Genomic DNA, 243793 nt, shown 5'->3' on the forward strand with positions numbered 1-243793 from the left:
TTGTGGGAGTCCTCAGAGAAGCCAGATAATCCCCACTTTCAAGGGGTAATTTTCTAAGAGAGGAAACACTCACAGTCTCTGGTATCAGATCCAGAGTCTCTCAGTCCCCTAAAGGGGTTCCTGTAATGGGTAGTGGTCTGGGAGACAGCCCAGAGACCCAGAGCCCAGCAGGGGCATTGCAGAGACCTAGATACCCATTTCGCAATGCCTGCTGGGAATGATGCCAGACAGTAAGCCTGGCAATACTGTGCTCAGATCCAGCCCTGCCGCTGACATGCTGTAGGCTTGGGCAAGTTCTTTACCTCTCTGAGCCTCAGTTTTCTCATCTGTGAAATGGAAACACAGTATCTACAGTATGGAAGGCTATGAGGAATACATGTAATATTTTATATGGGGTGCCTGGCACTCAGTAGGAGCTCTAGTGCTCTTCCCTCTCAGCCCTGACTAGCCTGGTGATCTGGATGACCCCTGAGAGATGACCCTCTGAGCGAACTGGCCTCAAGGCTTCTGCCCTCCTCCCTGGCACAGCAGCTCGGGGTCCAGCAGGCCACATTCTCTCTGTGCACTCCTTACAGATCAACAGTGGCTTGCTCTGAGGGCCAGGCCAGGCGGCAGTGGGTGGGGGTGGGTGCAATAGTCATTCAGAGGAGACGGGGGTGGGTAAGGGTCACCAGGGAGAAAGAGACTGTCCCCCTCACTGATTGAAGATGGTGGTGAAGAGATGGATGGTGATTATGATGGTAAGGAAGATTACAGATGGGAAACTGAGACTCAGAGAGGCGGAGTGATATGGTTTGGCTCCGTCCCCACCCTAATCTCATCTTGAATTGTGGTTCCCATAATCCCCATGTGTCATGGGAGGGACCCGCTTGGAGGTAATTGAATCATGGGGGCTGTTACCCTGATGCTGTTCTCATGATAGTGAGTTCTCACAAGATCTGATGGTTTTATAAGGAGCTTTTCCCCTTTGTTCAGCACTTCTCCTTCCTGCCGCCATGTGAAGAAGGACGTGTTTGCTTCCCCTTCTGCCATGATTGTAAGTTTCCTGAGGCCTCCTCAGCCATGAGGAACTGTGAGTCAATTAAACCTCTTTCCTTTATAAATTACCCAATCTCAGGCAGTTCTTTATAGCACCATGAGAATGGACTAATACATGGAGCAACTGGCCCAAAGGCTCAGTGATGGAACTGGGATTTAAACATAGCTCTGTCCAAAGCCTGTGCTTTTAATATCTTTAGAAGGCACAAGATGGAGTCAGGAGCCCTCCTCTGTCTGCTTCTCACTCACCGTGCGACCTTGGGCAAGCTGCTTACCCTCTCTGATCCCTGCCAGCCCTCTGAGTTCATTCCACTCCTTCCAATTGCCACACCCTCTCCCTTTGTAGATGCCTTCTGGAGCCTCCTCCCTCCTGTACACCCACCTATAGCCCACATGCCCCTTGAACCCACCCATCCAAACCAACTCCCTAGACACTTCCCCTTACCCCTAGCCCAGGAAACCACCCACCCAAAGTCACCACTTATGGGTCCTCAAGTCTCGTGAGGTGTCCAGCCTCCCTTCTGGTAATCAGAGCAGACATTGTGATACCATCTCCAGGTCTTCCTTTTTCTGTCTTGTTCTCCCCACCTTCAGTCCTATATGAACAATTACTGAGCCAATTCTTCCCTCTAACAGAACGGAGATCAGAAGCATAGGCTCTAGAGAAGAGCAGACTTAGTCTTGGGAATCTCAACTCTACCACTTGCTGTGTGATCTGGACAAGTTTCTTTACCTCTCTGAGCCTTAACAATATGCCTGCAAATTGTAGATGACAATAATATTTACCTTACAGAGTGGCGGTAAGACTTAAATATGATCATGTATAAAGTGCCTGAGCGGTCGAAATTCTCAGTCAAGGATAGCTGTTAGTATTCTTATTCTCAGCCGCTCCTCCACATTTCAGTAGCCCCCACTCTAGTTCAGGCTTCCATCTCATCTCTGTCCTTGCTTAACGAAAGGACCTCCTCCTCCTCCTCAGATCCCCTGCTGAGATGTTTCCCTCCCCATTCTTATCCTCCTTGCACACTTCTAGCCACTGACCCCAACCTTTCTTAGCTCCAAGACTTTCTTCCCCAGCCTCTGCCAGGGGCTCTCACTAAAATGACTTAGGCTGGAATTCAAGGTTCTTCCCCTTTGCTCCATCAACCACAACCTGCCCTTGCAGCCACGGCTCCCACAACTTCCCTTCCAAAGGGTGACCAGTGCTCCAGGCAATCCAAGCTCCCCCATGGCCCCAGGATTCCTGGCGGAGGTTTACCTCTGTCGACCCTTTGCTCAGACTGTGTCCTAGGCTGAGACTATCCTTGCACTTATCTCCACATCTCCATGTCCCAGCTAAACTTCCAGACCTAGCTTGAGTGCCTCCTCCTGCAGGAAGTCTGCTCTGATTTCCCACCTTACTCTTGGCCCTGCTCCATTCTCACTGGGTAAGAGTTCTCCCCCTGTTTCCTCGTCCTGACTTCCAGAACAGTTCCCTGAACTTTCCTTGTCTATAGCACTTACCACAGTCTATTCAAATGTTCAGTGTACATACATAGTATATCCTCTGCTTTGAGAGTATGGTGAATTAAAGATGGAATTCTTTGCTATTCCTTCAGTCAAGAAGTGGGCACTAGGTCCCTTCCCACTGAATGTGAGCTGGCCTGTGACTGCTTTGACCAACTGAGTATGGTAGAGGTGACATTATTCCAGGTCTGAGTCTAGACTTCAAGGAGTCTGGCAGCTTCTGCCTTAGTCTTCTTAACTTAAAATTTACACTGGACTTTAAAATCACACAATTTAAGGTGGGCATGATGGCTCATGCTTGTAATCCCAGTGCTTTGGGAGGCCAGTGAGGGAGGATTGCTTGAGGCCAGGAGTTGGTGACTAGCCTGGGCAACATGGCAAGACCCCATCTCCACAAAAAAATTTAAAATTAGCCAGGCATGGTGGTATGTGCCTGTACTCCCAGCTACTCAGGAGGCTGAGGTAGGAGGATTCCTTGAGCTCAGGCATTCAAGGTTGCAGTGAGCCATGATCGTGCCACTGCACTCCAGGCTGGGCAGCAGAGCAAGACCCTGTCTCTAAATTTAAAAAAAAATCACACAATTTATAAATTGGAAAGGAGACTTTATTTCTTATAAATGATTACAGCCTGCAAAGTGGCCATTTCACAAGCTAGGAAGCATTGCCTCCTACCAAAGACATTACAAGGCTTTTCAAAGGAGGGCAGGATAAGACAGAAATTTAAGCTGAATAGGTTGGCCAAACATACATATTCAACAGTTTATGGGAGGAGCTATGAATATTCATGAAGGTGGTCACAAAGGCATTTCAATATGCAGTCTCTGTAAACTGGCCATGGTAGGTAGTCTTCTTATCAGGAGAAAGTTACCGAAATCAGTCTCTTGCCCAATCAAAGCCGTAGTTATGCCTTGTGGAACTGGGAGTCAGTTAGTTGGTGTCTGGTGGTTGGTGAGCTGTAACTGCTCTAACATTGCTTATCTCAAGGTCAGTGCTTGTTTGGCTGATAGGGAAAAAAGAAAACCTGTGGCAATTAGAACACAGATTATTCTTAAAGTGTAGGGTTGTGTGATTTAACCCTTTCCTGGCATGGCCTTAGGTCCTGTTTATAATTTGGTATCTTTTTGCCACAGATAATCAATTCTGTCAGCCTTATGATCTCTACTGGTCAGCTGTTATGTCTAAGCTGTAAAAGGAAGCCAGTATAACTAGGCACGTCGGACTTCCTACCCTGTCAAGGCCGGGACTCCGTTTTTAAGGTTTTTCTAGGGTACCCTGGGCCAAGAGGGGGTCCCTTTAGTTGATTGTGGGCTTGGGATTTTAATTTTAGTTTACAGTCTCTTGCAGCCCTGTGCCTCCATGTAAGAGCTCCATCTATCATGATGCTATCATCTGGTGAGGAAGCTAAAGGCACGCAGAAGATTCTGGAGGAGATGCCATCTGAAGAAAGAGCCAAGAAGCACCAAAATGCCAAATGGTGAAGACGTCATCTTGGAAGGGACCCTCCAGCCCCAACATTGCTCCTGGCTGACACCAAGTGGCCCAGCTGAGCCCCTCCCAAATTCCTGGCCCACAACATGATGAGCAAAATAAAATGGTTGTTTTAAGACACTGAATCTTACAGTAGTTTGTTATGCAGCAATAAATAACTAGAACAGAATTATCTTCCCCACCCTATTTACTCGAGCAGGGGTCAGCGCCTTCCCAGACTTTGGCTTCTTGGCTCCAAATCGCCTCCTTCAGGAAGCCCACCTTGACCTCCAGGTGAGGTCAGACCCTGGATCCTATGTGCTCATCACACCCTATACTCTTCATCACCACGTGTGGTCATCTGCATGTCTTGCGGTGCTTGAATTGTCTCTATCTCCCCCACTAGACTGAACCCTCTGCTGCGTTGCCACCCTTGGCACAAATGAGGGCTCAGTGAGTAATTGTTAAGTGAGTGAGTATGTCTGTCCCAGCCACAGGCACTGGGCAGGGGCAGGAAGGCAACCCCAGCTAGGCATCTACAGCACAAGCTCTGATTCACTCCGAACTACAGGTTGGAGTCCAGGGCCTTGGTCACTCTGCCAACCCTGGCAGACCTTGTCTCCAGCTTTCTACCTCTGAGGAGCCCCTGGGGTGGCCCTCCCTGGAGAGAGGGACTGGGAATACCTGGGGTGTGGAAAAGGGGGTCTGGGCTAAAGAGGGAGGCATCAACATCAACCTCCTGCTGCCCCCATGATCCCAACCCACTGTCCGATGTCCCCGTAGCCTGTTCTCTGCACCTGCCTCCAGGACGCCTACTTGGCTCCTTCCTTGACCTCCAGCAATTCCTCCAGCCAGCATCCCCCTGTGGGCCTTTGTCCACTTGGGGCCAGCTTTCGAATCCTGGCTCATCCATCTCTTCATTGCACTCCCTGCATCATGCACTGGCCTTCCAGTTCTATAGCAATGAACTCGTTTAATCTTTACAACAGCTCCATTTTACTAATGAAGAAACTGAGGTCAGACAGGTTCAGGGACTTGCCCGAGGTCACACAGGAAGTGGAAGAAGCAGGCTCCCGCTCCGTTTCTCTGGCTCAGAGTCCAGTGTTTTTCCCGCTGCCCCGGATGAGGTGACTCAGGGCCTCCCCTTGAATTTGGAACATGTTCCTTCCTTCCCCATGCCCAGCTGAGAGCTGCCTGCCTGCCCGAAAGCTGGTTCCCCCTTCCTTGGAACTCAAGGTCCTCCCGTCTGAGTCTCCCAGGTTTCCATGTTGGTACCAGCAGCAAATATGGAGTGGGAGGAGCAAGCGAGTAAGAGAGAGAGATTCCATCGATTCATTGAGTAACAGAGAAGAGACATCAAGAAAGCCTTTATGCACTCACAGACACCACGTGCACCCTCCACACACACTCACACGGAAGGAAAGAGAGACACACACACAGTGCTCAGTGGGGGCATGGAGATGAGATCACACATAGGAAGAGGAAGGAGGGCCGGGCGCGGTGGCTCAAGCCTGTAATCCCAGCACTTTGGGAGGCCGAGACGGGCGGATCACGAGGTCAGGAGATCGAGACCATCCTGGCTAATATGGTGAAACCCTGTCTCTACTAAAAATACAAAAAACTAGCCGGGCGAGGTGGTGGGCGCCTGTAGTCCCAGCTACTCGGGAGGCTGAGGCAGGAGAATGGCATAAACCCGGGAGGCGGAGCTTGCAGTGAGCTGAGATCCGGCCACTGCACTCCAGCCTGGGCGACAAAGTGAGACTCCGTCTCAAAAAAAAAAAAAAAAAAAAAAAGGAAGAGGAAGGAGAGGGGGAATGGAAGAGAAAAAACAGATTCACACGAGGAAGTAAAACCACAGAACGAGAAATGCCCAGCAGGAGATAAAGATAGAAAAATCAACTACACGAATATACGAAGGCAGTTACAGACAAATCCACGAAGAGAGAGCCGTTGTGAGAGGATATAAATGAGAAAGAGGCACAATCTCAGAGAGAGGGGGGATGCTCACGGGACACACCCGCAGGCAGAGGCGGACGGAGATAGGAGAGAGAAACATGTCACAACAGATGCAGGCAGAGGGATGGAGGAACGAGCCGGGGAAGATGGAAAAGGCCACAGTGAGACCGAAGAGACGGGAGAGAGAATAATAAGCACAGAGAAAGAGCGATGGGGAGAGTCAGTGGAGAAGCCACAGATGCCGGAGCGTCAGGGCTGGGAGCTCGCACCTTCCCCTCCCCACCCCCCGTTCCACTCCACCACCTCCTGACTCTGCTCACAGCAGCCTGAAATGTAAGCCCTGAGTGGAGAAGTTAATTCTCCCAAGTCCAGCCGTCAAGATGCACTCTGCATTCCACCCGCGTGCCCTTAGCGACACAGAGGCGGAGGGGGATGCATCTGCACCTAGCACAGGTTTCTTCCCCTCTTGTCTTAGTTTTGAACCACTGAAAGGAGAGAGACCTGCCCAGCATTTGGTCATCAAGCCCACGCCCAGAGCCGCATCGTTATACCTGCTGATTTCTGAGCCATAGGCAGCTGGAGGTGGGTACAACCCACAGCCCCCCAACAGGCACCCACAGGGTACCCACCAGGGACAAGATACAGCCCCTGCACTAGGGACCCTCCACGTGGGAGGCAGACAGTCCTGGGTCCACATGTCCCTTACTGGTCCCTACCTGTGATGACTCACCTGATCTCCCTAAGCCTGCACGTCCACCTCTGTGAACTGGGATGGTCATGTCTACCTCATAGGTTGCTGGGAAAAATCAAAAGTGGATCCTGGTGATGCACATTACACAAAAACTGGCATATAGTAGGTGTTCAATAAACATTGACTTTCTCTAATTGGGAAAGTCTGGGAAATACAGAGATAACAGCAGAAAGTGAAGGGTAGCCACAAGACTATTCAGTCCTTCTAGTTGAGTCACAGGAGACTTTGATGGCTTTTGAACCAGGTCTTGAATGTAGGGAATATTTTAAAGTGAGAGATGGAGACGGGAAAAAGGGGGAGCTCTCTTGGCAGACGGATTGGAGTGCACAAAGGCGGGGAGGCGGGGATGGTCTCCAGAGTAGAGACCTGCCTAGTTTAGTTAGAGTGGAAGATGTGTGGACATGGGAGTGATGATCTAGTACAATATTCACATTTCTTGGATGGAGAAACTGAGGCCTAGAAATGTTAAGTGACTTGTTCAAACCCACATATCTAGCAAGTGTCTGATCCATCTCTTGAATCCAGAACTCAGTGACTTGGGGATTCTCCTCTTTACCAAGCCAAGTCAGCCCCTTGCAGGTGAAAGCAGAGACCCAGACTGAAGGCATCTTGGGTCTTCAGAAGTTTGGTGTTTTTCTAACAGCTGAAGTCCCAGAAACTAAGCCTCAGGCAGGAAAGTAGGTAGCAGTTCCTGACTACAAGTGTCAATGTCTGCCAAGCCTAAGCTTTGACTGTAGATGCCACTGAGGTGGGGCAAGGGAACCCCACCAGGCCTGGGGGTTCAAAGGTGGGGCTCCACTTCTGACTGGGAAATCCTTCATTAGACATGGGTGAGGTCCTGGAAAATGTCCCATGAGCCTCTGGGAGTTTTCTGGCCTTGGGTAAGAGTTGGGGTTATTAATCCGTGACTTAGGAATGACAGGGTACGATTCAAGGAGATCGAAACCCCTGAAATGTAATCAAATTTAATATTACAAATACATATATAATTCCTAATTATATAACTCTAATTATATTCCCATATACCTTCTAAGGAGGGTAGGTGCTGATACATGAGGCCCTTCATTCTTCCGGCCACTTGGATGGGTTTGGACGCACACTCAAGGAGTAGGAGCAGAGAGCTGGAGCTCCCAAAGGCCACCAATGAAGGAGAGCAAGGACAAAGATCAGTGACGGGGGAGAATACCACCATCATTACAAATCAGGTCACAGAGGGTGAATTGGCAGTGACTTGAATCAATAATTCCTAGATCTGGGCCAGGTGCAGTGGCTCATGCCTGTAATTCTAGCACATTGGGAGGCCAAGATGGGAGGATTGCTTGAGTCCAGGAGTTTGAGGCCAGTCTGGACAACATAGTGAGACCCTGTCTCTACAAAAATGTTTTTAAAAAATGATCCAGGTGTAGCGTTGTGCACCTGTGGCCCCAGTTACTCAGGAAGCTGAGGTGGTAGGATCGCTTGACCCTGGGAGGTTGGGGTTGCAGTGAACCATGATCATGCCACTGCTCGACCCTGGGAGGTTGAGGTTGCAGTGAACCATGATCATGCCACTGCTTGACCCTGGGAGGTTGAGGTTGCAGTGAACCATGATCATGCCACTGCACTCCAGCCTGGGTGACAGGGTAAGGCCCTATCTAAAAACTAATAATAATAATAATTCCTACATCCGAGGTAGGAAAAGAAACCCCAAGAAGGTAGCCTAAATTTTATTTTTATTTTATTTTATTTTTTTGAGATGGAGTCCCATTCTTGTTGCCCAGGCTAGAGTGCAATGGTGCAATCTTGGCTCACTGCAACTTCTGCCTCCCTGGCTCAGGCGATTCTCCTGCCTCACCCTTTCTAGTAGCTGGGATTACAGGCGTGAGTCACCATGCCCAGCTGAAGGTACCCTAAATTTTATGATTATATGTAAGCGCACGTTTTCCTAAGGGGAAGATCCATAGTGTTCACCAGATTCTCAGAGAGATCAGTATTAATCAGGATAGGCTAGTGTTATGCTATAGTAACAAACAGCCCCAAATCTCACTGGCTAGGAGTTTATCTCTATTTCTTTATCTCTCACAAACTGCACTGCAAATCAGGTGATTCTCCAACGCTGCTGTCTTCCATGTGTTAACCCAGTTATCCAGGTTGCTTTGATCTTATGTCCCAACCATGTCAACATGCTGCTTCCATTATCTCCAACAAAGAATAAGGGAAAGCTGGAAGATCCTGCAGGGATTTTTCACTGCTTCAGCTCAGAAGTTTCACATGTCAAGTCCACTCACTGTCAATTGGTCAGAACTAGTCATAATGTCTGCCTACCTGCAAGGGAAGCTGGAAAGTATAGACTGCCATGTATCCAGGTAGGAGAGGAGAGCTGGATATTGATGAACAGTGGATATGACTGGGACCTCCTCTCCTTTAAAAAAATAAGTTAGGAACACTAAGGTTAGAGTAGTGAGTCCCAAAGTCTGAGTCATAGACTACCTTAATCAACACTATTCTGAAAGCTTTGGGGAGAGGCACATTCCCAGGCCACCAGCTTGGAGAGTTATGTTCTGTGGTCCAGGAATCTGTGTTTTTGACAAGTCTCACAGACAAATGTGCAGAACAAGTTTGGCAACCCATAGAGTAGACGGTCCTCCGGTCACAGGGCTAGGAGTTGCCTCAGAGAGCATCCTGGGTTGGCATCTTTAAAAAAAAACTTCCAGGCTTCTGGTTCCAAAATAGCGGTGTCGTAGCAAGCTAGTTTCACTCCCCCACCATAGAAAACCAGAAACAACTAGACAGCACTGAGATTATTGCCAGCAATATCCCAAAATTCACACATAAAGAGGCGACAGCTCCCAGGGCCACAAGAAGCGAAAAAACTCTGAGCAGATGCTAAGAGAATCGGACTTCCATATCCATAACATCCCTCTCTCAAACTGCCCAGCACCAAGTGCACGGAAAATTTCTCCATGACTCTCATTTTCTACATCAGAAAAAGTGAGATTGAAGTAAACCCACCATCTTTGGTTTCTTTGGTTTCCTAGCAGAAGATGTGTCCCTGCCTCAATCCATGAGAAGTCTCAGGAATGCCTGAAGGGAGAAATATCCCTGCAAAGAGTCAGAGACAAAGAGGGGAGGCAGGACTACCATCCCCAATTCTGGAACCTCTGCTCAGTAACTCGGCCAAAGGAAATGCCAAATCAGAGTAGCCATTAAGCAGTACCATGCTGTAGGAGGTTCATTCCACAGGTTCCCTGGGCATGAACCCCTAGCCAGGCTTCCTGCGCTACTGGGGTATTCCCCTTTGGGACCTTCCCCGCATTCAGTAAAGGCAGCGCTCTAATTGCTTGTTTAGAACCAAGGCAAGCATGTGCTTAAGGCGCCATCTAGTGTCAAAAACGAGGCAGCAACAGAATGCGGGGAAAAAAATAAAGAAAGTCAACAGGTAAATTACAAACTCTCTGACAAGCGTGTCTAATAAAAACCAAAACAAACTAGCCAGAAAAGACTGCAAAAAATAATCCTTCAACGAAAAGACATAAACATATATCCACAATAAACAAAAGCAAAAAAGAGAACCATGACCTATTCAAACATACAAAGCAAGGAACCAGTGACTGACCCTAACAAGACAGTGATGTGTGAACTCTCTGACCAAGAATCCAAAATAGTAGTTCTTAAAAAACTCAGTTGTTGTGGGAGGGAAGTCAGGGACTCTGAACGGAGGGACCAACTGAAGCCGCAGCAGAAGAACATAAATTGTGAAGATTTCATGGACATTTATTAGTTCCCCAAATTAATACTTTTATAATTTATTACACCTGGCTTTACTGCAATCTCTGAACATAAACTGTAAAGATTTCATGGACATTTATCCCTTCCCCAATCAATACTCTTGTGATTTCCTATACCTGTCTTTACTTCAATCTCTTAATCCCATCATCTTCATAAGCTGACGATGAATGTCAACTCAGGACCCTGTGATGATTGTGTTAACTGCATAAATTGTTTGTAGAGCATGTGTATTTGAACAATATGAAATCTGGGCACCTTAAGAACAGGATAACATCGATTTTCAGGGAACAAGGGAGATAACCTTAAAAGTCTGGCTGTCTGTGGGCTGGGTGAAACAGAGCTATATTTCTGTTATTACCAAAACCAGGTAAGATAAATATCACTGAATTCTTTCCCCAGTAAGGAATATTAATAATTAACAGCCCTGGGAAAAGAATGCATTCCCAGAGGAGGCCTCTGAAATGGCCCCTCTGGGGGTGTCTGCCTTATGCAAATATAGATACGGATGAAACACGGCCTAGTCTCCTGCAGCACACCCAGGCTTGCTAGGATTAGGAAATTCCAGCCTGGAAAATTCTGGTCAGACCAGTTATCTGCTCTTGAACCTTGTTTATCAATGACAATGCATGCACAGCTAGACATGGAAGTTCATTACTGATTCTAGTTTTGCCCTGACCTTGTGAAATCGCCATGACCTCCTGCCTTGTGATCTTTTTTCGCCCTTGAAGCATGTGATCTCAGTGACCCACACCCTATTCGTGCACTCCCTCCCCTTGGAAAATTGCTAATAAGACTTGCTGGTTTTATAGCTCAGGGAGCATCATGGAACCTGCTGACATGTGATGTCTCCCACGGACAACAAGCTTTAAAATTTCTCTCTTTTGTACTCTTTCCTTTTATTTCTCAGACAAGCCAACACAGAGAAAATAGAAAAGAACCTATGTGAAATATCAGGGGCTGAATTTCCCCCGACACTCAGTGATCTCCAAGATAACACAGAAGAGTAATTCCAAAATTTATCAGAGGAATTTAACAAAAAGATTGAAATTTTTAAAAATCAAACAGAAACCTTGGAACTGAGAAATACATGTGCCCAACTGAAAAATTCGTTAGATGGTCTCAACAGCAGAATGGATTAAGGAGAGGGAAAAAAATCAGTTAGCTTGAAGATATGCTGTTTGAAAAATAATCCAGTCAGAGGGGAAAAACAAAAAAGAATGAAAAAGAATGAAGATCACCTACAAGACATGGAAAATTATCTCAAAAGACCAAATCTAAGAATTATTGGTGTTCAAGGGAGGGAGCTGAGCAAGAGCAAGAGGTATAAAGCTTATTCAAAGAAATGATAACAGATTGGGAGGCCGAGACGGGTGGATCACGAGGTCAGGAGATCGAGACCATCCTGGCTAACACAGTGAAACCCCGTCTCTACTAAAAAATACAAAAAAACTAGCCAGGCGAGGTGGCGGGCACCTGTAGTCTCAGCTACTTGGGAGGCTGAGGCAGGAGAATGGCGTGAACCTGGGAGGCGGAGCTTGCAGTGAGCTGAGGTCTGGCCACTGCACTCCAGCCTGGGTGACAGAGCGAGACTCCATCTCAAAAAAAAAAAAAAAAAAAAAAGAAATGATAACAGAAAACTTTCCAAAACTTGAGAAATATATAAATATCTAGCTCCAGGAAAGTCAGAGGACACCACATAGATTCAACCCAAATAAGACTACCTCAAGACACATATTAATCAGACCCTCAAAGGTCAAGGACAAAGAGGGGGTCCTAAAAGCAGCAAGAGGAAAGAAGCAAATAACATATAAAGGAACTCCAATTTGTCTGACAACAGACTTCTCATACAGGCCAGGAGGGAGTGGGGTGATATTTTCAAAGTTCTGAAAGAAAAAAAAATAAACTGCCATCCAAGAATATAGTATCCAGCAAAGTTATCCTTCAAATATGAAAGAGAGATAAAGACTTTTCCAGACAAACAAAAGCTGAAGGAATTCACCACACCCAGACCCATTTTACAAGAAATGCTAACAAGAGTTCTTCAATCTGAAAGAAATAAAACTAACATTCAAATAGAAAACACTTGAAATATAAAACCCAGTGGTAAAATTAAGAAACCCAAAATACCCTAATACTGTAATTGTGGTGGAAATGAATTATGAAATCCACTCCTAACTCTATTGTGAATCCCAAAAGATAAATCTATCAAAAACAATAATAGCTACAGCAACCTGTTAAGATATTCACAATCTAAAATGTGTAAATTGGGACAACATAAAGTCAAAATTAGGGGGTGGAGTTGAAGTGTAAAGGTTTTTCCCATTTGTTCTTTCTTCGTTTCTGTTCTTTCCTATGTGATCTAAGAGAGTTGTCATCTCTTCAAAATAACTTGTCACATCTATTAGATGGTTTTATAAGCCTCATGGTAACCACAAAGCAAAACACCTACAATAGATTCATGAGATATAAAAAGCAGTGAATTAAAATGTACTATCAAAGAAAACAATTTCATCACAAAGTAAGACAAGGAAGGAAAAGATTTATAAAACAACCAAAAAACTAGCAACAAGATGGCAGTAGTAAGCCCTTACTTATCAATAATAACACAGAATGTAAATGAATTTAATTTTCTAACTAAAAGGCATACAGCAGCTAAATTGATAAAGAAAAAAGACCCAACTTTGTACTGCCTTAAAAAAAAATCCACTTCAGGCCAGGCAAGTGGCTGATGCCTGTAATCCCAGCACTTTGGGAGGCCAAGACAGGTGGATCACCTGAGGTCAGGAGTTCAAGACCAGCCTGGCCAACATGGTGAAACCCTGTCTCTACTAAACATACAAAAAAATTAACCAGGCATGGTGGCACGCTCCTGTAATCCCAGCTACTCAGGAGGCTGAGGCAAGAGAATCATTTGAACCAAGGAGGCACAGGTTGCAGTAAGCTGAGTTCACACCACTGTACTCCAGCCTGGGTGACAGAGTGGGACTCTGTCTCAGAAAGAAAAAAAAAAAACTCCACTTCACCTATAAGGACACACATAGACTGAAAATGAAAGGGTGAAAAAAGATATTCCATGCCACTGGAAACCCAAAAAAGAGCAGGAGTAGCTATATTTATATTGGATAAAATAGACTACAAATCAAAGACTAAAAAGAGGCAAAGGGCAGGGCGTGGTGGTTCACACCTTTAATCCCAGCACTTTGGGAGGCTGAGGCAGGTGGATCATGAGGTCAGGAGTTCAAGACCAGCCTGGCCAAGATGGTGAAACTCTGTCTCTACTAAAAATACAAAAATTACCCAGGCACGGTGGTGGGTGCCTGTAATCCCAGCTATTCAGGAGGCTGAGGCAGAAGAATCCCTTGAACCTGAGAGGTGGAGTTTGCAGGTTGCAGTGAGCCAAGATCACGTCACTGCACTCCAGCCTGGGCATCAGAGTGAGACTTCGTCAAAAATAAAAAGAGGCAAAGAAGATTACTATAAAATGATAAAGGGGTCAATTCAGCAAGATGACATAACAATTATAATTATCTGTGCACCCTATACTAGAGCTCCCAAGTATATAAATTAAACTCTGATAGTTATAAAGGGAGGGACAGGCTGCAATACAACAATAGTAGGAGACTTCAACACCCCACCCCCAGTAATAGACAGATCATCCAGACAGAAAATCAACAAAGAAACATTGAAGTTAAACCACACACTAAACCAAAAAGACCTTACTGACCTTTACAGAACATCTCACCCAGCTGCTGCAGAATACATATTCTTTTCATCATCACATGGAACATTTTCCAGAATAGATTATATCTTAGGCCACAAAACAAATCTCAACAAATTTTTAAAAATTAAAATCATATCAAGTATCATTTATGACTACAATGGAATAAAACTAGATATCAATAACAAGAAGAATCTTGGAAAAGACACACAAACACATGAAAATTAAACAACATACTCTTGAACAACCAATGGGTCAATGAAGAAATTAGGAAGAAAATTTTTTAATTTCTTGAAAAAAATGAATGGCCTGGTGCGGTGGCTCAAGCCTGTAATCCCAGCACTTTGGGAGGCCGAGACGGGCGGATCACGAGGTCAGGAGATCGAGACCATCCTGGCTAACACGGTGAAACCCCGTCTCTACTAAAAAATACAAAAAACTAGCCGGGCGCGGTGGCGGGCGCCTGTAGTCCCAGCTACTCGGGAGGCTGAGGCAGGAGAATGGCGTAAACCCGGGAGGCGGAGCTTGCAGTGAGCCGAGATCGCGCCACTGCACTCCAGCCTGGGTGACAGAGCCAGACTCCGTCTCAAAAAAAAAAAAAAAAAAAGAAAAAGAAAAAAATGAAAATGGAAATATACCTAAATCTATGGGATACAGCAAAAGCAGTACTAAGAGAGAAGCTTACAGCAATAAACATTTATATTTAAAAAGCAGAAATAAACAACTTGTGATGGTTAATACTGAGTGTCAACTTGATTGGATTGAAGGATACAAAGTATTGATCCTGGGTGTGGCAGTGAGGATGTTGCCAAATGAAATTAACATTTGAGTCAGTGGGATGGGAAAGGCAGACCCACCCATAATCTGGGTGGGCACAATCTAACCAGCTGCCAGTGTGGCTAGAGTATAAGCAGGCAGGAAAATGTGAAAAGAGAGACTGGCCTAGCCTCCCAGCCTACAACTTTCTCCTATACTGAAAGCTTCCTGCCCTTGAACATCGGACTCCAGGTTCTTCAGTTTTGGAACTTGGACTGGCTCTCCTTGCTCCTCAGCCTGCAGATGGCCTAGTATGGGATTTTGTGATCCTGTGAGTTAATACTTAATAAACTCCCCTTTATATATATCTATCCTATTAGTTCTATACCTCTAGAGAACCCTGACTAATACACAACCTAACAATGCATCTCAAGGAACTAGAAAAGCAAGAACAAACCAAACCCTAAATTAGTAAAGGAAAGAAATAATAAAGATAGAGCAGAAATAAATGAAATTTAAACAAAAAAAAAAAAAACAGAAGATCAATGAAACAAGAAGTTGGGGTTTTAAAAAAACAAAAAAGATAAAAAATAGACAAAACTTTAGCTAGAATAACTAAGGAAAAAAAGATAGAAGACCCAAAAAAATAAAATCAGAACTGTAAATGGAAACATAATAACTGATACCACAGAAATACAAAGAATCATTTGTAACAGTACAAAGACTGCTACAGACAACTATGTGCCAATAAATTGGAAAACCTAAAAGAAACAGATAAATTCCAGGACATATGTACCCTACCAATATTGAACCATGAAGAAATAGAGAATCTGAACAAACCAATAATGAGTAACAAGATCAAGGACATGAGTTTCCCATCCAAGAAAAGCCCAGAAGTTGATGATTTCGCTGCTTGCTGAATTCTACCAAATATTTAAAGAAGAACTAATACCAATTCTACTCAAACTCTTCAAAAAAACTGAAGAGGAGGGAATACTTCCAAACTCATTCTACATGTCCAGCATTACCTTGATACCAAAACCAAAGACACAACAAGAAAAGAAAACTACAGGCCAATATCACAGATGAACAGAGATGTAAAAATCCTCAACAAAGTACTAGCAAGCTGAATTCAACAACATATTAAAAAGATCATTCACCATGATCAAGTGGGATTAATCTCAGGGCTGCAAAGATGGTTCAACATACACAAATCAATAAACATAATACATCACATTAACAGAACCAAGAACAAAATCCATATGCTCATTCAATAGATGTTGAAGAAGCATTTGATAGTATTCAACATCCTTTTGTGAGGAAAACTGTCAACAAGATCAGTATAGAAGGAACACACCTCAAAATAATAAGGGCCATATATCACAAACCCACAGCTAAATCACACTGAATGGGAAAAACTGACAGCATTTCCACTAAGATCTGGAACAAGATGCCCACTTTCACCACTTTTAGTCAACATCACACTGAAAGTCCTGGGCAGAGCAATTAGGGAGAAGAAATAAGGGCCATCCATAGGCCATTGAAAACCACCTATGGGGGGGGAAAAAAAAACAAAAAAATAAAGGGCATTCAAATTGGAAAGGAAGAAGTCAAATTCACCATGTTCACAGATGGCACAGTTGTACTTAGAGAAGCCTAGTGACGCCCCCTAAAAAACTGTTAGAACTGATAAATTCAGTAAAGTTGCAGGATACAAAATGGACATACAAAAATCAGTAGGATTTATATATGCCAACAGTGAACAACCTGAAAAAGAAATCAAGAAAGTAACTCCATTTACAATAGCTATGAAGAATATAAGGTAACCTAGGAATCAATTTAACCAAAGAAGTGAAGGATCTATACAAGAAAAACTATAAGACACTGATGAAAGAAACTGAAGAGGACACCAAAAAATGGAAAGGTATTGCATGCTCATGGATTAGAAAAATTAATATTGTTAAAATGACAATACTACCTAAAGCAATTTGCAGATTTAATGCAATCCCTATCAGAATACCAAGCACATTCTTCACAGAAATTCCAAAAACAATCCTAAAATGTGTATGGAACCACAAAAGACCCTGAATAGCCAAAGCAATCTTAAGCAAAAATACCAAAGCTGGAGACATCACACTACCTGACTTCAAAATATACTACAAAGCTATTGTAACAAAATCAGCATGGTACTGGCGTAAAAACAGGCCCATAGAACAAAATTAAGAAGTCAGATATAAATCCACACACTTATAACTGACTCATTTTCAACAAAGGTGCCAAGAACATTCAGTGGGGAAAGGAGTCTCTTCAATAAATGGTGGTGGGAAAAAAACGGGATAACCATATGCAGACTATACCCCTATTTCTCACCATTCCCAAAAATCAAATCAAAATGGATTAAAGACTTAAATCTAAGACCTGAAACTATGAAACTATCAGAAGAAAACAGTGTGAAAACACTCCAGGACATTGGTCTGAGCAAAGAATTTTAGTGTAAGATCTCAAAAGCACAGGCAACCAAAGCAAAAATAGACAAATGGATTACATCAAGCTAAAAAGCTTCTGCACAGCAAGGAAAACAATCAGCAAAATGAAGAGATAACCCACAGAATGAGAGAAACTATACGCAAACTATTCATTTGACAAGAGACTACAGAATATATAAGGAGCTCAAACAACTCAATAGCTAAACAAATAAATAATCTGATTTTAATTTTAAAAGAATCAGATTCTTCTTTTTGTCTTAAAAGAAGACATACAAGTGGCCAGTAGGTATATGAAAAAATGCTCAACACCACTAATCTTTAGAGAAATGCGAGTCAAAACCACAATGACATATCACCTCACACCTGATCAAATGACTATTATCAAAAAGACAGGCTTGAGACTAGCCTGGCCAACATGGTGAAACCCCGTTTCTACTAAAAATACAAAAATTAGGCCGGGCGCAGTGGCTCACGCCTGTAATTCCAGCACTTTGGGAGGCCGAGATGGGCGGATCACGAGGTCAGGAGATCGAGACCATCCTGGCTAACACAGTGAAACCCTGTCTCTACTAAAAAATACAAAAAACTAGCCGGGCAAGGTGGCGGGCGCCTGTAGTCCCAGCTACTCAGGAGGCTGAGGCAGGAGAATGGCGTAAACCCGGGAGGCGGAGCTTGCAGTGAGCTGAGATCCAGCCACTGCACTCCAGCCTGGGCAACAGAGCGAGACTCTGTCTCAAAAAAAAAAAAAAAGGACAACTAATAATGGATGCTGGTGAGATGCGGAGAAAGGGGAACACACACACTGTTGGTGGGAACGTAAATTAGTACATGCACTGTGAGAAACTGTTTTTTCCTCAAAAAACTAAAAATAGAACTACCATATGATTCAGAAATTCCACTACTGGGTATACGCAAAAGAAAGGAAACCAACATAATGAAGAGAATAAGCATGCCCATGTTTATTGCAGCACTATTCACAATAGCCAAAATATGAAATCAACCTATATGCCCATCCACAGGTGAATTAATTTTTTTAAAAAGTGGTACATATACACAATGGAATAGGATTCAGCCATAAAAAATGACATCCCATCATTTGTAGCAACATGGACAGAACTGGAGGTCATTACGTTAAGTGAAATAAGCCAAGCACAGAAAGACAAATATCACATGTTCCCACTCATATGTGGGAGCTAACAAGGTGCGTCTTATAAAAATAGAGAATAGATTGGTGGTTACCAGAGGGTGGGAAGAAGAGGGGGGATGAAGAAAGGTTGATTAATGGGTACAAATATACAGTTTGGTAGAAGTAAGACCTGGTGTTTGATAGATCAGTAGGGTGACTACAGTTTGTGATAATCTATTGTATATTTCCAAATAGCTAAAAGAGCATAATTCAAACATTTTGAGCAGAGAAAAAGACAAAGGAAGAGGCAAATGTCTAACCCTGAATATTCCAAACTGCATCCCCAGGAGATCTGATTACCTGGTATTTTCCAGGGCAGTGGGGCTTTAAGATGCAGGATACTCAAAGTACATCAAACAGCCCCATTATGACCAATTCCCTCTTTGCTGTTGTTTAATTTCTCCTGGAGAATAAGATTGGAAAGGCAGTGCTAATTTAATTTGCCAGAATGAATAAAGATAAGACAGTAACAGAGGGTGATGAAGCACTGGGAACACATAATTCATATCCCCGAAACCCAGTCTCCTTCCATCACAACTGCCTTCCCCATGCTGCAGCTAATTAAGCCAGAATGATGGCAGTTAATTATTTTTCTCTGTAGCTAGGGAAGGCTGGCTTCCCCGGCCAGGCAGTGGGCATGAGGGGGTTTGTAAAAGGGAAAATCAGATTAAAAGGAGGAACAGGGGCTTGTGGATCCCCTAGGGGCTCACAGATCTCCCTTACGGGGAGGGAGGTGGCACTTAGATAACATGTTCATTAGCTAAAAGTTCACCTGTCAATCCTGGTCTCTGGAGTCCAGTACTCCTGGAAGATGCATACGGGTGTATGTGAAAGTGGGTTCATCATTAAGCCCAATACTAGGTAGTCTTGTCAGGCTGGGTCCAGAACACAGAATGGCGTTCACAGGGATGGCATCACTATGACCTAGGCAGGCATCCCTGTGTGCAAAAAGGCTTTTCATCCATGCACGCAGGGGTGTTGCTCATCAGAGAGAAAAAAAGAGTAGCTTCATGGTACATGCTGGGGTCCTCATTGGTAGAAGAACACATGGGTATACTTGGACACTGGTTCAGTCCTATACACATGAGTATGATATAATTAGAAACACTGTCTGTATTCAGACAGCCCTGAGGGTCCCTGCCCCACTGCTAACTAGTTGCATGACCCTGGTGAAATTGCTTCTGTACGCCTCGGTGACTCTGTAGAGTAGGGATAGTCATAGCACCCGCTTTATGGAGTTTTGATGAGGACTAAGAGAAAGTGCCTGAAAGAGCCCAGCTCAGCACCCAGCCCATGGGAAGGGCTCTGATCATGAGTTATGATCCATGTTATAGTATGATGATCACATGGCTTCTCCTTTCTGAGTGCAGGTGGAGGGTGGGCCCTCTGGGCTGTTCATGCACTTCATAGAGAGTTGTATTTATGGCCAGAGGGGAGACCTTCCTGTCATGTCCGAGATGCTTTTTTGTGATCCTCCTTTGTGACTCAGATAATGAGGACTTGGTGCCTGGCTAGGAGGGAGGGAAAGAAGGTGGAGAGCCAGCCGCTCCTTCAGGGCCAGGAAATTTGGACTTTATGGAAAGCTGACAGTCTGCTTTGCTGAAATTGAAGGCAATTTGCAGCCACACAAAAGGGTGCATTAGAGAGGGAGGGCCGGGAGCCCCAGCAATGGGAGACTGGAGGCTGGAAAAGAAGAGAATGAAACTGGCCCAGAGAAGAGCAATTTAAAATGCAACCAAAGCACGAACACATCTGCCAGGGACCGGGGTTTCCATTCACATGGAATGAAGGACCCACGAGGCTGGTGCCTTGTCTGGCTGGTGGAGCAGGGGAAGGAAATCTCCACAGGGGCCAAGTCTCGGTGGGCTGGGCTTTATTTCCTTTTCCATGGAGTCCAAAATGAGAACAGCTGGTGTTGGGCCTGGGATTAGACTTAGATAAGGACTGAGATTTTTTCTTGGCTGAGGAAAAAAGTAGAGTCACAATCAAAGATGAAGGGGGTTTGGAGCTGGAAAGGTATCGGCCCAAGAGTGGATGCGGGCTGCGAGCGGGAGTTTCAGGGAGTAGGTAAGACTGAGGACAGTGGATGATTCCCAGCAAAAGACTCAGGACTGTGAAAGGGGAGGGTGGGATGTGGCTCCAGGTTTGTAAGGAGCCTAGCAACTTAAAGGAACAGGAGCCTGGATGGCAGTACCCCCACCCCAACCCCAGCTCACCGTGGGTTTCTGGGACCCCTTGGGAGCCCAGAAAGTCCCAGGTGGAAGAAATGTAATAAAATTCCACTACTCCAGTTTGGAGAATCATAGAGTACTGGGGATGAGAAAAGTCTTGGAAATGACCCAACCCATAACCATGCACAGGAAATTCCAAGGGCTAGAGATGGGCAGTGACCTGACCAAAGTCTCTGCAATAGTTTAGATTTCTTTCAGCAAATATTCACTGGCCTCCCTCTTGAGGCAGGGTATATTTATCTACCCTACTGATGTAGAAAAGCTTGCCCATGTGACTTGTTTGGGCCAAGAGAATGTGAGTGGAGGTGACAGTTGCCAATTCTGAGCCAGGACCTGAAGAAGCAGCCTGTGGTTCTGCTCACTCTCTTGGCCTGGTGCCATTTTCAATGAGAAGAACACGACCTTGGGAGCCATGACCCACAGAGGATGAGCAACACGTGAGGCAGACCAATGCCCGGCCCAGCTCAGAGCCAGGCACCCCCAACCTGAACCTGGAACGGAGCTGCCCTGGTCAATCCCCACACCCACGAGCAGGAAAAATAAATGCCTACTGCAGTCAGCTACTCTCCTGGAGGCGGTGCTAAACAGCATTACAATAGAATAGCTGACAGACAGCCACACAGTAAGTCAGGGACTAAGCTGGACACAACCCAAGCAGCCCAGGAAGAATAAAGGACTCTTTCTGTCCACCTCTGTCCCCTGACCAGGCCATCGCGCCTCTGGATAACATGATGGCCCAGGTCCAACTCCTAAGAAGTGGTGTGTGGCCACTGCAGCCAAGTGCGCTGTCTCCGGGAGGCACCTGTTAAAACTCACATTGCCTGGAAGGGGTGAGCTGACCCCCCTCCCATCAGCCCAGCAGCAGGGACTCCTCTCAGACCAGGCAGAGATGCTGCAGCAATGGTGGGTGAGCCTAGCAGGGGGCCTGGAAGCAGAGCAAGCCCAGGAGGGCACTGGACAGCAGCACCAGGGTGAGGGGTGGGAGCCTGAGTGCTGACAGGCACAGGAGGGAGAGAGGGGCAGGGTGCTCTGGAAACGCTGTGTCCCAGGGGCCACTCTCTGCAGGGAAGAGGCCCTGGGTATGGAGTGAGTGGAGGGAATTGGACCCTGCTCTATGCACACAGCTCCGTGGCCCTGGGCAGCCGGTGACCTCACTGCTCTGAGCCAGGGATGGGGATAAGAATGTCCCCTCCCAGGACTGCAGTGGGCAGTCAGATAACCTTTAACAGGTAACATGCTCAGCCCAGTGCCTGATAGATGGGCTCCCTCCCCAACCCCCGGTCAGGACACCCCAGGGATCAGGATTGTGGGCTCCCCAGTCTCACATCTGGGAATTGTGTCCTGCTTCACTGCCTCTGGCTGTGTGACCCGGGGCAGGTTCCTACCTTTCCCTGAACCTCAGTTTCTTCTTCTGCAAAATGGGGATCATAATAGCACCTCCCTCCGAGTTATGGTGAGGACACAGGGAGATAATCCTCATAAAGTGCCTTGCACAGGGCCTGGCACAGAAAACTCGCTCCATCAAAGGCAGTGGGTGTTGCCCCGAGCTGGGGAGTCTGAAGGGGACTTTTAAGACAGTGACGTCTGGCCCCGCAGAAGGGGTTGTTATTACCACAGCTCATTTGCTCTAGCTGTCCCTTCCGGGATTCACGGGTCCATAGCTATTCTTCTCCAACCCCCAAACACCTCTCTCTCCCTCCCCATCCAGCTTTGGCAGGGCAGGTCTGGCTCTATGTGAAAATGGATTTTTCTGTTCACATGAAAATCTCATGGAAAACAATATCTTTTTTTTTTTTTTTTTTTTTTTGAGACAGAGTCTTGCTCTGTCGAAATATCTTCTTTATAAACAAACACTCTGTCTCCATGTGTGGGAAGATTATTAACACAACTACCTGGGAAAATATGGTTCCTCCTTTCAAGCCACATTATGTTCAAAGCAGTGTCCACTCCACCATCTGTTACCTGTTTCCTTTCTTTTCTTCTGAATGAGAGCAGCCTGGGTTCATTGCTATGGACTCAGTTGTGTGACCCCAAAAATTCCTATGTTTCAGCCCTAACCCTCAATGCAATGGTATTTGGAGATGAGGCTTTGGGAGGTAATTAGATTTAGATGAGGTCATGAGGGCGGGGCCTCATGATGGGGTTAGTGTCCTTATAAGAAGAGACTCCAGGGAGTTTATGTGCTCTCCTTCTCTCTCTTGCGTGCCCGCTTTCTCAGTCTCTGCCATGTGAGGACATAGCAAGAAGGCGGCCATCTGCAAGCCAGGAAGAGAGCCCTCACTAGAACCCAACCCTGCTGGCACCCCGATCTGGGATTTGCAGTCTCCAGAGCTGTGAGAAAATTAGTTTCTGTTGCTTCAGCCATCCAGTCCATGGTACTTTGTTCTAGCAGCCCAAGCTGACTGACATTCCTTCTTGTAAAAGATTTGCTAGGGGAGATGAATCCAGGAAATTCACCAACTCCTGGAAAGATGACTCTTGGAAAAAGCATTCATTGTAAATGTGGAATAGGATTGAGTGTGAGTGGCTAAATCCAGGCAAGGGCATGGAACCATCATTGTGGGGGTTGAATTGTTTTCCTGGAGTTCTGTCTGTAATTAATTACCTGCTCCTGACTGGTTCTCACGGCTTCCGTGAGTGAAATGGTTGAAGTCTGGCTGGGTCCGTCAAACCGTAGAAGGCAGGCAGGTAAAACTCTACCTGTATCTTACCTGTCCAGCTCTCTGGAACCCAGGCCCCTTCTCTGTCTGACTCTACCCTTGGGCCTCCATGCCCTAACTGGGGTCCTATCTCTGGTCCACGGTCTTAGCATGGGGTCTGTGAGTCTTACTCTGGCTAGTGGCTTGGTCCAGCCTCTTGGGTTCATCCCACTGCAGAGCCAGGCAGACAGCCTGGCAAGTGGAGCAGGGCTGATTTCACACCATCCTCAGACCTGGCCAAGATGGATCCTTGCCCCAGGTCCCAGAATTTGAGGACTCTGCTCTGTTCCTCCTCTGGCCATGCCTCTCCTCATAAGATGAGGAATCTGTGTGGCCAAAAGGATGTGACCTTTGGAAACTAATCTCCAATTGAGACACTAGTTTGGGTACCTGAGACTGCAGCATTCCCTGCCCGGATATCCCAAAGCCGACTTCCCAAGCCCAGGTGGGCCTTGTCACTGGGTCCCTCCTCCTGAAGGTGGCCTGCACTGCGGGCGGGGACCCAGGCCTGGGTTGGAGGGGAGGGGGTGTGAAAGGAGTTTGAACGTGCGCTGGTGTCCACAGGCATGGGAGGCCCTTGAGGTGTGGGAGGGACCTGAGATAAGAAGAGAAGGGGGCGGACCAAGGAGGGGCTAAGTCCGGTTCTCCCTGCATCTCCACACCTAGGGTGGGAACTCAGGGGCCTGAGAACTTTAAACCCAAAACTGGCCTCCTAGGTTGTTATAAAGTTGCATTTGTTAAAGGAGGAGGGTAGGACATCTTTTCTTCACCAGTTTGTTGGTTTGGTTTATCATTTTAAATATTTGGAAATGTGGGCATCCGTTTGTCCTCTTGCCCTGGGCCCCCTAAATGTCAAGGATGGCCAGAGCATCCACTGTGCACAGACAATGTGCTTGTTCCTGGGGGTCAGAGCCACAGGCCACATCAGGCACCTCCCCACTACACGCTTAGGAGTGGGGGAGTCAAGGTGACCTTTCCAGTCTGGTCTGACTGAGAAGCAGAGAGTGAGGTGTAGTCCTCACTCGTATAGCACTCCCCCTGCAGTACCCGCCAAGGTACCTGTCCTGCCCATGGGGGAGCATTTGACGGCACCACGTGAGAGGGGCACGCTCTGCCTAAGTGCGAGTTCACTGATGTGCTCCAGAGAGAGCAGGGCCCTTTAAGGAGGTGTGGCTGGAGAAGGTGGCAGTCATCCTTCCTGCCTCCAGGTGAGGGCACCTCCAACCTCCTTGTCTGAAGAGACCAATCCTCTTCAGGGTCAGCAAAACATCAGGAGCATGGGCCAAGAGCAGATTCAGAGGCTGTGGTGGGGGAGCTTTGTCAGCCGGGAGACGTCTTTGTCACTCCTGCCCCCATCCTCAGGAGTTTTAATGCCCAGCACAGGGCTGAGCACAGAGAGAGCCCCTGAGGCACATGGTTGGTGAAGGGATAACACAGCTGCGGGGCCAGGGTAGGGAGATCCCCCGGGACCCATCATCCTGACCCCTCCTCGTTCCTCAACCTCTGCCTTCAGCATCTGGGGCCTTCTCTCAGTCTCCCAGAATGCACCAGGCTCCCGCCCACTGCAGGGCCTTTACACGTGCTCTTCTCTGCCTAGATTCCTCCCCTGGTCCCTGTAGCTCTTCTTACCTTCTTGGGGCAAGTCAAGTCTCTGTATTATTGGGCCTCTTTCTTTTTTTTTTTTTTTTTTTTTTTTTTTGAGACGGAGTCTCGCTCTGTCACCCAGGCTGGAGTGCGGTGGCCGGATCTCAGCTCACTGCAAGCTCCGCCTCCCGGGTTCACGCCATTCTCCTGCCTCAGCCTCCCGAGTAGCTGGGACTATAGGCGCCCGCCACCTCGCCCGGCTAGTTTTTTGTATTTTTTAGTAGAGACGGGGTTTCACCGTGTTAGCCAGGATGGTCTCGATCTCCTGACCTCGTGATCCGCCCGTCTCGGCCTCCCAAAGTGCTGGGATTACAGGCGTGAGCCACCGCGCCCGGCCGGGCCTCTTTCAAAGCATCAGAGCCCCCTCTTGCCTGGCACTCACTCCAATTGTGATGAATTAATGATGTGGGCAGCAATTTCTTCAGCACATCCCTCCTCCACTGGCTGCAAATTCACCAGTGAGTCTATGCCACAGATTTGGCTGCAGCCCTCCGAGGTCCTGGGGGAGATTCAAGAAACAAGATGGTGCTCAGTAACTGAGGGGTAAGGAGGAGACACGTCAGGATAAGCGTCTTGGTGAGGCTGATGGCCCTCCTCCCAGTCCCTCTCTCCTCTGATAAGAAGCCACACTGGCACACCTGAGACTGTTCTCCAGTGGCCTGAGGGCCTGCAGAATTGGTAGTATCTAGGAAGCGTTGGTGGAGTGACGGCTTTTTACTCATCCCATCCCCTTGAGGTCTGACGTCTTAAAATTCATAGAATCACAGCATTTCAGGGCTGCAGGGACTTTCCTAGGCACTTGCTGATAACCTGCCATGGCAGGAACTGATTTATTATCCTGTGCATATTTCAACCATTTACACGTACACACATACACAAGAATGTTATCTTTCCCCACTCAGTTTCTCCCCTTCCCCTGCCTTCTAAATGAGAATATTATCTTTGCAAGATGGTTTCTGATGTGGGTGTGCATGTGTGCGCATGATGCCAAGTCAGGAGAATAGACAATGGAGAGAGGAAGAAAGGAGGAACCAGAAAGAATAAGCTGATCTTTCCACATAATGAAGATGAGAGGAGGTGACAGAAATAGGAGACAGAGAGAACAGCTCTGCAAGCTTGTCTGGGGAGCTGCTGGAGCTTCAGCTTGTGAAAGGGTCTGCAGTTCTTGATGGTGAAGAATGAGGCCTTTAGAGAAGAAAGAGAGAGAGAGAAAGAAAGAGAGGAAGGAAGGAAGGAAGGAAGGAAGGAAGGGGAGAGAGAGAAAGAAAGAAAGAAGAAAGAGAAAGAAAAAAAGAAAGAAAAAAGAAAGAAAGAAAGAAAGAAAGAAAGAAAGAAAGAAAGAAAGAAAGAAAGAAAGAAAGAAAGAAAGAAAGAAAAGAAAGAAAGAAAAAGAAAGACATAGAAAAGAAAGAAGAAATGGAGGAAGGGAAAGAGGGAATGAAGAAAGGAAGGAAGGGAGGGAGGGAGGAAAGAAGGAAGGAAGGAATGAAGGAATGAAGGAATGAAGGAAAGAAGGAAGGAAGGAATGAAGGAATGAAGGAAGGTAGGAAGGAAGGAAGAAAAGGAGCCTCTCCAAGGGTGTGGCTTTGCACAGCTCCCCCAGCCAATGGGAGTCAAGTGCATGGACTCAGTTTAGACCTATTTTCAGCCCCTCAAACTCTTGTTACCTGTGCTCTATTGGTAGCTGACTCCCAGCCCTGCCCTGGGGCCCTGAGAGCTAGGCTAAGGGTGGCCCAGATCTGTGCATCCAGGCTCAACAGGCCCCTCAGACTCCATCTGCCTGCCCCTAAGCCTGTCACCCATGCAGCCTCCTCAGTCTCTGCCCCTTGGACAGTTCTTAGCCAACTCAACAGCTGGGGTCAGTAATATTGGGGCTATTTTGAGGAATAAGAATAAGTCGATCTTTCCATATAACAAAGATGGGAGGAGGCGACAAAAATAGGAGATCCAGAGAGAGCAGCTCTGAGAACATGTCTCAGGGTACTGTCCTGCCCATTGTCCACATTAAAGCCACAGTTTCCTAAAGCACCCATCAGGCCAACTCACTGCCCTGTTTACGGCCCACCAAATCTGGAGCCACTACTGCCACCCAGGCTCCCCCATCTCCCACCACCACTGTGATTGTCCTGTTGTTCTCACCATGGAGGAAACTAACCTGGGGCTGTCCAGGTGTGACCTACACTTGTAAGCCACCCAGCAGCCTTGCCATTGAGCACCAGATGAGGCTGCAAACAGTGGCTTCGTCCGACCACTCACCATCTGCTCATTCCCAGCCACACCCCTCCAGGTCTCTGTCATTCGTCTGTGGCCTGGACTTTCTCCTGGGAATCAGGCCTCATGTTTTCCTGTAGAATATCCACTGGGCGCAGCCATCACTCACTCTCTGGGGACTTGGCACAGGACTCTCTGTCTCTATCTGTGCCCAAGTCAGGGAGAGTGTGTCCTCCAGTTCAGGGGCCACACTCAATAGCTCTGGGAGGAGAAGGAGGGTTCTGGCTGGCCGGCAGCCACCACCTGCCAGGTACCTGGATTTCCACCATGAGCACAGTGGGTCTTGCAGGAGCCTCTTCAGACAGGCATATTCTCTGTGAAAAAAAATACATCATGTTTCTTCTGTTCTCCAGTTTTCTTCTCAATCATCGGAGAATGCTGAGCCCTAGATCCCCAGGCCTCTGTCACTGGGGGTCAGGTGCTGATATCATGTGACCTGGAGCCCCTTCCTTGACCACTCTGGACCTCAACCTTGCATCTGTCCTTGGGACAAAAATATGAGACTGAAAAGACAAGGCAAAAAACAGCCGCCTCCAAGGGTGAAGGAGAGGAGTCGAGGAGAGGAGACCTGTAAGCGCTTAGCCCGGCGCCTGGCAGGCAGGAGGAGCTCCATACGGGTTGGCTGCTGCTGTTGTCACTATCACGGCAGCAGCAGTGGGCATGGAGTAGTGAAGGGTTCAACCTCCAGAGTCAGCCTGGCTGGGTTGAAATCTAGGCTCTGCCATTTCCCAGTGTATCATTGGGGCAAGCTACTTAACCTTGGTGTGCGTCAGCTTCTGCATCTGTAAAATGGGGATGGTGACAGAAACCTCACCACAGCGTTGTTGATTCAATGAGTTAATACGTGCAAAGCATTTGGCAGAGGTCTAGGCACACAGCACCTCCTCTGCTCACCTCCAGCCGGGCCCTCCCTACCCTATTAAGAGCAGCTGTTTGGGGGCCTGTCAGCCTCACCCAACCCCAGGCTCCTCAAGGGCCATGCGTGTCTCTATTAGGGTGATGAACGCATCCCACTTTTTCCTAGGACTGTCCTGGTCTTATCACCGAATGCCCTGTGTCCCAGGAAACCTCTCAGTCCTGGACGAACCACGAGGGTTGGTCACCGTAATCTCCATCCTTGCACCCCCCCAGGTTTGTCCCTTTGGGCCCAGCTCTGTGTCGCCTCCTCAGAGAAGCTAGCCCTGACCCACCACCCAGACGGGAGTGTCTCCCTCCTGGTTCCTCTGTCACCCGTCACATGGGTTTGTCTCCACGGCCACTATCAGGCGTCTTGTCCAGTGATGTTTCCACTTGTTTCCTATCCTCCTTCTCCACCTTGGGAAAGGAAGTAATCTGAGACCGGGAGTCCCGTTCCCCGTTTTCCACAGGATCCCCACAGAATAGGGCCTGGTATGCAGTCAGTGCTCAATACATACTTGTTGGATGAATAAATATCCATTTCCTCAGCACTATGTCCGAGGGAGGGGAGGCAGCACTGAGCAGGACAAATTCAGCACCCTGGGCCAAGCCCAGTGGCTTATGCCTATAATCCTAGCACTTTGGGAGGCCAAGGTGGGAGGATCACTTGAACCCAGGAGTTCGAGACCAACCTGGGCAACATGGCAAGACCTTGTCTCTACAAAACAGAAAAACATGAGGGAATCAGTTACTTTACCCAGGAGGAAGCTGAGGCTCAGGGAGGGTCATAGGCCTTCCCCAGTCACACAGGAGTTGGTGATGAGGTTGCTGGGCTGGAAGCCCACTGCCCTGACCCCTGGCCAGCCTCTTTGGCCTCTGGTCTTTCTCTGCATCCTGAACCACCTCAGCCTCTATCAAACTGATCCTTTTTCCCTCTTCTCCAGCAATTCCTCGTTCACCTTCCACCCCGGTAACTGAGACCATTTCTCAACGTCCAGTCAAAGGAGTGAAAATTATTGGATGTGACTTAATAAAACAATCACTGCTGAACCATCCGGGTGCTGGAGAGCGGGGAGCAGCAGGCATGGCTGCAGACATGTGCGTCCACCTCGCTGCCTTGCCCAGGATGAGAGCTCAGAGGGGCTGGCTTGGGGCACTGGGCCTGCGCTGAATCTGCACTTCCACAGCTAAGTGAGCCTGGGTCTGCCTTCAGCTCTGACAGCCTCCACTGCGAAAAGCGGAGTCTCACTGTGCACCCCACAGGGGTGGTAGTGAGGCCTGAAGATACCATGCAGCCCCAGCCCTGGGTGCGAACCAGCCTACTCCTGGAGGCCCTGGCGCTCCAAACCCCTACTGGCAAGGAGTGCTGTGGGTGCAGTGGTGCTGGTCCTGCCCCTTCACAGACGGGATGCTCACTACCTAGCCGTGCAAACCCACATCTCAGTGGCTCTATCTGGATGGAAACAAATCAATACACCCCACCACCACCACCACCACCACCACCACCAATTCTCCTGGCCCCAGAACAGGCCCTCTGAGTCCCTACTCTGCACACAGGGAGGACGGGGCACTGAGCAGAGACTAAGGTTCAAGTCCTGGCCCTGCATCTCCAGGGAGCTGCTTCACCCTCAAGGCACACCTGACTCATCTGTACAATGGGGTTGTTGTCCTTACCTCTCCAACTTGTTGAAGGGATTCTGATGCCCAAGCTCCCCGTAAACCCCTAACACTCTGCCGCCCCAGGTTTTGGGGTTTGCTATTGATCTTGTTACTTTTCCGCCCCATATCTGCTGCAGTTTCTCCCAGACCTTGGGAGCTCTTCCTCAGGGAGCTGGTCCCGGCTCCCACGATCCTCTCTCTCTGGGCCCTGAGTTCTCCTTAACAAGGTTTAGTCCCCATTTTTCAGCCTGAAGTTCATTCTTTTCTACTTGTTTTTCAGTCTGGAACAGCATTTATACTAGAGATCATCTGGTACAATTCCCTGATTGTCAGGTGGGGATATAGAATCCCAGGAGGTCTCTCAGGGACTCAGAGCTGGGATTAGGCAAGGGGTTCCGATGCCAAGTCCAGGGCTCTCTCTCTACCTTCCAGGTGGCCATCGTTTTGACAGCCCTCCTCTGAGACCCACCCATATGGGGTCTCTACACACAACTATGGCCCAGATCAGGCCAGGGCAGATGTGCAGCAGGGCCTGGGGACACAGCCGTGCCCATTGGAGAGAGGTAGAGGGGAGCAGGGGTTACAGAAGCATAGATTCCTCCACCTATGAAGTGGACACAGTAAGATCTCTCTCTCAAAGGTGCCGGAACAGAGAGGATTACTTGAAATTATCCCAGTCAAGGGACACTGCCTGGTTGAATGTGAAAACTTCAAGAACGGGGTTGAGAGGAACAGGACATGATGTTTTCGAGGAAGCTGATGAATAAATTGCAAGTCATTCAGAGGTATTTGAAGCTTACCTGCCTTCACTGAATCGATCTCCAACTCTTTCCCTCCTTCTAGCGGAGAGTGGAGTGAGGAATAAACAGCAGCTGCCTCCCACACACACTCACAGAAAGAGAGAGAGAGACCAGCCTCAGTGCAGACATCCCCTATGAGGGTGGTAGGGCTAGAACAGGGAGCCAAGGCCAACCTTCCTTCTGGGATCAACCACAATCCTAATACTAACAGCTACTGTTTGTTGAGTACCTACTTTGTGCCAGACACCGTGGTATTTTATATGCATTGTCTTTTTCTATTGTCTTTCTTTTTAATTGTTTGTGGGCACATAGTAGGTATATATTTAATATATTTATGGGGTACATGAGATAGTTTGGTACAGGCATGCAATGTGTAAAAATCACATCCTGGAAAATTGGTTATCCATCCCCTCAAGCATTTATCCTTTGTGTTACAAACAATCAATTTACACTCTTTTAATTATTTTTAAATGTACAATTAAATTATTATTGACGATAGTCCCCCTTTTGTGCTATCAAATACTAGGTCTTATTCATTCTTTCTATTTCTTTTTTGTACCCATGAACCATCCCCACCTCTCCCCTGCGGCCCCATTGCCCTTCCCAGCCTCTGGTAACCATCCGTCTATTCTCTATCTCCATGAGTTCAATTGTTTGGATTTTTAAGTACCACAAATAAGTGAGAACATACACGCATCGTCTTGTTTCCACCTCTCAAGAAGACAGTGAGGTGAGCATTATGAACAGCCTCATGTTACAGAATTGCAAGAGGGTTAGATAGTGACAGAGAGAAGGCTCTAGATCGACATCGGGTTTGATTTCCACCTGTCACACTTGGCCATTGTGAGAACTTAAGCAAGTTATTTAGCCTCTCCAAGCCTCAGTTTCCTCATCTATAAAATGAGGGTTGACAACTTTGCTGGACTCTTTTGAGGAGTCTACAAGCAAACGGGTCAGTGTCTGGCATGTAGTAATTATTCACAAGTGGTGGTCATGGTTATTCATATTGTCATTATTGTTCAAACATTGCTTCTACATCATTCCTTTCCCCTGTGCCGTCCCAGTTGCCCACGCTGGGGAGAACTTCAGAGATGAAACCAACCAAAAATAGAACACTGAGATGTCTCATGAACTTTAAGTGACTACAGAGAATTAAGACTTCCCTGCTGGGAGGCAACACACACACACACACACACACACACACACACACACACACACTTTTCTTCCAGCAAGGAGAAGGGAGGTGGGGATTCCCTGGACATTCTACAGTTCCTGGACATTCGGTAATTCCTGATGATTGCAGGCCCAAGCTCCTGGCATGTCTGGACCTGGGACCCTATTTGCTGGCACTAGGAGGAGGGTGAATGAAACCAGTGGGCAGGGACGTTTCACTCTGCCTGAGGGGCCTGCCCAGCTATGGCCACCTCCTCTTCAGCTCCAAGCCTCCACTCCTGCTTTAAGACAATCTGTCCACCTGACAGCTGCAGAATTGTGCCAGTACCCAGCACAGAGCCTGGCACAGAGTGGACATTCAGAAAATATTTATTGACTGAATTAACAAATTCTAAGATTCTATAATTCTAGGTGTCCACAATTCTATGACTCTGTGATTTGAGAATCTTGAACTACGATTATTTTAACCCAGCATCCTACTCTCCAGTGCCAAAGGGGGCCAGGCAGGGAACATGTATGAGTGAAATGAGCCTTATGTATTTGTATAAGAGCAAACACACACTGTGCAAACGGGGCAGGCTGGGAGGGACTCTGCTCCCCATCATGGCTGTGGCCCATTCTGAACCTAGTGTGCGTAGATCTTCCAATATTTCAGGACATGGCAGATATATGGTTTTTTTTTTTTCTTTTTCTGTCTTCTTTTGTTTGGTAGACATGATGGCCCTGTTTTTGCTCACTTTTAAAGAGTGGCATGTTTTGAACAATATAATAATGAGGGAAACTGAGTGCTGGGTTTATGGGAATTTTCTGGACTATCTTTAACTTTTCTGCAAATCTAAACCTACTCTAAAATTTAAAATTTTACTAAATGAGGGCCAGTCAAAGGAAATGGATCTGTGAGCAGAATCAGCCCATGGACAACCGTTTGCAAAGTCTGTTCTCAGCAGTGGTAAAAGTGAGTACCAGGTGTACAGCCAGTGCCCATGTCCTCAAGCGGCTCAGACACTCCCACTTCCCAGTCAGGCTGGGGAAGGTGGGGCCACCCCCAGAGACGGGCTGGGGGGACAGAGGGCGGAAGCTGGGGAGAGCAGGCTTGGCTGGGCTGGAGGTGGAGGTGGTTCCAGGCCGACACATTGAGAGGCCCGTTAGACGTCCAAGTGCAGAAGTGTGGCAGGAGCTGATGGAGTCAAAGCCCAGGTGAGCAGTGTCAGTTTGGGGGCGGCGAGTGTGTAGATGGTATTGCTACAGGACTGGGTGGTCTCATCTAGGGGAGAATGTTGATGGAGAGGAGGAGAAGGTGGACGACTGAGCCCTGGGCTCTCCCATCTTGAGAGAGCAGGAAGAAGAGAAGGACCCAGCTACGAGACTAAGAAGGGTCAGCCCAAGAGGTCAGAGGAAGACCCAGCGAGTGCATGCCCTGGACACAGTGTGGTGAGGTGGGGGATGTACTAGACTTTGACACCTGATGGCCCTATTTTTTATCAGATTCAGTACGAATTCTGAGATTCCATTATTTTAGCAGTCTCTGACTCCAGCAGTTTAGGGGAAATCCTGCAGACCTCAGGCTTGAGTCTGACAGAGTCTGAATCCTGATTCTGCCCCTTTCTAGCTGTGCTCCCCTCTTTAGGCCTCAGTTTCCTGATCTGTCAGGTGGAGATAATAACTCTCTGTGGAAGTAGGAAGAGAAGGGAATGCTGGAGGGAGTGAAGGTCTGGACTCAACCCCCACTACGGTCCCCATAGTCCTTGGAAGAGGTAATGTCCTAGGTGTTCTTTTGAGCTCTGGGCCTCAGCTAGACTGCCCCCTTCAGCTGCTGGCAGAATGGACACACAATAGGAAGGCGGGTGCCTTATATAACCCAGGACTGAAGAGGAAAGTATTTATCACACAAGCAAATCACAGGAGGAACCAATCAGCAGAAACCACCAGTCAGATGGATCAATCTGATGAATTCGTTTATTCAACCAATCACGTGTTGAGCAGCTGCGGTGAGCTCCTATTAGGAGACAGGTGGGCTTGGTGGTACCTGCGGGTTCCCAACAGCCTTGGGCCTCCAGGCGGCTCCTACCTCCCCCAACAGGGAGCAGGTCTCACCAAACAAGCAAAGGATAACTGGCCTCCTATGGGTGGAAGCCGTTCATCCTTTCCAGGCATGAGGGAGTGTGGGGAACTCCCACCTGACATTTCAGTGGTGCCTCGATACGCTCGCATCTCCAGGCCCCTGATGATGTCAAAATGTTATGATCTTGCTGGAAGAAGTGATGAATGGAGCACGGTGGAATTAAATATAGCCCTGAAACAGGATGTGGGCTCCCGAGCATGTAGCCATGGTGACAGCATCCCTGCTGACTTCACTCACCAAAGGGGACACAAGCACTTGGGGGGGAAAGGCACCTGTCAGGCCTTCCTGGGGACACTGCCCCAGAATATCTGTCTCATCAAGAGACTGAGGATGTTCAACTTTGTTTACTCATTCACTCACTCATTCCATCTATTTACCTAGCACCTATTTTGTGCTAGACATCGTGAACATCACAGGATGTTTCCCGTCCGGAGACAGCAAATAGTCTAGGAGAGGAATGAAACATAAATAAACATAATTGAAAATGTGTATGCTTATTGCGAAGTGAGAGAATAAAACAATGTGAGGGAGAACAAAAAGAGGGATTGATCTGGGGAGTCCAGGGAACACCCCACTGAGGAAACATTTGAACTGAGACCAGGAGGGTCAGAATGAGCCAATCAGGTAAATAGGAGGAGAAGAGATTTTCTGGTGGCCAGAGTGGTCTATGCAAAGGCCCTGAGGCAAGAAGGAGCCTGGGGCATCCTGGGAACACAGACCCCAGCGAGGTTGCAGCAAGGCTGGAAACACCACCAGGACTGGGTCAGGCAGGACCACGAGGGCTGTGTCAAGGCCTAGCAGCTTAACAAGGGCAGGAGTAGGCCATGGGAGAGGTTGAAGCTGGGTTGTGATGCCCTTGGTATCCTGTGTTTAAAGATCCTCTGTCAGCAGTGTGCAGAGTGGGCTGGAGGAGGGACAGGAAGAGAGAAGAATATTCCAGGAAGAGGAAGCAGCTCACAGGCAGGTCAGGCTGAAGGCGTGGGAGAATACGTTCCAGAAACTGCAGGAGCAGGTAGCTGGGAGCCGTGAGGGAGGGGAAGGCGAGGGTGGGGATTTGGACAGGGCCATGCAGGCTTCATAGCTGCTGGTTCAGAGTATGGCTATTAAATGGGGAGAGATGACATGATCCCTTTTGTAAGTTCCCTTTAAACTCAGCCTTATTTTGTCCTACAGCCACCAGTGATCACAGTGTAAGGAGGCTCAGCTCCTATAGGATGGGGGAAGGCATCCAACAGATAACAGTCCCAGCACTAACCTTTCTACCTGTGTGGCCTTGAGCGGGCTTCCGAATCTCTCTGCGCCTCAGCTCTCTCCTCAAGAAATGAGGCTGAGGCTCCCTGCTCCATAGGCTTTAGAGCGGGCCTGAGGAGCTCAGGTGTGTGGCGCGGGGGTTAGTGCTACCGTCCATGTCATTATGAGTCCATTTACCTCGTAGACAAGGAGTCACCACAACATTCCAGGAAGCAGAAGGGTCAGGAGTTGTCCCTTCTATTTTCCAGATGAGAAAACTGAGGTCCAGGGAGGGGGAGTGGCTCTCCCAAAGGTGGCAGGGGGTAGGCAGTGCCCAGGAGATCGTGAGGTGTAGGATGGTGGCGTGGTTAGAGCTGGCCCTCTCTGGAGGCCCATGGACATAAGTTCCAAATCTCATCCCTGCCACTCACCAGCTGGTGCCTGACCTCTCTGGAACTCAGTCACCTCACCTTTTTTTTTTTTTTTTTTTTTTTTTTTTGAGACGGAGTCTCGCTCTGTCACCCAGGCTGGAGCGCAGTGGCCGGATCTCAGCTCACTGCAAGCTCCGCCTCCCGAGTTGACGCCATTCTCCTGCCTCAGCCTCCCGAGTAGCTGGGACTACAGGCGCCCGCCTCCTCGCCCAGCTAGTTTTTCTTTTTGTATTTTTTAGTAGAGACGAGGTTTCACCGTGTAGGCCAGGATGGTCTCAATCTCCTGAGCTCGTGATCCGCCCGTCTCGGCCTCCCAAATGCTGGGATTACAGGCTTGAGCCACCGCGCCCGGCCTTTTTTTTTTTTTTTTTTTTTGAGATGGAGTCTCCCTCTGTCGCCCAGGCTGGAGCACAATGGCGTGATCGTGGCTCACCGCAACCTCTACCTCTACTTTCAAGAGATCCCCCTGCCTCAGCCTCCCAAGTAGCTGGAACTACAGATGTGCGCCACTACACCCAGCTAATTTTTGTATTTTTAGTAGAAACAGGGTTTCACCATGTTGGCCAGGCTGGTCTCGAACTGTGATCTGCCTGCCTCAGCCTCCCAAAGTGCTGGGCTTACAGGCATGAGTCACCATGCCCGGCCAGTCACCTCATCTTTAAAATGGGTTTTGTGCCCTCCTGTTCCATAAGGTGTGAGGATGGACAAGATGGTGCTGGTGAGGGACTGCACCATTCCTGGCACCTTCTCTACCATGCTCGTTCAATGGTAATTGTGGTGACAGGATCTGGGACTTCCCCCAGCCTGGCATAGGGTTCACAGTGGTCGAGGCTGCACCCATGTTTGTTGGGGTGAAAACTGCTTAATAAGCTGGCAACAAGGAAGCACATCAGGAGAAGGCAGGAGGACACTGCCTGGGTAGAAATTACTCTCCCCACTCTGGGGGCAGCTGCCCTGAGCCCCTCACACTTGGGCTTCTCTTCTCCCCTTGGCTGTTGGTGGGATCCACTGTCACATCTGCACAGGGATAACAATAACAATAACGATAATCCCAATCCTTGAATCTGTCCTCTCAGCAGAGCTTTGCCTGCACCAGCTGCCGCCCCGTCCACACCTCCCCAGAGAGAGGGCTGCTAACGGCAGAGTCTTTAGGCAGGAGGTCCAACATCAACACACTGTGTGACTCTGGACAGATCCTTTCCCATTCTGGCCCTCAGTTTCCCCTTCTGCACAACACAGGTGTTGAACTACATACTCCCAGGGGTAGGAAGAGTCAGTCCATTTGAGCCATTAAGTTCTGTAAGGATGTTCTGGGAACACGCATGCATCTGCCCCCTCAGCTCCCACTGCCCCCTGACCTCATCCCCTCTCCTTTCCCCAGCACAAAGCTCTGCCCACAGTGACCTTCTGCTATTCCCCAGGGCCTTTGCACAGGCTGTTTCTCCTGTCCAGGAGTATGCTTCCCTCAGCTGTAAGCAGGGCTTGACCTTCACTTCATTCCCATCCCTGCTCAGATGTCCCCTAAAGTGTCACCAACCCCCATCTATCACTCTTTGACTCCCTAAATTGTTTTTGTCCCCTCAAAATACTCATGTTGAAGCCATAACTTCTAGTACCTCTGAATGTGACTACATTTAGAGATAGGGTCTCTAGAAAGGTGATTAAGTCAAAAATGAAGACCTAAGAGATTAGGACACACAGATATCAAAGTGTACACAAAGGAAAGACCACTTGAGGACACAGCACAAAGGTAGCTAGCCAAGGAGAGAGACTCCAAAGAAACTAAGCCCGCCAGCACCTTGATCTTGGACTTCCAGCCTCCAGAACTATGAGAAAATACATTTCTGTTGTTTAAGCCACTTAGTCTGTGGTGTTGTTATGGCAGCCCTAGCAAAGTAATATGTCCCCACTATCTAGCACTGATCAGCCCCTGGCATTTGTTATATGTTCATTTGTTGTTGTCCCCTCCCTACACCATACACTAGAATGTGAGATCCATAAAGGCAGGGACTTGGCCTATTCTGTATCCCCAGACCACAGAACAGCACCTGGAACATAGTAGGTCCCCAGTAAATGAAGCAAGTGGAGCCAGACATCCATGATTTCAAGTTCTAGCCCTTTCACTCCTTCATGGTGTGACCTTGGACTGCCCCTTAACCTCTCTGAGCACACTGTATCTCATCTGTAAAATGCACCTAATAATTGTACCAAACTCAGAAAGGCTTGTAAAGTCATAGCAGACAAATGCAGGCAAACTGCCTAGCACAGTGCCTGGTGTGCAGTGTATGTTCCAAAATAAAAGATACAATTGTTGCCGTTATTGTAACAGTAGCAAGTTTGATCCTTCATTTAACCCTCTACAAACACAAGTTGACGCCTCTTCTGCTGTCTGATGCTGGAGACAGAAATCACTCTGGCCTCTGACCCAGGTATGCTCACAGGTTAGTGGAGGAGACAGACCGGGGGACGTGTGCCAAGACAGAAATAGGCCAAGCAGGGAGGGCTTCACTAAGAAGGGGATATTGGAGCTGGATCTTGAGGCACGAGTAACAGCTCACCAGATCAACGAAGAGGGGAGGGCATCTAGACAGGGAGAAGGGCAGGGGCAAAAGTAGGGACAGGTACTTCATGATGTGCATCTGGCTGATATCTGTGCCTCTGCATGGGCTGTGAGCTGAGGGCACTGGGAGCCTGGGAAGGGTTTCCAGCTGGGAGGGACCCAGCCAGCTTTGTGCTGCTGAGGAGAATTCTGGGTTAGACTGGCGGGGATGAGCTTGAGGGCAGAGAGCATGCATAGTGTGTGGAGCTGGGGCATGAGGTGGGCTTGACTAGAGGACCAAGGAGGGCACAAATGGTCAGGATGTGCCTCAGGTCAGCTGGAGAGAAGCAGTCAAGCCAATGGGCTTGATGTGGAAATGCCTGAGCTGCAGAACAAGGCTTCTTCAAACTCCCAACTAACGTTGGGGTCTCCCCACCGAGACAGAGATAGACTGGTGGGCAAGGCTTGGGGGCTAGGGGGTCAGAGAGCTGAGAAGGTCAACCAGGGCATCACCCACATAACTCACAGGGATGTCATGAGGAACATTCTCTCAACCAGAACCAGGGCAGGAAAGCTGACAGGACTAGAGAAGTTTCCTCCCACCAGACAGCCAAAGGGAAACACATTTGTTTTCAGGAGACAACGTGATTGTTCTTTGCACTGAAAAGGCATGAATAGAAAATTCCACTTTCCAAGACAGCCATTTCCTCCCCCAAGCATTAAAGGGAGCTTCTGTCCCCAGCTTATTGGTGCTTGAAATTCTACCACTGGAGCTCCATTCCTATGGCTTGAGGCTTTGCCATTTGTTAAAATGCAAACACCTTCAAATAAGTCATGTCTTCAACACAAACTTATTTTCATTAATTCAACAAATATTTATTGAGTTCTTTCTTTAAACCAGGCAGTACCCAGAGTCTGAGAACACAGAAATTAATTAAGTCTTATACAGAGCCAAACCTTCAAGGAACTGGCAGCTCTGTGTGGATAGCAGGTGGAAAGTAGAGGCGGGGATGCATTAGGAAACCTGACCATAACGGTGTTGGAAATGATGGTGGTGGGAGCGAGGTGCTGTGGGAAGGGATAGATTATTTATTTTAGGCAGAGATTATTTATTTTCAAGTTGCAAAAGGTGAAGCTTGACCTGGGATCTAAAAGATAAGGAGGGTAAAGGCTGGGGGCTGAGAATCCCAGATGGAGGGTACAGCAAGGGCAAATGAATGGAGTCATGAGCCAGTATGGGGAAGAGGGACTCCATGCCACTAAGCAGAGGGCTTGGCCATAAGGCAGGACATGGAGACAGGGCTGAAGCAGCAGGGGGAGTTCTGATTGACTGGATCATATTCATGATCTCAGGCAATGGCGATGGCGTCTATCTCAGGGCTTTGTTGCCTCCCCAGCCCCCATGTCACCACTTCCCACCAAGTACACAAACCCTCCCTCAGGGAACTACCCTGTCCTCTCAACACAAGCCCTGAATGACCCACCCTCAGCTTCAGGGCCGGATTCTGATTGGCCTAAGCCGGTCGGTCTAGCCTATCTTGCTGGGTACAGTGATTGGTTCTGGCAATGGCACATGACCCAGTTCAGACCAATGAAAGGCGAGGAGATGTTTGCTGGGGTTTCTGGGAAACAGGAGCTGTCCCTCTCTTCAGAGGGAGCTCCCGGAAGCGACTGGCTCTTTTCTGATCGCTGCAGAGTGAGGGTGTGATGGGCCAGCAAGGATGGGCAATAGTCGAGAAGGAGAGAGGAGAGATTGCCAGAGAGATGGAGCCCGAACCTGAACGCAGGATCAAAGGGCAACTGGGGAGCACTCGCTCTGGAGTTCTCAGTCGGCTGTGCCGCTGACTTACCAAATTTGCCTAAGCCCGTTTGTTGGTGTTTTCAGGTCCTAACTGATGCGGTGCCATTTTTCAAGTACAGAATTGGATAAGAGTTGGAGATAGGGAGCCGCCAGCAGGTGCAAGCACTTCTGTGGGTCCAGTCCCTTTACTTCTGATTCTGTCTCTGTGTAGGCTTATCACAAGTCAGGGTCTTGCGCTGGAAAACATCTCCCGACCCCTCTTGCTGGCCTGGCACCTGCACAGTAAGTCCTGGTCGGGCAGCCGGGGTGTCAGGAACCCTGGGCTCTGTCCCAACCCTGTCTGCTGTCTGGCTGTGGGACCTGGGCTGAGTTACGCCCACTCTCTGGGCCAAATTTGTGATTCATCCACCAGCCCATAGATTGTGAACTCCCCGAGGGAAAGGGCAATGTCCAACCCATACATGTGGCCCCCAAGCCCAGGACAGGCCTGGCATACAGCAGGTGTCCATGGGGCTGTTGACCAGTGTGGGAGTGGCACCTTCTTGCTCTAACCTCCCAGGATCAGGGCCATTCATGATGCCGACAGGAACAGCTGCAATTCCTTCTGTCCACCCCAACAGCCTCCTGGAGGCCCTGGCCCGATGCTAGAGCAGCAGGAAATCTCACAGGATAAGATTTCACATGGAGGCTTTGAGGCAGAGGCCTCAGTTCGCACACAGCCTCTATCTCTGTTGAAGGTTCACTGAGCCACAATTAGACTATAGGGTGAGGAAAATCTCCCAAAGGCTCAACCCTTTACTCTCTGGCTGCAACTGACCTGGGCAAGATTTGAAACTCTTTCCTTAGTTCACTGGTGTCTGTGGCAGGGCTGAGGGAGGAAGAGCAATGATGAGGAGCCCATGTTATGAGACAAAAATCAAAAAGAGAAATGAGGCTGGGCATAGTGGCTCACACCTGTAGTCCCAGCACTTTGGGAGGCCAAGGCAGGCAGGTCACTTAAGGTAAGGAGTTCGAGACCAGCCTGGCCAACATGGCAAAACCCTGTCTCTACTAAAAATACAAAAATTAACCAGACATGGTGGTGAGCACCTGTAGTCCCAGCTACTCTGGAGGCTGAGGCAGGTGAATCACTTGAACCTAGGAGGCAAAGGTTGCAGTGAGCCGAGATCATGCCACTGCACTCCAGCCTGGAAGACAGAGGGAGACCCTGTCAAAAAAGGAAAGAGAGAAAGAGGAGAGAGAGAGAGAGAGAGAGAAAGAGAGAGAGAGAGAGAGAGAAGGAGGGAGGGAGGAAGGGGAGAAAACGAAAGAAAAAGAAGGAAAGAGACAGAGAAAGAAGGAAGGAAGGAAGGAAAAAAAGAAAGAAAAGAAAAGAAATGGGCTGGGCATGGTGGCTCATGCCTGTAATCCCAGCACTTCGGGAGGCCGAGGCGGGAGGATCATGAGGTCAGGGGTTCAAGACCAGCCTGGCCAACATGGTGAAACCCCATCTCTACTAAAAATACAAAACTTAGCTGCACATGGTGGCAGGTGCCTGTAATCCCAGCTACTCAGGAGGCTGAGGCAGGAGAATTGTTTGAACCTGGGAGGCAGAAGTTGCAGTGAGCTGAGATTGTGCCACTGTACTTCAGCCTGGGTGACAGGGTGAGACTCTGTCTCAAAAAAAGAAAATAGCCGGGCGCGGTGGCTCAAGCCTGTAATCCCAGCACTTTGGGAGGCCGAGACGGGTGGATCACGAGGTCAGGAGATCGAGACCATCCTGGCTAACACGGTGAAACCCCGTCTCTACTAAAAAATATAAAACACTAGCCGGGCGTGGTGGCAGGCGCCTGTAGTCCCAGCTACTCGGGAGGCTGAGGCAGGAGAATGGCGTGAACCCGGGAGGCGGAGCTTGCAGTGAGCTGAGATCCGGCCACTGTACTCCAGCCTGGACGACAGAGCTAGACTCAGTCTCAAAAAAAAAAAGAAAGAAAGAAAATAAAAACCATGGGGTTCAGCTAATGTTTATTCCTTAAAACAGCAGAGCCACTCCTCTGCCCTATTGGGTGGCATGGGCTGAACCTCGGATTGCTCAGAGGACGAGGACCTGTGTGTCTGCATTCACAGGCAGGAGCAGGGAAGGCAGGGGTGGAAAGACCCACTTTCTCCCATGGGGAGAGGGTTCAGTCTAAAGAGACCTGGAGGTGGGTCAGTGGCTCAACGCGACCCTGTTGTATGTGTAGGGAGTTTGTGAGGGGACAGTAAATCTTGTGTGACATGTGAGGGTGGGCACGGATGAAAATAGAGGAGGAAAATGAGGAAGTGGTGGATGATGATCAGGAAAAGTTAAGAGCCAGAACATAAAACGCTGAATTCCAAGTCAAGGATCTTGGCCTTCACTCCGTGGGCAGTGTACCTCACACCACACACCCCAGAGGAATTTTGGCAGTGTGCCCAGAGATACATGAAGCCATAACATGGGTACAGGACATCATCCCTCTGTGTGGAAAATGCCCATTATTTTATATTTTATATTAAAACAATCATGGATATATCACAGAGGGCAAAATATGCATGGCTTTGAAATATTAGATTGGAGAATTCAAAGAACCTATGAGCCTGTGGCTGGAGTAGACGAAGCCCTGTCTGGATGCAGACCTCTCAGTAACCTGGATGTCCCCATGTCCTAATGCTATCAGCAGGAAGCTCCCAGTTTCTCCTTCCCAAACTTATCAAAATGGAACCTCAGCCTCCTCCAATACTGGGAGGGAAGAAATTGGGGGTGGTGGGGGCTGTCCATGGTGCTAAAACTGGATTAATCCATTTCCACAGATGAGCTCTGACCTTAAAGTTTCTATTCTGTCTTCACCTTCTGGAAGCTAGATGAAGGAGGGCGGCTCAGGAAGACCCCAGAAAGCTGAGCACCCCAAGGGCTAAGGAAGTAATAATCCTCAGGGCAAGGTAGGGCTGGAGAGTAGAGAGAGGACCTAGAGGAACCAGATTAGGACAATTATCATGTGTAGCATTCACAGGTCCTAGGAAAAACATTTTCTTGAGTTTGGAGACTTTCTCTGCTTCCTAAGAACCATTCAGTGTTCTTGAAGTGAGCCCTGAAAATGGTCCCTTAGGAAAATAGTTCCAGGATCTCCTCTTTGTGTGTGTGGGTGTGTATCTGTGTGTGTAGTTGCTTCTGTATGCATGTGTGCGGCTCACTATGCATGTAATAAGACTCTGTGTGTGATGATGTACAGCTCATATTAAAACAACTGGCATCTCATAATTCAATTCCTTAAGAGGAAAAACCTAGGACAAATATTTAGCTGGTATTTTATCCCAATTCAAAAATGTGTACATCCTGAGTTGTCTCATCTCCACCCACAGCCCTGTAGTCACAACCACCCAGGTAGCATCTGCTAAGAAGAGAAAGCTCCAGTCTCCATGTGCAGGGGTGGGGGTGCCTGTCTTGGTGGGGGCTGAGGGGAAAGCCTGCAAGCATTTCACAGTTCCAAGAAGATGGAAAGCCTGCAGCTCAGCACAGCCAACCTGGGCTTGCAGACATGGTCTCTAGCTAAACTTCTTGTCTGGCCCATCATGACTAAAGGGAAGGGCCCTGCACCTGTAGTGTCTATACCCATCTGTCTTGGGCTGCTCTATTCCCCAGTCTTGCTGGGCCTTACAGGCCTGGGAACATCCAGCCTTCAGACATGGTGTTGGCCAACTCAGAACCTTGGCTGCAGGCAGAGCTGGGTTGGAGTCTAGGCTCCACTACTCACCCATTGTGGGACTGAGTTCATGTTGTTTCAACTGCTGCACCTCATTTGCTGTTGACCCCAGTGAGTGCCCCAGTGTGGCTGCCACACAGTCAGTGCTCCCTCACTGTGGATCGCCCTCTCTGTCTCCCTAACAGGAGACATGACAGTCATTTGCTCATGTACATTTCTTCCTGAGTGATCTAGTGACATGAAATTGGCCTTCAGCTTCTTCTTTCTTTTTTTTTTTTTTTTTTTTTTTTTGAGACAAAATCTCGCTCTATTCCCCTGGCTGGAGTCCAATGGTGTGATCTCAGCTCACTACAACCTCTGCTTCCCGGGTTCAAGTGATTCTCCTGCCTCAGCCTCCTGAGTAGCTGGAATTCCAGGTGCCCACCACCACGCCTGGCTAATTTTTGTATTTTTAGTAGAGACGGGGTTTCACCATGCTGGCCAGGCTGGTCTTGAACTCCTGATCTCAGGTGATCCACCCACCTCGGCCTCCCAAAGTATTGGGATTACAGGTGTGAGCCATAGCACCGGCCTCAGCTTCTTATATATTTATCAATTTAGCCACCATTGGTACATAAACTGTTGTCCTCACAGTAAAATTTGTTAGCTACATTCCTTTGCATGTGTGATTTGGGCTTCTGTGACTCTTCAGACTTCTCTCAACTCAGACAAATCCATCTGCTCATCTGTATGAACAAGCCCTCTTATCTTCCAGTGGGATGGATTTTCCAGCCTCTCCCAGAACACACACATTTGTAGATTTACAGCTCCTTTTTCCACTTCTGCTGCCGCTCTAGCTACTGCATATTGAGGACTTGCTCTTGGCCAGGCATAGTACTGAATGCTTTGCCAAGATTATCTCTAAGAAATGGACACCATTCTTATCCCCATTTTACAGATATGAAAACTGAAGTTTAGAACAGTTGAATGATTAGCCCAAGGTCCCCCAAATACTGAGTGGTGGAGCCAGTCTTTGATTTTAGATTTTTCTGATTCTAGAGCCCACAATTTCTGCTTGCATTTTGTACCACAGAATGGAAACAGTCCTCCTCCAAATGTTCCATTGTCTCCTTGTCTTTGTCCTTCTCTTCCTCCTCATCCTCTCCCGCCTCCTCCTTCTTTTCTTCTCACCCTCCTCTTCTTCCTCCCCATTCCTCTGTAAACCTCTTCTTTCTCTCTTTCTCTTCCCCAGATATTTGCCCCCAGCCCAGCACTGCCAAACCTCTGCAGCCAGGATGTTTAAGAGCTGAGATTCCATGTCACCTGCTGGGACAGCAAGGGGAATATGGCTTCAGAGACACCCCTACAATATGGGAGGAAGGAAGGCCAAGGCCTCCAAACTTACAACCCACCCTAAGGCCCCTCCCCTGGCTCGGAGCTGTGTGCCTAGAAAAAGATGCGTTGGTTTCTCCTTCACTTCTAGCAGCTCAGTGGAGGGACCATCCCTGTCCTCAGCATCCCATCGCTGCAGGTGTGTGGGTGACGATAACGCTGTTCCCAGGTTTACTTTCACACAGTGTGCCAAAGAGTTTCTTCTGGACCTCATGTGATCTCACAGCATCCTGGGAAGCAGAGCATTATGCCCTTTGAATGGGGAAACTCAGGTCACAGAGGAAGGTAGGAGCAGAACCAGCATCAGATCCCAGAGTGTCTCATTCCTAGGCCAGTGTCTGTAACAAAAGGGCAGGCCCAACCTGTGAGTCGGTCACGATGTCGGTTGTTTTAGTTTTTATTTCAGCACGAGTCTCACTGCCTGCTCTTCACAGCCGTGGGGGAGGGTGGGGCCAGAGCTGTCTGGATTCAGTTCAGGGCTCCAGCTCTGCCACTGGCTCAATGTGTGTGACCTTGGGCACTGAGGCTCCTTTGCCTCAGTTTGCCACAGGCCTATTTTCTCATCTGTAAAATGGTCTTTCACGGGACCAGGGCACTAAGTTTGACTCCCCGGCAATCTGTGCTCGGAGCATCCCGTTCCCCAGGGGCTTCAGGGCTGGACGTGGCCTGCACGGCCACTTGGCTCCGCAGCAGCTGCTTCACTTCCTCAGCCAGGATTGTAATTCCTCCTGCTGGAAACTGGGTCCATGCGTTTGGCCTGAATAAGTTGATTTGTCGAAATTAGTATTTTCTGAGGCTGTTCACATCGGGAGCAGCAGGTAGTTCTTCCGTGTACTTCAGAAAGCGCCCCAGAGTCCAGCTGGGACAAATCCATCCCTCCAAAGCGACATCTCCTGGAAGGCAGCACTGAATTACGTCGCATTATAACAGCATTTCACTCGGTTCCTGTGACCTTCATTTAGCCAGAGCCAGAATCTCCTGCTGAGACGCCCACTCCCGTGTCTGGAGACTTTTCCTGGCCTGCACCAGGCAGACTGCATCATAGGGGGTAGGACGGGGGTCAACGGCAGGGTGAGGCAGGGGCGGGCAGGGATAGGCCCCCTTGACAGAGAGGAGAAGGCGGGATTCAGAGGACCACATCCATGGGACAATTTGCTTCACAGGGCCAGTCACCCACCATGGGTGGCCCTGGAGACTCCTGTCCCCTTCACCCATTCCCTTTCTCACTCACTCAGCAAACATTTCTTGGCCACTGATGTGCCGGGATGACGTGCCAGGTTAAAGGGACACAGAGGTGGGGAAGAGCTTGCCTTTATCTCAGGGACTGACAGTCTGGAACAAGAGACAGAAACTCTGCGTCAAGTAACAATAACAGACATCAGGGAACGGGAGGAGGGAGCAGTTAACTCCCTCCAGGGTTAGGGGGACAGGGGTGTGTCTCAGGGTGGCTGCCGCAAAAGGTGCTCTTTCTGAAGCACATGGAAGAACCGCCTGCTGCTTCCAATGTGAGCAACCCCAGGAAATGGTAATTTCAACTTGCCCTGAGTCAAGGGCCCAGTGCTGATAGTTTATCTGAGAGGGAATCCCTCTCAGATAAAATGTGGAAACAGAGCGACTAAGCCAGGAAAAGAGAAAAGTCAGTGAAGCGTGAACTAAGCAGTGGGTTACAGCGACGGCAGCTTCAGGGCTCAGTCCTGCTGGGGAGCCTCTGAGGCCTGCGTGGAAGACGTCCCAGAGTCCACTCTCATGACTCAAGGGGCAGTGGGCCCTGTTCACCGCCTCTCAAGGCATTAACTCCTCCTGTCCCCTGTACTCCTAGCTGACACCTGCCACACAGACAAGCAAGTTCTCCAGGTGCCAGAGAAAGAGAGAAAGAGATACAGGCATTTGAGGTGGGAAGCTGTCAGCATGCTCAGAACGGTCTGTAGCCGCAGAACTCAGGGAGCCAAGGGGAGGGGGACACCAACCACATCTGTTACAGCATCTTAGGAAAGCTGACATCTGAGCTGGGTTTGAAGGTGAGTAGGAGGTTTGCAGCTGGAGTGAGCAGGGTGAGTGGCTCATCTGGGCAGTACAAACAGTATGTGGATGGGAGGGGAAGAAATGAAAGAAATGAAACAGATTGGCCCTCAACTAGAGGAGGAGAGAGTCTGTTCTGAGATAAGGTTAAGAGTCCTCTTCCCGAGTTGGCTGAGAACAGGTTCAGGAGAGAAGGGAGTATTTGAGGAAGTCAGGTCACTATTGGGAGTGAAGGAGTTGATGGTGGGACTAGGGCAGAGCTTAAGAAAGGTGGAGGATCTGATAGTCCTTGAAGGGAAGGGAGGTCGGAGCAGATGACAGGGAGGTGGCAGAAACGATGGGTGATGCTGGAGCCCGCCGACGTTGGCAATCACCCCTTGGCGATGTTGCCAGTACTCACTGAGTGCAGTTTTCTCAGCAGCTTCCCGGCAGCTCAGGAGTTGAGAAAGCAGATGGTTGCATTGGCAAGTGGCTGGGGGTTGGTAAGGCAGGTAGGCGAGAGGAGAATGTCAGCCACCTGCAGGCACAGAATCCCTCGGGGGAGGTTTCACTGGCTTCCCAGTGCCTTCCTACCCTGGGACCTGGGAGAAGAATGGGGAACGGTTGAAAAGACCAGGGCTGGGGGTTTCAGTGCCTGGGTTCTCATCCAAGCTCTGCTGCTCCCTTTCTGTGTGACCCTGGGCAAGCCACCTCCCCTTGTGGGACCTCTCTTTCTACACCTATTAACTCAGGTCTTCTCATCCTCAGCACTACTGACATTGCAAGCCGGACAATTTCTTGTTGGGGGAAGGGGGGCTGTCCCATGCATTATAGGATATTTAGCAGCATCGCTGGCCTCTACCCACTAGATGCCAGTAGCATAACCATATTGTGGTAACCAAATGGCCCCCGGGAAGCAAAATTGCCCCCATTAAGCACTGTATTAATCAGAATAACAATAATATAATTGGAATAATAATGTAAGTGGAATAATAATGATAAGATCTATCCAGCCAGCCCACAAGAAGAAGGGTTGTCATGAGGATCACAGAACATCATGAAAATTGAGGTGGGGAGAAAGCCTTTGCAGCTCATTACAGCAGCTTGGATGTAAGCAGACATCTGACACAAGCTCTCTTCACTTCCCCCGCCTGCAAAGGACATAGGTTAGAAGCTGAGCTGGACCTAGAACCCAGGCATCCTGATTCCCAGCTCCAGGCTTTGGCCTTTCCGCGAGGCATGCTGGGAGGATGCCACATCCTCATCTTCGCCATCTTCGCACAGAAACTGAGACTTTCCAAGACGGATCTGAAAGAGGCAGAGGTGAAGAGAAAGGCCAAGAGGAGAACAAAGGGGAGGCCAAATCTTCATCTCAAATCTGATTGAGATGGAGGCAGCAAGAAGGCCAAATGCCAGGGTGGAGAGTATGTGAACAGGGACTATTCAGGAGACAGAGACCACACCAGTAACCTGAACATGGAAAATGTAATGTAAATAACTGTTCATGAGGCCAGGCATGGTTGCTCACACCTGTAATCCCAGCACTTTGGGAGGCCGAGGGAGGCAGATCGCTTGAGGCCAGGAGTACTCCTTGAGGCCAGGAGTACGAGACCAGCCTGGCCAACATGATGAAACCCCATTTCCACCAAAAAATACAAAAATTAGCTGGGCGTGGTAGTGTGCGCCTGTGGTCCCAGCTACTCAGGAGGCTAAGGCAGAAAAATCACTTGAACTGGGGAGGTGGAGGTTACAGTAACCCAAGATCGCACCACTGCACTCCAGCCTGGACGACAGAGCGAGACTCCATGTCAAAAACAAAACAAAACAAAATATAAAAGGTTCGTTAGTCAAAGGGGGTTAACTACTAACAGGGATAAAAAAAGGACTCTTGAACACAGAAACGACAAGAGAGGGGGATTTTACTACTTCTGGCAATGACTACGGGTGTGGCTGTGGTCTGTAAAAGTGGCTGCCAGTTGAGGAGAGCCTAGCCTGGGAGTGCAGCAGAGCTGATCCCTGATGGCTGCTGAGGGGAGTGCCCCTGGGTAGTTCCCACACTGAACAAAACAGAGGGAGGTCCAAAACCAGAAAAGAAATGTCATTCGGCCGGGCACAGTGGCTCATGCCTGTAATCCCAACACTTTGGGAGACTGAGGTGGGTGGATCACCTGAGGTCAGGAGTTCAAGACCAGTCTGACCAATATGGTGAAACCCCGTCTCTACTAAAAATACAAAAATTAGCTGGGCGTGGTGGTGTGCTCCTGTGGTCCCAGCTACTGGGGAGGCGGAGACAGGAGAATTGCTTGAACCTGAGAGGCAGAGGTTGCAGTGAGCCAAGATCACGCCACTGCACTCCATCCTGGGCAAGAGAGAGAGACTCCATCTCAAAAAACAAAAAAACAAAAAACAAAAAAACAAAAAAAAAAAAACAAAAAAATACCATCCGTTTCTATTGCCTTGCAATACCCCTCCACTGCCCTCTATTGACAGAGATTAACATTGCACCAGCCTGCAAACAAATGTTTATAGGGTCCAGCTCCAGTAACACAAAGCAGGACACAGAAGGGTGGACTTGAGAAACAATCGGTGGAACCATCACAGTCCTTGCCTTTGACTAATCAGCTTCCATATATATCTTCTACACACTTTTAAACTTCCATTCACAACAAGGCAACTCTGTGTTTCCACCTAAGGAGAGCAGTTGTCCTTGTACACACAAGGAAGTTCCCACCCTTGCCTCAAAATAAGGAGATACATAGTTCCAACATCATTTACCCCTTGCTAGCTGTATGAACTACTCCTCAAAATCAGCACAGTCACACTGAATATTCTGTTTCCTAAAGGCCATATGGTAAAGTTAACCTCCAATAACTGGTACATAAGTAACAATGGGGAGAACACATGGACACAACAAAGGGAACAGACACCCAGGCCTGCTTGAGGGTGGAGGCTGGGAGGAGGGTAAGGACCAAAAAAACTACCTATTGGGTACCATGCTTATTACCTGGGTGACAAAATAATCTGTACAGCAAAGCCCTGCCACACACAATTTACCCATGTAACAAACCTGCACATGTATCCCCTGAACCTGAAATAATGTTTGGAAAGAAAAATAGGCCGGGCTCAGTGGCTCACACCTGTAATCCCAGCACTTTGGGAGGCCAAGGCGGGTGGATCACAAGGTCAGGAGATCGAGACCATCCTGGCTAACACAGTGAAAGCCCATCTCTACTAAAAATACAAAAAATTAGGCAGGCATGGTGGCAGGTGCCTGTAGTCCCAGCTACTCAGGAGGCTGAGGCTGGAGAATCACTTGAACCTGGGAGGCGGAGGTTGCACAGAGCCGAGATTGTGCCATTGCACTCCAGCCTGGGTGACAGAACAAGACTCTGTTTCAAAAAAAAAAGAAAGAAAGAAAGAAAAAAGAAAAATAATACCAACAGAAGGAGAGAGAAGGAAACAACATAGTCATAAATGTATACACATAACAAGAAATGAGAAAATACGCAAAGCTACTCTAGTCCTCATTTCTGTAACTGACCACAAGGCCATAATTTATATCCACTACTCATTCCGAATTTCCACTACCCTCAACCAGAACCTCAGCTAGTTGGGGATTTTTTACCGGGAAGAGTGAGTCAAAACATCATTCTTGAATGATATGAGCCCTCAATTATCCTGCCTTTTTTGGATTGCTGAAGTTTCCCATTAACCTTTACAGTTGGGCATGGAAGTACTAAGAGGCACCCCCGCAGAATCCCCTGAGTTCCAGACATAGCCCACCTGTCCCCATTGTGTAGAAGCAATCAAATTTTTCCTTGGAAACCAGGATCAATCATTCCATCCAATAGAGTAACCCTTTTCATCCGCCCGTTTGATAGGTGATGTAAGGACCCCAAATGGCTAGAGGCAGTCTCATCCTTCCATTCATTGGAACCAGTGTTGTGTCCTCTGGGATTCCCCCCATCTTTGCCTTAGGAACAAAGATACTGAGCCAGCAGAGCTCAAATTTACAAAGACAAGAAGCAAACATTCTCCAAGTGGGTGATTAAGAATAATAACGAGAGGAGCCTGTACCAGTTTTCATTTATTGCTTCTGAGTTCCAAATCCAACCCTCATGGCCTGCTTGTGAAACTAGAACATTTTCTCTTGCAAGCTGGCATGGTGTTGATTTTGTCAATAGATGGCACTGACAGGATGTTGGACACTCTGATTCCAGAGTACTTGGCTTCTTCTTGCATTCGGTGGTGTGCAGGACACTCGGTAGAGCACACCGCTGGTGATAGCAGCAGCCCTCCCATATCTGGGTTCCCAAAGGCAGGATCTATACAAGCCCCAGCTGACTTCGACTTATCTTCCCAAAAATGGTTTCCTATCCTCCCACCCCAAATACTCTGAGAAACTTCTTGGCAGCTAGTGCTCCAGCTGGCTTCCCAGCAAGTTCAACAGAAACCCTCACAGGCAGCTTCCGAATTTCATCAGCATCTCAGCAGCCGTGTCCACTAACGTTGGCCCACCATGAGACCATCTCTGGACTGAAATTCCAGTGAAATTTTCTGCCATCCAATAGGCTGCAACTGTACCTTCCTCAAGGGCCTGAATCCCTGCTGTGGAGAGGATCCTCTCTTCCTTCTAAGTTTTGGGCCTTGTACATTCTCCTTCATCTTAGTGGTATTCTTTAGAGTTCTCTTTCATTCCCCCTTAGTTAATTTCATATGTTTTCTGTATCTTGATTGAAAACTGAATGACATAGAACCACTCCCACTTCCACCCCTGATTAATGGACCCATGTATTCTAACAATGAGGGAGGTAGCACTATACAATGGTGTCTGATCCAAAGCACATACCGCATCCTTTCAGGCAATGTCTCCCAAGTGGTGCCACACCTGAGCCTTCAGTAAGCCATTCCATCTTTTAATTAGACCATTCACTTCCAGGTGATGAGTGATGTGGTAAGACCAGTTAATTCCATGGGAATGAGCCCACTTCTGCATTTCCTTTGTTGTGAAATGAGTTCACTGGGAAGAGGCAATTCTGTGTACTCTACCATGATGGTGGGTGAGACATTCTATGAGTACACAGATGGTGGCAGGGACAAAAGAATCACAGGCAGGGACATAAAATCTATCCCCAGATAATGATTCTATTTCAATAAGGAAGAATCTATGCCCCCTACATGATGGGAGAGGTACAATGAAATCAAGATGAAACCTGGTAGATGACCAGTCTATCCAGGAAATGGTGCCATATTGTGGGCTCATGTTGGTCTCTTCCGTCAGAAGACTGAGCACCCAGCAGTGGCAGTGTCCAAAGAAGTCCTCAGGAAGGGGATGTTCATGTTTTTAAGCCCAGGTATCTCTTCCATCCCTGCCACTACAGTCACTTTACTCATGGGCCCACTGAACAAGCATAGGGACTGAGGAATAAAGAGGTTAACTGATCATCACAAAGCATGTCATATTGCTCACCTACTTACTGAAAGCCTCCACTGCAGTGGATGCCCTTTAGCAAACATTCACATGGGACACAAATCTTCACAGTCTATACCCATTCTGAGAAGCCCATCCACATGACTGTTCTGAAGAATTCCCCCTCATCAATCTTCCAATCCTGTTTCTTCCAAGTCTCTGACCATCCAGCCAAACCATACCATTAACAACCGCTCATAAATCAGTGCAGAGCCATACTTCTGGTCATCTCTTATTCCAGAATGGACAACCAAATATACTGCTTAAAAGATTTTCCCCCACCACTGTATTTCAAGGTCACCCTAATGGGGCTGTGATACCTCAGTCTTCTGTTTTGGGTGGTGTATCAGACAGCATCATCTGTAAACCAGGTTTGAGTTTTCATTGTTCAGCAACTGGTCATAAGGAGCTCCCCAAGAAGCCATAGGCACGATTTGAGGGGGACAAGGAAATGAAGCAGGAGCTGATGTTAAAGGAGTTTGAACTACTAATTCATACAACTTACTCACACCTTCCAGACTTGCCCAAGTGAGGTCTCTTTAATATCATTCTCATGAGATGATAGATTGCTGCCACACAAAGCGAACCTTATAGCTAGTTGTGTCAATAGAATCTTAATTAGCAATCTTAGGCTGCATGGTCACTTGATGTCCCAGTTAGGCATCCAGTCTCTACCACAGTCCAGTAGCAAGCTAGAAGCTGTTTCTTGGGGGTGGGGGCGGGGGAGTGGTGTCTGAATAAACAGGAATAGATTTACTTTAGAATCCTGAAAGTTTGCATTGTGATTCCCCTTTAGGGGCTTAACCGTGATTCCATACAGCATCCCTACCTGCTGTGGACAACTTGAGAATCACTGGATCTACTGGATCATCCACGTTGTAGAAAACCTTTTTCTGAAGCCTTAATTTGCTGCAGAACCTCCTTGACTCAAGACTGGAAACCTGATGGAGATTTTTGCTCATGAGTCAAAGTTACACACTCAAATGTGACATATGTTGCCTCTAAAATCCAAAATGCCTACCAAGTGCTATGCCTCTTTTTTAGCAGTAGGCAATGTGCAGCAACTTGACTTTCACCTTGGAGAGACATCTCAACATGTTCCAGACCACTGAACCTCAGAAACTACCGACACGACAGACCTCTGAAATTTTGTGGGATTTATTTCCCACTCTGTCATTCACATATGTTGTGCTTGCTACTTCCTGTTCATCAGGTATAATCAGCTCATCATCAATGTAGTACACCAGTGCAATGCTTTGTAGAATGTCAAAATGATCATATTATCTGTAGTCTAAATAAAAGGAGAAAGCAAGAGAAGATGACTTGGCTCTGAGGCAAGACTGTGAATGTGTACTGTCGGCCCTTCCAGGTAAAAGCAAACTGTTTTTGATGGTCCTCACTAATTGGTACAGAGAAAAATTCAGTAGATGGGTCAACAGCTACATACCAAAGTGGTATACTGAGTTGCTCCAGTAAAGATGCTCTATCTGGGGCAGCAGCTGCAACTGGAGTTAACACCTAATGAAATATACAATAATGTAGTCATTCTCCAAAACCCTTCCAACCTCTGCATAGGTCAAATAGGCAATTTGAATGGTGATGAGATAGGAATCACTACCCCTGCATATTTCAAGGCTTCATTAATCTCTGAAATTTCCCCAGGGATATGGAAGTGCTTCCAGTTTGCAATCATGGCAAAGAGAGGAAGTTCCAGAAACTTCTGTTTAGGCGCTTTCTTCCGTGATGGACCTCATTCCGTAAGTCAGAGACCCAAAATGGGGTCTCTTCCAGTGAGAGTCTGCCAATTTCACTTATACATTCAGAAACTGGGGGAATGACCAACTGAACACATTTGGGCTAAATATCTATCATCTGATGATCTAAGTCAAGACTTTGAATGGTGGACCACAGTGGCATTTTGCATCCCCAGGAATTATCATAAATTCAGATTCAATGTCTAGTAATCCCCCAAAGGTCTGGGTACTTTCTTTCCCCAAATGCAGTCATTCTAGTAAGTGGCCACAGGTCCCCTTGGAGAAGGCTTTGAGGAAGTTTTTTTTAATTCTTTTTATTTCAAATGTTTTGGGGGCACAAGTAGTTTTTGGTTACATGGATAAGTTCCTTAGTGGTGATTTCTGAGATTTTAGTGCACCCATCACCCAAATAGTGCACACATACCCACTATGTAGTCTTTTATCCCTTGCACCCCCCAAACCTTCCCCCACTGAGTCCCCAAAGTCCATTATATCATTCTTGTGCCTTTGCATCCTCATAGCTTAGCTCCCACTTATAAGTGAGAACATACAATATTTGGTTTTCCATTCCTGAGTTACTTCACTTAGAATAAGGGAGGCTTGGAGGAAGATTTATGGTATATACTTATAGCACTACTGCAAGAATCTTCTTCAAAGGATCTGGCATCCTCTTAAATCAAAAGCTCTGATCTGTGAATTGCTTTAGGTCTAGAAATTGGATGAGAAACCATAACTCCAACATAGTCATTCAAGTCAGGTTTTGGGCACCAGTGCTAGAGTTTTGTTTGTTCATTTGTTTTTCTGTTATATAGATCAAGCAGTGCTTTAGTAGGCTATCTGTCCATTTCCTTTCTGGGGACAAAGTGGTCAATTAGTCACCACCAAAGATCCCTATGGGCCAAGGCATTCTAATTACAGGTACATTCCTGCTGCCCTTTATGGTACATCACCCGTATTGTCTTTGGCTATTAAGCAATCCCACTTAGCCTCTGCTGCTCCAGGAGGCTATCATACCCGTGAAATCAAGAAGTTCATAGGAATGATAGCATAATCTATGGTAATAACTGGACTATGAAGGTGAACATCCACAGAGTTTCTTAAGGATGAAAGTTCACCTTTCAATAATATATTTCTCAGTGCCTTAGCTAAGAAGGTGTCTTCTGAGAATTTTCATGGAACATAGTTTTGGGGAGTGGTTGTGCAGGTCACACATGATAAATTCACTCCAACATCCTCTCTCCTTAAGCCTTTGGATTCCCTCTTCCACGTTATGCCATTGAACCTCTGGCATTTCAATTTCATTAAATGTAAGCCACCTTCAAGTCCAAGTTTCAGTCAACCAACTGAGTAAACCATTAGAGCCAACTTCAGCTGCACAACTTAACACATTAAATACCAAATCCACATCCATGAATTCAGAATTATTATCTTCCACCCTTAGAATCAGCTCTCATATATATTCCCTGAATTATGTAAAATCTTGCCATTAGCAAAATCTTGCCTTTCTTCTGTTGCATTGTCTCCTTCTGCATCACAGTGAGTACCTGTCCCCTTGGAGCATGCTGAGATTTGACCCTGGTTATGAATCTAGTGGTAACAAAGGGTGCTTGTGGCATCTCCTGAGGATAATGGTCATGCTGTCTCAAGGCATCTGCCCCATATGAGGTTATCACCACGTTTTCAAACAAAGGAAAACTAACCTCCCCAGATACAAGAGGGGAGGGCCTCAGGGAATCAGGATTCTCCATTTCATCTGAGTCCAACCAGATGTCCCTATTCCAAGTTTCAAGATCACATTCTTCCCTAATTTATACCCAAACTTTCACATGAAAAACTTGTGATGCTATAAATTTAACTGACATTTAAATTCTGCCACCCACACAATTAAATTTTATGTTTGGTTTTCAGCAATATCAGCCCTGTGGCTACATGAAATATGAGATTCTTTTACGGATGACATGGAAACTCTGTGGTCCTCAAACTATGATTTCAGCTGAGAATTAAATAACCTCGACTTGTCTTTTTTTTTTTCTAGTAAGTGCTCCAGTGCATGCAAGATTCATCCCACACCACAGTCCTTGCGGGCATCATTACTGGTGTAATCATGGTCAGGTGCAGGAGTCACTTGAGTTCCCAAGACACTTGCTGCAGTTGGCATTGCACCAAAATCCACCACAGGTGATAGCATCGTTATGATGCCATTATGCTGTAGATTACGAGCATCCCATTCCCACTGGCAAGGAACTCAGCATTGTGCTCAAGCCCAAAGGCACAATGAAACCTACCAAAATCTCATCTTTGTGGGTCTGTCACCTGGGACCATTCCTGCTCTCGATTCCTTATCAGTTAGGATCCGGTCAGGAGACAGAGCTCACACCATAATCTGAACATGGAAATTTTAATATAAAGAATTATTATCTAACAAAGGATAGTTAATTACTAAAAAGGGGAAAAGAACACTCTATGAGACCCAGAAGCAGCAAATGCAAAAAAGTAGCTACTGTGTCTAGGCTGAGAGAAAGTGAATAATCAAGGAATTAGGGCCTCAGAAGGTCCTCCCCCTGACACAGACCTCCTCTATGAGGGAGTGATGACCACGAGAACATGCAGCCTCCAGTGGCTAATAAACCTGCCAGGGAAAGTAAGCTGGTTCAGTCGGCGGACATGGCCGTCTTTGTGGGAACCTGATCCCACATAGGTGCAGGCTGGTGTGAAGTTTGAGTAGGGCTGGTCTATAGAATCGACGTCCAGGTGGAGAGAGTGAAGCCTGACAGTTCTTTTCTGTTATACAGAAAAGACGTTTGGAGCTGGTCCACACAGGCCACTGAGGTAATAGCACTGGGCCTTGGTTCCTGTGCTGAGGAAACAAAAATATGGAAGGAGGACCAGAACCTGGAAGGGAAGTGCCTTCCCGCTGCTATCACCTTACAGTGTCCATCTAGCGCCCTCTCCTGACAAAGCCTGATATACTTCCAGCTGGCACAAGAGAACCATTCACAGGGTCCAGCTCCAGTATTACAAATCAGGGCAATGAAGGATGTATTTGGAGCTCAGAGACAATAAATTAATAACTGTCATGGGGGAGAGAGGCAGACATGGAAGGGAGCAAAGGGTTGATTGGGTAAGAGGCTAGAAGGGGAAGAGTTTCTATGCTTTTTTTAGGGAAAGGAGCATGCATGGGCTGGAGCCCTGGGGAGCAATCCCAGCCCTCTTCAAAGAGAGAATGCAGTCACAGAATAAACACAGCTCAAGAAAGCTACATTGTTCCACTTTCAAACCAATAGAAAATAAAATTCCTGGACAGGTTCCCTCTTCCCACTCCTGGGAGTAAGTAGGGAGTGGGTTGAGATACATTTCATTTTTCTTGAAAAGGCTTTCTCAGCTCCTGCTGACTCAGGCCACCTCCACCCTCTGTAGATTCAAGACATTAAATTGTCCAGTCGCTGGCTTTTACTGCAGGCCTACTAGATGCCCAGCCTTGAACCCTGTTTGACTGTGGGCCTCAGCTAAGCCTGTCTGTGGCTGTGGCTGAGCCTAGCTTGAGTGAGTGTTGAGAGGGCAGACTGGTTCGTGGACAAGAGAAACTTCCAGCAGACAATGTGTTTCAGGTTTAGATCTGCCAGTATTTCTCCAGTGATTACAAGAGCAATGGTTTGGAGTCAAGCGACATGGCTTCTAACCCTGTCTTGGCTCTTTTCTAGCTGTGTAGCCTTAAGCAATTCACCTCACCTCTCTGAGCCTGTTTCCTCGTATATCAAATGGTTTTGGTAACATCTATCTCTCAGGATTTCTGGGAAGATTAGAGACAACATCCACATTAGGTATAATGCAAGGACCTGCCAAAGTAGGTACAGAGGCCCATCAGACCAAAGCTCAGACTATACCCAAGGTTTCATCAGGCTCAGAATGCAGATACTGGCCGGGCGTGGTGGCTCACGCCTGTAATCCCAGCACTTTGGGAGGCCGAGGCGGGCAGATCACAAGGTCAGGAGATCAAGACCATGGTGAAACCCCGTCTCTACTAAAAACAGAAAAAATTAGCCGGGCGCAGTGGCGGGCGCCTGTAGTCCCAGCTACTCGGGAGGCTGAGGCAGGAGAATGGCATGAACCCGGGAGGCAGAGCTTGCAGTGAGCCGAGATTGCGCCACTGCACTCCAGCCTGGGCAACAGAGGAAGACTCCGTCTCAAAAAAAAAAAAAAAAAGAAAAGAAAGCAGATACTTAGGCCAGTAGCCTGGGCACTAATGAGCAATGCCAGCCCTATTGTCTCTGAGGGACGTTGAGCCCAGTGCTCTTCAAACAGGGATGCATTAAGAGAATAAACACAGCCCAAGAAAGCCACATTATTCACTTTGAAATCAGCAGAAAATGACACTTCTGGTCAGGGTCCCTCTTCCCACCCCAAGGAGAGAGTAGGAGGTGAGCTTAGATGAGTTTCCTTTTTCTTGAAAGGAGTTCTCAGCTCCTGCGCTCCCGCTGACTCAGGCCACCCTCACTGTGAGAATCCAGCAGGCTAGGATGATCTGGCAGTGTCTCAAGCAGGCCCGCCACCTGCCAGCCCTGGGCCTGGAGAGGCTGTTGATGGTGAGGTTCAGTGGAGGTGAGCCCAGCTAGAGCAGACTTGGGAGAACAGCCTGGCTGAGGGTTGAGAGCAGCCTCTAACAGCTGGTGTGGTGCAGGCATAGACTGGCTGTTGTTGCTGAGTTTGCATGAGCACTGGCTTTGGAGTCAGTCCCAAGTTCTAGTCCAGAGACTGAATCTTTTCTGGCTCTGACATTGAGAGCTCTGCCCTCAGTTCTCTGAGCTTCGGATTTCTTGCCTGCTAAATGGGCTTGGTGATACACAACTCTCAGGATGCTGGGGAGATTAGGAACAATGTCTGTATTAGGTACAATGCACAGCAGTCACTATCATGATCACCAGGACCAGCCAGGGTTGGGGTGCAAGCCCGTCAGACTAAAGTCAGCATAAAGCCACCAGCCTCAGAAACCAGATGCTTAGGCCAATGGCCTGGGGCCCCCTGAGCAATGCCAGCCCCATTGTCTGAGGCATGTTGAACCCGATGCTGTCCTACTTAGAATGAGCTCCTAGAAAGCACCTAGTTCTGCCTCCTCGTGGACACATCAGGAGACTGAGGCCCAGATGTTTGCTCAGTGCCACACAGCATGGTGGTAGCTGAGCCAGCATTGGAATCCAGCCTCATGACATCAAGCCATGTGGTCATCCAAGGACTAAAAATGATGTGCTTAAGAGTATAGGCTTTGGAGCCAGACAGACCCGAGCTCCAGCCCCAGCTCTGCAACTTTCATTCATTCAACAAATACTCACTGAGTTCTTGTCATGTGCCAGGCACCATGCCTAGTGCAAGGGACACAGGAGGACAAGACCTCCATGGCCCTGGCCTCTCGCCGCTCACAGTCTGGTGGGAACAAATACCCAGTGAATGAACAAGCTCATCACCCACTGTGAGAAAGCAATAAGGGACAGACACAGGATGGGCCCTGAAAGAGACAGGGGCAGTGGGTGCTGGAGGGCCACTCAGGGTATTCAGGGAGGGCATCTCAGGAAGGGGACATCTGATCTGGGGACTGGACACCAGGCAGGAGCCAGGTATGCAGGACTGGAGAAATGTGTCCATGCAAAGAGCTCAGAATGATGGGGGAACAAGAGCCTGGAGTGAGCAGGAGCGTGCAGAAGGGACGTGGACAGAGAGGGTGGAGCCAGGACATGCGGGCCTCAGAGGTCATGGTCAAGAGTGCAGAGCTCATGCACACAGCAGCAGGAGGCACTGGAGGGTTTCCGTAGGTGAGTGACGGGATCTGCCCTGTTTTTTCAAAGGATCACACTGGTTGCTGTTGTTTGTGTGACCTTGTTGTCTCTCTGACCTGGGCAAGTTGCTTAAGCTCTCTGAGCCTCAGTCTCTCATCTGTAAAATGGCGATGATCACAGTACCCACCTCACAGGTGGAACTGGAGACTGACATATGACAGTCTACAGAGGGCACTGAGCAGTGTGCATTTCAGTGCCGAATAAAGCTTTGCTTTCTCACATCCCCACATCCAAAGCCCTCATCCTCTACCAACTGGCTATTCATTGCCTGACTTGAACCTGTTGATCCTGACTATGCAATGACTCCATTATTTCTGCACTGCCCTTAAAGCCATGGGGGTGTTGAGGCCAAAGCTCATTAAACTCCTGTCCATCAGAAGTCAGCAGGGGGAGGTCCCTGGAGCCCAGGGAGAGAGAGTGGCCATGCCCCACTCCCAATGAGGGCCTTGCAAATGGCCTTGGCATCCATCAGTGACACAGCTCCATCTCCTGGGTGCCTGGAATATATAATGCGTCCCAATCAGGGACCAGCAGAGAGGTCATAGAAGTAATCATTGCTTTCGCTGACTCCTACAGCCAGATTTATTATGGCATAAAGAACAACTTAGCTTCTGGCAGTAACAGGCAGCCGGCCTATCTGCACTTGTAGAAATCTTATTTGCTGGGGCCTGGATGGGTGGAGGTTTCTACCCACACCTGCTCGGCCAGAGGTCCTAGACAGAACCCGGCTGGACCGTTCATCTTCCTGTGCTCCAGGCCACCTTGTCCAAGAGGCCACCACCTCTGACACATTTCACAGCATTTGGGAAGCAGTGCTTAGGCCACAAATTCCCCATCTGGCATTGCACTGAGGGGATCCTTGGGCTGTTGACCCCAGGGAAGCCACAGAGCGGAGCAGATAAAGGCCCAGGTGTGGAGTCAGCCTAAACACGGGTTCAAGTCCCTGCTCTGCCATATGTTGGCCAGGTGACCTTGGGTGAGTAAACTCACTTCCCTGAGCCTCCGTGTCTCATCTCTAAACTGAAGGGGTAGGAATCCCCACTTTAAAGAGCTGCTGTATGGAGTGAGGGAGAGATAAAGGGTGTAGGGCACACAACACAGGAATAGGCACTAAATGAAAGGTGACCGTCACCATTTTCATTATCCAGGGGCTTCAGTATTATGGTATGAGATGCCTTTTATTGAGGGTCAATTATGTCACTAAGGACTACGCTGGCTCTTTTTAAATATTTTGTCCCTAGACCTCACAACCAATCCTGCAGATAGGTCCTGTTGTGTTTATTGCAGGGCTGTTAGGGGATTGTGCAAGGTCACCCGACTGTGGGGTGTGGAGCTGGGGGCGGGACTTGTCCTGCGGGTTCTGGAGCTGGTGCTCCTTCTAATACACAGCCCACCTCCCCAGCTCCTCTGAGAGGCCAGATGCTCCTGGTCAGTCGGGCAGGCAAGTCCAACCTCTCCTTCCTTCCATCCTTCGTACCAACATTTCCAGGGCACTAGCTCCAAGACAAGCCCCTTACTGGGCAATGGACACAAGATGGCACAGAAACACTCCCTGCCCTTGAGGAGCCAGCACCAAACAGAGCAAAGGGCCGAGCCGCATCCAGACTGCTCCACACGCGTGTATCAGCGAAAGCTAACTGTGTATGTAACAAGGGATTCCAACAGACCGTCTTCAGAGAAAGAACCATTTAGCGTCTCTCCCAGTTCTAGGGGCTCACTGGGCAGTGTCTTCTAAGCTTAGCCATGGGGCTACACTTACCTGACAGGTCAGCTAGACTAGAAGGTCCAAGACAGCCTCACTCACAGCCTGGGAGTTGATACTGACTGTTCATGGCATGCGCTGGTTCTCCTCTGTGTGCCCTCAAATCATCCGGTAGGTGAGACAGGTTCCCTTGTATAGCAGAGTTCCAGAAGAGCGAAAGCAAAAACCGCAAGGCCTCATGAGACCCGGGATCCAGAACTCACGTGCCGTCACTTCTGCCCATGCTACTGGGCAGAGCAAGTCATTTTCTATCACTGGGCCAGTACCCATGACACACATTTGTGATCCATCACGTAAGGCTCAGAGGTCAGCTCAGAATGAGGATGAGGGGTCAGTCGGTGCCCCAGTCAAGTGTGATCCTAACTGGCCAATTAATTTTTAACTCAGATTAAAGTATGCTGAATTGTGAGGTCATTAGAATGGGTTGTATCCTCTGACCAGTGGAGAAACTGAGGCACACAGGGTCAGCCAGTGTGCAAATATAATGAGTACATCATAGAGTCAGCCTTCATACGAAGAAACTGAGGCCCAGAAACAGGAATTCTCTTGTCCAAGGTCAGGCAGCAAGTCTGTGACAGAGCCAGGAGTGACCCAGGTCCCTACCAGCCAGCCCGCTCCTCTTCCCTCTCTACCCCATGAGGCAGCTGGAGCTGGGAATGGCCTGGGCTGGGGCAACGGGACGGTCATCCTCAGCAGGGCTGTGTCTCCTCTGCCCCCATCTCTGCCATGTTTGTAAAGTGAGCCCTTTCAATGCGCCTGGCACTGCATAAGGCACTTAATCATTACCTCATCTGATCCAAACAGGACTGTCCCCACTTTACAGATGATAAAGTAGGCCCCAGAGAGGGCACTAACTCACCCAGGGTCTCGCAGCTGCTGGGCCCATCTGCCTGACACCACAGCCTGAGCCTCCCATGCTGCCCCAGAAAGAGCTCAACCTGATCCAGGGCCCCCAGTGGGGTGAGAGGCAGCTCTGTGGCCCTCAGGGGTCTCAGGTTGATATACCCTACCTGAGGGACTGCTTCAGAGGCCTGGGTGGGGGCAACAATGGCCAGGGTCCCTTGGAACCAACTCTGAAAGTGGAAGGACCCTGAGTGATGTCCTGGTCCACACTCCCACCATTTTACAAATAGAAAAACCAGGACTGGATCAGAACCCAGGCTTCTCCAGGGCCCTCCCACTGCACTGGAGGCTGGGGGCAGGTGAGCAGGCCCTATCAGGCTGGTGAGACACACACAGGGCTGCTCTGTGGCATTCAGAGAGCACGTTTATTTACAAAGCGCTTTACAAACATCAGCTTATGCCTCCCCACAGCCCCCTGCGAGGTAGGTCAGTAGTCATATCTACAGTTTACAGATGGGGAAATTGAGGCACAGAATGGGGGTGTGGCCTGCCCCATGTTAAAGAGACCTTCCCAACCACCCATCCAAAAATAACAAAAGAAACAAAAAAGCACTGGTCCTCCTTCCTCTGAACTCCAGAGGGTATGACCAGCCCTGCTCTAGCACTGCCCTTCCCCACAATGGGCAGCCTGACCAGGAGCCACAGGGGCCTCAACCCCAGGGGCTGTTGTTCAGCCTTGCAGATTGTCACTGGCCCAAGCTGAGCAGGACAGGCCAGTGAGGTCTGAAGATTAAAGGAAGAGGGGGGCGAGATGACTTCATTCTGCAACAGTGGGTCACGCAGGGAAGGAGCCCACCGTGGGGCACAGCAGGAATCGGCAGATCCTGGTTCAGGGAAGCTCAGAGCACATATCAGGGAAGCAGAAGTGGGGAGGGAGAGTGAGCAAAATATCCCAGGGGCTGCAGGGAGCAGTGGGGAGGAGGGCACTGCAGTTCCCCTGGGGAGGACAGTCAGTGTGCCCCACTGGCTGTTCAGAACAGAGTCCTGCCTCCCCAGGACCCTCAGAGGCTGTGCCAGATGGAATCCTAGATGCCAAGCCCCAGTACACCCTCTACCCACATGCAGAGGGAGCAGGCTGAGTGGGAATCTTGGCCTGGGATACTCTCTGCAGGGCCTCACTCAACCCTGCCAAAGGCCAAGATGGTGCCAAGGGGCTTGGCTTGAGTACCCCAGAGCCGGCCGTCCTGAGCCCTTGTCACTCTGCCAGGCAGTGCCAGGCCTCTCAGCACAGGCCTGCAGGACCCTATGGAGGTGGGGCTGGGCTGCAGACTTGCTAAGCTCCTCCTTGGCCTACGACCTGCCCATAGGACAAAGTGAAAGACCCTGCCCACAGTGGAAGGGACAGCAAGATGGCCCAGCATCCACTCCAATGCTTGCCCCACGGGGGTGTGTTTGGGCAGAGCAGGAGGCACTGATCTTCCTCGCCAGTCCAGGATGGTGGGTCTGGCCCTGAGTGTGCAGTGGGTGCCCCAGGCCAGGGCCCCGCTATCTTGACTCCAGCCCCTCCAAGTATTCCAGGGCCACATCGTAGCAAAAGTGGTACTGATCCTGGGGAGAGAAAGAGAGGGAGGAAATCATGAGCCTGACCCCGACTCCAGTATTGTGGCGGGGGTGGGAACGGGGAGCGAGAGGGCAAGCATGAGCCCAGGCCCGCCCTCGGGGAGAAGGGGGAAATGGGGGTAATGTTTTAGGACCACAGGGCTAGAACCAAGGCCCAATGGTGGGGCCCAGATATGGGAGAGTGGTTGCTAAGGAACCCAGCCTGGCATGGACCAGGAAGGTAGAAGTGGCTGGGCACGGGACACAGCCCCTCACCATGGTCTCCACCATGTTGGGTTTGTAGTTCCGGAGGGTTTTGGCAGCAAAGAAAACGTCCACCAAGTTGTGGCAGCGTATCATCTCCAGGACGGTAGAGCAGGCGCAGAAGGTGCCGCTGCGTCCTCCCCCATTTCTGAATGAGAGATGCAAAAGGTTTGGGGCGGGGCTCAGGAGTCAAAGGTGAGGGGTGGGGCCTTGGAACCTGAAGGTAAGGAAAGGGTCAGGGAACCACGAAGGAGGGGCAGAGAGCCTAGAGGAGCGGGGCGGAGCTAGGGAATCTAGAAGGGTGGGACAGAGAGCCCAGAGGTAAGGGACGGAGTTAGAGAACACAGAAAGGAGGGGCCAGAGAGCCTAGAGAAGAGGGGCGGAGCTAGGGAACCCAGAAGGAAGAGGCCAAAGAGCCCGGAAATGAGAGGCAGAGCTAGGAAACCCAGAAAGGAGGGGCCGAAGAGTGCAAAGGTGAGGGGCGGGGCAAGGAAACTAAGAAGGGCCAAAGAGCCCAAGGTGAGGGGCAGAACTAGGGAACTCAGAAGGGCGGGGCAGAGGACCCTGAGGTAAGGGGTGGGGCTAGGGAACCCAGAGAGAGGAGGAGAGGGCCCAGAGGTGACCAGCAGGACCAGGTTAAGGAGGATCAGGGGCTAGGGCATCTCAGAAGACATGTTCTCAAGGCGAAACAGACTGCAGATTCTGAGAGAAAGGAGGCCAGACACACTCCAAGAGAAACACCCGGAGACAAACGCAGTGACAAAGAACGGCTGGGTAGCAGCAAGCGCGTACCCAGAGAGCAAGGTGGAACAGGAACGCTGAGAAGACCGGTCACCACCTGGCAACGTGGGCACACAGGCACAAACGTACCCACACCCCAAGTCAAGCCCACAGCCTCCCACAGAGCTCCACCCCCTCTGTGCCTCTCCCTCCTTCCCTGTGACTCCATGTGTGGGGTGCCTCCTGGGGGATGGCAGACTGAGGCGGCCCTCACTCCCCTTCTCAGGGGTCTTTCCCACCAGAAGAACCAAAACCCCTGGGGGCCAGGCCCAGACTGACTCAGCTTCCCACCAGCTTCCAGTAGGCCCAGCCTGCCACTCGAGAGGCTCGGTAAGTGCTGAAAGCATGAAAAAGTGGGGAGCAAGGGAGTGACTGCACCCAGACATGAGTGAATACATGAACTTATGAATGGGGTATGCAGATGGATGGATGGATGGATGGATGGATGGATGGATGGATGGATGGATGGATGGAAAAAGTCGCATGTGTGCATGCATGAACAAAGGCTGGTATCCTGTTGGCATAAAAAGTGTGCCAAAATCTCATGGGGTAAAAAATTCTGACAAAGGACTCTCAAATTGGCAAAGTCAGACATCACACAGAGGGTACTAGGCAATTGTTCAGGGCTGAGTCTATAGCCTGGAAACTGACTGGATTCCTCCAGGGCCAGCCTTGGCTGGTTGGGCAGCATCCAGGTCACAGCCATCTGAGAGCCCAGGGGTTTCGGTGCCAGCTTTGCAGTCCAGCCAAAGCTGGCACCCTTTCAGACTGGACCTCTGCCCCTGGCTCCCCAACCCCTCCACCCGCCCTCCTGCAGGGCAGGTACTCACAGGCAGTGCACAATAGTGCGCCCATCCCCACTCTCGGCCTGCCACTTGTCCACCTCAGCCAGCAGGTGCAGGAAGGCCTTCTTGGAGTCAGGCGTGTCCCGGTATGCAGACCAGCGCAGGAACTGGAAGTGCCGCACCAGCAGGTGCCCCTCCTGCAGCTGGAGACAGGGGCAGCCAGCCACGGGGACATGAGCACCAGAGTCCCAGGGGCCCCTGATGACCCGGAGGGTCATTAAAAGCTGCCCCAGCCGCCACCCAGGGTCTTTCCCTGGGGCTCCTCAGACCACTCACCCGAGAGATGTTCTGCACCCGGAAGACTCGGGCCACTAAGTCTTCATCTGCTGTGCCCGACATAAACTCCACCTCCATGAGGCCATACTGCTGCCGACCTGGCTCTGGCCAGTACTGCAGGCAGGGCTGGGCATGGGCACGGAGAGGGGAGAGCTGAGTAGAGCCTGGCCGGGGCTCACCCCATAGCCATGCCCACTCCCAGGGCTCCACATTTGCCCTGTAGCTCCCACGCACCCTGGCCCACCCACTCACTCCAGACTCACCTTCAGCGGCCCTCCAGTCACCACCAATCACCCACAGGCTGCAAGGCCCACCTGTCCCAATACGTTCTGCACTGACACGTTCAGATCAGCCAAGACGAACCCTTCACAAACAGTGCACTGATGCCTACTGCTGTGCAGCTAGAAAGCTACACCTTAACCGGTTCACACGCTCCTACATGAGGCTGCCTGCTTCCAGGAATAGGCCTGGATCACTCCCACCCACCCCAGAACCTCCCCCAGCCTTCTCTCTCACTGCCTCTGCCCTTCAGCACCAGCTCCCAGAGGTGGGGTGTCCCTGATGCTGCAACACAGTCCGGTACTCCCACTTCTGCCCCAGGACCCCTCCATGGAGTCAGGGTCCTACATACAACCCCCTCCCAGACTCGACTGTGGAGGGACAGAGGAGGTACAGCCCTCCGACCTCATACACACACACACGTACATATACACACACACGTGCACACACACACGCGCGCACACATCCTCCAGGCTAAGTATCCTGAGCCTCAGTTTCTAGTCTTAGCTCTGCCTGAAGCCCATGAAAGGCTCTTCCTTTCTCTTGGCCCCAGTTTCTCCATCTGTAAAATGCCTCCCAACCTCTTCCAAAAAGACACCATGCTCATCAGTCCCCTCTGACCACAGCCCATGACAGGAGAACACCACCTTCCCCGTTTTGCCTCAGGTCCCGGCAACGCGGTGCATTCAGAACTCTGCACAGGCTGCTCCCTCTCCACGGGTCACTCTTCCTCCACCTCCTCAGCTACTCAACTCTGCCCTTCCCACATATCTCCGGTCAGACACTACCTCCTCCAGGAAGCTGTCGCTGATACATGGTCCCCTGGGTTTCTCTGTCCCTGTGCCAGCTCTTTGAAAGCCCTTTTCCCTCTGTGCTGTCACTATCAGTTTTTCTACCTGTTTCCTCCTGGACCAGGAGATCTGGGAGGGGCTGTGTCTCTTCTGCCTCTGTCTCCTCCCTGCCCACTGCAGGGAGCAGTTCATGGGCAAAGTTGGTTGAACAGATGAGCAAATCAGTGCCCAGTGAATGATGTCTGTGTGAGCCTCCCTCTGGGCCTCTCCCCTCTACCCGAGCAAGGATGGTTCCTGCTACACCCAGGGCTGAGGCCCATTACCCTCTAGTCCTGGGTCATTTTCACAAAGTGCCTGATGCATAAAGAGCCCAGTTAATGAAATATTCTCCAGGAGGCCATTAAGAAGCTGTTGTACTCATTTTACAGCAAATCTTCCTAGCCCCGAGCCCAGCAGAAAGCCGGAGTGGGAAGGGGTCCAGAGACCTACAGCACATGGTCAGGCAGGGCTGGAAGGCTGGGTATCTGTACTTCTTGGGAGCTCCAAAGGGAAATGGGGGAGTCAGTGGGGCTGCCCCCAGGCTGAGGTCACTGAACCAGTGTCTGGGCCAATCTCAAATGCAACTGTCACACTCATCATCTTTGTCCCTGCCTACTGCCTACACGTACCACATGCCTACTGTGCACCAGACACAGCAGTGCCATGCATCCTATGCACACCTGACCTGGTCCTCACAGTAACCCCTTAAGAACAGGTCCTATGATGGCCCCCATTTTACAGAGAAGGAAAGTGAAACTCAAAGAGGTCCATCAACTTACCCTAGATCAAACAGTCAGAAAGTAGGAGGCTTGAGTTGTACTCTACCTCGGAGGCCCCCGTGAAGGGCGCTTTAGTGGAGTGACTAAAAGAGCAGAAGCTCTGGAATGAGGCAGCCGAGGCCGGGGAGCGCAGCTCTGCCCCTCCCCAGCCATGTGACCATGGAGAAAGCACTGTACGTCTTTGGGTCTTAATTTTCTCACTGAAGCCTTCCCTCCAAGGTCATTATAGATTCTAAATAAGACCATGAGTGCAAAGCAGTCCCTGGCTTAGCAGGGGGCCAATAAAGAGCAACTGTGGACAGATGCAATGGCTCATGCCTGTAATCCCAGTACTTTGGGAAGCCAAGGTGGGAGGATCACTTGAGGCCAGGTGTTCAAGACCAGCCCAGGCGACATAGTGAGACTGTGGTTCTATTTAAAAAAAAAAAAAAAAAAAAAAAAAATCAGCCAGCTGTGGTGATGCAGCCTGTAGTCCCAGCTACTCCACAGGCTGAGGTGGAAGGGTGGCTTGGGCCCAGGAGGTTGAGGCTGTACAACGCAGTGAGCTATGATCCCGCTACTGCACTCCAGCCCGGGCAAAAGAGTGAGACCTTGTCTCAAAAAAAGAAAAGAAAAAGAGCAACTAGTGGTCTCCCATCTAACACCCTTGTTTTACAGATGAGGAAACTGAGGCTCTAAGAAGGTATATGACTCGTCACACAATAAATAGATGGCAGAACTGGGACCCAACTCTTGGCTTTGGGGACCATGCCGCTGAATACACAGAGGACCTGGGCAGCAGGTGGCCCATCGGCCTGGCCAGTGGAGGCCTCACCCAGGCGGAGTTGGACTGGTTCAGCTGGTTGAGCATGACGATGGAGGTGCACCCGTAGTCGTAAACCAGTCGCCAGAAGTCAGGAGTGGTGCTCTGCAGCGGGTGCAGGGTCACGATGAAGGCCGCGCTCCGTGTGTAGCTCTGCAGGGAAACCGGGACCAGGGAAACCGGGACTCAGCGGGGCCCTGTTCCCGGCCCCTGGCCTGGGCTGAACCTCTGCCCCAGACTGTCTTCCCGCACTGCCCACCCTGAGTTGGGCGGTTGTGCCCCACAGGACCAGGCTGCCTCCAGTGGGCCATTTCTGATGTTGGTCGGCACACGGAGGCCCTGGGTTGACAGGGTGGGCCCAGGACCCCCAGAACTAAACAGCAAAAGTTTCCAAAGGTATGGTGAGGGGAGCTTGGGCATGAGGCTGAGCTCACGGCAGAGGCTGGCCAAGCTTACTCCCTCCCTCTGCACTTCGGCATCTGCTATTTTGGCTGCCTAGGCCAAATTTCCCAAATGTCTATATGGTTCTCTCCCTCACTTCTTTCTGGTCTTTGCTTATCACCTCCTCAGAGAAGCCCCCCCCCACCACCTCATCAAAAATAGCCCCCCGCCAACACCCCAAATCCACATTAAACACTCTGCCTGGCTGTTTTTGTAGAAATTTCCAGTTGATGACATTTCATTGTATATTTATTTCCTGACTATCCCACTCCATCTCCTAAAAGCAAGGTTCAGGAGAGCAGAGCTTCGAGGGTGTGGTCTCCACCCAGAGCCCTGGAGGAGTAAATATTTTGAATAAATAAATCTCTAGGTCCCTCCCAACTCCATCAGTGAAGGGTCTGGGACCCCAGGCTCCCCAGGCAGTGACAGGCCCTGACGCTGCTCACTGCTCCCTCGTCCTGCCAGGGGAGCTGGCACCCGGCCTTCTCCCATCAGAGATCTGGCTCCCAGGCTCCCCTGGTGACCTGCCCTGCCCCACCCTGTGCCATGTCCCCCTCTCTTTCCTGAGCTCTTCTCACCCCCGGTCTTCCTCCTGACCTAGGGGCTGGCACAGGCTCCCATGACCCTGGTCTTTGTCTGGCTTCTTCTGGCCTTGACCCTGACTTGGGCCCTGACCAAATCTTGATCTGCCCTTTGTAATCCTGCAAGTTGCAGTACAGAGAAACAAGGAGCCCCCCTGGTCCCCCAGTGGTCCCTCTCCAGGACTCTCTGAAGGCTCCTGATTAACAACTCCTCAAGGCCAGGCCCAGCCAGACTCCAAAACTCAGGCCTGGGTGCCCAACGGGGCTCCTTGCAGACTTGACCACCACAAAAAGACTCCAGCTGGCCCCTCACTGACGAGTTCAGGGCCTGTCTGAGAAATGGGGCCTCCTGGCTCCTGAGCCAATAGGACCCGCATGGCTGGGGTCAGACATCAGAGGCATCAAGGACCTCAGGATGGGACAGGGCTGTCCCAGAACTTCTCCATGTGATAACCCACCCATCAGGGCCAGGGAGCCCCAGCTCAGGACCCTCAGACAGTCTCCCTTCCAGGCCCCCAGTGTGCAGATGGGCACCCTAAGGTCAAGGAGGGGGCTGGGCATGAAGGTACAGCTTTCTAAGTTTAGTTCGAAGATCTTCCCAGCACTACATGCCACTCCTCCAGGACCCCTGACCCCTCAGCAGGCGGGATGTCCCCAGGCGAGCATGTGAGCACACATTCCATCCACCAAGCTGAGTGACAGTGACCGATGGGCCCCTCACATCTCTCTCATCAGCGGCTAGAGCTGCTCTTCCCCTCTCCTTCAGCTGATGCCCAGAAGCCCCGTGGGAGGTCACCCTCTTTAAAGAAACCCCGTTGTCCCCTGCACTGTCCTGCCAAGGGGTTCCTGGCCAGGCATCAGGCCATAAAAAGTCCATCTCCCTCTTACCCGCTGTGGGAGAACCTTCCCTGTCGGCATCCCTCATTTCTGTGTGGAGAGACGCAGCGGTGACACACCTGGCCCTGACCCCACCCTTCACTCACTCCTCCCATAAGCGAGGCTGCTTGGCTCCACTCCCTCTTTTTCCAGGCCAGCCTACCCTCGGAAAGCATGCAGTCAACTGCTCCTGCTCCCTGCCAGTAACGGCCAGTCCCTGACAGGGAGGGGTGGCCTGCGGTTACACAGCTATATTGGGGAGAGGCGAAGGAGCGGCCCACCCATTGGTCACACATCTCAAACTCCATCTCCAGTTTTATCTATAACATTTGATCTCCACCCGTGTGTCTCCTGTGTCTATGTATGAACTGGTTCCAGTGTCACAGAGGAATAGGGATAATAATCCTAGACCCTTCCTGCCTCAGACAGCAGCATCTTGGAGCCATTTATCAGGGGCCTAAAATGCCAGCACCCATCTCCTGCGCTGCTTGCAACCCTCAGTAAAGGAAGCGGAGCCTCTGAGCTGGGAGCAGGGAAAGAGACTTCTAAACGGCTCCTGAGCCCTCAGAGGGCCCACGCCCACCCAGAGAAGAATGGGGCCAGAGATCACTGTCCCAGGCCTGGTCCTGGAGCAGACTCCAGCTCATTCTCCCCAGGACAAGCTCCCCTGGCTCCAGACATCAGGTCTCAAGTTCCACCCCCAAACCCTCGAGGTCTCCCCAGCCAAAGCCCCCTGAATCACTCATCCTACCCCAGGCTCTGCTGGGCCTGATCCTGGAGACAGCCCTGCCTGAACTCCACAAACAGACCCCACTCAGGCAGAGTGTGGGGGACACTGGCTTGAATACCCTGAATGGAAGATCCCTAGGGGTAGGAGGGTCACGCACGATCCTGTTCCCCAGAATGGGCAGGGGTTCCCCCAACCAGAGCCTTCAGCTCTGTTCCCTTGGCTCGTGGACCTTCCCTGATGCTGCCGGGAGGGGGAGCCCCAGAGCCCACTCCACCCTGAGCTCTCACATCAGTCAGAGCCGCATTAATGTAGTTGTTGGGGTCCCCATCAGTGGAGATGAGGAAGGGCAGGCAGCGGTCGGGTGGCAGGACGTCCATGCTGCGGTTCTTGTCGCGGTTTCGGGGCAACAGGGCGATGCTGCACTCCTCCACGTCCAGCGGCGGGGTGACCGAGTTCAGCGTCTACAGGGAGCGGGGGTGGGGACAGAGAGTTATGTCCAGAGCTTGCTGGGCCTCCTCACATCCCATGAAGGAGGCTGGACTGAGTTACTAACTGCATTTTATGGATGGAGAAACTGAGGTCCAGAGAGAAGGGTACAGGGCAGGGACCCAGACTCCCGGTCTCTAGGCCACTGTAGGGCCTGGACAGAGTTCTAGAGCCCACAGTCTACCTCCTTGCCATCCACATAACCTCAGACAAGCTACTGCATCTCTCTACCTCAGTTTCCTCGACTGTGAAATAGGGAAGTAATATGCCTACTTCATAGGGCTGTTGGGAGGCCAAAGTGAGATCATGACAAGCACTGGGCTGGGCTCGGCACACACAGACGGGCACAGTGAGGATCTCTACTAGCTCATCAGTGCCTTCACTGAAGCAACCCCTGAAACCCCATGCCCTCCACAAAGCAGACTCCAGGCACTTGGAGAGGGGGTCACCTTCCTTGGTCACGGCCCTGTCTGAACAGAATGAAGTCCTAAGCACCGGGCACTGAATCACACCCGGATCTCTGGAGCATCTCCTCCACCCCCGTGCCGTCACGCCTCACACAGCCAGACCCAGGGGCTCTGTTTCTTTCTCTTGTTCTTGGAGATCCCTCACAGGGAATGCAGCCTATCATGATCCCCAAAGCCTGACACCCTCCTCCTGGAATCCTGCACCTCCTGTGAGAAGTGCCAGGTCCCCAGCACGTGCCATCCTGCTGAGCCACTGCAGGAACCCTGGAGTGGAGAGGACTACTGAGGTCTCTGCCCACCCAATGATCACTCTCAGGCTTCTCTGGAGAACCAGGCTTTTCCCATCTCAGCCATGTGATATGGTGAGCCTGGTCCTGCCCCAAGAGCCAGGCCTTGGGTACGTGACCAGAGCCAGGGGCAATCAGCGACCTCCATCTCTCTGACCTGTGACTGGTCCAGGGTGGGAACATGAGAGTCTGATCTAGGACTTTTGGGGGGATGCTGGGAGCAAGTGCCTTTTTCCAAAGTCACTGGACAACAGAGATGACAGGAGCCCAGCACTGCTGGGGGCCAGGTGCAGGTCTGAGAATGAAGCCAAAACAGGAGAGCAGAACCAAGGCAGAGAGAAACCACATGTTGGCATCATCATCTGAGCCCCTGGATCCAGCCACAACTGAAGCTGCACAATCCTCAGGCTTTTCAGTTACAAAAGCTGGATTTTTATCACTCACAACCAAAAGAATCCCAATGAATACAAACACTCCAAGGGACATATTCACACTTTTCTTCTCTGGGTAACAAAACTGAGGCTCAGAGAGGTAAAGGGACTTGTTCAAGGATTCTCACAGCTCTTAACTAGGTAAGCCAGGATTTGAACCTGGGTTTATCTGACTTCAAAGCCTGGGCTCTTAACTGCTTTGATGCACTCCCTCTTCCACTGTCCCAAAGTCCTTCCTAGTAGCTCAGCTCTGTCCCTCCAGCTGTGGCCTCAGGCTGGTCCCTGCTTCTTGGCCTTCAATGACTCCTGCAATACTAAGGACGCCCCAACACACACACACACACACACACACACACACACACACACACACACCCTATACACGTGCACTCGTCCCCCACCTGGAACTCTTCCCGCAGCTGGGAGGAATTACTCTGAGGATCAATGCGGATCATCTCCTTGTAGGTGGCCTTGAACTCACTGACAGGGATGGTGGTCTCCCCACACAGGCAGGCCTCCAAGATTGCATCATGAATGAAGATGTACTGCTCCTGGAACAGGAGACGAGAATGAGGCCGAGGAGGGGACTAGAAGCTGGAGATCTGTGGTGATGGGGCTTCAGCAAGCTCAAGGTTGAGGCAGGGTGCTCTGAGGTAGAGGCCAACCATGTGTTACCACAGGCTGGACCAAGCCTACCTGAAACAACCTCCATGGACATGCCCCTTTATCTCCTATTTCATCCCTATCCCCTATAACAACCCCATGAGGTGCTCTGAGAGGTGGGGGACAGCCCATGATCACACATCCAGTGAGGATGCAATCCCAGGTATGTCAACTACAGGACCCGTTGTCTGACCCCACCCAACAGAACACAGGGGAGCAGTCCAGGACGACCCTATGCGGTTGGCGGCTCAAGGTCAGGGATGAGCTGAGGGAAGGGAAGAGCCTCAGGACACCCTTTGGGCATGCCCCGCCGGCTCCAGGCTCCTTCACGAGAAACTCCAGTCCTAGAAATAAGGGTGGGGACAGGGCCAGGTCCCCGCACCTCAGTCTGGATCATGTTGACGCGGCGGGAGCAGAGAGTCTTCACACAGTTGTAAATGTCCACGACGCCCTCACACTCTGCCATGTCCAGCATCACATCCAGGACGATGTAGCAGCCTGTGCGGCCGGTGCCCGCGCTGGAGAGAGAGCAGCCCCAGGCCACGTCAGAGCTTTGGGGAGGAAGCCCGGGACTAAGGAGAAGAAGAGAGGAGGGCACTGGCCATGTCTACACCATACAGAGGACAGGGACACAGAGATGATTGCCCCTCCCCAAGTAAGGAGCCAGGGCGCAGGCTGCCGGATGGAAGAGCGCTGGTGAAATGTGCTAGAGGACAGAGATGGGATGGGCCTTGGGGAAGGAGAGGAGAGAGGGTGGGGAGAATGCAAAGGTGACACTGGCTCAACCTAGCAACTTAGATTAGGAGAGGAGACCCTCGGAGCTAATTCAAGAATGTTCTTTCCTCCTGAAAACCACCAAATCTCCTACACATCCTCTAAAAGCCCACACACTCATACCCATTCACATAGCTGGAGCATCCCTGACCCTTCCAGGATGATGTCATTCTTTTGAGGTCCCAAAGCAATGTGGGCAGGTTTTTATTAAAACACTCTTCATGGCCACGCACGGTGGCTAACCCCAGCGCTCTGGGAGGCTGAGGTGGATGGATCGCTTGAGGTCAGGAGTTTGAGACCAGCCTGGCCAACATAGTGAAATCCTGTCTCTACCAAAAAATACAAATATTAGTCGGGTGTGGTGGTATGTGCCTATAATCCCAGCTACTCAGGAGGCTGAGGCAGAAGAATCGCTTGAACCCAGGAGGTGGAGGTTGCAGTGAGCCGAGACTACATCACTGCACTCCAGCCTGGATCACAGAACAAGATCCTGTCTCAAAAAAAATAATTAATTAATTCAATAAAACACTCTTCCTGCTACAAAGTCATTGTTTACATGGCTATCTCCCTAATTTGACTGAGGGCACATCGAGATCCTTGTCCTCACACAAGGTTGCGCAGAGTTGAAGGGGAAGGAGAGTGGACAAAGATGACAGCAAGATTTCAGGTTTCAAAATGGTGGCATCCACGTGCTGGCAAGGACATACAGCAACTGAATATCCTGTATATCCCTGGTGGGGCTTAACTTAGCACAACCCCCTTGGAAAACTGCTCAGCAATATCTCCTAAAGCTGAACATTCACACAGATAACAGTTCTACTCCTACATGCATACCACACAGAAAGAAATACATTTCTTGGCCAAAAGACATACGATCGAATGTCCTTAGCAGCACTACTCATAATAGCTCAAGATGGGAAACAACCCAAATGCCTATCATGGCAGAATGGACAAACACACTGTCATTTATTCACTCGATGGAAGATGATCCACTGTGGACGAACCTCACAAACCTAAGACTGAGGGAAAGAAGACAAACAGCAAACAGTACCTGATGTATGATTCCATTTATGACAAGTCCAAAAACATGAGAAACTAACTGTGCTGTAGAAGTCAGAACAGTGATTTCTCTGGGACTGGGGATGGGGGAATTCAGGCCAGAAACGGGCTCAAGGGGGCTTCTGGGAACTGTTCATGTTCTGTTCCTTTCCTTACTTTAAAAAAAAATTTTTTTAGAGGCAGAGTCTCGCTCTGTTGCCCAGGCTGGAGTACAGTGGTGCAATTACAGTTTACTGTAACCTGGAACTCCCATACTCAAACCTCCCGCCTCAGCCTCACAGGTAGCTGGGACTACAGGCTTGTGCCACCGCGCCCCACTAATTTTTTTTATTTTTGTAGCAATGAGGTCTCATTATGTTGCCCAGGCTGGTCTCGAACTTTTGGCCTCAAATGATCCTCCCACCTTGGCTTCCCAAAGTGCTGAGATTATAGGCATGAGCCCCTGTGCCCAGCCAATATTCTGTTTCTTAATCTGAGTAGAGCTGGTTATTTCACAGGTGTGCCCAGTTTATGAAAATTCATATTTTTAAACATATTTCTGCACTTTGCTTTAAGTGTATTATATATCAATAAAGTTTTGTTTTGAAAAGATGGCATCTTAAAGAGGCCTAAAGAAATCAAAGAGAAGCTGGTTTAGGTGTCAGGGCAGGGACGACGACTCTACCATGCGGCATTTGGGGAGCTGATAAGAACACAGTAGAGGAACCACAATGAGACCCAGAGGCCGTGGACAAAGCCACAAAGGTTGGGGGTTAGGCTCTCCAGGAGGAGACAGAGGGCAGACCAGGACAGCGTGCTGAGTCCCCGTTTAAGAAGCAAGAGAAAGATGTGGAGCCAGGGAGGAAGCAGAGAGAGGAGGGGCAGCTGGGGTCACGGGAGCCAGTCAGGGTCTGCAGAAGGTGTGACGGCCAGTGGGTGGGCAAGGCCCACTGGGTTTGGCGGAAAGAACTGAAGTCCTTCCCACCCCCAGGCCAGGCCTAGCACGCAGCAGGTGTACAACGAAAAGCTGCTTACTGAAAGCAGGCAGAACTCAATCGTGTGGTGTCTCACTAGCCCCTAGGCCCTTCCCTATCTCCAGTGCCTCCTCAGCAACTGGGTCAAGGGGCTTCACAGGTCTTCACAGGTCTTGGGGAGCACATGAAGGTGCCAACTTCAGAGCCACAGCTCAAAGGGGACAGGGCCTTTGGGGGTTGCTCCCTCCTGCACTTTATCTCTAAGCAGGAGAACCCAGGCCTGGTCTCCACTATGGATCCTAAACTAACCCAACCCCAAGCCCAACTTCCCAGGGAGAATGGCCCCTTTTCTCCTTGGGATTCCCAGTGCCCCACCTGCAGTGGATGACAATGGGCCCGGCATCAGGTGGGGTGGAGGCCTTCACGCGCCGGATGAAAGCCAGCAGCCCCGTGGCGTGGTAGGGGACGCCATGCTCTGGCCACGCTGTGAAGTGGAACTGGCGGACCTCGTGCCGGGCAGAGTAGCCTCTCTGGGGAGACAATGGGAATAACAGTCAGAGTCCCTGGCAGCATCTATTAGACACCTGCTGTGTGCCAGGCACTGTGGTGAGCGTCTCATTGTATAATCTCAACTAATCCCAATGATCAATTTATTGATGAAGTAGATATTAATGTCCCATCGTACAAACAAGAAAACTAAGGCTCAAAGAGGAGAAGCCACTTTCCCAAGGTTAGAGAAACCGACAACATGCAGGATTTGGACAATGGTCTGCCTGATGCCTAAACCTGGGTTGTGAAATACTCACCTCTGTCACTAGGTTGCTGTGTAAACATAGATCATTTTGACTCCCAGGGTCTTAATTTAAAGGAAAAAAACTACCTTTCCTCTGAGGACTTTACAGAGCAGATCAAATGGGATCGTGGACAGGACTCGCCAGCCAGTCACTGACTATGTGGCCTCTCCTGCCTGGCATAAGCCCTCTGAGCCTCACTTTCTGTATCTGGGCTAATCCCATGGAGCTTTCCAGGACTGAAACAATATGTGTAACAGGCTCAGCACAGAGTAGGAGCCAGCACCTGGCAGATACTGTCATCCCCTTCATTGTCTCGGCTTCCTCTTACGGGCACCAACAAAGGCAGTTACCTTCCTGCCCTTCCAGAGTGCTCCCAGCAAACAGTGACCAAGTAGCTTCCTTGCTGGGATGGGCAGCAGTGTGCTCCTCACCCTCCTGCTCCCAGAGTTGGGGGAAGTGGGAGTGGGCTCTGATCCCTGCTCAGGCACCCTCTGCAGGGAACAGGCGGCGGGGAGACTCACCCGCTCCAGGGCAAAAGTGCGCACGACATACTCAGCCAGGGTCTCCGTCTTCACCAGCGTGATCTTGATGTCCCCGTAGGTGTCTGAGTCCTCTGGCCAATACCGTGAGCATTTCACCTGAAGGCCCCACAGGACGGGACTCAGTGGGCTCGTTGCTGCCCGCTTGGCCTGCCATGCGCCCCAGCTCGCCCCACAGCCCGGCTTACCCTGCCCACCTCGACCAGCTTGGTGATCATGACGATGCTGGAACAGTGCTCCTGCCACACCATGCGCCAGAAGTCATAGACCATCTCAGGCTTCGGCCCTGGGGATGCAGAGGATGCTTGTCCCTGAGACAAGGTCTCCACCCCAGGTCAGCACACCCAGCACCATCCAGCACCACGCCCTAGGCCAGGAGGCCTCCTGAGCCCCAACAGGGGCTTCATGCTGCCCACAACACCCAGCTTGCAGCTGACGCCTGCCTGTAGGGCCCTGAGGCTGCATTGCATCAGGAGAGGGCCTGGCTAAAGAGCCCGCTCATCCTGAATGGGACCCTGGAGGAGGGCCAGATGGTTTGGCAATGGCATGAGTGTCCAGGAGGGACAGAGAGATGGAGAGTCGCGGAAAGAGATGCAAACAGAAGAACCCAGGCAGCCACCAGACCGAGAGGCCCAACCCACACCCATGAGACCTGAGCCCGGCTAGCCCTTTCGCAAACACCACTTTGGAGACAGGCAGGTGGACCAGCAACCGCAGATGGACCAAGCACATCAGGGAGACACAAACACAAAGAGGGGACAAAGGCAGTCGGCCAGATTCCAAGAGACCCAGCAGAATAGGGAGCAGATGAACAAGCAGGGAGCCAGAATGTGGCGAGGGTTGGGGGACATTCAGGAATCCAAGTGGATCAGCAGGGGAGGCAGAAAGGCAAGCTGAGGGCATTCCAGCATGCCAGGAGGCACACAGGAAGGTGCATGTAGGCAGAGGTGCCAGGTACCTTGAGTGGCTATGAAGTGGTTTGACCTGTGGTAACCCTGGAACAGGAGGAGAGGGAGCGGTTAGACCCCAGGGAGCAGCCCCTCACTCCCTCACACCCCCTCTGCCCTCCCCTCCCAGCGGCAGAACCCCTACCCCACCAGGGAACTGTGCCCTCGTGTCCCTAGGACCTCCTACCCAGGGTGACTTTGCATCCCCGCTAGTCCCTGAGGAAGTGGAGAAATGCAGCTGGGACACCAGAGTTGTGGACTTAATCCAACCTGGGCTGTGCAACCCCAGAGAGGACGTGACTCCTTTATGTGCCTAGAGGGACCCCCTGCCCATAAAGTGGAGAGAGGCATCTGCTTTCCGCCAGGCTGTCGTTGGGAGACAGAGTCCCCAATGGCCCTGCCTGTTCCCAGGGTTCCAGAAGCTCTAAACAACCCAGATCCCAAATGTGGGGTAACCAGAGTTTGTCAGTTATCCTAGCCCCCCTCGGGATAACCAGCATGGACAGTACCCCTCCCCGCTACTCCTCAGTCACTCAGAGCATGGTGGGCCTAGATGAGGGCTTCAGGATGGAAGTATATGGGCACAGGCATTACTCACGGCCCTTAGATAAAATGTTAAAATCTTTAAGATCAATAATAATGACCCTGTTATGGTCACGTACTGTGCTAAGCACTTTACCTGTACCACCTCCCACAAGAGAGAGGCCAAGAGCTACTTCATCCTCCATCCCCAGAGCCCCCAAGCTAAGGAGAGAAACCTGCCCTCCCACAAGCCACCCCAGGGCCACAGCCACCCATGAGGTCCTGCCATAAGGCCTCATCTTTCTAAGCGAAAGAATTCACCAGATACCAAGGGCATCAATGCGGGCAATGCGGAAAGGGGAATTAGTACTGCAGGGCTGGCACGGAGAAAACTAGCCCAGGCCCCTACCTCAAGTTTACGCTCCCAACACAGCTCCCAGCAACAACTCTGGTCTCGTGAACTTCCCAGGCCTGAGGAGCCCGGGGGCCAGCCTGCCAAGGTTCAAATCCCAGCTCTACCTCTCACTAGCTGTGTGCCTTTGAGCAAACACCCCTTCATTTCTCTATGCCTCCATTTTCGTGTCTATAAAATAGAACAATTACAGCATTTACCTCTGAGGGGCTGTTGTGATGAGCAAATAAAGTAGTATGTTAAATGCCTGGCACTGGGTCTAGCACAAAGTCAGTACTTAATCAGTAACAGCCATTATTATTACTACTACTACTATTTTAAAGCTGAAGCAGTATCCTTGAAGATACAAATGCATCAAGTGGATCAAATGGAAGTCACGAATTGCTGGGGCAGAAGGTGATTGACTATGGGGTGAAGAATCCGAGTCTTGGAGCTGAATGGACCTGGGTCCCTGCCACAGCTATGCAGTAGTAGCTGTGTAACTCTGAGCGCTGAGAAGGTGCTTCTCAGTCTTTCTTGAGCATATAAATCTCCCGGGGATCTTGTTAAAAGGCAGATTCAGATTCAAAGGTCTGGGGTGGGGCCCAGGATTTTGCATCACCAGTTCCCAGGAGGTGTCCATATTGCTGGCCTCAAAACATCCTCTGAGTAGCCAGGCTCTCAACCTCTCTAAGCCTTTGTTCTCCTCTGCAATATGAGGATAATAGCAAGACAAACACTCAGAGATTCTGTTGGATACCTGCTCACTGTTCCCATGAAAATGACCAAAACACAGTCAAAGTGAGTAATGATGAAAAGCCTCCCAGCGTCTCCCAGCCCACAGCACTGGAACTTCATGTCTAGCTCAATTCCCTCCTGCTGTCACTCTATGCCACTGTCTCCACTGCAGTCTCGAACTCCAGTGCTCAAGCAATCCTCCCACGTCAGCCTCCCAAGTAGCTGGGACTACAGGCACAGGCCACTACATCCAACTAATTTTTGTTTGTTGGTTTGTTTGTAGAAACAGGGTCTCACTATGTTACATAGGCTGGTCTAACTCCTGAGCTCAAGCAATCCTCCTGCCTCAGCCTCCCCAAGTACTGACATTACAGGTGCGAGCCACTGCACCCAGCCAAGAAATATATTTTTTAAAGGAAAAAGGAGACAATATGGAAAAAGCACCCACAAAATAGCAAATAATCATATCAATCATTAAATATTATGAAAACAGTATATATGTATTAAAAACTCCCAGCCTAGGCAACATAGTGAAGCCCCATCTCTCTCTCTCTCTCTCTGTCTCTCTCTTTTTTTTTTTTTTTTTTTTTTTTGAGTCAGGGACTGGCTCTGTTGCTCAGTCTGGAGTGCAGTGGCATGATCTCGGCTCACTGCAACTTCTGCCTCCCGGGCTTAAGCGATCCTCCCACTTCAGCCTCCCCAGTATCTGGGACTACAGGCATGAGCCGCCACACCCAGCTAATTTTTGTATTTTTTGTAGAGACAATCTCACTATGTTGCCCACGCTGGTCTTGAACTCCTGGACTCAAGCAATCTGCCTTCCTTGGCCTCCCAAAGTGCTGGGAAGACCCCATCTCTTAAAAAAAAAAAAAAAAATGAAAAAAATTAGCCAGGCATGGCAGCACACGCCTGTAGTCCCAGCTACTCAGTAGGCTGAGGTAGGAGGATTGCTTGTGCATACAAGTTCAAGGCTGCAGTGAGCCATTATCACACCCCTGCCCTCCAGCCTGGGTGACAGAGCAAGAATCTGTCTCAAAAAAAAAAGAAAAACGAAATCAAATCAAAGAATAGCTAGATGAATTATGGTAGTTTTTTTTTTAAATTTTAAAAGGCTAAAAAATGGGCCAGGTGTGGTGGCTCATGCCTGTAATCCCAGCACTTTGGGAGGCCAAGGCAGGTGGATCACCTAAGGTCAGGAGTTTGAGACCAGCCTAACATGGTGAAACGCCATCTGTAATAAAAATACAAAAATTGGCCGGGTGTGGTGGTGCATGCCTATAATCCCAATTACTTGGAAGGCTGAGGCAGGAGAATCACTTGAACCGGGGAGGCAAAGGTTGCAGTGAGCCAAGATCGTGCCACTACACTCCAGCCTGGGCAACAAAAGTGAAACTCCGTCTCAAAAAGAAAAAAAAAAATGCATAATTTTAAAACAGAATATCCAAACTGTTCCCTCCAAAAAACATTCAAATTAAGGCTAAATTGAGGGGAAAATGGTCAGGGTTGAGTTTCAGGCAAACTGATCACGAAGGTATTTGAACACTAGGGAAAGTAGTTTTAGGAGGCTGACCTGGGGCTGTCCAAGATCTTGACCCTCAAGCAGCAGAAACAGGGCCCTCCAGGGCAGCTTCCCCTGCACCCTCCAAAGGGTCCTGTAGAAGGTGCAGCTAGGGAGGACTCCTGGGGAATGGCGGGGCCAGGGAAGGAAGGTGACAGACAGTGGTGACCAGTGCAGAATGGGGCAGGGGAAGCACCCCCAACACTGCTGCCCCTGCTCAAGGCAGTGGAGGATGGGAGGGAACTGCTTACAATAGGAACACTCTCGAATCTTCAGCCCTGGGCGGCCCCTGGCCAGGCTGCTGAAATGGACGGTTGGTGCTGGGCACATAAGTAGAAAGGAAGGACAGAGACAGAGAGAGAGAGAGAGACAGCCAGAGACTGTGAGAGAGTCTGAGATATAGCCAGTCAGACAGACAGGAGGAAGAGGAGGAGGAGGAGAAGGGGAGAGAGATACTTACTTCTCGGTTTATCCGAATCTTAATGATTCCAGTGAGGGAACAGTACAAAGCAAAAGAGACAGATATTAGGCCAGGGGCAGATGGAGGTGGACGGAGCACAGGAGTGGCCAGAATGGGCGATGTGAGCAGGGCAGGCAGAGCGGAGACGGGCAGGCTGGGCCGGGCTGAGCCACAGAGTGGGGAGTGGTGTGTCCCTGCCAGGGCCCAAGAGAAGCCAACTGGGACCTTGACAAGACCAAGGAGAGGCCCACTGTCACCAAAGCTGCCCAAGTCTGCGAGGCCAGGCCTGGCCCTGACTCCAACCAAGGGATAGGATGAGTGGGGGAGGCAGCAAGGGATTCTGGGAAACATGGCATGGCACATCTGGCCCCAGGAGGAGGAGAAGAGGAGGGAGAGGAGAGGCCACCTCCAGAGGCCCTGACTACCTCGGCTCCCAGACCTGTGCCTTGCTCCGCGTGGCCCCTCAGGCCTTTGCTTAGGCAGCTCCCCACCCAGGATACTCTTCTCTCTCCTCTCCAGCCACCCAGAGGCAGCTCAAGCCCTGCTTCCTCCACAAAGCCCGCCACGCCAGCCCTGGCTCTGCCACTAGCCTGCTGTGTAACACTCAATCTGTGTGATCTCTCTCCTGGCCTGTGCTTGCTCATCTCATCTGAAGTTATTTTGATTTGTAGAAATGTCTGTCTCACCCATTCGAACAGATACGTTCAAGGAAAGCAGAGGTCGTGACTGTCTTGTTCACATCTGTATCTCTGGTGCCCAGCACAATGCGTGGCACAAAGGAAGTGCTTAAAATTTATTTCATACGTGATTAAATGATGCTCTCCCAAACTTGGTTTGCTGTAGGGGTTAGGGGCCCTGTCCCGTCTCACCCCTCTTCCACACCTAGGGAGTAGACTCATCACCTCTCCTTGACACCCAAGCCCAAGCCTCCTGGCTGCCTACTCTGTCTCTGGCCCCTCCCTCCCATCCATCCAAGTCCTGCTGCTGCAGCAGGGGGCAGGACAGCCTCACGGCAGCAAAGGCTTTAAGAGACAAAGACAGGCAGAGATTTGAGTCCTTTCTTTACCACTCACTAGCTGTGCAACCCGGGACAAGTTGCTTCGCGTCTCTGAGCCCCGGTTTCCTCACCTGTAAAGTGAGGTCATGGTGCTAAGTGCCTTGGAGGGTGGGTGGAGGGATTACAGAAAAGGAGATCTTGGGTGTAAAGTGCTTAGCACAGTGCTTGGCACCCAGTATGTGCTGGATAAACGTGTGTTGTTATTCTTAAAGGACCACTCTGATTATGGTCAAAACACTTTAACAACTCCCTGGTGCCCCTAGGAAAAAGCCCCCACTCCGGAGCCTGCCATTTTAGGTGTTCACAATCCAGCCCCTGCCTACCTCTTCAGCCTCACGGTGCACGGAGAGAATCCCATTCTCCATGCCTCCCGCCTTCCTCACCTCTTGGCCTAGCTGTCTGCCTCTTCCCTTTGCTCTGCTTCCCTGAAGCACCTCATCTCTCAGGCCAACTCCAGCCTACGGAAAGCCTTCCAGAATCTGCTGCCCACCGTCCTCCCTCCTCTGAGCACCCTGGCACTGACTGCAGAGATGGGGGCACTCCAAACTCAGCCACTTGAACCCCCATGTATCCCAACAGGTTTCTGCCCTGCCTGGATAGTAAGCCTGGAGCGGGCAGGGCCAGGTCTGCAGAAATGACAGGGCAAGGCACTCACATCTATGTAGTTGGCATTAATGTAGTCAGCATTGGGGTCTCCCAGCATCGGGTGCAGTTTCACTCGGTGCCGATCATCTGTAAACACAGAGCAGGTGGGCAGGGGCTGAACTGGGGAGCCCAGAGCTAGGCAGTCAGGGAGGGATTCCTGGAGGCTGGGGGATAGGGCACAGGCAGGGCCACCAGGGAACCTAGCGTCTCAGGGCTTACCAGTAGTCTCTGGGTACCATGGGAGGCAGGACACACCAGGGGGTAGAGTCTGGGCTATGGAGTCAACGAGGCCCAAGAGTGTATGCTGCTCAGGCAATTACTAGCTCTGAGACCTTGAGCAGGAATCTTAATCTCCCAAGCCTCAGTTTCCTTATCTGTAAAACGGGGATTATAGTATTTCCCGCTTCACAGGGGAATTGACGGGAATAAATGAAACAAGCACAGGGCGTGGCATGTGGCAGGCCCTCAATAAAAGGTGGCCAATGCTACTATCATCTCTGAGGCTGCCCCAGCTCACCCTGGCTGTGCTCCCCTTCCTGATGCCCTCCCGCCCACTGCCCTGGACCCCAGGCCCTTCCCCAGGACTCACAGGCAGGCATTGGCTCCTGCCGGCTGCCCTTGACCTTGTCTTTCTTCTTTGTGGCGTCCCAGCCTTCAAAGAAGCTCTACCAGAAGGGGAAGTGGTGGTCAGTGGGAGAGAGGGACCCTCACTCATAGGGCCCCTTCCCCTCAATGGGGATGATGTAGGCAGGATGGGAGTGGGACAATAAGGGCCAGGTTCAAGCTGAACTTGGGCCTGAGATAAAGTCATTGTCACTGTGGGTCCTTTTATCATAAAGCCAGGCACCAGGGTCAAAACCAAGGCGTGTGGGGGGAAGGGAAATGAGAAAAGAGGAAAAGAGGGTCAGGGTTCAAAGACATTTTGGAATAAGGGTCAGGCTGAGAATAGGACTAGAAAGAAGGTAAAGATGGGGGTCAGATTTAGATTAGGATAAGGGCGATGTCAGAGTTCAGACAAAGGTGAGATGAGATCCAGAGTTCAAATGGAGCTTAGGATGACACTCAGGATCAATGTCAGGCTGGGATTAGGTCAAGGTCAGTGTCGGTGGGCAGGTTCAGATTAGGGACAGAATAAGGATCCCGATCACAGTCCACATAAAGATGGAGACGAGATTCAAAGTCAGATTTCAAATCAGGGTTAGCATGAGAGTGAAAAACCGTATCAGTCTAAAATTCGGATGAGGGTCAGAGTCAAGGTCAAAAAGGTTGAGTTGGGAACTGTCAGAGCAGGGGTCCAACCAGGGCTAGGCTGAGGGTTGCCAGGGTCAGAGTCCACAGAGAGTGAGAACCAGGTGAGGCCTCCGCAGGGGTCCTGCTGGCCCGGGGCCGGCGTGCACCTCGTACTCCTGCTTGAAGCCGTAACCCTCAGCCGTCTTCATCTGGTTGATGTGCTGCAGAAGGTCCGCCACACGCACTGCAGGGTGCAGCTGCCCCGTGTGGTACGGGGAGCCCTTCCGGCCACAGGGACGCCTCGGGGAGCCCCCCAGGAGGCTGCTGGCCTCAGTGACTCCACCGCTGCGCTGGTCTCCTGCAGTCAGAGAAAGACAAAGCAGTTCTTGACACACACGTCCCAGCCTTGGGGGCCCTGGAGAGACTGGGGGGGGTATGGGGGAAGGGAGGCACAGCCAATGCCAAGGATGGCTGGGTTGTTGGCTGGAGCCAAGCACCTAGTCAGGCCCACCCTGTGTGATCCTGGGCACATCCCCTCCCTCCGAATCTCAGTTCCACCTGTAGAATGAGCAGGTCAGATCAGGTGGTCTCCGAAGGCCGTTGTGGCCCTGCCTGGCTATGATTCCATTATCCCCTCACTCCACCCCACGAGCCTTCACCGCACTCCCTGCAGAAGGCAGCGCTCCGCAGAGCCCACGACAGACAGCCCCTTGTTCCTCCCTTCTTCCAGAGAACAACCTGGAACACTGGCAACTCCCAGCAATTACCCCCATTCAAAGACAAGCAAATTGGAAATTAGCAGCTACTGCCAACCCCTCTGCAGATTAATGTGAGGCACCTGAATAGGAGCCTGTCTCCTGCGCAGGCAGTTCCACTGTCAGCCCGTGCAGGGCCGCAGCCAATGGGGGAGTGGGTGGAGAGGTGCGTAGCTCCTCACACACCCTGGGAAACCACCCTCCCCGCAGCCCCCAGGACCACCCTGTCCCCGGCTGTTCTGCTCAGCATTCCCAAGGACGTCCCACTCTGGTCTTGGAGATCAGGTCCTGGAACTGAGAAAACAGCCACACCCGCCTTGGGACACACACTTCCACTCACTCACTTAATACTCATGCATTGCTTAACAACAGGGATACGTTCTGAAAAATGCATTGTTAGGTGATTTGGTCTTTGTGAGAACACCACAGAATGTATTTACACAAACCCAGATGGTACAGCCTACTCCACAGACCTGGGCTGCACAGCATAGCCTATTGCTCCTACGCTACAAACCTGTACTGAATACTGTAGGCAATTATAACACAACGGTAAGTATTTACGTATCTAAACACAGAAAATGCACGGTAAAAATATGCTATAAAACATAATAAATGGGCCGAGTGCGGTGGCTCAAACCTGTAATCCCAGCACTTTGGGAGGCCGAGACAGGAGAATCACAAGGTCAGGAGTTCGAGACCAACCTGGACAACATGGTAAAACCCTGTCTCTACTAAAAATACAAAAAGTTAGCTGGGTGTGTTGGCATGAGCCTGTAATCCCAGCTACCTGGGAGGCTGAGGCAGGAGAATCACTTGAACCTTGGAGGCAGAGGTTGCAGTGAGCCGAGATTGCGCCACTGTACTCCAGCCCAGGTGACGGAGTCTTTTGCAAGACTCTGTCTCAAAAGAAAAATAATAATAATAATAATAATAAATGGTACACCTGTATAAGGCAATTTACCATGAATGAAGCTGCAAGACTGGAAGCTGCCCTGGGTGAGTCACTGAGTGACTGGTAAGTGAATATGAAGGCCTAGAATATTCCTGTACACTACCATGAGCTTTATAAACACTGTATGCTTAGGCTACAATACAGTTATTTAAAAATAGTTTTCTTTCTTCAATAATAAATTAACCTTAGCTTACTGAAATGTTTTAATTTGAATTTTTTGACTTTTATAATGACACATGCACATAGTACAGCTGCACAAAAATATTTTCTATCTTTATTCTATACACTTTTTTCTATTTAAAATTTTTTTTTGGTTTTTTAAAATTTCTTGTTAAAAACTAAGACACACACACACACACACACACACACTAGCCTAGGCCTGCACAGGGTCAGGATCATCAGTATCGCCGTCTCCCACCTCCACAGATCTTGTCCCACTGGGAGGTCTTTAGGGGCAATAACACACATGTAGCTGTCATCGCCTATGAAAACGGTGCCTTCTTCTGGGACCCTTCCTGAAGGACCTGCCAGAGGCTGTTTTACAGTTAACTTTTTAAAAAATAAGTACACTCTAAAATAATGATTAAAAGTATAGTATATTAAATGCATAAACCAGTAATACAGTCATCATTATTATTAACTATTACGTACTGCACATAATTATATGTGCTAAACTTTTTTACAACTGACAATGCAGTAGGTTTATTCCAGCATCACCACAAACCAGTGAGTAATGCATTGCACGACGACATTATGACGGCTACAATGTCACTAAGTCATAGGAGTTTTTCAACTCCGTTATAATCTTATAGGACCACCATGGTATATGCAGTCCATTGTTGATCAAAACTTCATTATGCGGTGCATGACTGTACTCATGTCCCTCCTCCTGCCCTGGGTGAGGCTGCAAGGGGCTTATTCAAGTCCAGCCCTCCCATTTTCGAGCCAATCTCTGCCCAGGTCTAAGCTGGCAGGGTCCAGTGGGGGACTGTCAGTGGGGCTTAGATACCTGCCCCTACTCCATATATGTTATCCTTCTCCCTCCAAAATCCCTCCTCCCCCTACTTTTCTTGCCTGATGAACTCATACTCATCCTTCAACTCTCAGCTGAAATGACCCTCCCTGCAAGAACCCTCTCCAGGGCCTGGCCTAGAATTCCTACTCAACAACTAACTGGCAGACTGAATACAGGATCACCAGGAGACCCCCTGATGAGCCCAACTTCCCCAAACTCCAACCAGGTCAGTGAGGCTGCCCCATTGTGCTTGGGTTCCACCTTCCTGTGCCATGGTTTGAAGATGGCCTCACCTCATTTGTTTCTCTGCTCTCAGGAACCACAGTCTTGAGCTGTCTATAGTTCAATGTCTGAAAGCAACTGATTCCTATATTTTAGCTGGATTTCTGGTTGCTTACAGCTGGATGGCAAATCAAGTACCAGTTATGCCATTGTGGTGGGATGCCCAAACCCTTAATTTTACAGATGGGGAAATTGAGGTCCAAAGAGAACAGACTGGCCTAATATGGTGGTTGCCAGAGTGTTTCAGAAAATAGTAGGGATGTGAGATCATTAAGTGGTATCCCATTAAAAAGAAGAGCAAGAGGAGGAAGAGGAATTCTGTGTTTTAAAGGAGTCTGTGAAATTCTAGTTTAAACAAAAACAAACAGGTTTCTTCCCTGCAAGACCTCTCGGGGCTTTTGGCGTGTTTGTGTGCATTTTAAATCTTCAAGAGAGGAGTGGAAACAGCGATGTTTCATAAACATCTTTCGCCACGGAGGGCTTTTCTTGTTTGTTTCATGAAACATCCTCAGGGGAACACGATGCAATGTAGACTCTGAGAGATGGGCTCTGGAGTCAGACTTCAGATCAATTCCCAGCTCTGTATGTGACCGTGAGGATGTTACTTACTCTCTCCACACTTCCATTCTCACATGTCAAGTGAAGGTGAAAATTGTTACAATCCAATACGATGATGTAAATATTAAATATAATAATGTATATAAAGCACGCAGCCCAGTGCCTGGCACACAGCGCGCACCTGCAAGGGCAGCTATTGACATTACTAGTCATTTCCAGGAAAGGAAGGAAGCTCCTGAGTGCCAGAAAGCCAGGGAAGCTGGCTGACAAGAGTCTTGGTCCTTCTCTGCTGTAAGATCTTGGGTCTGTAACCTAAAAGGCAACTTGAAAAGATGATTCCAAGGAGCGTCCATAACACACACACAAGACAAGTGCAACAGTTTCAAGAAAAGGGACTTCTGTTGGCTCAAAGAACTCAGAGAAGAAACTGGCGAGATGGAGAAGCCCTTGTGCTCTTTGTGGAAAGTGGGCCGACAGAGAGCTCTCCTGGCAGAGAAAGGAGCAAATGAGGGTGGCAGAGAACCAAAGAGTTTATCCCAGAGATCCTGAAGAGCTGGCAGCCCTGGCACAGCCCCACAAGGAGATGTGCAATCAGCGCACAGTGGCTGAGAACAAGCAAAAAGTCCCACCTGGAAAGCCAGAGCCACATCTGGGCAGCTGACAGCTGAGCCTAAGAACAACACAAGATGTTCTACAAATAAGACCACCAGGAAAGGACAGGATGATGATGTTCCCAAGAGGACCCTCCAATTTCTGGGCCCAGAGAGGACAGGTCTCTACTCTCCTTGCCTATGAGTTCCCCTGTGGGACTTGAGACACACTTCCTACTCCACCCCATCCCCTACCCCTAAGGACCAATTTGCCCAGAGGCCCACCTTCAAAGTCTCCACCCCAGGGCTCTCCCAGGCCCTTCCTGGCTCCATCGTGACTGTGGAACATCTTCTGTGAGTAACCACTGGACAGCTGATGTTTTACGGGGAGGGCCGAGGCCCAGAAAATAGAACACTAGGTTTGGAGTCAGAGAGACCTGAATTCAAATTCTGGCTCAAGTTCCTTGACCTCTCTGGGTCTCAGTCTCCTCATCTGGAAATGAAAATCCTCAGCCCTCCCTCAGCGATGGGCACTTCCCCTGATTCCCACCACCCTCAGATGAAGAGAGGCCCCCAGTTATACCATTTGGTAGCACCCCAAACTTTTCCTCCACTGTTTGCAATTAGCAAGTTTCTTTCCTAAAGAAGCACAGCCTGTAATAAGAGCTAGCCATATCTAACATATTGAGTGCCCCGCACAATTCTTAAGTCACTTATTCCCTAGAATATCCCTATGGCGGAGACACTATCATTGTTCCTCTTGTGCAAATGAGAAAACTGAGGCCCAGAAGAGTTAAGCTACTCACTCATTAAATGGCAGCACTAGGATTCAAACCCAGGCTTGAATTCACCTGACTCTGAGACCCTGCTGTCCCCACTGCTCTCTCTGCTAACCTGATCAAGGCGCATTGATGGGCAGGGAAAAAACTGGCACTTATTTGACAAACAATTTGGCCAACACCGACTGGCACCCACAGGAGTCAACAGCTCCAGACAGACAAGGCCCAGGAGGATCTGAGGGTTTTCGCAGGCAGGACTTCAGAGACAACGGGGCTCATTCCAACACCTTGGGAAGGTTCCAGCTGGCTTCTTCACACCAGCCCCGCCATCAGTTACCCACGGTGATAAGTCCTTCATTTAAAATTTGCACAGAAGGATGCACTAAAATCAACATGGCTTTCCATTCTAAACCAAAAAACCTGGCCTCCACTGTTTGAAAAAGAAGGAAATGGAAGCCAGACCGGCATGTGGAGGGCAGAGAAGAAAGAGAGAGAAGGTGCTGAGGCTCAGTTCAGTTCATCTACTGGACATATTTTTTTTTTTTCTTTTTTGAGACAGAGTCTTTCTCTGTCTCCCAGGCTGGAGTACGGTGGAGTGATCTCAGCTCACTGCAACCTCTGCCTCCTAGGTTCAAGCAATTCCTGTACCTCAGCCTCCCAAGTAGCTGGGATTTCAGGTGCCTGCCACCATGCCCAGCTAATTTTTGTATTTTTAGTAGAGACGGGGTTTCACCATGTTAACCAGGCTTGAACTCCTAACCTCAAGCGATCTGCCTGCCTCTGCCTCCTAAAGTGCTGGGATTACAGGTGTGAACCACTGTGCCTAGCACCTGGACACATTTGGAGTTTCCAACCATCACCTCTGCCCAAGCTCAGTGCCCCTTCCTCCTCACCATCAGTCAACCGTACCCATCTCACCAAAATGCTGACCATTCCTGCCCAAGGGCATATTTTCTCAAAACTGACAGCACTGATTGTCCCCACTATCCACATAGCAATCAGCCTGGTCCCGACTTCCCTGGGTCAGTCCTGACTCCCCATCTCATCAGTGAATCCCAGGAGCAGAGCCCGTGTTTCCTGCTTCTATCTCTCAACAAGACTCAGCAGCTAGGCATGAGCCCACACCACCCTGATCTCCTGCTCTCTCTAGCACACACTGGAGGATTCAGTGCAGTCACACCTCTCCCTGTCTCCTCCCGTGCCCGTCATCACACATTTGCACATACTGTGCCTCCTCTACACATGCCCTTTCCTTCCCATCTCTGCGGTCTGAATCCTACCCATCCCTCAAGGTGCAGCATGATGCAGTAGAAACAAGTTTGCAATTCAGAAAGATTTGCATTTAAGTCCTGAGTCTGCCACTTTCTGGCTGTTTAACCTGGACAAGTGACTTCCCCTCTCCAAGCCTCTATTTCCTCATTTGTAATTTGAAGGGTTAATAACAGCTACTAAGCAGGCAGGCACGGTGGCTCACGTCTGTAATCCCAATACCTTGGGAGGCCGAGGTGGACAGATCACTTGAGGTCAGGAGTTTGAGATCAGCCTGGCCAACATGCTGAAACCCCATCTCTACAAAAAATATAAAAATTAGCCAGGCGTGGTGGTGGGTGCCTGTAATCCCAGCTAGTAGGGAGGCTGAGGCAGGAGAATCACTTGAACCCGGGAGGCAGAGGGTTGCAGTGAGTCAGGATCGCACCACTGCACTCCAGCCTGGGCAACAGAGTGAGACCCCATTTCAAAACAAAAAACAAAAAACAAAACAAAACAAAAAAAACAGCTACTAAGCAGGGTAAAATGGTATAAAATGGTGAAAATTTAATGAGAGAGATGACAAAGATAATATGATTAATAAGTGCATAACACTGAGTTTAAAAACATAAATAAAATGACCAAATACCTAGACAAATATAATTATCAAAAATGTAACTTTCTATTTAAAAAAATAGAAAGCCTGAATAGTTGCTTAGTCCTTTAAATATATCAAATTAGAAGTTTAAAATCTGGCCAGACACAGTGGCTCACACCTGTAATCCCAGCACTTTGAGAGGCAAAGATAGGTAAATCGCTTGGGCCCAGGGGTTCGAGACCAACCTGGACAACATGACAAAACCCTGTCTCTACAAAAAAATACAAAAAAAAAAAAAAAGTGAGGCATGGCAGTGGGCACCTGTAGTCCCAGCTATTCAGGAGGCTGAGGTGGGAGGACTACTTGAGCCCAGGAGGTTGAGGTTGCAGTGAACCATGATCACACCACTGTAGTCCAGCCTGGGCAACAGAGTGAGACCCTATCTTAAAGAAAAAAAAAAAGAAAGAAAGAAAAGAAACATCGACCAGGCACGGTGGCTCACGCCTATAATCCCAGCACTTTGGGAGGCCAAGGCGGGCAGATCACGAGGTCAAGAGATCAAGACCATTCTGGCCAAAATGGTGAAACCCCGTCTCTACTAAAAGTACAAAAATTAGCCGGGCATGGTGGCGGGCGCCTGTAGTCCCAGCTACTTAGGAGGCTGAAGCAGAAGAATTGCTTGAACCCGGGAGGCGGAGGTTGCAGTGAGCCGAGATTGTGCCACTGCACTCCAGCCTGGCGACAGAGCGAGACTCCGTCTAAAAAAAAAAAAAAAAACTAAAGAAACATCATAATCATCATGACCGAGTTGAATTTATCCCCTGAATTTAAGGTAATTTTTTTAAAAACCTAAAAATGTCACTAATCCCATTAGCAGACAAAAGGGGAAAAAATAATTACCACAATGATTGCAGAAAAAAGTATTTGATAAGTTTAATGCCCACTTAAAACCTCTCAGCAAACTAAAAACTAAAGGGAACTTGGTTAGCCTGATAAAAGCATTTCTACCAAAACCCCAAAGCAATCTTCATTCTGTGTTTAAATGTTAGAAACATTCCCTTCAAAATCAGGAAAAGAAGACAAAGATTCCAGCTACAACCACTCTATTCAACACTGAAGGTCCCAGCCAGAAAACCATGGGAAAAAAAGAATAAGAAATTGGAAAGAAAAAACAACTATTTCTTCTGCAAAAGATATTCACAGATCCTTTAACTGCTTAGAAAGCCTGAAACATTCTACAGACAAATGAGAATAAGAAAGCATATCAAGAAGTATGAATATAAGGCTGGGCACCATAGCTCACGCCTGTTATCTCAGCACTTTGAGAGGCCAAGGTGGGTGGATCACCTGAGGTCAGGAGTGCGAGACTAACCTGGTCAGCATGGTGAAACCCCATCTCTACTAAAAAGATATAAAAATTAGCTGGGCGTGGTGGCGCGTGTCTGTAATGCCAGCTACTTGGGAGGCTGAGGCAGGAGAATCACTTGAACCAGGGAGGCAGAGGTTGGAGTGAGCCGAGATTGCGCCGCTGCACTCCAGCCTAGGTGACAGAGTGAGACTCCATCTCAAAGAAAAAAAAAAAAGAAGTATGAATATAAGATCAATATACAATCAAAAATAAACTGCATTTCTCTATATAAGAAATAGAAACGTAATATTTGAAAAGTGTACCATTTGCAGTAGAAGTCAAAAATAAAGAACCTAGGGACATCTATCTAAAAAAAGATGTACAAGATTTTATGGAGAAAATTATTGAAAGACATTCAAGACCTAAATAAATGGGGCAATATACGTCACTTTCATGGGTAGAAAGACAATTTCATAAGATGTCGGTTCTTCCCAAATTGATCTATAAATTCAATACAAATCCATCCAACAAAGTTTTTCAAGAAGCTTAAAGAGATGACTCTAAAATTTATAACAAAGAGAATTAGCCGGGTGTGATGGCTCATGCCTGTGATCCCAACACTTTGGGAGGCTGAGGTGGGCAGATCACTGGAGCCCAGGAGTTTCAGACCAGCCTGGAGTAACATAGTGAAACCCCACCTCTACCAAAAAAAAAAAAAAAAAAAAAAAAGCAAAGATTAGCTGTGCATGGTGGTGTGCCCCTGTAGTCCCAGCTCCTCAGGAGGCTGGGGTGGGAGATCGCTTGAGCCCAGAAGATGAAGGTTGCAGTGAGCCCAGATTGTGCCACTGCACTCCAGCCTGGGTGACAGAGCTAGACCCTATCTCATTAAGAAAGAGAGACAGAATGAAAACAAAAATAGCCAAGACATCCTTGATGAAGCACAAAGTTGGCACGGCTTCATGTTTCAGACATCAAGACTTAAATAGCATCGATAATTAGACCGTGTGGTTGGGAATCAATGAAAACGACCAATGAAAGAAACAGGGAACTGAAAAATGATCCATGTATCTGTAGAAATGTGGTGTGCGAGAAGGATGGCACCGCAAATCAGCAGGGAAAGCGTGAACTATAATAAATGATGCTGGGACAGTGGCTTATCGCCATGGAAAAAATAAAATCCTTAATTTATACCACCACACACAAAAATCAATTCCAGATGGATAAAGATTTAAATATAAAATGTAAAATGTTATAAGTTCTAGAAAAAAAGCAAAAAAAAAAATACTTTATAACTTTGGGTAGGGAAAACTTCTTTAAAAAACACAAAAAGCAGAAATCACAAAGAAAAAGACTGATGAATTTAAGTACGTGAAAATAAAAATCTTCTGTTCATCCAAAGACACTATAAATAACCTAGGAAGATGAGCCACAAATTGGGAGAAGATATTTGCAATTCATAAGTGACAAATGATTATTATCCTAAAAATATAAAGAACTCCTAAAAACCACTAAGAAAGCAACAGAAAACCCAATAGAAAATTAGGTGAAAGACATGAACAGGCATTTCATAGAAAAACAGACCTGAATGGCCAATGATGACTTGAAAATCTGTTCAACCTCATTAGTCATCAGTGAAATGCAAATTAAGACTATAGAGAATTACCATTTTATACAAACCAATGTGGCAGAAGTGAAGAAGGCTGGCAAATTTTGATCTTGATGTAGAGCAACAGAAACTCTTACACACTGCTGCTAGGAAAGAAAACAGGCAGAGTTGCTTTGGAAAGCAACTTGGCACTCTTATTAAGCTGAAGATGCATGTACTCCATAATCCAGCGATTCTATTTCTAGAACCTTGTGTGCAGGTGCATCTAGAGATCCACATCAGAATATTCATAGCAGTCTCATTTGTGATAACAAGAAAACTAAAAACCAATCGAATGCCCATGGATGACAGAATGAAGAAGTCAATTGTGATACAGCCATACAATGGGAAACTACACATTTGTAAAGTACATGAACTGCAGCAAAATATCCACATGGGTAATTTTAGAAATATGATGTTGAGTTAAGAAGTAGTGTGTGATTTCATTTTTATAAAGCCTGAAAATGAGCAAAACTATACAATGCATTGTTTGGGGATATATGTACACATGGTAAAACTAATCCCCAAAAGGCTGGGCGCGGTGGGTCATGCCTATAATCCCAGCACTTCGGGAGGCCGAGGCGGGTGGATCACCAGGTCAGGAGATTGAGACCATCATGGCTAAGACGGTGAAACCCCATCTCTACTAAAAATACAAAAAAGTAGCCAGGCGCAGTGGCGGGCACCTGTAGTCCCAGCTACTAAGGAGGCTGAGGCAGGAGAATGGCCTGAACCTGGGAGGCGGAGCTTGCAGTGAGTGGAGATCGCGCCACTGCACTCCAGCCTGGGTGACAGAGCAAGACTCCATCAAAAAAACAAACAAACAAAAACTACCCCCAAAAAAGGTAGGAAAATTATAAACACAAATTTCAAGGGAGGCTGGGCACAGTGACTCATGCCAGTAATCCCAACACTTTGGGAGGCCAAGGTGGGCAGATCACTTGAGGTCAGGAGTTCAAGACCAGTGTGGCTAACATGGTGAAACCCTGTCTCTACTAAAAATGCAAAAACTGGCTGGGCGCGGTGGCTCATGCCTGTAATCCCAGCACTCTGGGAGGCCAAGGTGGGTGGATCACCTGAGGTCAGGAGTTCAAGACCAGCCTGGCCAACATGGTGAAACCCTGTCTCTACTAAAAATACAAAAATTAGCTGGGCGCGGTGGCATGTGCCTGTAATCCCAGCTACTCAGGAGGCTGAGGCAGGAGAATTGCTCCATCCCAGGCGGCAGAGGTTACAGTAAGCCAGGATCGCGCCACTGCACTGCAGCCTGGGCAACAGAGTGAGACTCCGTCTCAAACAAACAAAAAAATTAGCCGGATATGGTGGCAGGTGCCTATAATCCCAGCTATTTGGGAGGTTGAGGCAGGAAAATCGTTTGCACTTGGGAGGCAGAGGATACAGTGAGCCGAGATCATGCCACTGCACTCCAGCCTCAGCGATAGAGCGAGACTCCATCTAAAAAAAAAAAAAAAAAAAAAACCACAACAATTTCAAGGGAATATTTACATATAAGAAAGAGGTAGGGGATATAGCTAGGGAGGTGTACCAAGATAATGTTCTAATTCACCAATGAGGTTCATTGCTGTTTGTTGTATTGTTATGATTTTATGACTTTCATAAACATTACATATTCTCTTCTGTACAAATCAACACTAAACAGAATAAAAACATGTGGGATGAAGCAAGTTATGACACAGACCTAGTACATGACGGCTGACTCACTATATTCTGTGAATACAAGCACAGCCCTAAGTGATTTTGCACACATTATCTCATTTAGTCTTCACATCAGCCCTACCAGCAGAGGCGATCTGCATTCCCATTTTATACATGAGGAAACAGACATCCAGAGGGCTTAAGCAACTTGCCCCAGGTCACACAGCTAAGAAAGGGAGAGGCAAGCCCAGGTCCGACTCTGTATCGGTCTCTCTCAGCCACTGTATCCCCACCTCTCACATAACAGGTGCTCAATAAGGGGTGAGGCCACTCTGATCCCTCTGTTCCTACAGCAGCACCTCCTCTTGACAATTGTCACAACGGACCTTGCATTCCTCTTATGCTAGCAGAATTCCTTGCAAGACTCCTCCAGTACACAATGCAAAAATGCCACCTGTGCTGGCTCTGTACCCAGTAGGTATCCAGCAGGAGCACCATAGATGCTTCACTTTTGGTTGCAGGTGTTACAGAACTCATCTGATGTGGGGACCCTATTGTCTCAGGTCGGGAGCCCCAGAGCCATGAGGAAGGTGTAGGAGGACAGGGCACTCACCCCGGGTGCTGTAGCCATGGGTGTCCATGAAGGACAGGCCCAGCCGCTCATCCTCCTGCAGGGTGCTCTGGTCTGTGAAGCTGCGGTCCACAGCACTCATCATGTGTGTCTTCTCCTGGCGGTAGTTGACGGTGGCCTTGGTCATGTTCACCGGCTTCCTGGAGAGGGGGGTTGAGGGGAAGACACGGGCACTGTGTGGGGCTGGACAGCACCCAGAGGTGGGTGGGGAGGCCCTGGAGTAAGGGGGCCTCAAGGCCAGGAGCCAGCAGCTGTCCTAGAAGCATCTCTGGATGCTGAGGGCTCTGCCTCCATCCTTCATTCACTAGACCCAGAGCTGCTGCCTCCCTGAAAAGGGCCTGGGAGAGCCCATCCTAGGGACCTCTGCTAAGGGAAAGGGGTGGAGCAGCAGTGGCCTCAGGCTGGGATCCCACTCCTAAGTTTCACTGGCCCCCTGGGCTTAGGAAATGGGAAAGAAAGTCACTCCAGAGCTAATGTGGTATACAGCAGACAGCTCCCCTCACCCCCACTGCACCCCAAACTAGGAATATGGCTAGTCCAGCTCCGGGCCCAGCATGTCCCCACCTCTCTCTCTTCTCCCCGTGTTAAACAGGCACCGCTCTCCAGACTCCTCTTTCTCCTGCAGGAAGGAGGGACTACAACCCCTCCTTCCCCGCAGAGGGTCTGGCTCGTGCTCAGCCAGGGCTCGGGGGCTTCCCCCATGCACACAATGATCTCTGCCCTTGGCTTCTCCCTACTCCCAGTAGCACCCAGGATGGTCCCAGCATAGACCACCACAGACTTGTAAAGAGACCCACAGAAGGTCCAGATTCCCACCACTGCCCACCAGTCCGTCCTGCTGCTCAGAGCAGCAGGGAAGAGAAACAGAGACCTCCTCTCCCTCCAGGCCCAGCTTCATGGATAAGGATGGCAGTTTGTGGCTTCAAAGGAACTTGGAGGAAAGTGGGAGGGAGAAAAGGAGGTGGGGAGACAGGGCTGTGGACAGAGGACAGCCGGCCAGCCTGGCTGAACATGGAGCCCAGAGAGGACCCGTCAGTGAGCGGATGCTGGCCTAGAGGGCGGTCTCCTGTGGTGTGCCACAGATTCTGTTCCCAGCCCAGGACTCTTGGCCTACCTGGAAGAAGAGCTACAGAAACAAACCAACCCGATCCCCAGAAGATGGAAACCGGGAGGGACACCTAACGCTGTTGGCGTCCAGCTGAGCTCAATGCGAGATTAAGCAGAGGGAATTTAATACAGATTCTTTGAAAAGTTCTGTATCTGGTTTTGAAAACTAACTGCACAAGCAGCAGGGAGGGAGAGGTGTCTGTCGACGGCCCCTACAGGAGCCGAGCTGGGGGCTCAGCACGAGTCACTGGGTGTTGAGTTGCTGGAAAAGCTCGTGTCAGGAAACAGCAAGGTAAGGAGCCATCCAGGGAGGAAAAGGTGAGAGACCCACTGTCCTCAAGGCTGGCCTGGCACTCTCTGGGCCTGCTCTTCGAGGGAAAACCAGCACAGGTGCGGGAAGAATGTTCTGGAAGGCTTGCAGAGTAGAAGACAGAGACAGAAGACAGAGTAGCATAGGCAGGCTGTGGTGTCAGCAGGGGCCTGGGTTGTATCCCAGCTCCGGCGCATTCTGCGACCTCCCACAAGTCCCTCGGTCTGAGCCTCAGTTTCCTCATCAGTAAAGTGGGAGTGATAAGAGCTCCTATTTCTCAGAGCTGTTTTGAGGACTCTGTCAAGAACTGAGCACAGGGCTTGGCCCAGAGGAGGCTTCCAGGAAGTGGTGGGTCTGCAGAGCCGGGGCTGCCTGGCTGGAGAAGGGATCTGTGGGGGCCTGAGAGTTGCCTGTGCTGTGGGAGGTGCTGCCAGTCTCAAAACAGGTAGGCCCCACCCACATGCACACAAGCACACACATGCACATGGACGTGGGCTCCAGAGCGTGTCCTGAATGTGGATTTAGTTGGAGGTCAGGACATCCTTCTAACACGGAACAGTAGACGTAAGGGGCTGCTCTGGTGGTGAAGGGGACATTGAGGTTCAGGGACTTGCTGGGGGTAACTCAGCAGGGCCAGCTCTGAACCCATGCCTCTGAGGGGCAGAACCAGCACCTGTGACCACGGCTTGAAGAGGAAGATGCAGAGGGGAGGGACAGAGCAGAGGAGAGAAAGTCAGAGGCCGAGGTGATCACAAAGAACAGGGTGGACACCAGGCCAGGCTGGGTGCAGCGAGACTAAGCCCAACCAGAGAGGGTGGGGGCAGGGGATCTCCCCCTAGGCAGGGCCGGGGACTCCCAGGCAAGGTGGAGCTACTTACGGGTAGTAGGAGTAGGCATAGTGGTCTCTCCTGGCAGCATGCAAAGAGAGAACAGCACAGTCGTGTTCGAGGTCCATCCACCAAGGCCAGGCTGAGGCAATGCCCATGCAGCAGGGTGGGGCCTGAGTGCTTCCCAGGCTGGGGAGGGGGCTGGCCAGGTACTGGACAGGTCAGAAGGACCTTCTTGGTCCCAAGAGCTGGTCAGGCTCAGATATTAATGACCAAGACCCAAGGCCCTTCTGGAACCTTCCCCAAGCCTACTGCAGGAGTGAGGAGGAGGTGGGAAAAGGGCCTGGGGGGCCACAGAGCTTTCACACACAGTCATACACATATGCACACTCACACACACATGTAGATATAGGCTCACATACACTCATACACGGAGAAACACACATCAACACACACAAATGCAGACACACAGGTGCAGACAGGCATACACACGTATTCAAACACACTGACACACACTTAGACATATATTCACACACATACACACACACACATTAGACATCCCTGACACACACACAGACTCATACTCTCCAGGCTAACTGCACTTACCAGGGCTGTTCTCGTCCCTGCAGACAGCACCCCACCCTCCCTCCCTGCACGGCCCTCTGCCCCTAAGGGGTCAGCCTTTTGCCTGCACGTCCACCTGGGTGGGGACAGAAAGGGGGCAGAGTGGAGAGGACTCCAGATGGATGCCCAGGATACACCTAGCGCCCGCCCTCGCCCACCCTGCAGGCCCCTGGGTGTGGGATCCACTAAAGGAGCCTGGTCATCCCCTCCGGGAGCACCTGGAGTACAACTTCGGTCAAAAGCCCTACCTTACCGCAAAGCACCCACAGTGTAAAGCAGGTTGGATTCCCATTTCACAGGCAAGGAAGCTGAGTCAGGGAGCATGGGCTGCCTGGGCCTCTCTGGGAGTCAGTGGCAGAGTCCAGAGCAAACACCTGCCCCAGGACCTTGGCCCTGGAACCTCCTCTGTGCTCCCTTCCCAGGCTCTTCAGAGGTCTCCATTCACTTGCCCCCACATCACCCTGTCAGCAGGGACCCCAAAGAATGACCTTCCACAGGAAATCCTGCAGATGAAGGGGAGGAGAGTGGAAGACGGACCAGCAAAGGCAGCCGCTTGGCCCCAGGTCACAGAGCACATCTCCTCCATCCCAGGGAGAGAAGGAAGGGTCCAGGGCGCTGGAGCTGTTGCAGAGGCCCCACGAGGGAGGCTACAGCTGAAGAAATGGCATTCTTCTGGCCTCAGTTGACACACTGTGCCTTCAAAAGGGCCTTCCTGGACCACTCTCCCACGAGTGCCAGCTACATGACGTCTCCTATATTCTCTTTGCCCCCAACACCCAGCACCTTGTTCTTTTCACAATTTGTAATTATCTCATCCATTTGTGCTTTTTTCTAATTTCATGCCAGGCTCTCCACTGGCTACAAAGTACAGGAGGACAGAATCCTTGTCTTTCTGTCTCCCTCGGTTTCCCCAGGGCCCCACACATTGCAATCCCGCAATAAATATTTTGTTGAATGGAGTAATCAATAAATGAGTAAAAACAAATAAAAGAACTTCGCCTCCATGCGCTTCCACTTTCTTCTTTAAAAAGTGAGGTTAAGGCTGGGCGTGGTGGCTCACACCTATAATCCCTGCACTTTGGGAGGCCAAGGTGGGTAGATCACCTGAGGTCAGGAGTTCGAGACCAGCCTGACCAACATGCTGAAACCTTGTCTCTACTAAAAATACAAAAAATTAGCCGGGTGTGGTGGTGGGCACCTCTAATCCCAGCTACTCAAGAGGCTGAGGCAGGAGAATCACTTGAACCCAGGAGGCGGAGGTTGCAGTGAGCCAAGATCGCACCACTGCACTCTAGCCTGGGCAACAAGAGCAAAACTCTGTCTCAAAAAATACATACATACTCATCCTGGCTAACATGGTGAAACACCGTCTCTACTAAAAATACAAAAAAAAAAAAAAAAAATTAGCCAGGCGTGGTGGTGCGCGCCTGTAGTCCCAGCTACTTGGGAGGCTGAGGCAGGAGAATGGCATGAACCCGGGAGGTGGAGCTTGCAGTGAGCCGAGATCAAGCCACTGCACTCCAGCCTGGGCAACAGAGCTAGACTCCGTCTCAAAAAGAAAAAAAAGAAAAAAAAACACATACATACATACATAGTGAGGTTAATAATAATCTCCCACAGGGACTGCTGTGAGGCCCCAGCACCAGGAAGCACCCAGCAGTGCCCACAAACCACTCCTCCCTACACCTCAGAGTGGGGAGACCCGACTCCCCTGGGCTAGATCGTGGGTATACACAGACAAGACAGGGCTTTCTCTGCCCTCATGGAGCTCTTAACCCAGGAGGGAAGACAAACATTGAGCAAAACACTACAAGTGAGTAAATGACAAAGTGCAGGGAGAAGGAAGTGCTGCCATGGAGAAGGGTGGGGTATGGGGACTTCTGAAAGCAGAGCCGGGGGATCTGACCTGGCCTGGGGTCACCAGCCTCCCTTCCAGGCCCTGGAATTCCCCTACAGCAGATGCATCCAGTCTGATCGTCCACAGAGGCAGGGCAGGATGGAGAATCTGAAATCTCCTCCCAGCTGGCCCCCATTTCCCATAATCCCCCTGGGTCTCCCTCCTGCCTCCAATAAGGCTCCACGGGGGTGTAGTAACTGCCCTCCTCAGCAACCTCCTACTCTTGTTACTTATGTTGGCACCCCAAGTTGATCTGAATACCCCCATCCCTGCCAGGGCTGCTGCATCCCATGATACCCACAATGCAGACTGAAAGAGCCCTGGGAAGCACGGAGGGCCTTGAAGGCCAGGCTCAGATCCAGGGGGATGCAGTAGGTGCTACACAGTGGGACTGAATGGCTTTTAGAGGAAGTAAGGAGGTCCGGGGTGATGGGGGATGAGGGGTTCCTAGAGGCATCTGGGATAACCTGGGTTTACAGGGTAGCAAATACATAATGGAAGGTCTCCTAGTGAGGCCCTGACAACATTTCTGATCCACCCTGTCCTGGGCCCAGTGCTCTCTTTGCAGGGATGGGTGACACCCCCTACTCTGCCAATCCTCTTCTCCTTGAGGGTAGATTTCTAGAACCTCAAATACCACCTGAAACTGAAATCTGTCTCCTCCATTATACGCCTCTCCAGCCCCAGCCCTATTTAGAGTCAATTCTCAGGTCCCCCTGCTGGGGAGAAGTCAGGGGCTTGCCACTTTGGGGGCACCGCCTATGTATCAGACTGGGTGACGCCTTCACATTTGTAGGCGAGCCTGAGTTGAAGTCAGGCCCCACTGCCCATCAGCCAAGTGGCCTGGGCGAATGATTTCATTACAGTTTCTTCATCCAGAAAAAAGGGAGTCAGTCAAGATCCAAGAAGGAAATGTTCTCTGACACATCCCGAGTGCCTAGTACACAGTAGGTGTCTAATAACTAATGTACTCCTGGATGATGTGTGTGAAGCTCCTGGCACATAGTAATTCCTCACTAAATGATACTTTAAAATAGTCTCTCTTAAAGCTGTGCAGGAACGAGAGGAAAAATCAGAGAGTATCGCCCTGACTGGGCCATCCCCCCACATCTCCTCCACTCCACTGCACACTCCACTCCTAGACTCTCTCTCTGTTGCTGGTGTCTGGCCTCAGGAAAGGTAGCCCCAGCCAGCTCTCTCTCATCTTCCTGGATCCTATTATCTGCTCCCGGCAGCCCAGAGATATAGCCAACCTCATCCACGTATACCCAGCCTGGCAGCAGTAGGGGCTATAGAAGCCAGAGCCCAGGTGGGGAAGGGTGGAGCTGGCTCTGCCTCTGGCTCTCTGGGTGGCCTTGGGCAGCCCTGCATCCCCTCTAGGCCTCAGCATCCCCATCCCTCATTTAAGGTGCTTGGACCACAGTGTCCCACAGCTGCCTGGTGGGAACATGGTGGGGCAGAGCTGGCAAGCAGAAAGGTCCCAGAAGCCCCCACCCAGCCTCCGACCAGCACTGCTGCTCAGCCTTCATCTGCTCCATGTACTAGGCTCCCAGGGAAGGGTTTTCTGGTGTTTTGAAGGCAGGTTCTGTTTCTTTAAAAAGATTTGAAAACCACTAGACTAGATGGCCTTGAACTATCCGGCAGCTCTTACGTTCTGGGGCTCTGAGCCTCTACAATTCTAAAGCCTAAGATTCCTAGAGTCCTAAATCCTACATTTCTGAAACTGCAGGATCCTAGGTTCTGGATTCTACAATGTCCTGGGATTTATGCTGCCCTCTGCAAATCTGCTAGGAAACACATTTCGTGCAAACACAAGGCTGGACCTTTGAGACCTGAGGGATAGTAGGGGCAGCAGGTGGAGAGTTTTCTCAGTCACAGGCCCAGGAGGGTTCCTCAAGGATCCACAGTAACAGGGTCCAGGGCAATTTGAGCCTGAGAGAAGGTGGGTCCCAGGAAGAGACATGGCTCAGGGCCCTTGGGTTAAAGAGGGGTGAGCTCCATCCCCTGCTCAGATCAACTGCACAATCCATGAGCAGGGCAGACACCTTGGCTGAAGGTCTGCAGAGGGGTAGGGGTTCAAAGCCAGGTCACCTCCATGCCGTCCCTATTGAAAGAGTCCCAGCAGGGTAGCTCCTTGGCACCAGGCACTGAGCACCCCTTCCTGAACAGCAGCGCCTGGCACCAGCCAGACCCTACTCCAGCCATGCCACTCCAGGGCAGCCCCATCTGCCCAGTCTCTGGCTTCCCACCACCCAGCTCAGATCCGTCTGCAGAGCTGATGCCCAGGCTGGCAGCCCTCCACACACCTGCAGGACAGCTGTCCTACCAGCTCTTAGCCACTACTCCTCTGTGCCACCAGGCCTCTAAGGGGTAGAAGCCACTGGTGGGACAGGGCACTGGCCTCACTCACCCTTTGCGGATGATGACAATGATGGCACCCAGGAGAAGGATGAGGACAGCAAGCCCCCCTGCACAGATGCCCAGGATAAGCCCCATCTCCTCCGATCTCTGGGACACCTCCAGGGGCCGCTTGCTTTCCTTGCAGGCAGCTGGGGAGAACAAAGCAGAACAAGGGATCAGAGGAGAGACAGGGACCATCAAGCCCCTCCTGTAGGTGTCTGTGCCCAAGGAACAAACTGGGCTGCACAAACCACCCCACATCCTCAACACATGTCCTGCCTTTCCAGCAAATCTACCTCCTCACCATCCCTGACACCTCCTGCACTTCCACGCCACAGTCCTCACTGACATGGCTCCTTTGCCAGGAATAGCTTCCCTCACTCCCCACTTTCTCAGATCCTCTCAGCTCTCAGTAGATAGGGGAGAGCAGACACCTGGGCCTTCAGCCCCACCCTCTTGCCCTCCTGGGAGGTAATAGGGATTAGGAATTGTGTACCTAGGGCATGGTTAGTCCATCTCAGGATGGGAAACCAACCACATTCCCTGTCTGAAAGCATGAAAGATACCTACAGCACAGGGCCCATGCTGACCTCACCTTCTCCCCCACCACAGGAAAGCCGGGTAGATATGTAACCTAGAACCAGCACCCAGTACCCATCACCCCCAAGGCACAACTGTAATGGCTCCTCTCCACAAGCCTGCTCCGGGTCCCTGCTGTCAGCCTGGGAGTTGGCGCCCTTGAGGTAAGGCACATGGAAACCCAGCAGAGAAGCCCTTCCTGGCCCCAGCCTGCCCAACCACCCTCCTCTACTCCCACAGCCCTAGGTTCTCAGGATCCACCTCCCCAGCGCTGGGCAGGTGAGAAACCTGCCGCTGAAGGGATGCAGGAACCCAGCGGACTTACCTTTCCTGGCAATGCGGATGCAATTCAGCCGGGTCTCCTGGAGGCACAGATGGGGGTCTCAGCGCTGCTGAAGCCCCGACCTCTCCCTCCCCAGGGTGGGAACCTCAGACAGCTTTCTTGGGCCTGTTCAGGGCTTTGTCTGGCGCTGATGGCATCAAGGGACACCCCACCCGAAGGCAGGCCTGGGGGGACCCTTGAGAGCAGGGCCTAGAGGGGAGGCACCTGCAGTGCCTTAGGAAAGGGGGATGAGATCGGAGGCAAAAGAGAAACAAACGTCATGGGGAAATGGGCGGGGCCTCGGACAAGGGGGCAAGGCCTAGGGCCAGAAGTCCAGCTAGGAAGTGAGAAACCAGGCAAGAAACAGAGAGAGGAGCCTGGAAGATAGGGCGGGGCTTCAGGGAGGAGCAGGTCCTAGGCCTTAACACAAGAACGCGGGAACCTGAGATGGACTCCTCCGGGAAGAGAAGTATCTAAGATAGAAGGCAGGGCCTCAGGAAGGGGCAGAGACTAGCCTGGGGACCTGGATAGAAAGGAGGAGCCTGGGAAAGAAAGCTCAGGAAGTGGATAGTGTTCTGTGAGAAGGAGCCTGGGGTCTGAAAGGTTGGCTATGGGAAGGGTGGGACCATGGGGGAGGGACTATGGGAAGGAGGGCTATGGGGGAGGGGCTGTGGGAGGCACGGCTATGGGAGGCGGGGCTGTGAGAGGTGGGGCTGTGGGGGTGGCTCTACGGAAGGTAAGGCTATTGGAGGTGGGGCAATGGGAGGTGGGCAAAAGGAGACAGGGCTATGGGAGGGGCAAGGTTATGGGGGAGGAGCTGTGGGGGCAGGGCTATGGAAGGTGGGGCTACGGGAGGTAAGGCCATGGGGGTGGCCTATGGGAGGAGGAGCTATGGAAGGTGGGGCTATGGGAGGTGGGGCTATGGGAGGTGGGGCTAAGGGAAGGGCCGGGCGTGGAGTCTGTGCTGGGCCTGCTGCAAGGTATCCCCTGTCTGCCATCCCCCACACCCAACCACGCCCACCATGACCCTGGCCGGTCCCTCACCCCCTTCAGGTGGCTTGCTGCCTGGAAGTAGATGAGATAGGCCTTCCTAGGCTCAAGCGGTGGGTTCCAGAAGCCTCGGTAGGTCTGGTTGTCACCCACGGTAAAGGGCATGGCCTCAGGTAGACTGCTGGCCGCCAGTTCGGCCCCGAAGTAGTGCACCAGGCCTCGGGCCAGCGCCGCCTCAAAGGTCAGTGGCACTGGGAAGCAGTCCTGTCCACCTGGCTCCCGCCGCAGCCTCCGCGCCCGCTCCTCCTCCACAATCACCTGGTACACACTGAACAGGGAGGAGAGCATACAGGGGATCACAGGCGGCCAGAGCACTGGGAGAGCCAGCTGGCAGTTAAAGGCATGGGCTTTGTGGTCAAAGCCTGGGGACTAACTTCCACACTGCCTCTTACTAGCTGGGCAAATCTCCTAACCTCCCTGGGCCTTGGTTTCCTCCTTCATAAAATGGTAGTGATTGTGAGACTGTTCCAGAAGGTAGATGGGAAGAACAGGCAAGTTAAGCAAGCAGCCAGCGCATGTCAGCGGTTATTCCTGTTACTAATCCAGGCTAAGAGGATCGTGGACCCTGCTCAATAGAACCAAGCCATAAGGCCCCATCCTGCTTCCTCCATGAGTCCTCCTGTGTGTGTGACACAAGACCTGGGAAACCAAAGCGACTGACAGCTCCCTTCTGGGACTCAGTAAATGACAGGGTTAGCCAGATTCATTCATTCATTCATTCATTCAGGGTTGACCAAGCTCAGATGATAAGCCCTGTGCTAGACACTAGGCATCTGGGCTTCCTAAAACTGACCTCTAGTGAGAGACAGTCATTTAGCAAACAAGGACACCCAACACTATGTCTCTAGCACCCCCTCAATGCCGAGGCAGCCTCTGATCAGCAAATCAGAGCCTTGCTGTCTCAGGATCCTGACTACCCACTCTGGTTCGTGCTCCCTGGTCCTGGACTGTGTTTCTGTTTTATCTCTTTACTAAGTAGGTTTCTGCTATGAGCTCCTCCAAATCCTCTGCAGAACAAAGTGGAGAGTAAATACGTGAATGCTGACAAATTTAAATATTTCCAGTTACAGTCTCGGTCACATCTTGGTGTGTGACATCCCATACTGACAGCCTCTGCTCAGGGAAGCAGAAATGCCTTTTCCTTGTTCACCAGATGTTTCTTTTGAGCGTCCAAGTTGTGGGGAATCATCCCAGAGTGTTGGACACCAGCCCATGGCTTGTCACTAGCCCATTATAAACACCAGTCCAAGCCCCTCTCAGCCTCCATTACCCCAGGCTAAGGTCAGCCCTCTCCTAGCCCTAAGTCCCACTGGGAGGTAATCATTAACATTAGCCATGAACAAACAAAGTGCATCTTAATCTAGAATAATCCTCATTGTGCAGATAAAGAAACGGAGGCTCAGGAAGGTAACGGGATATGCCCAGGGTCACGTAGCCATCTTGCCGCTCCCCTCCCACCAAGTCCCATCCCCTGCCCCCACCTAGCCTTGAAATCATCATCCTGAGGGACCCTGACCAGTGCTGCTCACAGGATCCCTCAGGAGGACAAGGAAGGAAGGGTTCTCAACCCCTCCCAGACTCAGTGGCACAAGGGCCCTGAGGCTCCAGCAAAAGGCAAAAGACCCTGCAGACCCCGTGACTTTTTCCCGGGTCTTCCTTGAGGGTCTGGGAATCAGCCCAGGGCAGGATTTGCAGTGGCAAATACAGGAAAGAGAAAGCAGAAGAGGAAAGGATCCAGTGGTGGGGGGTGAGGAGGTGAGGGACTGCCACGGTCACCCGGGCAGCCCGCTCTCTTCCTGGTGAACTGACTAGGATCCTCACACACACCCCTCCCCCACCTAAAGGCTGTCACCCTCTCCCAGAACATGTACCTTCGTGGAAAGAAGGAGTGGACCAGAAGGGCAGGGAGGCTCTATAACTTCTAGAAAAGGTACAGGCACAGCAGACAGACCTGGCTTCCAAATCCCAGCTCCACCACTGACTAGCAGTGTGGCCTTGGGGGCAAGTGATTTAGGCTCTCTGAGTCAGTTTCCCGATATGTAAAATGAAGGTAATAAAACCCATTCCATGGGACTGCCATGAGGATAAATGGCTTCATGCAGATAAATCCCCTAGCACAGGGTCTAACGGTGCGTGCACACACTTGCACAAACGCCCTCACGCTCTCACACATGCACACTTATGTCTCCCACACGCACTTCTCACACACCACACATCCCAGGTCTTTATCATAAAGACACACCCAGGTTCACATCCCATGTACACACACACACACACACACACACACACACACAAACACACACAGTCTTCTCTCCAACACACTCTCCCTAGCAGAGGCAGTCACCACGGCACCAGCAAGCCCAGCTTCCTCTGGGGAGATGACGGGGAGAAGCCAAGCCCCTAGCCATTCCAGAGAGATGGCCCTGTCTGGCTGGCTGCCCTAGCCTTCTAGAAAGCCCATCGCTATGCTTCCAGGAAAAGGCTGGGATGGTATAAGGTCCCCAGAGTTTCACTTCTCCAAGGTGTCTGAGGAAAGGCCCCCTGGACAGACCTGGACAGTCCCCTCTCCAGGCTGGACCTATCCAGGGTCCTCCTGACAGTTACCGTCTAAGACCCACGGCCTCAGAGGGGAGAGACTGCAGGCTTCTCGCCTGCCAAGCATCGGAACATCCTCCTCCAGACACTCCGAGCCCTGCATGGGAGACTGAGGGAGGAAAAGGGTGAGCTGGCCTAGGTTGGGGCTCTGGGTCAGAGGAGGGGACTCTTCCCCATGGCCCTGGCCTCCCATCCCTCTGTCCCCGCTTTCCCACCTGATGGGCGCACCGCGGCCCTGTGCCGGCCTCAGCAGCACGGTGATGGTGTTCTCAGACTCGCCCAGGGGAGACGGCATGTCGGCATAATCAAAGCTGGGAGCTGGGGAAGGGGACAGGGTCATAAGCATGGAGCTTGGCCACTGGACCAGGAAGACCAGGCTTCCAGCCTCCTTGACCACAGTCCTCAGATCTCCTCTACTTTAACCTTAGCCTCTTTGTTCCTGCTGACATGACCTGAGCTACCCTGGCCCCTGACCTCAGGCACCAGCCCCAACCTCAACCTTCTGATTCCACTGACCACAGTCTCCTGACTCCTCTGACTTCATCCTTCCTGAGCCTGACTTTAACTCCTAAACGGCATATTCTTCTCAGCAGGGGCCCTCTGTAGCTACCCCTGCCATGCCCCCCATTTCCCCTCTGCCTATGGAACCCTGGGATTCTGGGCCACCTCCAAAGAGGCTGGGCCAGGTCAGGTGGGGCTCACCAGAGATATTGGTGGTTATCTCAGTGAGTGCTGCCTGTCCGAAGCCTTTGCCTGTGCGGGCCCGCACGGAGAATAGGTAGGTGGTGCCTGGGTGCAGGTTGGAGAAGACGTGGTAGGTCTCGTTGCGGAGCTTGGAGATGGTACGTCGTGGGCCCGGCACGTTCACTGCCGGGTCTGATGACTCAATGCTCTGGTAGCTGATCTGGGGGCAGGATCGGTAGGCAGGTGGGCACAGGAAGGGCAGAGCATCCCTGACCAGCAGCCTCCACCCACCATGTTCCAGGGAAGTGAGAGATAAGGCTAAGCAAAGGAGACAGTGGATGCCATCAAGCCAGGCTTCTAGTCATCTTCGCCTCTCCCTCCTGCCTTCAGGACCCTTCTCTAGAATTCACAGGGCACAGACCTGGCCATAGTTGAAGAAACTATGACAATCACATCTGTCCTCCCATGCACCTCCTACTGTAGCAGCAGAGAGAAAGAGGGTCACCTCTCACCTTCCACCAGGGTTCCCCACTGTAATAGGGTCCCAAACCCACCTCATACTGAGTGATGAGACCATTGGGCTCCTGGGGTTCCTCCCACTTGAGGAAGATCATGTCCTCCAGTGGAGTGAAGGTCAGGGACTCAGCTGCAATCCCACCGGGCACTGCAAGGGAAAGGTGGCAGGGGTCAGGGGAAAGTAGGCTTTGGTGCCAGACACCTGGGTTTAAATTCCAGGCTTGCCACTTCCCACCTGGTTCTCACAGACTACTTAGCCTCTCTGCACCTTACTTAACTCAGCTGTGAAGTGGGGATGAGACAACCCCTCTCAAGCCAGGACTCAATGATGTGATGTACATAAAGCCCCAAGGCAAACATCAGCAATTGCATATGGCTCAACCTATTACTAAGTACTCAAAATGGATAGCTGGCATTTTCATTACTGTGTAGGTTGCATTCAGGAGAGGAATACGTTTGAAGGTTCCAATTTTGTTCCAGTTGGGTAGTTTTCAGAAAATATGCACGTGTGCCGGAGAAATGAAAACAGCAATTGCACTGGGGTATTGGGATTATGGGTGGAGATATTTTCTTGTCTAAAAATTTCTAATTACATAAATGACATGTTCAATGTAGAAAACCAAAATGAGCTTAAAGAAAATTAATGGCATCTACAATTGTATCACCCAGAGATACTGTTAACATTTCAGCATTAACACTTGCAGGCATGGCTTTGTTTTGTTTTGCTTTTGTGTAAATGTATACTGTTAATGCCAGGCACAGGACTGTCATTTAGGAAGAGAATGGTGTTTGCTTGGGAAAACACCTTGATAAACCACTATGGGGAAGCTGAAGTCCTAAGGCAGAGAAAAGCAGAAACTAAGGAAGGAGCTGAATTTTGCGTCTAGGCCAATGCTGTGCAGAACAGAAAACTATGCACGTGCGGCAGCAAGACAAAGCCAAGGAGCTTGGGGTACCTAGGATCTGCAGGAACCCAGGGGAAGGCTTAGGACCTGTGCTAGTATTCGAGTGTAGCTCTTAAGAATGACAACTTGTTGGCGCGGTGGCTCACGCCTGTAATCCCAGCACCTTTAGGAGGCCGAGGCAGGCGGATCACTTGAGGTCAGAAGTTCGAGAACAGCCTGGCCAACATGGTGAAACCCCGTCTCTACCAAAAATATAAAAAATCAGCCTGGCATAGTGGTAGGCGCCTATAATCCCAGTTACTCAAGAGGCTGAGGTGGGAGAATCGCTGGAACCAGGGAGGCGGAGGTTGCAGTGAGCTGAGATTGTACCACTGCATTCCAGCCTGGGCAACAGAACAAGACTCAGTCTCAAAAAAAAAAAAAAAAAATGACAACTGTGAAGCCAGATGGCCAGGTTAGAAAGCCAGCTCTGCTACCTCTCTACTGGTCATGTGACCTCTTCTGTAAAATGGGAATAGAAATAGTAACCTTCCACACAGGGTTGTCATGGGTATTAAATGCAGTAATATATTAAAACCATTCAGAATGGTGCTTGACATATACTAAGGGCTAAATATTAGTTTGACATATGTAGAACACTGCATTCAACAGCAACAGAATACATGTTCTTTTCAAATACACATGGAATGTTTACCAAAATTTAACGATATGTTGGGCCATAAAGTAAGGATCAAATTTCAAAAGATAAAATTTAGAGTATATACTCTGACTACAGTGGAAGTAACTGAGAAATCAATAATAAAAAGACAATCAGAAAAGTCCCAATTGCTGGCCAGGTGTGGTGGCTCATGCCTATAATCCCAGCACTTTGCAGGGCCAAGGTGGGCAGATCACCTGAGATCAGGAGTTCGAGACCAGCCTGGCCAACATGGCAAAACCCTGTCTCTACTAAAAATACAAAAGTTAGCCAGGCATGCTGGCAGGCGCCTGTAATCCCAGCTACTCAGGAGGCTGAGGCACAAGAATTGCTTGAACCCAGAAGGCGGAGTTTGCAGTGAGCCAAGATTGCGCCACTGCACTCCAGCCTGGGTGACAGAGTGAAACTGTGTCTCAAAAACAAACAAAAAAGAAAAGTCCCAATTGCTTAGAAATTAAGCAACATAAATCTAAATAACTCTTAAGTCAAAGAAGATGGTGTCACTGCACTCCAGCCTGGGCAACAGAGCAAGACTCTGTCTCTAAATAAATAAATATTATAAACAACTTTATCTCAAGAAATTTGACAATTTAGGTATCATGAACAAATTGCTTAAAAAAACACAGTCCATCGGGCCAGGCACAGTGGCTCACGCCTATAATCCCAGCACTTTGGGAGGCCAAGGCAGGCTGATCATGAGGTCAGGAGATCAAGACCATCCTGGCTAATACAGTGAAACCCCGTCTCTACTAAAAGTACAAAAAACTAACCAGGTGTGGTGGCAGGTGCCTGTAGTCCCAGCTACTCGGGAGGCTGAGGCAGGAGAATGGCTTGAACCCGGGAGGCGGAGCTTGCAGTGAGCCAAGATAGTGCCACTGCACTCCAGCCTGGGCAACAGAGTGAGACTCCAACTCAAAAAAAAAAAAAAAACACAGTCCATCTAAACTGATACAAGAATAAAAAATCTGAATATCCCAGTATCTATTTTAAAAATTAAAATTTACTAAAAATCTTGCCACAAAGAAAACTCTATGCCCAAATGGCTTCACTGCTGAATTCTTTCAAACACTTAAGGAAAGAAAGTAGACCAATCTAACCCAAAGTCTTCCAGAGAATAAATAGGAGCTATCATTACTTTGGTGTTATACAGTTGGTTTAATCCTAAGCAAAAAAAAAAAAAAAAATACCCTCAGTAAATTTCAGTCTCAGACATGGCGTATCTATGGAAGGCACACAGGGCCCTGGGAATTGGGGCTGAGACTCTTACCATCCTCATCCGTCTGAAAGGTGACCTCCTTGCCCTCTTTGCGCCCCTCAGGGTTAGTGAGGACAAGCCTCACATGAACGTTCCGATAGGGCAGCAGGTTCTTGATGGTGTAGCGGCTGACACCCTGCTCTGTCTTCACACACTCTCGGATGGTCTGGTTGTGGCTGCTGCCCAGGATATAGTGATAGCACAGCGACACAGTATAGGTGTGGCAACGCGTCACGTTGTAGCCCAGTGGTTCCCACTGCAGGGTCAGCTGGCGGGCCTGGATCTCAGCGAAAGCCAGGCCTTTGGGGGCCCTCATGGGCTCTGGAGAATACAGGAAGCAGAGAGAAGAGGTTAGAAGAAATGGGAAGAGAAGAGGAAGAAGAACAGGGAGAAAAAGCATCAGTCAGCTTCCTGAAATCATCCCTCCATTGCCCCCCAGAGCTCAGGGGGCCCCTCCCAAAGAACATGAAACAGGAAGTAAGTGTGTGCTCTGGAGTCAGGTGGGCTACATTTGAATCCTGGCTCTGCCACTTGCAGCTGGCAACTGCTGGCTGCATCACTTCACCCCTCTGATCCTTAGATTCCTCAACTACAAAATGGAAAGATAATAGGCCCTGCCTCATAGGATCATTGTAAGGTTTAAGGAAATACACACAAAGGATGCATGACAATGGCTAATATACAATAAGCTCTCAAAAATATTTGCTTTTTTTTTCTTTTTTTTTTGAGACAGAGGCTCACTCTGTCACCCAGGATGGAATGTAATGGCATGATCTAGGCTCACTGCAACCTCCACCTCCCAGGTTTGAGCAATCCTTCCACCTCAGACTCCCAAGTAGCTGGGATTACAGGCATACACCACCACACCTGGCTAATTTTTCTATTTTTGGTAGAGACAGGGTTTCACCATATTGGCCAGGCTGGTCTTGAACTCCTCAAGTGATCCGCCCACCTCAGCCTCCCAAAGTGCTTGGGTTACAGGCGTGAACCACCGCACCTGGCCATTAATTCATTTTTAATAGCATAGTTCACCTCCTTATTCAAGATCACCCTGGACTACATACAACAGGCCAGTCTGAATCAAACTGTTGATACATTTTTCTTAAGGTATTAATTCCAAACTTGTTCTGAAACAATGTATAGTAATACATATAATATAATAACATACAGAAATCAGGGTAATGAGGGGAATGAAAGCCAAATAGTTAAATAAAGCCAGGGAATGACAGGGAAACAGAAAAGAAATACATGACATTAGGTCCTATGTGGAGGTCTAAAGATAAGGTTCAAATTCAGTGGTGGGTTCCCTGGCTGTCAAAGCAAAAAGGGAAGCACAATCTATTATATAATGATAATAATAATAGGCTGGGCACGGTGGCTCACGCCTGTAATCCCAGCACTTTGGAAAGCGGAGGCAGGTAGACCACCTGAGGTTAGGAGTTTGAGACCAGCCTGGTCAAGATGGAGAAACCTCATCTCTACTAAAAACACAAAAATTAGCTGGGCATGGTGGCACATACATGTGCCCAGCTACTCAGGAGGCTGAGGCAGGAGTATTGCTTGAGCCTGGGAGGTTGAGGCTGCAGTGAGCCATGATTGCACCACTGCACTCCAGTCTGAGTGACACAGTGAGACCCTGTCTCAAAAAAAAAAAAAAAAGAAAGAAAAGGAAAGAAAAGCCAAGCCAAGGCTTCTGAAGCAAATGCAAGATGGAGCTCCGGGCTCAGCCCATAGTCCTGCATCTGCATTGACCAGCTGTGTGATCTTGGGCAAATCTCTGGGCCTCAATTTCTGGATCAGTAAAATGAGGGAAGACACCAAGATTGTGCCAAATGATCCTTTTCTCTCTTGCACCCTGATTCCGTCAAGTGTAGTTTCACTACTCTCAAGTTCTGTGAGGGCCTGCAAAGTGTCCCTAGCTAGAGGGACCTCAGCATCCCTTAATGAACAGGTGAGAAAGCACCGCTACACAATCTCTTAAGAAGAATAAGTACAACCCCAAGGAGTCTTTTTTTGTTTGTTTGTTTTTGTTTTTTTTTTTTTGAGACAAGGTCTTGCTCTGTCACCCAAGCTGGAGTGCAGTAGCAGGATCACGGCTCACTGCAGCCTTGATCTCCCTGGCTCAAGTGATCCTCCTGCCTCAGTCCCCCAAGTAACTGGCACTACAGGCACATGCCACCAAGCCCAGCTAATTTTTATACTTTTTGTAGAGATGGGGTCTTGCTTAGATGCCCAGGCTCATCTCAAACTCCTGGGCTCAGCTGATCCTCCTGTCTCTGCCTCCCAAAGTACTGGGATTACAGGCTTGAGCCACCACGCCCAGCCCCTCGTGGCAATTTTTGTGTGATTAATTTGTTCAGAATTCCCCTTATGAAGAAGATACAAAGGGAAGCATTTGCCCAGGCTGCTCCTATCTTGGGAGTGCACCGGTAACACAGTTTCCAACTCTGGCCCCAAGTATAGCACAATAACAAGTTTCTGTTTCCACCCAGAAGGTTTCCTTTCTTCCCTGGAATGCACACAAGCAGCATGTCTCCAGTTATATATGGAGCCATCCAAGAGAGATTTCAGCACTCACTAGGAACAAAGCCTGCCTCCTGACTGGCTCCCTTCTCCCCACAAGCAGGGCCCACCCAAATCCCATCCCATATGGACACTGAGGGGCTGGCTGCCACTGCTCCCTGTATCCTGGGTACTGTAGGCTGCAAGCCCATTCACCACACTTAGGTTTTCTCTCCCATTCCTGGCCCATAGAGATTTTTCTGATTTTTTAAATGTAGTTTTGTTTTAAGCCATCATTCTTCTATGTTTGCACCAGAGGGTCAGATCTGGGGTGTGCTCACTCGCCATCTTTCCCAGAGGTCCTCGCGTTATTCTCCGACTCTCTGGCTGTGGTCCTGGCTGCCCTGTGTGCCCTGTCCTGGGAGTCTACAAGAGCCGAGGTACCACTGCTTTATTTGCACTACTGGGAGTGGCTCTCTGTTCCCTGCAGCTCGGCTCACACCATCCCCACCCCCTGGAATGCAGCCCTACATTCCTTTCCAGCCTCTAGGGCTTGGCAAAGCACTCTGCTTCCTAGTCCTCCTGCAGCATTTACAGAAGGGCAGGAGAAGTTCCATGTAAACAGCAGACCTATGCTGGGTGAAGACCATGGCAAACAGGACAGTAGATGTCCCATCCAAAAGGGGCAGCTACTGCTCACCTCTAGATGACTGCTGCCAAGCAGGACTACAGGTTCACAGTTGCCAGATCCTCCCATTTTTCAAGAGGAGCCAGAAATTCCGACTTTCATGTGAAATCTCCAGATTTTTAAATACTGGCAACCTACTCAAGCTTCTTAAAAATCACCTTACAGGGTCCAAGATAGCAACTGTGGAGGATGAAACTCCCAACTTCAGACTTAGGCATCTCATTCTTCGACAAGTGTGCTACCTCCCATCTACCCAGGTAGACTGAGGGCTCTTTGAAAAGAAGGTCCACTTCTCTTTTTTCTTCCTCCCTACCCTGATCATATCTGGACAGATCCAGGGAACTCAAATAGTTTGTTGCCTACAGACTGATATGTTGATTGAGGGGTGTGAATCCATGAGTTTCTCCATGTTTCTAAAAACCATCTGGTACCCAGACACACTCTCTTCAACTGTCAACACACATTGACAAAACAGAATCTGGGGACCTCAAAGCCCCATCCCTCTAAATTACACAGGGCTACAGGTCACTCAGAGATCAGAGGTCAAAATGCACATTAAAACAATGAGGATAACATTTAACAGCTGTTGAATTAGGCCACCATGTGTTGACTTTAATAAGGCTAAACAAGATGCAATAACCCTGAAATGTTCAACTTTTTTTCACAGGAGGAGCTTTGGACTGGGATCTGGTACACCCAAGTTCACATCCTATCTCCACCCCTCATTAGTTATTTTTATTCTTTGTTTATTTGTTTGTGTTTGTTTTTTTGAGACAGAGTCTCACTGTCACCCAGGCTGGAGGGCAGTGGTGCTATCACTGGCTCACTGCAGTCTCAAACAATCCTCCCACCTCACCTTCCTGAGTAGCGGGGACCACAGGCACATAACGTCATGCCCCCGGTTAATTTTCTGTATTTTCTGTAGAGACGGGGTTTCACCATGTTGCCCCAGGCTGGTCTCAAACTCCTGAGCTCAAGTGATCCACATGCCTCAGCCTCCCAAAGTTCTGGAATTACAGGTGTGAGCCACGGCACCTGGCCATACTTCTGTGGCTTCAGGCAAGTTACTTAACCCCCTTTGAATGTGGATGTCAGGTTCCTCCACTAAAAAATGGAGATTATGGCTGGGTGCAATAGCTCATGCCTGTAATCTCAGCATTTTGGGAAGCCGAGGCAAGAGGATCGCTTGAGCTCAGGAGTTTGACACCAGCATGGGCAACATAGTAGTGAGACCTCATCTCTCTACAAAAATATAAAAATTAGCCAGGCATGGTGGTGCATGCCTATAGTCCCAGCTACTTGGGAGGCTAAGGTGGGTGGATAGCTTGAGCCCGGGGGATAGAGGAAGCGGTGAGCCAAGATCATGCCACTGCACTCCAGCCTGGGTGACAGAGTGAGACTCTGTCAAAAAAAAGAAACAAAAACGTAGATTATAACGCCTAAAGAGCAAGTGTGAGAGTTACACAAGATGATATGAGTCAAATTGCCCAGCCTACAGTCATTACCAGCCTGTCGAAATTAATAAACATGTGTAAATTAACATGAGATGCCAGTAGCAGTATAAATTAGCACGACCATTTTTTAAAGCAATATATTTAAAATCCCTTTTTTCAACCACTCCTGACTCTTTATCCTAAAGAAATAACTCGGGGTGGGGGGAGAAGGGAAGAACTATAAGTGCTAGATTTCTTAATATAGTATTATTTATCATTATAGAGGTCTGGAGGGAAACAGTCGAGCCAAATGGGGACATTCAATGGACTTCTAGAGTCAATAAACATAATTATAAACAACATAACACATGTAACACCACCAAGCAAATGAAGCAGCATACAGAATGCGTTCTACATCCCAACGCAAGGGTGGAAAAATGTCTACTGCAGGCATATGGGCAGAGATGTGAAGAAGTCAGAAAAATTAAAACAGCTGTTGGGCTAGGATGATGAGCTTCGGAGTGCTTATTTTTAAAAACGCCTTCGCCTGATGCTATATTATTGTTTTTACAGTAAATAATATAGTGTGAAGGGAGTTTCATGGGGATGGAGGAGATGACAACACAGCTGGCCAACAGCAAAACAACTGCCGGCCAACGCGCCTAAGCAGGGAGGGGCCACGATGTCAACAAAGAGAAGCGAGTAATTCAGAAGGGCGGGGGGGGGGGGTGTGTTTGCACCCTGTCTGCCAGGCCCCTGCCCCAGCTTCCGTCCTGGCCAGCCTATGAAAAGTGTCTCGCAGTGCCCAGCACAAAGTGGGCATTCAGCCCATGATGGCGGCAGCTGCTGCTGCTGCTGCTGCTGTTAAAAACACTGGATTAGGCTGGACGCACTGGCTCCTGTCTGTAATCCCAGCACTTTGGGAGGCTGAAACAGGAGGATCCCTTGAAGCCAGGAGTTTAAGATCAGCCTGGGCAACACAGTGAGACCCTGTCTCCACAAAAAAAAATAATAGAGAGAGAGAGAGAGAGAGAGAGATTATCTGTGCATGGTGGTGCGAGCCTGTAGCCCCAGCTGCTTAGGAGGCTGAGGCAGGAGAATCACGTGAGCCCAGGAGTTCGAGGCTGCATGCAGTGAGCTGTGATCATGCCACTGTACTCTAGCCCAGGTGACAGGGTGAGACCCTGTCTCTAAAAACAAAATGAAACAAAAAAATAAAACAAAACATTGGATGAGAAATCAAGAGATTCAAACTTTGATTCTAGCTCTGCCATGGACTCGCTGTGTAGATTTGTACAAGTGGCTAAATCTCTAAATCTAAGTTTATTCATCTGTAAAATGGGAATAATCAACAGCCGTCATCACAAAACCTGGGTTCTTGACCCACTGTCTGATCACAGCCAAGTCTCTTCCCCTCTCTGGTTTCAGCTTCCCCATCTGTACACTAAGGGGAGTGCAATAGAGATCCTCTATGGAACCCTGCACTATGATTCCTTTTATCCTAAGTGGCAAATCAGAACTGCCTTTGAAAGATTAAAAATACCATCATTTACTGGGTGCTTACTGTGTGTTAAGTGCTATACTTCACATACACTTAATGCATTTTCATGCAATTGTCTGCATTTAACCCAAAACACTGGAGGCTCCAAGGTTCAGGCTTTACAACTCCTCTTTCTTCCATCTGCATTTATTCCCTAAAAATCTAAGGACTAAATCGGGGATTCTCAACCTCAGCACTATGAACATTTTAGACTAGATAATTATTTGTTTTCAGTGGCCGTCTGTGTATTGTAGGATGTTGAACAGCTTCCCTGGCCTCTATCCCTTTAGATGCCAGTAACACCCCATTGCTGCCACCCAGTTGTGACAACCAGTATGTCCTCAGTCACTGCCAAATGTCTCCTGGGAGACAAAATTGCCCCTAGTTGAGAATCATTAGCGTAAAAGATCTCATCCAACCTCAGGGCTTTAGATGCCATCTATACCATCTCCACACTGATCACGTTCAAATTTATATCTGCAGCCCGAACCTCTTCCCTGAACTCCACACTCATGTATCCATCTGCTGATGGGTATCTCCACTTGAATGTCTAATAGGTATCTCCAAGTCAACATTTCCAACACAGAACTCCTGATCTATGACACCCACGTCAAATCAGCTCCCACCAGTCTGCTCCTTCGCACGAAACGACAGCTCCATCGTTCCTGCTGCTCTAGCAAAATGCCTTGGAGCCATCCTTGACTTCTATTTCCCTTTCTCTCATCCCATATTCAATCCATCAGCAAATGCAGTTAGCTCTGCCTTCAAAATAAACCCAGAATCTGACCACTTCTCCCCACCACCGCCACTTCCACTCGGCTCCCAGCCATTACCACCTCTCAAGCAGATCACTGCAGTAGCCTTCTCCCTGGCCTACTGTGGCACCTTTGCCCTCCTGAAGAATGTTCTCCACAAAAGGGCCAGAGGGATCCTTTTCAACAAAAGTAGATGATGCTCACTCCTGCTCTCCAAACCCTTCAATGGCTCCCCAGCTCTCTCTGCATACAACGGCTCTAAGTCCCACATCTGCAGCTCAACTTCAGCCTCTTCTCCTGCCATCTCCCGCTCAGTCACTGATGCAGTGACACCGGTCTCCTGGATGCCCCTCGCACGTGCCAAGCATGCTCCAGCCTCCAGGCCTCTGCGCTGGCTGCTCAGTTGGCCTGGTGCTTGCTTCCCCCAGCAAGTCCCCAGCTCTCTGCAAGGCTCAGTCCCTCACCTCCTTCAGATCTCTGCTCGAATGTCACCTTCCTTGAGACTTTTAAAGATAACAACCCTCCAGTCCCCACTCCCTGCTTTTCTTCTTCACGGCACTTATCACCATCTGACAGGCTATACAGTCCTCCCTCAGTATATGCCGGGGATTGGTTCTAGGACCCCTACATATAACCGAATTCACACATATTCAAGTCCCACAGTTGGCCCTTCATATATGCAGGCCCTAGAAACACTGGAGTTTTTTGTATTGTTGGTTTGTTTGTCTCTAGATAAGATCTTGCTCTGTCATCCAGGCTGGAGTGCAGTGTGAAATCTTAGCTCACTGCAGCCTTGATCTCCGGGGCTCTAGCAATCCTCCTGCTGCAGCCTCCTGAGTAGCTGCGACTACAGGCACATGCCACCACATTCAGCTAATTACTGTTGCTGTTCTGTTGTAGAGACAGGGTCTTGCTATGTTGCCCAGGCTGGTCTCAAACTCCTTGCCTCAAGCATTCCTCCCATCTCAGCCTCCCAAAGCACTGCGATAACAGGTATAACCCACCATGTCCAGCCCACAAATACCGTATTTTTGATGCATGTGTGAGTGAAAAAAAAATCTACGTAAGTGGACCTGCCCAATTCAAACCTGTGATGTTCAAAGGTCAACTGTATACTTCACTTGTTTACTTATCTATTATCTATTTCCTCTTGCCAAAATGTCAGTTCCATGAAGAACTCACATGTTGGTGGCCTTTGTCTGTCTTGGTTACAGTCATATATCCCTAAGAACCACAACAGCACCTCGCACGTAATAGGCACTCAATAAGAATTTGTTGAATAAATCTTCAAACTAACCCTATATGGTAAATGTTATTATTCCCATTTTGTAAAACAGGGGAACTGAAGCTCAGAAAGGTTAAGTAACCTGACCCAGACCCCTTCGCTAGAAAGCAATTCGCACTGAAATACTCCAGCCCACCACTCAAGAGTCTCCCAAAGTGTGACATTAAACCAGATTTTAGACCTACCACCCAAGGAGTTCCTGAAGTGTGGCTTTAAACTGGATTTTAGATAATTCACAGATCAGCTTTTTAAAACACAAATATCGATTAGCAACAAATAACACTGACCTAAACCCCACACCTTACCCAAAATAGATCATGAACTTAAACATAAAATGTAAAACTATAACACTTTTAGAAAAAAAACAGGAGGTCGGGCACGGTGGCTCATGCCTGTAATCCCAGAACTTTGAGAGGCTGGATCACCTAAGGTCGGGAGTTCAAGACCAGCCTGACCAATGAGGATAAACTCCGCCTCCACTAAAAATACAAAATTAGCCGGGCGTGGTGGCACATGCCTGTAATCCCAGCTACTCAGGAGGCTGAGGCAGAAGAATCGTTTGAACCCGGGAGGCGGAAGTTGCAGTAAGCTGAGATCATGCCATTGTACCCCAACCTGGGCAACAAGGGAAAAACTCTCCATTAAAAAAAAAAAAGAAAAAAAGGAGAAAATCTTTGGAAGACAGGGATAGGCAAGGAGTTCTCAGACTTGATACCAAAACCACAATTCATAAAAGGGAAATTTTATAAACTGAACCTCATCAAAACTGAAAATAGTTCTGTGAAAGTCCATACAAAGAGGGTGAAGGACAAGCTACAAACTGGGAGGAAATATTTACGAACTCCACATTTAACAAAGGACTGGTACCTAGAATGTACAAAAAACTCTCAACACTTAACAGCAAAAAAAGACAAAAGAATAATCCAATCAGAAAACATTCAAAGACATGAACAGACAATGCACCAAAGAGGATATACAGACGGCAAACAGCACACGAAAAGATGTTCGTCCAGGTGCTGTGGCTCATGTTTGTAATCTCAGCATTTTGGGAGGCTGAGGCAGGCAGAACACTTGAGGTCAGGAATTCAAGACCAGCCTGGCCAATATGCCGAAACCCCATCTGTCCTAAAAATACAAAAATTAGCCAGGCGTGGTGGCATGCACCTGTAATCCCAGCTGCTTGGGAGGCTGAGGCACAAGAATTGCTTGTACCTGGGAGCTGGAGGTTGCAGTGAGCTGAGATCATGCTGCTGCACTCCAGCCTGGGTGACACAGTGAGACTCCATCTCAAAAAAAAAAAAGAAAAGAAAAGAAAAGATGTTCGACATCACTAGACGCTGAAGAAATGCAAATTAAGACCATGATGAGCTATCACTACATACCTCTCAGGAAGTCCAAAATAAAAAATAGTGACAACACTAAATGTTGGCAAGGATGCAGAAAACTGGATCACTCATACATTGTTGGTGAGAATATAAAACCACACAGCCACTCTGGCAGTTTCTGATAAAACTAAACATGCAATCACCATATGACTCATTGATTGTACTCTTGAGCATTTATCCCAGAAAAAATGAAAAGTTATGTTCATGCAAAAACCTGTGTGTGAATGCTCACAGAAGCTTTACTTGTAATAATGAAAAAGTGGAACCAGCCCAGATGTCATTCAACAGGTGAATGGTTAAACAGTCTGGCATTTCCACACCATGCAATAAAAAGTAATAAACTAATGATATACACAACTTGGATGAAGGAAACTATGCTGAATGAAAGAAATCAATCCCAGTGCCAAGATAATTCAATAAGGAAAGAATAGACTTTTCAACAAATGGTAATGAAGATCTACATACAAAAGAATGAAGTTGGCCACGCACGCCTATAATCTTAGCACTTTGGGAGGCTGAAACAGGTGGATCACCTGAGGTCAGGTGTTCGAGACCAGCCTGGCCAACATTGTGAAACCCTGTCTCTACCAAAAATACAAAAATTAGCTGGATGTGGTGGTGCATGCCTGTAATCCCTGCTACTCAGGAGGCTGAGGCAGGAGAATCGCTTGAACCTGGGAGGCGGAGGTTGCAGTGAGCTGATTGCACCATTGCACTCCAGCCTGAGTGACGAGAGTGAAACTCCATCTCAAAAAAAAAAAAAAAAAAAATGAGGTTGGATCCCTACCTCACACCACGTTTGAAAAATTAACTCAAAGTGGATCAAAGACCTGAATATAATAGCTGAAACTATAAAACTATTAGAAAAAAAACACAGGAGTAAATCTTCATGACTGTGGATTAGGCAATGGTTTCTTAGGTATGACATCAAAAGCACAAACAACAAAAGAAAAAGATAGATAAATTAAAAACTTCCATGCTTAAAAAAAAACTATCAAGAAAAAGAAAATATAATCCACAGAATGGGAGAAAGTATTCGCAAACATTAACATCTGATAAGCATCTAGTGTCCACAATATATAAATAACTTTTTTTTTTTTTTTTTTTTTTGAGACAGAGTCTCTGTCACCCAGGCTGGAGTGCAGTGGCACCATCTCAGCTCACTGCAACCTCCACCTCCTGGGTTCAAGTGATTCTTGTGCCTCAGCCTCCCAAGTAGCTGGGACAACAGGCACCCACCATCACACCTGGCTAATTTTTGTATTTTTAGTAGAGACTGAGTTTCACCATGTTGACTAGGCTGGTCTCGAACTCCTGGCCTCAAGTGATCTGCCCTCCTCAGTCTCCCAAAGTGCTGGGATTACAGGCCTGAGCCACCACCGTGCCGGGCCTACTCAGAATATATAAGTAATTACAACTCAATAATAAAAAGACAAATAACCCAATTTAAAAATTGGTCATGACCGGGCGTGGTGGCTCAAGCCTGTAATCCCAGCACGTTGGGAGGCCGAGACGGGCGGATCACGAGGTCAGGAAATTGAGACCATCCTGGCTAACACAGTGAAACCCCGTCTCTACTAATACAAAAAACTAGCCGGGCAAGGTGGCGGGCACCTGTAGTCCCAGCTACTCAGGTGGCTGAGGCAGGAGAATGGCGTAAACCCGGGAGGCGGAGCTTACAGTGAGCTGAGATCGCGCCACTGCACTCCAGCCTGGGCGACAGAGCGAGACTCCATCTCAAAAAAAATAAAATAAAATAAAATAAAATAAAATAAAAATAAAAATTGGTCATTTTTAATACTGTGAATAGACATCTCTACAAAGAAGAAGATATCAAAATGGTCAATAAGCACATGAAAAAATGCTCGATATCATTAGCCATCAGGGTAATGAAATCAAAATCACAATGAGATACCATTTCATATACACTAGAGTGCTTATAATAAGACAGATAATAACAAGTGGTGACAAGGATGCAGAGAAACTAGAACTCTCATAGACTAGTAGTGGGAATTTAAAGTGGTACAGCTGCTTTGGAAAACAGTCCAGCAGTTCCTCAATGAACAAACACAGAGATATCTTATGATATATATGGTACATATTCAAGAAAAATGAAAACATATATCAATATAAAAATCTGTACACAAATATAGCAATACTGTTCATAATAGCCAAAAAGTGTAAACAACCCCAATTTCCATCAACTGATGAATGACAAATAAACTGTGATATATTCATATAATGGAATATTATTAAACAATAAAAAAGAATGGAATATTGATACATGCTACAATGAGGATAGACCTTGAAAACATCATGCTACATGGAAGAAGGGTCAGGTGTGGTGGCTCACGCCTGTAATCCCAGCACTTTGGGAGGCCAAGGCAGGCGGATCACCTGAGGTCAGGAATTCGAGACCAGCCTGGCCAACATGGCCAAACTCCATCTCTACTAAAAACACCAAAATTAGCCAGGCATGGTGGCAGGTGCCTGTAGTCTCAGCTACTTGGGAGGCTGAGGCAGGAGAATCCCTTTAACCCAGGAGGTGGAGGTTGCAGTAAGCCGAGATCATGCCACTGCACTCCAGCCTGGCGACAGAGCGAGACTCCATCTTAAAAAATAATAAATAAGCCGGGCGCGGTGGCTCATGCCTGTAATCCCAGCACTTTGGGAGGCCGAGGCGGGCGGATCACAAGGTCAGGAGATCGAGACCACGGTGAAACCCCGTCTCTACTAAAAATACAAAAAAAAAAATTAGCCAGGCGCGGTTGTGGGCGCCTGTAGTCCCAGCTACTCGGGAGGCTGAGGCAGGAGAATGGCGTGAACCCGGGAGGCGGAGCTTGCAGTGAGCTGAGATCCGGCCACTGCACTCCAGCCTGGGCGACAGAGCGAGACTCCGTCTCAAAAAAAAAAAAATAATAATAATAATAATAATAATAAATAAATAAATAATAAAATAAATGGAAGAAGCCAGTCACAAAAGACTATATATTGTATGATTCCATTTATGTGAAATGTCCACAGAGAGGCAAATCCATAGGGACAGAAAGGAAATTAGTGGTTGCCTAGGGCTAGAGGTGTTCAGGTGAAATGGGGATGACTGCTAAAGAGTACAAAATTTCCTTCTGAGATGATGAAAATGTTCCAGAATTGATTGTGTTGATGGTTGTGTAACTCTGTCAATACAGTAGTCCCCCCTGTATCTGCAGGGGACACATTCCAAGAACCTAGTGGATGCCTTAAACCACAGAGAGTTCCGAACCCTAGATAAACTATGTTTTTCCTATACATACACACCTATGATAAAGTTTAATTTCTACATTAGGCACAGTAAGAGATTCACAACAATAATAATAAAATAGAACAATTGCAACACCACACTATAATAAAAGTTATACAAATGTGATCTCTCTCTCTCAAAATATCTTATTGTACAGTACTCACCTTTTCAAGCCTCAAGTTGACCACAGGTAACTAAAACCATAGAAGGAGAAACCTCAGGTACACAGGGACTACTGTATACTGAAAACCACTGAACTGTACATTTTAAGGATTGAATTGTATGAGATGTGGATTATATTGCAATAAAGCTGTTACCCAAAAAAAGCCAATTCCAGAGGTTATATACTCTGATTTCATTCATATAATATTTTTGAAACAACAAAATTTTAGAAATGAAGGACAGATTAGTGACTACCAAAAGTTGGGGAGTAAAGGAAGAAAGGGAGGTGAATGCAGTTATAAAAGAGTCCTTAAGGGGATTGAACTATTCAGTATTTTGACTGTAGTGGTGAATACACAAACCTACACATGTGATAAACTGTGCAGAACTACATACACACATGCACACACACAAACAAGTACAAGCAAAGCCAGAAAAGTCTGAATAAGATCTGTGGTTTTTATCAATATGAATATCTTGATTGTGATATCATACTATAGTTTTGCAGCATGTTACCACGGCAGAAAATAGGGTGAAGTGCACAGAGAATCTTTCTGTATTTTTTTTACAACAGCATGTGAATCCACATTTATCTTAATAAGTCCATTAAAAAAACACACTAGGCCAGGCACGGTGGCTCACGCCTGTAATCCTAGCACTTTGGAAGGCGGAGGCGGGTAGATCACCTGAGGTCAGGAGTTTGAGACCAGCCTGGCCAATGTGGTGAAACCCTGTCTCCAGTAAAAATACAAAAATTAGCCAGGCATCATGGCACATGCCTGTAATCCTAGCTACTTGGGAGGCTGAGGTGGGAGAATCGCTTGAACCCAAGAGGCGGAGGTTGCAGTGAACCAAGATCGTGTCACTGCACTCCAGCCTGGGTGACAGAGCAAAACTCTGTCTCAAAAGGAAAAATAATAATAACAACAACACTAAAGTCACAAAAAGAAAAACCTGTTGTGTTCTCAATTCCTCTTCTGATTAAACAAAAAAGACCCTCATCTGGCACAGGTGTACCATCCTCCAACAGCTGCTTTGCCCTTTTTAACAAGGAGGAGCAGACCTCAGGCTCAATGCCCAAATAAGAGAAACCAGCTAGAATATGTAACACACTTGTATTTGATGGTGTTTAGTTGCTTATTTTATCTAGATGTAGAATTACGAACATAGATTCTGGAGCCAGCCAGTCAAGAGTTCCAGTCCCATCTCTGCCACTTAATAGTTGTGTGCTCTTGGGCCAGTCACTTAACATCTCGGTACCTCAGTCACATCTGTAAAATGGGTATGACAAGAGCACCTACATCGTGGTGTTGTTGTAAGTTTTAAATCTATAAATATGGGTTGGTGTGTGTGTCTACACACAGATATGTTTAAGTGCCTGACACAAAGTAAAGTATTAGCTATCATCATCTTTGACAAAACAAGGGTTAAGGAAAAATCCCAATGTTTTAGAAAGGTTTACAAGCACAGATCCAGGCCACGCTTCCTCTCGAATGCGCCCCTCCATAGCCCTGGGCCCATACCCAGGTGTCCCACACCAGGGACTGAGGTCAGGAGTAGCGGCTGCACCCACCTGCGCATTTGGTGCGGCTGATGAGGGGTGGCCCCGGGCGGCCAGTGCCGCCGTCTCCAGGACGCGTGAGCAGCACGCTGATCTCATACTCTGTGTCGGGGTCGAGGTGCCACAGCTTGTAGGTCTGTAGGCTGACGGCATGCACTTCGGCCCAGGGCCCGCGCGCCATGCGGTACTCAATCTCCTTGCGCACGATCGGCCCGTCGCCAATAATGGAGTTGGTGTTGAGCTGGATGATGAGGTAGGTGGGACCAGCACGCAGCAGCTGTGGGGGCGCGATGGGAGTGGGGGGCTCTGCGAGGAGATGGGGGAGAGGCGGGGCGGACCGATGCTGCTGTGAGACCCCAGCACCCAACTCTGCGTCCCACCACACCCAAATCCCTCCCCATCCTCCCAGGGCCTCTCACGCTGCTACTAAGCCCTCAACCAGACCTGCTCTCCTACCCCCACTAAATCCCCAGGCCCTAAGGGGCACCTGGTTCCAAAGGCTGGCCCCGCCCTCGCCCATCAGCCCACAACTCCTCTCTCAGGCCCCTCCTAATCCCCCAAATCCTCGTCTCCTGGAGCTGACCGCAGGCCAGCTAGGATCAACACAGTGGTCACACAGCCAGACCCCCATCCCCTCTAGGCTCTCACCTTGACCCTATCCGTCCCCCTCGACGCCAGCCCCGACCCCTAGATCAGATCTCATCCCGGTTGGACCACTGCCATCTACACAGGCCCACCTTCAGATCGCACCCCCGCGATACTCTGCCGGCCCCACCCCCACGACCACGCCCCCGGGCAGACCCCGCCCCGCCGCCGGCCCCGCCCCTAGAGGGTGGGGGTCCCGGCGCTTCCCGGCGCTTCCCCGCGCTTCCCGGCGTGCGGCAGCTGACCCTTGACGATGAGCTCCGCGAAGTTGGAGACGCCCGCTCCGCGCGGGGCCTGGGACACACAGCGGTACAGGTCCTGCTCCGCGCGGCTCACAGCAGCCAGCGGGAAAGTGGCCAGGAAGCGCCGGTGGCTGATATGCCGCACGCCCGCCGCCGGCACCAGCGCCCCGCTCTGCCGCTGCAGGGAAGAGAGTGAGAGGGTCAAGGGCGCCTCGAAGCGAGGTGTCCCGATCTCGCTCTGACCCGGGCCCCATTTAGCCGTCCCTACTACACAGCGCAGACATAGGTTCCTGGAGCCGCACTCTGACCTGGGGAATGGGGGCCCAAGAGAGGGCAGAGCGGAGCTAGGGGAGGGCTGGGACGCTGTGCGCGGTGCTGGAGTACGAAGCAGGGACTCAGCATCCTGCAGGGAGTCAGTGCCAGAAGCAGCCACCAACCCCCCCCCCACCCCGCCCCCAGCCAAGGTCACCGCTCCCACTCACCTGCAGGAGGAAGCGTTCGGCCTCGGCCGCTCTGCCCGCCGCCATGCACTGGAACGACGCGTTCTGGCCCGCGTTGACCTCCACGTCGCCCAGGCGGGAGAAGTGTGGGGCCTTTGCTGCGGGGTTACAGCCGCGTCGTGAGCTGGGCCTGCGCCCCCTGCAGGCAGGAGCCGCGGCCGCCCGCACCCCTTACCCCTGCGCCCCCAGTGGGCCAGGACTCACCGCAGGGGTAGCTGAGAAGCAGGATGTCGTCTAGGCCCATGTAGCCCCTGCGGTCTGGGGAGATGAGGGCCTCAAACAGCACCTGGGGGAGGCGGGAGGGCCCCTGTCATACTGATATCCCTCCAGCCTTGCCTGGGGAGGTGCCCACTTTCAGCTTGGCCTCAGCTTCCTCTGCCTCAACTAGCAGAGGTCAGCCCCACTCACACTGACGCTCCCTCCCAAGCCAGCTAGTTGGGAGTGGGATCCCAGCGCCCATAGTGAATAAGGTGGAGGCCAGAGTTTCCATCCAAATCCTGGACAGTTACCCTCAAGCAGTCACACAGGGTTTCCAGGTCAGCACTGTTCCAACTCACCCTTGACCTGGGCCCAGAGGCTATTCCTAGGAACAATGACCTCAGATGCTAAACCCAGACTGGCCCCAGACTGACCCCTGGCCTTGACCAGAGGTTGCCTCTGATGCTGAATGCAGACACATTCTAACTTCAGCCACTCATCCACTCTGACCTCAAGCTGACATCCATCTGCCCCACCTCCAGGCACAGGCTGGCCGCTGACTGAACCCAGCCCACCTGATATTCATTGGGCCAGAAAGTGCTGACAGCCAGCTCAGCCTGGTGCCACTGGCGGCCATGGGATCCAGTCATATTCCAGACAGCACTGCCCAGGGGGCCCCCATTAACGCGCACGTAGACACCCAGGGTGCCCGGGCTGTGCCCGTCCCGGCTGTACAGGAAGTAGCTGAACTGCACACAGTGGGTGTCATTCTCGCTCAGGCTCTGGAAGATGACATGGGCTCGCTGGCCTGGGGCATGCTGGGAAGTGTTGACCATCAAGTAGGAGCCTGGAAAGAGAGGAGGAAGAGGCAGGAGCTGAGGAGACCTCAGGGGAGGGCCAGGGCCAGGGGGACACTGAGAAGGACTCCAGGCATCGGGACCCACCAGGAGTCAGGGATTCTGAGGTCTGGCCCCAGCTCCACCTTCCTGGGTGAGTCCCTTCACTTCCTAGCATCTGTTTCCCATAGGAGACCTGGAGCAGTAAAAAACACACAAACCTGACTTTGTCAAAACCATTTAAAGGCTGGGCGTGGTGGCTCTCACCTGTAATCCCAATGCTTTGAGAGGCTGAGGTGGGTGGATCACCTGAGGTCAAGAGTTCGAGACCAGCCTGACCAATATGGTGAAACCCTGTCTCTACTAAAAAAAAAAAAAAAATTAGCTGGGTGTGGTGGCATGCGCCTATAGTCCCAGCTACTCGGGAGGCTGAAACAGGACAATTGTTTGAACCTGGGAGGCAGAGGATGCAGTGAGCCAAGATCACGCCACTACACTCCAGCCTGGGTGACAGAGCAAAACTCAGTCTCAAAGAAAAAAGAAAAAAAAAAGGGCTCCTTACAATCTACAGGTCACAAAGCCCATGCCCGGCCTCACCACAGCTTTCCCCATGTTCTGAGCCATCCCTGGAGGCAGGGACTAGGTCATTCAGCCCTGGAGTCAAGATATTGGCACATGACAGTCCCTCAAAGGCCACCCCTTCCAAAGCCCTCCCTCCGCCTCCCACCAAGGGTTTCTCTCCTGGCCCCTGGGTCATTACTAAAGTGCCTGTCTGTCTCCCACTAGCCTGTGAGGTCTCAGGACGCAAGCTGAATCAATAGGTAGAATAGAGATTGGATGAAAGGATTCCAATTTCCCTTCCAGACCCCATCCCTGAGTCTAAATTCCTGGGATACAAATCCCCTTGACTTCCAACCTGGAGAAAGGCAGCCTGTCCCTTCCCCAGAGACCCAGCCTGGGTACTGGGGGAGTAGAAGTGGACTAGGCTGGCTCAGGACCTGGCTGGAGGATTTGGGCTTCCCAAAGGGCACCTGAAACCACCCAGCGCTGCCTCCTCCTGGGCTTGGCTGCCAGCCAACATAAGCTCATTCAGATCCCTGCTCCAGGAGGGCTCCCTGGGGACTCTGCTGGAGGGGATCTCATTCATCTCTGTAAGCTAGAAGGCCTATGGAGGCGGCTCCTGGATCAGTCCCGGCAGGGCAGTGGTAAACTAAACTCAAGTTCCCATCCCCATCCAGGAAGGGGCACTTCCCAACCCCCAACACACTCCCTCTTGGCCCACTCATGCTACTTCTCTCTCCTCTCCCTGCAAGCAGCTGTGTGCATCTTTCTCTCTCTTTCAATCTGACACTTTGTTCTTTCCTCCTCCTTCTGCTCCCTCTGCCTCTCCCTCCGCTCACTGCATCCCTCCCCTTCTCTTTCATTTACTCCCTTTATCCCTGTCGCTCTTGCTTCTCTTCTCTCCTGCTCTCCATCTCTGAGTGTGAATCTCCCTCCTTTCTTCTCCCTCCACCCCCAGCTCCATTTCCTAGAATGTAAGAACCAGGAGGACAAAGACTGTCCATCTGGCTCACCACCACATCCTCAAGACCTAGCACAAGGCTCACACTAATTGCTAAATTCCCCTCTCCCCTTTCTCACTGGGTATATCTCTGCTTGTACGTGACAAGAGAGGTAGAGCACACTCAGGGTGGTCAGGACTGTAAGAGGTGAATTCCAATCAGCTGCTTTGTACCTGAGTGCCAACCATGTATCAGACTGAGGCTGGGCCCTGGGAATATGGAGAGGCCCCCACGAGGTCCCTGCCATGGTGGGTACCTTTACAGATTATTTTCAGAGAAGTCAAACTGTGATACCCACTAACACCTGCAGAGGCAGAGATAAGTGCCCCAGGAAGGGCACAGTGTGAGCGAATGCACAGAAGGGGAGGGGCAGGGCAAGCTGTGAGAGTCTGCAGGAGGCACCTGTGCCAGGTCATGAAGGTCTTCTCTCCTAGTGGCTTCAAGTCCTGGCCCCACCACTGAGAATCTTCGCTGCCCCTCCCTGACAACAGATGCAATCTCAGCCATGCTGTGAGCTGGGCAGTAAAGACCCTGGGCACTAGTGTGATGGGGCAAAGGGAGGGGGCTTCAGGCTGTGGAATATGGGGATTCACTCAGAAAGCCCATTTGATACCCACACTATTTATGTCCTCTGACACAGCCCTTATCAGTAATAAAGTTGACAATTTGGCCTTTATTTGTCACATTCTTTTTTAATTCCCAGTTGATTCTGCAACCCGTGAAGAGGAGTACTAGTTGTACAACTCCTCTTCCCCAAAGGTCTTCCCCAAAGACCCTCAACAATAGCAACTAAATAACTGACTCCTGCATGCCACCCTTGTTCTCTGTACTTCATACGCATCATCTCATGACCCTCTGAAATGGAGTCCTGTTTGCCTCATTTTACAGTGAAGACAATGGAGGCTCACAGACGTTAAGTGACTTGCCCAAGGTCACACTGCTGGTAAAGTGATGGAGCCAGGGTTTGAGCCCAGGTCTTCATGACTCTGGAATGAGTGCTCTAGGGGCCATGATGAAAGCAGGAAGTCAGTACTAGAATCCATATTATTAGTCTCCTGCCTCCCAATCCAGAGCTCAGGGTGACAAAGCTGCCCCATCTTGAAACAGGAACAGAGCAAGGTAGAAGTTGAGAAGGATCTGGGACTTCCAGGAGGAAGAGCGCAGAGGAAGGAAGGTTTTAAACACATCTAGTCCCAATGTTACTGCTCTTTCAGCATCTCCAAGTCCTGGAGAGATCAGGATTCAGGGGCTTTTGGGGAGAAAAGAATCTCTGAAGACAGCCTCCCAAAGATGGAGGATTTAGGAAGAACTGAGAGTGGGAGTGGGCTGGATCCTGAGCTAGGCAGCAAGGGAAGTAATTGGAAGTGAGTTTTAACTCACAGCCATGAGGGCCTTTAATGGCTTGAACCTGCACTCATTTCACACACGAAACTACCTGACATGCACAATTAGACAGTGTTGAGAGAAAGCCACATTCAGTGTCACATATGACATTAAAGATGCAAATGCAGATGGTGCCCAGAGAGGTTAAGTAATGTGCCCAAGGTCACACAGTAGGTGGGTAGAAGTGCCTCTGGAAGGAGAAGAAGGGGTAATGGCGATGGAGAGTAGACTTACCATGGGGCAGGTCCGCAGGGGCCCGGGTGCCAGGGTGGATTCGCACTTGCTCCCACTGGAAGTCATCGTACTGGGCCTGGCTGTATTCGCAGGGCACTGCTGGGTCACTTGCCTCCTCAAAGGTGCAGCCAGCTGTGAGAGCAGGGTCTGGTTAGCCCAGGCTAAGGCAGGGCTACTGGCCAGCAGGGTTCCTGGAGGGTAGCCCCCACCCTCCTCCCTTTCTTCAGGCCCTTCCCCACACTGCTCCCTCCCTCTAGCAAAATTCTCCCTCCTCCACCCTCTCCCTCTACCATGGTCCCCCTCACTGTCCCCTCCCAATACCAAGATGTCCCTACATGCCTACTCCCCCAGTACTTCCCAGGACCGCCCCCCACCCCACCACCACCACCACTGGCACCACCATCACCACCATCCATCAAAGACCCTCCTCAATAAAAACTACTTATCAGGATTGCTATATTATTGGAACTTCACAACAATCCATAAGATCAGGAATAGAATTATCTCCACTTTGTGGATAAGGAAACTGAGACCCCAAAAGTCTGAGTGACTTCATTAGGGTCACACAGCTCACTGGTGACGGAGATGGGGTTTGAACTGAGATCTCCTGATTGTTACCCAGTGTTCTGTCCCCTGCCCCTCTATCTTCCCATAGAGGACAGACAGTGGGCCCTGGGCCTGGCAGGACCATGCGTGTCATAATCCAGCCCAATGAGATCTCCTTTAAAAATAACAATTGCCACCAATCCACTCAAGCCGGGCACAATGCTACATGGTGGACGTACAGAGCCTCGTTCAGGCCACGCATTCTGAGTCAGGCACCACTATTTTTCCTACTTGACAGATGTCGATGGGATTCAGACATTGCCCAAAGTCAGTCAAGTTAGGGTCTCTGCCTGCGGGAATGTGACATGCAAAAGCAGAGTCATGTGTGGACGAGGCACATGTATGACTAGATGAAGCAACTTCCCATGATTTGCAACCAGTACTAACAGTTTAAATGAGAAAGGGGGAGGAAGTGGGGATTGAAATAGATGTGAGTCCTTTGGTTGGTAATGAGGTCTATATATCTCAGTGAGTTCATCAAAGGCCTAAGCTGGTTGCCTAATAAACCTGAGAACACTATTGGTTCAGAAAGGAACTGAAAGCTTCTCCCTGCCACTCACTCCAAAACCTTAGTGTTTGGAGTCCCAACAGGAGCCTGAGGCACCAGAAACCCAGGAAAATGCCTAAGCAAGTGGCGAGGAAGCAAGCGCAAACCATGCCAGACCCTGTCCTGGGTGCCTGCCAGTCACTGGTACTCCTCCCGATTTGACAGATGATGTGACTGAGGTTCTGAGGAATGAAGGGATTTGTCCACCGCACCACGTGGTGGATCAATGAGTGGCCTTTGGCATCACAGACTTGGGATCAAATCTTGACTGCAATTTGCCAACCCCTGTGACCAGGGGCAGGTGGCTTCTCTTTCTGAGCCTGTGTTTCCCTATCTGCACATAGGCTGGTTGAGGATCTGATGTAGTGGCCCACTTAGCACAACACCTAGCATACGTAAGCACTCAGGAAATAGCAGCTCTTATATGTACCATGCAAGTCTACATAAGGAACAGAGGTGGGATTTGAACCCATGTGGGTCAGATGACAAAGTCCAGGCTTCCCACAAAAAGGGGTTTCGATACCAGAAGGAGCAGACCTGAGCTGCTTCCCAATCTCAAGAAGAAGAGGGACAGGTATAGATAGTTGTGGTATTTACATATATTTAGCTGGTGCAAAAGTAATTGCAGTTTTTGCCACTTTTTTTTTAAAGTAATGGAAAAAACAGCAATTACTTTTGCACAACCTAACATATATTTATTTATATATATAAAAGCCTTTGTACAGTCTTATAATGTTGGGACACTTTAGGCCTCAGAAACAGGCCTCAGGAAACAAAATTTCTCTCTGACCTGCTCCTGTCCTCCTTTCACCTGTCCAAGGCAGGGCTCTAATCCAATCACGGGTCATTCCAGAGAGGGTCCTGCCCGATACCCTAGAGGAAGGATGCCACAGAAAGGCCAAGACAAGTTTAAGCAGACAGGCCTTGCTGGGTTTAGATCAGGCGCTTTATGTGCAATCACATTTGTCAATCATGCTTACGTAAGGAAACCTCTGTAAATACCCAAAAGGACAGGGTTCGGAGAGCTTCCAGACAGTGGAACACATGGAGCTTCTTGGAGGGTGGTGGGTCCAGAGAGGGCAAGGAAGCTCCATGTGCCTTCCCCCATACCTCACCCTATGCATCTCTTCATCTGTATCCTTTGCAATATCCTTTATAATTAACCAGTTAATATGTTTCTGAGTTCTGTGAGCTGCTCCAGCAAATTAAACCCAAAGAGGGGGTCGTGGGAACCCCAACTTGCAGCTGGTCGTTGAAAGTTCTGGAGGCCCAGACTTGCAACTGGTGTCTGGAGGAGGAGGCAGTCATGGGGACTGAGCCCTCAACCCATGGAATCTGATCCATATGCTGGAACTGAATTGGAGGACACCCAGCTGGTGTCTGCTACAGAATTAATTGCTTGCTTGGTAGTGGGGAGAAGCCCCCACACATTTGGTCACAGCGGTCTCCTGCGTTGATGGCTGCTGCTGTGGTGGTGTGAGGGCAGAGGAAAAACGCCATTTGAGGGAGGTTTTCTCTAACAACAGTACTTGGGGAATGAGTGCCACATGCCACATGACACTTGAGGAAGCTTTTCCCAAACAACAGCACTTGGGGGGTGAGTGCCATGTCACAGGCACAGTGCTACAGGCATCTTCACACGCAGCAAGCAACTTCACTTAGGAGGCTCTACTGTTTCATCTGCAGCTGCAACTCCTCTAGGTTGTGATGCAGATGATGTGAAGTAGCACATGAAAAACACACCCAGGCCAGGCACAGTGGCTCATGCCTGTAATCCCAACACTTTGGGAGGCCAAGGTGGGCGGATCGCCTGAGGTCAGGAGTTCGAGACCAGCCTGGCCAACATGGTGAAACCCCGTCTCTACTAAAAATAAAAAAATTAGCTGGGTGTGGTGGCGCTTGCCTGTAGTCCCAGCTACTTGGAAGGCAGAGGTAGGAGAATCGCTTGAACCTGGGAGGCAGAGGTTGCAGTGAGCTGAGATGGTGCCACTGCACTCCAGTCAGGGTGACACAGCATGACTCTGTCTCAAAAAAAAAAAAAAGAAAGAAAAAGAAAGAAAAAAGAAAAACACACCCAGAAGAGCCAGGCACAAAGGGCTCCTCACTGCTGGGGGCTCCCTGTCTTCTCCTGCAATGGTGAGACGTAGGTGTGAGGATGGCACCAAGCAGATGGGATGAAGTAACAGAATACTCTTTCCAGAGCTGGGGCAGGACCTTGGCTGAGCTCTTTGGCTCTTTGTTTGAAAAGCCGTGGTCAGCATCATGCCTTGTTGACTGTGGGAGGTGGTTTTAACCCCATCTGTGCCTGGAGGGCCTCAGCTTCCCCTCTAGAAAAAGACCCACAGTGCAGCAGAGAGAGAGAACATGGCAAGTATAGAGAGAGAGCATAGTGGTCAGGGAGGACTTCCTGGAGGAGGAGGCCAGCTAACTTCAGCTTGAGCTGGGCCTGCCCTAAGGCTCTTAGCCAAGGCCTCCTTGAGATAGAGGGGTTGCCATAAAAGGAAGCCCAGGATCTAAAGTCCTGGCTGGGGTTCAGGCCTTTCCTGTTCCTTCACAAGTAACAAGGCCGCTGCCCCGATGTCTCACCCACCGCCCTGGGGAGAGCCTGGGAGTGCCAGCTCCTTGGCTTCCTCTTATTCATCCTGAGCCAGGTCACACGAACTGCCAGGACTCCCAGACTGACTAACCTGGTCAGAATGACACCCAGACCACCTGACCTCAGTCAGAGGAGCCCCCAGATAGACTGACACCAGTCCTGTGATCCCCAGACAGACTGATCCAAGTTGGTGACCCCCAAATAGACTGACTTCAGCCAGCCTGGCTCCCAGCTGACTGTCCCTGTTGAAAGTGGCCTCAGCCTCATACAGATGACCCCAGACTATCTCACTTCAGCCAGAATCACCACCAGACTGACTGACTGATCCTAGACCTGCCCACCCCAGCCACAATGACCCCTGACCTCTGCCAAATGACCCCTACAACTGACCCCAGCCAGGGTGACCTCCAAGGAGTCACTCTAGATGGATGGGCTGACTGATTGACCCCATCCAGAGTGATTCCTTTTTTTTTTTTTTTGAGATAGAGTCTCGTTCTGTCACCCAGGCTAGAGTGCAGTAGCGGAATCTCAGCTCACTGCAACCTCCAGCTCCCAGGTTCAAGCTATTCTCGTGCCTCAGTCTCCAAAGTAGCTGGAATTATAGGCACGTGCCACCGTACCCAGCTAATTTTTGTATTTTTAGTAGAGACGGGATGTCGCCATGCTGGCCAGGCTGCTCTCAAACTCCTGGCCTCAAGCAATGCCCCCACCTTGGCCTCCCAAAGTGCTGGGATTACAGGCATGAGCCACTGCGCCCAGCCTCAGGGTAATTCCTTAACCGGATTGACTCTCTCTCCCTGACTCATGTCCATCTCTAGACCTGTGTCTCTGAGCCAGGCCCAGTTCTAGCTCCAGCCCATAGTGGGTAACATCTCTGGAGCCAGGCTCCCCAAGAAGCATCCCAACCTTACCCCTTCCCTTCATCCCCTGAGATGGGAACGGTGAGCTAGGAGCCAAGAGCCCCAAAGCCAAGTCCCAGTTCTGCTAGAGACCCAACTCCTACTGGAGGCCACTAAATCTGACTTTGAGTTCAGAGCAAGAATGGTAGCAACGAATCCTTCCGGACTCTACTGACACAAACACAGGCACAGACATGCACATACACACATCAATACCTCTGCGAGGGGGCTGTGAATTACCACCACGACCATCTGTACTGGTGAATCCTCTTAGCAACTCTGAAGGTAGGTAGTCTTATTTTTGTCTTATTGTGAATTTATTAGGTACTACTATTATTCCTAATTTACAGATTAAAACAGACTCAAAGAGATACAGTTGCTTACTCAAGACCACACGCCGGGCGCGGTGGCTCAAGCCTGTAATCCCAGCACTTTGGGAGGCCGAGACGGGCGGATCACGAGGTCAGGAGATCGAGACCATCCTGGCTAACACGGTGAAACCCCGTCTCTCCTAAAAATACAAAAACTTAGCCGGGCGAGGGGGCAGGCGCCTGTAGTCCCAGCTACTCGGGAGGCTGAGGCAGGAGAATGGCCTGAACCCGGGAGGCGGAGCTTGCAGTGAGCTGAGATCCGGCCACTGTACTCCAGCCTGGGCTACAGAGCAAGACTCCGTCTCAAAAAAAAAAAAAGACCACACAGCTACGATGTGCAGAAGCTCAGACTTAAACCCTCTATCTTTATTCCAGGAGACTGGGCATAAACAAAACAAAACAAGGCCTGCCCTTCTGCTGGCCGGAAGTGTTAATTCAGCTTCATTCACGGGGGATTTGTTCCCTGCCAGTACAAAGCAGGTCCCAGGCTGGCACTATTAGAGGTACAAGGATGATGAAGACTCCGCCCTGCCCTCAGGGACCTCCTAGTCCCACTGAGGGTGAGGAAGAGGGAATGAGGGAATAAGAGAAGGTTCAAGGCCACAAGAGGGGGTCCAGGGAGGGAGCCAGGTCGAGGGGGAAGGCCTCCTGGAAGAGGCGGCATCTAAGCAGAGCCAGGAAGGATGGGGAGAGATGGGTGGAAGGCATTTATGGCAAAGGGCCCAGGGGAGCAAAGCAAGGCGCTGAATAAACACAGTTTGTCCAGGGCACAGAGAGGAGCCCAAGTTGGCTAAAGCCATGAGAGCTATGACTGGAGGGAGGGGAGGTTGAGGCCAAAACATGGAGGACCCTAAACACCAGGGTGAGGAGCTGGGCCTCATTTTGCATTGAGGAGCCACAGAAGGTGTCTGAGTAGGAAAGTGCCTGGATTCAGATGAGATAAACGATATATCCTATAAGCCACGAGTAGGGCAGGTGGTGTCTCCAGAGAGCACAGCAGGATCCAGAGGTAGCTTGGGAACAAGCCACCAAGGGGTCCAGAGTCAGATGTCAGAAACTGGTGAGGACAGGGGCCTCGAGTCCCCTTCCAGGATGCAAACAGCACACCCTCCCATCACACTCAGAGAGGTGCAGAGCACACAACGCACCTATGCCCAGAGCCCCACACTCAGTGTTCACACACACTCCCTTTCTGCAGCCTGGGCCAAGCCTGGGGATGCGGTCTCAGCTAGACTGGGAACGGAGAGAAAGCCTGTCCCTGGGCACCCCATATCTACGGAGGCCTCCCTGAGAGGGTGAATTGAATCAACCCAAGACCCCCAAGGGCTCCCCCAGCCTCAGCTCAAACTGGCCCAGCTACATTCCTCAGCTAATCTCCCCAATCTGGCAGGCGGTTGCCTGAGCAACCGTCAGCCACAATTTGGGAAGGCAGGGGGATGGTTTAGCCACATCCGGCTGGGCTCGGGATGGGGTGATGTAAGGGGCAGAGCTGCCTCTGGAAGAGTGTGGGAGGGGTCTCCCTGGTGGGAGGGGCTCTACATCTCCACACGCATGTTTCCACATGCAGGTGTGCATGTGCAGGTGTGCGTGTGCGTATGTGTGTGTACACATGCACTCATGGCTGTGAGATGACAGGACAGCCTGGTACTGAGTTTCAAGGATTCAAATGGCAGGCGGGAGACCTGGATCTTACTCCTGCTGAGCCTCTAAGTCCCTCTGTGACCTTGGGCAGGTGACTTGCCCTCTCTGAATCCTTACCTCCTCACCTGTAAAATGAGAATAGGACTGCTAAGGTCGGATGACAGATTGCAGCTGCGTGAGTGTGCACGTGAGCAAGTCATCCGGGGGCAGAGGTGCGTGAGGGTGAGCATGGGTGTCAGAAAGGGGAGGTCTCCTGGGCAGGCGCTGTGAAGCCGCGGGTGTACAGACGTGCATTTACAAGCAAAGGTACAAGGGCATATTTAGTGGTAAGCTTGCACCTAAGGGGGAGGTGGGTGTGTGCAGTAAGGTAGACGGGAGTTGTGCATACGTGTGGGTGTGTGAGTGTGAACACCACAAGCACTGCACACCAGACTTGCCTCACACCAGACAGGAAACAGCACTCCATGCCCAATGCAGCTGCAGCTGCAACCAGTATTTTCTGAAGACCCCTGGCAAACAGAAACTTTTGTGCCCTTTGGTTTGTCCATAGAACATCCAATTCCCAAGAGTGGTCCCGGGAGAAGCAAAACTTCTCCCAACAGATTGCAAATTTAGGGGCTGGGATTTCACCCGAGCCCAGGTACACACCCAGTTGTGGGTGGGGAAACTCAAATACAACCCCAACAACAACAGTGGACTATTTCATCATCCAAGGTTGTACCCTTATTCTCAGCAGCCCAACCCAAGCCTGGAACCAACACTGGCCTCACCCCTGACTTTCTTGCCTAACCCAGCCCCATCCTGGGTTCTCCACCCCAACTACATCTTCATCTCAGGCCTGTCTAATCCCTATCTCCTCCCTGCCTGAGGTCAAGGACCATCTCTCATGCGTTTGAACCCCATCCCAAGTCCTATGTACAGCCAACAGTGCCTGGACTTATTGACCCCATGATCCCAGCTAGTCTGACCTTCACCAACCACACCCAGCTCTAGAACCATGGCACCAGCCCAGAGGCCTGGCCCAGCCCACCTTGCTACTCTCCTTGCCCAAGTCAACTCATCTAGACCTAGGCCGAGGCTCCCAGAGCTGCCCGAAGAGCCCTGATGAACCGATGGGTCATTAACTGTAGTCAGGGCTGGGAGCAGTATGCCCATTTTCTAATCACCCAGGAGTCACCATAGCTGCAACCAGAAAGATCGCCCAGGGCTGGGCCACAGGGAAAGTTGAGCTAGCACCACCCACAGAGCCAACACACAGCCTGACAATGCCAACATCTTGCCATCTCCACTGAGAATGGAAGGAAACCAAGTACAGCAGGGGATCTTATGCCAGGCCCACTCCCCATCTCCCTGATCAATATGTGCTGCAAATCCCAGAGTTAGCAGTAGAGCTGCCACACTGGCAGTATGAGGGGAAGGCACAGGCCAGGGCTGGATGCCAGACAGACAGAGGAAAAGGGCCGAATGGAGGACTATGTTGTGCAGTGGTACAGCGGGCAAAGAGTTCACAGATCTGTCCTGCAGACACCCTGCGTCATATGAAGACAGACTGCAGAGTAGAGGGGCATGGGGCTGTGCACAAACCCGAGCAGTGTGAAGATCTGTACTTGATAAAGGTCCATGGAGAGAGGCCTCTGCAGTGCCACAGTGCAAGGTGTTGAGGGTGCAGTGCAGCAACTTCGTGGTGTAGAGACAGAATACAGTTACACAATGCAGGGAGCAGAGCATACAGTGTGCGCAGGCCTCATTACAGACATCTGGTACAGCATGGCAGAACTGGCCAGGGCCATGATGCAGCACGGAAGTGCCACATCCATCATGGGTATGACCCAGAGCTGCACAAGGCACACTGTGCCACTGCAGTGCATTTAGTGGTACACTGGGCTGGCACTCAGTGCTACACGATAGGTGTATGGAGGAATGCCAGCATGGTAAGTTTAAGCCTTACTAGTTCAAGCTTCATGCATTCTCATGGGAAGGGTGTGTGCCCTGCATAGACATGCAGCACAGGCACACAGAACAACAGAGAGATACAGGGATGGGAAACGGGCAGTGAGTGCAGAAGAAACTGCTGGGTGCGGCAACCCAGCCTAGAATATAAGCCCAATAAATACAGTCCCGAGGAACAGAGTAGGTGCAGACTCGAGGCAGGGGTAGGAAGTGGCACAAAATGGAGTACAATTAAGATAGTGTGTGAAGCTGGGCACAGTGGCTCACGCCTGTAATCCCAGCACTTTGAGAGGCCAAGGCAGGTGGATCACTTGAGGTCAGGAGTTTGAGACCAGCCTGGCCGACACGGTGAAACTTCGTCTCTAGTAAAAATACAAAAATTAGCTGGGTGTGGTGGCGCATGCCTGTAATCCCAGCTACTCGGGAGGAGGCAGGAGAATCACTTGAACCCAGGGGGTGGAGGTGGCAGTGAGCCCAGATTGCTCCATTGCACTCCGGCCTGAGCAACAGAGTGAGACTCCATCTTTAAAAAAAAAAAAAAAAAAAGATGCTGTGTGGAACCAATGGATTCAATGCAAGGGCTCTGGGTCCTACAGTCCGGTAGAGTGCACACAACCCAAGCGTGAACAGGTTCATTGCAGGGTAGAGGCCCTGGGCAGTAATCCTGTGCAGTGCACAAATGCAATGTCAGATACTGTGCAGTGGTGCTGCCTGTGCAAACCCAAGCCAGTCCTGAAGCCCAAGAAAGCGGTCCCAAGCTGTACTATAGGTATAGACTCCCTGAGTCATGTGCAACGCGGGGCAGTAAGAACACTCAATGCAAAGATGTTGTTCACCTAGGGCTGACAACAAAAACCTGGAAAAGGACACCAGCCTACAGATACCTTGGTGGTAGGACAGTGCGAGGCCGGGACACCACAGGGGCAGCGTTTCAGCAGCAGTGGTGCATTGCAAGGGTTGGGCCATGAAGCACATATCCAGTGCAGCAAAGCAGTGCACATGCACAGAAGTGCTACGTGGGGCGAAGTGCACTGTTGGTACAATGCAACCGTGGAATGCAAAGGGGCGGTGCCCAGAAACTCAGGAAAAGTTCACAGTCCTGATGCAATACTGACATCCATGCAATAGTGCAGTGCAGTACAGAGATGCCGTGTGATGTCAAGATGCAATGTTGTGGTAGCATGCCATCTGTTGGCACGGTGCAGTGCTGCAATGCGAGGAGCTATGCCCAAACCCCAAAAGAGTCCACATGACCAAGCACCAGTGAGGTACTGAGGTACAAAATATAAATGCTCTATGATACAAACATGCAATGTGGCCACAGAAAACCACGTGTTGATCTCAGACAGTGGTGCAGTGTGAGGGGCTCCACCCAGAAACTCAGAAGAATCCACCTTCCCAATGCAACACTGACATCCAGCAGAGTGACACAATATGCAAGAGAGCAGGAAAGACACACACACGGCAGGACCACGGCAGCATGGAGGCACCGTCCAATGGACAATGCAGAGGCAGAGCATGCAGAAACTCAGGAGAACTCACATCCTCAATGCAATGCAGCAATCCCAGCGAAGTAGGGGGCTGAGACACAGGGCAGTGCGAGGAGGCTGGACCCAGGAACTCCAGATAGCACATATCCAGAGCAGTCCAGAGCCTGGCACACCGCAACAGTGTTGGTGGGAGAGTCGCGATGCGGAGAGGGGAGCTCAGATCCCTGGAAAACCCTCTACCTACAGCTCTGCCCGGCCACGCTGGCTCACCCCACAAGTTGGGGGCCAAAATCTCATCTGGCTTGTCCTCCTCCCTCCAACATCTTCCACCCCAGTGACTCTCCAAGGGTAAAGGATGAAGCCACTGCCAACCACAGGATAGGCCGTCTAGAATCGAGTACATGGTCCAGGTATTATAACTAAGCAGAGCCCCAGCATGCTAGCAGGAAAACAATGAATTCAAATTCTGCTGGTAAAGCTTTTGGACAATTAAAGTACAGCCCCTGGCCCCCAGCCCAGGGCACCACAGAGGAGAAATAGAAAGAAAGACCTATGGGATTAGGCCCTGGGACAGGGTGGGCAGGAAGTAGGACCAACAAGAGGTTAGGATGTCAGAGAAGAGCCAGAATCAATCAACCTGGCTAGTCACTCCCCAACCACCACCCCCATCCCCACCTCTATTACTCCCTCCCAGGCCTGGACTTCATCAGAAACCAAGAACAGACTTTTCTGGGCACACAGGATGCCCGCACGCATGCACATACATACATCATAACAGTGAACACTTACACAGTGCTTACTATGTGCAGGACCTGTTCTAACCTACATAATCATAACCATAAAACATATCCTCATGACAAACGCATGCAGTGTGTTCTATTACTATCCCCATTCCACAAATGAGAACACTAAGGGCCCAGAGAGGTCAGTAACTTGCCAAAGTATCACACAGCTAGAGGTGGTGGGCCCAGGATTAGAACCCAGATGGTCTTGGCCCTGAACCTATGCTCTTAACCACCACACGCTAGACAAACACATATTGACACGCCACATGCACAGCCGCACATGTACAGCTGCAAGTCCACATGTACGCTCATGTAAACACACATACATACACATTCTGAGCAATGCATTTCCCACTCTCAGCTGAGACTCACCTGTCCTATCCACTAGGTTTCTGATACCTCCCAGTTGTCACCTCTTATCCCAGCTGTCCCATATCTCCCTGTTCTATCATCTACCTATCCCCCAACCCTCAGTTGTTCCCCCAATACTGCCTGTCCCTTCACTGTCAGCTGTCCCATCCCCCAGGTATATCTTTCCCACCAGTTATCTTCTATCCCCCAGTGGTCCCCCAGGCCCCAGCTGTCACCCAGCCCCAGCTTTATCTTGCCCTGTCAAATATCCTCAGCACAGCCCCTTCCTAACAGCCCCATCTCAATCTTCCTCCCCAGCTCCTGCCCTCAAACTCCCAAACCTCAGCGGCCCTCCAAGCCCCCTTTCTCCTTGTCCCTTCTGAGTCATCACAAGGTCCTGTGGTTTGCATCCTGGGAATCTGCCCAAGACCTCCTGCGTCATCTGGAAGCAGCATCTTCTGAGCTGTCCCCCTCAGGGGTCCTCCCACAGTCATTCTGCAGGCAATGGCAGCCCCCAACCCAGAGCCAGAGGAGGAGGCTGCGCTGCAGAACCCCAGCTCCTGCCTTCACCCCTCCAAGTCTTCCCTGTGCACCAAGAGGCATCGAGATGCAGTCACTTAGTGTGCATCTGCCATGTATAGGCCCTGGGGACCACAGATGACAAAGACACAGCTCAGCCCCCAGGGCATCCCAGCCTAGGGGGAAAAAGGAGATGGAAAACTGCAGCACATTGTCAAACGTCCAGTATGGGAGGAATTAGACCAACTGCACGGGGAGAGGGCTAGGAAGGCTTCACTGCATCAGTGGCAATGGAGCTGAACTGTGAAGGCTGAACAAGTTGGTAGATCCCCCACCCCCACCACGAGGTGAGAAATGGGGAAGAGCACAGTGTATGCAAAGGTAGGGAGGTGTGAACCGGCATGGCAGGCTCCTGGATCCGCAATTCACCTGGTGATTTGGAGCAGACAGCGGATAGGCAGGAGTGGGGTCAGGGAAGAAAAGCATCGTGTGAAGCTGCTTCAGAAAGAAACGGCTGGTCACGCAGGGCCTCATCTGCTATGCTAGCGTTTGGGTTTTGTTCCGAGTTCAGGGGAGCCTTCAGCTTGAGACAAAGGAGTGACAGCATCCTATGCCTGCCTTAGAAGCTTATTCTGGACACAGGGTGGTGGAAGCATTAGAAACCGAAAGGCTGGGCCGGGCGTGGTGGCTCACGCCTATAATCCCAGCACTTTGGGAGGCTGAGGCAGGCGGGTCACGAGGTCAGGAGATCGAGACCATCCTGGCTAACACAGTGAAACCCTGTCTCTACTAAAAATACAAAAAATTAGCCTGGCGTGGTGGCACGTGCCTGTAGTCCCAGCTACTTGGGAGGCTGAGGCTGGAGACTTGCTTGAACCCAGGAGGCGGAGGTTGCAGTGCGCCAAGATGGTGCCACTGCACTCCAGCCTGGGTGACAGGGTGAGACTCCATCTCAAAAAAAAAAAGAAACCAAGAGCATGATGGCAGGCAGAGTAGAGGCCAAGAAGGCTACCAGACTACTGCAATAGTCCAGGCAAGATCTAATAAGGCTACAGAGAAGGAGCCTGGATTGAACAAAACCTTCGTCAACAGCCACTGAATCATGGTCCATCCAGCCCAATTCCCTTCCCAGAGATGCCCAGGCCTCACTAAAGGTGCTGCAGGCCGCCTCATGCCTCTACACCAGCGCCGTCTGCAGAACCTTCTGAGAGGATGGAAATGTCCTCTGCCTGCATTAACCAGTACAATGAGAGCCACTAGCAACATGTGACTCCTGAGGACTTGAAATCTGACTAGTGCAACTGAGGGACTGAATTTTTGTTTTAATTAATTTAAATATATAGCCATACATGACTCAGGAGCCACTGTATTGGAGAATACAGGTAGAGGACAATTTCCATCACCACAGAAAGTTCTATTGGATAATACAGCTCTAGGCTGACTGCTGAAAAACAGAACTATCGGGGCCCCTTCTGAGGCTTGTGGCTTTGGAGTCTGAAGAGCGATCAGAGGGCAAGTCCCAGGGAAGGGGCCACCAGAGGTTGAGTTGGGTACAGCCACCAGGACATTCCCACCCAACATGTCCACACCCCTCATGGACACATCTCGGATACACAGACACCACCACAGGTCACAAGGGCACCTCCACAACTAAACATACAAATAGACACATGAGGCCAGGCGCAGTGGCTCACACCTGTAATCCTAGCACTTTGGGAAGCTGAAGGAGGTGGATCACCTGAAGTCAGGATTTCGAGACCAGCCTGGCCAACATGGTGAAACCGCATGTCTACTAAAAATACAAAATTTAGCCAGGCATGGTGGCAGATGCCTGTAATCCCAGCTACTCGGGAGGCTGAGGCAGGAGAATCGCTTGAACCCAGGAGGCAAAGATTGCAGTGAGCCAAGATCGTGCCACTGCACTCCTGCCTGGGTGACAAAGCCAGACTCCATCTCAAAAAGAAAAGAAGAAAAGGCTGTGTGCGGTGGTTCATGCCTGTAATCCCAGCACTTTGGAAGGCCAAGGCAGGCAGATCACAAGGTCAGAAGTTCAAGACCAGCCTGACCAACATGGTGAAACCCAGTCTCTACTAAAAATACAAAGATTAGCCAGGCGTGGTGGTGTGCGCCTGTAATCCTAGCTACTCAAGAGGCTGAGGCAGGAGAATCACTTGAACCCATGAGACAGAGGTTGCAATGAGCCAAGATCACGCCACTGCACTCCAGCCTGGGTGACAGAGTAAGACTCCATCTCAAAAAAAAAAAAAGAAAAACTAAGAAGAAAAAAAAAAAAATAGATACACGGCACCCCACACCCAGACTCACTAATACCTTGATACTTCAATGACTGGGTCCCTGTTGCTTCATACGCAGACACCCCCACCCTCAGATACCCGGACACTTGGGGATCCCTTCAACTGGACACTCAGGCACTTGGCCAGCCCCATACCTGGACACAACACAGAAACACTCCCCACTTAAATACCCACTAACCTGAGGACTCCCAGACACATGGATACACCCACCTCCAGACCCAGGGATGCTGGCATAGCCTCTGTCTGCACACCCTGATCCTCCCACACGAGGGTACTGGGATGCCCACACCTAGATACCAAGACACCACCCATCCAAATGGCTCTGCACCCAACTCCAGGAATGTGATACTTGAATAGCCAAACACCCTCAGCACCAGGCTCCCCAGGGGTCAAAGCAACTGGTTACCTCCCTCCTCCAAACTCAGATCCTGCCACACCACGATAACCAGACGACTAGACACCCTAACAGGTCACATGTGTCCATGCCCCTAGTTACAATCCCTACACACCACCTACTCTGACTGCCCAGATGCTGAGTCACATCTGCACACACCTCAGCCAGCCTCGCCAACCCCATCTGCCAGGACCACCACGGGACCCAGTTCTCCCTTCCCTCCAGTGCACAAGCGGTCAGAACAGAGGCTGTGACACCACCCGCCCACCCTAAGATCTAGGACTGAGGACTGAGGACTGAGGGAGGGTCTTCCAGGAAGCTCCCCTCCCACTCCTAACACAGGGCCCTGCGGGGTCCCTCCCTCCTCCTCAGCCACTCATACAGACCGTTGAGACTCAATGCCTCACCAACTGCCAGGTCCCCTCACAAAAGGCTGAGACTGGGGACTGGAAAGGCCCTGCCAGCTGCCAGGGGTGGGGCTGGAGCTTGGGGGAGGGGCTGGCAGGCAAGAGGCCCATTCCCTTCAGTCTCTTGCCAGGGACTTAACCTCCCCAACTCAAAGCTCCCAGATGACACTCTCAACATGGCCTTTTCACAACATAACACCATCCCCCACCCTCCAGGAATTTTCCAGATTCCTGGAGGGAAAACCTCGTTCTTCAATCTCTACCTTCAGTGGAATCAGTGCGCCCCCATCTGGCATCTCCACCTCTGAACTTGACTCCCTTAAAGTATTCTTTCAGGCCATATATATTTATTCAGACCCGGTGGGCCAGGCCTTGTACCTGGCACTGAGGATTCAGAAGTAGACTAAAAACCCAGTCTCTGCCCTCAGCTCTCGGTCTGGTAAGGGAGACAGCACTAATAAACTGTAATTACAATAATTACAATGCTATGTACAAACCCTATGACCCCCACCCCCCACTTCCTAGGCTAGGACAGGGCATCACCAAGGAAGGCTTCAGGGAGTGGATGATGATTAGAGCTGAGAGCTGGCCGGGCACGGTGGCTCAAGCCTGTAATCCCAGCACTTTGGGAGGCCGAGACGGGCGAATCACGAGGTCAGGAGATCGAGACCATCCTGGCTAACACGGTGAAACCCCGTCTCTACTAAAAAAATACAAAAAACTAGCCGGGCGAAGTGGCGGGCGCCTGTAGTCCCAGCTACTCGGGAGGCTGAGGCAGGAGAATGGCTAAACCCGGGAGGCGGAGCTTGCAGTGAGCTGAGATCCGGCCACTGTACTCCAGCCTGGGCGACAGAGCGAGACTCCGTCTCAAAAAATAAAAAATAAAAAATAAAATAAAATAAAATAGAGCTGAGAGCCGATCAGGTTGCAGGAGTTCACCAGCGAAGAGCTAGAGTTAGAAAGTTCTGCAGAGAAGGCCGGGCGCGGTGGCTCAAGCCTGTAATCCCAGCACTTTGGGAGGCCGAGACGGGCGGATCACAAGGTCAGGAGATCGAGACCATCCTGGCTAACACGGTGAAACCCCATCTCTACTAAAAAACACAAAAAACTAGCCGGGCGAGGTGGCGGGCGCCTGTAGTCCCAGCTACTCGGGAGGCTGAGGCAGGAGAATGGCGTGAACCCGGGAGGCGGAGCTTGCAGTGAGCTGAGATCCGGCCACTGCACTCCAGCCCGGGCGGCAGAGACTCCGTCTCAAAAAAAAAAAAAAAAAAAGAAAAGAAAAAAAAGAAAGTTCTGCAGAGAAAGCACAGCTTGCCCAAAGGCCCAGAGAGGAGACGGCAGGCTGTGGGCATTTGAGTCTTTGGGAAGAAGGTCAGGCTGGCCAGATCATAGGATGCAAGGGGAAGTGACACAAAACAAGATGCAGCTGGACAGGCGGGCAGGCGCCAGAGTCAGCAACAGAGCCAAGGGATAAGGACTTCACCCTGAAGGCAATGGGGAGCCTTCAAAGGGTTTTAAACCCTTTGAGTTAAAATGTGTTGTACGAAGATCCCTGGCACCATGAGGGAAGGAGGGAAGGAGGAGGCTGGAGCCTTCCTGCAGGTGAAAGATAGCTGAAGATGGACAGAAGGAGACAGATTAAAGAGTCTCTGAGAGGGCAGACAGGACATTCCAGTATGCAGGAGGGCGACTAGAAGGAGAAAAGGGGGCAGCGGGAGGAAAGAGGAGCATAAGGCACCCCCTGCAACTCTGGCTAACCCAGCCCTGCATGGGGAAGGCCACCCCACACACCCAGCTTAGCTGATGAAAATCATGGAAGGATGGTGGCCTGTCTCCATCAAGCATGATGCTTGTCCTAGGGTTTTTTCTGACACCAGAGCTGGGCAGCAGGCTGTCCAGGAGCTCAGCGTCCCCACCCTGGCCACTGTCACTGCTTCCTGCTAAGTCCCCTCCCCCAGCCCCAGGTAAAATGGAGGAATGCCCAGACAAGCCTTTATTGCCTAACCTGAAACCACTGGGCAGCCGCTCCCTCATTCCTGCCGTCCACAACTCCTGCCACCAAAAGGACAAAATAGCGAGAACACAGCAGAATAAATAACTACCAGGTTTGCAAGGCTGAGAAGGCATGACACACCACCCCTACCCGGAAGCTCCTCGGGCATTCAGGGAGCTGGGCTGACTCTGTCCAGACTGGAGACAAGGGGATATCACATTTATTCTACTTGGGCTTCTGAGTTCATCTCTAAGAGTAACAAAGGGGGCCAGGAACTTTAGAAATTAAGTGATTTGCCAGAGGTCACATGGACAGCAAGTAGCAGAGGCAGAATTTGAACCCCAGATCCCCTAGCTTTAAATCATAGCCTCTGGGGCTTTATAACAACTCTCAAATCCATTTTTTGTTCCCTGGCACTCACAGACATAGCCTTACTTTACAAGGTACTTGCTATCTACCAAAAGTGCCATACACCATTATCATGAAGGCTATGAGGCAGAGAAGGAAACTGAGGCATCAAGAATGGGAGTAACCTGCTCTAGGCCTCACTCCCAAACTTCAGTTCCTGACAGTCCTCCTGTTGGCAGGGCTTGGGGCTTGTGAGTGTTCTTGAAACCAAAGCGACGGTGGTAGGAGCCGGGGTGGGGCGCATACAGTACCCCTTGGGTTTGATCTCACGGTGGGAGGGGAAGGCAAAGTTGCTGCAGGACAGGGAGAGAAGTTGGGGAGGATGGGGAGGGAGGTCGCCTTGGGCGTCCTTTCTGGCACGGGGGAGGTCAAAGCTAAAGCTTTGCCCTATGGCTCCGGAGAGCTGCAGGGCGAGGCCCAAGCGCTGGCCACTACGCGGCAGCCACTGGAGTTCCGGCCCAAGACACCGGAGGCGGCATTAGGGCCGCGAACGCGATCCCGGGGAGGTCAGTTGTCTGTGGCTGGCGACCGCGAGGAGGCGGCTCCGCTCCGGCACGTGTCTCGGCTCGGATCCCGCCCCGGGCGTCTCCCGGCTACCCGCAGCCCGCGGAGCAGCTCCACCGGTGGCGAGGGTGGGGGAGGTCACCGGGAGCAGGGCCCCGAAACTCCGCGGGAAGGAGCCGTGATCTAGGATCCCAGGCCTCAGGGTGGGATGCAGGACACGCACACGCACACACACCGAAACACCGTCCACACTCCGACGAGCACACGGACACACAAACACAGGCTCCGTATACATACATTCAGCTGCGCTAACACACACGCGCACGCACACCAAAAGACACCAGACTCCGAAACACACCCGGAGAACGCGACCACACAGCAGACAAGCGCGGAGCCACACGCTCACACTCACATTCACTCACGCACACACCTGGCGGTCCCGGCCGGCCGGGAGGCCGCCCAAAGTTGCGGGCTCCACCGAGGGAGTGTCCCGGGCGTCCCCAGCGCGTCCTGCGCGCCAAGGGAGGGGGCGCCGTCCCCCGACAGCGAGCCAGGCCCTGCCCGCGCCCCGACGTCGCAGCCCAGCCCGGGGACAGCCCCCGCCCGGCCGCCCGGGGCGCAGCCGCAGCCGGGCCACCGCAGGAGCGCCCGCCGGCCCAGCCCTCCCCTCTCCGCCCGCCGGCCCCTCGCCGGGCCCCCGCTAGCCCCGGCGCCCCGCAGCCCAGGCGCCGCCTCGGATCAGCAGCCCGCCAGCGCCGCGCGGAACTTGCGAAACAACAAACAGTCCGACATGCCCGAGGCGGCGGCTGCGGGGCCCGGTCCTCCCCTGAGCCTCGGGCCCTGCCCGACCCGGGCTGCCCAGGGGGCGCCGCCGCGACAACTTGTTCCGGCCCAGCGCGCCACACACGCGCACACGCACACGCGCGCACACACGTCCTGCCACCGCCCCCTCGGGCGGCCCCGGGCCCAGGGCACACTCGCAGCCGCGGCCCAGGCGCGCTCCACACTCGCAACATTCCTGGACGCGCAGCCAGCACACACGAACACATTCGCACACACTCACATCCGCTCCAGACTCGCTCCCACACACGCATTCCCGGCACACTTGGCATTCACTCGGACCCACGCGGCCCCCGGCGGCACACACCACATATCCCAGGCACTCCCCGCACGTACACAGCGCACGGACACACACGTTCCGGACCCGTTCCCACGCCTTCACACATGTACACGGATCTCAAAAGCACACACGCCACACACGGGTTCCCGGATCCACACTCAGGCGGGATCCAGAGAGCACCCCCGGCCACAGGCATAACACAAACACACAACCCATTCTCAGACACAAAACAAACAGCACTCCCAGCCACTGCATGCAAAATACAAACAAATGCAACACATTAGCAGATACAACTCCCGCAACACAACCAAACTCAGATACACACACAACCCACTTGGCCACACAAACACTACACACTGGCAGACCCACAAGACACTCAGCGCACACCCAATGCCTCGATGCACACAACATTCACCCCCAACATACTCGCAGACACACATCACCTTTTCTTGCGCACAGAACTCAGGGACACACAACATTCGCAGTCACGCAACACCCCGGGCACACAATCGCCCATCCTACGCTCAGACACACACCGGGAGCACGCTCGTAACGCCTGGTCACTCAACACTCACACTTTCTTCCGAGCTACGCCACGGGCCCCGAGGCTCGGCGGGGCAGGCTCGGTCCGGCCGCCGCGCGCTTACCTGCCGGAGTCTCGGTCTCCGGCGCGCAGAGCTGGAAGGTGAGCGCCAGCACGAGCGCCTGGGCACTGGCCATGGTTGGAGCGCCGCCGCCCGTCCCGGGGCCCGGCGCGGGGGACGCCGCCGCCGGAGCCCGAGCCCAGCCAGAGGCGAGCCGGAGCCCTAGCTGGAGCGGAGCGGCGCGGCGCGGAGCGGGACTGGCGCCGAGTCCAGAGCGGGAGCCGGAGCAAGCGGGGCGCTGACGTCAGGCCCGGCCGCGGGTTCGGCGGTCTCGCGGCGCTCCCTGCTGGCCGCGGCGGGTGCTGCAGGCGGGTCCGGCCGCTCGCTAGCCCCGGCGCGCCCCTCCCCCGCTCCCGCATCCTCCCGGCCATGAGGCCCAGCGGCTGGGCCTGGACGCCCACGGACCTCTCCACGGACCGGGCACCAACACTGCCAGGCGAGCACGCTCATGGCCCACGCCTAGCTCCCGTACAGCGCTCTCAGGGAGTGACCCAGGGACACCCGGCCTCTGTCCCATCCGATGCCTGAATCCCTTCTACCTTGGCGCCTTCAAATGCGTGTTCTACATACCTCCAGGAACAGGGCGCTCGCTCATCACCTGCCAAGAGCGGTGGTTGGGGCTTTGGAAACGCCGGCTTTTAGAAAGTTTATCGTTTCACGACGTGCAAGTCTACCACCCTCACTAACCCTCACTGGTCCTACTCTATCCTCAGGCTACACAGGTTAAATATATTTGGGCCTCTACCCAGAACAAGCCCTTGAACTGTGATCAGCAAACTCGTTGCTCATTACTATGTAAGACCGGGTACCTTCTATGTGTTTTACCCACGTGGACTCATTTAATCATCATATATTAGGTATGCAACAATTATATTGCATAGATACTGTTATGCAACAGGATTTGGCAGCACCAAGATTTGAATCAAGGTTGTTTGGTTTGAATTAAATAGGGGCTGAGACCTGCCTCCCATCCAGACACCTATTCATTCAACAAATATTTACTAGGGTCTATTCATTTATTCTACAATTACTATAGGCTACGGTAGAGATATAAAAGAGACAAAAATTCCCTACTCTCATGGATCTTACATTCCAGTGGGAAAACAAGAAGAGTAAACAACTAAAAAAAAAAAAAAAAAAAGCAAACCCTCTGGTGTATGTCCCTTATCACGGTCTCATATACCAGGAAATTTGAGAGTGGTGGGGGGACAGGGAAGGGAAGGGGAATTGTTGCAATCTCAAACAGAGCATGGGCTATATGATGAATACATTATCTGTCTCCACCTCTAGAAATAAGCTCCCTTGGGGAAAGACTCATCTTGTATTTCAGTGCCCAGTATCTGGCATTATTTTATTTTATTTTATTTTATTTTATTTTATTTTATTTCGAGATGGAGTTTCACTCTTGTTGCCCAGGCTGGAGTGCAATGGCGCGGTCTTGGCTCACTGCAACCTCCGTCTCCCAGACTCAAACGATTCTCCTGCCTCAGCCTCGCAAGTAACTGGGATTACAGGCAGCCACCACCACGCCTGGCTAATTTTTGTCTTTTTAGTAGCGACAGGGTTTCACCATGTTGGCCAGGCTGGTCTGGAACTCCCGACCTCAGGTGATCCACCTGCCTCCGCCTCCCAAAGTGCTGGGATTACAGGCATGAGCCACTGCGCCCAGCCTCTGGCATGTAACTGATGCTCAGTAAATACTGAATGGATGGAATGAATGAAAAGCAAATGGTCCTAGCCTTCATGAAGCTTACATTCTAGTGGGAGAGCCCAACAGCAAACATGTACGTAAATATATCATTACCATCTAATATATGCATGCTAAAGGAAACGAGGGAGTATACTGATAGATAGGGAAGGGGCGTCTCCTTTAAATAAGTGGTCCAAGAGTGCTTTGCTGTACAAGTGACATGGTGCCATTTGAACTGAGACCTGAAGTATGAGAAGGAGATAACCTCATGCAAATCAGTGGGGAGGAACATTGCAGTCAGAGGGGCCTGTGCAAAGGCAGAAGCTGGTGGGTACAAGCAGCTGCAAGGAAGCCAGGCAGCTGGCATGGAGTGAGTCGGGGGCAGAAGGGAGCCAGGTGCAGCTGAATAAGTCAGCAGGGTCTGTAGGTCAGGCAAGAAACTATGAGCAAGGAAGGGGCTTGAGGTTCAACCCTAAGAGCAACGAGTGGCCACTGAAGTGGAGTAATTAAGCAGAAGAGTAGTAAGGAGTAATAAGTTCTGATCTCTGGGTTTTGTTTTGTTTTGTTTTGTTTTAACAGCTCCAGCTAGAAAGACTGCTGAAGTAGGGAAAGTCATGGGCAGATGGGTCTGACCCCTGGGCAGTGACACTGAACAGAGCATAGGAGTTCAAGGTATATGGAGGCCCTCCCTGTGCCCTGCCCCCTCTCCTAGCTGGCTTCATGCTGAGATGGGCACACCTTGAAGCTGCCCTGGGGCTGGAGGAGGTAGAGTTGAGCTGAGAGTTCCTGGGCTCTTAGTCTCCTCTCTTGTGAGAGCTGATGAGCTCCACGCTGAATTAGGAAAGGGACCAAAAGACACAGAGCAGGCAAGAATCGGACACAGATAATTAAATAGGGAGAGGGAGGCAGAAGCAAGAAGAAATCAAGGGGAAACCTTAGGGAAGAAACTAAGATATAAAGATGCTGGAGCAGAGAGGAGCCAGAGGGGCCCATCCAGAAAAGGAAACTCAAGGAGAGAAGACCAGTGAACAGAAGAAACAACCAAGGGTGCTGTTTGCAGAGGACTCTTGAGGAAGCCTCATAACAGTTTTACCAGTGATCCCATTTTACAGGTGTGGAAACTGAGGTTCAGAGAGCATATGACACTTGCCCAAGATCACACAGCTAGTAAAAGGAGGGTGGGCCCCAGGTTTGAACCCAGAGCCGACTGATTCCACATTCCTTTGCTCTTTGCGCAGGGGAAAACGGCAGAGACTATAATGGAGGGAGAAAGAGAATACAAGCAACAGGTAGACAGATGAGAAGAGGACACTCTGCTTTACTTTTAAAGACAACAAACTTCGGCCAGGCACAGTGGCTCATGCCTGTAATCCCAGCATTTTGGGAGGCAGAGGCGAGGTCAGGAATTTGAGACCAGCCTGACTAGCATGGTGAAACCCTGTCTCTACTAAAAAATAAATAAATAAATACAAAAATTCACCGGACGTACTTGCGGGCACCTGTAATCCCAGCTACTCGGGAGGCTGAGGCAGGAGAACTGCTTGAACCTGGGAGGCGGAGGTTGCGGTGAGCCAAGATCATCCCACTGCACTCCAGCCTGGGCGACGAGAGTGAAACTCTTGTCTCAAAAATAAAAAATAAAAACCCACAAACTTCTATAATCCTTGAAAGAAGGAAATTCCTGGCCCAGAGTGACCAGCCCAAATCTAAGGAAAAGGAGATGGCACCACAGACAGTTCTAGGCCATGAGGAAATTCTATTACCTGCAATTCATGGAATATTTATGACACCTACCCTGTGCCAGGCTCATATCGGGTGCTGGTGTCATAGAGATAAACCAGACATGGCTCCACTCTTGCCTGGAGCAGGGAATAAATAAGAGACGATGTACTAAAGGCCATAACACAGCTCCAGAGAAAACACAAAGGCAGCAGCAGATGACCTAGGGAGTTGTGAAACATCAGAGAAATGACATCTGAACCTGGAGTTTTCGAGGCAGTGAAGAGCATTTCAGGCAGAAGGAGTGGCCTGAAAAAAGGCAGGAGACACACTGGGGAAGATGGGTATCAAATGCAGCTGGATCACAGGCTATGCACGGTCCAGCAGGAGAAGGTGAAGCTGGAAACACAGCGTGGGAGTCAGAGTGCAAAGAATCTTGAATGCAAGGCCAGGAAATTGGACTTCAACCCCTCAGTCAATAGTCCTCAAACTATGCCCCTGCGAGAACCCAGATGGCCTAGACTAAAAGTGAGGGCTATCGGGATGCATAGGAGGCTACAGTCCAGCCCCAAGGAGAAGGACTTGCTGGATGATTCTTCAGGCTTCCTGACTGGGCTCCCCAGAAATTCAGAGGAGCCAGTTTGGTGAAGAAGAGAATGTCGACATCTCAATGTCACCTAGGGAGTCTTACAACAGAAGGTTATGTTGTACTTCCCAGCTCAAATAGGCCTATGTGTCACTGGGGAAAAGGATAAGCAGGACTGGTCATCGTGTGTGTGCCCATAAATGTGGGGCCAAGCCTTTCCCCCACAATGGGACACCAACTTTCTCTAATAATCAAAACAAGTACAGACATTTAGTGAGCACAAATTATGAGCCAGACCCTAGTCTGAGAGTTTTATGTGTGATATTTCTCATTTAATCACAATAACCCCCGATAATATTTATCAAATGCTTCCATGTGCCAAGCATTGTACAAAATGCTTCAAGTGGATAATATCTCACTTGACCCACACAACTATCTTGAAACAGATAACTAGTATTCCTTCCATTTTAAAAATAAGGAAATGAAGACACAGAGGCCTGGTGACTTGTCAGAAATCAAATGACTGGAAAATGACAGAGCTAGGACACAAAGCCAGATTTGTCCGAATCTAGCTCACAGCACTTTGCTGTGCTCTCTCCCTCAGAGGAAAGGCTTGGCGATGGCAAGCTTCAAGTCAATAAAATCCAGAGAAAGGAACTCTTCCTTATCCTTCAAAGCCCTGGCTCAGTATCTTAAAACCTGTTTCCTGGGACACCTGCATCAGAATATTCTTGGGAGCTTGTAAGGATGTAGATTCCTGGAACCCCCATCCGCAAGATTCTAATTCAGTAGGTCTAAGATGGGACCTCGGATTATTTTTATGCACACAGAAGATTTTGAATCACAGGGCTGGCTCCAACAGCACCTCCTCCATGAGCCCCCACCTCACCCCACTCCATCCCAGAGCACCTCTCTTCAGACTACAGCATTGCACTCTGGCATGAGCCACAGCTCATCTGGGGTTTTAGTAATGTTCATGTCTTCCCTACACCAAAAATAAGACTAGATCCTTCATGGGGCTACACCTTTTTACAAGCATTTTCCAGTGTTCCACTTAATCCCTTTCTACACTGTGAGCATTTTGAGAGGGGGCCCTTCTCCTTGTGATTCCCGTCTCATATCTGAACAGAGTTTTTTACAATGCGTTCAGAGTTTCACTTGCCCATGGTGGCCAAGCTAGGAAGTGGCAGGGCTAGGATTTGAACCTAAGTTTTCTAACTCCAAGCCCCGTATTCCTGCCTCCACAGCAGATTTCCTGTACTCTCCTCAGTGTAGGGAAGTAAGCTTTGCCTCCCTATGCCGTTACATGGTAGTGGAGATTAAATTAGATAATAGCTTAAAGAGCCTGGCTCGGTGAGCACTCAATATATTATGTGGAGAAGGGTAAACTGAGGCCAGGGAGAGTAAATGATTTCCTCCAAATCAAACACCAAACTGCAGGCTGTAGACACGGCTATGGGCCAGCCCCAGACTCTCCTTGTTGAGAGAGCAGCTTTGGCGGCCTCGCAAGCTCCGCACCCCCGGACACACACGCACTCTAGCGAGGCGCCACCACGTGGGCAGCGGAGGAAGGAAACGCCCTTCAAAGGGAGCGTTCGGGAGTGGTCACCCAGCGGGGCGGGGCGGGGCGCAGGCGCGCAGTCGCTGGAAGATGACGTAGCCGGGGGCGTCAGGCTCTGTGTTGGTTGGAGGCAGCATGTGGGTCTGCAGCACGCTGTGGCGGGTGCGAACCGCCGCCCGGCAGTGGCGGAGGCTGCTCCCAGCTTCTGGCTGTCACGGACCTGCCGCCTCCTCCTACTCTGCATCCGCCGAGCCTGCCCGGGTCCGGGCGCTTGTCTATGGGCACCACGGGGATCCGGCCAAGGTCGTCGAGTAAGAGACAGCGCCGAAACCGGGGAAGGGGACTGGGGTTTCTGGAGGGCTTTAAGACGAGCTGTCGACTGGGAAGAGAGGGACAGGGTCCGAGGAAGGGGGCAGAGAATAGCAAGACGAAGCCGAAGCCCAGGGCGCTTTGGGTAGCTCAGAAAGACCGTACTTGAAGGTAGCTAAAGACCCGAGAAGCAGTTATCAGGGTATGAATGGCTGATGTTTATTGATCGAGTATTGTGTCAGGCAATCGCTTGTTTAAATGAATGCTCTCATTTAATTGTCACAACAGTGTTTTGGGGTAGTTACTTGATTTATCCCCATTTTGCAGATGAAAACTGAGGCAGAAGAGGTAAAATCACTCGTCCAAGGTCACACAGCCAGTCAGCGGCAAAGTCAGAATTTAAACCTATGTCTGACTGACTGACCTGCCTGAGTTCTTACTCTTCTATTATGATTTTTTGGAAGAAGTTTTCAGAATACTTTTACGTCCATTTGGATCTTCACTTGTCAGTAAAGAGTAGGTCATAGACCATTGTTTCCAGAGGGCAGGGGACTTGCCCAGAGTGATATCGCTGATAAGTGATTGGAACGGGACTGGAATCCATGGCTTCTGATTCCAAACTCATGTGAGTTTCTCTTCACTCCACCGTATATGCATCTTGGCTTATAAAAAGAGCTGCTTTGGTGCCATACAGACCCAAGTATCTATGTTTGGTCAAATATAGGCTCAACCTCTTACTAGCTGTTTGGTCTTAGAGAAGTCACTCAACCTCACGTTACTTTTATGACTTTGTCTTCCTAAAATTCTGTTGGATCTTATTTCATGCTTTGTGCATGTGGTTGATAAAAACAGTATGTCAGTTGCCAGCCATTATAAATCTGCACATAAATAGCCATTCAGAAGGGCTATCGGGCCACTGAAGTGGAGCTAAGGCAAAAGCACAGGTCTGAGAATCAGAATACTTGGGGTCAAATCCTTGTCCTAGCTTTGCATTTGGCAAGTTACTGAGGTTCTCTGAGCCTTGGTTTCATCATCTTTAAAAATGGAGACAGTACAGACAAAGTTCATAGTGGTAATCAGCTAAGATCTGTGCAGTGCTCTCCACCAAAAAACACCTGCATACTCTTGTGCAGTACCTTCTTTTTAACTCTTTGGTTCCCAGCAAATTGTTTGATTATTTTCCAAAGGATAGGCAAATGTGGCATTACTTTAATGGTTAAAATTCGGGCTAGAGCTGGTCACAGTGGCTCACACCTGTAATCCCAGCACTTAGGGAGGCTGAGGCGGGTGGATCACCTGAGGTCGGTGGATCACCTGAGATCACGAGTTCTAGACCAGCCTGGCCAACGTGGCGAAACCCCATCTCTACTAAAAATACAAAAAAATTAGCCAGGCTTGGTGGTGGGCGCCTGTAATCCCCGCCGCTCAGGAGGCTGAGGCAGGGGGATCACTTGAACCGCGGAGGCGGAGGTTGCAGTGAGCCGAGATTGCACCACTGCACTCCAGCCTGGGTGACAGAGCGAGACTCCATCTCAAAAAAAAAAAAAAAATTCAAGCTAGATGTTTTGACAGGTTGTGAGGATAAGCCTCAGATAAATTCAAGGTCATGCAATCAGCCTAGCCACATCCAGCATTACAGAAATTGAAAAGAATGTCAAGAAGACACATCAGTCAGTAAACTCCAAATTGTATGTGGATCGCAGGTAATAAAGCACTGTGTCAGGGAAGACGTCTCACTAAGGACTGTGTTGTAAGGAACTGGTACAGCTCTGATGAACACTCCTCCATTTCCAGGAACGTACACCAAATGAGAACAACATAGTGTCTCTCCCACGGACTTGCAGTTTGTGTCTGCAGCAGGACCTGCTACAAAACAGGTGCTCCTAAAATGTTAGTTCAATCTAAATCTAAATTTCCGGAAAAAGTGTACCTGTTATTAAGTTCGGCTGTGGTGATGAGGAAGGCCTGGAAAAGTTCAGCTGAATGCAGTTGCCTCCTAATTGATTCCCTCCTCTTGGAGAGCCAAAGAAGCTGAAACAGACTGGTCTGTTTGCAGATGCCACTTGGGAAAAAAATAAATAAATAAAAAGACAGCTTCTATTATTTCCTTCTGTGGAACTTCAGTAATTTCCCTCTAGTTCAAAACATGATACTTCCGGCCAGGCGCGGTGGCTCATGCCTGTAATCCCTGCACTTTGGGAGGCTGACGTGGGCAGATCATGGCGAAACCCTGTCTCTACTGAAAATACAAAAATTAGCTGGGTACGGTGGTGCACGCCTGTAGTCCCAGCTACTCGGGAGACTGAGGCAGGAGAATTGCCTGAACCGGGAGGCAGAGGTTGCAGTGAGCCGAGATCGCACCATTGAACTTTAACCTGGATGACAGAGCAAGACTTCCTCTCCAAAAAAAAAAAGATACTTCCATAAAGCATTATATTCAACTTTGGCTTCACAGCACAGTCACCATTTGTAGTGCTTTTATTTTTTGTATTTGCCCACATAAAATATCAGACAGCTTTTATTTTTTATATATTTATTTATTTATTTTGAGATGAGAGCAAGCCATGTTGCCCAGGCTGGTCTTGAACTCATGGGCTCAAGGGATCCTCCTGCCTCAGCCTGCTGAGTAGCAGGGATTGCAGGTGTGTACCACCACACCCAGCTTGACCTGTAGTGCTTTTAGAAACTACCGTACATATTCCTAGGCCCCACTCCTGAGGTACTTAGTAGGTCTGTGCTGGCTTGGAGCATCTGTTTTTTTCAAAGCTCTCCAGGTGTCTCTGCTGCCCAGGCCAGGCTTGAGAACCACTGCCCTATGGATAGATTGTCAGACAAGCAGTAATTCTCTCCGTGCTCCAGAAGGGCAACTTTCCTTTCTGACCCAGATTCAGGTGGCTTTACTTGTTCTCATATGGACTGAAGCCAGAGACTGGGATTCTCTTTGTAGTCATGTCTTCGAGGTTTAGGGTAACCACACTGTCACAGAAAGAATCAGGTGTCCTTTACACATCCTGGTAACTAGGTGTCTGGGTCAGGTTACACCAGGTAGGGGTCATGGGACTACCTAGAGTCTGAACAGAGCATTCTCAGAACTAGTGTGGTTTGTGATGCTTGCGCTGTGGGCCACACCTCTGCAAGCAGGAGGGAAGGAATGAGGAACAGCCTGCTCAGGTCTGACTTCTCAAAAGGAGGCCTCCAGGTTTCTCCTGTTCTCACATCCCTGTTTTCATTCCTGTTTGTCTCCAAACATTGCTGCTGTTCTCTCCTAAGCCATTTTCCCCTGTTGCTTAATTTCTTTCCCTTTCTTCCAAAATGGGGTCCCCTAAATAAGTATTTGGGCCTTTTTTATTTAAAAGATTAAACTGCGGATCTAAGTAAAGACTGTGCAGAAGAATGACAAACATTCGAGAAATTTCAGAGTTCTCCATAGCCACTGTCCCTTGTGCAGAGTTCTAGATTCCCTATCAGATAGTTCCCAGAAACCCAGGGGCCATGGATGGTGGCTCATGCCTGTAATCCCAGAACTTTGGGAGGCTGAGGCGGGCAGATCACCAGAGGTCAGGAGTTCGAGACCAACATATCAAAACCCTGGCTCTACTAAAAATACAAAAATTAGCCGGGCACAGTGGTACGTGCCTGTAATCCTAGCTACTTGGGAGACTGAGGCAGGAGAATCGCTTGAACCCAGGAGGCAGAGGTTGCAGTGAGCTGAGATAGCACCACTGCACTCCAGCCTCGGCGACACAGTGAGATTCTGTCTCAAAAAAAAAAAAAAAAAAAATGATAGTTCCCAGAAACCCTTAGTTCTTCTCTTGCCTTCTTTTTTTCCTGAAAGTCCCCTCAGAACTTTACCATTCTCTGGATCTTCTGGTGAAACCAGCTTTCATTTATTGAAAAGCTGTATAGCAAGCATTGGGCTAAATGCCGCCTATATATAAATCACAACAATCCAGTTTGATTATCGTTACTTCCACTTTACAGATAACGAAATTGAAGCTCAAGTAGATTGAAAGGCACTTATCCAAGATCATACAGCTAGGATGCCCCTTCTTTATTAAAAGTCCTTGATATAGACATAGGCCTGAGGAAACAATGGCAGTCACCTCAAATTATTTTTTAAATAAACTTTAAAAAATATATTAAATAAAATATATAGATGGGGTTTCACCATGTTGCCCAAGATGATCTCAAACGCCTGAGCTCAAGCGATCCTCTTGCCTCAACCTCCCAAGGTCTCAAATGATTTTTGAGAATGAGATGGACTATAAAATTGGGAAAAAGCTTAGAAGAGAAGGTGAAATTGTAGGTCATTCAGGTAACCCCAAGTTCCTATGCTATAGAAAGGGCAGCCCCAACCTTGGGAAACTTTAGAAATACCATTCTCTGTCTCTTCCCCTTTTCAGGATCCCAAGGCTTTTGTAAAACAGCATCCTGATCATCTTGGCTTTCTCACCTGCCTGCTGCTAGTACAAAAATGAAAATGAGCTAGAAAACCCGTGGACGTATACCCATTCTGTCTTTTTGTTTTTGTTTCTTTTTTGAGATAGAGTCTGGCTCTGTCCCCCAGGCTGGAGTGCAGTGGTGCGATCTTGGCTCACTGCAACCTCCACCTCCCAAGTTCAAGTGATTCTCCTGCCTCAGCCTCCTGAGTAGCTGGGATTACAGGTGCGTGCCACCATGCCCAGCTAATTTTTTTTATTTTTAATAGAGGCGGGGTTTCGCCATGTTGGCCAGGCTGGTGTTGAACTACGCCTCAGGTGATCTGCCCACCTCAGCCTCCCAAAGTGCTGGGATTACAGGTGTGAGCCACTGCGTCCAGCCTCCCCATTCTGTCTTAAGCCAGATAGACTTTGGAGGAGCAGGTGGTGGGGCCCCAGGCTATCCATTCTCACTATAGGGCACTGTTTACTCTCAGGAATTTCTTCTTTTTACAGTTAATGTAAAGCAAAACTGCAGGTGACTTGATTGTTAAACCCAAATTTTAGTACTTTGGGGGAAAAAAATCGCATTCTGGGTTTGGTGCTCTGTTTAGAGCCCTTTATTGTGGCCATGAATGGCGTGGGAACAGAACGCATGGATGTAGTAAGTTGGCCAGCATGTATTCTTTGAGAGTTTACTGAGTGCAAGCCACTGAGGGTACAGAGTTGAATCTGTTGTGGTCGTTACCCTCAGAGCCTCACAGCCTAGTCCAGGAGAAAGGCCACCATCGTCCAGTGGTGCAAATGCTGTGATGGGATATGTTCAGAGTGCTGTGGACACCCAGAAGAGGGGTGCCTAACCCCCTCGGGGTAGTCAGAGTGTTCTCTGAAGAGACAGGGTGTAAACTGAGTGCCCCAGAGATCCAGTGAGCAGGAAAGTGGAGAAACGTCCCAAGCAGAGGAACCTACATGTGCAAAGACCCCGAGGGAAGAGAAAACATGGTGTGTCTGATCGGTCCGTATTTGTTGACTGCCCACTGTGCACTCATATGTATGTGAGAAAGGTGTCTGCTGAAACCAGCTCAGAGGGGACTACCCTCAGATCACAGGGCTCAAGCCTAAGCAGATTCCACATTCTATAACTCGTACATTACCTTCCATCGGGCCTTCAGACTAGGCTGTGGAGTTTAGGGCCAAGCCGTGCTACCCTGATTTTCTCATTGTTGCCGCTGAAGGTGAAAGCTGCAGGCACACCCCCAGGAATTACACAAAAGACTGGGGTTTTCCCTCCGTCCAGAGAGGCCGGGAGGAAAGCTGCCCCTCGGTGCCACTCCAAGTTGTCTCTTGCCCTCTCCTAGCAGCTCTCTGGGATGAACTGGCCTTTCCCACCCTGGGTGAGGTGGGAGGGGTCCTCATTTTAGAGAAGAAAAAGCAAAGATGATACGAGGTAAACCTGTGACTTGGGATGTTTCTTGCCTGTGTTCCAGTCCCACCTCTGCCACCAATTATGGCAGTAAGGAAATCACGTTAGTCTCCAATTATCTTCAGCTACTCCTTGATAAAATGAAGAGTGACCAGGGTCAGCAGTGGTAAATACGGGTATGTGTGCTGTCCCCACGCAGACCTTCACAGTTCCTTTCTATAGACCTCAAAACGTACACTCGTCTTTATCACATTCTCCCCAGACAACGCTCTTCCTGCCAAGACAAGATGGGCCCTCAGCATCCTTCTCAGCATAACACTGCAGCCATGGAAATTATCATGAGACGTGAATCCTCTTTGCTCCAACAATTGTCCAGCTCTGACAATTCTATGAAAGTAGCGCAGGCCTTGACTGCCTGCTCACCAGTGGTTGTTCCAGCAGCCTCCAGGGAGCAATGGTTTGACTTGAAATCTGGGATCCTGGGCACAAGATTTCACCAGGGACCCTCCCTTGGCCCTTGGTTGGTTACACAATCAATAGCCCTCCCAGCCTCCAGCCAGACAGGAACTGCATGGTTGTGTTTTTACCTGTCAAAGAGATCCAAGCAGCTTGCAGGCAGGCAGGGACTGTGCAAGCTGAGTGACAGACACTGCAACTCCCTTGTAGTGGAGTGTCAGCAGATGTAGAATATCATGGGGCCCGCAGACTTTCTGGTCCTCTTAGTTTAGGGAAAGTAGGGGATTGAGAAGGTTTCTTTGCTAACTGGGTAGAAACTTCCAGAAGTTGCCCTAAGTTTCTGATTCCTTCGGTTCAAAATGATTGTGCTAAAGAGCCGAAAAATGAGTCCTGAATGGTGGGAGTCCTGGAAGCCGTAAGAGGTGCAGGGAGGTGTGGTTGTGTCCAGCACACCAAACCACGTGGAACAAAGGAGCTTTGCTCAGGTAAAGGAGCTCTCCCTGAGAGCCCAGGACTCCCTTATTTCCCAGGGAGCCAGGCCCTTACAAGCTGTGAGCTGAGGAACTTCATTCCTTCACAATTGCCTAGTTGTGCCCTGCTTATTAATTATTAGTCAAATCCAGGAACAATGTACCTAGCACACCAGGCATTTCACTGAATCACAGAAGGCAGCTTGGTGACCAGGGGACCGCAGACAGACTGGGGAGGACCACATGAGGGTCAGTTACATTCACTCAGTGCCCTGTGATGACACAAACATTCTTGGTTCTGTACTAAGTAGATGAGAAAGTCTCTGGCTAGTGACAATTTCTCCCTACCTGTTCTTCCTGCTCGAAATGATATTGACCGTTTGATGTGATTGAGTAAAAGATGAAAGATAAGTACAAATGATTGCTAATTAAATGTGGAACGCAGGAAGGATATCTCAGCAGAGCTAGCTAATGCCCACCTTACACAGCAAGTATAACTGTGCCAGTCTCCGGGGTACTGGCCTCTTTTCCCCCCTCTCAAAAGGCTCTTTCTTCTGCCTGCTTTTGTCTCCCTTGTACTTCGTATGGCATCACAGGTGTACAGCCTTGGCCTCAAAGGAGCCATTGTGACCTTATCCAGGCTGGGATCTGTTGATTGAGGACAGTGGCATCCCCTCAAGTTGCATGGCGCCATTACACTCACAGAGGGAGGACGCGAACGGTGTGGGGGAAGCAATTTGAGATCCAGCCAGGCTGGGTTGGGTGCCTCATTTGTACTCCAAAACATAGCCACTGTTTCCTTTAGTGAGTTTTTTTTTTTAAGAACGGGGAAGAAATTGCTGTCATTACACTAGAGGTTTAACTCTTGGAATTCAGACTTGGTCCCTGTTTTCCCTCCTGTCTCAGCAGAATGGTATCCTTGACGACGTGGTTAGCACTGTCTGCGGGAACAGCAGTGTGTGTGGTATTGATGGCATTCCCTGGGGCAGGCCAAGGCTGGCCTCCTGGTGAGAGGCAGCTGGACCCCTTGACCCCCAGGCTTGCAGCAAGCGTGGGGCCAGCCCCCGCCACCATCCACCTGTGTTTGTAGCTTCAACTTAACTTCCCATCTCCTAGACCCTCACCCCTGCTTGGCCCTCTTCACTCTCCTTCCTCCCACTTCAGTGAATCTCAAATGACAGAGCTGCTGGGCTTCCCAGAAGACAAAGAAGAGAACCAGGGGCCCAGAGCATGGTTTCTCAAATTGCTGTTTGGGGCAGGCTGCGCTGTGAAAATATTGTAGTGTTCCCAGCCCGCGTTAAATCTGGAAAGCTCTGGATGACACAGGCCACATGGGTTTCTTTATTCGGGGACTTCTCAGAGCCTTTATGACTAACGTGTAGTCAGAATCTTAGAAAAGGGGCTTAGTAGGCAGCATTTCCCAAACCAATTGGATCCCAGAAAATACCTAACAGCCAGGCGTGGTGGCTCACGCCTGTAATCCCAGCACTTTGGGAGGCCGAGGCAGGTGGATCACGAGGTCAGGAGTTTGAGACCAGCCTGACCAACATGGTGAAACCCTGTCTCTACTAAAAATAAAAAATAAAAATAAAATTAGCTGAGCATGGTGGCATGCACCTGTAATCCCAGCTACTCAGGAGGCTGAGGCAGGAGAATTCCTTGAACCTGGGAGGCAGAGCTTGCAGTGAGCCGAGATTACACCACACCACTCCAGTACGGGTGACAAAGCGAGACTCTGTCTCAAAAAAAAAAAAAAAAGAAAAGGCCGGGTGCCATGGCTCACGCCTGTAATCCCAGCACTTTGGGAGGCCAAGGCAGGCAGATCACAAGGTCAGGAGATCGAGACCATCCTGGCTAACACAGTGAAACCCCGTCTCTACTAAAAATACAAAAAATTTAGCCAGGCGTGGCGGTTTGCTCCTGTAATACCAGCTGCTGGGGAGGCTGAGGCAGGAGAATGGCATGAACCTGAGAGGCGGAGCTTGCAGTGAGCCGAGATCGCGCCACTACGCTCCAGCCTGGGTGACAGAGCAAGACTCTGTCTCAAAAAAAAAAAAGAAAAGAAAAAAGAAATACCTAACAGCATCTCCAAGGAAAATTCAGCACACACAGTGTAGTGAATGCTGGCGTAGTGTTCAACAGCCTGCATTTTGGAGTCTAGCTTAAGATCAAGACTCTTGAGCAAATTATTTCTCTGAGCCTCAGTTTCCTCTGCTTTAAATTTGGGTGATACCACCCTCCACATAGGCATTTTGAGGACTGAACGGCATCATGTATATAAAATGTTAAGCATACTTGGAGCTCAGTAAGCCATCGACATAAGTTGTCATTTCATTGTTGAGTGAAATCACCCAAAATAGGTTTTTCGACTCTCCTAGACTCCACCCACCCAGCCAACTCACAGTTCTATATGTCTAGCCCTGAGCACTGTCTGCTCTGTATCCATACTGCGGGTCACCTGTGTCCCCTCTCCAAATCTACTCTTCCTTCCTCCCTAGCTCAGCATTCAGTTGTCCAAGCCAAAGGCCTGGGAGCCATCAAAGACTTCCCTTCCCTGCCGCCACATGGAACTGGTCACCAAGTGACATTAGTGTGTTTATTTAAAAGATTTTACGTTACTGAATCCTTCTCTCCATTCTCATGGCTCTTATGCATATTACACCTGTTGCCTGGTCTACTCCTGGGTCAGTTTCTTTGTCATTCCCTCCGGCAGGAAAACCTTTTGTCTTTTCTCCATCCACCTTGTAAATGCCTATTTATCCTTCAAATTATGGTATCCTTTCTTCCAAAAACCCTTTTCGAATCTTCTGTTTTCTTCCTCCCACCAGGCTGGACACTGTCAGCCAACTTTAGCACCACAAGCCTCCTTCTGTTACAGCCCTTCTCCCAGTGTTTCCATGGATGCGTTCCCAGTCCATCAAGGCCCTGAGAAGGAGATTTGTTTTATTTTTTTTTTTTTTTCCTGAGACAGGGTCTCCTGTTGCCAAGGCTAGAGTGCAGTGGTCATTCACAGGTGTGATGATGGTACATACTAGCCTTGAACTCCTGAGCACAAGCAACTCTCCTTCCTCAGCCTCCCAAGCAGCTGGGACTACAGATGCATGCTACCATGCCCACCTTTATTCATCATGAAGCCCCTTGGCACAGTATCTGGCACTTTCACTGTCAGTAAATATTTGTTGAATTACATTTACTTGAATTTTCCAAAAAGTTGCTGTCTTCCTTTCAGTGACTCAGTGATTCTTTTCAGAGGTATAACCAGGGAATTGTTTCAAAGGTTTGCTTGGATATTCCCACAACTGATAACAGCTGCCATTTCTTCAGCATCTACTGTGTAGGTACTACCATAAATGCTTTACATACATTAACTCATGTAATCCTGTGAACTGAGTTCTCGTGTTATCCCATTTTACAAGGGAATATTCTGAGGTTTATCTAGCTGATAAATGACCAAGGTAGGATTCAAACCCAGGGCTGCCTGCTTCACTCCAGATCCGTGCTCTACCCATCATCTGTGAACTGAGATCTACCTGTATTCTCATCTTGACCACAGGCATCTAGATTTTTAAGAAGTGTAGTCTCGCTGCACATGTGATGTATATGCCTAGACTGAATGCCCTTAAGGATAATCTCCATCTTTATTTGAGCCCATCTTTCATCTCCATCTTTATTTGAGCCCATCTTTCAGGAGTATTTTCATAAACAGCCTAGAAGGAGGAAGAGCAAGTACAAACAGCTAAGACCCTTTGGTTTGGGCCCTGCCCCTGATTTCCTTAATGACTGGCACTTTTTTTTTTTTTTTTTTTTTTTTTGAGACGGAGTCTCGCTCTGTCACCCAGGCTGGAGTACAGTGGCCGGATCTCAGCTGACTGCAAGCTCTGTCTCCCAGGTTTATGCCATTCTCCTGCCTCAGCCTCCCGAGTAGCTGGGACTACAGGCGCCCGCCACCTCGCCCGGCTAGTTTTTTTGTATTTTGTAGTAGAGACGGGGTTTCACCGTGTTAGCCAGGATGGTCTCGATCTCCTGACCTCGTGATCCGCCCGTCTCGGCCTCCCAAAGTGCTGGGATTACAGGCTTGAGCCACCGCGCCCGGCCAATGACTGGCACTTTTTTTTCTTTTGAAACGGAGTCTCACTTTGTCGCTCAGGTTGGAGTACAGTGGCGTGATCTCCACTTGTTTCAACCTCTGCCTCCCAGGTTCAAGCAGTTCTCCTGCCTCAGCCTCCCAAGTAGCTGGAACTATAGGAACACACCACCACGCCCGGCTAATTTTTGTATTTTTTTTTTTTTTAGTAGAGATGGGGTTTCGCCATATTGGCCCCACTGGTCTCCAACTCCTGACCTCAATTAATCCACCCACCTCGGCCTCCCAAAATGCTGAGATTACAGGCGTGAGCCACCACGCCTGGCCATGACTGGCACTTATGCCACATTTTCTCACTAGTGAGAAATTTATTCAACAGTGTGTTGAGACTAAAAGTTCTCTGCCCTCTGGGAGCTGACAGTCTAACAAGGAGACAGCACATACACACACATTCTGGCTAACAAAACTAGGTGGTAAGTAAAAAGAGCTCTGAACTCAGAGTCTGAAAGACCTGAATCCAAGTCTGCATTTGCATCTGCGGTTCCAAAATCCTGAAAGCTCTGGAAACTGACAGTTTTTTTCTATAACTTATTTGAAGGAAACCTGATCTAACATGAGGTTTTTATGTGGTCTTTATTCATCTCACTTGGCATGAGTATTCCTACATTTTGCTGCAGAAACATTCATGTGTCTGATCACAGGGTGCTGCAGCAGCCCCCAGGGGGTATGTATATAACACATGGCCCCAAGAGTTTCAGAAAAGGGATTGTGAACCTATGTCTTCTCCTGATCAATTGACAAAAATGTATGAAATGGCTTCACAAACTAAACATTAGTAAACTCATATGAGATAGTCATAAATAGCATGATGTATAATTCTGTACAATGGGAGCACCGAGCAAGTGATTTTTTTTTTTTTTTTCTGGACTAGGAGGAGGGTTGAAAGATGTCTTAAGGGAAGTAAACTTTGAACTGGGCCTTGAAGGGTGAGTTGAATTCCTCACTTCATAGAGAAACATTCTGGGCTGTAGGAAGAACATATAGAAAATGTGTAGAAAAAATGTCTTTAAACAGCTTGAGCACATGAACTTTGTCAGCTTACAGAAAACCTCTGATGATCTGTGAAAATGGAGGAGAGAAGCACTGTGGATAATATAAAGGGGCAGCTAGTCCAAAATCCATTTGCTCTGGGCAGGATTTTTCTTTTGAATGCAGACTTAATACACACATTGAGAGTGAAACATCACTATCTGGGCTGATGCCTCCTTGCTTCGCGCCCACCTGTTAGCGCTCCCTCCCTCTCCCCATAAGGCAACTACAGCCGGTCCAGCCTGTGCTCATTTCACTGCCCTCTGCTTGGTGTGGGGTCAGCACCTTACCTGCTGGCTTCTCTAGATCACACTGCCAGGTTCAAATCAGGTCAGCCACTTGCTACTTTGTAGTGGCCGTGAGCAAGTTATTTACCTCTTAGAGCCTTTGTTCCTCAGCTGTAAAAGCAGAACAATAGTATGAGAGCTATTGTAATAGGAGAGCTGGCAGGTAAAGCACTTAGCAGTGTGCCTGACTGGTAAGCACTGAATAAACAGTAGTTATTACTATTGCAAGGACTCCCCATCCTCCAGCTATGTGTAAATACATACATTCCTTAATTGAGTAGCTGGGACTACAGGCACACACCACTACACCTGGCTAATTTTTGTATTTTTAGTAGAGATGGGGTTTCACTAGGTTGACCAGGCTGGTCTCGACCTCCTGACCTCGTGATGCATCCACCTCAGCCTCCCAAAGTGCTGGGATTACAGGCATGAGCCCCCACGCCCACCTATTATTAAACATTTCTAGAAAATCACACTTTTACCACAAGATCAAAACTGCGGTGTAATTAAAAGGTCAGATTTCTGCAGGAAGTAGGTGGAATTACATCAGCTTAGTTTGGTGATACTGTTGCCTAATGCTAAGAACCTCTTGTTGGCAGTTTTATGTGTCTTGGGTAAGTAAAAATGAATTATTACTTAATAAATGCATTTGGGCAGAGAGAAACATTGCAAACATGAAATCTTAGGGGTGTGGAGAAAGAAAGCAAGCAGTCACTGGTGATTAAAAAGTCACAGGCCCCTTGGGTCTAGTACACTGACCAGTACTATCTGGTTGGCAGATCTCCTTTTTTAAAAAACTTTTTTGAAATAACAAAAGTAACACATGTACATTGCAACTTGGCCTCCCTCAAAAGCTTTCTTGCAGGTTTTGCCCATTAAGCAAAGTTTCAGTGGGATAAAGATGTTGCCACCGTGGTGTCCAAGACCCACCACAAGCAGAGGGACTTACCACTGACAACATGGAAGAGGCTCCCAGAGGGGATCAGGTTCAAACCACTACTGCAACTCTGTTTTACAAATGGAGAAACAGAGGCCTAGAGCAGAGAAGAAACTTGCCCATGGTGACCCAGGCATCCTGTGGTGGAGCTTTACGCCCAGGACCCTCAGCCCTCCACCCAGGGTCCTTTCTGCCAGACAAGAATCCTCCTCCAGAAGGGACATCACTCAGAGTGAATCACGGCCACCCATAGAGGTCTTTGTGGACTACATAGGCCATCTCCCCATTAGCCCCACACTCCACAACTAACAGAAATATCTCCTCTCCCCTGTATATGTTACGACCAAGAATAAAATCAAACAGGTGGAGGACATGTCAGCTAGCCTGGGATTTCCCAGGTATGCCTATTGGTAAGAACTACTTGGGGTGCCCTCATCTGGAGATTCTGGCTCAGTAATTCAGAGGTAGGCCTGATGATTTATATCCATGAGCATACCAGGTAATTCTTATAACCAAGCGAGTTTTGGGAAACACAGGGCTCATCTAGGCCAGCAGAGGTTTCCTGTCCCAGAGAGGACAGTGGGGTTGAAAGGCCAGGTGCAGTGGCTCACACCTGTAATCCCAACACTTTAGGAGGCCGAGGAAGGCGGATCACAAGGTCAGGAGTTCATGACCAGCCTGGCCAACATAGTGAAACCCCATCTACTAAAAATTAAAAAAAAAAAAATTAGCTGGGCGTGGTGGCAAGCACCTACAGTCCCAGCTTCTTGGGAGGCTGAGGCAGGAGAATCACTTGAACCCGGGAGGCAGAGGTTGCAGTGAGCCGAGATTGCGCCATTGTACTCCAGCCTGGGTGACACAGTGAGACTCTGTCTTTAACAAAAAAAAAAAAAAAAAAAAAACACTGTAGATTTTCCACTTGTGGTTAATGAGAGTCAACCTGTATCCTATGTTGATTTCTTTTTTTTTTTTTTTTGAGACAAAGTTTTGCTTTGTCACCCAGGATGGATGGCACAATCTCACCTCACTACAATCTCTGCTTCCCACATTCAAGCAATTATTCTGCCTCAACCGCCCAAGTAGCTGAGATTACAGGCACCCACCACCATGCCCGGCTAATTTTTTTATTTTAGTAGAAACAGGTTTTCGCCATGTTGGCCAGGCTGGTCTTGAACTCCTGACCTCAGGTGATCCGCCTGTCTCAGCCTTCCAAAGTGCTGGGATTACAGGCATAAGCCACCACGCCCAGCCTTCTGTACTGATTTCTTATGGTACCTCTCTTTTATAACAGAACTATAATTCCTGGGCACACATGGCAGCTCAGAAATGTTGCCTGACCTACTTTGGGGAGATGATTTGAGCGAAACACCCAATCTAGCCTGGATGACATGAACATCTCCGTTTGGCTTTGTGCTTAGACTCAAGAACCTGGAGCTAGCTGCTGTGGGAGGATCAGATGTCCATGTGAAGATGCTGGCGGCCCCTATCAATCCATCTGACATAAATATGATCCAAGGTAACCTTGGTTTCTGTGGCTTATGTTAATTGGCTTTTTTGTTCAGCTGCCACCTCGTTTTCATTCCTCCTCAGGTGTGGGTGTGAAATGCCTGTGATTAGCAGCAGCTGTTCTCCAGATGAGCCGTCTACAGGCTGTGTCAGCCCTGTCTGGCCTCCCTTTTCTGGCATGTGAGGATTTTTGAGAAGATTGCAGTGGGGAGTAAACTAAACCTTGTGAAGTGCCTACGACATGCTGGTTTTATTTCGTATGTTATCTGATCTTCATAATAACCATGAACACTAAAGAATATAGTCCCCCTATACAGACAAGCTAAGGCTCAGAGGTTGGTTAGGCAGACAGTCCAAAGCAGAGCCCAGATCAGGCCTAGGATGGCATGTACTCAAGTCCATGCTCTTTCACTGCCCAAACATCACTGGTTGACCCTTTAATGCTCTTCTTCCTCAGGAAACTATGGCCTCCTTCCCGAACTGCCAGCTGTTGGAGGGAACGAAGGTGTTGCACAGGTGGTAGCAGTGGGCAGCAATGTGACCGGGCTGAAGCCAGGAGACTGGGTGATTCCAGCAAATGCTGGTTTGGGTGAGTTTCTCCAGGTGTCAGCTGCCTTTTCGTTCTTCCAGATCCTATTTCACCCACTCTATAGACGTCCACTGATTGGCTCAGTGTACCTGGGTAATGCAGGGTTTTTTGTTGTTGTTGTTGTTTATTTATTTATTGAGACAGAGTTTTGCTCTTATTGCCCAGGCTGGAGTGCAATGGTGCGATCTCGGCTCACCACAGCCTCCGCCTCCCGGGTTCAAGTGATTCTCCTGCCTCAGCCTCCCAAGTAGCTGGGATTACAGGCGCCCACCACCACACCCAGCTAATTTTTGTATTTTTAGTAGAGATGGGGTTTCACCATGTTGGCCGGGCTGGGTCTCAAACTCCTGACCTCAGGGATCCGCCCGCCTCCGCCTCCCAAAATGCTGGGATTGTAGGCGTGAGCCGCCACACTTGGCCTTGTTTTATTTTATTTTTTTTGAGACAGAGTCTCACTTTGTCACCCATGCTGGCATGCAGTGGCACGTTCTCGGCTCACTGCAACCTCTGCCTCCCAGGTTCAAGCGATTCTCCTGCCTTGGCCGCCTGAGTAGCTGGGATTACAGGTGCCCACCACCACGCCCGACAAATTTTTGTATTTTTGGTAGGGAGGGGTTTTTATCATGTTGACCAGGCTGGTCTCGAACTCCTGACCTCAGGTGACCCACCACCTCAGCCTCCCAAAGTGCTGGGATTACAGGCATGAGCCACTGTGCCCAGCCTGAATTTTGTTTATACATGGAGATGAGCCAAAAGGCATTTCATGTAGAGGACGTAAAATGAGCAGAGACACAAAGGTGAGATTGGGAAATGGTGGAAAATCCACTGTAGCCTCAGCAGAGGGTTTGCACATAGTAGAGGATTGCACGAGTGAGAAAGAAGGCCAGAAAGGCAGGTTCAATCACTTGAGCCCAGGAGTTCCAGGCTACGGTGGGCTATGATTGCACCATTGCACTCCAGCATGGGCAACAGAGTGAGACCCTGTCTCTATTTTTTTAAAAAGGTAGCTTGGGTCCACATGGGGTAAGGCCCTTCCCAAGCCAAGGTAATGAGCAGGATTTTCTTTGATATATTATAAGGAGTCATAGGTGAGTTTTATTTTTTAGCACTTAACAGTTTACAAGGCACATCTGTTATACACATCGATCCTCACAGCAGCTACAAGAGGGAAGCAGGACATGTATTATCCACCCATCGGACACAAACTGAAGCTTGAGAAGTAAAGCCCTGGCCCAAACTCAAACAGCAAAATGACAGTGCTCACTGGATTCTTTCTCCTGGGTTCCCACTACACACCAGTGTTATGATCTTCTGGGTTGTAACTTACAGCAACCCAGCTCAAACTTGCTGTAAAAAAAGAAGTTGGGGCTGGGCATGGTGGCTCACGCCTGTAATCCCAGCACTTTGGGAGGCCAAGGTGGGTGGATCACCTGAGGTCAGGAGTTCGAGACTAGCCTGGCCAACATGGTGAAACCCCATCTCTAATAAAAATACAAAAAATTAGCCAGGTGTGGTGGCACGCGTCTGTAGTCCTGGCTACTCGGGAGACTGAGGCAGGAGAATCTCTTAAACTCAGTAGGCGGAGGCTGCCATGAGCCGAGATCACGCTACTGCACTCCAGCCTGGGCAACAGAGCGAGACTCCATCTCCAAAAAAAAAAAAAAATAAGTTAAGGGCAGGTGCAGTGGCTCATGCCTGTAATCCCAGCACTTTGGGAGACTGGGGCGGGCAGATCACCTGAGGTCAGGAGTTCAAGACCAGCCTGGCCAACATGGTAAAACCCCATCTCTACTAAAAATACAAAAATTGGCCGGGCGCGGTGGCTCAAGCCTGTAATCCCAGCACTTTGGGAGGCCGAGACGGGTGGATCACGAGGTCAGGAGATCGAGACCATCCTGGCTAACACAGTGAAACCCCGTCTCTACTAAAAAATACAAAAAAACTAGCCGGGCGAGGTGGCGGGCGCCTGTAGTCCCAGCTACTCGGGAGGCTGAGGCAGGAGAATGGCCTGAACCCGGGAGGCGGAGCTTGCAGTGAGCTGAGATCCGGCCACTGCACTCCAGCAAGGGGGACAGAGTGAGACTCCGTCTCAAAAAAAAAAAAAAAAAAAAATACAAAAATTAACCAGGCATGGTGGCATGCCTGTAGTCCCAGCTACTCGGGAAGCTGAGACAGGGGAATCACTTGATCCCAGGAAGCGGAGGTTACAGTGAGCCGAGATCGTGCCACTGCACTCCAACCTGGGCGACAGAGTGAGATTCCATCTCAAAAAAAAAAAAAAAAAAAAGTTAATTGATCTGTGGAACTGGGAAGTGTAACAGGTTGAAAGCTTTGGGTTCAGCTGGATCTAAGAGCCCCAGTACTATCAGAGTTGTGTCTCTCACTTGTTCTCAGATGGGCTATCCCCACATATTGATATAATCAAACCAGCAAATACTTATTGGCCACTCTCTTTGTGCCAGGCACTACTCTAAGCACTTCATGTATATTAACTCAATTGTTCCCACAACATGAGGTGGTTATTTCCTTCCCATTTTGCAGGCAATACAACAGTAAATGCAATGGAAAACTGTAAACTATTGAGCAGTTTGTCCAAGGTCACCCAGCCAGAAGTGATGGAGTTAGAATTCAGATCCACTCTGATACACCCCTCTCGTAGATGGCCACCAGCAGCCTGAGGTTCATATCACCCTAAAAACAAACAAATGAGCACATCCTCCACAATCATGTCCAGCACATCCCCCAGAAGGGCCCTGAATGGGCCTTGCCCATCCCGGAACCAGTCCCCTGGGGTGGGGTAGGGCCACTCCGGTTGCTCTGATTGAGTCTGTCACCTTCCTCCATGGTACAGAAGGTGGGGCCTTGTGGTTGACAGCCCCAGAGATTAGGAAGGAGCACTTGTAGAAAGAAAAAAAAATACTAGGGGGGAAAAAAAACAGTAATAGGAGTCTACTACAAGCTCTTTACTTCTCTAAGATCATGGAGGCTGCCAAGAATGGCTGCACCATCTCCTACACCCACCTGGCGGTGAAGGAACTCAGCCATTTGAGCAAATTGAGAGCTGCGAGGATTCACTGGATCCTGATGCCAGTGCTTCGGGCCAGCCCCTGTGCTGAGTGAAGGTCCTATCAAGGTGAGCAGACAGTTCCTGCCCTCAGAGTGCTCTTGGCTGGCAGTAGGAGGCCCAGGAATGGAAACACAACACTTAATACAATACAGTATTACAAGCACTATAATCACAGGATTGACACAAAGACAAGAGTCCTCTATCTTGGAAAGCCTTAAAAAAGGCTTCCCGGAGAAGTGATGCTTGAACTCAGTCTGGAAGAGCTGCTGGAAGTGCAGCCAGTGGGCTAGGTGAGGAGGGGCTTCCCAGGCAGGGAGTGCAGCATGTGTGAACGTAAGTGATAAGAGAAGGCACAGCACTGGTGGGGAGCTGCAGGTAGCTCAGGATGGCTGGCTCATGGGTGGGAGTGGAAGAGAAGTGAGGTGGAGCTGGAAAGGTGGGCTGGAGCTGGGTCCTGGTGGGTCGGCATCCACAGTGCAAGGAGTACCAACGGAGAGTTAAGTAGAGGAATGATTTGTTAGGATTTGTGCAATGCAGAGAATGGTCTGCAAACCATTGGTCTGGAAAGGCAGAGGGTGGAGGCAGAAAGCCTGTGAGGAGGTGGGCAAACAAGTCAGGCTTCAGATGATGAAGGGTGAGGGTCTGAATAAGACAGGGCCGTAGGGCTGGAGAAGAGGATGTGGAGTCAAGAGCTAAAGTAACAAGATTTGGCAATACTTTCAGTTTGGAAATGAGAATAAAGGACGTCTGCCAGGTGTCTGGGTAATTGTACGTGTGGTGGTGGGGGTACCCAGAACAGGGATTCTTCCCTGGAGAAAAGGTGATTCTTTTTTTGTCTTGTTTTTCTTTTGAGACAGAGTCTCTCTCTGTTGCTCAGCTTACTGCAACCTACACCTCCTGGGTTCAAGCAATTCTCCTGCCTCAGCCTCCCGAGTACCTGGGACTACAGGCGCCCACCACCACGCCCAGCTAATTTTTGTACTTTTAGTAGAGCTGGGGTTTTGTCTTGTTTGTCTTGTTGGTCAGGCTGGTCTTGAACTCCTGACCTCAGGTGATCTGCCCCCCTCAGCCTCCCAAAGTGTTGGGATTACAGGCATTGAGCCACCGCACCCGGCCAAAGGTGCCAGCCAGAGAGGATGAGGATTTTATAATTGTGAGTACTGCAATTAACTCAGTGTATTCAGTAAACATTTTGTAAGCATCTGCAGCATGCTGGACTCAAGGACACAGCAGTGAACGGACATGGTCCTTCTTCTCATGAAGACTGCCATTTAGTAAGAGTGGCAACTATTAAACATATAAGTTCTCAGCTGGCCACAGCTTGGTCATTTTCCATGGTTCTGAGCTGCCCAGCTGTTGCTGAGCCCATAGCCGGCCTTTTCCCACGTGCAGCCGATCCCAGGGGAGACTAGACCAGATGGTGTACATAGATCTTTGCCAACTGACTTTCTCCTTGGGAAATACGCAAAACCTTCCTGAGGAAGCACAGAGCCATAGAAAGAGCACTGGCTCTGGAATCAGGGGCAAGTTCTCTTTCCAGCTCCACTGTATGACCTGATTTAAGTCACAGCTACTTTGTGCCTCAGTTTTTTCATCTCGAAAATGGAACTAATAGTCACTGCCTACCATGTCTCAGTAGACTCTTAATAAAACTCAACTGAGCGAATATATGCAATGATCTTTGCAAATGCCAAATTTCTCTATGAATTAGATCAGGAGTTGGCAAACTTTTATCTTAAAGGGCCAAATAATAAATATTTTAGACTTTGTAGGCTATACCATCTTTGTGACTACCCAATTCTACTATTGTAAACATACAGACAATATATAAACAATTGAGTGAGCATGGCTGTGTTCCAGTAAAACTTTATTTGCAGGACCGGGCGTGGTGGCTCATGCCTGTAATCCCAGCATGGGAGGCTGAGGCAGGCAGATCGCTTGAGTCCAAGAGTTCAAGGATGGCCTGGACAACTTGGGGAAAGTCCATTTCTACAAAAAATTAGCCAAGTGTGGCAGCGTACACCTGTAGTCCCAGCCACTGGGGAGGCTGACATGGAAGGATAGCTCAAGGCCCGGAAGCAGAGGTTGCGGTAAGCCACACTCCAACCTGGGCAACAGAGCAAGACCCTTGTCTCAAAACAAAAAAACACTTTATTTACAAAAACAAGTGGTGAGCCAGATTTGGCCCACAGGTCACAATTTGCTGACCCCCAAGTTAGATAATGGAGATGGTTAAGGGTCAGTTGCATATGAGTGAGGAATTGGGAATCCTCAGAGCTAAGGTCTGGGAATTAGCATCATTAAAGGAAAACAATGTGTGTTATACACCCACTGTATGCTAGGCATAGTGATAGTCTCTGTACAAATGTCTTTAGTTTAATCTTCCCACTATGACATAAGTGTTATTTTCTGCATTTCACAGATTAGGGAAATGGAAACTCAAAAAAGGTAAAGTGATCATTCAAAGTCACACACTAGTGAGTGGCAGAACCAGGGTTTTTAAGCAGGTCTCTCCAACTTCAAGCCTAAGAGTTCTACTTGAAATCCTGAAAGCCCTTGTCTCTGACCATGGGTGCTGCCTCCCTCCCACCCAGCGTCTCTTGAGAAGAGGATTAGGGACCGCTAAGCCCCAGAAATTCATATCAAGGGCTGGATTTCCATTGTCGTGCCATAAGAGGAATTAGAAAATGCCCTGGATTTCATACATAGAAAGCCCTGCCCTAAGCATTTGGCACAGGGTAGAGTGCAATAAGTGTTAGCTGAGATGAGTGGGAACAATGATTTGAAGGCCAGTCTGGGGAAAGCCCACAGGATGCTGGGGCACTTCCTGGATTCCAGAGGAATCCTTGCCTTTTCAGTCTCTTATTTTCTCAGCCATAGACCTACTCTAGGATTGACACAGCCTTCAATAAAAAGTGTTCCCAGGCCGAGCTTGGTGGCTCACGCCTGTAATCCCAGCACTTTGGGAGGCCGAGACAGGCGGATCACGAGGTCAGGAGATGGAGACCATCCTGGCTAACATGGTGAAACCCTGTCTCTAACAAAAAATACAAAAAATTAGCCAGGCGTGGTGGCAGGCATCTATGGTCCCAGCTACTCGGGAGGGTGAGGCAGGAGAATGGCGTGAACCTGGGAGGCGGAGCTTGCAGTGAGCCAAGATCGTGCCACTGCACTCCAGCCTGGGTGACAAAGCAAGACTCCGTATCAAAAAAATAAAAATAAAAAGTGTTCCTGCCTCCCATCCCCAGTTCCTGGTCCCTAAAGCCCACATTGACATCCCCATTTCCTACAGCACGGTTAGTGATTACCCAGGCTGCCCCCTGCTTCCCACAGCTGGCCCACATAGGACCGGGATACCATTAGAATCCCAGCAACTAAATAGTGAGCAGGCATGCCCAAGAGCTTTGGAAGCACAGGCCAAGGGCCCCAAGCTGCCACAGTGACCAGAGGCTGAGCCAACAAGGCTCCAAGCAATTTCCCTAAGGTGACACAGTGAAGACACAGTGGAATCAAGGCTGGAGTCTCTCTGACTCCAAAGCCTACACTCTTCACCCCTTCTTCATACAAGATCCTGCCCATGTGATGCAGACCCCTCACCCAGTCCTCACCAAATCCTATTGATTCTATCTTTAAAACAGAACTCGAATCCATCTTCTCTTCCTCATCCCCACTGCCAAAGTCCCAGTCTAGGCAGCCATCATCTCATACCTCAACCCCCGCAAAGACCTCTCGCTTCCACACTGCCCCTCACTACTCCACAGTCTTCACCCAGCAATAAAGTGATCTTAAAGCACATATCAGATCATCTCAGTCTCCTCTTAAAGCTTGTTAGAGGCTTCCCACTCACTCATTCACTAAAACAAGATCAGCTCTCCATACCATGGTGCTGAGGTCATGCTTTCATACCGCAGATTGTGACCCATTTGGGAAATCAATCTAGTGAGTTGCAAATAGCACTTTTTAAAATTAAAGTTGAGCAGAAAAGAATAAAAAATAGAGTATCTCTTACATAGTAAGGGTAAGTATTCTGTGAAACACAGGCTTGTGTTACATGTATATTCATGTATGTATATGTACGAATTCACGGTGGAATTCATGGTTACTGTGGGTCAGAATTCTGGAAGTGTCACATCACCTGCCCAGCCCCCGCTGCATCAGCCAGGCCAGCTGCGTCTCAAACCACTCTTCCCATCAGTCTCCACCCTGCGGTGCAGCATCATCCCATCCCAGTCCTGTGTCTGTCCTGCTGCAGCATCTCTGCATCTGCTGCGTCCCCTGCCTAAGATGTTCTTTGTGTGCTCTGAGTCACTCTTAGCCTGTCACCTCCTCAGAGAAGTATCCTTGACTCGCATCTAAAGTAATTCCCTTGCTGTTACTGTCTCTATTTATAATTTATCATTATCATATCTGCTTTTTTTCACCTGTTCAACTCCACTAGAATGAAAGCAGGGAATGTGTCTGTGTTGTTCAAGTGCCTGGGTGCAAGATAAATATCTGTAGATGGAAGGCAGGCAGCCCAGATACCCAGGTTCCAGCTCCAACTCTGCCTAGATAAGCCAGGGGGCTTTGGGCAAGTGACTTCCTCATTTCCTCCCCTGTTGCATGAGGGGTTCAAAGTCGATGCTCGATAAGGGCCTTCTCAGTACTGACATTCTGGAATTCTTTTGTCTGGAACTGGAATGTGGGCTGGGAGTTGATGCTCATTTCTTTCCAGCTTATAGAATTTTTCATTTCCTTATCTCATTTGATTTCTACAGTAGCTCCTGGAGGAGGCGAGTCAGGCTGTTCTTGCCTGTGCCATTTACACATTAGAGTAACTGAAACTCAGTGACAGGAATTTTCTCAAACCAGCAGAATAGCAAAACCAGGTTTGGCATCTGTGCTCTTGACTTCTACTTTTATGCTTTGTTCCCTAAAACCACCTGAGTCAGGCCGGGTGCAGTAGGTCACGCCTGTAATCCCAGCACTCTGGGAGGCCGAGGTGGGTGGATCAGCTGAGGTCAGGAGTTTGAGACCAGCCTGGCCAACATAGTGAAACCCCACCTCTACTAAAAATACAAAAATTAGCCGGGTGCCTGTAGTCCCAGCTACTCGGGAGGCTAAGGCAGGAGAATCACTTGAACCCAGGAGGCAGAGGTTGCAATGAGCTGAGGTTGCATCATTGCACTCCAGCCTGGGGAACAAGAGCGAGACTTCGTCTCAAAAAAAAAAAAAACCCCACCTGAGTCAGCTTGCTCTGGATGAGAAGAATGAGGACTGTGTAGGAAAAAGGGGGCTTTCTCAGCTTCTCCTGCCCTAGTGGTAATATTACTACTGTCTTACCCTTAGATTGCAGCATTTTGAGGTCATTAACTCCCTGCATGGTGACATTAGCTAAATCTGATGGTAACTCAGAAAAGCAATCTCTCTGAGTTGCCCTTACAACAGTATTTGGCATTTTTTGTTTTGGTTTGTTTTTTGGTTTTTGGGTTTTTTTGAGACAGGGTCTTGCTGTGTCACCCAGGCTGGAGTGCAGTCACACAATCATAGCTCACTGTGTCCTTAAATTACTGGGCCCAAGCAATCTTCCCACCTAAGCCTCATGAGAAGCCAGGACTGCAGGGCATTATACCCAGCTAATTTTTTTTTTTTTTTTTTTTTTTTTTTTTTGTAGAGACAAGGTCTCACTATGTTGCCCCAGCTGGTCTTGAGCTCCTGGCCTCAAGCAGTCCTCCCACCTTGCCTCCCAAAGTGCTGAGATTATAGGCATGAGCCACCACACCCCATTTTTACTACATGTTTAAGATCAGAATAACTATCTAATTTGGGCCGGGCACAGTGGCTTATGTGTATAATCCCAGCACTTAGGGAAGCTGATGCAGGCGAATCACCTGAGACAAGGAGTTCAAGACCAGCCTGAGCAACAAGGCAAAACCTTGTCTCTACTACAAATAAATAAATTAGCCATGTATGGTAGTGCACGCCTGTAATCCCAGCGACTCAGGGGGCTGCAGTGTGAGAATCACTTGAACTCAGGAGGCGGAAGTTGCAGTGAGCCGAGATCTCGCCACTGTACTCCAGCCTGGGCTACAGACAGAGACTCTGTCTCTAAAAAAAAAAAAAAAAAAAAAAAATTTAAAAAAATAACAATCTATTTTGCATAATTATCATGAGGATTCAGACATTCAGAGGAACATCCAGATTTTCTTCTTTTTCTAAACATCCTGGATGCTATCCTGGATGCTTCCAGTGGATACTATCCATTATCCTGGCTGCTCATTGGCCAAGGAGAGTGAGCTGGGGTTGAATGTGCTCAGGGCTCCTTCCTTATGATCCTGGTCTCATCCTCTGACTCAGGAACCTGGCGGACCGAGGCTGTGTTCAGCGAGGAAGCACTGATCCAAGTTCCAAGTGACATCCCTCTTCAGAGCGCTGCCACCCTGGGCGTCAATCCCTGCACAGCCTACAGGATGTTGATGGACTTCGAGCAGCTGCAGCCAGGTAGGAACCCGGAGTTAGGGGAGCAGGTCAGGGTCTCCCAACTAGGGTGCCACTCACATCCTGACCCCAAGGCCAGGAGAACTTGCAAGGTGGAGGTTTTGACGGGGTGATGGACCTCTCACCCGGGTGAATGTTGTTGCTTTCACGTAGAAAGATGTTAGCTTGGTTCCTAGGAAACATGCCGAAACCTCACGAGGAGTACACTCTCGAAAACTGCTGCAGGGTCACATTCCCTAGAGCTTGGGATTGAATTCTGTCATTCAGCAAAAATGTGTTGAGCTGTGTTAAGCTCTGGGATACAAAGCCAGACAAGATAGACACAGTCCCTGTGTTTTCAGTAAAACGCTGAACTTAGTGTTAATAATTCCACTCAGCGTTTACATAGCACTTTCCAGTTCATAGAAGTGCCTTGACAGGCATTATCCCCATTGAGTGCATTAAATCTTCAAAGCGTTGCAGTGAGGTTGGTACCATCATTGGTTAAGAGCTCAAGCTTTGGGCAGATAACCTGGATCTGACCCCAGGCTTTACCTTTCCCTGACTGTGAATTCGCCTCTCAAATCATCAGATTTTTCTTCTGTAAAATGGAGAATAAAGAACATGGAGGGTGAAACACTACAGCATAACACTTCACACAGTGCTGGGCATGCAGTGCAGAGACTGTCCACTGCTTTTATTCGTCTTCCCTTTCATAAATGGGAAAACTGAGGTCCAGAGAGGTAAACTATTTGCATGAGATCAGCCAGCAGGTAAATGACAAAGCCAAGTGTTTCATTTGGGTTTCCCTGAAAGCGGAGCCTAAGACCAGGACTGGGTGCAGACAGTTTGTTTCGGAAGCAGAAATGAGGGGGAGTGGGGAGAGTGAGACAGAGATGGAGGCAAAGCCCATGAAGCCCGGTTACTGCTATGGGCAACTACTGCTCAGGCTGTTTTTTTTGAGACGGAGTCTCACTCTGTCGCCCAGGCTGGAGTGCAGTGGCATGGGCTCACTGCAACCTCCGCCTCCCGGTTTCAAGGGACTATAGCTTGGGATTGCCACCACATCCAGCTAATTTTTGAATTTTTAGTAGAAACAGGGTTTCACCATATTGGCCAGGCTCGTCTTAAGCTCCTGACCTTGTGATCCGCCCACCTCAGTCTCTCAAAGTGCTGGGGTTACAGACATGAGCCACCCCCCCCACTGGCCTGCTCAGTCTTGCTGGGGGCCCTCTGAAGACTCTCATAGAACCCACCACAGAATTAACCCTTAAGGCCAGGCATGGTGGCGGCGCCTGTGATCCCAGCTACTCAGGAGGCTGAGGCAGGAGAATCGCTTGAACCCGGGAGGCAGAGGTTGCAGTGAGCCGAGATTGTGCCACTGCACTCCAGCCTGGGCGACAGAACAAGACCCATCTCAAAAAAGAAAAACTAACCCTTGAATGATGAGTTTTCCACTAATTCTCACACCCCATTGTTTAAGGGTCACCCTAAGGGCATTAACTTTCTGGGCTTCCTCTGCACACCGTGCACATCCGTGAGGCGCAGTGGCTGTAGAACTCACCCAAGCCACCTCTCATGCCAGTGAGGAAACTGAGGCCCAGAGCTGTTGGAGTGTGATGAAACATGGTGCCCAGCCACTGTCCAAGGCCTGGCTGAAAGCCGATGCCAGTTCCCACAAAGAGAAATATAGGTTTCTCACAACTATGACAGAGGGGTCCTGGGAGCGTTTGGTAGAAAAAGACAGTGGCTGTGACCAGGGACCTTTGCTGGAGTCCTAGTGCAGCAGATGCTTTGTTTGCCTGCGTCCCATGCCCTAAAGCCACCTCCCATTTGGGCTGCAGCTGTGGTAACAGATCTAGGCATTTCAACGCTGCCCACCCTAAGTACCCACTGTGCACCTCTCCACTTTCCTGCCTCAAGGCTGATGTGGCCAGAACTGTTGAGTCAACTTAGGATCTTGACAAATGGTGAGAATTACATTTTACATTGTGATCAGTTTATACAAATAGGGACATATATATATATATATAATGGAAACCAAAGTTTCGTGAAATACCCTTACTATGTGTGACATACTCTGTTATTTTGTATTCTCCTCTCAATTTTAACTTTTAAAAAATGCTGCTTGCAGCCAACTAGATTGATTCATAATCCACTAGTGGGTGACAACCTGTACGTTGACCCCTGGTGAAGGAGAATGGGCATTCTTCTTCCAGGAAGTCCTCGATCTCTAGTTTCAGCCCATTGTGTGACAGATCCCTGCTGTCTCCCAAAAACCAGAAAGCATTTCAAAGTCAACAAAGCACTTTCCCGGACATGATGCATTTGACTCTAATCAGGGGCACTTTTTTTTTTTTTTTTTCATAGAGAGAGTCTTGCTCTGTCGCCCAGGCTGGAGTACAGTGGCGTGATCTCGGCTCACGGCAACCTCCACCTCCCGGGTTCAAGCGATTCTCCTGCCTCAGCCTCCCTAGTAGCTGGGATTACATTTTAAGGGAAGGAAACTGAAGTTCACAGAGGTCATAACTTGCCCTGTCTGTTTAGTTACAATCATTGGTGAAACTGAGACTCATGCCCAGGTCCATCTCATTCCAGAGCCCACGTTTTTCCCAGCATGTCACACTGCCTTCCCCAATGGCCAGGTCCAAAGCTAAACCTGGGCTTTGCCACAAAACTGTAGGACCCTGTTTCAGGGGCTGCCAATTTCTCCAGCACAGCTCTAATCCCATTTCAAGGCAGTGCGCCTTTATTAAACACCGCGGAGGGGAATAGGGCACGGTCCTGCCCTCTCAAGAAGCTACAAGCTGTTCATAGAAATGGACCTATATACAACAAAGTATAAGACTAAGACGGGGCAGACCATGGTATGTGCATTAATACAGAGGCCCACAGAGCACTTTGGGAGCACATAGAGGGGAAAATCCAGGAAGGCTTCATGAAGGCTACACTTGAGCTACACTTCAAAGGATCTACAGGATTTCAATAGGAAGGAAGAGAGGAGGGAAACATTGCAAACCAAGGAAATAACCTAAGCAAAGACCTGAGGACATAAAAGTTGGGAGGGTTATGAAGGCTATAAAATCTTTTCCATAGCAGGGCAGGGTCTAAATTATGTCCAGTGTAGATGCTGAGTTACCAAGTCCTGGGAGGCATCGTGAGTGTTGTGGAAGTTTAAGAGGCATTAGGGGAACAGTGAGAAACAATGTAAGCTCTGAGAAGACTCAGCAGCCAGGTCCTGGGTCCCTGTTGAGCCTGAGGACTCCCTTGCCTACAGTAGGATCCCTGGCTGGAAGCCTTTGATCTATTGCAGATCTATACAGGGCTTGATTTGGTTCTCTTCCCGGCTCCACAGGGGATTCTGTCATCCAGAATGCATCCAACAGCGGAGTGGGGCAAGCAGTCATCCAGATCGCCGCAGCCCTGGGCCTAAGAACCATCAATGTGGTCCGAGACAGGTGCGAGGGGAGGAGGCTTCATCCCAGACCACGACTTCGGCCTTTCCCACCTCCCTTCCCTGCGGTGCCCACTTGTACACCAGAGGGCGCCCTTGCATAAGCATAAACTGGCCTTAGGTGTCACTAACAGAGTTGGTGGCTGAAACAGATGAGTCAGCCCTAAGAAATGAAGTCCAGCTGGCTTTTGGTGATAGGATGAGTGAATCTGAAATGTAAAGAGAGGGCAGGAAGGAGGTGGAGACTGCTCTTACTGAACAGCTAAGACTTTCTGAGACTCTTGGCTTGTGATAATCTCATGTTTTCAAAACCCCAGTTCATATTTGGTAATGTTTTGAGCTGTATTATTCTTTCTGTGAACCGTCTAACCCAAGGCCCCTTTACCCTTGCTTTTGTGTGGTACTTGGAAGTGCACTAAATACAGATAGGAAGGAGACAGAGGCAGGTTTATCATCTGTCTTTTACAGATGAGGAAACTGAAGTTTCAGAGAGCAGCTTGCCCTGGAAGACACAGCAAGTCAGTAACAGACTCGGTTTCCTCACTCTCCATCGTATCGTCCAGTTTCTCTAAGCCTCACTGTTCATGAATGTGGCTGTGGCTGTCATGGAAGCCCAGTCTTAGTATAATTGACACCAGCTTCATTCAGTTCCTCACTTGTACTAACAAAAATCATTCCGTTTGCCTTAACCAAAGAGACCCAGGACCACTCCCGGGCTAGAGTGTGCACAACACTCTGAAGAGCCCTTGAAAAGAGGGGGAAGTGGAGTTTGTCTTTTCAGAGGAAGAAATCAGGAAGTTAAGTGACTTCTCCCTGGGCACAGATGGCTTCTAGCACTATTGAGCTGTCAGGGCCTGTGGAAGCCACCCAGTCTCACTCTGTTTCCAGTGAGGAGACAGCCAAGAGCTATTGAAGCCGGATGAAATTAGGTGGCTGGTCCCTGCTCAAGCCTGGCTTAAACCTAACCCCAGCTTCCTGCAAAAAGAAGCATGGGTTCTCCCAGCTGTGGTAGAGGGGTCCTGGGAGACTTTGGTGGAAAAAGCCGGCAGATGTGACCAGGGAACTATATTTGGTTTCCAGACCTGATATCCAGAAGCTGAGTGACAGACTGAAGAGTCTGGGGGCTGAGCATGTCATCACAGAAGAGGAGCTAAGAAGGCCCGAAATGAAAAACTTCTTTAAGGTACCTAGTAAGAGGGACATTGCCCCTCCAGTCCATGCACATCTCCCTGAAGAAAGTTGACATGCATTAGAGAAGCTGGGGACTGGCACCATTGTTCCTCTCTGGAAACCTCCCTTTGCCTCTTCTTGGTTGGTTAAAGCCTGTTCCCGCAGCCAGGCGGCAAGCAGCATGCATTGAGTGCCCAGATGCTGGGAGGGAGGCACGAGAAACAGACAGAGTTTAGGAAACCCAATGTGACTTGCAGTTTTAAACATTTGTGGTGGGCCATGTCAGCCCACATGTGTGACTCTAAGAACTGGCAGGAGAGGACCTGAGGAAACAGAGACACAGAAAGAGAAAGGAAAGAAGTAACCTTTCCCAACTACCTGCCTTAATTTTATCTGATAATTTCCACAAAAGCTATTCAAAAGAATTGCTATCTGTTTTACTTAGAAAAGAGGAAGTGCTTAACCAAAATCATATAGTTTATAAGGGGGAGAGTCAGAGCTGGCCTCAGTCTCTCTGAACTGAAAGCCTCTTAACCTTCAAGAACCTCCACCCTACAACATGCCTAGTAAGTGACCAGACCCTCAGCCCCTTTTTACTGAACCATCAGGAGGAACCAAAGACACACACTCAAGAGCATGCACTTCTTGCAAACATTTCTGAAGCAGTGGATCAGCATATATAATATTAGCCAAGTCACAAGGACTGAAAAGGGGAGCACACAGGGAGCCGAAGCCCACCAAACTGCATGCAGATGCCCTTTGCCTATTCTTTCCCAGAGAAGATGAGTTCTGCCAGATCCTAAAATGGACAACAGGATTAAGTTGCTACAGAAAAGGCCCTTCTTGGCCAGATGAGGTGGCTCATGCCTGTAATCCCAACACTTTGGGAGGCCAAGGCAGGCGGATTGCTTGAGTCTGAGAGTTTGAGGCTAGCCTGAGCAACATAGTGAGACCTCTGTCTCTACAAAAAAATTTTTAATTATCTGGGCATCATGATACACATCTGCAGTCCCAGCTACTCGGGAGGCTGAGGTGGGAGGATTGCTTGAGCCTGGGAGGGTGAGGTAGCAGTGAGCCATGATTGCACCACTGCACTCCAGCCTGGGTAACAGAGCGAGACCCTGTCTTAGGAAGAAAAAGAAAAAAGAAAGAAAAGACCCTTCCTAAGCAGAGAAAAAGGTGAGTTCAAAGGCATAAACACATACACGCGTGCATGCACGCAAACAAAGGCATAAACATCTCATTTTATTTACTCCCTCCTTCTAACACAGCACTTGGGCAAGCTTCAGACCCCACATGTAGAGGGGGGTCGCTCCCTCACTGCACTTTTGTTGCTTTCCAGGACATGCCCCAGCCACGGCTTGCTCTCAACTGTGTCGGTGGGAAAAGCTCCACAGAGCTGCTGCGGCAGTTAGCGTAAGTCCCTTGGGCCTGCAGGTCCAGCTCGCCGGAACTCTCCAGGTCTTTAGCTGGGATGACCATCAAGTGACCGAGTCCCAGTGGCCAGTTCAAGCCAAGACCAGGTCAGCACAATGTTGAGTGGAAACTAGGACCAAAGTCATCCAGCTATTTGGGCACTGCTTTCTCAGCCTCCTCCTTTGTAGATGACCAAAAGGCCTATCCAGCTTTATTTTTCCAAGGGACCCCAGAAGTAGACTGCTAAGCTGTCTGCCATAGAGGAATAGTCAAGGATTTATAACCTAGGGATGTCTGAAAAAGTCACTTAGTCCTAGCTTATTTAACCTTCCAAATTTGTACTAGCTTTTAAAATAGATTCTAATTTTAAAGGGAACATTATGCTTATTACAAAACATTTTGAAAACATGTAAAAGTGCAAAGGAAAACTTAAGCATAAAAGTTTCCTGTTGGCTGGGACTGTGGCTCATGCCTGTTATCCCAGTACTTTGGGAGGCCAAGGAGAAAGCATCACTTGAGGCCAGGAGTTCGAGATCAGCCTGGGTAACACAGTGAGACCCGATCACTACAAAAAAATTTTTTATTTTCTTTTTTAAGTTACCTGGCTAGGCATGGTGGTTCATGCTTATAAAATCCCAACAAGACGAGCAGATCACTTGAGGTCAGGAGTTTAAGACCAGCCTGGCCAACATGGCGAAACTCCATCTCTACTAAAAATACAAAAAAAACTAGCTGGGCGTGGTGGCAGGCATCTGTAATCCCAGCTACTCGAGAGGCTGAGGCATAAGAATCATTTGAATCCAGGAGGTGGAGGTTGCAGTGAGCTGAGATCACACCATTCTACTCCAGCCTGGGTGATAGAGGGAGATTCCATCTCAAAAAAGAAATAAAAGTTACCTATCACCCCACCACCAAGGGGGATAAGCCTTGTTGACAATATTAATGCATGTCCTTCCATTCTTCTTTCCTTTAATATAAGCTTCTAGGCCGGGCACGATGGCTCACGCCTGTAATCCCAGCACTTTGGGAGGCTGAGGCGGGCGGATCACGAGGTCAGGAGATCGAGACCATCCTGGCTAACACAGTGAAACCCCGTCTCTGCTAAAAATACAAAAAATTAGCTGGATGTGGTGGCGGGCGCCGTAGTCCCAGCTGCTGGGGAGGCTGAGGCAGGAGAATGGCGTGAACCTAGGAGGTGGAGCTTGCAGTGGGCTGAGATTGCACCACTGCACTCCAGCCTGGGCGACAGAGGGAGACTCCGTCTCAAAAATAAATAAATAAATAAAATAACCTTCTTGAGCTAGAGTGTGCGTAAAAAGACACTTCCTAACTAAAGCAGGAACCCCCTCAGTAGCACGGATTCAGCTAGCACATAGTTGCTGAGCACTTACTAGCTACCAGGCACAGAGAGGGCCGTGGCACTGATGCGCCCTCTGAGATCTCACAGGCTAGATGAGCAGGCGAGTCACGTGGCCAGAGCGCTGTGGTGAGTATTCATCATGCACCAGAGTGTGCAGTGCTTGACTTACCCCTCCCACAACCACCTAGACAGGGGGTGCAGTTCTAATCTCTGTTTTATACTTTTCAAAAATGAGGCCCAGGCCGGGTGCAGTGGCTCATGCATGTAAACCTAGCACTTTGGGAGGCCGAGGCAAGTGGATCACCTGAGGTCAAGAATTCGAAACCAGCCTGGCCAACATGGTGAAACCTCGTCTCTACTAAAAATACAAAAATTAGCCAGGCATGGTGTTAGACACCTGTAATCCCAGCTACTTGGGAGGCTAAGGCAGGAGAATCGCTTGAACCCAGGAGGTGAAGGTTGCAGTGAGCCAAGATCATGCCATCGCATTCCAGCCTGGGCTTCAGAGACAGACTGTGTCTCAAAAAAAAAAAAAAAAAGGCTCAAAGAGGTCAGGTACCTGGCCCAAAGTCTAGTCAGCAGGAGAGCCAGGCTTGACCCCACATTTGAGCACACCGCTTCAACCCTATACCTGACAGCCCCGGTGGCCGACCTCAATCCCAATGTCATTGCAGGAGGAAGCGTTGTGCAGTGGTTATGAGTGTAGGCACTGGAGTCAGAATGACTGGGTTCAAGCCCCAGCTCTGTCTGTGACTTACTAGCTGTGGGCCTATGGAAAGTTAGGCAGTACGTGAAAAGCAATCCAGGCCTCCATCTCTTCATCTTTAAAATGGGGGTTTTATAAACCCTCTGCCTCTGAAGGGTAATCTAACACAGGGGCCCCCACGCCTCAGACCAATGCCAGTTCGTGGCCTGTTAGGAACCAGGTCACGCAGCAGGAGGTGAGCGGGGGGTGAGCAAGCATGGCTCCCCGAGCTCTGTCTCCTGACAGATCAGCAGCAACATTCGATTCTCATAGGCCTGTGAACCCTGTTGTGAACCACGCATGCAAGGGATCCAGGTCCCGTGCTCCTTATGAGAATCTAATGCCTGAGGATCTGAGGTGGAACAGTTTCATCCCAAAACCATCTTCCCTCCTCCAGTCCACGGAAAAATTGTCTTCCATGAAACCGGTCCTGGTGCCAACAAGGTTAGGGACCACTGGTCTAAAGGACACTGGGTGATATACAAATTGCTGTACAAATGATGGATGGGCTTCAGCTTTCTCATCTCTAAAACAAGGTTGTTACGAGGATTCCCTGAGGCAGTACATGCAAAATGCTTAGAACTGTGCCTGGCACATAGTAGAAGCCTGGTAAGTGTTAGCTACTAGCCTGATTAGACCAAGTGCAGCAGGGATACGGAAGAGAGAGGGCTTGGCTCCCAGGAGCTACTTTCTACAGCAGGTGGCAGTCGAGGGGCACTTAAGACCAAACTACCCAGCAGCCTCAGGGACAGAAGTACCTGCCCTAGGACAGCAGCTCCTTCCATTCGGTAGTTTTCAAAGTCTGCCTTGTATTGTCCCCAAATGTGCTTGAAGTCATCCTTGATCAACAGACTCCTAGAAGAGCCAGGGAGTGGGGAGGGGAACACAGGTTAAGTCAAGCATGTGAACTCCAGGCTTATGCACTTAGAAATTATATTAGCTTCACTCCCGTATGTCAGCTGACGTCGGGGTGTGGGTGTCAGACAGCAGGTACTGAGAAGGCACCTCCTGCAGTGAGAGGACGCTTGTCATTGTTCCCTCCACCATCCACATCACTCCTTATCTGTAGATATCTGTAGAGCTGTTTCCTCACATTGATTCTTAGAATGAGCATTGACAGATGAAGAGATGAGGTCTGGGCCATTTTCACTGCATCACCCAAGGTCGGACACCTGTAGTGAAAGCAGAGCCAAGGCTGAACTCAGGCCTCGAGCTCATCTGGGGAGAGCAAGTTTCTTTTCAGCACTTAATCAAAGCCTGACTGGTTGGGTTAGATCAGCGGATTCCCAACCCTGGCTAAACATCCAAGTCATCCAGATGGGGGGTGTGTGTGTGTTTAATATACATTCTTGTATCCTGATTCATTGGGTCTGGGATTGGACCTAGGAATCTGGTTTGTTGTTTTGTTTTATACTGAGACAGTCTCACTGTGTTGCCTAGGTTGGAGTGCAGCAGTGCAATCTCAGCTCACTGCAGCCTCAACCTCCCAGTCTCAAGTGATCCTCCCACCTCAGCCTCCTGAGTGGGACCACAGGCATGTACCACCATGCGCAGCTAATTTTTTTTATTATTATTTGTAGACACAGGGTCTCACTGTGTTGCCCAGGCTGGTCTCAAACTCCTGGGCTCAGGCAATCCTCCCACCTTGGCCTCCCAAAGCACTGGTATTACAGGTGTGAGCTGCCATCCCCAGCATTTATTTATTTATTTATTTTCTGAGATAGGGTCTCACTCTGTTGCCCAGGCTAGGGTGCAGTAGTGTGATCAGGGCTCACTGCAGCCTCACTTTCATGCCCTCAAGTGATTCTCCCACCTCAGCCTCCCAAGAAGCTGAGACTACAGGCATGCCACCTTGCCCGGCTAATTTTCTGTACTTTTTTAATAGAGATGGGGTCTCCTTTTGTTGCCTAAGCTGGTCTTGAACTCCTGGGCTCAAGTGATCCACCTGCCTCAGCCTCCCAAAGTGCTGGAATTATAGGCATGAGCCACTGCACCCAGCCGGAATCTGTATTTTTCAACCTTCCCCAGAGATTCTGAGAGCAGGGTTTAGGAACCAGGGTTGAAGCAGAAGCACCATGGCAGGTTCAGGAAGGGCTCTGTCTCTGCTTTGCACCCAGTCTTTGTTCTCTTTGGACTCTTTAGGCGTGGAGGAACCATGGTAACCTATGGGGGGATGGCCAAGCAGCCCGTCATAGCCTCTGTGGTAAGCTGGGTCGGAGGGAGGCATGCCTGGAGCCGGGCCGGACACCTCAGCCAGGCCACATCCCCTGGCACGACAGCTGTCTAAACTTAGGCAATGCCCCGTCCCTGGAGGGGAGTCTGTACCCTTACGTGATGCCTGAAGTTCTTGCCCTCAGAGCCCAGCATGTCCTTCCTGTGTCCGCAGAGCCTGCTCATTTTTAAAGATCTCAAACTTCGAGGCTTTTGGTTGTCCCAGTGGAAGAAGGACCACAGTCCAGGTGAGTGCACGGCCCAGTGCAAGGAGTCACAGATGAGGGCAGTGCCTAAAAATGGCAGCAGAAATGACCAGCTACTGAGCCCTGGAGGGGTGATTGGGTCCCCAGTCCCACAGAAGGATCAAAGAGAATAGCCTTAGGCCAGCTACAGTCAGCAAATAGTTATTGGACTAAACTAGGTTAGTCTTAGGGGCACAGAACAAAACAGACACTGCCCCCATCCTGAAGAGCTGACAGTGGGGAAAGATGGATAGCAAAGTAGAGAGAATAGACTCTGGAGCCAGCCTGCCTGGGTTCAAATCTGCTTCCACACTACTGGGTAGAGGTTCTGCCTAGACAGTGGTGGGACCCTGGGCAAGTTACTTAATCTCTGCCTCAGTTTAAATTCATAAGTTTAAACTCTTGTTAGCCGTGTTTGACAGAGGAGGAAATCGAGGTTCAGAGTGGTTAAGTAGTATGCCCAAAGTCACCTCCCCACGGGGAGGGATGCAGCCAGGATGTGAACAGATCATCTCCTGTTCGTCTCCTGGAGGACTGGCTTCCTAGAGTGGGATCTCCAAACTCAGGATGAAGAATAACATGGGATTATCCAAGTGAAGGGGAGGAAGGTGGTGGCGTGAATACAGTGTTTCAGGCAGAAAAAATCAAAAATCGTATGTGCACTGAAGTGCTTCCGAGCGACCTGGAGTGCTAGATCTGAGCTGGGGCTGAGAAATTGGGTGAGTGGGTTGTGACCAGGTTACAAAAGGCCTTATAAACCTGATTAAGGCATTCAGACTCACTGGGGTTTTTTTGCTGTTTTGGGGGGTTATTTGTTTTGAGACAAGGTATCGCTCTGTTGCCCTGGCTGGAGTGCAGTGGTGTGTTCACAGCTCACTACAGCCTCAACCTCCTCGGCTCAGGTGATCCTCCCCTCAGCCTCCCAAGTAGCTAGGACCACAGGCACATGCCACCATGTCCAGCTAGTTTTTGTATTTTTAGTAGAGATGGGGTTTCATCATGTTGCCCAGACTGGTCTCAAACTCCTGGGCTCAAGGGATCCACCCGCCTCAGCCTCCCAGAGTGCTGGGATTATAGGCATGATTTACCGCGCCCAGCCAAGACTCACTCTTTTTTTTTTTTTTTTTTTTTTTTTTTTTGAGACGGAGTCTCGCTGTGTCTCCCAGGCTGGAGTGCAGTGGCGTGATCTCGGCTCACTGCAAGCTCCGCCTCCCGGGTTCACGCCATTCTCCCGCCTCAGCCTCCCAAGTAGCTGAGACTACAGGCGCCCGCCACCACGCCCGGCTAGTTTTTTGTATTTTTAGTAGAGACGGGGTTTCACCATGTTAGCCAGGATAGTCTTGATCTCCTGACCTTGTGATCCACCCGCCTCGGCCTCCCAAAGTGCTGGGATTACAGGCTTGAGCCACCGCGCCCGGCCGAGACTCACTCTTAAAGGCAACTGAGGAGCCACTGAAGTGTTTTAACCAGTAGATATGACTAGATTTGAAGGTTGAATGAATTTATGTCTATGGAAAAACACTTCTCAGCTAAGGCCTTCACTTCTCAACTTCCTGTACCATATAGGGTCCTTCAGAGGAGGCAGGCCCAGGGAGGGGATGTTGGTAGCCTCAGGTCGTGGGGTTCTAAGGGAGTCCTGGGCTCTCAGGGAGAGCTCCTTTTCCTGAGCAGAGCTCGACTGTTCCACATCACTTGGCATGCCAGGCACACCCACTCCCTCCCCGTGCCTCCTCTGGCCTCCCTGCCTCCACCATCCTTCTCCTCTCACCATTCAGTGCTCCTGGCTCCACTGCGGCTAGGTTCTGTGAGTCTGTGCCATCTTAATCACCACTCTGAAGAGTGGTCTTTGCCTGCCTGCCCCTCAGACCGTAGAGCCACTCCTGTGTTCCTCTCTCCCCACCTGGACTTCACTGTCCTAAAGACAGGCAGGGACCAGGCTGCCTCCACAGCCACCCCATCCTTGGCACAGCCAGGACTCAAGGCTTTATTGGAGCTCGGTGCCAGCTCCTGTCCATAGGGCAGCCCCGTGCCACATCTCACCAATCTCCAGCTGCTGTTCCCCTGTCTGATTTCCTCCAACCTCCCGCAGACCAGTTCAAGGAGCTGATCCTCACACTGTGCGATCTCATCCGCCGAGGCCAACTCACAGCCCCTGCCTGCTCCCAGGTCCCGCTGCAGGACTACCAGTCTGCTTTGGAAGCCTCCATGAAGCCCTTCATGTCTTCAAAGCAGATTCTCACCATGTGATCATCCCAAAAGAGCCGGAGTGACGTGAGAGAGGAAGCAGATCTGAGGGGCTGGGTGCAGGCCCCTCAGTCGGGGTTCCCACCTTCCCCAGACTACTGCTCTCCTCACTGCCTCTTCCTATTAGGAGGATGGTGAAGCCAGCTGTGGTTTTCCCCAGGGCCAGCCTTAAGGTATCTAATAAAGTCTGAACTCTTCCTTCCAAAAAGTAGAAGTCATCCCTGTCAAGGACCATCACTCTGCACTGGTCAGCTCACAGCACCAAGAGGCCCCCTTCCTGCTTTTCTGTCACGTGTTCCCCCAGTAATCATTTTCTGACCACCCTGAAAGCAAAGCCTGGGTGGACACTGCCAGGGCAAAGACCAGTAGGCCACCATCCCTGGCTTCAAGCTGCACAAGCCCACAGAGGAGGGTCCTGTAGAACGCGCGCTTTGCTGTGCTTCTCAGGAGTGTGCGGCCCAGTCCAGGGCTTCGGGAGGATCAGCTGCACGGAAGAGTCAATGCCAGGCTGAGGTCATCAGAGCCCTGAGGAACGAGGACGTGGGATCTCCACTGTCATGGAACTGCCGTTCTAACTGAAGACATAGACAGTATACCAGTGGTTCTCAACCAGAGGCAATTTTACCCCCAGGAGACATTTGACAATGTCTAGGAATATTTCTGGCAGTCACAGCTTGGGGAGGAGGTTGCTACTGGCATCTAGCAGGCAGAGTGAGTACTGCTGTTAAACCCACCACAGGACACGCAACAGCCTCCTGCAACAAAGAATTACCCAAGGCCTGGCGCGGTGGCTCACACCTGTAATACCAGTACTTTGGGTAGCCAAGGCGAGCGGATCACTTGAGCCCAGGAGTTCAAGGTCAGCCTAGGCAACATGGTGAAACGCCATCTCTACAAAAAATACAAACATTAGCCACCCGTGGTGCTGTGCACCTGTAGTCTCAGCTACTCGGGAGGCTGAGGTGGGAGGATCACCTGAGCCTGGGAGGTCTAGACTGCAGTGAGCCATGATCATGCCACTGCACTCCAGCCTAGGTGACAGAGCAAGACCCTATCTCAAAAAAAAAAAAAAATTCAGCTCTCAAATGTTCAATGTTCATGAGGTCATTGATAAACCCTGCATTAAACAGTCTCACAGTAATTGCCATAGTGACTAATGCTGTAAAGAAGATCTGTGGGGTGCTGTAAGAGCAGAATGAAGATCTTGCCCTAGGCCCCAGGGTCAGGGGTATGCTTCTGTGAAGTTTGAAGGTGGGCCCTGACAAATGAGTGAGCTTTATTCAGGCCGAGAGAAGAGCTTGACATGTGACATACTGGTATTTGCTTCACGATTCATTTGCTCAAAGCAAAGAACAGAGGCTTCAGGGTGTCTCCCTTATCACCTGGCCCTCTGTACCCAGCACTCAGGAGCCTCATTTAGGACTCATTTATTGAGTGCCTAGTGTGTGCCCAAAGCTAAGGATACCAATGAAAGAAGTGCTGCTGGCCCTCAGGTTGCTTAGCCTAGTGTAAGATTGACCAGTACAGTGTAATGATGAGGTCACTGACATGGAGGTGTTCAGAGGGCCTTGGGAGGACACACAGGGGCCCCAGTTCTGCCTGAGGGTATCAAGGAAGGATTCGTAGAGGAGGTATCTTCTACAGCCAGTCTTGAATACCGAGCAGGAAACTGCATATCAAGCAAAGCCAACAGCACATATGAGAGTTCAGAGGCCTGAGAGCCTGGCACTCAGGGAACTGCAGTCAAGTGTAGCTGCTGCCTTAGACATGGAGGAAATGTGGGAACTGAGGTGGGAGACATGGGCGAGGGTCAGATCACAAAGGACCATGATGTCAGGACTTACCCTGAAGCCCTAGGGAGGTACCAAGGGATTTTAGGAGTGGAGCAATATGGAAAAAACTGGCTCAGAAGGTTTTATTTATTTATGTATTTATTTTATTTATTTATTTATTTATTTATTTTTGAGACAAAGTCTCACCCTGTAGCCCGGGCTGGTGTGCAGTGGGGTGATCTCGGCTCTCTGCAGCCTCCGCCTCCCAGATTCAAGTGATTCTCCTACCTCAGCCTCCCGAGTGGCTGAGACTACAGGCGCATGCCACCACACCCGGCTAATTTTTGTATTTTTAGTAGAGACGGGGTTTCACCATGTTGGCCAGGCTGGTCTTGAACTCCTGACCTCGTGATCCACCCACCTCGGCCTCCCAAAGTGCTGGGATTACAGGCGTGAGCCCCCGCGCCCGGCCGGAAGTTTTAATTGCGTGCCAATTTGCACACAGACTCCCAGCATAATCATCTTTTCTTTGGGAGCATCTTGTGTGTCCGCTGGAAAAAAGGACTCAGCTTCAGCCTGGGGCTGGGAAAGGTCTGCATTGCCCTCTGGGGAAAATTTGCCACCTTCTGGGCTCAAGATCAGCCCCAACTCTTTCCTGTTCCCTGTCCTCTAAGTTAATGGGACAAGTGATTATACAGATGATCAATGCAGGCAAGTGAAAAAAGCCTAAGAAGGAGGGAATGCTGCCAGAGGCCACAGGAGTAAAATTAAGATTAGGTTCTTTTAGGCCAGGTGAGGTGCCTCACATCTATAATTAGCAGGGCGTGGTGGTGTGTGCCTGTAGTTCCAGCTACTCAGGAGGCTGAGGCAGGAGAATCACTTGAACCTGGGAGGCAGAGGTTGCAGTGAGCTGAGATCGTGCCACTGCACTTCAGCCTGGGCAAGAGAGAGAGACTCTGTCTCAAAAAAAAAAAAAGGATTATTCCAGGGGAATCCGTAAGGTTGGGGTTTAGGGAGAGTGGTGAGCCTGAGTCCTGGTGAAGGAGCAGGCCCCTGGTGCCCACTCTAAGAGTAGGCATACAGGAATGTAAGTAACACCATGCTTCAAGATCTGGAGGAACATGCAGAATGTCCTGAGAAGAGTGAAGGCAATGATTCCTTGTACCTTTAGGGGTCTGGAGGTGACATTTGGACTGATCTTTAAAGGATGATTATAATTTACTCAGGGAAGGGTGACAAGCATTACAGACTAAGAGACCATATTAGGCAGTTGTAGAAACAGGGCATTTATGTTAGAACTGTTTCATTTTCCCCATTCTCTTCCTGAGAATTAAAACCTACCACTTTTAGGTGGGTATATAGTAGGCCGGAATAAACACCGTTTCTCTGCATCCCTTGCAGCTAACAAGATCTGCCCCAAGTGATGTAAGCAGAGGTGTTAGGTGTCAGTTTCTTAAGAACCTCTTTTTTTTTTTTTTTTTTAATGGAGAAATGGGGTCTTGCTCTGTCACCTAGGTTGGAGTGCAGTGGCACAATCTCGGCTCACTGCAACTTCCACCTCCCAGATCCAAGCAATTCTCCTGCTTCAGCCTCCCAAGTAGCTGGGATTACAGGTGCCCGCCACCACGCCCAGCTAGTTTTTGTATTTTTAGTAGAAACAGCGTTTCCCCTTGTTGGAAAGGCTGGTCTTGAACTCCTGACCTTAGGTGATGATCCGCTGGCCTCTGCCTCCCAAAGTGCTGGGATTACAGGTGTAAACCACTGTGCCCAGCCCAGGAACCTCTTTAAAATATAGCTGGCCTGCATCCTGCAACCTTTTTCTTCCCCTTCCCCTTCCACCTTCCTTATAGCTGGATATACAGACGTGATTCCTGGAGTTTACCCAGCCATCTTTGACTATGTTAAGAATGGGACAGCAGGTCAGGTGCGGTGGCTTATGCCTGTAATCCCAACACTTTGGGAGACCAAGGCAGGTGGATCACGAGGTCGATAGATCAAGAATATCCTGGCCAAGATGGTGAAACCCCATCTCTATAAAAATACAAAAATTAGCCGGGCATGGTGGCGGGCATCTGTAATTTCAGCTACTCAGGAAGCTGAGCCAGGAGGCTGGGAGGTGGAGGTTGCAGGGAGCCAAGATCCCACCACTGCACTCCAGCCTGGTGACAGAGCAAGACTCCCTCTCAAAAAAAAAAAAAAAAAAAAGCTGGGCGCGGTGGCTCACGCCTGTAATCCCAGCACTTTGGGAAGCGTAGGCGGGCAGATCACTTGAGCCCAAGAGTTCGAGACCAGCGTGGGCAACATGAGGAGACCCCATCTCTACAAAAATACAAAAATTGCCTGGGCATGGTGGCTCACACCTGTAACCCCAGCCCTTTGGGAAACTGAGGCAGGCAGATCACCTGAGGTCAGTTCGAGACCACCCTGGCCAACATGGTGAAATCCCATCTATACTAAAAATATAAAAATTAGCCAGATGCAGTGGCTCACACCTATAATCCCAGCACTTTGGGAGGCCGAGGCAGGCAGATCACCTGAGGTCACTTCGAGACCACCCTGGCCAACATGGTGAAACCCCGTCTCTACTAAAAATACAAAACTTAGCTGGGAGTGGTGGTGCACGCCTATCATCCCAGTTTTTCAGGAGGCTGAGGCAGGAGAATCGCTTGAACTCAGCAGGTGGAGGTTGCAGTGAGTCGAGATCGCGCCATTGCACTCCAACCTGGGCAACAAGAATGACTCTCCTTCTCATACAAAAAACTTAAAATAAAATAAAAATTAGCCAGGCATGGTGGTGGGTGCCTGTAATCCCAGCTACTAAGGAGGCTGAGGCACAAGAATCGCTTGAACCTGGGAGGCGGAAGTTGCAGTGAGCTGAGATCTCACCACTGCACTCCAGCCTGGGTGACACAGCAAGACTCCGTCTCAAAAAAAAAAAAAAAAAAAAAATTACCCAGACTTAGTGGCGTGTGCCTGTAATCTCAGCTATTTGGAGGCTGGGGTGGCAGGATCACTTGAGCCCAGGACGTCAAGGTCTCGGTGAGCTGAGATCAAGATCAAGCCACTACACTCCAGCCTGGGCATCAAAGCAAGACTCTGTCTCAAAAAAAATTCAGACTGAATAATCTCTGTGGAGCTGGGACAGCTCTCCTGGCCCACTAAGTAAATACATTCCCTTTTTTTTTTTTTTTCGAGATGGTGTCTCGCTCTGTCACCCAGGCTGGAGCGCAGTGGCATGATCTTGGCTCACTGCAACCTCCGCCTCCTGAGTTCAAAGGATTCTCCTGCCTCAGTCTCCCAAGTAACTGGGACTATAGGCGCATGCCACCCTGCCTGGCTAATTTTTCATATATATGTGTGTGTGTATGTATGTGTGTGTGTAGAGACAGGGTTTCACCGTGTTAACCAAGATGGTCTCGATCTGACCTCATGATCCGCCTGCCTCAGCCTCCCAAAGTGCTGGGATTACAGGCATGAGCCACCGTGCTGGGCCAATATATTTCTTTTAAATGGCTAAAGGAGGAATTCCTGGCTCCAGGAAATTAAAAGAAGACAAAAAGGCCGGGCACAGTGGCTCACACCTGTAATCCCAGCACTTTGGAAGGCCGCGGCCGGCAGATCACCTGAGGTTGTGAGTTCGATACCAGTCTGACCAACATGGAGAAACCCTGTCTCTACTAAAAATACAAAATTAGGCCAGGCGCGGTGGCTCACACCTGTAATCCCAGCACTTTGGGAGACCGAGCGGGCGGATCATGAGGTCAGGAGATCGAGACCATCCTGGCTAACACAGTGAAACCCGTCTCTACTAAAAAATAGAAAAAATTAGCCTGGCGTGGTGGCGGGTGCCTGTAGTCCCAGCTACTTGGGAGGCTGAGGCAGGAGAATGGCGTGAACCCGGGAGGCGGAGCTTGCAGTGAGCCGAGATCGTGCCACTGCACTCCAGCCTGGGCGACAGAGCAAGACTCCGTCTCAAAAAACAAACAAACAAACAAACAAAAAAATTAGCCGGGCATGGTGACTCATGCCTTTAATCCCAGCCACTTGGGAGGCTGAGGCAGGAGAATCACTTGAACCTGGGAGGCGGAGGTCACAGTGAGCCGAGATGGCACCATTGCACTCCAGCCTGGGTAACAAGAATGAAACTGTGTCTCAAAAAAAAAAAAAAAAAAAAAAAGACAAATAGGCATTACCTGCTAAAACAAAGCTTGAGCATTATCTGAAGCCCTGTGGCTTCATGACTTCTGGAACCATCCACCCGGTGACTACCTATAGTTGCTGCCATAATATTGGTAAATGGAAGCCGGGCGCAGTGGTTCATGCCTTTAATCCTAACACTTTAGGAGGCCAAGGCGGGCAGATAGCCTCAGGTCAGGAGTTCAAGACCAGCCTGAGCAACATGGAGAAATACTGTCTCTACTAAAAATACAAAATTAGCTGGGTGTGGTGGCGCATGCCTGTAATCCCAGGTACTCGGGAGGCTGAGGCAGGAGAATCACTTGAACCTGGGAGGTGGAGGTTGCGGTGAGCCAAGATCACACCATTGCACTCCAGCAATGAACAAAACTCCGTCTCAAAAAAAAAAAAAAGAAAAAATGTATATATTGGTAAATGGAGGCCGGGTGTAGTGGTTCACGCCTGTAATCCCAACATTTTGGGAGGCCAAGGCAAATGGATCATTTGAAGTCAGGAGTTTGAGACCAGCCTGGCTGAAATAGTTAAACTCCGTCTCTACTAAAAATACAAAACTTAGGCCGGGCGCGGTGGCTCAAGCCTGTAATCCCAGCACTTTGGGAGGCCGAGACGGGCGGATCACAAGGTCAGGAGATCGAGACCATCCTGGCTAACACGGTGAAACCTCGTCTCTATTAAGAAATACAAAAAACTAGCCGGGCGAGGTGGCGGGCGCCTGTAGTCCCAGCTACTCGGGAGGCTGAGGCAGGAGAATGGCGTGAACCTGGGAGGCGGGGCTTGCAGTGAGCTGAGATCCGGCCACTGCACTCCAGCCTGGGTGACAGAGCGAGACTCCGTCTCAAAAAAAAAAAAAAAAAAAAAAAATACAAAACTTAGCCGGGCATGGTGGCAGGCACCTGTAATCCCAGCTCCTTGAGATGGTGAGGTAGGAGAATTGCTTGAACCCAGGAGGTGGAGGTTTCAGTGAGCCAAAATTGTACCACTGCATTCCAGCCTGGGCAACAGAGTGAGACTCCGTTTCAAAAAAAAAAAAAAAGTAAACTCCAAATCCTTCCCATGATCCTTGAGGCCCCTCAAGATCTGGTCTCTCCAGGAGTTCAAGGCTAACCTGGCCAACATGGCGAAACCCCATCTCAACTAAAAATACAAAACTCAGCCAGGCATGGTGGTATGCGTCTTTAGTCCCAGCTACTTGGGAGGCTGAAGCAGGAGAATTGCTTGAACCCAAGAGGCAGAAGTTGCAGTGAGCCGAGATCGCACCACTGCACTCCAGCCTGGGCGACTCTGTCTCAAAAAAAAAAAAAAAAAAAAATTGATAAGTGTGTTCTGTCTTGGGAGATGAGATAATTACGCCCATTTTCCTCAGGGGAAGACTGAGGCCCAGAAGAATAAAGTTATTTGGGAGAACTTTATTCCTCCCAAATAAACTTTGGGAGGCCGAGGTGCACAGATAACCTGAGGTCAGGAGTTTGAGACCAGCCTGGCCAACATAGTGAAACCCAGTCTCTACTAAAAATACAACAAAAAATTAGCCAGGCGTGGTAGCTCATGCTTGTAGTCCCAGCTACTCAGGAGGCTGAGGCACAAGAATTGCTTGAACCCGGAGGCAGAGGTTGCAGTAAGCCAGGATCTTACCACTGTACTCTAGCCTGGGCAACAGAGCAAGACTCGGTCTCAAAAAAGAAAAGAAAAAAGCTCTTGCGTTAACCTGTGTGTGCCAGGCTGTAGTTGTGCATCAGAACACCCACCAGCCCCACACTTATTGTCAGGCCCCATGCCCTGAGTAGAGCACTAGGCCAAGCCAGAGCAGCTGGAAATGGTGGAGAAGAGAAGGTCCAGTCCTGGTACAACATCTGCTTGCATCTGAAGGCAGGAACATTCCTGGTAAGACAGCAGGGCTAGCTGAAAGGTAAGTGGAAAGGAGACATTGGCACCTTCTGAAAGAGAAAAAAGAGATTCTTAGAACTTTCCTGTGTCATTGAGATATTAATGTCACCACTTTACGGAAGCAGCAGCCTCGAGAGACGTGAAGTGAGTTGTTCCAGATCACACAGCAGGCAGCAGAGCTGGCACTAGAAGCCAGGTCCGCTGACCATATCTGGTCACTACAGCAGACAGTTCCAATTCTTTTGGCTCCACAGGTGGCCTTGGAGGTCACACTCTCCTCAAGACTCCTTGATTTTGTTCTTGACATGTCAACTGGAGGAGAGTTCAAATTTCCCTGAGTCTGTGTCTCATGGGGAGGCATGAGAAAAAGGCAGAATCAGGAGGCCACTGAAGTAGTCCAGGTAAGAGATTATTTATGTATTCATTCAATAAGTATTTTAAACACTCTTTATGTGAAAGGCACTGTTGTTAGGTGCTAGGGATAGAGCAGAAAACAAAAAACAGGGCCCCTGAGACCAACGAGCTTACATTCCAGTGGTGGAGAAAGACCATGCACCAGTAAATAAATAAACAAGGTAATTACAGACTGTGTAGTAAGTGTTGTGAAATATGACAGATAGCATTTGAGATAAGGTGGACAAGGAAGGCCTGAGGCCTGAATAAGTAGCCAGCCATATTCCAGGCAGAGGGAGTAGCACATATAAAAGCCCTGACTGTGAACAGTCTGATGAGGCCTGAACTAGTTTAAGAAGTGGGAATGGAAAGAAGGGATGAATTTGTGAATATTTAGAAGGAATAATCAGAAGGACAGACTGAATGCGGTGGTTGAAGGTTGAACTTTGGCACCTTGCTGATGGTGGTGCCACTTGCATTGGGAAAGGAGGAGCAGGTTTTAGGGACAAGCATTTCCCCTCTGGAGGGCTCTCTTTCCCATCTGTACAATAGGTTGACATAACAACCAAGCTTAGTGCTAGGATTTTTGTTTTGGTGGTTTTTTGTTGTTTGTGTGTGTGTGTGCATTTGATAGGGTCTCACTCTGACACCCAGGCTTGAGGACAGTGGCATGATCACAGATCACTGCAGCCTCAACCTGCCTGGGCTCAGGAGATCCTCCCACCTCAGCCTCCCAAGTAGCTGGGACTACAGGCATGCACCATCATGCCTGGCTAATTTTTTTGTTATTTTTTCTGTAGAGACAGGTTTTCGCCATGTTGCCCAGGCCAGATTGCTAGTTCTTAAGAATGTTATGTTCCTCACACCTTACTGAATTCCAAATGAATTAAAGATTATGGCCGCACGTGGTAGCTTACTCACACCTGTAATTCCAGCACTTTGGGAGGCCCAGGCGGGTGACTCACCCAGGGGGTTGGAAGTTCAAGACCAGCCTGACCAACATGGAGAAACCCTGTCTCTACTAAAAATACAAAATTAGCTGGGCGTGGTGGCACATGCCTGTAATCCCAGCTACTCGGGAGGCTGAGGCAGGAGAATCACTTGAACCCAGGAGGTGAAGGTTGCAGTGAGCGGGGATCGTGCCATTGCACTCCAGTCTGGGCAACAAGAGTTAAACTCTGTCTCAAAAATATACATATAAAAATTAGCTTGGCGTGGTGGCACAGGTCTGTAGTCCCAGCTACTCAGGAGGCTGAGGCAGGAGAACCACGTGAACCCAGGAGGCATAGGTTGCAGTGAGCCAAGATCATGCCACTGAATTCCAGCCTGGGTGACAGAGCAAAACTCTGTCTCAAAAAATAAAATTAAATTAAATTTAAAAAATAATATATAGGAGGTCGGGTGCAGTGGCTCACACCTGTAATCTCAACACTGGGAGGTCGAGAAGGGAGGATTGCTTGAGCCCAGTTGCTTGTTTGTTTCTTTTTTGAGACAAAGTTTCACTCTTGTTGCCCAGGCTGGAGTGCAATGGCATGATCTTGGCTCACTGCAGCCTCCGCCTCCTGGGTTCAAGCTATTCTCCTGCCTCAGCCTCCCAAGTAGCTGGGATTACAGGCGCCTGCCACCATGTCCAGCTAATTTTTTGTATTTTTAATAGAGACGGGGTTTCACTCTGTTGACCAGGCTGGTCTCGAACTCCTGACCTCAGGTGATCCACCCACCTCGGCCTCCCAAAGTGCTGGGATTATAGGTGTGAGCCACTGTGCCCGGCCTGAGCCCAGTAGTTTAAGATCAGGCAGGAAAACAACGAGATTCCATCTCTAAAAAAGTAGAATAGGCCGGGCACTGTGGCCTGTTTTTGAGATGGAGTTTTGCTCTTGTTACCCAGGCTAGAGTGTGATGGCATGATCTCAGCTGACTGCAACCTCTGCCGCCTGGGTTCAAGCAATTCTCTGGCCTCAGCCTCTTGAGTAGCTGAACTACAGGCCCACACAATCACACCTGGCTAATTTTTTGTATTTTTAGTAGAGATGGGATTTCCCCATGTTGACCAGGCTGGTCTTGAACCCGTGACCTCAGGTGATCCTCCTGCCTCGACCTCCCAAAGTGCTGGGATTACAGGCGTGAGCCACCGCACCCAGCCACTAAGTATTACTTTCAAAATAGATTTCTTGCCGGGAGTGATGGCTCACGCCACCTCACCTGAGGTCAGGAGTTTGAAACCAGCCTGGCCAATATGGTGAAACCCAGTCTCTACTAAAGATACAAAAAAAATTAGCCAGGCGTGGTGGCACATACCTGTAATCCCAGCGACTTGGGAGGCTGATGCAGGAGAATTGCTTGAACCCAGAGGCAGAGACTGCAGTGAGCCAAGATTGCACCACTACACACCAGACTGGGCGACAGAGCGAGACTCCATCTCAAAAAAAAAAAAAAAAGCCAGGTGCAGTGGCTCACACCTGCAGTCCCAGCACTCTGGGAGGCCGAGGCAGGCAGATCACGAGGTCAGGAGATCAAGACCAGCCTGGCCAACATAGTAAAACCCCTTCTCTACTAAAAATACAAAAAAATTAGCCGGGCGTGGTAGCAGGTGCCTGTAATCCCAGCTACTCTGGAGGCTGAGGAAGAAGAATGCTTGAACCCAGAAGGCAGAGGTTGCAGTGAGCCGAGATCGCGCCACTGCACTGCAGCCTGGGTGACAGTGCGAGACTCAGTCTCGGGAAAAAAAAAAAGTAGAATAAATACAAATTTAAAAATAAAATCCAGAATCAAAGAAAAACAAAGGATGGATAAATTGATCCCATAAATATCTAATGTTTTTGCATGGCTAAAAAACACTCTTGGCAAAGTCAAAAGTCAACAAATGGAAAACATATTTGCAACTCATTTGACAAAGAGCTGATTTTCCTAATATATAGTGAGCACCTATGAGTAAGACAAATGAGGAAAGGATATACACAGACACAAATAGGAAAATATATCTCAAACATATGAAGAGAGATTCATATCTCTGCAAAATATGGTATTTGCAAATTAAACCACTTGGAGATAACATTTTTCACCTCTCAGATTGGCAAAGATCAAAAAGTTTGATAACATGGTGTTGATGAGGATATGAGGAAACAGCCACTTAAGGGGAATTGAGCAATAACTATTAAAACTCTGACCCAAGGCCGGGCGCGGTGGCTCAAGCCTGTAATCCCAGCACTTTGGGAGGCCGAGGCGGGTGGATCACGAGGTCAGGAGATCGAGACCATCCTGGCTAACATGGTGAAACCCCGTCTCTACTAAAAATACAAAAAACTAGCCGGGCGTGGTGGCGGGCGCCTGTAGTCCCAGCTACTCGGAGGCTGAGGCAGGAGAATGGCGTGAACCCGGGAGGCGGAGCTTGCAGTGAGCCGAGATCGCGCCACTGCACTCCAGCCTGGGCGACACAGCGAGACTCCATCTCAAAAAAAAAAAAAAAAAAAAAAAAAAAAAAAAAAAAAAACTCTGACCCAAATATCCTACTTCTAGGAATAGATGCTATATATATATATATATATCTAGAGAAAGAGAGAGAGAGAGAGAGAAATGCAAAGTTACTGCAGCAGTGTAATAACAAAAGGTTGGAACTTATTCCAATGTCCTTCACTGGGGCACTGGCTAAATAAATTACTGTGTATGAAATGGTATGAGCCATAAAACTAGTCCTTTTATACTCTTATGGAATAATTTTCAAAATATGCTTTGTGCAGAACCATATGTATAGTATCCTACTATTTGGTTTATAAGGGTAAATTAACCTCCTAAAGGACATTTCAGAAACTTTGCTTCTGGGAAGAGAAACTAAGTGGCTGGTGGACAGCAAACACTTTTCACTGTATATCATTTGAACCTTGAGTTATCCTTTCAAAATATTTAAAAAGCAAAAACAAGCAAAGAAACAAAACCCTTTGTGGTTCTAGGTACATGGAGTTAGTGAGAAGGGAACTAATATTTATTGAGCTCTTACCATGTTTCAGACACTGTTCCAAGTACTTTCACATATACTACCCCATTTAGTGGCCTATGTAATCCTTGAGATGGGTATAAATTATCCTAATTTTACAGGTTAGAAAATTGGATAGGCCAGGCGCAGTGGCTCACACCTATAATCCCAGCACTTTGGGAGGCCAAAGCGGGCGGATCACCTGAGGTCAGGAGTTCGAGACCAGCCTGGCCAATATGGTGAAACATCGTCTCTACTAAAAATACAAAAATTTGCTGGGCATGGTGGCGGGCGCCTGTAGTCCCAGCTACTTGGGAGGCTGAGGCAAGAGAATCGCTTGAACCTGGGAGGCAGAGGTTGCAGTGAGCTGAGATCGCGCCACTGCACTTCGGCCTGGGCAACAGAGTGAAACTCCTCTCGGGGAAAAAAAAAAAAAATAGGTTGGATTGTGGTCAAGTAATTTGCTCGGTGTCATGCCTAGTCTAGCTCCAAAGCTCCAGCCTTCTCCGCTTCTCACACTGCTTCTATTTAAGCAGTGCCCTCTCTTAAAAATAATACTGGTCTCATTTTTTGGGCATTTGACATGACAAAACTACTAAGTGCTTTATATACGTATTCTCTCATAATTCTCAAGACATCTCTGGAAGTAGGAACTACTCTCCCCCTTTTACAGAAAAGATAAAGGAGAGTCCGAGACATCGTGCGTAACGAGCCCAAGGTCACGGGTACACAACCGTTTGGAAGCCAGGTTTGGTTCCAAAGCTCCGGCTCCAAAATCCAAACCGCACCCGGTTCAAAGGACAAAAGCAGGAACGCTCGCTCGCTGGGCTCTGGGAGGTACGGGCACTTCCGGGGGAGGGGCAAAGCCAGCTGGCTGCGGAAGGCGGTGCAGGAACCCCTTTGGCGAGCTCGCAGGAGGACGTGCCGCAGCGCCGCCTGTCGATCACCTTGCCCCGCCTCACGTCGGCGCGCCCCCGGACAAGCTCCTCCCCCAGTCCTGGCCGGGCGGGAAGCGAAAGCGCGCTCTCTCCGGTTACCCTCCGCCTAGGGGAAGGGCGGGGGAAGTGGAAGCGCGCGCTCGTGAGCTGCGTGCTCGCGTACGTCGCCGGGGTTCGGCTGCGTCCGTCCCGCCGCCCGTCCGTTGCCGCCGCCGCCGCCGCTGCCGCCGCGTTCTCGCTTTGCCCGCCGCCGCCTGAGGGGGGCTGGGGCCGGGGCCAGCCACCACTGCCGTTGCCGGGATGCCGCGGGTGTACATCGGCCGCCTGAGCTACCAGGCCCGGGAGCGCGATGTGGAGCGCTTCTTTAAGGGCTACGGGAAGATTCTGGAGGTGGATCTGAAGAACGGGTGAGGAGGGCGAAAGAGGGTCCGGCCGGGCGGGGACAGACCCCAGAGACCCCAGCGGTGGTGAGGAGGCCGTGGGGACGGGAGAGGGACGCCTGGTCCGCGCGAAGCGGCTACTGGCCTGACCAGGCTCCGCCATAGTGGCGGCGCCTCGGGGGCGCGGGTAGGCCCCGGTTCCCACTGCGCCTGCGCGGGTGGGGGTGGTAGCGGCATAATGGGAGCTGTGGTGAGGCCCTGAGTGGGACAGGGAGAAGGAAAGCCCGAGTGGGGCTGGTGCTCCGGGCAGGAGGGCACAGCTCCAGGGCGCCCGGGAGACCTGGGTTTTCCCTTCCTAGGCCCGGGACTGGGGCCTGGTTCGTCCCTGGGTAGAGACCAACCTTTCCCGCTCTGAGGATTACTGGAAATAAACAGGATTTCCTGCTCCCTTTCACCTCTTCCCCAGTCTGTGGATCAGACGGTCACAGCGCGTCTTTCCCGGGGACTGGAGCGTAGGAGGGAGGCCCTTTTTAGCCATGTGCCACGCTCTTTTGGGCGGGAGACTCCAGTTTGAGTAGTCTAGTGACAGTTTCGAAAGTATCGTCTTGCCGTGCTGAAAGCCTTCACCGTTCCCTCTGCAAGAGTAAATTAAAGTCTTAACTCCTTATCTTTAAGACTCCGTGCAGAGTTTCCACGCTGTGGTTTCCGTTCTCCAACTTACCGAAAAATTGTTTTGCCGTTTTAGAATTTGTTAGGAGAATAGTGGCCACCCTGGCTAGTATCTGCGTCTCGTTAACGCAGACGGAGACGAAATTGTTAACTTACTGCCTCCCCCAGAGTATGATCTATTATTTGTATTCCTAATCTACTTCGGCAAAATTAGGGCCAGTATGAGCTACAAGTTTCAGGGAAAACTGTTGAGGAATAAGGTCTGGAGAAAATACTCAACGGGGAAAACTGGGAACCAGGAAATGTTAGATAGGGCTTGGAAGGCATGGATATAAAAAGGACTGGGGTAACATTTTAGGGCACTAAACCTTGGGTGTCAGAGAACTCCCGACTTAAAAAAATACCTCTACTTTGCAACAGGTCTAATATAGCTACCGTTTACTCCCTAGGGTTATACTAGCAACTGACACCTGAAACATTTTGAAAGTTGCCTAAGTATGTTTCACGTTTGAGACAAGTTGGTAGCTACCATATTCTCAAATGATTGTCTGGGTTTAGAAAGTCATTTCAAATTAATCGTTAGGAAGAATCGTTTTCTGAGGACGTCTTTAGTAAAGTACTGATTTCTTTTACAAAGGCTTAGAAAATTACTCCTTTTGTACAGTAAAACGTTCAGTTTTTAAGGATATATTGAAGTGGGGCTGGGTGTTATTGTATACATTTCATATATGTGAAAGTTAAAACTCCAGTTGTTTACAGAGCCCAACTAAATTGACAGAATAACTAACTTTTGTGAGCAAAGTGTGGGCTTTGAAGCCAGCCAGTTCTAAGTCAAATCGTGGTTCCACCACTTACTACGTATGGGCAAGTTACTTCTCTGAACCTGGTTTCTCATTCTTGTGGAAAAGGAAGATTAGAGATAATAAATATAAAGCATTTGGCTTAGGCAGTAAGTGGCAGCTATAATCAGAGGGATGAGGAAGCATCTTTGCTTGTTGGTGTTTGATAACATAAAGCATGTTTGGTGAGGTCTGTTTTCTAATGTCACTCAGGTGATAGCGTGCGGGAAATGACAAGACTGTTAATGGGAAACTGATTCATCAACCAAATGTATTGATAACCCATCGACAAAATGTCCACCACTGTGCTAAATGAATTGGGGGAGGAGGCAGAAAACAGTTCTGCTCTTGAATAAATTAAGCATTATGACATGTGCACGTTGAATTAAGAAATGTTTGCTTTCGCTTTAAACTCTTAACTAGTAAAACTTGGAACGATTTGCTTGAAAAGATGTGTTGAAATGGGCTTTGAAGAATAGATTAAGTAGAGCTTGAAGTGAAGAATTTAGGTGTCTGGGAATAGCGTATGTCGTAGTTGGGACTCAGACATGGTGACTTGTGCCTGTAATCCCAGCTGAAGTGTGAGGATTACTTCAGGCCAGGAGTTTGAGATCAGCCTGACCCCATCTCTACAAAAAAAATTTTTTTAATTAGCCACGCGTGGTGGCACTCGCCTATAGTCCTAGCTGCTTCAGAGGATGAGGCAGGAGGATCACTTCAGCCTAGGATTTCAAGGCTACAGCAAGCCAAGATTGTGACACTGCACTCCAGTCTGGGTAACAGCAAGACCCCCACCTCTAATAAAAGTACAATGATGACTTTTTTTGCTTTTTGATGAATAGGGAAAAAATATTTTTTAATGTCATAATTGGTGTTGAAGACATGGCCTTCAACAAAGAAGCAATTATGAGAAATAGTAAACAATCTAACATGGATTGAGCCTTATGAAGGATCTAGAAATTTAACAACATAAACCAGAAACAACGACTATTAAGATTTTACAGTAAAAATTCAAAATCAGTAAGTAGGAATTCAAAGGCTCTGGAGAAGGAAGAAGTGAGCAACCCAGAAGGAAGATGGAGCGATAAGAGGAAAGAGCCTTTGAGGACCCTAAATACCTGGGTGGTTTTTTAAGGAACTGTTCATTCTTACAGTTATGCTGCCAAACCATGATATGCATGAAATGTCATTGAAAGTCAAGGTTGAAATGAAGTCATTTTAGAGTTTCAAAGAGAAGTATGACGGTCACCAGACAGCACACAATATGACCTCCTGGCATCATTGAGGAATCATTACAGAGGAAAACGACTTCTGGGAAGAAGACCAATGGTAAAGATGTATATCAAGCAAAAATTACCTGTAAGGCAAAAATGCTGGGGAGTCTGAAAGGAAGGAGTGAGTACAAAGGAAAAAGCATAACTTAGCTATATATGTAAACTTATAGTTCCCAAACAGAAGGGCAGTGGATCTCCCTACTGATAAGCATGTTTGAACATATCTAGATTGTGATTAATAATTGCAACTCAGAAACAGATTTTGGATGTTTTAGATAGGTCTTTGAAGAATTGCTGGAGTTCAGATTTGTAGAAGTGAGATGTATCAGTAGATATGTTAGGCTGAAGGGTTGTAGGTTAAATTTAGAATTAAGGCATAAAATGCTTGTATAGACCGATCACAGTGGCTCACACTTGTAATCCCATCACTCTGGGAGGCCAAAGTAGGTGGATCACTTGAAGTCAGGGGTTTGAGACCAGCCTGGCCAGCATGGTGAAACCCCATCTCTACTAAAAATACAAAGATTAGCCGGGCGTGGTGGTGGGCACCTATAATCCCAGCTCCTCTAGAGGCTAAGGCAGGAGAATTGCTTGAACCTGGGAGGTGGAGGTTGCAGTGAGCCGAGATTGCATCAGTGCACTCCAACCTGGGCAACAGAGCAAGACTCTGTCTCAAAAAAAAAAAAAAAAAAAAAAAAGAAGCTTATATAATAGGAAGATGACCAAATAAGGAAACAAATGAGTTCTTCAAAGGAGATTTAGTGTCCAGGAAAGGATTCTATGGACCCTGATAGGATTTGGAGAAGAGGTATGTAAGCAACAGTTCATTGCCTGCCATTTTATTATACCAGGCAACCGTAATGTAGATTGCCACTGTTTTAGAGAACTTTTTGAAAGATGGTTTGGGACCACAAATGCAACGAAGATCTCCCAGGATCGTATAGACCATTTCAGTTCCCATTAAGGTCTCCTACATTTCTACCCGCCCCATAAACTTCATCGAATCACTGCAAGGGCCAGGCACGGTGGCTCACGCCTGTAATCACAGCACTTTGGGAGGCTAAGGCAGGCAGATCACCCAAAGTCAGAAGTTCAAGACCAGCCTGACCAACATGGAGAAACCCCTGTCTCTACTAAAAATACAAAATTAGCCAGGCGTGGTGGCGTATGCCTGTAATCCCAGCTACTCAGGAGGCTGAGGCAGGAGAATCGCTTGAACCTGGGAGGCACAGGTTGCAGTGAGCCGAGATTGTGCCATTGCACCCCAGCCTGGGCAACAAGAGCGAGACTTTGTCTCCAAAAAAAAAAAAAAAAAAAAAGAGTCACTGTAGGGAAGGGAGGGGCAGGAAGAATCCTAGACGCATGTCAGGGAAGCAACAATATTAGCAGCACCTCTTTATACCTTTTCAGTTCTGTGGTAACTTTTGCTGGCTTTGATTGTATATAGATTTTATTTTTTATAATAAGCCACTTCATGTAAAGTGTGCAAGAATTTTGAGTACACTAGTTGCCCTTTTGCCACAAAATCTTGTGGTTTTAGTCAGATCTTTATATCTTAGCTTTTCCAAATTTTAGTTAATGAATAAAACTTGCCACATGCTAAGATTATTTTGCCTGTCTGGTAGCTGGAAGGATAAACCCCCAGATCATTGAAATTTATAGTTTTATTTTTTAGTTAAAGTCATGAATTAAAACTTTCAAGGGAAACTTGGATTTAAACTTCAGAACCTGTGTTTCATGTAACAGTGAAATCATGAATAGCCTGAATTTTCAGGGGATGTTGTGGTCTGTTTAGTCAAGCTATCTAATTATTACCAGAAAATTTTTGTTTTTATCCTTGTTTAATGCACCGTAATTTTTTTAATGTGGAGTTCAAGACTCTTCGAGTGAGGCAGGTCGTTGTTCTGTGTGTCACTGATCACTGGAGGGCATTATTAAGCCTTAGATACTAAGAGGAATCTCTGCCAACCCCAGCACCTACACAGGGATTTTTCTCTTTTGACTCCTGAATTCTTGAATTCTTGACAGATTAGGAAGTATATAGTTAATGTTCCAGGTTGCTGGTTTCTGGTTAGATGAGCTGTTGCAGTATTTTGTTTTTCTTTTTTTTTTTTAAGTTTTTAGTTTTTAAGTCTTTCAAGACTTCTCCCAAGGCCCTGTCATTCATCGTTACTGTATTCTTAATCATGAGAGGGATTATCTTCACCCACCACCAAGTGGCAGAGAAGTGCTTTATCATTTTTATGATAATGCTGTAACTAGTGAGTGACAGAAAATGACAGAAGAAAAAACAAACACTTTCTCTTTAGGAACCCTACCACCTTTTTGTTTTTAAGCCCTTTTGCCAGCCTCGGAAGTAGCATCCCATTTGCACCAGCATGTACAAAGCATTAGAGTCTGTGTTAAGAAAAGGAAGACATTTGGTTCTGGATTAATTTTAGGATTATCTAAGAAGAGATTAAACAAGTTTTGTTTAAAAGCTTGTTTGAACAACTCTGTTTATGTATACTTAAAGACCCACTCTTAATTTTCAAAATAGCGCATATTTATGACTGGACTTTTTTTTTTTTTTTTTTTTTTGAGACGGAGTCTCTCTCTCTCTTTCCCCCTCTCTCTGTCGCTCAGGCTGGAGTGCAGTGGTGCAGTCGCACCTCACCTCCCAGGTACAAGCGTTTCTTCTGCCTCAGCCTCGCAAGTAGCTGGGAGTACAGGTGCGTGCCACCACCCCTGGCTAAAGTTTGTATTAGTAGAAACAGGGTTTCACCATGTTGGCCAGGCTGGTTTTGAACTCCTGACCTCAAGTGATCCGCCTCGCAAAGTGCTGGGATTACAGGCGTGAGCCACTGCACCTGTCCTATTATAATTTTTTTATATGGAGAAGGACCAAAAAAAAAAAAGTCCGAAGATGAAACTCTTTGCATGTGGGGTTTTTTAGTTTAGTTTTTTTTTTTCTTTTTCACATACAGGTATGGGCATGTGCACACACACACACACTGTCTCCTTTTTTTCTTAATTAAAAAACCCACCATCCGGTTGCGGTGGCTCACGCCTGTAATCCCAGCACTTTGGGAGGCTGAGGCGGGCAGATCACGAGGTCAAGAGATCGAGACCATCCTGGTTAACATGGTGAAACCCCCTCTTTAAAAATACAAAAATTAGCTGGGCATGGTGGCACACGCCTGTACTCCCAGCTACTGAGAAGGCTGAGGCAGGAGAATTGCTTGAACCCAAGAGGTTGCAATGAGCCGATTTTGGGCCACTGCACTCCAGCCTGGTGACGGAGCGAGACTCCATCAAAAAAAAAAAAACTACCTCCTGCACAGTCTCTCCCTTTTCTTATGCCTCTCCCCACTCGTTTTTTTATTTTTTATTTTTCAAACTTGGAATCATACTATAAATTATTTTATAATTTGCCTGTTTCACCCTAACAGCCTGATCCTTTTCCTTTGTCATTAAGTCTTCTCCTACAACCTGGTTTCTAATGGCTACATAGCACTCCTTCATACATATGGTATTTAATGGACATAATTAGAACCATGTTGCAAGGCATTTAGGTTATCTTTGTGTTTGTACTATTTTATGCATGTATAATACTGTTGAATATATTTTATATGAATTTTTGTATACATTTCTTTTTACCTTAGGGCAGATTCCTGCAAGTAGACTTTGGGAGTCAAAGCATATACACGTTTTAATGCTTTTGCTAGCTATTTCATTACTTGGTAAACTATTTGTGTTTCCACCTGCTGTGTTTAAGAGCTCCTATTTTTCTTTTTTTCTTTTTTTTTTTTTTTTGAGATGGAGTCTCAATCTGTCTCCTAAGCTGCAGTGCAGTGCAGTAGCACGATCTCGGCTCACTGCAACCTCTGCCTCCCAGGTTCAAGCAATTCTCCTGCCTCAACCTCTCAAGTAGCTGGGATTACAGACGCCTGCCACCACAGCCCGCTAATTTTTGTATTTTCAGTAGAGATGGGGTTTCACCACGTTGGCCAGGGTGTTCTCGAACTCCTGACCTCAGGTGATCCACCCACCTCATCCTCCCAAAGTGCTGGAATTACAGGCATGAGCCACCACACCCGGACAAGAGTTCCTACTCTTCTGAACAGTGCCCTTTGTTATAATTTTTTAAACTATTTTTTTCTAATTAAAATGTTTAGGATTATATATGAGGAAATCATCTGACCGTCTTTAAGGCTCATCTGTTTAGCCTATCAAGCATAACAAATTCAAGAACTTTTTGGACCAGGTGCGGTGGCTCAAACCTGTAATCCCAGCACTTTGGGAAGCTGAGGTGGGCAGACCACTTGAGGTCAGGAGTTTGAGACCAACCTGGCCGGCATGGTGAAACCCTGTCTATACTGAAAATACAAAAATTAGCTGGGTGTGGTGGCACATGCTGTAATCCCAGCTACTCAGGAGACTGAGGCAGGAGAATTGCTAGAACCTGGGAGCCGAGATTGCACCATTGCACTCCAGCCTGTGCAACAGAATGAGACTCCATCTCCAAAAAAAAAAAAAAGAACTAGAAACGAAAACCTTTTTGGGCTGGGCACAGTGGCTCACACCTGTAATCCCAGCACTTTGGGAGGCCGAGGCAGGCAGATCACGAGGCCAGGAGATCGGGACCATCCTGGCTGACATGGTGAAACCCCATCTCTACTAAAAAAAAATACAAAAAAATTAGCTGGGCGTGGTGGCGGGCGCCTTTATTCCCAGCTACTCGGGAGGTTGAGTCAGGAGAATGACGTGAACCCAGGAGGCAGAGTTTGCAGTGAACAGAGATCACGCTGCTGCACTCCAGCCTGGGCGACAGAGCAAGACTCCATCTCAAAAAAAAAACAAAAAAAAAAACTTTTTGACTCACTAGAGAATAAATGTAGGTTAATTGTAGATCATTTAGATATTATGAAAGCATAAAATGAAAAGTATTAAGAATCTTTTTAAGATAGGTGAGGTCTTATGTGCAATTTTGTGTCACACTTTTTTTACTTAATTTATCTCATGTACTTTTTTCTATTACATTAAAATCTTCCTTATTAATGACTTCATAAAATCCACTATATGGCCATATTATGATTTACCCAACCATTCCTCTTATATTGTCTACCTTTTTTTTTTTTTTGGTCTCCTAATTCTTGCTGTTATAAGTAACTCTGTGATGGGTATTATGTGCATAAAACTTCGTTTGCATTTTTATTATCCCTTAGTACATATGGATTCTATGAAATAAAATTCATGTGTCACAGCAGGAGTGAACATACTCAAGTATCTCAGTGCATTTAACCAAATAACTTTCCAGAAAAGCTGCACCAGTTATACTTAACACCAGCAGTATATGAGCATGCCCATGTGGCGGTCACCTCAACAGCATGGAGCACCCCTGTTGTGCTTGCTGGTGGGTCGTGGTGGCTCACGTCTGTAATCCCAGCACTTTAGGAGGCCAAGGCAGGCAGATCTCCTGAGGTCAGAAGTTCGATACCAGCCTGACCAACATGATGAAACCCTGTCTCTACTAAAAATACAAAAATTAGCTGGGCATGGTGGTAGGCTCCTGCAATCCCAGCTACTCGGGAGGCTAAGGCAGGAGAATCACTTGAACCTGGGAGGCGGAGGTTGCAGTGTGAGATCACACCATTGCACTCCAGCCTGGGTGACAGTGAGACTCTGTCTCAAAAATAAAAAATAAAAAAATGCTAATTTACCAAGTGAAAAATGATCGGGAAGTTTTTCTTGAATGAATAATAAATAATGAGAAATCGGACTATGAATTAAGTAGCATGCTATCATTGTTTTATTAGTAATATAACTATTACAAATGTGATCAAATTTTTTTTTTAATTAAAAGTCACTTTTTGAAGTCAACTTACCCCCAAAAAAGCATATTACCTTTTCCCCCCAAGACATAGGGGATTTAATTTTTTTCTGTCATTTTGAAAAATCAATGCCAAGAGATAATACCATATTGAGATTTTTGACCAAATGTTACTAGCATAAATTGCCCTGGTTTAAGACCTCCACTCCTTGGTTCTTGGTCCCTTCAGTTTGTGGTGTGAATAAACATCATTTGTAATTATTTGACTAAGTCATTTAAAACCCCTGTTCTTCAGTTTAACATACTGTTTTGCTCCTCCCTTTCTCATTGAGGTATTGTATGAATTTAAGGGCCATGTGAAGTATTTGTCCCTTCTTAAAAGATAGGCACAGGATATAGACTGGGTAGTAAAATGTGGTTTGGGTTTCTAGTGTTTTTTATGCTTCCAGGTACCCAGAACCTTAAATTGTACTTTGAGCTCCTCAGAAGAAAGGTGCTCCAGGCATCTAAGAGAATACCGTTGGGGTGATACAAATTCGTAAGCTAACACTGAAATCTTAAAAGTTTAAAAATATTAATGCATTTGTATGATTTATTTTTCAACTGAGTATGTCAAAGCACTTTATAAACGAGTGTTGTCCATAGTTTGTACTGATGGGGAAACTGAGGCATGGGGTGATAAGGTGACTGGCCCAAGGTTACAAAATGAGTTATTGACAACTCTGGAAATAGAGGATTTTTTTAATTCACATATTAGATATATGTGGGCATTGGCATTCAAAGCTTCCCTCATGCTATTTCCTTTAGTCCTGTCCTTTGGGGACTTGCCTCTGAGGGTGAGAGGGTAGTTCAGGTTTCCTGGCTTGTTCAGCCTTTTGTCTCTGTAGAGGCTTCCAGCAAGCTGACAAGTTACTGCCAAAAGTGAGACAGATGGTATTTTTTATGATGTTGTCCTTAGTTAGAGACTGTTAGTGATTCTTCTCCTCAGGCTACTCTTTGAAAAGCTGTAAGGTGGTATCAGCTTTATCGTGGTTGGCTGAGGAAGGATTTGTACAAGTAAATGTTCTCTGCCCTATTGTCATTCCTAGGGTCATCTGGTCTCGGAGTACCCTGAAGGTGAGGGATTAGATTGTGCTCTGAATTGGTATGCCCATAGTTTGAGGAAATGTTTTACTTTTGTGTGTGTTGAGATGAAAGTCTCCCAGGCTAAAGATTTTTGAACTGCACATAATGCCTGAAGAAACACTTGAAAGGCACTTTATTTCTCCCAGGTCCCCAACCATGGGTTTAGGCTTTTATGCCAGAAAGGGGACCTTCATGAACAAAGACCCCCAAGACCTAGAGAGAAGAGGAAGTCTGAAAGAGGGAGGTTTGAATTCAGCCTTCAGGAAAGAAGAGGGCAGAGCAGGAGGCTCAGGCAAGGAAGTCAGGAACCACAGACCAGAAGCATTGACTTGGAAAGGTTTTCATGTAATTGAAATGAAGCTATTGATTCATCCATTTTAAAAGAATTTGAAAAATTCATTAAAATGTCAGTAGCATCCACTAATTAATAAAAGCATAGGGAGTGGCATCTTTAAAACCAAAAATGAAAATGAAGAAACAGACTCCAGCCCAGGGACCAGGGACGATTATGAGGGACATGGTGCCTCATACAGCCAAGATGATCCAAGAGGCATCATCTTTATGAAGCTTTAACACCTGGCAGCCTGCTCATTGTGTTGTTTAAGAGGTAAGTATGAACTGGTTTTGTTTGTAGCTTTTGTGTGGAATCAGGTAGTGCTGTCTGCAGAGGGTAAACCTTTATTTCATTAAGTAGGAATAACAGACACGGTAATTCTGTATTAAATCCCAAGAGTTTTATTCTAAATTGGTAATGTGACTTTCATCTCTGGAGTTTTTTCAAATCGTTTTTAATATGTGGTTGAGTCTCCATGAACTTTTAGTGCGTCATCAGGGAATAGTTGATTCCCCTCTTTTGAAACCTTTGGATTTCATTTACCCTTAGTGTTGAAAAGTATCAGAAAATTGAAATGGATGCAGATGATTGTATCTGCCCTCCCTTTCAGGAAAGCCGTGTTGACTTTAAAATATCAAAAAAGTAAGTTCAGTTATGATTGCAGGGGATAATGATAGTTTGATCCACAAACTATTTGCAGTGTAAAAGTGAGATACCTTAGCTGACTTAGTTCATTTTTGAAAGTTTTGGATAGCTAAAACAAAGTTGGCAAATAGACTCATAGAGCAGTTACAGAGTAAGACTAAATTTTGATACAGATTCCTCTCTACCTCCCATTCTGGGAGGATTTAGTTTTACTGTTTGGTGTTTAGGATAATGATTGTTCTATTTTTCTCAACCCACTATGTGAATATGTTTTCTGTTAGAGATGGGCTGTTACCTGCAATGTGGACTCAATACCATGGGCTTGAGTTTGGTTATTTCATCATTAGAGAATTTTTTTCAGCAGTTGGTTTACTTTATGAGAAAGGATCATGAGTTTAATTTTCCTAGTGATATATTTGTGTTCTCATTGTCAAGATATGTTTCTTAATGATTTGTTACCTTTTTCTATTTTCCTAGACTAGTATTAAAATTTTGATAGCATATGGGTTTGGTTCCACTTGTAGAGAATAAATGTTCACAACTTACTGATATTAGCACACATCACATGCAGAAATGGTGTTTTCTTGCCACTTACTCTTTCTCATGAGATGCTTATATTCCTGTGGGCATTTGTCTTCCACGCTACAGCACGTAATTTGATGAAACATTTTCTGTGCAAGAGCTTGTGTTTCTCCAACTCTGGTTTTATGGACCACGTCTTTTCATTGGTGTATAGGAGGCGGTTAGAACGTGGTGGTAGAATGCAGGTTTTAGGTTACCTGGATGTGAAGAATCCCAGGTCTTTGGGGTAGCTTTGGAAGTTATCAACTCTTCTAAGTTAGTTTCTTGATCTGTCAGATGACAGTAAACCTCAGAGTTGTGAAAATTAAATGGATATAATGTGTGTAAAGCACTTAGCGTAATGCTTTATACATCGTAAAATTTTGAAAAATAGGAGTAGTTATTACAGAGAAATTTGAAGAAGAGGCGTAGTGGGCTGCATGTTAATAATAGTTTGTAGTTAATGAAAATTAAATCACATCATCTTAGATGTTTATCATCTGCATAGTACTTTTCTGGTTGCTGCTTTAATCTTTGTATAGTTGAAAGTCTGTAAACTTTCTAGTATTCTTTGATTTCTGGCCCATTTCCCTCCTACCATTCACGCTTATATTTTTTGGTTCGAGTCACCATTCCTTGCAAAACTAATTAAATACATTCCTAAACACATGATATTGCCAATATTCATTCACATCCACCACGTCTAGGTCCAAGTCTTCATCTTCTTTATGCTGGTCTAATTTTTGATGAGCCTTAGAACCAAAGACAGACTCTGGGGGTTGATATGGGACCTCCAGAATGGGGATTGCACAGAATAATCTTATTTTTCCTCTATTCTTCTAGTCTGTTATGTTCTGAACCCACACATGTTTTCGGAAGGACCAGATGGCTGACACTGGCTAATGGGAACCAAAAGACGAGTGAAAGTAACCTGGTTGTCACATACCCCCAGCTTAGAGGTGCTTCACCCTGCCCCAAGGTCAATTTCTATTTTCTCTAGAGACTTTATCCCATTATATCAAAAACCTTTACTACAGCCTGACTTATCTGAGGTTAGAGTATCATTAAGTCAAGCATCAGCATTTGTTGAATGAAAAAAGATTGTACACAGGACTGGGAGAGAAGCTTCTGCCTTTAAAATACAGTAGAAAGCTGGGCATGGTGGTTCACGCCTGTAATTCTAGCACTTTGGGAGGCCAAGGCGGGTGGATTGCCTGAGCTCAGGAGTTCGAGACCACCCTGGGCAACATGGTGAAATCCTGTCTCTCCTAAAAAAAAAAAAAAAAAAAATGCAAAAATTAGCCGGGCGTGGTGGTGCACACCTCTAGTCCCAGCCACTTTGAAGGCTGAGGTACAAGAATTGCTTGAGCCCAGAGTCAGAGGTTGCAGTGAGCGGAGATCGCACCACTGCGCTCCAGCCTGGGCGACAAGGTGAGACTATGTTTAAAAAAAGAAAAAAGGAAGTAGAACCTTGTGGTTTAGAGCTGGGGTTTTTAGAGTCATGGGTCTGGGTTCCAATCTAGCTCCTCCACTCATGAGCTCCTTGACAATGAGCAAGTTGCTTAGCCTCTCCAAGCCTCAGTTTCTCATTGTAAAATGGGAAGAATAATAATACATTCTTCACGTTTGATATATGAATGAATGAAATATTATGGATAAATTATTTACTGTTCCAGGCACTGTGCTAAATAAATAGCCAATAGATACTAGCCTTTGTTGTTCTTAGTGAAGAGCTCATAATCAAAAGAGAAGGTAAGCACAAAGACAAAAACAAGGCTTAAAAAGCTACAGAAACATGACTGGGTGCAGTGGCTCACTCCAGTAATCCCAGCACTTTGGAAGGCTGAGACAGCCGGATCACGAGGTCAGGAGTTCGAGACAAGCCTGACCAACATGGTGAAACCCCGTCTCTACTAAAAATATAAGAATTAGCTGGGTGTGGTGGCATGCGCCTGTAATCCCAGCTCTTCAGGAGGCTGATGCAGGAGAACTGCTTGAACCCGGGTGGCGGAGGTTGCAGTGAGCCGAGATCGTACCATTGCACTCCAGCCTGGGCAACAAAGCGAGACTCCTTCTCAAAGAAAACAGAAACAAAAAAACATAAAATTGAATAGAAGTGCTAAAGCTAAAGAAAGTCCTAAAATAATTGGAATAGGCAGGTTTTCTGAGGCTTCATGAAAGAGGTAATTCTCAAGCATATGGAAGAAGATTGGTATAATTCAACTTGTATAGTCAAGGTGTTCCGGGTTTAGAGAGTGACATAAAGATACTTAGGAGTCATTATAGGCTTCTAAACAAAAAAATGATTTAGCAGCAGACTTTTCCTGATACAATACAAAAGGCAAGTTGACTAAGTAAAAGTAGCTCTAGCCTAGAATTATATAAATTAATCCAAATGGTAGAGACAGCCCTGAAGGCCCAGCAAATGAGAAAACTGCAGAATTTGGCAGTAGACCCAGTGGGTAACCAACCAATAAGGTATAGTCAGAAGTGATTACAAAGGTGTTGGGAGCAAATTAGATGGTCAAGGGATCTGGAAGAGAGACATCATGAGGTAGGTTTTCTTCTTTGAAGGTGGGGAAAGATCAAGTGCAGACTGAGCTGTGGCCAACGTTTGCAGACCAGGAATCCACACTAGCTCTAATCAGAGAGCCCTTGGTGTGCGGGAACTGCCAGTTTGCCGACGTGAAAAGAGTCCCAGACTGGGTAATGGTGAGCCCTGAAGTCGCACCCCAGCTCTGCCACTCAGTGAGCACGGGTAAGTCATCCACCTCCTCCAGGTGGCCTTGATGGCCCTCCCTCCTCTGAGACTAAAGAAAGAGAGGCCACGATGCCCAGAGCAGCCTCCTTCCCGTCTCAAGAAAGGAAAGGATCTCAGGAACCCATTTCATGTGGTAGCAGCTTTTAGTTGTGGGTTGTAAACAACCCTCTGTTGCCAGGAAAATCAAATTGCAACCATAATCACAGATCCTAAGCAGTAAATGTGACATTGGTTAATTCTTCTGTGAGGGCCTGAACGCTGGTTCCCTGGAATGTTGCAGACCTTTGGAATCGGGGCAGTTACACTGTTCTCATTCACAAGCTTTTCTCTGAGTTGTCCTCTTCTGAGCACTAGAGTTGGTTGCAGAAGTGTCTTTCTACAGTTTGCCAAGCACTTTTTGCAGACAGCAAGAATTGCCATTTTTTAGTACTGTCTTATCAGTGTGTCCTGACTTTTTACCTCATAAGACCAAGTTGGCTGAAGCATAGGACATCACTGAGTGCTTTGAAAGAAAGCTGTTTGATTCCTGTTCACTGAATGCCATTTCTTTTAGGGTAGATTTGAGGGCTTTACCCTTAAAGTACAGTGCTACTGACTCTAGATTGAGGGTTCAAGCCACCCCATGGGTTAACTTCAACAGATGAAAATTTTTCCTTGGCTACAGCAACATCCCTAATCCTGACCAGCCATGGAGAGGTTCGGTTCTTACAAGGAAAATGAGTGAATGTGGGAATGGCTCACCACATTGTGAAAACAAAACTCACATCCTGCTGATGGTTGGCTGAGGACTGTCATGTCCACATACAAAGAAAAGCATGTGGCACAGTTTTAGGACAAAGGTGAGCAGAGATCCACCGTGGAAAGGGGCATATTTTCTTATAGAGAGACCATCCAAGGCATGCCCCTCGGTAAGCAGTGTTGGTGGGTGACCGCGGTCACACGCATGGAGGCTTGCTTTCCCCTGCTCCTCATACCCACTCCCTAGCAGTTTCTGGTATTGAGCACCCCCTTAGTCATGCCTTGCCCAGTTAGCCATTCAGCCTATTTCCAGAGCAAGTCATGGGCATCAGATTGCAGACAGGACTTTGTCTCCCTGTTCAGTGAAGATGTTTGGAAGACAGAAGTAACCCTAAGCTGTTCTGAAAAGGGTTGAGATAAATCCTCTTCAGTAGAACATGACAGCAAAGGGCAGAATTGATGGTGTTTGGGACCATTGGTATAGGATCAGAGAAAGCATATTAGCAAGGATACAAACTCAGATGATAATTCTTGCCTGAAGAAGTGTGGTTAACATTTCTAAAGTTGAAGTCTTAGAGTACCTTAGTTTTAAAAATACGTCATTCCAGTTCTGCCTTTTCAGAATTCTGATTGATAACCTGAGCAGTACATCAGCTGTTCAATGAGGAAGATGAGTGCATTGGCAATGGGATAAGAATGGACTAAAGTTTAGAGCAGCCCATATAATTCAGTGTGGCTTTTGTTTGTGGTATCCAGATACCTGTCCATACTTGGTAAAAATTATGCTGCCTGCCTTTTTTAGAGGGAAAATGACAGTAACTTCCCCTCATTCTTTTGACTAGGTTTGTCAGGATAGAATGTGACCAGAGGAAAATAGTTTTGGTAAAGACAACACAGTGCTTGGGATCAGATGAATTTTGGATTTCAGATTTTTTTTTGGATTTGGGAATGTTTGTATTGTACTTAATGGTTGAGCATTCCTAAACTGAAAATCCAAAATGTTCTGGTGAGCCAATCTGAGCATCTTGCTGCTCAGAAAGTTTCGGATTTTAGAGCATTTCAGATTTTGGATTTTCGGATTCAGAATACTCAACCTGTTGCATAGAAACATTGAAGAAAGGAGTTTCTTTTCTTACTTGAAGGGTGTTGTATATTGAATAGTGACGTCATGCTTTTTATTCTTTCATATGCATAGGGGAGGAAGATTGAAAGTGTATTGCAGGGCTCTTTGTGTTTCTGTCAATCCCTGCTGTGGAGGGGTTTTTACATTTGTCTTAGATTCTTCTGAATTCCTGCATCCTATGAATTATTGAAAGATGTTCTTTTTTAATAGAGCAGAAGAGGAAGGATTTCTGCTGTTAGAATTAGAGAAATTTATCTCTTGGGTTGTTTTGTGAGGCTTACTCACAAGTCACACCAAAGATGTATGTACATATATGTACACACATGCATACATATAATAGTGTGTATACATGCATGTATGTATTTTATATTCCTTTTTACTCTGACAAAGGATTCAAAAGGAGATTGCTTTTTGAGACAGATTTGTTTCACATTACTTGCTGCAAAGCACAAAGGGAGTGTTAAGCTTGGCTTTAAAAGGCTGTAGTGTTAGTTACCAGGAAGAGCTTTACTTTGTCAAAGGCACTAATTAATTCAGGAACAGTTGAAGTGTTTAAGCTAAAATTGGGACCTATAAATAAAAGGTATTTTAGACAATAAAAATTTATCCCTTTCCACCTGTTGGTGTCTGGTGGTACCATCCTAGTCCAGGCATGTCAAATTTTAGAGTTTAAATTTTCCATTTTTGAAGCCCAGCACAGTGGCATGTGCCTATAATCCCAGCTACTTGGGAGGCTGAAGCCGCAGGATCCCTTGATCCCAGGAGTTCAAGTCCAGCCTGGACAACCCCATCTCCATTGTTAAACCAAAGGAGCACTAATTTTAACACTTAATCTGTCATGCTTTTGATGTTAGTTATAGCCTTGGAGATATGCAGTAACTCCCTCATTTCATGAATAAACTAAGACCCCAAAGAAATAAAATGATTTAAATTTGCTGTTCAGGCCGGGCGCGGTGGCTCACGCCTGTAATCCCAGCACTTTGGGAGGCCGAGGCGGGCGGATCACAAGGTCAGGAGATCGAGACCACGGTGAAACCCCGTTTCTACTAAAAATACAAAAAATTAGCCGGGCGTGGTGGCGGGCGCCTGTAGTCCCAGCTACTCAGGAGGCTGAGGCAGGAGAATGGCGTGAACCCGGGAGGCGGAGCTTGCAGTGAGCCGAGATTGCGCCACTGCACTCCAGCCTGGGCGACAGAGCGAGACTCTGTCTCAAAAAAAAAAAAATAAAATAAAAAATAAATTTGCTGTTCAAAGTTTATTGCAGAACCAAGACTAGAACCCAGGCCAGTTCTTGCTGCTTCAGTCTTAATAGTTAGGGAGTTTCAGCCCTGGTGTCAAACCACGGGTTTGAATGCCAGCTTGGCGGGGTTTTTTTAATGCAAGTTATTTAATACTCTGTGCCTCGGTTTTTTTCATGTGTAAAACAGAAATAATAGTACCTAGCTGAAGGGGTGCTATGAATATTAGCTATGATACCATTGCTTAATATAGAGAGATTGTTTAGTCAGAGTTAGGTAACATTTTATTATCTAGTCTTCCTGTCTTAATTTATTTCTATCTTATTCACTCTATTTATTGAATGAAATTAAGTCATTCTTCAAGTAAAGCAGATTTAGTAGAAATCTGCTCTTTGCTTTATTCTCAGAACAAGAGTCCCTATTAGGTATGGTTTGTTGTGTGGAAAGATGTTTGTTTTAATCTTCCAAACCCACTCAGCAGAGAGAAGTGACAGTCAAGTGCCTGATTTGATCCTTGAACTGAACTTTGATATGTTTCAAATAGATTTTTTTCACAGAATAGTAGCCAAAATTTTTCTGTAAAATAAATTTAATCTCAAGTCAGCTAATTTAATAAATGTTTTGGATACCCCCAAAACAGGCTTACCAAGTGACCCACTTGTTGGAACTTTTTAGAAGTAAATACTGGGGAAGGCTTGTAGGAATTTTTCTGTAACATTACCAATTGTCCCTGTAATTCGAGGAAGTTGTATTGGCAAGATATGCCTTGCTTCATTATCAGCTTGCAAAGAAAGATTCATCTGTCTTAACATAAATTTTTATTTTTAAATTATCCTGCCTCCACTGAGCAGATTGTCACTGCTTTCTCTGAAAGGTCAGGATAATTTCTGCATATGAGCCTTGGAACAGGGTGATCTTTGAGTCTGAGAGAATGTATGACCACACAGGTCTGACAGAAGCATCACTTGCCATCAGTGGCCACTGTGCTTTCTGTTTCAGTTGACCTGCAGAGCTTAAGGATGTTGCATTCTGTGACCGCCCGCTCTGCCCAGTAGTTGTAACCCTTAACTATTTTGAGGAAAACAGTTGGTGATTTTCCTGTGGTTTGTTTAATCCTCAGGATTCTGTGGTGTCCTAAGATCACATTAGATCAGTCCTGGTCATTGAACAGTGCCGAGCCAGAGTGTGACTCGAAGGGAGTGGAGGCCATTCCTTCATGCCCAGGCCGAATGTCCCTCCTCCCTCTGCATGGCGTCAGGCTCTCACATGCTGCCAAAAGCAGTGATGCTGTGGACAGAGCAGACTTGGGACAGAGCACTCTTGACAATTAAATTCAGGAGGGCACTTTTGTTATTGTTACTGTTTTGAATCCATCTAGATTAGTTGAGTTGTTTTTTTTTATTTGCCTTAAAAGAAAAATTTTGTCTGAAAATAATACAGTTTTCCTAATGATCCATTCTATCTAAGAAAGGAAAAAGCAGCTACATTATATTATCTATTACAGATTTTTAGTCACCGTTAAAGCACTTTTGGACATAGTAAGTCAGTGATTTGGAGAGGCTTTACTTGCCTTGTCTAAGATAACAGCATATTCAGAATCCTTCTTATTAAGCTGCTCAGCAATTCTAGCCTATGGAAGCGTGAAACTATATTTTAAAGACTTCACAGCCCATAAATTGAGCCAGGTGGCTTCTGAATTGTGTTACTGCAAGACACTTCCTGTTAAATAACTGGGTGTGTCTCTATTTTTTTTTTTTTTTTTTTTTTTTTTTGAGACGGAGTCTCGCTCTGTCGCCCAGGCTGGAGTGCAGTGGCCGGATCTCAGCTCACTGCAAGCTCCGCCTCCCGGGTTTATGCCATTCTCCTGCCTCAGCCTCCCGAGTAGCTGGGACTACAGGCGCCCGCCACCTCGCCCGGCTAGTTTTTTTGTATTTTTAGTAGAGACGGGGTTTCACCATGTTAGCCAGGATGGTCTCGATCTCCTGACCTTGTGATCCGCCCGTCTCGGCCTCCCAAAGTGCTGGGATTACAGGCTTGAGCCACCGCGCCCGGCCTTACTATATTTTTTTAATGGAGTTGACATTCAGTGCCAGGCAGACATTTCAACATAAAGAACCCTCCAACGTTGTTACCTACACATTGTAACCTAGCACATTGTCACCTGGAGAGACTTGTACGAAAGAAACTCTATAGTAAAGGAAAAATTTCGCAATTCTGAGTTCTCACTTATTTAACATGTTACCGAGTACAGCATTACATTCTAAAGAAACTGGAGGCTGGGCGCAGTGGCTCACGCCTGTAATCCTAGCACTTTGGGAGGCCCAGGTGGGCGAATCACCTGAGGTTTCGAGACCAGCTTGGCCAACGTGACAAAACCCTGTCTCTACTAAAAATACAAAAATTAGCCAGGCGTGGTGGCGTGCGCCTGTAATCCCAGCTAGTGGGAGGCTGAGGCAGGAGAATCGCTTGTACCCAGGAAGTGGAGGTTGCAGTGAGCCGAGATCGCGCCACTGCGCTCCAGCCTGGGCAACGGTGAGACTCCGTGTCAAAAAATTAAATAAATAAATAAGTAAAGTGGAATCATTTTTTGTTAGCAGGCTGGGTGATCCTCTGACAAGTCCTATAACTTGTTTGTAGTGTCAGTGTGTTTAAATGCAGAGGAACATTAGTCAGTGTGTGCCCGGGTACATACAGCCTTATTAGAGTTTAAATAAATTGCTTGTAACTTTCCTTTCTGATTAGTTATGATCAATAAGATGGTTTTGGTTTTTAAATATAGGCAGTGGTCACAAAGCTGGACTTTTCACAGCTGTGTCAGACCAAACTAAGTATTTCTTGAAAACATAATTTACAGGGCATTTGTATAATCTTGCTTATAAGTATCTTACAAATTTTGCACTTTAGTTATATAAATTGTACTCTTTAATAGGCATTAATAGGATGGGGCGTTCTTTTGGATATATGTTAAGCCACCAAACCTCTTGGCTGGAAAAGATACAGCAATACCATTTAAAGACGTTTGCATGAGGTGTATACAGATTTCATAGAATTCCAGCCTATTCTAAAACTTCATGGAAATGAATTTGGAATCTCACAGGGAAGTAAATAGCTCCAGTCTTTTTTTTCACTGATAATCACATGTGACAGATGTGTTTTACGTAGAGTAACAGGAACCTTAAAAAAAAGTTTTTTTCTTTCACATGATTTAACAGTTATTACACAGTGCCTGAATGTAGATCTAATTGTTCTCTAAGATACCACTTTTAAAGCTAAAAAAGATGAGTTGTATGTGGTGTTTGAAAGAGCATTATATATCTTGTAGCATTATATATTTTGGATTCTTATACCAAGCATCCCTGTCTTTGCAGTTGCCACCAACTACTTGGGAAACATAAGAAGTGTCCTGCGTATGTAGCCAGCCTCCTCCTAGAAAGATAGGAGTCTACTTTGAGAAGTCTCCCTACCTTTTGCAGTGCCTGTTGGCACAAAGCAAAGTGATTTCACCTAAAGAGAAGACAAAGCTGATCCTTAGTTTGCAAAATCCACCTAACCTTTGCTAAGCATGACCCTCATTGCTTTCTCTTTAATGTTAGTGAAGCTGGATGTCAAAATGGTACCAACCAGTATTTTCTTTGCTCTCTTCTAGATACGGTTTTGTGGAGTTTGATGATCTGCGTGATGCAGATGATGCTGTTTATGAACTGAACGGCAAAGACCTTTGTGGTGAGCGAGTAATTGTTGAGCATGCCCGCGGCCCACGGCGAGATGGCAGTTACGGTTCTGGACGCAGTAAGCATTCAAAGGGCATACTTGTATCAGTAACGTGCTTTTATTATCATATGCTAATTATTTAAAGTAATTAATTGATATTGCATTTAAATGTATTGATGTTTAAGCTATTTTATAAATTATGTGTCTTTTTAAAAAAATGTAGAATTACAAATAAGCCTTTGATAATGTTTAATTTTAATTAAATTAATGATAATTTCTTGTTTGTAATACTTTATAAATATGTTTAATGATGTGTGTTTGTGTTGTTTTTTTTTTCTCTGTAATGCAATTGTTTAACATAGATTTAACAAAGACCTCAATGTTTTAATTAAAAGAATCCTTTGAGGCTAAGATGACTGCCTGTTCCATTTGCTGACCTTGGGTTACCTTTCCATGCGTGGCTCTTTGAACCATTGTGGCCCTTGGCTGACCAAAAACAGGAAGCCATGTGACGACCGCAACCTTTCCCCATTAGACCTGGGTGGTGAGGATCCCAAGGGTTAGACACAGATGAGATTAAACTGAAATAGGTGCCTGAAAATCTTTTTTTTTTTCCATATAAAATATTCACAAAATTTTTAATCACTGTGAGTAACACCAGTAACTGATTAGTAATTTGGTTACTTATTTCTAAATTGTTAAATTGTTAATCGTTTTTAATTTATGCATGTTAATCTTAAATATAAATATTAATGAATATGTATACTTACAACTTTTTAAATTAAATGTTTATATTTAGCTGATTGCTTCTTTATAAATCTATTTTAGAATTAAGGATGGGAATAGAGTTAAAACGTGCTATTGTTTGGGGTGGGGGTAAATAATATATTTAAGTGGGGGTGTGTGCTGTGTCATTTTTTTTCCTTTTCCTCCACTGAAATAATCTTATTTATTTGAACCTTCCAAAGGTGGATATGGTTATAGAAGAAGTGGCCGAGATAAATATGGCCCTCCTACTCGCACAGAGTACAGACTTATTGTGGAGAATTTGTCAAGTCGGTGCAGCTGGCAAGACCTAAAGGTTTGGGCCCCATTAACCTTTTGGGGTAAGGTTGGGCAGGAGTTAAAGTTGGGAAACAGGTAAATTTGTGCAGGCCTAGGCATACCCAAAATATAATGTTACATGTGTGAAAGCCTGCACAGAGCTGGAAGTAATTAAAGATTCCATATGAGTACAAAATATATCAGAATTATACTTCTACTGAACATTGTGGGACCATCATTCTAAGGAGACATCTGTGAGTTTGTTTGGTTTTGTTTTGTTTTTTGTTTGTTTTGTTCGAGACGGAGCCTCACTGTGTTGCCCAGGCTAGAGTGCAGTGGCGCCTTCTCGGCTCACTGCAACCTCCGTCTCCCGGGTTCAAGCAGTTCTCCATCTCAGCTTCCTGAGTAGCTGGGATTACTGGCACCCGCCACCACGTCCGGCTGATTTTTTTGTATTTTTAGTAGAGACGAGGTTTCACCATCTTGGCCAGGCTGGTCTTGAACTCCTGACCTTGTGATCCACCCGCCTCAGGCCGCCAAAGTGCTGGGATTACAGATGTGAGCCACCGCGCCCGGCCTGATTTTGTTGTGAGACAGAGTCTCACTCTATTGCCCAGGCTGGAGTGCAGAGGCACGATCATGGCTCAGAGATTGGTTGTCACTGTGTTACCTAGACTGGTCTCCAACTCCTGACCTCAAGTAATCCTCCAGCCTTAGCCTCTGCAACTGTTGACATGACAGAAACTTGGCCCAAATGTGTTATATGAAATTTCCCTCTGTAAAGAATGTTTGAAACCCCGTCTCTACTTAAAAAGATAGAAAAATTAGCCAGGCGTGGTGGTGGGCTGGGCACCTGTAGTCCCAGCTACATGGGAGGCTGAGGCAGGAGAATTGCTTGAACCTGGGAGGTAGAGGTTGTAGTGAGCCAAGATCATGCCACTGCACTGCAGCCTGGGCAATAGAGCAGGACTCTGTCTCAAAAAAAAAAAAAAAAAAAGTTACAGGAAGATGCCAGTATAGCTACTCACCAGTCAGTAAAATGGTTGAAACCACCAGTGTTTCCTGCAGCATTTGCTGTAACACGCAAATTCACATCAGCTTCAATGTGTATCCTTACTGGTGAAATTGACAGTCTGACCCATGTTCTTTCATAAGGTTTTTTTTTTTGTTTTTTTTTGTTTTTTTTTTTTGTTTTTGAGACGGAGTCTCGCTCTGTCGCCCAGGCTGGAGTGCAGTGGCGCGATCTCGGCTCACTGCAAGCTTCGCCTCCCGGGTTCACGCCATTCTCCTGCCTCAGCCTCCTGAGTAGCTGGGACTACAGGCGCCCGCCACCGCGCCCAGCTAATTTTTTGTATTTTTTTTTTTTTTTAGTAGAGACGGGGTTTCACCGTGGTCTCGATCTCCTGACCTTGTGATCCGCCCGCCTCGGCCTCCCAAAGTGCTGGGATTACAGGCGTGAGCCACCGCGCCCAGCCCTTTCATAAGATTTTTGATGGAATATTTGTCCTGAAAGAGTTTTGGTGTCAAAAATTAAGATTCATTGCTAATGTTGGCCATCCAGTGTAGTCATTCCAGCTTTTTATTATTTTTTAGACAGAGTCTCACCCTTTCACCTAGGCTGAAGTGCAGTGGCGCCATCTCAGCTCACTGCAACCTCCGCCTGGGGTTCAGGTAGTTCTCCTACCTCAGCCTCCAGAGTAACTGGGATTACAGGCACATGCCACCATGCCCAGCTAATTTTTGTATTTTAGTAGAGACCAGGTTTCGCCCTGTTGGCCAGGCTGGTCTTGAGCTCCTGACCACAAGTGATCCACCTGCCTTGGCCTCCCAAAGTACTGGGATTACAGGCGTGAGCTACCACACCCAGTCCCATTTATTGACAACAGTGTTTTTAATCTCAATAGGGAAGAAAAACTTACTGAGCAGTATCATAATCTGAATGGTCTTAGGAGGATGCATGAAACGGGTGTTGTTTTGTCTCCCTTCTTCCTTTTTTTGGCCATATTTAAACATGTCATCTCTAGCAAAATGAGTGAGTGTATTTAGGTTCAGGAAAGAATAGTTAGGAATCCTTTACATTTGTACAGTTTTAATTTAAAGCACTTCTATTTTTCCCCCCCTTTTTAAAATTTAATCCCAGCAACCTTCAAGTAACAGATGCAGAAGAGCTGGGACCAGGACTCTTAACTCCCAGTTTTTTCAGGTGCATCGTGCTTATTGTCAGCACCGTAGTAGACCTTTACTGAATGTCTGCCAGCACGATTCTGCTTGCTGAAGGAATGACTCCAGTATTCTGAGAGTTAGGGATTGAACATCATGGATAGAAACTGGAAAGCTACTGTCTTCATCAGTAGAATGCTAACTCGTCATGTGGTGTCACTAAATGTAATATTAAGTTTGTAGAAAACCTCTTAATTTTTTTGTTAAAACAGAGCCTAGTTACTGTTGGGGGAAAGGCTTATGGGGTGCCTGTATAAACTGGCCATAAAAATATGGGACAATAAGTTGTGCACAGCCACAAGAGGCCTCTTGTGGGAGGAGGAAAGCCTTATCGCCATTATGTTCACGTGCTCTGAGCAAGACTTGCTCTCTTATCCATAAACACTGTGTTCAAGGAGAAAGACACTCCTTCGAAGCATTGGAATGTGGCCAAACATGCAGCCTCCTAGTTAAGCCCGCTCCCACCAGCTACTCTGATAAGTTAAAGATACGCTGTTTCAGCACAAAGGAGATTCATTTAAACCACCACTGCTATAGATTACGCATATGACACACTGCCTGCCTTTTCACCATTTTGCCCTAAACGTCGGCTTCTTAGATCTAAATGATTGTACTCAATAGTGTGGAGACCAGAACTCTGAGCCTTTTGCAGCCTTCATTTTGCAGTTAACCACCTGGCCCCCACTCTTTATGCAGTCTTAACCTCTCTCTTCTCATTCCTTCATCACCACCAGACTTTGGATGTCCTATGAGTGGTATTGAGGCTGGTCCCCCACAGTTACCACCCTTGGTTGGCTCTACACGTCTGTACCTTCAGGGAGTTCCATTCTCAGGAAACGAGAGTAACAGATAATTGAGCAGATTTCCTAGCTCTCAAGCTGGCCAGCCTAGATAGAATCCTGGCTCTGCCACTTGACCCTTAGCAAGTTACTTACGTCTTATGCCTCATATTCCTCAACTATAAAATGGAGTTAATATTAATTTCTACTCAAGGTTATTGAGATAATTTAGTGAATTGTATATATAAAAAGCCTAGAATAGTTTCTGGCACAATGTATGTTAGCTATTTATCAAGGAAATACAAAAAGAAAACAAATTAGGGGATATTAGTAGTTTAAAAAATAAATTTTATTTTTTACTTATTTATTTTTTGAGATGAAGTCTTGCTCTGTCACCTGGGCTAGAGTGCAGTGGCATGATCTCGCTCACTGCAACTTTCACCTCCTGGGTTCAAGCGATTCTCCTGCCTCAGCCTCCCAAGTAGCTGGGATTACAAGCGCCTGCCACCACGCCTGGTTCATTTTTGTATTTTTAGTAGAGACAGGGTTTCACCAAGTTGTCAGGCTGGTCTTGAACTCCTGACCTCAGGGATCTGCCCACCTTGGCCTCCCAAAGTGCTGGGATTACAGGTGTGAGCCACTGCGCCTGTCCTTATTTTTTTGTTTTGAGGCAGTGTCTTGCTCTTTACCCCAGGCTGTAGTGCAGTGTCACGATCACAGCTCACTGCAGCCTCAACCTGCCTGGGTTCAGATGATCCTTCCACCTCAGCCTACTGGGTAGCTGGGACTACAGGCGTGTGCCACCCCACCTGACTAATTTTTTAAATTTTTATAGAGATAGGGTCTTCCGTGTTGCCAAGGCTGGTCTCAAATTCCTGGAATCAAGCAATCCTCCTGCCTCAGCCTGGCAAAGTGCTGGGATTACAGGCATGAGCCACGACACTTCGCCCCAAAACTTTATTTAAAGGAACAATTTAATGTGTATTTATTGTCTCTCCCACCTACCTAATATGGCTGGTGCTTTAAAGAACCTCAGTACATGATTGGTGGGTAGATGAATATATTTAAGAATAAACTTTATTCTGCGGAACACTGGCATTTCTTAAGAAAAGTTCATTCAGATCATTGCATTCGATATTTTAGCAAAACATAATATAGTCACGCTTTTTTTTCTTCAGGATTATATGCGTCAGGCAGGAGAAGTGACTTATGCAGATGCTCACAAGGGACGCAAAAATGAAGGGGTGATTGAATTTGTATCTTATTCTGATATGAAAAGAGCTTTGGAGAAGTTGGATGGAACTGAAGTCAATGGCAGAAAAATCAGATTAGTTGAAGACAAGCCAGGTTCCAGACGACGCCGGTCCTACTCCAGAAGCCGGAGTCATTCAAGGTACTGTTGATGTCTTTTGTGTATTGGAGCTCACCATAAATTCATTACTGAGCACATAGATAATTTATTTACATTTTCCTGTTGAGTTCTTAATAACATGATTCCATTTGGTTCAATAACTTAGAATTTTGAACTGAACATTTATTTGTAAAACTCTTGAACTCTTAGGTCATGAGTACAAATAGAAGTAAAGTCCCTTCTCTCAGAATCAGAGGGCTTGCTGGGTGTGGTGGCTCATGCCTGTAATCCCAGCACTTTGGGAGGCCAAGGTGGGTGGATCACCTGATGTCAGGAGTTTGAGACCAGCCTCAACATGGAGAAACCCCGTCTCTACTAAAAAATACAAAAAAATTAGCCAGGCGTGGTGGTGCATGCCTGTATTCCCAGCTACTTGGGAGGCTGAGGCAGAATTGCTTGAACCTGGGAGGCAGAGGTTGCGGTGAGCCGAGATCGTGCCATTGCACTCCAGCCTGGGCAACAAGAGTGAAACTCCATCTCAAAAAAAAAAACAAAAAGGGAAATCAGAGGTCTCCTTTCACATTTCTTCTTGGGATCCCTAGATCCTACTACCTTGGTTGAGGGCACACATGGAAACTGTCTTATTTAGCACCTGAACAGGCCAGGCACTGGGCTAAGCATTGGAAAGGCATTATAAAGAAGACAAATGGCCAGACGCAGTGGCTCACGCCTGTAATCCCAGCACTTTGGGAGGCCGAGGCAAGTGGATCACCTGAGGTCAGGAGTTCAAGACCAGTCTGGCCAACGTGGTGAAACCCCATCTCTACTAAAAATACAAAAGTAAAAAAATAATTAGGCAGGGTGGTGGCACACACCTGTGGTCCCAGCTACTAGGGAGGCTGAGGCAGGAGAATCGCTCAAACCCGAATCCGGGAGGCAAGGGTTGCAGTGAACAGAGATCATGCCACTGCACTCCAGCCTGGGCGACAGAGAGAGACTCCGTCTCAAAAAAAAAAAAAAAAAAGACAAATATGGTCCTTGCTCCCCTGAAACTCAGTCTAGTGTAGAAGATGAGTATTGAATAAACCATGCCATTGTGACAAGGAAATGCACACAGCACAACTAGTCTGAAGAGCTGGCAACAGCTTCCCTAAGGACATGGAGCCCTGATGGATAAGACAGAGATGGTGAGCAGAAGAAAATGCCTTTTTTTTTTTTTTTTTTTTTTTTTGGAGACAGAGTTTCTTTTACTCTGTCTCCCAGGCTGGAGTACAGTGGTACAATCTTGGCTCACTACAACTTCCACCTCCCAGATTCAAGCGATTCTCCTGCGTCAGCCTCCTGAGTAGCTGGGATCACAGGTGCACGCCACCAGGCCTGGCTAATTTTTGTAATTTTAGTAGAGACAGGGTTTCACCATGTTGGGCAGGCTGGTCTCGAACTCCTGACCTCAGGTGATCCACCCACCTCGGCCTCCCAAAGTGTTGGAATTACAGGCTTGAGGCACTGCGCCCGGCGAGAAAATGCCTTTCTATCTAGCAGAGAAAAGGGTGTTTCTGAAAGCCTGGGGGCAGGAGAAAGTTTTCCAGAGTAGAGAAGCTAATATAGAGAGGTAATGGGAAGAGTGGCTTGAGATAAGGCAGAGAAGGACCAAATATACTGACCATTAGGCCAGAGCAAGAATGGAAGAGTAGTGGGAAGTCATTGGAGACTTTTCAGGTTTTGTTGTTTAGTTCTTTTGACTTTTTATTATGGAAAATTTGAAATTTATATATGAAGCATTGGAGAACTCTGTGTTTTTTTGTTTTTTTGTTTTTTTTGAGACGGAGTCTCGCTCTATCACCCAGTCTGGAGTGCAGTGGCGCGATCTCGGCTCACTGCAAACTCCGCCTCCTGGATTCACGCCATTCTCCTGTCTCAGCCTCCTGAGGAGCTGGGACTACAGGCGCCCGCCACTATGCCCAGCTAATTTTTGGTGTTTTTAGTAGAGACGGGGTTTCATCGTGTTAGCCAGGATGGTCTTGATCTCCTGACCTCGTGATCCGCCCACCTTGGCCTCCCAAAGTGCTGGGATTACAGGCGTGAGCCACCGTGCCCGGCCACATTGGAGAACTCTGAATGGCATCTCCCACTCCTCCAGCTTCAGTAGTTTTTATTTTGCCAGTCTTGTTTCACATCACCCCCTCCTGCTGCATTATTTTAAGGCAAGTCTAGACATCCTATCATTCTACCTACAACTGCAGTAAGTTGTAGAAATTATGATACTTTGCCCCTAAATCCTTCAGCGTGTGTCTCCAAAAATGAGGAAAACCACAATTCTGTTTTTTTACCTAAGAACATTAATAGTAATTCCATCAAATTACTAAATTTCCAGGCCATATTCATGTTTCCTCAGTTATTCCATGGATCTCTTTATAGTTGGGTTTTTTCTTAACCAGAATCTAATCCAGTCATGTAGTACAAGGGGTTTTTAGTAGTAAAACCTCATGTAGTCACGCTTTTAGTCTGGAGCAATTCCTTTCATTACATTTATTTTGCTTAGGTTTGGGTTTGTTTGTTTGTTTGAGACGAGGACTCTTGCTCTGTCGCCCAGGCTGGAGTGCAATGGCGCCATCTCAGCTCATTGCAACCTCTGCGTCCCAGGTTTAAGCTATCCTCCTGCCTCAGCCTCCCAAGTAGCTAGGATTACAGGCGTGAGCCACCACTCCTGGCTTATTTTTCTTAGTTTTTTAATAGTATCTCACATTCTGTATTTATCTGTTTCTTCTTGGTATTATTGAACGTGTATCTTATCCCCTGAACTTCCTGTATACTGGAAGTTAGGTCTGGAGAGGTGTGATTGAGATGCAGGTTAAACATTTTTAGCAAGAATACTTCATAGGTGATGGTGCCTGGGCAACTTTGAAAGCTTCCCTCTTGCTGTCATAATGAGATGGTCTAGGCCTATCTTCCTGCTTTTATGCCAGGAATCAGTCATTTTCCCAAGGAGTCCTGGTTATTAGAAAATAAGAACCTACAGTCTGGATGCATTTAAAAAATGTTGTAAAGCTTGGATTGTCGGTCTCTTTAAAACAGCTCTCGTCACAGTGAGATGAATAGATCCTGAAGGGGAAAAGTACATGCAGAAAGGCTGGTTGTTGAACAAGGGGAGACATGATGGTGGCTTGCCCAGGGAGGCAGCAGCAGAGGTGGAAAGACTGAAGATCAGGAGGCATGATCATGGGTGTGTAAAGGGGATAGGGGAAAGACGGGGGAGCCGAGGATTGCTGTGATTTCTGTTATGAGGAACCATATGAATAACAGTGGCATCAGTGCACATAAGGAGCTCAGCAAAAGGAGCAGGTATCAGGGGCAGTTAGAATTTTAGGAGCTGATAAGAGGTTCAGGTGAACCATCCAGATGGAAGGTTTGCAGGTGACTTCATCTGTGAACCTAGAACCCAGGAGAGAGTTTGTGCCTGGACACAGCCAGTGCTGTACATATTGAAAAAATATCAGGCTGGGCGTGGTGGCTCATGCCTGTAATCCCAGCACTTTGGGAGGCCGAGACGGGCGGATCACGAGGTCAGGAGATCGAGACCGTCCTGGCTAACACAGTGAAACCCCGTCTCTACTAAAAAATGCAAAAAACTAGCCGGGCGAGGTGGCGGGCGCCTGTAGTCCCAGCTACTCAGGAGGCTGAGGCAGGAGAATGGCGTAAACCCGGGATGCGGAGCTTGCAGTGAGCTGAGATCCAGCCACTGCGCTCCAGCCTGGGCGACAGAGTGAGACTCCGTCTCAAAAAAAAAAAAAAATACCTTGGCCGGGCGCAGTGGCTCATGCCTGTAATCCCAGCACTTTGGGAAGCCGAGGCGGGTGGATCACCTGAGGTTGGGAGTTTGAGACCAGCGTGACCAACATAGAGAAACCCCGTCTCTACTAAATACAAAATTAGCCGGGCATGGTGGCAGATGCATGTAATCCCAGCTACTCGGGTTTCTGAGGCAGGAGAATCACTTAAACTCGGGAGATGGAGGTTGTGGTGAGATGAGATCACGCCGTTGCACTCCAGCCTGGGCAACAGGAATGAAACTCCATCAAAAATATATATATATATGTATATATACGTCTTGATTGATGCTTATCAGCTAGACTTTTGTCAGCAAGTATTAAAAAATATTTTCTCCCCCTAGGTCTCGCTCTCGAAGCAGACATTCCCGTAAGAGCAGAAGCCGAAGTGGCAGCAGCAAAAGCAGTCATTCTAAGAGTAGATCCCGGTCCAGGTATGTCTTCCATGGTATAAGTGGAGGTGGTCAGCAGGTAATGCCTGTACCCTGTCTCACTTTTTTCCTTTTTTTTTTTTTCAAAGAGACAGGGTCTCACTGTCACTCAAGCTGGAGTCCAGTGGTACAATCATGGCTCACTGCAACCTCACCCCACTGGGCTCAAGCACGCTTCCACCTCAGCCTCCCAAGTAGTTGGGACTACAGGCACATACCACCACACTCAGCTAATTTTTTAATTTTTTGTAGAGACAGGGTCTCACTGTGTTGCCCAGGCTGATCTTAAACTCATGATCTCAAATAGTCCTCCCAGACTACTGCGATTACAGACATGAGCACAGCCTCACTTAGATTTCAGTCATGTGACCAGTCTTCCTTCACCTCTGCTTTTCCAACTCCCCCCACCCCCCAAGACAGAGTCTCGCTTTGTCACCCAGGCTGGAGTGCAGTGGCGCGATCTCTGCTCACTGCAACCTCTGCCTCCCGGGTTCAAGCGATTCTCCTGCCTCAGCCTCCTGAGTAGCTCGGATTACAGGCGTGCGCCACCACGGCCCGCTAATTTTTGGTATTTTTAGTAGAGACAGAGTTTCACCAGGTTGGCCAGGCTGGTCTTGAACTTCTGACCTTGCGATCTGCCTGCCTTGGCCTCCCAAAATGCTGGGATTACAGGTGCAAGCCACCGCACCTGGCCAGTTTTTCCAGCTTCTGATTGGCATTGTGGGGGTTCAGAAAGCAATCCTCAGCCAGTGCCAGCCATGCCTTATATTCGGGGGTGTAACTCCACATGCATGCCCTTTGATCTTTTTATCTCCTGGTTAGCATAAAGTCACATGTGACAAACAATATCCCATGTCTCCTCAGGTCGGGCTCCCGCTCCCGGAGCAAGAGCCGGAGCCGGAGCCAGAGTCGGAGCCGGAGCAAGAAGGAGAAAAGCAGGAGCCCCAGCAAGGACAAGAGCCGCAGCCGCAGCCGTAGCGCTGGCAAGAGCCGCAGCAAGAGCAAAGACCAAGCTGAAGAGAAGATCCAAAACAATGACAATGCCGGGAAACCCAAGAGCCGGAGTCCTAGCCGGCATAAAAGTAAGAGCAAAAGTCGGAGCAGGAGTCAGGAGAGGAGAGTGGAGGAGGAGAAGCGAGGGAGTGTGAGCAGGGGCAGGAGCCAGGAGAAGAGCCTCCGCCAGAGTCGGAGCCGGAGCCGGAGCAAAGGGGGCAGCAGGAGCCGGAGCAGGAGCCGCAGCAAGAGCAAGGACAAGAGGAAGGGCAGGAAGAGAAGCAGGGAGGAAAGCCGTAGTCGCAGCCGCAGCCGCAGCAAAAGTGAGAGGAGCAGAAAGCGAGGCAGCAAGCGAGACAGCAAGGCCGGCAGCAGCAAGAAGAAGAAGAAGGAAGACACTGACCGCTCCCAGTCCAGATCTCCATCCCGCTCCATGTCAAAGGAGCGGGAACATGCCAAGTCTGAATCCAGCCAGAGGGAAGGTCGAGGGGAGAGTGAGAATGCTGGCACCAATCAGGAGACCCGGTCCAGGTCGAGATCCAATTCCAAATCGAAACCAAACCTTCCATCAGAATCACGCTCCAGATCAAAGTCAGCTTCAAAAACCCGATCTCGGTCCAAGTCTAGATCCAGGTCTGCTTCCAGATCACCCTCCCGATCTAGATCTAGGTCCCACTCAAGGTCCTAACTGGCTACGGCCACAGCTGGAACTACCCGAGAAGTCTTTTGTACATGTTTGGTAGCCGTAGCACAAGTGATTGGAGTAGAACATGTCACTGCTGTACATTTTTAACTCCCCTAATGGTGTGTCTATAATTGTTAAATCTAAGTGCTTCCTCTCAGTAAAGCCTCCTGGCGCCAGGCCTTCCTGCTCGACTGAAAAAAATTTTCTCTTTGAAAATCCCCTTTTACTCATGGCCCACAGTAGAATATCCAAAACGCCTTGGCTTTCAGGCCTGGCCTTTCCTACAGGGAGCTCAGTAACCTGGACGGCTCTAAGGCTGGAATGACCACGTAGGTAGGTATGGTGAGTTCAACCATTTTTGCTCTTGAATTGATGCCCTTCGATGTATGCCATTTAGTGAAAGTGCTAAGTCTTAAGTTTCCTACCACTTTGGTTTCATATTTTTGGACTTAACAAAGTTGTGAATAGCACAGTCGAGGAAAATTGATACCTGCAGTAACCCATAGGAAATAAACTGTAGAGTTCCATATTCTGGTATTGTGATTATATTGTTTTATATTAAAAAAGAAAAGAAAAGAATTTTTTTTAATTTTATTTTTCCCCGTCTTGCAAAGTATAGTGACCCCTGTTTCCATTAAATTTGAATAAAGACTATTTTTGCTTGACAAAATTTCATGGTGCTTGAATTGAAGTTGTACTTTCTGATATATCTTGGTATGTCTTTTCTTAGCATAAAAAGTTCATGTGTAGGCCAGGGGCAGTGGCTCACGCCTGTAATCCCAACACTTTAGGGGGCCGAGGCGGATGGATCACAGGGTCGTCAGGAGTTCAAGACCAGCCTGACCAACATGGTGAAACCCCATCTCTACTAAAAATACAAAAATTAGCTGGGCGTGGTGGCACACGCCGGTAATCCCAGCTACTCGGGAGGCTGAGGCAGGAGGGTCACTTGAACCCGGGAGGTGGAGGTTGCAGTGAGCTGACATCATGCCACTGTACTCCAGCCTGGGCTACAGAACGAGACTTCATCTCAAAAAAAAAAGTTCATGTGTAATGACTGTTCTCTTCCTTGGGATCACCCATCTTAGGGAACCAACACGTTCCTAAAGGATTTT

General features: G+C 48.9%; 3 protein-coding genes and 4 long non-coding RNA genes across 63 annotated transcripts; 4 read left to right on the forward strand and 3 right to left on the reverse strand.

The window, feature by feature from the left end:
- Nucleotides 1-39981: 39981 nt before the first annotated feature.
- LOC106997415 (uncharacterized) lies at nucleotides 39982-60472 on the forward strand. The gene is made up of 3 exons (XR_001443584.3): nucleotides 39982-40411; nucleotides 56459-56601; nucleotides 58875-60472. It is a non-coding gene; the product is annotated as an uncharacterized LOC106997415 (long non-coding RNA).
- Nucleotides 60473-63262: 2790 nt separating this feature from the next.
- Nucleotides 63263-153691, reverse strand: PTPRU (protein tyrosine phosphatase receptor type U). 42 transcript variants are annotated; one of them, XM_077965144.1, is made up of 32 exons: nucleotides 152159-152837; nucleotides 133953-134084; nucleotides 130513-130784; nucleotides 129944-130025; nucleotides 129722-129837; nucleotides 129243-129417; nucleotides 128365-128658; nucleotides 113774-114082; nucleotides 110943-111052; nucleotides 110407-110608; nucleotides 109920-110022; nucleotides 107104-107377; nucleotides 106063-106099; nucleotides 105169-105307; nucleotides 100289-100318; nucleotides 97976-98133; nucleotides 86104-86294; nucleotides 85296-85371; nucleotides 84717-84793; nucleotides 83005-83022; nucleotides 79347-79383; nucleotides 78586-78674; nucleotides 78371-78487; nucleotides 77431-77585; nucleotides 74652-74841; nucleotides 74008-74157; nucleotides 72226-72399; nucleotides 69323-69463; nucleotides 66621-66746; nucleotides 66330-66487; nucleotides 64732-64867; nucleotides 63263-64464 (listed from the first exon to the last, which is right to left on the reverse strand). In XM_077965144.1, exons 1-32 carry the CDS (start codon nucleotides 152820-152822, stop codon nucleotides 64402-64404), a joined length of 4995 nt encoding a protein of 1664 aa, XP_077821270.1. In that variant the 5' UTR covers nucleotides 152823-152837; the 3' UTR covers nucleotides 63263-64401. The 42 variants fall into 42 exon arrangements, with proteins under 42 accessions (XP_077821270.1, XP_077821355.1, XP_014989006.2 ...); XM_077965229.1 differs by lacking the exons at nucleotides 100289-100318; nucleotides 152159-152837 and adding an exon at nucleotides 153496-153691 and having other exon boundaries at nucleotides 66330-66481; nucleotides 74652-74787; nucleotides 78577-78674; XM_015133520.3 differs by lacking the exons at nucleotides 83005-83022; nucleotides 152159-152837 and adding an exon at nucleotides 153496-153691 and having other exon boundaries at nucleotides 74652-74787.
- A 5467-nt stretch (nucleotides 153692-159158) lies between these two features.
- MECR (mitochondrial trans-2-enoyl-CoA reductase) lies at nucleotides 159159-198125 on the forward strand. Of its 11 annotated transcripts, XM_077995787.1 has the most exons (13): nucleotides 159159-159359; nucleotides 166721-166845; nucleotides 169096-169223; nucleotides 169377-169458; nucleotides 173940-174037; nucleotides 174485-174616; nucleotides 184020-184163; nucleotides 187495-187597; nucleotides 188674-188776; nucleotides 190106-190179; nucleotides 194427-194487; nucleotides 194671-194743; nucleotides 196830-198125. In XM_077995787.1, the coding sequence occupies exons 5-13, from the start codon at nucleotides 173992-173994 to the stop codon at nucleotides 196985-196987; spliced, it is 894 nt and encodes a 297-aa protein (XP_077851913.1). In that variant the 5' UTR covers nucleotides 159159-159359; nucleotides 166721-166845; nucleotides 169096-169223; nucleotides 169377-169458; nucleotides 173940-173991; the 3' UTR covers nucleotides 196988-198125.
- LOC144334757 (uncharacterized) lies at nucleotides 159166-168200 on the reverse strand. The gene is made up of 3 exons (XR_013404951.1): nucleotides 167758-168200; nucleotides 163866-163961; nucleotides 159166-160653 (listed from the first exon to the last, which is right to left on the reverse strand). It is a non-coding gene; the product is annotated as an uncharacterized LOC144334757 (long non-coding RNA).
- A 2791-nt stretch (nucleotides 198126-200916) lies between the features above and the next one.
- On the reverse strand, nucleotides 200917-204262 carry LOC144334752 (uncharacterized). The gene is made up of 3 exons (XR_013404945.1): nucleotides 203818-204262; nucleotides 203147-203504; nucleotides 200917-201312 (listed from the first exon to the last, which is right to left on the reverse strand). It is a non-coding gene; the product is annotated as an uncharacterized LOC144334752 (long non-coding RNA).
- Nucleotides 204263-205091: 829 nt separating this feature from the next.
- On the forward strand, nucleotides 205092-243348 carry SRSF4 (serine and arginine rich splicing factor 4). 6 transcript variants are annotated; one of them, XM_077995751.1, is made up of 7 exons: nucleotides 210281-210545; nucleotides 231284-231426; nucleotides 232317-232429; nucleotides 236570-236784; nucleotides 240914-241003; nucleotides 241865-242316; nucleotides 242482-243348. In XM_077995751.1, exons 1-7 carry the CDS (start codon nucleotides 210439-210441, stop codon nucleotides 242679-242681), a joined length of 1320 nt encoding a protein of 439 aa, XP_077851877.1. In that variant the 5' UTR covers nucleotides 210281-210438; the 3' UTR covers nucleotides 242682-243348.
- LOC144334730 (uncharacterized) lies at nucleotides 215857-217981 on the forward strand. The gene is made up of 3 exons (XR_013404891.1): nucleotides 215857-215986; nucleotides 216492-217294; nucleotides 217615-217981. It is a non-coding gene; the product is annotated as an uncharacterized LOC144334730 (long non-coding RNA).
- Nucleotides 243349-243793: the final 445 nt, after the last annotated feature.

The sequence above is a fragment of the Macaca mulatta genome, chromosome 1, assembly GCF_049350105.2.
Source record: "Macaca mulatta isolate MMU2019108-1 chromosome 1, T2T-MMU8v2.0, whole genome shotgun sequence".
Lineage (NCBI taxonomy): Eukaryota > Metazoa > Chordata > Mammalia > Primates > Cercopithecidae > Macaca > Macaca mulatta.

Bases quoted from the DNA above. Each gene is read 5' to 3' on its own strand.
- PTPRU (XM_077965144.1), bottom strand. From the start codon at position 152,822: ATGCGTGTGTGGGAGCGAGTCTGGAGCGGATGTGAGTGTGTGCGAATG. The intron at 111,053-113,773 runs GTAAGAGTCTCA...TTTCCCTTGCAG, and splicing joins CTTTCAGACGGATGAGGATG to TGCCCGGTGGGATTGCAGCT. The intron at 77,586-78,370 runs GTGAGTCTCCCC...TTGTCTCCCCAG, and splicing joins GCACTTTTGCCCTGGAGCGG to AGAGGCTACTCTGCCCGGCA.
- MECR (XM_077995758.1), top strand. From the start codon at position 159,184: ATGTGGGTCTGCAGCACGCTGTGGCGGGTGCGAACCGCCGCCCGGCAG. The intron at 187,598-188,673 runs GTGCGAGGGGAG...TTTGGTTTCCAG, and splicing joins ATCAATGTGGTCCGAGACAG to ACCTGATATCCAGAAGCTGA. The intron at 188,777-190,105 runs GTACCTAGTAAG...GTTGCTTTCCAG, and splicing joins AAATGAAAAACTTCTTTAAG to GACATGCCCCAGCCACGGCT.
- SRSF4 (XM_077995731.1), top strand. From the start codon at position 210,439: ATGCCGCGGGTGTACATCGGCCGCCTGAGCTACCAGGCCCGGGAGCGC. The intron at 231,442-232,316 runs GCATACTTGTAT...AACCTTCCAAAG, and splicing joins ACGCAGTAAGCATTCAAAGG to GTGGATATGGTTATAGAAGA. The intron at 232,430-236,569 runs GTTTGGGCCCCA...TTTTTTCTTCAG, and splicing joins GCAGCTGGCAAGACCTAAAG to GATTATATGCGTCAGGCAGG.